The sequence below is a fragment of the Dromiciops gliroides genome, chromosome 5, assembly GCF_019393635.1.
Source record: "Dromiciops gliroides isolate mDroGli1 chromosome 5, mDroGli1.pri, whole genome shotgun sequence".
Taxonomy (NCBI): Eukaryota; Metazoa; Chordata; class Mammalia; order Microbiotheria; family Microbiotheriidae; genus Dromiciops; species Dromiciops gliroides.
In genome coordinates, this window is record NC_057865.1 from 105,690,358 (window position 1) to 105,978,715 (window position 288,358).

The 288,358-nt window shown below is 40.0% G+C and overlaps 2 protein-coding genes across 10 annotated transcripts; one reads left to right on the forward strand and one right to left on the reverse strand.

The window, feature by feature from the left end:
* Window positions 1-7,815: 7,815 nt before the first annotated feature.
* Window positions 7,816-223,191, forward strand: HIPK2 (homeodomain interacting protein kinase 2). 9 transcript variants are annotated; one of them, XM_043966155.1, is made up of 16 exons: window positions 7,816-7,985; window positions 90,274-91,357; window positions 145,769-145,892; window positions 146,266-146,385; window positions 146,652-146,738; window positions 148,232-148,416; window positions 151,016-151,178; window positions 157,729-157,948; window positions 159,317-159,438; window positions 172,308-172,450; window positions 178,922-179,101; window positions 192,568-192,849; window positions 206,835-207,082; window positions 220,241-220,401; window positions 221,835-222,278; window positions 222,658-223,191. In XM_043966155.1, exons 1-16 carry the CDS (start codon window positions 7,967-7,969, stop codon window positions 222,796-222,798), a joined length of 3,723 nt encoding a protein of 1,240 aa, XP_043822090.1. In that variant the 5' UTR covers window positions 7,816-7,966; the 3' UTR covers window positions 222,799-223,191. The 9 variants fall into 9 exon arrangements, with proteins under 9 accessions (XP_043822090.1, XP_043822093.1, XP_043822091.1 ...); XM_043966158.1 differs by having other exon boundaries at window positions 206,910-207,082; XM_043966156.1 differs by having other exon boundaries at window positions 172,311-172,450.
* Window positions 223,192-241,774: 18,583 nt separating this feature from the next.
* CLEC2L (C-type lectin domain family 2 member L) lies at window positions 241,775-270,066 on the reverse strand. The gene is made up of 5 exons (XM_043967028.1): window positions 269,554-270,066; window positions 254,350-254,424; window positions 248,106-248,272; window positions 247,087-247,187; window positions 241,775-243,039 (listed from the first exon to the last, which is right to left on the reverse strand). Exons 1-5 carry the CDS (start codon window positions 269,735-269,737, stop codon window positions 242,928-242,930), a joined length of 639 nt encoding a protein of 212 aa, XP_043822963.1. The 5' UTR covers window positions 269,738-270,066; the 3' UTR covers window positions 241,775-242,927.
* Window positions 270,067-288,358: the final 18,292 nt, after the last annotated feature.

The following is a 288,358-nucleotide window of genomic DNA, read 5'->3' on the forward strand; positions in this document are numbered from 1 at the left end:
CTTGCTGTCTTGGGGAGAGGGGAGGGAGGCAAAGAAGGGAGAAAAATTTGGAGCTAGAAATCTTATAAAAACAAAGGTTGAAAAGTACCTCTACACGTAACTATAAAATAATAAAATATGATTTTTATGATTTATGATTTTATGATTAAAATAAATGGATGGATGGATGGAGGGATGGACGGATGGACGGATGGACAGACAGATATTTGAAAGGGAAAAAATTACAACACTGCTCATGATCTTTGGTCATCCCCTCTGTAATGTTTATCGAATGATACTGTACTCTGAACTGGTGTTCCCCTTGGCTGACATATATATCCATCCCTCTGAACAGCCAGGAGAATCAAATGTCTGTCTGCTGAGATAGTTCCCGGGGTCTTTAAGTGTAATGACTGCTATAGTGACTGTTTGTGTAATTGTTTGGTTATGATGATGTTATGACTATTTTGCTCAGGTTTTATACCACCTCTATAAATTTCTTGAAAGCAAGACTGCTTCCTTCTTGTCTTTTTATCCCTGGAGTCTAACATAGCATGGCAGGTAGGTGACCAGTAGGTTTGGAATCATGAAGACCTGAATTCAAACCCTTCCTCTGACCCTACCTAGCTAGGTGATGCTGGGTAAGTAATTTAATTTTTCTCAGCCTCAGTTTCTACATCTGTAAAATGGGGATAATAATAGCATCTACTTAACAGAACTGTTGTTAGGATCAAATGAGATATTATACGTAAAATGCTTTACAGACCTTAAAGTGCTATATACATATAAACTGTTATTATTGGGTTCTTAATAAATGCTTTCTTATTGATTGATTAATGGGAAATTCTCAAGAATGGGATTCTGAAGCCATAGGATTTTGTGAACAAAGATGACATTTAATAGGTATAATCATAAAAGTCTCAGATTTTGATTTAAAAATTTCAGTTTTACAAGTAAAAGATGAGGAAAGTGAGGCTAAATAGCAATTAATTTGAAAAAGGACCTGGAAGTATTAGTGGACTGAAAGCTTAATATGAGTCAATAATGTGATATGACAGTCAAAGAAAGTGAATATGAAATAAGATTGCATTAGAAGAGACCTAGTGGGGCAGCTAGGTGGTGCAGTGGATAAAGCACTGGCCTTGGATTCAGGAGGACCTGAGTTCAAATCCAGCCTCAGACACTTGACACTAGCTGTGTGACCCTGGGCAAGTCACTTAATCCTCACTGCCCTGGAAAAACAAACAAACAAACAAAAAACCGAAGAGACCTAGTATTCAGGACAAGGGAAGCTAGACTCCTGCTAACTCTGCACTGGTCAGACCAACTTAGGGAGAACTATGTTTAAGTTTGGGTGCCACATGTTAGGAGAGACATTGATAAACTGGAACATGGCCAGAGGAGAGTGAAGGGTCTTGAGTTTTTGCCACTTGAAGGTTAGTTGGAGGAATAGGGGATGTTACTTAGAAAAGAGATGTCATGGAGGGTGTTTTAACAGGCATCTTTAAGCATTTGAAGGATTGTCATATAGTGAGGGATTGGGCTTGTTCTGAAAGTAATGGGGAAAAGTTGCAAAGAGGTAAATTAAGGCTTGATGTAAGGGAAAACTTTCTAACAATTAGAACTATGGCTTCTGAGGTCCTTTCTGACTACGACAACCGGTGATTCTATGATTCCTCCATTCTGAATTGTATTTTCCAAGCTGTCTGGTGGTGCTGGTGGTGGTGGGTTTTGCTACCCTCCCCAATACCTACTTTTATATTGGAAGTCACCAGTGTGGAGATTCCTATTAAGTTTCTCAGAAGACTTTTCCTATTTATTCACTTCAGCAAATGAGCTGCAATTATTTTCATGGTATTCTATTTGCTTATGCACTTTACTTATGGGGGACCTAGATATCTCTGTTAAAGGACCTCTAGTGATGGGGAACACAATATCTCCCAAATTTGCAAGATGACTAAATGTCTTATGAAATTATGTCTTGTCACCATTGGGTATGTGATGAAAACAATTTGGCCAAATCCTTTGTTTTTCCTTCCAAGTTGAACCTGTAAGCTATACTTTCACTTAGCTGCAAATTCTAGTTTCATTTATCATGAGAATGTCAGTATAGATATGGTTTAGTTCTTCTAGTAATGTGTCAACTCATTGGTTCCTGGACAAAGATTGAACATTAAGAGGAATAATAGTTAAATTAATGTTTGTGGACAATCTAACAACTGTGTAATTCTTAGCAACCTCTGCACCCTTTCTGTCAATCTGTCACTAGCACTCCAGAATTGGAAGGGGGCCGCACAGGATTGAAGGCATTTTTTTTTGTATTTTTAATCTCTTTTAAAAAAAAAAAGAATCAGTGTCCAATTTTTTCGGTAAGCAGCCTCTGCATACTTGGGCCAGACTTAATTGTCAGACAGATGTAGTTGGTTGCCAGTCCTGTACTTGAAGCCTTTCCAGTCTGATAGCTCCTTGGAATATGTATTCTGCTCAAATAGCTTTCAAGAACTCAGAATTATCTCCATGGTCTAGAATAGAATTTTTGTGATGGATTCATTCACTCATTCTTTTATCCATCCATCTTTGCAAAGCACCCCTTTTAGGATGCTCACCTAGCTTGGCAGTCATGCTCCCAACTTAGCTCCCCAGAGGATAGCTATTACCCTTGGGTTTTGGGGTAGTCCCTAGGTGGCTACTTTACAAGACTCACGAGCCTTCATTGAGTTGCTTCACTTTAAGGGACAGCCAGTAGACACATTTAACTCGGTTTAGTAAAGACATTCGCTAAAATGGCATAGTAAAAATAACTATAAAACATTCTCCCCACCCACAACCTGAGTTTTACTCTCCCACAAATACACAAAATATCTGGGACAAAAAGGGGCACAAATTTAAGAGTACAATGGTAGCATATTAAGACCATGTATGACTAAGGCATAATGCCTCTTGGTAGTGTAGGACCTTCTTCCCTTCTCTCCAGCGTAATCTTCACAACACTCTCTCTGGGTATGCTGTCTGTGCTGGGTGGGCTGCTGAGCAGCTGGGCTCCCAAGGTCTGTTCCTTTCTGCAGGTTGACTCTGGATTGCCAAGGCTAGATCTGTCTTGAATCCAGAGGTGGCCCTCTTTTTAACTTCAAGAGGCCCCATGCCATGAAACTACTTCCTTCCTTAAATGACCAAGTCTCTGTATCCATGTTTGTCTGGAATGTGTGTCTCTGCTTCTTTCATTGTGCCTCAAGGTATGAGTAGCTCTACTATGGCAACTTTTGGCTCCTGCCTCAGGCATCTCTAACTCTTGAACTTTGGTTAAGTACTCAAAACAACTGGACTATGTCTTTTTTTTGGGGGGGGGGGGGCAAGGCAATGAGGGTTAAGTGACTTGCCCAGGGTCACACAGCTAGTAAGTGTCAAGTGTTGGAGGCCAGATTTGAACTGAGGTCCTCCTGAATCCAGGGCCAGTACTTTACCCACTGCACCACCTAGCTGCTCCCTGGACAATGTCTTTTAAGGATCACCCTAGGGTAGAGGGGATGGCCAATTATGCTCAATAACATTGCTTCCTTCTGATTCAGAGAGTTGTTCACACTTTGTAAAGAAATAACAGAATATTAATAGCTTGTTGACACATTAAAACATTACATCCTGAGACTATATCAGCTGAGGTGGGAATGGAAACACAAGATCTGACTTGGAAGGGAACTCAGAAATAATCTAGTTCAACCTATACATGCATAGGAAGGAGTCTTCCCTAAAACATCCCTGACAGTAGTTATTCAGTCTATTATCAATAGAATTAATAATGGTTAGTTGAATGAATGGTTTAAGGTTTGCAAAGCACTATACATGTTTTTTCATTTGATTCCCACAACCCTGTAAGATAGGTGCTATGATTACTCCCATTTTAACAGAAGAAACTAAAGAATAGAGAGATTAAGTGATTTGACTAATCTTCTGACTCCAAGGTCTCTATTTACCAAGCCACATAGATGCCTCAAAATGGAACTTTTATTTATGAGATTGTAACAACTAACATTTATATATTACATTAAGCTTTCTAGAGTGCTTTATATTTATTATCTCATTTGATCCTCACAACAAGTAGGTGCCATTGTCATCTCTGTTTTACACATGAGGAAACAAGCTGTTGGGTTAAGTCAAGAAGCATTTATTAAACACCTGCTATGTGCTAGGTGGTAAGGTGGATGGAGCCCCAGGCCTGGGATCAGGAAGACCTGACTTCAAATCTGGCCTCAGATACTTACTAGCTGTGTGACCCTGGGCAAGTCACTTAAGCTTGTTTGCCTCTGTTTCCTCATCTGTAAAATGAGCAGGAGAAAGAAATGGCAAACCACTCCAGTATCTCTGACAAGAAAATTCCAAATACGGTCAAGAAGACTTGGATGCTACTGAAACCACTGAACAACAAAATGTTTCAGTTACTGTCCTAAGTGCTAGGAATACCAAGAAAGACCCCTCCCAAAAATCATCTGCTTTCAAAGAGCTCACAATCTAATGAGGAAGACAACATGCAAACAACTATGTACAAAAGAGATGTATACAGAAGAACTTGGAGATAATTAGGAGAGGGAAGTCACTAGCATCAGAGGGATCAGGAAAGGCTTCTTGAAGAATGTAGGATTTGAACTGGAACTTGAGGGCAGCCAAGGAAGCCAGGAGGTGGAGAAGAGGGAGAGAATGAATTCCCCATGGGAAATAGCCAGAGAAAAAGCTGAGTCAGGACATGAACTGTCTCGTGCCCAGTGTCACTGCATCTCAAAATATGTGGAGCTGAATGAGGGATGGATGCCCAGGTTAGGAAGGGCTTTGCGTAGGTGACTAGCCTAGGGTCACCCAGCTAGTAAGTGTCTGAGCCAGCATTTGAACTCAGGTCTTCCTGATTCCAAGTAGAACCATCTGTCCAGCAAACCACCTAGCTATCTCGGTTAAAGGACTTCTAGTGATGGGGAGCACGCTAGCTCCTTCTGGCGCCATTCCACTTCGGGACAGCTCTAATAGAAAGGGTTTTTTTGTTTTGTTTTGTTTTGTTTTTTCCATGAGCTTAGAATCACAGAATCTGTTAAGTGGAAGAAGCTTCAAAGGTTATCTAGTCTAACCTGTCCCTGAACAAGAATACTCCAGCAGATGGTTATCAAGCCTCTTTTGGAAGAGCTCCAGTGTGAGGGAATCCACTTGAGAAGAAGTAAGAAACATCTGAAGTAAGCACTAGGTGGAAGTCCAAAGCACATTACAATATGATTCATTGAATCACATTATTTTGTGACCTTGAGCAAATCAATCAATTCTGCTCTGAATTTCCTCTTCTGTCATGTGAAGGTGTTGGACTGGGAGAGCCAAATGTCCCTTCCAGATCTAAATACCATGATCCTAGAGAGACCTAGGCCAACCCTTTCACTCTTTTAACACATGATCAAACTGTGGGAGAGGTAATTTGTCCTTGATCATACAGTTTAATAAGGAGCAGACCCAGGTCTAGAACCCAGTGGTCTTTCTATTACAAACATCTGGAGCCATCTCTGGTCATTCTGATATATATCTTGCCACTGGACCCAGAGGAGAGAGTAAGGTTGATGACTTTGCACAGCCCTCCTTCACTTAAATCCAAATCACTGCAAGTCCTGACATCACCCTAATGTCATTACCCTCTTCAAGAATGAAGGACAGGGTCAGCTAGGTGGCACAGTGCATAGAGCACCGGCCCTGGAGTCAGGAGTACCTGAGTTCAAATCCGGCCTCAGACACTTAGTACTTACTAGCTGTGTGACCCTGGGCAAGTCACTTAACCTCAATTGCCTCACTAAAAAAAAAAAAAAAAGAATGAAGGACAAACAACAACAAAATACAAAGTATCCTCCCAATTTCTAAATGGGAAAGATCACTTCTTGCTCTGATATTGAAGGCTTCATAGAGAAAATGGCAATTGAAGGACAACATTGGAGCCAGTTATTTAAGGACAGAGGTGGGAATTACTCCAAGGTTGGGGAGAAGAGACATTTTAAGTAAAGGTAATTAAGCAAAAGGCTGAAACATATAATATCAGGTAGAAGGTGAAAGTACTCTGGGAACTAGGAGTGTAATTTGGCTGGAGGTTAGGGTGGGTAAAGGGAAGATAAGGGAGCAAAAGGTTGGGTTGAAATCTGGGAGCCAGGAGAATAAATTGAGGTGAAACCTCAGCATGTAAAGGTGTTGTTTTTTTAAATGATCACAGGATTTAGAACTAGAAGAAGTGTTCTTAGACACTTTTCTTTTTACAGTTTGAAGAAAGTGAGGTGATTTCTTAGTTGCATTCCCTACACAGTAGGGTCTTTTAATTCATTTTCCCAAAATAGGTTTGTTTTTTTTTTTAACTCCAGTTGGACCTTTCCTATTAGTTTATTCATTCAACTAACCTTTATTAAGTACCTACTGAATACAGGACAACATATCTCAATCTTGTCCCTCTTTCCACTCTCTTTTTTCTCCCCTCAGTGTTTTCTTATTCTTTTCATTCATTCAACTAACCATTATTAAGTATCTATTGCATACAAAACAACGTATATTTTAATCTTATCTCTCTTTTCTCACCACCCCCTTGGACTTTTCCTATTCCTTTCATTCACTAGGTCAACCTTTATTAAGTGCCTACTACATACTGGGCAACTTACAATTTTTCTATCTCATCCTTCTTTCCCCTGTCCCCCACACCCCTTTTTTTCCTCCCCTTGGTCCTTTCTTATTCCTTTCATTCATTCAACGACCCCACCCCACTCCCACCACCCATTTTTTTTACTCCCCTCATACCTTTCCTATTCGTTTCATTCATTCAACAAATCTTTTAAGTATTTACTACGTATAGGAAAACGTATTCCAACCTCTTTCCCCTTTCTCCTCTCCCTCTCAATTTTTTTTTTAGTCCCCTCGGTCCTTTCCTATTTATTTCATTCATTTAACAAGCTTTTATTAAGTGTTTACTGCATACAGGGCAACGTCTTTTCCCTCCTCACCCTACCACCACCACGACCACCACCCCTTGCCAGGAACGAAGGGCACCACTTGTCAATTTCCTCCTGACTCAAACATAATTCTTTACAATCAAAAACATTTCTATAGGACAGTACGATCTCTTCCTTCGGTACTTTTCCTGGGCCTTCCCTTCCTTCCCCCCCTCCCAGCTCCCCCCTGTCCCTCCCCGGTCCTCCGCCCCCTGCCCCTCCCCCTGCCCCTCCCCCTCTCTCCTTTCCGTTTCCCACTGTTCTCCTCCTTCCCTTCCCTCTCATCCGTGTCATCGGTGCTCGATTACATGCAAACTCCCCTTTCGCTTTTTTTTTCTCCCCTCGGCCGCTCTCTCTCGGTCCGGGTCCCCCTTGCTCTGCTCTCCTCCTCCTCCTCTCTCCTCTCCTCTCTCTCCTCCAATGCAACTTTTGCCGAACCCCCCGACACACACAGACATGTTGAGCTGAGAGCACGGGGGATTGGTCGCGCACCCTCCCCCTTTCCCTCCCCCCTCCCTCTTTCCCCCCACCCCCCCAACGCGGACCCACCTCGGGGGGGCCCCCGCGGCCGCCAGCCTCCCGTGGGCCTGCCCGTTGCCACCGCCCGCCCCGGCCGCCCGCCCCGGGCCTTTATTTATTGATTATTTATTCTCCTTTTCAAAGAGGGAGAGAGGGAGAGGACGAGGCGCACCCCCCAGTCCGGCCCGGCCCCCCTCCACCCCCCCCGCGCCCCCCCCCCGGCCCGCGCCGCTTTGCATGGCCAGGATCAAGGGGGCGGCCGGCCTGCCCCCCGCCCCTCCCCCCCTCCCCGGAGAAGCGAGGCGGTGATGCGGGAGCGGGCGGCCCCGGCGGCGGTGGCGGCGGCGGTGGCGGCGGCGGCGCGGAGAGCCGGAGCGGACGAGACCCAGGCTCAAGATGGCAGATTCCGACTGAGTTTGGGGGGGCCGACGTCTCGCTTCGCTTTCTCCTTTCCGTTGCCATGAATAACGGACATCCTGGCCCCGATGGCCCCCATGTACGAAGGTAAGCGGGCGCCCGCTCCGGCCTCTCTCCCACCCCCTCAACCCCCCCACCCCCCCGCCACCGGCCACCGGCCACCGGTTCTCTGACTCCCTTCTTTCCTTCCGCGGCTCCCCCATCCTTGTCCTGGGATCACGCCCCCTCCCCCACCGTGTTCTGGCCGTGCTCCCTGCATTTGTCCACGATCCCCCCATCAGTCCGCGCCCCCTATGTCTACGAGCCCCCTGATCTGCTCACGCTTCCCATCTGTCCCAGCGTCCCCCTGATCTGCTCACGAGCCCTTATCTGTCCGAGCGCCCCCCGATCTGCTCACGCTCCCCAATCTGACCGAGCGCCCCCATCTGCTTACGCGTCCCCATCTGTCCTAGCGCCCCCTTATCTGCTCACGCGCCCCATCTGTCCGAGCGCCCCCGATCTGCTCACTCGCCCCCCATCCGTCCTAGAGCCCCCGTATTTGCCCACGCGCCCCCCCATCTGTCCGCACGCCCCCCTCCACATCTCATTCAACTGTTCTACACCCCCGCTCCCCCCAACACACACGCCCCTTCACCTCCTCCGGTCCCTTTAATAGCTCTTCAACCCCTAACCCCAACGCCCCCCCCCCCTTCTCTTCTCCCTCCCCATCCCAACCTAGATATAGACCAAGACCTGAAATTCAACCTGATTTTATTTCCAAGGTGGTGCTGGGGGGGGGGGGTGTTGCTGCTTCAAGGGAAAGATTTATGGCTGTGTTTTTATTTATTATTTCTAATAAATAAAGGTGATGTGGTTTGGCCCTCTTCCCCCTAAATTTCCGTGAGAATGATCTTTTCACTTGCTTATTCTTCTCTTAACCATTTCCCCCCCCCCCCCCCCGCTCCGCTTCCCAACTAGGCTTCGTCACCTCTTTCTGTCCCGTGCCCCCCTTTTCCCCGATCGCTTGAGTTCCACATTTTAGGCTGGGTGCGGAGGGGGGGGTGCTTACAGAGCTGGGTGGTGAAGGGGGAGATAGGTGGAAAAAGTCCTGTTTCAGTTCCAGGCAGAACAATGAAATAGACCAGAATCTCCCTGCATTAGCGTGTTAGAGAAAATGTAGTTAGCATTTTCGAGCGGGGTGGGTGGTGAAGACCTATATCTTAATCAGGTCTAGGTAAAACTGCATTGTGCACCTTCTGCAATGCTGGGTCATTCGCCGATTAACTGTTTTGAGGGGGAAAGAGGAGGTGGGGGGGAAATGTAAAACAAAAAAAAAATCTTTTTTCTTTCCCTTTCTCCTTTTTCCCCCTCGATCTTAAGTCAGTTCTGTCACCTTCCAGCCAGAAATCAGAGGAGAATCAACTTAGTTTTTATCCACTTTCGGGTTGTATGTGTCTGTGTTTTAAGATATGTGTAGAATGAATTTAAATAAAACAATGCCGGGTTGTAAACCATTTTGTAGTGTTAATAATTTTTTCTTATGAAATTCTTGTGAAACAGCAGCATTACAGATTTGGCAAAAATCCACCCTGATATATTTCTCTTTCTTAAGATATAGTATTGGCAAATGAGGGGGTTAAAGGGGGTATGCGTGAGCCAGAGGAAAGACAAGAAAAGAAATTTTAATCCTTTATGTAAATCCAGGGGATATTCATCTTGAGGGTAACAAGGAAAGCATTAATACTTTTATCTCTGCTCTGAGAGGCTGATTTAAAAAAACTTATCTGAAAAGAAAATCTGTTATTAGTTCTAGGACTCTAAATGAACTAGGTTTCTAGATGGAATAAAGTTGCCAGTCAGGCTCTGGATAACAAGGCTGTAAATAACCTATGGACTGTAAATATTTTTTTTCAGACTCTCTTAGAAACAAAGGGGCTGTTTAGAAGGCAACACACAGAGAGATGTTATTCCAGGGGCTTTCCTCTTTGATTCTGAAGAACACAAGGTTCATTTAGTCCTTTGAAAAACAAAACAAAATTTCTTATCATGCTGTAAAACAGAATTGAATATCCCACGAGGATATGTGGACAATCTATGAAGATGCCATGTACAGTATTTATTGTTAATCTGTATTTATGGAAAAGGGGCCACACAGTCAATGCTAGAACTGTCTGGAGTGTTAAAATGAAACAATTTTCTCTTTATTAAGTAGCTCCTTGAGACTCCCTCTGCTGGACATTCAGGGTGAGCATTAGAGAAGGGACTTGTCATTGAATTTAAAATTGTAGAGAACAGACTGTGTATGTATATTAGGATATGTTTTGTCAACCTTTCAATAAAAAATAATTTTTGTGACTAAATAAGGTGCTCAGGAAAGGGAGAAACTATTTTAAGTACAGTGGAAAGCAGGCTTCCTCATTTTTGCTATTGCATTTGTGAACCAACCTGTATCTCTCTCTGCTGTTTTCATGATGTTGTTATATTTATGTTCATAGGCCATTTGCCCCTGACTAAGCATCCCTCTCATATTACCTTTTAATGAGTCTCAGGGTGAACCTAACTTTTTTAGTTCGGAGGGAAAGGTGGGTGGGAGAGAATTCCTTTACTCTCCCAGTGAGCCTACTTGCCTTAAGTCTTGACTTATGTCATCTTTTGTGGTTTCAAACCAGTTTCCTATAAACCATATCTATGCTCTTCCTTCATTGTTAAAGTAATTTAATGCATTTTTTTCCTACAGCAAGTTTCTCCCTGTATTATTAGAGTAACTGTTTCATTTCCATTCAAAACTCTTTCTTCCTTTACTCCTCTACCAACTAGTTCATCCTAGTTCAGGATCATTCTGCTAATAGTCCAGGGCTTGGTCTTTGTGAAAGGGACTGTCAGTAGTGCTGCATTATGCAATGATTCTTTAATGGGGACAGATGCCACTATGGTCAGGAATTATGTATCAATAGTGCTTATATTTACTTATGGCCTAATGCTTCCAGGTCTCCAAAGATGGATTATAGCCTCTTTTTTCTCTTGGCTATTTTAATTGGAGTCAGTAAACCTGATTATTATTCCTTAATAAGAAAATATTACCTTTGTATGTATCTTCAACAGGAATTATTTTTTGTGTCATATACATACAATGAAAAGTTATTTCGAATGCACTTGGATCCCATTAGATATTGAGAGTTTTAATATAGTATTCTGAGGCACAGTGAATTGGCATACATAGGCTTTTCAAGCAGGAATTCAGCAGTGGCTATACTTCTATTGGTTGGTCTTTTCATATTTAAAATTACAGTGAAGTTTCCGTGGTTTGGAAACAATAGGAAGGAAGGCCACTTTGAATTAGTGAAAAGTCTGAGGTGTAGAATGTTTAGAAACAAATGAAATTAAATCATATTGCTTTCAGTTATCTTCAATAGTAGAAGCTAATAATGGCTGAGAAAGTGTTCCAATTAGAGGTCTTAGTGGATTTACTTTAAAGATAGCTAAGACTAGTCTATAAATAGCACTGTTTTGTGAATTAATGCTGATAGTGGTTAAAATATTTGAAAGCAGATTATATTCTTAAACTTCTTTCATACTCTTTATTCCATCCCCTCTCCCCAATTTTATTTACACACTTAATTTACTTAGCCAACCTTTTGAAAAATATTTATATGTAGTTCAAATTGGGTAAACATCAGTAGAGCATAGGTTTAAATTATCATGAGTTCTGAATTGCTGGAGTCCAAATTCCAAATTAATTAGAATGTTGTGGACTTTAAATGTGACCTGCTTTCAAGCACAGACTTATATGCAAGGGAAATCTCTGAACAAAACTTCATAAAAAGGAGATGCTGAAATCTAGAATTTGAAGAAGTCTCAAGAATCAGCTTTAGATCCATCTTGCATTAAAGGGGACTAATATAATTTTTCTATGTTTTAATTATTTTTCTTGTATTAATGCCTTAGAACATATTAATAATATACTATACAAGTTTAAAAATGTTTTACTTTTCAGCACTTCCCTTTCATTTCATTCTCCTTCGGCAGTGAAACTTAAGTTGGTTTCTTAAAAAAATTCTGATCAAAAACTGATCTCATTTTTGTTCTAAAACTGTTCTAGACTCCATAAAATAAGAACTCTCAAGTATTTTGAAATCAATAATAATATTTAAGTTATGAATCATCCTGATTTTCCACTTATATCTCTAGAATGTACAAAATTGCATCCACATAAAAGGCAAGTACTTTTTTGTATTGCCTTTCCATTCTTTTATTTGCATTGAGTTTATGCTTACCAGTATTATTCAGAGAATCATTCCCCCATAGCAGCTGGCTTCAACAAGTTTTTTTGTTTTGTTTTGTTTTTAATGCCACCTTAAGAGTAGCTTTGAACACAGAGTAGGAGTGGCATAATAAATAGGCCGGCTCCAAGTCAGAAGGACCTGGGTCTAAGTCCTATCCTGCTTCTTGCAAGTGCCAGCCATGTGACTCTGGACGAGTCACTTAACCTTTCAGTGTCCCAGGCAACTTTTTTTTTTTTAGGCAATTGGGGTTGAGACTTGCCCAGAGTCACACAGCTAGTAAGTGTCTGAGGCTGGATTAGAACTAAGGTCTTCTGGACTCCAGAGCCAGTATTCTATCCACTACACTACCCAACTGCCCCCTGGGCAATTTGCAGAGACTGTATATTGTAGAGCAGTTTGCTTTCCAGGTGTTCCAATAAAATCACAGATCTGGTTAAAATAAAAGGAAGAAAATCCCTGAGCAGAAGTTGATAGGCTGCTGCTTTTAGAATCGCCTAACCTACAGGAACTTAGCATTGGAGAGGACCTCAGAGGTCATCCAGTCTTCAGCTCCTCAAAGCATGAAACCTGACTACCCTTTAAATGGTTCTCTAATTACCTCCAGGGACATCACGAATCCCTTAGGCAGGCTGTTTCAAATTGTTAGGAATTTTTCCTTAAGTTACTCTCCCCATAGCTGAAATCTGCCTCTCTTGGGCAAGTATCTCTCGGCATGACTTTTGTGCAGGGCCTTTCACTTAAACATGGCAGCGGGGCCTAGAAATTGTGACCAGTCGTCATTGTGCCACCCTTCTCAGCACCAATCCTTGGAGGGTATCCCTACTTAGGCTTAGGCATACTTTCTCAATGACCCACAGTTTAGAGAATCAGGTTCATTATACCTTAAACCTAAACTTTCCTACAGAACTAAGATTTGGTGCTATATCTTGTTGCTTCTGGTGTCCTTTAATGATATATTGCTGGGGTTTTGATCCTCGCTCCCATAACAAAAATAATACATTATTTCATTTGCTACAATCACCTTACACTATAGGTGTTGTTATTTCCATTTCACAGGTGAGCAAACAGGCTTAGAAAGGTTATGACTGGCCTAGAGTTCCCTAAAAGAGGATTTGAATTCCGATCTGCTTGACTTCAAGCCCTGAATGAACTCTCTATATCATTCTATACTACTGCTTTCTTGGTATTGGTATAGTTTTACAATGAAATTTCAGTATGGAACTTATTGGTTATCAGAGCAGGATGAACATTAAAGCCAGCAGACTGTTTCTGAATTTTTGAATAGGTCTGGAACTATCATTAATTCACTCATTTATTCATAAATCAGCCATTTACTAAATGCCTCCTTTGTGCAAAGCATTACTAGGTTCTGGAGAAGTTATGAGAGATGCCTTAGAGATGGTACCTTCCCTCATAGAGTTTGCCATCTGGCAGGCCTTTCACCAGGGCATCAGCCTTGTCCTGATAGGTGATTCAACATTGAAGAACAAGAAACCAACACCTGTCTCTACACTGTGGCATAGTGTGGAGAGCACTGCCCTTGGGGTCAGGAGGACCTGGCCTTAAATACATAATTGGCAGGCAGAGTGACCTTTTAAATCCTCCATGCTCCAGGAAATTCTCTAAGATTTCAAGTGGTAAAACAAGTGCCAGTTTGAATTGGTAGAGGAAATTTACTGATGAAATCACAGGTCTAGACCAAAAGATTTTTTAAAAAATTAAACCTAGGGCATAAGAAAGCTATGTCTATACAAAGGAAAACTAGAATCATAGAATCTTTGAGTTGGAAGTAGTACTACACTTTTATATAATTATGGAAGGTTTGCAAAACATTTTTCTCACCGTAGGTAGTACAAGTATCATTGTCTCCATGTTGTACATGAGGAGGCTGAAGTGACTGATCCAGTATTACAAAGTGTCAGAGTTATCATTTAAATCCAGATCTCCTGAATCTTGTGCTACCAAAGTTAGCTATTAATTCAGCAAAAATGTATTTGGTCTAGTATATGCAAGACACTTTGCTGGAGATATTAAGAGAGTAAGAGAGGTCATGCCAATGTATTATATTTCATGTTACAGCTAAGTGCATTAAAGGATCCTTTCTGTGGAAAGTCCTTTTTGAGGTTTGGAGGTAAGATTGGTACCAGTTGAGGAGTGCTTCATGAATGAGGGGATGTTCAAGTTGGGCTTTAAAGGATGGAGGAGGAAAGGGGGTGGGGGGAAGGAGGACATTCCCTCCAGGTTGTGTAACTAAGTGCAACTTTACCCCAATCAGGCTGCTGGTGTTTTGTTGTCTATCCCAAATCTTTGATGTTTATGTCAAGAATAGCCTGTTTTTCCATAACATGTGCTTGGTACTTCTGTTAGCGAGATTGCTTTGGGCTGGATAAATCTTGAATGTGACCCTGCATAGTATATATGTGAATGTAGTTCATATCATTTAAAAATGCATTTCAGATATGTATATGTTGCTAGTGAGAATCTTTATCTTGTTTTCAGTACATAAGCATTATGGACCAGGTTCAGTATGTTCACAAATGAAAAACTAGGTAACTATTTTAGAATAAATCACAGTGTCTTTAGGCCATGCTACCTGCCTGACTGTAAGCTTCAGGTAATTTTCTGCTATTTTCAGTGGTATAATTTAAAGTCATCCAATAATATCAATTGGATATCTATCTACTATATTCAGAGCACTGTCAGTATTTACAAAGGAAATAGAAAACTCAATCCCTGGCCCTACATAGCATAGAAATTTACAGTTGAAAAAGGACCTCAGCAGATATTGTGCAGGGTCCTCTGCCATTAGGCAGCTACAATTCAATTAGCAGACAGCTTTTATGAATGTCTAGATGGGTTGTGACAGATCAGTTAGTTATAATTTTTTGAAGATCACCAGGAATGGAGATTCTCTAGACACCCTTGATCATCCATTCCAGTATTATATTACATAGACAAGAAGTTCTTACTTGCTACCTGAAATATCACCTGCTAGGTTTCTAAACCCATTTCCTCCTGTTTAAGCCCTTCATTTAAAACCCTTTATAGGCTTTTTAGCTTTGACTTCTTCAGGCTATGTCATCCTATTTCCCTCAGCCTTTTCTCACAGAATCTGTTTTCTGGCTTTTTAATCATCACTCAGTATTTTTTGAATACTCTCTCCAATTTCTCCATCTCCGTTTGAAATGGTGGTAGCCCAACTACAACAATTCCCTGATAATAGTCCTTGCAGTACAGCTTACATGGGAAGAATTACTTCCCAACACTTGCACATCATACTTTTCTTAATAGCTCTCAAAAATAATATTAGCCTTTTTGGGAGCAGTAGCAGTAGACCTTCATTGCTGACTTATATTCACTTTGTGTTGATTATGACCCTGGGCCTTTCCCCCCCTACTTATAACTCCTTCATATTCTAATTGTCTTACTGACTTATTTTCTTTAAGTGAGCCACTTTGTACTTGACCCTGTTGGTCATTTTGAATTTCCATTCTACTTTTCCAAGTATGAGGAATTTTATTTAATGTAGTACAATCAGTAAATCTGGTCAGGGTTATCCTGATAGCATCATCTCATTCCTCAGTACAACTATTATATAGAACAGGCCCAAGGAATATCTCCCTGTGTGTATCTTCCTGAGATTGTTGATGATAGCAATAATAATAATAATAACTTCTATGATTTATTCACTTTAATGTTTACAAAATACTTTCTTTAAGACAACCTTGTAAGGTACATAGTGTAAGGATTATTACTCACTTTTTACAGATGAGGAAATTCAAGGGAGGTTAAGTGACTTGCCTAGGGTTACCCAGCTAAGAAATATCAGAACCAGGATGGGACTCTAGGTGTTCTGCATTCATGAAGCTTTTCATGATTGGGAATCATTACAATATAATGGGGCAGACAAGGCAGAAAGATGTAAGAATAATAATGCTTCACTTATCTGGAGGTTATATTTCCTGTATCCTCAGTCTTCTGGAAAAGTGTTTAATAAAGAAACTAAAAAAAAATATGTGTGAGCTTTAAGTGGGATGAAAATAGCCAAATAACTGAAGATCATACATGATTTGATTGATTTGCTTATCAGGAGGAGAGAAAATCTTATTAACTGGGGGTGACTGTAAAATCCAAACCTCACTGGTGTAAAACCTGAGAACCATAGGGAAGCAACACTGAAAAAAAGGCATGAAAGCTAACAGAAAAGGAAAAAGACAAGTCAAAAGGAAATACAAGGGTGACAAACTATAGAAGCAGTGGTGATCACAATCAATGACACTTCTGTAGTGCTTTAAGGCTTACAAAATGCTTTGAAGACATTTGCTTATTTCATTTCCCCAACAATCCTATGAAATAGTACCTAAGAGTTTTATTCACATTTTACAAGTGAGGAAACTGAGACCCAAGAGAGTGTCATTTGCCCATAGTCACGTATCTAGAAAGGAAAAGACCTGGGATTCAAAATATCTCATTTGACTCCAAATCCAGCAATCTTTTTTCCTACATCATATTGTCTTTAACTTAGGACTTTCCTTGCTATTGCCTGCTACTCGACTCCATCATTACTATTTCTGACCTAGAAGCTTGGAAGGGACCTTTAACTCATCTAGCTCATCCCTCTAGATTAGAAATAGTGATGGTGGTGTTGAATAGACAGTGTTGGTGGTGAGGAAAATTAATAGGGAAACCTTTTGGCCATAAGAAGTTAAAATATCTCTCCAACATAGGGGTACACAGTTCTACAAACTTGGGGAGCCTCAGAGGGCATCATTGTATTTTGGTAGTGCTACACTGAACACTACCAACTGGTGTAGAGTCCATATTTACTATAAGGCAATGGCAAGCTATGCTGTGATATAATAGATTATGGTAGTTTATGTAGTAGTGTATAGAGAAGGAATGTAACAAAGCTAAATGTACAATAGAAGTCATATGGATTTCAAAAGGTAGAGGACAGAAGCAAAAAAAGTTTTGTTATTGTTGAAAGAAAGATCTGTATATGACTTGAAAAGGTGAGCATAGGAAAATGCGATGGATTAGTAAAGAATTCATTTCTATTCTGTAAAAATCAAGCCTCAGAAAGGAATTGGTAAATTTTTTGCAGATTTGAAGTCAACTAAAATTGATGAATACTTCTATGTGTATGGGAAAATTAGTTCTAGGTAAATGGTTCTGATAAAAGATCACAAAGTTTCCCTGTTTCTGCCCAATGCTAACTGAAAAGGCAAAAGACATTTATAGCAAACACCCATGGGAGTCTTATAGATCTTTTGATTGATGGCCTTTGTATTTCCAACTAAGATCTTAGAACCACAAGGCTTCACACTGGAAGAAACCTTAAAGACTATTTCACAGAACAGGAAAATGAGACCAGAGCAGGTAAGTAAGACAATTGTTGAAAGCAGGGCAATAGAAACCTGGGCAGAACTTCTGGAAGAAAAAGAAAAAAAAGAAAGAATGAGGCTACCCAGAGGTTTGAGACTTTTAAAGATAATATTTCTGAACATAATCTATCCTTTGAATAGTTTTACAGTGCAGATGAAATGGATCTACTGATGATCCATTGCTAAACTCTATCCTACCAAGTACTGCTGAATCAAGTGTTGCCACATTTAAATAGGAGAAAGCTTGACTCTTCCTGCCAGTGCAAGTGCTTTGGGTTCCCACAAAACAAAACCCTGTGGGACAGGAACATTTAATCATTCTAGAGTGTTAAAAGTGTCACACATTTATCTATTATTTACAAAATGTGAGCTAATATATAGATGGAAAATCCTTTTTTTTTTTCTGAAATAGCTCTATCTTCTCTTCAGAGAAGAAGCTTTGCCCAGCCATAGGTATGTTGGAGGACAGTAAAGCTATTTTGTTTCTAGACAATTGTAGAGTGCATCCTGAGGAAGTTAGTGCTTGGTAACATTTTTACCGTCTTCCCAATTTCCATTGTCACCTTATTGATTTGATTTATGGCTGATTATCTGAATACGAATGGTTATTAGGGAAGAGATTTCATGAGGAAATTGATGTATCATAAAGTACCATATACAGTTTTTGGCATTATAACATAAATGCAATTTGTAAATGTATTTGTACCCAGAATTATATTCAAACACTGAGGAAGACTTGGAAAAATTGTGGCCTATTGTTTGCAGGTGTAGCATTCTCTAATTTGTAGGCTTTTGAGTAAACTCTAACTAAAATATCAGAACACAGATTATTGAAATGGTCCAGGATGCTCCTTCATATTCCATCCACAGATTTAATGAAAATGCCGAGAAGAATGAATTGAAGCTGATGAAGGGGTGCCTTATGTTAATAATATAGAAGTAATATTCTGTACAATTAATATTCTGAATGTTGCTGATAAGTTAAAAGAAACTATAAATAGAAATGAAGAATAAATAGAAAATCATTTTATCAAAAAAGGAGGGTGAGAAAACTACTTGGGAAAAATCTGCTTCCAATTTTGATTTATAGAAAAACTAATATTTTATTGTTCTGGAGGTCATACAGAAGCACATTCTCTTCACCTTTTTGAGAGGAGGCAAACCCCCCCAAAGCAAACTGGAATCAAAATCTTTTTTTCTTTTAAGAAAGTAAGTTCTAGGAATAGTTTGTCTCCAAACCCATTCTATGCCTCTATACCATCTATAGCATGGTATCATAATGATGACCCATGGCCATGTTAAACATGTTATAGCCATTATATTCTTTACTGAGGGAAGAAATTATTTAATACATGGTAGAAAAAATTTCATTAACTAAAACAATCAGCTGTTTAAAAAACAAAACTGCATTAAGGATTAAACTTCAGGTATCAGAAAAGTTCATGGGTACGGAATGTTTTGTTCCTAATGATACTCAAAAAATGGGTTGCAAATGATAGGAGTAGGAAGTCAAATTCTCTTGCTCTGGCTGGAAAGTGAGGGAAAGCCATACATATATGATAGATTGACTTGAAAGTATAAACTAGATTGTAGTCAGGAGATAAGAATAATTAAGTCACTTAATTCTGTTGGTATAATGGTCAAGAAATTTCATTTAAATCAAGAGGAGTTTGTTGTTGTTGTTGTTTTAAAGGAGACTGGCAGGATCAAAATGATAGGTGATTGTTGTTGAAGTATTGGAACATCTGGGATAATGATGTTAGAAATTTGTAATAGTTAAAGGAGTTTGGGGCTTAGAAATTGTCTCCATCAGGATAACCAAATTGTGTAGGAAGTGCCATCATACCAATAAAGTTGTGAAGACTTTAAAAAAATTGTGCTTTTAAAAAGAATTAGAAAATTGTACATAAAAATGGGGTGCACACACACTATATTCCCCTAAAATGAGATAGGACTTTATAAGGCTGTAACTACCAGCTGGAGGTACAGGCCAATGATTAACACGGGGCTTTCTTAGATAGCTCATTTTTTCCCTTTAACAATATGGAAAATGGGGGCAGCTAGGTGGCGCAGTGGATAGAGCACCGGCCCTGGATTCAGGAGGACCTGAGTTCAAATCTGACCTCAGACATTTAACACTTACTAGCTGTGTGACCCTGGACAAGTCACTTAACCCCAATTGCCTCACCAAAAATTTAAAAAAATAATTTAAAAAAAGTGTTTAAAAAACCCCAACAATATGGAAAATGTATGGTAAAGAAAGATGATAAAATTGAAAGTGATCTCTAGAGTTCTACATCCAAACAAGACACCACCTAACTTAATCTCCTCCTGAATATTCTAAGGAAAGAGCCCACGAACATCCTCAGTTCCAGTGTTTCAAAACCTTTGTGTTAGGGAGCTTTTGGTCCATGTTATTAAAATGCAGTGGAGGTCAGTTGTTAAGCACAGGAAAGAAACCAACACCATAGGAGGAGTATTTTGTTATTAAGTGAATGCTCTGAGAGGCTGATTTTCCAGCGTCTACTTTTTGTTTATAATTTTACTGTTCCTGTGAACTAGAGGAGCCATTACGATTCTCAGAGCTAGCATTTTCTCTCTTAATATTTATAACATTGTATCTGTCCAATGCTTTTCTAAAGCCTTTTTGGAATAACTATAGCAAGGATGACTGACCTTTTCTTTTAAAATATGCACACAGAAATACTGATGTGATAAATAAAAACCTGAGCTTTCAGACCAGTAAAGCAAAAATAAACAGGACACTGGAGAAACCAGTGCAATGATTACTTGATTTCACTTCCTGTTAATAATATAACTAGCATCCTGTAGTTGCTTCATTGACCTCAATTCCTTTCCCTCTCCTCTGACCTTGTTTATATGACTACTATATAATGTATAATTGGATGAGACTGACTTATTTCCTACAGTTTGCTAGAATAGTTCAGTAAGCAGTTAGAACACTCTTATTCATACAATAACATAGATAGGTTACAGGGAATCAGACTAGCTAGTTGAGATATTGTGGTATGATTGTTACAGGCACAATTTCTCTCTTGTCTTTCTATATACTAGGGAATAAGAAGAATTTTAAACAATAAATATTATTTGATCCTTCCAAACCCAGGGAGATAGGTGCTATTATTCTCACTTTGAGAAAAGTGAGGCAAACAGAGCTTAAATGACCTGTGCATAGCTAGTAAGTGCCTGAAGCTGGATTTGAATTGAGGTCTTCCTGACTCCCAGTGCAGCACTTGTATCCACTATACCACCACCTGCCTTGAGGTAGGCACCTACCTGCTTTCTCCCTGACAATGCATTCAGTACTATTTCATCTATTAAAGCAGATTGTCTTTTACTGATCTCTACCTCTCTGCTCCTTTGTGCTTTTCTAGCTGTATATGATCCTGTCTTTGTATGTGCCTGTAGGTATGTGAAAGTGTGGATATATCTGTATTGATATTGACATAGATATACGCACATTATAGATATAGATATATAAAACACACAGAATGTTTTTGCTTCTTCACAGAATGCTAATGCATTTTAACAAGTTAAATTAAAACCATTTAAACTAGGCTTAATTTTTTGTTGTCAAAAAACCTACCTAAATCTAATTACATTTTTTTGGTAGAAACACTTAACACATTTATAATGTGTGTATGTGTATCTATCTATCTATGAATAAAGCTATCATAAAATAGGAATAGCTAATTCTAATCTAGGGCTTTGTAACCTGGGGTATGTAAATTCTATATCGATATAATTGGTTTTCTTTGTAATATTATATATTTTATGGAATTAAAAACATCATTCTGAGAATAAATCCATAGGTTTCACTGCCAAAGGGAAACATACAAAACATGACACAAAAAAGCTGGAGTCCCTGTTCATGTTAGCATTTGAGACAAAACTGATACAATCTGTGTAATAAATGGGTCCGAACTAAGAATGGATTTTATCTGGGGGTCAATATTATTGGGCTTCCAGAGGTTTGTAGGTTATTTAGAAATATTAAGGCTAGTCTAAGCCAATGTAACTGTCATGTGATTAGGGAGGCAGTATGGGATAATAGAAAGGGCTGGATCTGGAGTCAGAAGACCTGCCTTCAAGTCCTTACTATCTCTATGACTTTTCATTTCCTCCTCTCTAAAATGAATGAGATAATACCTACAGTCTTTTCTAGCTCTAAATCTATGATACTGTGTCTAGAAGAGCACCAAATTTCAATAGTAAACTTTGTTGACAGTTCATCCCCCAGTGATTTCATAAGTATCTGGTTTAAATAACTTTAATCAATAAAATAAATTATGCGATTTTTCAAATGTATCTTCAAAAATTAATTTTTGAAAAGTATTTCCATTAATGTTTTAGAATTTTAATATCTCCTAAAAATAAAAGTCTATTTCTGAATTGTGAGCAACATTTTAAGGTTTGATCAAAAAAGAGCATTTTCTTGATAGAAAAGTGGATTAAATTGAATTTTTTATTTCAGTCATTTAAATATAATTCATCTCTTCATGGATATTCAGCTTTAATCATTTGCTTAGTATTTACTGTGTGAAAGGCATTGTGCTTTGGCACTTGAGATACAGGCATGGTGGGTGAACAGTAAAGTACTTGGCCCTCAAGAACTTGAAAGCCTAGTAGAGAAATAGAACATGCCACCAAATAATTAAAGTAAAAGGTAGAATGTAAAAATATTCTTTTATAGGGGCAGCTAGGTGGCACAGTAGATAGAGCACCAGCCCTCAAGTCGGGAGGACCTGAGTTCAAATTTGATCTCAGACACTTGACACTAGCTGTGTGACCCTGGGCAAGTCACTTAACCCCAATTGCCTCACCAAAAAATTAATTAATTATATGTGTGTGTGTGTGTGTGTGTGTGTGTTTCTTTTAGAAATGTGAGAGGTTAAACTGAGAAATGTGACTTTAGGCAGGGAGGGTTCAAATCTAATTGGGGCAGAATTTCATCAGGTTGGAGATGTGGAAGGAGCCTGTTTCAGTTATGGGAGATGATATGTGCAAATATATTAAAATACAAAAGGGCAGAATGTGATGAGTACTCTAATCTGCTGATACAGGTCAGCACCTTCTCTGCAGTTTATAGTCTTGGAGAGTTGTCCAGGGTCACATAGCCCGGCTATGTTAGAGGCAGTGCTTAAACTCAGATCTCTCTAGCTTCAAGGACAGCTGTCTATTTTCTATGCACACTGCCTCTCCTGATTCTGTGTGAAGGGAAGTCAAAAGTTTGGTACTAGACTGCAGAAGGTTTAAATGCCAAGCTAAAGTGTTTGTATTTTATCCTATAAGAAGTAGAGAGCAAATGAAGTTTTTTGGAAAGGTAAATGACATGGTCAGATCTCTGCATTAGGAAGATTTTTTGGCAAGGGTATGAAAGAAGAATTGTAAAAAGGAGAGACTGGAGGCAGAGAGATTGTTAAAAAAAAAATCTAGGAAGGATGCGATGGCTCGAACTGGTGTGAATAGAAAAGAGGGTATGCTTCCAAGAGATATTATGGAGGAAGAAATGATCATCTAAAGAACTGATTGGATATGGGAAGTGAGAAAGAGGAAAGGGTAAAAGATGGGATCGTAGGAGATGGAGTAATTAGTTTCATCCACAGAAAGGGAAGTTGGGAAAAATAGTTTGAGGGAGAATATTGGTTTAGTTTTGAACATGTTGAGTTTGGCGTGCTTGGAGTTGTCTGTGGAGCTCAGGGGAGGCAGCAGTGCTATGGTTATACATTGGAAAGTCACCTGTGATAATGAGGTCACAGAGAGAGATGTCAGTGAGAGAGGAGTAGCTTGGGAAAAGAGGAGAGGATAGAAGAATGTTTATTTCAGCTTACTGAAGAGAAATAAGAGGAAGAGTTGTTTGAGAGGGTACAGAGAAAGGGGTAGGAAAAGAACCATTAATACCCAGCATCATGGAATCTGTGAAAGAAAGAGATCAATAGTCTCAGATACTGCAGAAAGAACAGGAATGAGTATTAAGAAGTCATTGAATATGCCAGATGGGGATTCATTGATATCCTTGGAGAAAGTGATTTCAGTAGGGTGGTGAGGAAAAAAGCTAGATTTCAGGTTTTTTGATAAGCGAATGGATAGTAAGGGAGTGGAAGCCCTGAGTATAAACTACTTTCTCCTGGAATTTGGTTGTGAAAAAGAAAAAAGAGAATGGCATCTTGAAGGAGGAGCTGGGTCAAGGAAGTTTTTTTTTTTTTAAGGATAAGTATCTTAAGTATATTTTTAGGCAAATGTTAAGAAGTCTATGGAAGGAGACATTAAAGATAAAAGGAAGTAGGGAGGAGAGGTGGCTTGAAAAAGGTCCTGGGAGGGAAAAGGAATGGCCTAGAGCATGGGTGGAAGGTTTGAAGAAAGAGGAAAGCATAGATAGACTAACTGAAGCAGTAAGGCATCCTGAGGACAAAACTAGAAACCTGGTCTAACCCCAGCCACTTAACTACCACCTCTCCTTACCCAAGAACTCTCACCATAGTAATGCCTCCCAGACCACTGACCCTGCTTCCAGCTCTGGCCCTGCAGTTATCATTTGCAGAAGGATGGGCTTCATTTGGAAACGGGGCCAAGCACCTTCACCATCAGCACAAGCTGTTGACCAATTGGCCACAAAAGGGCAGGTAAGCCCAAGAGTCTCAAGAATATGTATGCTCCTGGCCCTGCTTCCAGACATCTCCTAAAACCATTGCCCAGGAAAGTAACCTTTGTGCCATCCCTAGAAACTGCCCCTGAAGGGAAGGCAAGCCAGTCTACCCCAAGCAACAAGGCATCTTAAGGAAGAGTCAGGAAGCAACATGGCCAGGAAAGTCAAGCCTCTGCTACCATCTTAACCACTACCTCCCAGTACTGATCAACCTCCAGCAACAAGCAGTTGTCAGATATAGCTATGTTGGCCGAGTTCCAAAAGAACACAAATTCTAACACACAGAAATAACCACACAGACTGCCTGAAGTTGCACTACCCCGCCATAGGGGTCTCACCAAACTCTTACTGGCCACTAACACTAGCCCAGAAGTCTAGGACCTCCCCATTCCTCTCTGCTGTCTATACTTATGCTTAGAATGGAAGAGAGTGCTAGTGAGGGCTTTTTGCTAGAGCTGACTGACACCTTTCTGTCCTACAGATCAACTGCTTTACCCTCCTGATTATGGCATCAATAAGTATGAGGGGCGGCTAGGTGGCACAGTGGATAGAGCACCGGCCCTGGATGCAGGAGTACCTGAGTTCAAATCTGGCCTCAGACACTTAACACTTACTGGCTGTGTGACCCTGGGCAAGTCACTTAACCCCAATTGCCTCACCAAAAAAACAAAACAAACAAACAAAAAAGCATGAAACAAGGTAGAATGGGATAAGGGCAAATGAGAGAGCCATAAAAGATGCTTTAATAACATTTCCAGAGAAAGGGATCATTTTCAGCTATGGAGATCAGGAAGGGCTTCATGAAGAAAGTAGTACCAGAGCTGGGGCTTGATGAGAAAGAAGGATTTCAGCCGGTGGAGAGGAGGAGGCTGTGTGTTGAAGCCTGCATAAATGCATGAAGGTGGGAGACTGGGATGATTAGGGAACAAGAATATGATGTGAAATAGAAATGCATGAACCAAAGCTCCATGTAACCGCGTCATACAATATATGACATGTGGCAAAGGAGAAAGTGAAATACTGATAGTGGTAAGGCTAGGTTGCCAGATTGCTGAGGGCCTGAAATGCAAAGCTAATAGAATTTCTAAGGGACTGAACTAGGGTGGTGGTAGTGTGAGTAGAAATGAGGGAAATCATATAGGCTGTCTTGTGGAAATGGAATTGACAGAATTTGGCAACTCATTGGATGCAATAATTAAGGAAAAGGGGTAGAGTTAATTTGACTATGATTTTACATCTATTTGGTGGGGAAAGTGATGCTATGAATAGAAATGGCCAAAGTTTTATGAGAGGCACATTTTGGGAGAGTAGGGTGTTTATTTTGAACAGCTTGAGTTGCCAGTATGGCCGATAGGTATTTGGAAATATAGAGTCTATGTTCATAAGAGATTGGGGCTGGATGTATAGATTTGGGAGGCCTGTGCTTAAAGCTGATATTTGAAACTATAAGAGTATTTGAGATTGCCAAGAAAGAAAGTCTTCAGGGGAATCAGAGGGGAGATACATTTAGTGGGTGGATGATGAAAGACCAAGAATTGGTAGGAAAACCAGGAGTGAATAGTGCCATGCAAACCAGAGGAGGAAGATTATTAAAAATGTAAAGATGATCAGTAATATCACATGCTTCAGAAAAGTCAAAGAGGAAGGGGGACTAAGAAAAGACTCATTGGATTTGACTATTGCATGGTTATAGGTAGCCATGCTTTATGCTAAGCCATAGGCATTTCAACTGGCACCATTCTCATGGTCATTAGCCATACTTATTAAAATTTGTGGGGTTTTTTTTGGGGGGGTGTCATATGTCTTAAGTGACAGATAGAAAGAAAAAAGGGTAAAAGAGAAAAGAAAATTTTCCTGGGCAAGAGTTGTGAGAGAGGGATTAATGATGTTAAAGAAGATTAATTTCTTTGTGTGATTGCTTGAGGTGGAGTTAACTGACTTGTGAGCAATGAAAGTGGAAGAGGTCAAAGTGCAGAGTACATATAGTTTTCTTGAAGGGGAAGAAACGAGCTATATAGTTTCCAATATTAGCGACAAGGTGATCACATCAACTTGGGGTATTTGAGAGGGAGAGGCACTGTGCAACTGGCCAGTTGTATTATGGGATATTTATAAACTTAGTATTTGGACTTTAGAGGATTGCATCCATCCAGTTAGTAGTTATTCCTTCAACTTTTTTGGGTTGGGTATTTTAAATTTCATTCCAATGAAGTCACAGATCCATTCTCTATCTTTTAAGATTTAGTCAAGAGACACCTCAGATCTAATCCTTTTCTGGGGATATAAGAAGAATGTTTCCATAGGTATAAGGAATAGGAACACCAGGCTTTAGAGTCTAGTCTTGCTTCTTTTGTTTTGTGAGTTTGAGAATTTTATCTCCTTGTATCTTGGTTTCTCTCTCCATAAAAAGGTGACATTAAGGTCATAAAGATTAATTCAACAAGAGTAGTAAAATTTGTTTTAAGTTCTTAAAAAGGTCCCAAAATGCCTAATGTTATATAGCTAGAAGTTTGTTCATTCCTCCCTCAGGATTGCTTATGTCAACATTTTGTGCATATTTAAAACAGAGCTTCCCACTATGGTTGTTATTTCCTCTTAAATTTTTTTTGTCCAGATCTTTGCCTCTCAGCAGCATATTTAATTTCCACGTGTGATTAACAAAAATGTGACTTACCCTCTTTCCTCTCCCCTCTCAGCCCCAACCATTGGCCACTGTATAATTGTAGAAGTTGGCATGTAGAAGTTTGATGGGAAATAATGGGGGTGCCCAGTTTATTCATTTTTTCCTTTCCTTTGTTAATGGTGTTTACTATTTACTCTGTTGAATTGATTTCTACAAATTTGTGGATTAATCACCTTTAAATTGAAGAGTCCTAGTTTTGGTGAGCATGCTACAGAGTCATTCCGGATGTTAGTGGAATGAGATTGTTCTGCCTTCATATAGCATTGTTCTAGTTTGTTTTGGTTTTGACTCAGAGAAATGTGTCTGAAATATTTTTACTCTGTTGCCCTAGGAGTTCTTCCCTGTAGCCCCTACTAAAAGATAATAGGACATAAAATTTCATGCGATCTTACAGAACTCCAGCCCTCCTACCATTCAACAAACATTTATTAAGTGCTTACTATGTGCACTGTGCTAGGAACTGGAGAGACAAAGATGAAAAATGGCAGTAATCCTGCCTTCCTGGAGATTAGAGGAGAGGATTAATAGAAAGGATTGAACTGTACACAAATAAGTATGTTCCAAAGTAAATAAGGGCAAGAGAGAAACAGGCAGAGTAATAGGAGAAATCTGATGATTCAGAAAGAACTTTCAGCCAGAGTGGTGTGGGATAGGAAGATCAGAGAAGTCTTCATGAAAGAGATGGTATCGGAGCTGAATCTTGAAGTGAGGGAGGAAGGGAGGGGAGGGTCCATTTGATAGTTGGATATCTGGGGAAATGTCTTCCACCTATCAGGCATAGGATCAGCAAAGCCATGGAGACAGGAGAAGGCAGGATGTGAACAAGGAATGTACTACTGTGCACTTTGTTTAGACATTGCATGTGTAAAAGGGAGTAGCATGAAATAAGGCTGGAAAGGGAGGTTAGAGTCAGATTGTACAAGGCCTTGATTGCAGAATCAGGAGTTTATAGTTTATTTGGTAGGTAAGGGAGAGTCACTGAAGGTTTTTGGATAGAGAAAAAATAGGATCAGAGTGATTCACTAGAAAGGTTATTTAGGAGCAAAGTGGAGGATGGTTTGGAGTGGGATTAGACTAAAGGTTAGAAGATCAGTTAGGAAGCTATTTCAGTAGTCTAGATGAGAAGAGATAAGGGCCTGAAAGTAGTGGAAGTATAGAGGCAAGACTGGATCAGAAAATAGTACAAAGGCAGAAACTGGAGAACAACTCACTGTACATAGAGATGAAAGGAGGCTGATTCAAGAGGATTGAGGAAGTGTGTTGTGACTTTGTTAAGAATGAGAAAAGGGGGGCAGCTAGATGGCGCAGTGGTTAAAGCACCGGCCCTGGATTCAGGAGTACCTGAGTTCAAATCCGGCCTCAGACACTTGACACTTACTAGCTGTGTGACCATGGGCAAGTCACTTAACCCCCATTGCCTAAAAAAAAAAAAAAAGAATGAGAAAAGGAAGTGAATGGGGTTGGCACAATATTCACAGGTGAAGACTATAGGGGCTCGGTTTAAGTTTTGCTTATTGTCGCCTACTGAAGACCCAGAATCAGGAGAGAATTGATTGATTTAGGTAGGTGGTGCCTCAGAATGGGGTTTGAATTACTTGGACAATGGCTTAAAAAAAAAAAAAGATGTGATGAAATACATCTAACAAAGAAGGTTAGTAAGAACTTTTTTTTTTGCCAGTATCTTTTTAAAAGGGCCTTTTTAAAAAAAGTGATTAAAAAAAGGAGAAACTCCCTGTGTATATCTACCAAGCTAGATACCATAGAGAGGAGTTACAATTAAGGAAGAAGAGGAGTTGAGACATACAGAAGTTTGCAGGAAACAAAATCCATGGAAGGATTAAATAATAATACCATGGCTTCAAACATCTATAGAAAAATGCCCTGATTTTAGGCAATAAGCAAGAGGAAGTAGAGGTTCTAACATAAGAAGACAAATTTGTTTTCATCAGTGTCACTGACTTGGTAGGATGAAACCCATAACTGGAGTATAGTTGTGGATAAGTATACCTGGTTCAAAAATAACAGCTTAGATAAGGGTGATGAGCAGAAGGGGTAGGCTAGCATTGTATGTTAAGTAGGCATAATCATAAAAAGAAATCTATGAAGCAGAGGAAGGAAGCATGATGGAGAACATCAAGATAAAGATCAATGGAGGCAAAAATAGAAGTGATTTGTTATCAGAATATACTACAGACCACTTGAAAAGAAAATTGGCACAAAGGGCATCATGTGGTCTTAATGGGAGACTTCAGTTATCCAGATATCCGCTGGGGCTTTCTCTGACAGAAGTAGAGCAGCTAATAATTTCTTGACTTTTCTTAATGATAACTTCATCCTTCAAAAGGAACCAGTCAAGGGAAATGCTATACTTAATCTGAATCCTACTAACAGGGAAGAACTGGTTGCAGGGTTGAAAATGATGGGAGCTTTAGGAGTAAGTGTCCATTATTTGGGATAGAGAAGGAAAAGCACACCAGGAATAGTCTGACATGTGCCTTAGATTTGGGGAAGCAGATTCAAGGAGGTTTTGGAGGAAGGAGAGGTAGGATACTGTGTACTAAAATCTTCCAGAATATAAAAGATGGGAAAATTCTTCAGAAATGCCTAAGAACAATATTCAGAAGACTTAAAGAGAAACAGTTTCAGTGATGTTCATGTACATCAATCAACTTAGATTTCTACCGTCCAGGCATAATGGCACATGTCTCTAGTTCCTACTACTGGTGAGGCTGAGGCTGGTAGATCCCCTGAGTTCAGGAGTTCTGAGCTGCAATAGGGCTAAAACCAAATGGGTATCAGCACCAAGTCTAGCACCCATATATTGCCCCTGGGAAAGGGCAGGCCTGAAGACCATGGGGGTTCAGTTTAAGTTTTGCTTATTGTTGCCTATTGAAGGCCAAAGAACAGGAGAGCTGCTAGGCAGCTTAAGGAGAGGCTGGCCTGGCTGTAAACATGTAGATCTTTAAAAGCTTCCATACTGACTAGCATTTGGATCAGACCCGTGAGTGGCTATTGTACTTCCAGCCTGGGGGTGAGATAAGGAAACCTGATCTCAGAAAAAAAATGTATGGAAGATGGAGGCAAGGTCAGGTAACAGAGGAAGAACATAAGAACATGGATGGCACGGTCCTGTCAATGTAGTGCTGGGAGTGCTAAAGTGCAGGGTTAGATGAGTCTGTGAGGGAAACTGAGGTTAACAAAAAGGGTTTGTGTTTTTTTTTCAAGCTATGTTGGAGGAAAAAGGAAGATCAAAGAAGGCATAAGACTGCCGCTTGGTGTGGATGGGATGATGACAACAGAGAGAAGGCAGAGCTACGGCATTCTTATTTTGCTTCTGTCTGCCAAGGAGAATGACCTTTGCATTGGAAATGACAGAACAAAAATGATTAAGTGAGTTGAAACTCAAAGATAAGTAAGGAGAGAGTAAGAATGCACTTCATTGTTCTCTACAAATTCAACTTGCTTGGCTCAATTGAACTATATCCTTGGGTACTATAAGAAGCTTGAGCCACTGTCCATGATATTTGAAAGATCATGTCCCAGTTTTCATAAGAAGGAAAGAGAACAGAGCCTGAAAACTATATAGACTAGTGAGTGTGGCTTCGATTCAGTCAGTTGGCAAGCATTTATTAAGCACCTACTATGTGCTAGGCACTGTGCTAAATCCGGGAGATACAAAGGAAGGTAAAGCAGTCTGCTTTCAAAGAGCTCACAGTCTAGTGGGGGGAGGTATGGAGGGACAACATGAAAACAACTTTGTACAAATGATATATAAAGGATAAAATAGAGCTAATCAGCAGCGGGAAGGCACCAACATTAAGAAGGATTGGAGAAGACTTCTTGTAGAAGGTTGTGATTTTGGTTGGGACTTGAAGGAAGCAAGGGAAGCCAAGAGGGAACAATGAGGAAGGGGAGCATTCCAGTCTTGGGGGACAGCCAGTAAAAGTGCCCAGAGTCAGGAGAAGGGGGGTTTGGTGCCAGGAGAAGTGAGGAAGACCCAGCATCACTGGATTGCAGAGAACATGGCAGGGAGGAGGGAGAAGAAGAAGGTGTGAGAAAGCTGGAGAGGAAGGAATGGGTTAGATTAGAGATTTTTTTTGTATGCAGGAGTAGGACACAGTCACACCTGTGCTTTATTGAGGAAGAACATTTTGACAGCAAGTGGAGAATGGAGTGTAGTGGGAAGAGACTTGAGGCAGGCGGACTCTTGGGCTAGTCCAGGTGTGAGGGGACCAGGGCCTGTACCAGATTGCTGGCAGGATGCAAGGCAAGAAGGGAATTGATAAAAAGAGACATTACTAAGGTAAAACTATCAAGACTTGGCAATAGATTGGATATGGAGGAGAGGAGGAGACTTAGATTGGAAGCCTGAGTGACTGGGAAGATGGTGGTCCCCTTGACAGTAATAAGGAAGGAAAATGTTTGGGAGGAAAGTCAATGAGTTCAGTTTTGGACAAGTTGAGTTTATAATATCAATGGGACATCCAAGTCTGGAGGTTGGAGAAAGGTTAGGCTCGTTAACAAGATTTGAGAATTGGGGGCAGCTAGGTGGTGCAGTGGATAGAGCACCGGCCCTGGAGTCAGGAGTACCTGAGTTCAAATCCGGCCTCAGACACTTAACATGTACTAGCTGTGTGACCCTGGGCAAGTCACTTACCCCCAATTGCCTCACTTTAAAAACAAAAAACAAAAAAACTCCAAGATTTGAGAATCATTAGTTTTGGGATAATAATCCTTAGCAACTGATGAGATCACTAGGTGAAACAAGATAGAGAGGGAAGAGAAGAGGGCTCAGAGAGAGCTCTGGGGTCTTCCATGGTTAGTGTGTGTGTGTGTGTGTGTGTGTGTGTGTGTGTGTGTGTGTGTGATCTAGGAGAAGCTTTTAGAGGTAGGAGAACCTGGATAGAGAATGTCACTTTTCTTAGAGAAAAGAGTGTCAAAGGCTGAAGAGAGGTCAGGGAGGATGAGAAGAGTTAGAAAAAGCCATTAGATTTGGCAATTAAGAGGAAGAAAGGAAATAAACATTAAGCACCTACTATGTGCCAGGCACCGAGCTAAGCACTTTACAAATATTATCTAATTTGATCCTCATAACAACCCTGGGAGATAGATACAATTATTATTCATATTTTACATTTGAGGAAACTAGGGCAGACAGTAGTTAGGTGATTTGCCAAGGGTCACACAGCTAACAATTGTCTGAGACTGGATTTGAATTCAAGTCTTTCTGACTCTAGGCCCAGGGTTCTATCCACTGCACCACCTAGCTTCCTCTTATTTTTGGTAACTTTGGTGAGAGTAGTTTCAGTTGAATGATGAGGTTGGAGCACAGATTACAGAGAGTTAAGAGAGTAAGAAGAAAGGAAGGGGAGGCATAAATGGTAGTTGGCCTTCTCAAGGAATGTAACCAAAAAGGGAGAAGAGATATAGGATAATAGCTAGTGGGGATGGCCAGATCACCTGAGGGATTTTTGAAGATATGGGGGTGGAGGGTGGGTAAGGGCAAGTTTGTGGGTAGTAGGGAAGCAGCCAGTAGCCAGGGAGAGATTAAAAATAAGTGAGAGAATGGGTAAGAGAGTGGGGGCAATATGCTGGAGAAGATGAGCTGGAATAGAGGCCCACTTTGGCAAGGAAAAGGGCCACCTCTTCATGTGAGATGGGTGAAAGAGGAGAAACAGGACTCAGGTACAGAAGGCAAGATGAGGAGGAGGAAAAAAGGAGTTCTCAGTGAATAATCTCAAATTTTTTCAGTGAATGTGAGGCAAGTTTCTCAGCTGAGATGGCTAATTTCTAGAATAGATTATTAGAATGATAATAAACATCTAGGAAAGGAAGAAATTTTTATAAAGAGCCAGCATGGTTTCATCAGAGAAGTCATAACAGACTAACCTTATTTCCTTTTTTAAGAACTGGTGAAATGTCTGGAATCAAAGAGTAGACATTGATCATTCAATGTATGTCTGTAGCAGGAGGTCTCTAGTGAAATGCTCCAAGGAGTGTGTGTGTGTGTGTGTGTGTGTGTGTGTGTGTGTGTGTGTTTAAAAGTTTTATAGATGTGGTTTTTTACATTTCAAACAATTCCAGATTGGGCAGCTAGGTGGCACAGTAGATAGGGCACTGGACTTGGGGTCACAAAGACCCAAGTTCAATCCAGCCTCAGACACTTAATAGCTGTGTCACTCTGGGCAAGTCATTTAACCTCTGTCTCAGTTTTCTAATCTGTAAAATGGAAAAAATAATCCTCCAAGGTTGTAAGAAGAAGATGAGCTAATATTTATACAATGCTTTGCAAACCTTAAAGCACTATGTAAATGCTATTGTCATTATTATTGCTTAATTTACTCAAAACAGGATTAGCTATTATTATTGTTGTTATTATTTCCACTCTATTAGAGGTATCTTGTAATAAAATTAACAATTAAGCAAAACTAACAATATAGTAACCTCATCTGATAGTGGATGAGATATTCCACATCTGTAGTAACTCCCTATTTTTTTTTAAAGTTGTTTTCTTTTAATTAAGAGAAATCTATTTTCTCTTCCTCCTACCCTCACCCCATGGGGGAAAAAAAGAGAAAAGAAAAACAAACTTCTTATAACAGATATTCACAGTCAAGCAGAACCAAATCACTTATTAGCTGCATACAAAAATATATCTCATTCTAATACCTAAGTCTATTACCTGTCCCTTAACAGGGGGAGAGTATGTTTTAACATTGGTCTTTTAGAATCATGGATGGTCATTGTATTCATAGTTTTTATGGCTTTCAAAGTTGTTTGTCTTTACAGTGTTGTTGTTATTGTATAAGTTGTTATTGTATAAATTGCTCTCTTGGTTCTTCCCTGCATCAGTTCATATGTTTTTCCATGTCTCATTGAAGTCATCTAATTTTTCATTTCTTGACATTCATATGCCACAATTCATTCAGCCATTCTTTAATTGGTAGACATCCCATTAGTCTACAGGTTTTTGCCACTACCAAAATCACTACTATAAGTATTTTATACATGGAACCTTTTCTTCAGAAAGACTTGCTGTAAAGATTTTCTCCTAGTTGTTTCCCTTTTCACCTTAGCTTTATTGGATTTGTTTATGCAAAACCTTTTTAATTTTATAAAATCAAAGTTATCTATTTTATCTTCTGTGATTCTTTTTATTCCTTGTTTGGTCATGATCTTTCCTTCTATCCATAGATCTTGTAGGTAATTTTACCATGTTTTCTATTTTGTTTCTGATGAGACCTTTAATTTTTTTTTAAATCATATATACATTTGGAGTTTATCTTGGTATAAATTGTAAGATACTAGTATAAATCTAATTTTTTTTTCCATACTGCTATCCCATATGCCCATCAGTTTTTGTCAAATAGCAAGTTCTTATCCCAATAGCTGGAGTGTTTGTGTTTATCAGATATTAGGGATTAGATACATTAACTTCTCTTTATTGTATACCTAATCAGTTCTACTGATTGATGTTCTTGTTTTTTTAAATCAGTACCAAATTATTTTGAGATTTACTGCTTTTTAATATAGTTCAAGATCTGGCAGTATTAGGTCCCAGCTTGTTTCTACTTTTTTTTTTTTCCATTTTTCCTTGTGACTCTTGACCCTTTTTGTTTCCATATTAATTTCAGTATTTTTTTTTCCTAGTTTGCTAAAATAATCCTTTGGTAGTTTGATTGGTATGACATTGACTAAATCATTCCTGTGCCATTTAACATTTTAATCAGTAATTATAATAAAGGCACCGATAACATGGTCTTTAAAATTTGTAGATATCATAACCTCCAAAAAAATCCTGACAATCTCCTGAGATTAAGCACTTTTGCTGAAAAAAAACTTCACAAACATAGCATGAAGATGGTATAGTTAGATAGCAATTTGGAAGAGATCTGGGGATGAGTGAACTCTGTTTAATATGAGTCATTAGTGTGATGTGGCAGCTAAAGAAGCTGCTAGTGATATTGGGTTTCAGTAAGAGAGTCATAGCTTTCAGGAAGAAGAAAGTGGTCATCTCTGTACTCAGCTGTGGTTATGCCCCTTTTGTAGTATGGCCTTCAGTTCTGGTCGCTGCATTTTAGAGACATTCATAGGCTGAAGAATATCCAGAGGAGAGCAACCCAGCTATCGATGAATTTGGAGTCCATATCATCAAGATAGTTTGAAGTGACCTGGAGAAGAGAAATTTTGGAAGGGATGATAGATATATTGGAGTATTTGAAGGGCCATCTTGTGGGTGAAGATACTCATTCTGTTTTGCCCCCAAAAGCAGAGTAAGGAATAATGAATGGAAGTTGCAAAAGGACAAATTTAGGCTTGATTTTAGGGGGGAAATTTCTAACATTTAGAGCTCTGAAAAAATGGACTGAACTCGCTAGGGAGATGTTGGGTCCTACCTTATTGACAATTTTCAAGTAGAGGCTAAGATGATCGATGATCACTTACTGGACATGTTAAATTAGGGATTCCTTCAGGATGTGAGTTGGACTACGTGACCACTAAGGTGCATTGCAGTTTTGAATTCTGTGATTCTAAGTCAAATATGATTCCAAGGTTATAAGCCTAGATCACTGTAAGGTTGAGGGTGGCATAGAGAAGAGTAGTTAAGGGGAAAGGCAGGTTTTTCAGGGGGAAGATAATGTATTTAATTTTGGACATGTTGAGTTGGAGATATTGGTGGGCCATTCAAGTCCCTGCCTTCAAGGAGCTCACAATCTAGTGGGGGAAGACAACACATAAAATGAAGCTGAAAGGTGTGGGATTGAGGGGAGGTATACCCGGGGCAGGAGCATGATGAAGTCCAGAAGAATCTGGCCCAAGTGGGAATGCAGGTTGGCTGCCTTGGAGGGTCTGGGAGGAATTCTCTGCTAGCCACCTTGCACCCTTTCCAGTCAGTAGGAAGGAGGGACCCCAGGTGCAAAGAACACTTCCGAGAAGGCATGGGTGTCAGGGTTGATTTGACCTTCCAGGATGGGAAGTTTTGGGAGACCAGGATAAAGTCAAAGGGTTAAGCAGAGTGGGACTAAATTGCAGAGCAAGGGATTAACATGAGAATCTCTTTCTCCCAGTTGTTTAAGTTTAGACTTGAGACTAGAAGGTAGCATGCATGATACAGTGGGAAGCATTCTGGCTCTTGTAGGTAGAGGACTTGGGTTCAGATTAGGCCTCTGATATTTACTACCTCTGTGACCAGGGGCAATTTCCTGAACTTCCTTATCATTTATAAAATGCAAGGTTACACTAGATGGCCTCTGAGGTTATTTCCAGCTCTAAATCTAGGATCCTGTGGTCCTAGATAGCTTTTGTCTCAGTCTTCAAAGAGAGCATCTTAAAAGGAATTGGTTCTGAGGTAACTAAAACCTTATCCTTAATTTAGACATAGCAAATTGTGGTCCTTGAGACCTCTCCCTATATATTTCTACATGCCTGTGATATATCTAGCTGTAGTTTGACATTTGTCTTTGAAGCAAGATAGGGAATCCAAGGGGCTGGAGTGGCAACCCACATACCCCTGAATAGCCCTGCAGCTATTTGGTGCAACCTTTGATATAGGAAAGCAGCCAACCTTATTTCCCAGAATATTATCTCCCTGAATGGGGTAATCTGCCTTAAACACTTTCTCAGCTGGCATATTCATAACCTCACTGCTTTTGTACTTAAAGAGGCAGGCTCCACTTCACTCCTCTGGTGCTCAGGTTTCTCCTTTGTAAAATGAAGGCTTTGGATTAGACTATTATAGGATCTTTAAAGGTCCATTCTACTGACTTTGATACTATGAACTTTTTTTGGGGGGGGTATGGGGCAATGAGGGTTAAGTGACTTGCCCAGGGTAACACAGCTAGTAAGTGCCAAGTGTCTGAGATCGGATTTGAACTCAGGTCCTCCTGAATCCAGGGCCAGTGCTTTATTCGATCCTATGAACTTTTTTAAACTGACTTTAATGTACTAGATGGGTATTGTTCCATTTACTGAGGACCCCCAAAGCTTCACAGTGACAATCTCCAAGATCTGAAATGTTTTCTTTATTGTTAACCCTTCACCTTATAAAAACATGAATATTTTGCTTATCATAATTGATTACTTATAGATCTAAAAGCCTTTTTTTCCCTTCTGGATAAGCTGATACTGGCCTGGGAAATTTTTCTCCCTGATATGTCAGAAAATTGGAACTTATTTTACAAACCATTGCAGTTTGATGTCTTTCTCTCCAGATCATCCCCTTAGCACAACCTTTTGTATCTTTCCCATTTAGTCTCAAATGTAATGTGTAGTGCTTGCATGTCTGGGAGAATGCTTTCTGGCCTCATCCAGCAGCAAGATGTGATAGAAATCCTTTGGGATTCCTAGCTCCCTTATCAAGCTATTCTCATAAATATAGCTCCTTTAGGCCTGATTCAACTAGATACCTGTGATTTTCTTGCCTGGAACTCTGGTCAAAACAAAGTTTATTCTAGTGAGCTGACAATTACAACACAACCATTGGTATTTGCTTTTTTCTTTTCTTTTTTTTTTCTTTTTTTTTTCCTCCGGGCAATGAGGGTTAAGTGACTTGCCCAGGGTCACACAGCTAGTTTTAAGTGTCAAGTGTCTAAGGCCGTATTTGAACTCAGGTCCTCCTGAATCCAGGGCCAGTGCTTTATCCACTGCGCCACCTAGCTGCCCCCATTTGTATTTTTCAAACTTTTATTGATATCTTTTGTTTTTATATCATCCTCATTTCCAAACTTATTTCTCTCTTTACCCTACCCAGAGAATTATCCCTTAAAGCATTCAGCAAAATTGAACACTACATCTACCAAGCCTGACAATATAGGTAGTGTTTCACACTCAAAGTCCCTGAAAAGAAGAGAGAAAAATGTATGTGCTAATCTCTTCTTTGGCAACAAACTTGCTCATAATTTTACAGTGTTCATTTTCCTTTTTGTTGTTCTTCCGTTATTCTCATGGTGTATGTTGTTTTTCTGTTTCTACTTTATTCTGCATCAGTTCATAGAAGTCTTCCCTTGTTTCTCTGAATTCTTCATATTCATTGTTTCTTATGCCACAGTAATGTCTCAGTATACTTATGTATGGCAGTTTGTTAAGCCAGTTCTCTGTTGATGGGCTTCTACTTTGTTTCTAGTTTTTTGCTACTACAAAAAGTGCTGCTGTGGAATGAGGAGAATAAGGTTTGAGATGTTTGAGTGGGGACTTAGAAGCTCTCCAGACATAAAGGAGCAATAAAAGGGGGAGGTAGGTAGTGCCAAAGGCACTGGAATTGAGAAACTGTGATAGAGGAAAAGGAAATGATTAGGTGGAAACTGTAAATTCCAGCCAGCTGCAATTCCCTGCTGTGCTGTAGGGCCTGCCTCCATGGGGATATCCCTCCCTTATATCTTTCTAGACTTTCAACAGTTTTTAATGGACTTTTGCCCCATAAAAACACATCTCAAAACAGTCCCTAGCTGAAAAACCATTTGTGTTTTCTCATTGCTTACCAGATTATACTTGAAGCTCTGTAACTAGGCATTCAAAGTCTTACTAATGTGATTCCAGCATATTTTGCTCTAATCAAGCCATCCTTTCTCTAAACTTTCCTGTTTTGGGCAAAGCTACCAACATTCTTCCAGTTCATGGCCTTGGTATTTTCTTTGGTTCTTCGCTCTCCTTCGCCACATCAATCCACTCATTTTCCCAAACCTTTCTAGTTTTACAATGTCTTTCACATCCAATTCTTTCTCTTTGCTCATACAACCACCACCTTAGTTCAGGCCGTTGTCACATACTGTCTCCTAGATTATTTCAGTGTTTTTTTAATTAGCTTCCTTGTCTCAAAAATCTCTCCACCCTAGCCCATCCTACATACTGCTGCCGAAGGGATTTTCCTTCAGCACAATTCTGACCATATTGAGGTCCTACTCAATAAACTCCAAAGACTCCCTATTGTATCAAGGATAAAATAAAAACTCTGTTTAATTTTTAAAACACCTCACAACCTGGCCTTAATCTCTCTTTCCAGTCCAGTGTATGTTACTTCTCCTATACTTTCTAGTCCAGCCAAATGGCTCCTATTTCTGGGCCTCACATGTAACACTCCTGCTGTGCATACCCCTCATGCCTGGAACACAGTCTCTCCTCATCTCCATCTCATAGAATTCCTTTCTTCCTTCAAGACTCAGCTCAAACTTCACTTTATGTATGAAGCCTTTTGTAATACCCCTAACTACCAATGCTCTAATTCCCTAACTACCTTGTGTACATTCGTATTTCTCCTCTTTGTATTCAGAGGCTGTGTGATAGAGTAACTGGAGAGCTGGCACAGCAGACAGAAAGACCCAGGAAAGTCCTATTTCTGAAAAGTACTGGCCGAGGAAGCCTGGGCAAGTCACTTCACATCTCGGTTCTCTGGCTGCTCTCAGGCTGTAAGTTGCCAAGAAGTTGTTGACCCATAGTGACAAAGGGGGTCTCTTCACTGTGGAGCTCCTTGTACCAATGAAATCACAGATCCAGTCCCTCTTCCCGTCTCCTCTCTTTACATTTATGCCATCTGCTCATCTCTGTGGTGGTGGTGTTTCCTATTTAGTATGTAAGCTTTTTGATAGTAGGAATAGTTTCCCTATTTATATTTTTATCCTCAGGGTCTAGCACAGTGCCTGACACATAGCTAGTGTTTAATAGTTTGTTGATGGATTGGGTTTTTTTTTGTTTTTTTTGTTTTTATTTTGCAGGGCAGTGAGGGTTAAGTGACTTGCCAGGGTCACACAGCTAATAAGCGTCAAGTGTCTGAGGTCAGATTTGAATTTAGGTCCTCCTGAATCCAGGGCCAGTGCTTTATCCACTGCACCATCTAGCTGCCCCGATGGATTGTTTTTAACCCATTTTTCCCAATAAACCTTAATACTCCTCTACTTTAGACTAATTGAATAATTTCCTGTTTCCTAAACACATTTTGAACTTTCTTATATCCATATCTTTTCTCCTACTGTTCTCTCTTGCCCAGAAAAACCTTCATTCTGTCAAAATCTCTCCCATCCTTCAAGGTCCATCTAAGGATTGTGGGATCTTAGATTTAGAGTTAGAGGGGACCTTAGCAGCTGTCAAATCTGGTCTTGTTTTAGAAATGAGGGTCCTGAGGCCTAGAACCCTGGGGCAATGGGTACTAGACTGCAGACAGATAGTAGATTCTCTAGGCTCCACATCTTTGCTCTTGTCAGTGTAGTGTACCATTGTGTAGTATCGTGCCTTTGCTTTCATGAAACTTGTCCTAATTCCCCCAGATGCTCTTATGTCATCATCATGTTCTTTTTGTTAATAATTTAGGTATTAGGCTTGTTCTACCTGCTAGATTGTAAACTCTTTAAGGGTAAGGATTGTGTCTGCCTCATTTCTTTATCTGTGCATTATTATACACAATATTTAATGAATATTTGTTGAATCACACTGAATTGAATTATAATGGAAGTCCATTTAATAAGCATTTATAAATTCCATTCAGCAAGCACCTTACAAGTGTAACTACTAGTGCAAGTGTGATACAGGAGTCACCTACAAAGTCAAAAGTTTTTAAAAAACAAACAGTTCCTGTCTTTAAGAGACTTACATTTTACTGGGAGGCACAACATATAACTCAATCAATATAATAATTGCAGAGGAAGAAAGCGCCAACAACCAGAGAAGTCAGGAAAGGCTACCTGTTGGATGTGACACCTAAGTTAAGCCTTGAAGCTAACGCTTTTTTTTTTTTTTTTGTGAGGCAATTGGGGTTAAGTGACTTGCCCAAGGTCACACAGCTAGTAAGTGTTAAGTGTCTGAGGCTGGATTTGAACTCACATCCTCCTGACTCCAGGGCTGGTGCTCTATCCACTGGACCACCTAGCTGCCCCCGAAGCTAACGCTTTTAAGAGGGAGTGGTGATGAAGGAGTATATTCTATGGGGAAATCTTGTGCAAAGGCATGGGGACAGGAAATGATGTATGGTTTGTGAGGAACAGTAAGGAGGCCATTGTGGCTGGACATGAGAGCTATGTGAGGGAAGGAGAGTAACATATAATAATGTTGGAAAGGTAAATTGGAGCTCGGTCTTGAAGGGATTTAAAATGGTTGTGTTTGATTTTAGAGATAATAATTGGAGTTTATTGAACAGGGGAGGATCATGGTCAGACCCTGGCAGCTGTGTAGAAGATAGATCTTGGAGAAGGGGGAGACCTGAGGTTGGAAGACCATTGAGGAAGCTAGTACAATATTCTAGTTAAGAGGGGATGAAGGGTTATATTAAGGTACTAGCTATTTGAGGGGAAAGATAGGAAAGAATTCAAGAGAAGATGTGGGGATAGAATCTGTAAGACAGGGCAGTCGGTCGCATATGTGAAATGAGGGAGAGAAAAGTTTTAAACCTGGGTGACTAGAAGGGCGATGGTGCCCTCCACAGAAATAGGGAAGTTTATCCTCCTAGATATATTTCTATCTCATCAGGTTGTTTGGATGTTTAAGTGACTAGTGAGCTTGAGGTTGAGGTAAGTGTCCAGAAGATTACAGATCTGGAACTGAAAGAGACCCTAGGTCATCTGGTCCAAACCCCTCATTTTACAGTTAAAGAAACTGAGGCCCAAGAAGGGAAATGACTTGCCCAGGGTCACATAGTAACTGGGGGAGATGGGATTTGATCCAAGATCCTCTTCCTTGAGAGTCAGCATTCTTTTCACTGTGGAAGCAATGCCGGTAGATGAGATCTTGGAGTAAAGGAAGCTGGAAAGAGAAGAGCCAAGTAATTCACACCTGTGCCGTGGAGGAAATTCCTGGTGATTGGACAAGAGAAAGAGTAGCATGAGGGCTCCCCTGGGCTAGCCGGCTGAAAGCAGGACAGAATCCGGAGAGACTGAGAAATGAGAAAACCTGGGTGTGGTCCACAGGGGGCTGTTGATGGCCTTAGAGTTGCTTCTGGAGAGCAGCAGTAATGGAATGTGCATTTTCTCTCTTAGTACAAAGGGCACACAAGAGATGTACGTATGAAACAGGCTAGTGTGCTTTTTTTTGTGCATTCCTTTGTGTTTTTGAGAAATCGTAAGGACTTGTGGTATAGACGAAGAACATTGTGCTCTTCAGAGATGAACCTTTCAGGCTCTCTACTGTTCCAAAGAGGATCTCAGGATGTATATGTTTGAAAAGGGGTCTAATGAAACAGGTCCCCGTGGTCGGTGGTTGGTTCCAAAGAGTTTGCCCTGTCTGTTAACCTGGTTAGTATCCTGAGCATCCTGTGTATCAACACAGCCTGCCTCCCTATATTGAGAGATGCGCTCCTTGAATGTTCAGCTTCCACATGTTTTTGTCTAGAGAGCAGAAAGGATAAAGCTTGGGATTCATGGTGACCAGCACCACCAGTTAGTTCAGTATTTATGGAGTAGCTACTCTGTGAGAGACCAGGTTCCTGGTCAGACTGACTATAATTAACAGTATTTCTCAACTCATCCCATATCTGGACAGCCCCTCGAGTGGGGATTATTTTGAGATTTCTCTTTTTTTCTTCATTGCATTTCTGTTCCTTCTATTACCCATTTTCTGATAGTGGCGGGTTGTTTCATAGAGAAACCATTACCTGTCATTTCCAGTTATAAATGGTAGTTTTTTGAAGGTCTTGACTGGCAAGCGTTAGGGCAGGGAAGGTAGAGAGGAAACATTTTTGGTTTGCTTCTGGGAGATTCTTCCCATCTTTTAGTCATTTGGACATTGTCAGAATGGTTCAGGAACTTTGTAAAGAAACAAAAGAAGAGAACTTCCTTTTCTGATAAGGCAGATAAAGCAAGGCCCTAGAGTAGAGCAGTGTTATTTACTTAGGGAATGTCAGGTCCATGACTTTGATGGTGGTCTGAGTGTGTGAAACAGGGGAATAAGATAGCAGAAAAATTCAGTTCTTCAGGGCCTGCTTCTGTCTTGAATCCCAGAGGACTAAAAGCTTTCATAGAATTGTAGAATGGCAGAACTGGATTGTAGATTGTCTCTTAGAGATTCTCTCATCCACCTCCTTTATTGTACGAATGAGGAAACTGAGGCCCAAACAGAGAAGTGATCCAATATCAGAGGAATTCTGGCCTTTCTCATAATTAATGCTTTTGCTAAACTGGACTTCTCACTATTCTGTGAACATACTTTGTAACTTATTGCCCTTGTACCGTTACTGTTGTTGTGCCCTATTCATGTTTATATCCACTATAGCACTTAGCTCAGTTCCTTCAGATAGAAGGTGCTCAGTGGATATTTGAATGGAATTGAACAAATCTAACTAGTTCGCATAGAGGTGAGTGTTGTTCTTATTAACATTAAGATCTAAATAATTGAACAAAATACATACACTCATACATATACCCAAAATGACAGAGAAAGTGACAATCGTGATAAAAACAAGGACAACAGATTGCACACCTCTATTTTAAAACCTTTTAAAAGATTCTGTTCTAAAATGGTTAGTCCTGGAAGAGCTAGCTTTTTAGAAGGCAATATAAGCTGAGATTTTATATCTCTAAATGATGTATCAGAGGCAGACCGTAAAAGGCAGGTATACCCAAGCTTTACCTTAAGGGAATCATTGTTTGCAAAATATGGTATTGTCTAACAGGAAAGGAGGAGAAATGAGATCTTCTTTTTTCTAATTTTTTTTTTTTGGTGAGGCAATTGGGGTTAAGTGACTTGCCCAGGGTCACACAGCTAGTAAGTGTTAAGTGTCTGAGGCCAGATTTGAACTCAGGTCCTTCTGAATCCAGGGCCAGTGCTCTATCCACCGCACCACCTAGCTGCCCCTGAGATCTTCTTTTAAAAAAAAAAAAAAAGAGGGGGGGCGGCTAGGTGGCGCAGTGGATAAAGCACCGGCCCTGGATTCAGGAGTACCTGAGTTCAAATCCGGCCTCAGACACTTGACACTTACTAGCTGGCTGACCCTGGGCAAGTCACTTAACCCCCATTGCCCTGCAAAAAAAACCAAAAAAACAAACAAAAACAAAACAAACAAACAAACAAACAAACAAAAAAAATGGGGCAGCTAGATGGCGCAGTTGATAGAGCACTGGCCCTGGAGGCAGGAGTACCTGAGTTCAAATCCAGTCTCAGACACTTAATACTTAACTAGCTGTGTGACCCTGGGCAAGTCACTTAACCCCAATTGCCTCACTTAAAAAAAAAAAAAAGGATAAAGCAACTAAGAAATATCCTGGCTAGAAAAGACAATTTTAAAAGTTCACAATACTTGTGTATAGATATAATATGTGAGTGTGAGTGGTCTTCTTTTTGGTTTCTACTTTGCTTAGTGGAAGGAAGAAAAGACAACAATTTTGAGAGTATCCTGGAAAAGAAACATTGTGCCTGCCTGTGTTCTCTGAGACAGAAAAGAATATAAAGTTAAAAGTTGGGGTTTCTGAGCTCTGTTTCTTGAGTAAAATAGTTCATAGTAGTTAAAAGATTATTACTAAGAAACTGATAGCTGGCAGCTAACGGAAGTAATCAAGAAGAGCCTTTGATGCCAAACTGGCTTCAAGTTCTGGAAGCTGTAAGTAATCCCTGAGCAGCATCTGAAACTCAGATAATTCGGAATTAGAAAGATACATTTTAATTATCTTAGGGAAAAATCCCTAAGATTATATTAAGAAGTAATTGATAATAGGAAGAATGAGAAAAAAATCCAAATTATATATAGAGGTAGCCTGGTATACTGGGTGGAGACTGGAACTGGAAGCCAAGTCCTGTTTCTGGCACATACTGGCTGTGAGACCCTGCACAATTCCCTTTACTTCTGAGCATACTAGGCATCTCTCTAAGAATATAAGGGGTAGACCAGGGCTTTTAAAATTTTTTCCACTCCCAATCACTTTTTTCCCCGAGAAATTTTTATGTGAACCTGGGTATATAGGTATATAAAAGAGGTATTCGTAACCTTTTACTGTTGCCAAATTTTTTGTGATCCCCACATTGAGTTACATGGCCCCATACAGGGTCAAGACAGACATATAGTTTAAGAAGCAGGTGCTGATCTGCACCGGGAGAAGGAATCGTTGATACCTGTGAAATCATAGGTCCAGTCCTAAGCCATTTAAATGTGTTATTTTAAATGCCTTCTATATTTTTGTAATGTACACATCCTTTTTTTTTTCTTTAAAGGTAAAATTAAATGGGAGAATAGGCTAATTTTTAAACTCAGTTAAATTCAGCAAACTTTTATTGAGTACCTGCAGTGTGCAGACCACTGTGCTGGTTGCAAATGGAGATAAAAAGTGTAGACATGACACAGTTCCTGCCTTTATGAAACATAAAGTTTTGTGACTAAAATCTTCTTGTTTGGACCATAAAACCCCAACCAAAGTGTGATGGTTCACCTGGTGATAGGATAACTTATTTATAGGTAAAGAACTCAAGTTAGTGCCAAACAAATATAAACTAGCAACTGTAATACTAAAGGTCTGTGCATTTTGTGAGAGCATGGGGAGATAAATGGGTGATGGGTAGATAAGAGAGAAGATAGAATGATCAATAAAACAACCACAACCAAAAAGTACTAGTAGTGTAGGAATGTATTATGATAATAAAATAGTAATGTCAAGTTGGGAAATGGTGTGTGAACAGAGGTATTCTTCCATATAACCAAAGAAATTTTGTCTTTCCCTCCTTGTAAAGTTTTAAAAATGGTAACCTACAGCATAACATATTTATGTCTCATTCTATGTATATATTTGGTTATTAGGTAAGGGGAAAGATTATACTCAGTGAATCACATCATCTTAGGGTATAAGCCATGAGCAGCAATGTACTGCTTTTTCATGGCTCAAGCAAGGTTTTTATTAGAATATGCAATTTTGTTTTAGAGCATTTTACAATTTTTTCTTTTCTTCTTTCTCTCAAAGTCCCAAGTTTTGTTGTTGGGTTTTGGGGGGGTATTTTTTTTTCTTGGTTGCAGTTAAAGACAATACAATTGGCCTGAAATGATTTGACCTGGAATGGAAACATTTTTGTGGTGTAAGCATCTGTTTGTGGTCACCACCCGGGTACCACAAAGCCATGTAGCGTATAATTTTTAACATCCCTTTTCATTATTGATGGAATAATGAAATAGCTACAGTGCCAAGAAGAATTCTTTTCTCCTCGAGCCTTTGGGTAAGTGAGGAAAAATGACTTTTGAAGTGGGGGGTGGGGGGTGGGGGAAGACAGATACCTCCATCTGTTCAAAGGCCTCTGCTGAGGAAAGCAGGGGTCTTAGGGAAGTGAGGCATGTCAGCTTTGTATAAGGAGAAAGGCATCTCAGACACGTGTACCAATTGCCTGAAGAATGCAGCTTTTTGCTGAGCCAAAGAAACTCTTCTGCTTTCTAGTGGGGATACCTTTTTGTGAATAATACTTTGTCTTACTAGATTTTTAGAAGATCAACAAAGGAACATATGATCATGTTTATTAGACAGAAATTTTCTTGATTCAGGACCAGAAGATAGCACTTTAAGCAGGAAACAACATTATAACTTTTTAAAAAATTTCTTGCAACTAGAATTAATTGTGGGGTTAAAAGATGATTGAAATTTCCTGGGCCTTTACTGAAACAGTTGGCTCAGCTTAGCTTTTTCAGATCACCATGATTCTCCTTGTTCTTCTGTATTCTGGTAGGGATAATTAATAAGACAGAATAGAATCATAGAATGTTAGACTCAGAGATCATCTGGTTAAAATTACCTCATTTTGTGATGAGGAAACTGATTAATAAAAGAATCTAATTCAGAACTATCTAACTAGGAAATGGGCCGAAACCAACAAAATTTAATAAGGTAAATATGAAGTCATAGAATCATAGATGTACACCTAGAAGGTATCTTAGAAGTTTTCAAGTCCAACCCCTTTAATTACTAGATAAGGGAGAGGTTAAGTGTGGCCCAAGGCTGAATAGTGTCTGAGGAAGGATTTAACCTAGGTTTTTTTATGCTGATGCTAGCATTATTTATACTGTACCACCCTGTATCTCTAAGTCCTGAATTCAGGGTCAAAAACTCAGTCACACATTTAAAAGATAGGGGAAACTTTAGAGTTATCTTCTGTTTATTACTCTCTATGTGTCTTGTATCTATCTACTTATGTACACATTGGCATGGACCATTGGAATAAATATAAAATCCTCGAGGGCAGGAACTGTTTTTGCATTTTCTTTGCATCCTAGAACTTAACACAGTTTTTGGAACATAGTATGCAATGTCAAACCACTGTAGTGCCTTTGCCAAGAAAATCCAATGGATGCTATGGTCCAAAGGGTCACGAAGAACCAGACATGACTGAATGACCGAACAACAATGCACTTAATAAATGCTTATTGATTGATTGATTTTTCATTTGAAAAATTTTTGAGGGTTTTTGTTAGCCACAAGTTCAGTATAAGATAGCTGTATGACTGATGCAAAAATTATAATGCAGTATTTGGGTTCTTTCATAGAAATATAGTGTTCATATCCAAAGAAATAATAGCCCTAGTGTGCTCTGCTTAGGCTACATTTAGAGAATTTTGTTCAGTTCTTTGCATCACATTTTAAGTAGCCTATTGGTGAGCCAGAGTATATCCTGATATGCGTAATGGATGTAGTGAGAGCTTTAAATTGGGATGTTTAGTCTAGAGAAGTCCAAGTAGTTGGTGGTGACAATGGTTTTCAAATATTTAAAAAGCTATTGTGTTAAAGAGGGATTAAGTTTATTCTATGTAGATGTAGAAGGCAGATCTATTAGCCAGGGAGAGAGGGTATAGGTTTTACTTTCATATAAAGAATATAAATTAGAGCTTTCAACTTCTGGGTTATATGAACAACAGAATGGAGAACTAGATATTTTCTCTGATCCTCAAGACTTTTCACACCTTTCCAGAACAGAAATCATGTGACAAATATAAAGCAACTTTAGCTGTCTTTGTGGTCTAGGATACACAGAATCTAAAAGAAGTTATTTAAAAACAAAATAAGCAAAAAAAAGCCTTGAACTGATGCCTACCCCAAACTCACTCAGCACCCCTCCCCAACCTCCCATACTACCTACAGCCAGGCTGCATTAGCAGACTCAAGGACTCAATATACAAATTTACACCAAAAGCCAACCCCATATTCCAGCCTCCCTTCCCTCTTTCCATTGCTTCAGGGACCATAGTTTCTGGCTGTGGAAGTTTGTCTCAGCCATAGTGGCACAGCAAAAACCCTTTAAGAACAGCAGCCTGGATGTAAGGATGGGAGTGGGGAAGACATGAAAGACAGCTACTTCCAAGTCCCTTAGCACCAGTGCTGCAAAGCTCTGGTATTGCTGGTGCCAAAGCAGACAATACTAGTGCAAAATACTAGTACTAACTGAACTAAAGAACCAAGGAACAGAAGAAATGAGATCGTATATTGTGTATGTAGGGAGGCTATGCAACATTCTACTGAGTCTGAAGGAAAGAGGTCTGTATCCAACTGGGACCAGTTCTATCTACTAAAAAGTTACTTGGGCCAGAGACCTAGGCTGGCGAATTACCTAGGATGGAAAGAGACTGAGATTCTTGGAGATATAGTCCCCAAGAAAATCACTATCAAAGTAGGAACAGAGCCACAAAGAGAGCAATAAAAAGAAATTAGCAGGGAAAAAATGCTGAAATGATCAAAGGTCTCAGAAAGAAGAAAACCCAAAGACCATGAACCTAAGCAGATAAATCAACAAGGAAAACAGTAACAGCAGGAAGAAATATGGCTTCCAGATATAGTAAATGAGTTCAGGCATCAATGAATAAATGCTACAAAACAGAGGAAAATGATCCAGCACTTGATGAACAGAGAACTCTGTGGAATGTGAGAACATAGGACCAAATGTTATTTCTGATACTTCAAAAGAAAAATGAGAATTATGAAAACAGAACTTATGGCCTGCATAGCAAAAAATAATAGGCAGAATAAGAATAGGAACTGGTATCTGTGATGATAAGTCTCACCAAAGAAACAAAAGAGAATAATATAGGTGTCACAGTGGATAAAGCACTGGCCCTGGATTCAGGAGGACCTGAGTTCAAATCTGACCTGAGACACTTGACACTTAGTAGCTGTGTGACCCTGGGCAAGTCACTTAACCCTCATTGCCTTGCCAAAAACAGAGAGAGAGAGAATACTAGATTGAGAATGAAAGAATGAAGGGAAATCTAAAAAATAAGCAAAAAACAATAACATTAAGAGAAAATATGCTTGCTGAATAAGCAAAATGCACTGATCTTAAAGACAGGATGCATAAAGACAACCAAAGGATCATAGATCTCATAGAAGAACACAACAGGACAAAAAAACCTTAACACTGTGGTACAGAAAATAAAAGAACTGCCCAGAACTTTGAACAAAGAAAATGAAATGCCAATTGAAAGAATTTATAGATTGCCTCCAATTTACAAGTCTGCAAACTCCAAGAGACATGGCGGTCAAATTTAACAATACAATTCAAAAAACAAGTTCTTCTAGCAGTCAGAAGAAAGACCTTCAAATACAAAGGAAAAGAAATTCAAGTAACACAAGACTATTCTGTACTTACTAGAAAATGTAGGAGGGAATGGAATTATGTGAGCATGTAGCTCAGGATGCAGCTCAAGGTGAATGATCTACTTTACAAATCTGAATTTAACTGTAAATGAAAAAACAAATGGACTTCAATAATTTAGAAATTTTTGAAACATTTTTAGAAAGAAAAGTAGAACTGAATAGATTATTTATCTCTTGAATACCCCAAACAATAGAAATGCAAAAGGAATGAATAAAGGACAGCAAGAACAACATAGTGACAACAGAGACCAGTAAGAGATGTCTTTCTAAATATACACATGGAGATTGGGTGAAAGTCTGGTGAAGAGGCAGGCCTGAGGCATTATGGACAGAACCTGGAGAGACTTTGCCTTTAATAAAAATCAATGTTTTGGTTTTTTTTGTGGGACTATGTTATAGTATGGGAGTATACATGAATGGGGAGAAAGGGGCAGGGGCTTAGAAAGAATGGGTGATGTGACAGATTAAATCGAGGGTGATGTGCCTGATTATATGAAATGAAGGGTAACTGACCCTTGTGGTCTCACTAAGAGACAAGTCAACAGGGAAATGGATAAGGAAGAGAGGGGATGGGTTAAAAAGGGGAGTAAAGGAAAGAGGCCTTGCTTTAGTGGTGGGAGGGTATTCCACTGATAAATGCTTCTATGGGTGAAGGGAGATAGGGACTTTATGCTGGGTGTGGTCTGGAGGATTTGGTGCTTGAAAAGTCCATTCATCCTACTTGAGTAGTGGGGGAAGAGAACTCCTAGAGACAAGTGGCACCTGGGGAAGCAGTAGGACATGGGCCCAGGGAGGTGATTTTTGAAGCAAATGGAGGAAGGAAGAAAAGGTAACCAGAGGAGTGTATAAAGCATTGGTGGGTAGCATAACCAGAGACATGGTGTGGGGCAGGGGTGGGGGTCCTACCATGGGGCAGTGTCCTCTCTAGCATTTAAAATAATTGACATTGTCCTGGGAGGGAGGCAAAATAGAAATCTGCAGGGCAAACTCTATAAGTTACTACCATAAACTGCCTAGAGGGGAGAGCCTAGAATGTATACCTTGGAAATTTTTATTCCATGAGGAATACAGAGAATAGAGACTAGATGATTATAGTGGTCATGAATAAGAGGGTGATGGTCTAGAGTAGAAAGAAAGAAAGGATGGGTAGTGAAGAGTGAGAGAAATCCTTTTTGGAAAGGGGTGCCAAAAAGAAAAGAAAATTTTAAAGAATAAATGAGCAGGACTCATTGAAGGGGAGGAGAGAAAAAGGGCATCTGTTTCACTAAATGGGAGGAATAAAAGGGGGAAATGATATAACCAGATAAAAGCAAGTGAGAAAAAGGAACTAATAAGCAAAATCCTAAATGGAAAGGGATAATGAATTAGAAGAGGGAATGGGGGGCAGAGAAGGCAATGGAAATAAAGCCACCTTTAAAAAGATAGAATACTGTATTGTATTTACAGCAGAAGAGGGGAAGGATCATTTTTTTAAAACCCAATATTAGAGACAGATGAAGGAAAATATAAAACTAACTCATAACTTTAAATGTGAATGGATTAAACAATCCAATAAAACAAAAAATGTGACAGATTGGATAAGAAAACAAAACCTTACAATCTGTTGCTTACAAGAAACACATTTAAAAAACAAAGATAGACACAAAATAAAACTGAAGGGATAGAAAAAAATTTACTGTTTAGCAAGTGAATCCAAAAAAGCAGGAGTTAGAATCATGCTGTCTGACAAAGCAAAAGAAAACATTCAAAAAAATCAAAACAAATATGAAAACTACATCATGCTGAAAGAAAGCATAGACAACAAACCAGCATCAGCAATAAACTTAATAAACCCAATACCTCGGTATCCAAATTCATAAAGGCAATATTATCAGAGCATCAAGAAAACATGGACAGTAACACAATAGTGACAGGAGACACACATCCCTTTCTTAATTTTGGCTAAGTCTAACAGAAAGATACAAGGAGAAATACGGAACTAAACAAATTTTTATAGAACCTAGAGATAAAAGACTTAGTGGCATCTTCTAAATGAAAAATCAAAAGAATATACATGTTTCTCAGCACCACATGGAACATTTACAAAATTGACCATGTACTAGGGCACAGAAATGTTGCAAGCAAATGTAAAAAGGCAGAAATAGTTAATGCATCCTTTATAGACCAATGAAGTAAAAGTAGTCATTGGTTCAGTGATCACACACAAAACCACAGACTCAAATTGAGATTTAACAATGAAATCACAAATAATGAGTAGGTCAAAGAACAAACCATAGAAAAAAATTAATAATTATGTGAAAGAAAATAATGATGAAATACCATAGCAGAATTCCTGGGATGCAACTCAAGCAGTCCTCAGGGGAAAAATCATATCCCTACAAATATACAATAACAAAATTAAAAAATGAGAGGATTAATAAACTGAACATACATTTTAAATATTAGAGGCCAACAAATAAAATAAATAAGCACAAAAGGGAGGATATTAAAAATTAGAAGGGAAATATAAATTGGAAACAAAACAACATAGAAATGATAAAACTAAAAGTTGGTTTGGTTTTTTTCCCTCCAAAGACTAATAAGGTTGATAAACTCTTAACCAATTTGATTTTAAAAGAGCAGAAAATCACCAATAAAATAGCAAATGAAGTAGGGGGAAAATCATAACAAAACTAGAAGAAATAAAAAAGAATCAGAACATATTATGCTATTATATGCTAACAAAGCTGAGAACACAAACAGAGGAATGCTTTCACAAATATAAAATACCCATACTAGCTGAAGACCAGTTAAAGATCTTAATTAGCCCAGTCTTAGAAAAGGGAATAGAGCTAGCTGTAAAGAAACTATCAAAGAGGGGGAAGGGGGAAAGGAGAAGAGGAAACTCCTGGTCTTGGTGGATTCACAGGAGGATTCTATCAAAATTTTAAAGAACAATTGGTATCTTTCTTCAAAAATTATTCTCAAGAAGTGAGAACAATATCATATATTAGAATCCCTTAAAGAGATAGTCTCATAAAAGTCTCATAAATGCTCTTCACTGTTGTTTAATATAGTTCTGAAAATGCTAGTAACAGCAATGACAAGAGAAAAAAATTAAAGGCATAAAGATAGGTAAAGATAAAAAAAATTTTAAACTCTTTGCTGATTATGTAATTGTATACTTGGAAAATATTAGGGAATCAGCAAAGATACTAATTGAGACAGTAACTTCAGCAAATTTTCAGGCTACAAAATAAATCCTCAAATATCAACAGTATTTCTATATGATATTTCTTTTAAAAAAACAGAAGCAAAAAGGGAAAAGGAAAAATCATTTTGAATGACTACAAAATGCAAAAATCTCTGGGGATTGACCTACCAAAGCACACAAAAAACTTTTATTGATTTAATTACAAAGTGTTCCTTAAAGAAATAAAGGACAACTTAAATAGCTGGAGGAATATTCAGTGCTCATGGCTAGGCTATGCCAACATAATAAAAATGAAAATTCTATCAAAGTTAATTTAGAACATGATAAAACAATAACAGAATTTATTAGGGGGGAGGATCTAAAATATCAAGGAAAATGATGAAAAGAAGTAGGGATAAAGGGGGGGGGAATAACTTTTCCAGATTTCAAAGTGCATTATAAAGCAGCAGTCATCAAAACCATTTAGTACTGAGGGAGGCAGGGAGGGAGAGAGAGAAGGGGGGGGGGGGAGGGAAGAGACAAAGGAACATCAGAAATAATTGAGCACAGTAACTCATTATTTGATAAAATAGAAAACAATTACCTAGGAAAAAAACTCCTTATTTGTCAAAAACTGCTGGGAAAACTAGAAAGTAATATGGCAGAAAATGGGCTTAGATCTACATCATATTCCGTAATACATTCTAAATGGATATGTGACCTTAATATTAAGGATCATACTATTAAAAATATTAGAAGAGAAACAGATCATACACCTCTCACAACTATGGGTAGATGTATTCTTATCCAAATGAGATAGAGGCAATGCCAAAAGATAAAATATATAACTCTGATTACATGAAACTGAAAAGCTTTTTCACAGACAAAATTAATATACCTAGGATTAAGAGGGAATTAGTCAAATGAGGGGAACGTCTTTTAATCAAATTTCTCTAAGAGTTTAGTATCTAAGATATGTGAACAATTAATATATGGAATATTAGTAGCCATTCCTCAATAGGTGAGTAGTCAAAGGATATGAACAAACAGTTCTTTTGTTTGTTTGTTTTGTGAGGCAATGAGGGTTAAGTGACTTGCCCAGGGTCACACCCCTAGTAAGTGTCCAGCGTCAGGCTGCATTTGAACTCAGGTCCTCCTGAATCCAGGGCTGGTGCTTTATCCACTGCACCACCTAGCTGTCCCCCTGAACAAAGAGTTCTTAAAAGAAGGATTCATAACCACATGAAAAAAATGTTCCAGATCACTAATAATAAATGAAACAAACAACAAATCAAAAGAACACCAAGGTTTTCCCTTATATCCTGAAAATTGGCAAAAATGACAAAAACTGGCAACAGTCAATGTTGGAAGTATTGTGGAATGTTGGAAGTATTGTGGCACACTAATATATTGGTGGAGTTGTGAAGTGGTGCAATCATTTTGGAAAACACTCTAGAATTATTTAAAGTTATTAATGAGATTCCATTACAGGGCTTATACCCCAAGGAAGCCACTGATAAGAAGAAAGTCCCTATATATACCAAAATATTTATAGCAACATTGTGATAGCAAATAAAATAAAAATAAGATTAAAATATAATAAAAATAAGATTTAAAAATTAGAGCTTTCCAACAAGGGAATAAGCTCCCTCATGAAATCATAAATACTTCATTGTTGGAAGTATTGTAGCAGAGCCTGGATGATCATCAGAAATGTTGTAGAAAGGAGTCTTGCTTTTGGTGGAATATGGGGCTAGAAATGATGAAGGGAATACAAGTCTGATTTCTAAGTGATAAATGGGGATGGGGAGACTACACCTTTTCATGGATGGGAGGAGTGGGTTACCCTATTTAACATTTGCAGTGGGCTGGCTGTTCTCATAACCAGTGGAGCAAGGGAATAATAAATGACTTTTGTGTTTCTGAAAATTGGTCTGTGGGTTGTGTTTAACATTAATTAATTAATTCATCTAAATGTTTATTGAGGATCTTGTGTTTTTCACACTGTGCTAGGCACTCAGGAAAGGAAATCTCAGATGTCTTGTCCTCTAGTAATTAACAGTATAATTGGTGGGATGAGACACCAGAGACAAAGAAGCAGGATAGAGTGCCAGAGTAATTGAAACAGGCAGTCAGTGCTATGGAAGTTTAGGCAAGGGGCTGAATTTGGTGAGCGGGAGTGGTCAGGTAGGGCCCCATGGAAGAAGTAGGACTTGAGTTGTTTTAAGGATTTTTTTTTAAGCAAATACTGAGACTAATGATAGCCAAGTGATCCCACTCAAAGTGAACTTGGTTGAAGTTTGAGAGTCATTGCCTGCACTGATTGCTCAGTGTTTTCTCATTCAGAGACAGTTGAGCTATTCCAGAGCAGGTGCCTGGGTGGGGTGTTCTTCCTTTTCTTCCAGTATCTAAATCACAGGCCTTCCAGCAAGGCTAACTCTCATATAATGGTGCTCCAAAGTGGAGGGGGAGGGGCAGAGAGAATAAATATGCTATCAACTGAACCTCTGTCTTTACTGTAGATAGGCTAAAAGTACCTGAATGTACCAAAGATTCAGTGTTGTATGGATTAGAAAACTCACTGACCTTATATTGGAGGGGACAGGCATGAATTAGTCTGTGTTGCATGTACCATAGACACGGCTTAATGAACCTGAAGCCCCAGATAGCATATGTTTTGGGTAGACAGATTTTGCCAGTTGGGGCTGATGATTCTGGTACCTCAGGCACATAACTAAGTGGCCAAAACTGAAATGCCAAGAAAAGCTATGGGTCAGCTGGTGCTAGTAGGAGCAAGCAATAAAGGACCTAGTTTCTTAGTGGTTCAGACTGGGCTGGAAGTCAGATTCAAGGGTTAGTTACTGGGTTCAGAAGTTTGGGGTAGGGAGGAAGGAGGAGTCAAATGTTCCAATGGGAACAACCAGTTTGGGAGTTTTAGTGGAATCAACACTGGCCACCAAACAGCTGTTAGTCATCCTGAACTTAGGGGGAATGTGTTTAAGATAAGCAGATGAAAGTAAATATCTGGAAGTCAGACAGTGGGAGCCAGGGACCCAGGTACAGAGGAACTGGTCAATGAGTCAGTTTGTCAGTCAACAAGCACTTAGGTATGCTGGGGGGGGGGGACGACAGGGAGGGGAGAGTGGAGGGGAAGGTATTACCCACAATGGAGCATGGTGGTTAAGTCCAGAGAATCAGGGATGGCAGATTTGGGGCCCTTCCCCAAGTGGAGGCTCCAGGAAGAACTCACCAGTGGAAGCGGGGCCCATAGGAATGGTGTCAGTAGTCACTGGAGGCAATGGATATTGGAACCCTAACCACAGAGTGAAAGGGGCCATAGGGATGAGAACACAGGCATAAACTTATAACAGTTCACAGAAACTATAGATGAGCAGCAGTGATCAGGCCCCAGATACCGGAAAATTGTGGGACAACACAGAGGGGCTGGATAATGGATCAGAACCTAGACATTGAGAGATGAGGTAATTAGGAACCCAGGCAAAGAGCCAGGGTGTAGAAGGTTAGGGAGCTAGACTTAGAAGTACAGAGGAAGGATGTAACATTAATCAGACACTGAGGCAGGGAAATGGAATGGCAAGGAGTAGAGCCCCGACATCGAGAGATGGCATAACAGAACAGATACAGTGGGGAACTAGCTGCACAACTGACTTGGGGCTAAACTGGGATCCACTGAAGGAGGGACTCTTGCCAAAGCAAAAACTGAGGTCATGATTGGGTCCCATTTTAGCCCAAGGTTGGAGAAAATGCAGGTCTGTTTAAGAAGGACTAAAAGAGGGGGCAACTAGGTGGTGCAGTGAATAAAGCACTGGCCCGGCATTCAGGAGGACCTGAGTTCAAATCCGGCCTCAGACACTTGACACTTACTAGCTGTGTGACCCTGGGCAAGTCGCTTAACCCTCATTGCCCTGCAAAAATGAATAAATAAATAAATAAAATAAGAAGAAGAAGGATTAAAAGAATGAAGGGCAGGGAGCAAGAACATTCCCCCAGATGAGGAGAGGTTCCTTTTCTGTCCAGGGAGGGCACTTTCTTCTGGAGGGCAGAGGAGAAGTTTGTCATGCATGTACACAGAATGAGGCTTATTTCATAGAGAACCCCACTGGAGGTATCTGTCACACATGCAGTTCTGGGCACAAAATATATTTCTTCAAGACCCAGGCTTTGAACCTCTAGCGTACCAAGAGTTTCCACACTGAACCTTGATGTTGGCAAATTCAGAGATGACCCCAGTGACATATAGAAACATACACATATCCTTTGTCTGGAAAGTTGTAGAGGGGAGAAAGTGTGGTGCAGAAGAACGAGTGTTGGAGTCGGAGTCAGGAGAGCCTCTGGTTTGAATTCCCCCTCTGTTACTTAAGAGTTTTGCGACCATGAGAAAGTCACTTCATCTCTTCCAGTCTCAGTTTCCTCATTTGGAAAATGGAGATAGTGGTAGCTGTAGGACTTGCCTCAGGCAAGTGAGATGTCATCCAGACCAGTTACTTTATATGCTTCACGCTGTATATGGCAGTTAGGTGGTGTAGTGGATGGAGTGCTCTGAGTTCAAATGCTGCCTCAATTACTTACTTTCCGTGTGACCCTGGGCAAGTCACTTGACCTCTGTCTGCCTCAGATTGTTCATTTGTAAAATGGGGATAAGAATAGCTCTTGATTCTCAGGGTTGTTATGAGAATCAAATGATCAAAATAATTTTGTAGACTTTAAAGCACTATATAGAAGCACTGGCCCTGGATTCAGGAGGACCTGAGTTCAAATCTGGCCTCAGACACTTGACACTTACTAGCTGTGACAGTGGGCAAGTCACTTAACTCTCATTGCCCCGCAAAAAAAGCCAAAAACAACAAAAACAAACCAAAAATGAAAATAAATAGAATATAAGCTATTCCTTACAAAAAATAGGAAAAGAAAAGCATTATATAAATGTTACCAAGTGTTATTGTTACCCAGATAATACGTATCAGAATTTCAGATTTGTAAAGGTCCTTAGAGGCACCCATCCAATTTGTATTTGAATAACAATCTCCTCTACAGTGAACATGCTAGATGATCATCCATCTAGATATATATACATAACATATATAGATGGGATGTAAGTATTTATATCTGTATTTAATGCATATATAATTGGGACTTGTATTTTCACCAGTAAAAGGCAGGGATTCTTGTCCTTTTTGTTCTCCTTTCTTTGATAGTCAGGGGAAACCTACGGACCTATTCTCAAAATAAAGTTTTTAAATGCATAAAATAAAATACAGTGGATTACAAAGGAAACCAAATACACTGGAATATAGATATCAAAATAGTAAAATAAACAAGGAGAAGTTCATGGGTCCAGGTTAAGAACCCTTGGTGTTGTGTTTCTCAATGAGGAAACTTTATGTAGATCTATGTATGAGTCAGAGGCAGGACTAGAACCCAGATCTGTCTAACTCCACAGCACCCTCTCCATCCATTAACTCCATCACAATGCATTTCCACCCAAAACTAGGCCCTAAAGAACTCCAGGACCAGAGAAATTCATAAGTTAACTTTGCCAAACATTTAAAGAAATAAGACCTTTCTATACCTTTATAGATTGTAAACATAAAAATGGTAGGCTACCCAATTTCTCCTCTGAGAAAGCTTAAATTTCTAAATCTTAATACAACACCCCCCCCCCAATAAATCAGTATCGGTAATGAACTAGGTGGTGTTTAGCAACACCACCTAGTTCATTACTCTGCCCCCCTTTCTGTCTCTGTTGAAGATGAAGGGGCATAATTTTTCCCCCATTTTTTTCTTTCTTTCATATCTTGCCATTACAAAAATTGCAAGGTGAACTAGATGAAGGCCCTTTCAACTCTGAGGTCATAACTTTTACTACCTGGACAGTCAGTTTGTGGTTAAGTGCAACATTTGTTTAGGCTAGGTAATAAAAAACAGCACGGCATTATTTGGGAATTTTGGAGTGGGCTTAATTTTGGTTGATAGAGTGAATTTAGGTTAAATTACTACTCCATACCCACCTCCTTGCATATACTAAGGCTTACTTAGGGAGCCATAGGTAGAGTCTTTTACTTATGTTTAGGATTGTAGTGCTCTTGTCACCAAGGTAGTATATTTTGTTCCTACCAGCTTTGAAGGGACACCCTGTGGGTGAACCTATCTTTAGCACCCTGGACCTCATCTTTCTGTTGTTCTGCTATGTTAGAGCTAGCAGGCATGTAGTCCTAAAGAACACTCTACCACCTGGTTTATCTTCCTGGTTAGTTTCAGTGTGTCTCATTACCCTTACCTTCTCTTGTTCTTGTTCTGTCCTGGCTTTTCCCCAGGCATTTTTGGGGATGTAAACTGTGGCTAATAGTTAACTATTGTAGAATTCACCATTGTGACTATCAGCTTTGCAGTTGCAGAGAGATCATTTGAGAGAATGCCAGTTTGTATCCTTTCTGCAGCTGTCCTTTACACAGAGACCTCCTTTATCCAGTAGTGATGCCTATGTTTGACCAGGCCTTGCTTGCCTGTGATGCTGCAAGGCTAAGCATGCTGCTGACAACACGTGTCTTTCAGCTTCTCTCATTTATTTACTTGGCATCAGATGAAACTTATCTTTGCTATGACTTTTTGTGTCCAGTCTTTCCCAGAATGACAGGCGGGCAGTTACTTCACAGAATCTCAGACTTTGGAGGGACCTCAGAGGTTGTGTAGTTCAATCTTTACCTGACAAGAATCCCCTCTGTCGAATAACTGACAAGTATTTCTTTAAAGATTGCTTGGCCTGGCCAGTGGAGTAGGAGTGAGTGGGCATGGAATAAGACCTACCAGCTCCTCGGGCAACCCATTTTCTTTTGAGTTAACTATTTAACAGCTTCTTAAGTGAATATTTAGTCTTCTTTTGTTTGTTTGTTTGTTTGTTTTTTGGTGAGGCAATTGGGGTTAAGTGACTTGCCCAGGGTCACACAGCTAGTAAGTGTCGAGTGTCAGGCTGCATTTGAACTCAGGTCCTCCTGACTCCAGGGCTGGTGCTCTATCCACTGCGCCACCTAGCTGCCCCTCTTCTTGTTTTTGTTTTTGTTTTTATATTTAGTCTTCTTTTTTTTTTTTTTTTTAGTGAGGCAGTTGGGGTTAAGTGACTTGCCCAGGGTCACACAGCTAGTAAGTGTCCAGTGTCTGAGGCCCGATTTGAATTCAGGTACTCCTGACTCCAAGGCCAGTGCTCTATCCACTGCGCCATCTAGCTGCCCCTATATTTAGTCTTCTTAAAGCGAGATCAACAAACCCCAGAATGTACCCCATCTTTCCCAGACACTTCTGTTGCATTTATTCTCTTTAGAGATTTAGAGCTCTATAGACTGTGAGAACAACTTAAGAAACCCTATGTAGTAAAGTGATATTAGTGATTTCTCCAGTCTGGTCTTCCATTTCTTAAAGTGGCAGTAGTGTTGAAGAAATGATTAAGAGACTTTCAGTTATTTTTCCTTAAAGATATGATAAGTTGAACATCATAAATTACTTTTTAAATACCTATTTAAAGTTTGAAATAGTGTCTTTCAATTCTAGTGCATGTATGTGAATAAGGCCCTATTTACCTATCCATGCTTTCACAAGTACCCTTTAATTTAATACCCTTTAATTCCGTCTCCTCATGGTTTTAGGTCTTTCTTTCTGTCATCTATATGAATACGGAACATAATCTGAGGGGAAACTGTAAAATATCTAATAGTAACTGCTTTTTAATCAACCAGCTTCCATCTTCAAATCCTTTCTGTATCTCATTTGAAAGCAGAATATGAAATAAGGAACCTCAAGATTGTTTTTCCACAAACTTGAAATTTTGGTACTTTTAGATTATTACTCTCCCCACCCCTTTATTTACCCTCTAGACTAGATCATGCTACTATTATTTCTAGCTAGGTCAAACTGTTCCTAAGTCAACTGGAAAACTTTCCATTCAGTCAGATGAAGTTAAGTCTTTCTAGCAAAGAACAGCTTTGAAGGGAGGGAGGGAAGAGGATGGGAGGAAAGTGCCTCTTAAGTGTCTAATAAATATTAAAACATAAATATGGGGTAATTTTTCTACTTTGTTGTTGAATTGTGATCACATAGTTTATGTTTATTTCATATGACACAATGCCAATAAGGGGGCAAGTAAGAACTTCCTGCCTTGAACTCTCAAAGATCAGACTCTAGGTGTGCATACACTGTATTCTGAATTTGTGAGGACTGTTCAGTTTGATCATTGACAGTTTGATTTCCTCCAGGATAACAATACTAACCATTTTCAAACATATTGCAGATTTTGAGAATGAAGGAAAAGTAAGTGCAAAGCAGAGTAGTAATATCTACTTTGTAAACTAACAGGGTTTTTTGTTTTAGTTTTTTTAATCTCAGTCCTCCGGTGAGGCTACCTAGCTAAATAAATCAATAGGCATCTGTGACCTCATAGCATAAACAGGGAGTGAATAAGTGATCCATGGTTCACTTCTGTAGGTAGCAAATGAATAGGTTTTCTTTCTCTTGTTGCTTTTAAATAATCCTCAGAATTTTGAATAAAACATCTGATAATAGAGAAAGTCAATTGATTTATTCTTTTATCTATTAAAAAAATTCCTATTCAATTTAACGTGATTCTGATGTTTTTCTTTCACTTTCATCATGATTGGATAATACTCCTTGGAAGGAAGGAGATCCAATAAGATATGAGTTAATGAAGTGCTCAGTAGAGATTCAGTTCAAGCCGTATAGTTTAACACAGGAAGGCAAACGGACTCTGCAGAGTGGAAGTGGAGTTTATATTTCAGCAAATGGGAACAAAAAGACTTCACTGGTGGGAAGTTAAGTCAGACAACAGGGAGCTGTTCGGTGAAAGACAGGCAGCGCCATTTTTGTAGTTCAGAACTTAAGTTTTATCTGGTTTTACAAAGCATTGGGTTCCCTTAGACTAGAAGGGTAAGGGAGGGCTGGGGGGGGGGGGTGGTTAGATAGACTTAAATCACCTTAGGGAGTAAATATAGTATATTGGATGTTGATGAAAGTGACAGATAAGAAAGTGGTGATTGACTTTGATAAGCAGTAAAAAGGCATACATTCTGACCTCTGTATATACTTGATAAATAACCTAATTGGCCCAATTGTCTTCAATGAGATATTTAAAGACCTTTAGCACTACTCTTTGCTGTTCATTATCTTTGTGCTGCAAATTTGGAAATAGTCTTCAGTGTTGAATTAGAATGTGATTAGATGTCCTAACCCTAAAGTCCATTGGAGAGGAGTGTCACAAACCAGTGGTGCCCTGACCCCTTTTCTTCAGGTGCTGGTAGACTTCATCTTTATCCTAGTAGTGGAGATGAATAATAGGAGGCCTGGAGTAATCCTGAGAGTGATCTTCCCTCTCCCTCTGTGTGCTTCCTCTCTGTCTCCTCTAGGATTTCCTGTGTTCTTCCCTTAGAGAATGACTATGCCAGGGGTTCTTCCCCTGGAACCTACTGATCCCTGGGGATAGATTTCAGGGCATCCATGAACTTGAATGGGGAAGAAAAAAAAATACATCTTTATTTTCACTGTCCTAATGGAAATTTAGCATTTCCTCCAGTTATTTAAATACACCAGAGGTCCATGGTCTTCAGCTGATTGTTAAAGGGATCCATTTCCTTCCCCTCCATCCCCCAAAGTTAAGAACCCTTGCTGTTCCTACCAACAGTGGCCTTTAGGACTAAGCTCCGTCTGGTTCTGGGCAAGATCGTTGTTGATGGCAGTCAGTTCTGTTCCCAATATGTCCACCCTGTGCCTCCTTCATGTGCTAGGAGCATGCGAGTGCTGTGGTGTCATAGCCTGGGGACACACCATCCACATTCCTCATTGAGATAGACTAAGGCTCAGCACATGCTATTTGTAACCATTTGTGGAACTGGGGCTCAGCATGTAAGAAATGGTGGACAGAATAAAATGCAACGTTTTGAGTTCAGCACTGTATATTCTTGTGATTAAAAATAATGAATTTAATTCTCTGGCCCAGGGAAACCCTGAGTGTGTTAGTGCAATGGGAGAAATCAGTTAGGAAATGAATATCTTTTCCATTTCCCCCCTCCCCCCTCCTGCTGCCCCAGACTCAAAGTATGCTTCCTGCCTACATTCTCACTCAGAATTTAGGAAGGCAAAGCCTATTAACATCTCTAAGGGATTCTGCATTGCAGAATAATGATCTTCAAATTCTCACTGCCTCCCTTATACATGTGAAATAGCAGAGTTGGATACGAATTCATCAGTTTTCTAGTTAAAAGAATCTCATAGAGATGCTTCTGGGTGGAAAGGAAACAAGGCAATATGTATTTCCTGGTGCTTGTGGAAAGGGGAGAAGGACTGGACCTGTGGTTTCTTTGGCACAGGACAAAAGTTTCCTGGGTGATGAAACTTGAAAACTAAAACCAAAGCTCAGATTCATAATTATGTCTGACAGACAGTTAAGGTGGTACAAATCTAAGGAATGGAAAGACTAACTTGTAATAGTTATGGATTTTGATTTTGAAAGAAAAGCATTTGAGTTCTAAATCAAGTCGATAGGATTAGAGAACTAGAAGGAACCTTAAAGATCACAGAATCTCTCCTCTTCATTTTACACAAGAGGAAACTGAGGCACAGAAAAGTTAAGGAATTTTTGTACAAGGACACATAAGAAGTAACAAACATAGGATTCAAGCTGAGGTCCTTTCTCTCCAAAGGCAGTGTTTTTTCCATTAAACTATGCTAAAATAACCAGATATTGTTAAATCCAGCAATTGTATTTATTCAGGAGATTCCTATGGAACAATTTTTTTTTTGGTATTTCTCCTTTGTCATACACAAAAGATATGTCTTTTTTTCTATGAAAGAGGAGGCATCCTGGTTTTTTTTTTTAATACTTCAATCTGTATTCAGATACCATCAGTTCTTTCCCTGTAGATGGATTGCATTTTTCATAAGACCTTCAGATAGCATTCTGCTTGTCATTTCCCATAGCACAATAGTGTTCCATCCTAATCTCATCCCACAATTTGTTCAGCCATTCCCCAATTGATGGGCATCACCCTAATTTTGAATTCAACTTTTAAAAAAATCTCTTTTAGAGTACCAACCTGGTAATGGTATTGCTAGGTTAGAGAGTATGCATGATTTTATAGCCCTTTGGTCATAGTTCCAAATTGTTCTACAGGATGTTTGAATCAGTTTACAACTTTACCAGGAATGTATTAATGTTGAGTTTTCCCCATATTCCCCACATTTGTCAACTAATGATAGGTCTTAAACTTAATTCTCACCTCTCAAGTGTTGGAGAGTATATAATTTCTTCTGATGGCTAGAAGGAAAAAACTGCTTCCTCCCTGCCTCTCCCACTTTCTTTGCTTGTAGCAGATACTGCTACTTTTGTGCTTTTCCCAACCCTAAAATACAATTTCCATTTTATACAAATTCTTACAGTATTTTGTTTGTGCCATTCGCTTACCTCACTCTACCCCTATTATATTTATTTGCATGTTTTCTTCCATAGATTGCACAGTTCTTGAGAACAGGGACTATGTCTTAACCCTTTCCTGCTACAATTTCCTCATATGTAAAATAAGGGTGATTAGACCAGATCATCTAGATTATCTCTAGGGTCCCTTCTCAATCTAAGAAGCCATGGTTTAGTAAAATCTCCTCTTTGGAGAGCAACCAAGCTGCCTGGTTTTACAGGTTAGTCAGCATGAGGAACTATGTAGCCCAAGCCTGTTGCTGTTCACACCTTAGGCCATGGTGGTCTCCTCCTCCCCTCTGCCTCCCACCCATATATACACATATCTTCTTTTTTTTTTTTGTGAGGCAATTGGGGTTAAGTGACTTGCCCAGAGTCACACAGCTAATAAGTATTAAGTGTCTGAGGTCAGATTTGAACTCAGGCACTCCTGAATCCAGGGCTTGTGCTTTATCCACTGCGCCATCTAGCTGCCCCCACATATCTTCTTTAGGGACCATTGTTCCTATTTCCTCTCTTAAAACTTGTAGCTCAGGAAAGTCTCTCACTTTTTTTACTCTTTCCTCTTTTATGATGCTGATTGGGATCATGGCACCTAGAAACCTTGCGTCATATTCTTGTCTGCTCATGTCAGCAAGTCTCTGGAACTAACTTGATCAGGCTACCTACACATTTTTTGTTTGTTTCTTTGCTGCTGCCACCTCTCCTGGAAACCTTAGATTTCTATCACTCCTGAGACAGAAATGAGTCCTAGAACCGTTCTTCCATCTTCTTGTTGAAGAAACTTGTGCCTCCTTCAAGCATGTTTCCACTAGCTCTTGCTTGATCTTGTTTCCCAGTTGGGCCATGGCCTGCCAAGCTCTTCTGGCTTCCTTATAACCAGTCTTCTGGTACCTGGAACTTGTGAAATTTACATAACAAAGGACTGAGGATAGCAACCTCCAAAGTTCCCTTTGGCATCTCCATAGGAGATCCTTTCATCTCCTTTTATTTCTCTAAGTAGGTCTACTTTTCCTCAAGTACCTGCTATCAAGATGAATAAGAAATGTTTTAAAATATAATCTCATTGTATTAAAGAAAGCTAAAGAATATGGGGGAAACTTCCTTTACAATGTTTTGTTGTTGTTGTTAATTATAAGTATAGAATAGTAGAATGTTAAAACTGGAAAGGACTTCAAAACTCGTCTGAACCTCTCATTAGTCTTGCACCCTCTGTTGTTCGTGTGCAGATATATAGCATTTTAGGTTCATCAATCACATCAGATGGCCTGGAGCCAGAGGAGTCTTAGACGTCATCTAACATTTTGCAGATGAGAAAACTGCAGCTCTTAGAGGTTAAGTGATGTATACAGGTAATGCACGGGAGACCTAAACTCTAATCCAGGTACATTGGTTCAAAATCTAGTGTTCTTTCCACTACAACAGAGGGTTCTTCATAAACTCATTGAGTGTCTTCTATGTTCAGCCCATTGTACAGAACATTTTGGGGAGATCTAGAACAATAAGATACAGTCCCTGCCTCATGCTGCTTACAGTCTGATAGAGGTTAAACAGGCCTTGGCGGATTAGCATTGGATCATATTTTTCACCTCCAGTCCCTGTTAGAACAGGAGAGAATTGTGTTCTGCATTCTAAGACAACTAACATACACATTAACCTTTGTAACTCATTTAGAGGTAGGGAGGGACACTCAAATCACAAAAGTGACATGTAGCCTATACAAATGCGTAAATGTCAAGTTCTTACAAAAGGACATTGCCCAAAGATACAGAAGTTCTGAGCAGCAAGGAAATCTAATTTAGAAGTATTGTAATGAGGGAACAGGTAGCTCCCTCAAGTATTTTGAATAAGACAACCATCCACCCCATAAGCACTGTTGAGTAATACTCTCAGTACTGCTTGTGATGAGATTGACTCAGAGAGGCAAAAGATTCTTTTATACACCAGAGAAGACTCTACATTAGCACAGTTTAGAAAGGACTATTTACCACAAATTAATCTTCTCTAGGACACCAATACATGCTGATTGTAATCCTCATCAAAATCCAGCACACTAAAGTTTATTTATTGCTCTGATGAAGGCATGCATACTTTTACTTGCTTTTTTCTTTTCTTTCTGCCCTTTGCTTTCCTGTCATTTTGCCATTCCTATCCTTTCCTTCTATCTTTTTTCACCTCTAATTGTTAGAGGTTAATATTGCATTTTAAACTTTGGGGCACTATGTACATGTTGTTATTCCTCAAATAATCTCTGATTCTGAGGTTTGTCAGATGTCAGTCAGATGTAATTTAGAAACATTGTAATGAGGGAATAACTCAGAACACGGAACCAAAGGGGCAATAGGGTTAAAGTCAATGTGGTAAACAGGTATTGATTCTAGAAATCAAGTGAGAAGCAGAGGTTATTGTGTGTCAAGAGAGAGATGAAATGAATCCCATATTTGATATAGATCTTTGGGGAAAATAACAACAGCAACAACAAAAGCAATGTTCTTTGCAATTTGCATCTTAGGCTTCACTATGTCAGCATAATGTCTTGTATGTAGTAGAGGGTTTGGGTTTTTTTTGTTAGTTGAAGGATATAATTTATGAGAAAAACCTTAAAATACATAAACATGAGCTAAGATGCAGCAAACAGGTGTTCCATTGAGACTTAAACACAGATGGATGGATTGTGTACTGGCCCCACACTAGAATAGCCCTGATGAAACAATGGGACAAGAGATGAAGATTGAGAAAGAGCAGGTTTGGTTAAACTGCTTATCAGAGCAGCGTGACTTTACCGTTAAAGTACAGCTTCTGGGCTGGTGCAGATACTTTTCTTAGCAACTTGGTTGGTAGAAAGCCAGATTCTAATGAGTGTGACCATTTTTTGCATAAAGATAGGGTGGAGTTTTCCTTAGTACCAGAATTTTCCTATGAGTGCTGAGGCGATTCCTGTTGCCTTCCAGTAGAAAGAGTCAGGACAGTGTACATGCTATCATTTGTTCCAACATGCATCTTCTACTCTAGTAAATACCCTATCATTTCTTTAGGAAATTCTAATAGAAATACATTCCCTGTTCTAAATAGGAAAATAGGATTTGATATGTCGTTTCAGTTTACATATGTGTTTCAGGACAGGATCTCAGCATTGGAAGTAACCTTAAAAACAATGTAATTCAACCTGTATCTTTACAAGAGTCCTCTTTACATCATATCTGACAAGTGTCATCCAACCTGTGCTTGAAGACATCCAGTAAGTGGGAACTTACTCCTGGAGAGTTCTTTATATTAGGAAGTTCTTCCTTTCATCAAGCCTAAATTTTCCTCTTTGCAACTTCCACTCATTGCTCCTAGTTCTGTCCATGGGGATCAAGCAGTCCAAACCAAATCCTTCCTCTTAAAATACAGTTATTATGTTCTCCCTAAGTCTTCACCTTGCCAGACTAAAATATCCTAGTTCCTTCAAGTAATCCTCCTAATGGCACGATCTTGAAGCTCTTTATCCTTTTGGTCGCTCTCTTCTGTCCACTCTCCAACTTATTAGTGTCCTTTCTAAAATATGGTATTCAGAACTGAATAAGTATTCCACAATGGGACTATGACTTCCCCTATCCTGAATGCTATATTTCTCTTAATATGTGAAAATTACATTAGCTTTTTTGACTACCACATTACACTTTTGATAGTGCAGTCCACTTTAACCCTGAGATCTTTTTTTTTAGAATAGTTGTCATTAAGCCACTCCTCTACCATTTTTACTTTTGAAGTTGATTTTGTGAATCCAAATTGAAGACTTTACATTTATTCCTATTAAATTCCATCCTAATAAATTTGGCCCATTGTTATATCCTGCCAAGATCTTTTGAATCTTGATTCTATCATCATGTCTTAATTATTTTTTCTGTTTTTATGTTATCAGCATATTAGATAATCTTACCATCTATAGCTTTATCTAAGTCCATGATAAAAGTGTTAAACGACACAGGACCACATAAAATTTGTTGAGGATACTCTATCAGAGACTTCTTTCCAAATTGATGTTGACCCTTTAATAACTACTTTTTAGATTGGACTTTACTAGCCAGTTTTGAAATTGTCATAACTGTTTGCATTGTGTAGCCCACATCTCTTCATCTTTCCTACAAGATTAGCATTAAGAACTTTGTTAAATACTTTGCTAAAATCTATATCTACAGCACTGTCTTAGTCTATTAATAACTTATGAAAAAAGAAATGAAGTTAATTTGGCATAACCTAATCCTTGATGAGTTATATGCTACCTTATTTCCTTTCCTGGATGTTCACTAACCATACCTTAAATACGTTCTAGGATTTACCAGGAATTTTGTCAGGCTCACTGACCTATAGTTCTCAGAGTCCATTATCTTCTCTTTTTTGAAAATTAGGACAACATTTGTCCTCCAATCTTGTAAAAATATTGACAATAGAGACTGGTTATATAGCACTTATGAGTTTGCAAAGCACTATCCATGTCTTACAAATGAATTGAAATTCAGTCCAGTCCTGTGAGGTAGTTACTAAAAGTGTTATCCCATTTTTACAGATGAAGAAATTATGTTCAAAGAAGTCAAATGATTTACCCATGGTCACATATCTGGTAAGCATCAGAGGCAGAATTTGAACATGGGTCTTGCAGATTCCAAACCCAGCACTTTCTCTGCTATGTAAAAAGATGCCTCACTAGTTTTCCATAAGTATATCTATATTGTAAGTTTAGAGGTATCTTTTTGTATGAAGCACTGTGGTTGTAATAGTAGTATCAGATTGAAAGATCAAAAATAGTTACTAATCCTTACTTGACCTATAAGAACCATTTCTAAGAATAAGGAAATATTGAATTATACTCTTTACTTTCATCTTTTGAATTAACCTCTGATTCATATAGAGCCTCACTTTTAGCTTCTTAAATACTGACTAACTAAAGTTTGTTTTTTTATTATTATTATTTAATTTTTTTTTTTTGCAGGGCAATGGGGGTTAAGTGACTTGCCCAGGTCACACAGCTAGTAAGTGTCAAGTGTCTGAGGCCAGATTTGAACTCAGGTACTCCTGAATCCAGGGCTGGTGCTTTATCCACTGTGCCACCTAGCTGCTCCCTAAAGTTTGTTTTTTAAAAATAAATTTTAGTAGTAATGAATAAGGAACTAAATGTAAATGACAGTGGAAACAGTCTGAATATACTACTAAATACAGGTGTGATCATGTAATTTTTCTGCTCAGAAACCTTCAAAGGCTCCTCTTTGCCTACTACATGAAATCCATAGCCCTTGGGTTGGTATTAAAGATGCTGCACAGTTCTCTCTATATCTTTCTTACATCATACTGCTCTGTCACATGTTGAATGCTCCAGGCAAACCCATCTACTTAGTATTTGGGAGAAAGAGTGCTGGACTTGGATTCAAAAGATCTGGCTACAAGTGCTAACAAGATGATTTACTATCCTTGTGAGTGGGTCTCAGTTGCCTCATCTGTAAGATATGGATAGTACTTGCACTAACTACCTTGCAGGGTTATTATATAGAAAGCATTTTGTAAGCTGTAAAGTGTTATACGTAGGTAAGTGATCTCCTACCGTGTTGTGAACATGCTGTTCAGCAGGCCTGCAATGCCCCACTTCCATCTCCTCTTATTTAAAATCCTACTTATCCTTTGAGACTCTGCTCAAGCAGAATCTTCTATGTGTCTTTCCCTGATCTTTTAGCCCGAAATGAACTCTCTTACACTTATGGAACCTCAAGTACCTCTCATGTACTTTTGCACTCTTTCTTGTATTTATATATTTATATTTATTTTTGTATATGTTCACATTCAGCTTCCCTTTTTAACCTGCCCTCCTCCCATCCCCTTGTCTGCAAACTTCTTGGGAACAGAGACTACATGTGGTTCATCTTTTTCTCTCTCTCAGTACCTTGTACTTAGTCAGCACTAAATAAATGTTTGCTAATTTCACTCGTGTAGTATAGTATGTGGCTCTCAGACTTTTAAAAATGAATTAGGTCAGAAACTTTGGCTACTCTGATTTAGAATATGTCAGCAAAGCTGAATGGTAGAATTTAGGGTAGTTTCCTAGATCTTGGAGAGAAAAGACAATTTGAGACAATCTGTTTTGGAATCAGAAGGGCCATTGCTATGTAAAAAGCAGTTCTTTACAAATTGATATATGAAGGAAAACCTCATTTGAATCTTTGTTTAAAACTTATGTCTTTCCTCTTTTGGCTTAGGTGCCTAACGGATGACATAGACTAACTTTTCATATTTAATAATCAGACTATAAACAGTGTTGTGAGAGGTGATTTTCTTTTCATTTCATGGAACTTTGCCTTGATTACATCACCAAGTTTATTTAGAAGAGGGCAAAATTGAAATATTGCCAGATCCTTCCTAAGCTGTATACTGAAAGAATAGTTAACTTTTTAGGCCAACATTTGGGTGTATCAGGCAGAATAATGGGAGACTCTGATCCACAGTTCTTTATCATGCATAGGAGGGCATGTAAACAGAATTTTGTTCATTCTTGCATGTTCTATTAACAATACAGGTTGGATCTGTTTGTCTCTTGCTTCCGAGAAGTACTGCACTTTCATTTGAAAACAAAAGTCACATTGCTTTCAGTTATCCTTTACTCTCTTTAGAGTTTTGGGTTGTTGGTTTTTTTTTTAAACTAACTCATATAGGTACAAGATCTTTAGGGTGTTTTAGGGCAAAGCAGAGAATGAGTCATGTTTCTCGGGGAAGAAAGATGAAAAATGAAAACTTTTCTTGTAATGTAATTCAACAAACACTTATTAACTGACTGTTTTGTGCCAAGCACTATTCTAGGTGTTGGAATCAGAGACAAAAATGAAACTGTCTCCACCATCAAATGTTTTACATTCTATTGGGAGGAAACAACACAAACACGTACAAAAAATGTAAATTCTATACAAAGTAAATGCCAAGTAATGAGATGGAGAAGGGGTGGAGACAGTACATTTAGAGTGGTCAGTTTGATAGAGCATAAGGCCATCTTCCCACTTGAAATTGTCTTGAAAGGGGGTCACTACTCTTTTTTTTTTTTTTTTTTGGTGAGGCACTTGGGGTTAAGTGACTTGCCCAGAGTCTCACAGCTAGTAAGTGTTAAGTGTCTGAGGTCAGATTTGAACTCAGGTCCTCCTGAATCCAGGGCTGGTGCTCTATCCACTGTGCCACCTAGCTGCCCCAGTCACTACTCTTTTAAATTTAAAAAATATTTTTTTTATTCCTTTCTTCCCTTTCTCCCCACCTCACACTAGAGAAGGCTACCATTTGACAGAGATGTATAAATATATATAAAACCATCTATGCATACTTCTATTTATCAGTTCTTTCTCTGGAGGTAGATAGCATCTTCCTTCATAAGCCTTTTGTAGCTGATTTGAGTTTTTATAGTACTCAGAATAACTTGGTTGTTCATAATCATTCTTTGAACAATATTCTTGTTACTCTATACGGTATTCTCTTAGTTCTGCTTACTTCACTTTTCATTATTTCATGCAAGTCTTTGCATTTTTTTCTAAAATCAACCAGCTCATCCTTTTTCACATCAGAGTAGTATTCTGTCACAATGATATATTGCAGCTTGTTTAGCCATCCCCCAGTTTATGAGCATCCCTTCAATTTCTAGTTCTTTGCCACCACAAAGAGCTGCTATAAATATCTTGGAACATAGAACATATAGACTTTTCCCCCTTCTTCCCTGATCATAAGGTCAAATCTTTACTTCTTATATGGGAAAACATTATCTGTAACTCTTAAGAATGTTATCATTACTTGGGTAGTTTTCTTTTCTTTTGTGTGTGTGTGTGTGTGTGTGTGTGTGTGTGTGTGTGTGTGTGTGTGTGTGTGTGAGGCAACTGGGGTTAAGTGACTTGCCCAAGGTCACACAGCTAGTAAGTGTCAAGTGTCTGAGGCCGGATTTGAACTCAGGCCCTCCTGACTCTAGGGCCAGTGTTCTATCCACTGTGCCACCTAGCTGCCCCCTTGGGTAGTTTGAAAGAGCATACATAGGTAGAAGGCTTAGGGTTGAATTGACTATGATTGGATGATCCTAAAAATTAAAATTGTGTTGGAAAAAGTAAATTGGAACAATTATTTCACACAAATGAGACATGAATGGATGAACTGTTATAGTGGAGGCAGGAGAAGGTGAAGGGCTTGTACTGCTAGATCCTTTTTTTTTTAAATCAGAATTGGGTTAAAGAGGGAATAACACATACATCTAGGAGGGTATAAAAGTCTTCTTAACTTATAAAAAAATAGTAGCGCAAGGGGATAGGATAAGGGAGGGACTCGTCGAAGAGCCTGCATGTTTATCATATGTTTCTCCTGAGTCTAGTAGGTCAAATTTTCCATTTGGTTCTGATCTTCACAAATACCTAAAAGTCCCTTAGTTCACTAAATGTCTAGGGTTTTTTTTTTTCCTTTTCAGGATAACACACAACTTTTCTGGGTAAGTTATTCTTGATTGCAAGCATAGCTCTTTTGTTCTTTAGAATATATTATTCCATAGCCTTCAGTCTTTTAATGTAGAAGCTGCTAAATTTTGAGTTATTCTGACTGTATCTTAAATTGTTTTTTACTAGTTGCTTATATTATTTTCTCCTTAACCTGGGAGCTTTGAAACTTAGCTATGATATTCCTGTGAGTTTCCATCTTGGGATTTCTTTCAGGTAGAGATTAGTTGACTTTTTCTGTTTCTATTTTATTTTCTTGTTCTAAAACTTCTGGGCAGTTTTCCTTAATAATCTCTCTCTCTCTCTCTTTGGTGAGGCAATTGGGGTTAAGTGACTTGCCCAGGGTCACACAACTAGTAAGTGTTAAGTGTCTGAGGCCGGATTTGAACTCAGATCCTCCTGAATCCAGGGCCGCTGCTCTATTCACTGCACCACCTAGCTGCACCCTCCTTAATAATCTCTTGAAGTATAGTATCTAGATTCTGTTTTTTAATCATAATTTCCAGATAGTCCAACAATTCTTATATTGTCTCTCCTAGATCTGTTCTTCAGGTCAGGTTTTCTAATAAGATGTTTCACATTCTCTTCTATTTTTTCATTCTTTTGATTTTGTTTTATTATTTTTTTGGTGTCTTATGAAGTCATTAGCTTCCCCTTGCCAAATTCTAATTTTTAAGGAGTTATTTTCTTCTGTAAGTTTTTGGATCTCTTTTCCCAATTGGTTGACATTCTTTTCATAATTTTCTTGAATTACTCTTTATTTTTTCCTAATTTTTTCTCAATCCCTCTTATTTGATTTTTAAAATCCTTTTTAAACTCTTCAAAAAACTTTTTGGACTTGTGACCATTTTGCTTTTTTACTTTGAGATAAAAGTAGCTGTTTTAACTTCACTATTTTCTTATAAGTTTGAGCCGAGATTGTCTCTATCACCAGAGTAGCTATCTATGGTTGGGTTCTTTCTCATTTGTTTACTCTTCCTCCTCTTCCTTCTCTTCCTCCTCCTCCTCCTCCTCATTTTTAAGTGGCTTATTTCTTATCTGTTAACTTTGTGTTACAGTTGGGCTCTAGTCCAGAGGTATGGGGGTGTAATATCTCAAGCTTCAGGTTTTTTGTGAGCTCTGTATGGGGACCTGACTTCGGGTATTGCTCTGAGTCATGACTAGGCCCTCCTGTAACGCTGTCATGACTAATACTCTTGCTCCCTGTGATCCCTCCTGTAGCTGCAAAGTTCCGCTCATGCCTTTGCCCTGGAACCAAAACCATGGCTTCCCTGAGCCCCCATAGCCAACAGGTCCCTCCCCTCTGCCACTGCACTCACCAGCAAGTACTGACTCCTCTCCCACAACCATAGCCCAGGGCCACGTCTGGTCAGTGCTTGGGGGCCCCAGCATCCAGAGCCAGCAGAAGGCCGTGCAATCTTCCCCTGATCAGCTTTCAGACCCCCCCACACTGTGAGGCGAGAGTTCCTGAAGCCTGTACAGCTGCCCCCAGGGCTTGTTGTTTGTTGATTCAACTACCCTATGGGCAGTTGTATCTGCCCAGAGGTATTTGTGTGTCAGTCAGGTCAAACTATTACCTCTAGTGGTCAGGTCTTTCCTAAGGTCCTAATTTTTAGTTATTTCTGCAGCTTAAAATTTGCTTTGAGGCATAATTTTATATTGGTTGGGGGGGGGGGGAGTTAGGAGAGCCGGGTAATTTCCTGTTATCCTGTCATATGGAGTCATCTTCCCAGAATCCTTTCCTTGTCACTCTTCTAGAAGGAGGAAAAAACAAATATTATCCTGGGTGCAAAATGTGTATTTAAGGTGAAATTTTCAGATTTCAAGGAAGACAAAATAAAGTTATATCCCAGTGAGAACATACATTTTTCCTGCTTCTCCAAATCCTTGAGAAAAACAAGGAAATCATAGGCCTGTTCTTGGCCAGGTTTGATAAACACTTTTTTGTTTCCATCTTCTTGGATGAGATTGCCTCTGTCTACCCTCTCTTCTTATCTCTACTCCTTGTCTTTTTGAGTGCTGGCTCATAATTTTTGATAATTGAATCTCCTTTGTATCCTCCTCTTTCTGGAGAAAGAATTTCAAGAATCGGTCTAATATCTTCTATAGTATTTTCTATTTTCTCTCTCATCTGGAAAATACTTAAGTTCTCAGGACTCCAACTTGCATGTGTATGGGTGACTACCAGATCTATATCTCAGACCTTGACCTCTCACCCACTCTCCAGACTTCATTTCTTTCTATCTATATGGCGCCTCCACTTAGAGGCATTAAATTTAACTAAAACTAAACTTTTCAAAAAATAGAGCTAGTTATCTTAATGTAGCCTGTACCCTCCTCCTATCACCACTGGCAACGCAGGAATATTACCTTTTAGTTATCTTTAATTCCTTTTTCCCTTTCCCTCTTGTCATCTGGTATTTCATTAAATTGTGCAGGCATTTAAATATAAGATCATCCCCTTCCTCTTCATCCTCATGTTGGAATCATTGCAGTAGTTACTACCTTGCCAGTCAGTATCTGCCACAAAACCTCTGGTTTTTTCAATGAATATTTTATAGGTTTATCTCCCACTTTTTTCCCCATTGACTTTCATTCACATTTCCAAAATATCTCTGTCTTCATTTTTAATTTACTTTCAGTTGGTTTTCAAATGGCTCCTGACACTAACTTGAAGTTTCTCTCCCAATCACCCTTCTCCTGTTTCAATACAGTAGTTGTCCACCTGACATCTCCATTTATATGTATCACCAAAACCCGAAACTTAAGATGTTGAAAACTAAGATGGTCATTTTGTCCCCCAGCTTTCACTGTCACTATCGAAATTACCGTCTTATTCCTCCTTCTTCAGATTAATAGCCTTGGACTAATACCCAATTCGCTTAACTCCAGTTTCCCTCTTCAACCTCCTTATCAACTATCCCACTATCCACATTAGAGACCATGTCTTGGAGGAACTTTTTTTTTTTTTTTTGGTGAGGCAATGGGGGTTAAGTGACTTGCCCAGGGTCACACAGCTAGTAAGTGTCAAGTGTCTGAGGCCGGATTTGAACTCAGGTCCTCCTGAATCCAGGGCTGGTGCTCTATCCACTGCACCACCTAGCTGCCCCCCAGAGGAACTTTTGACCTGAAACCCCATTCTTCTGATGGTTCACTACTCTTCTTAGAACAGTATCCTCTCAAGCTGTTTCATTTTCAGTCTTTTCCTCTCCCTTCCAAGTTTGGAACTATAAACCATGATCAAATTTACTGCCTTGTTCCTGGATGAGGTATATCATTCTACTTACCCACCATTCCTATAACTTTGCAGATTAAAATGACACTCCCTGACCATTATTCCCCTTTGAACATTGTTTTCTCCATTAAAATGTAAGCTACTTGAGGATAGGGACTGGTGGTTGTTTTTCTTTTCTATTTGTATTCCCAGTGCTTAGCACAGTACTTGTCATATACTGAATACTTAATAAATGCTCAATTTATCCCACATTTCTTCTTCCTTTATTTCCCTAAAGTCACCTGTTGCTACATTTTCCATGTCTTCTTCCTTTCAAAAGTATTATGTATCTGACCCTTCTCTTTGTATTTTTTAAAATTAAATTAAATTAAATTTTTGTGTGGGGGGTGCAATGAGGATTAAGTGACTTGCCCAGGGTCACACAGCTAGCAAGTGTCAAGTGTCTGAGACTGGATTTGAACTCAGGTCCTCCTGAATCCAGGGCCAATGCTTTATCCACTGCACCACCTAGCTGCCCCCTGTATCTGACCCTTCTCAATTCAATTCAATGGGTGTTATTAAGTACCTGTGGTTAGTAGGTAATGCCTTCATTGCCTCACTCCTTGGACTGCTAGAATAAATCTCTTTCTAGGTCTCCTTTACTCTTTCAGCATGATGTGGTGAGAGGCTACAAGACAATATAAAAAGCACTGGTTTTGGTGTCAGAGTTTGGTTCCCTGGTTTGAATACTGACACTGTGATTTGCTACCTATGTGACCTTGAGCAAGTTATTCCCACTGGGTTTTAGGGTCCTTATCTGTCAAATGAGGGATTAGATGGATTAAATGGTTTATAAATTCTATTTACCTCTAAATTCTATTATCTTCTCTAATCCATGTTACTCTACTAGAACAATTTTCTAGTACTGTTATGAAAACCCATTATTATCCTGCATGGTCCTGTACTCTTGTCTTCTCTTCTTCTATTACCATTGTACCTGCCTCTGAAGGTTCCTCTTCTGCACCGCTTCTAATCTATTGTAAGCCAAAAAATCAGATAACTAAATGTGTTAAGAATGATATCAAAGTCAATGAAGCTCAGCATTAGGGCCCCCAAATGAAGATATGTGACTTTAGTACAAGGGTCTTATTGTACTTCTTTTGGGTGTTCCAAATGTCCACATCTTTAGGTAAAATAGGGCCCATGGCCATCCAGAGTGAAGGCTATCTTAAGACTGATTTCTGGATTAGCCAGGTATTCTTCTTTTATTTAAACACATTCACTCACGCATGCATGCACACACATCCAAATATAGGTTGGAGATTTGTTTTTAATAAGTAATTCATTATGAACTTAATTTTCAATAACCCAGGATATTAGATTGTGAGCTGGAAGAGATCATAGTACCAATTAAACTCACATTAAAACTTAAACTATCTAAAATGGCCTTTATCATACAGATAGCTATGACAATTTACCGCTCATTTCCTCCTTCAACTTTGTTTTCCATTGTCTATCTGATTCCTGCTCTATTAGTCTGATTTTCTTTTATGTGGTACCAGAAAATGTATATGCTGATCTTCTAGTGCTACTCTTTTCATTTCATGTTATTTTGTATATATTTTTCAATAATTCATTTTTCTATAGTTTATTATATGCTTATATTAAAAACATAAGATCAAAGATTTAGGGTTGGAAGGGAACTCAGAAATCACCTAGTCTAACTCTCTTGCTTTATAAATGAGATAGATGCCTGAGGCTTGGAGATGTTCACTTGCCAAACTAGTTAGTAGCAGAATCGGGTCTAAATACCAAGCCCTGTATCTCAAAATTCATTGCACTTTCCAGTGTTATTGTCTCTATTAAACATCCATACAACTAATTAAATTTGCTTTGCAACTATTTATATTCAAATAAATTAATTCTTACGATAATTTTAGTCATAACTTTTCACATGGGCTCTCTAAGTCTTCTTTGGGTATATTTTTCCTTTATTCTATGAGAAATAATTATTAATAATCTATATTTTGGAGGACCCAGTGATCTCCCTTTCTTTCTCAGCCCTTTCTTCTGGCCACTCAAAGGCTAGGTCTCCTGGAGAGATTTCATCAAATCTTTCATCTAGGTCAAACCCAACCCAAACCCAAGTCCATAAAAGGAGTCTTGGGTGGAGACAGATTCTTTTGTCTTGATAAGCCGAAGGACTTTACTGTTGAGATTTGGCTTGCATGAACCAGTTCTATGTGGGAACCATTATGCCACCATCAGCTTGGGTGGGGGTCTCTGCATTTTTCTCAAGTAATATCATCTTTAGTTGAGTTACAATCCCTACTCACCTCCAAATCCATTAGATTTGAATGATGTTGCTGTGTGATGGACCTCCTACACCAGGAAAAGTGTATGAACCAGACCTGACCACAAGGAAGGGGTCTTTGGTCTGAGAGAGATGGCCATAGACCTCATTTATTTATTTATTTATTCATTTATTCATTCATTTATTTATTTATTTATTTATTTATTTATTTATTTATTTATTTATTTATTTATTTATTTATTCATTCATTTATTCATTTATTCATTTATTCATTTATTCATTCATTCATTCATTTATTTATTTATCTATTTATCTATCTATCTATCTATCTATCTATCTATCTATCTATCTATCTATTTATTTATTTATTTATTTATTTTGGCGGGGCAATGAGGGTTAAGTGACTTTCCCAGGGTCACACAGATAGTGTCAAGTGTCTGAGGCTGGATTTGAACTCAGGTCCTCCTGAATCCATGGCTGGTGCTTTATCCACTGCACCACCCAGCTGCCCCCAACCTCATTTATTAATAATAAAATGATTAAATTACCCAGATACCATGTCTCTCATATTTTGAATCATCACAGTTCCCTTGTCCTTTTCCTTTTCCTTTCATGTCACTATATCTATGTGTGTGCCTTTTTCTTCTGATTCTGTTTTTGTTGTTTGCTTTTTACTTTGCAATATTTCATCATGATCTAGATTTCTTTATACTCATACTTTTAGATTCCATTTGTAATGTAGTTCTCTACTAGATTATAGATGAAATTATAGAGTCAAAAGATATAAATGTTTTGGTAACTTTTACTCTGTACTACCCACTTGTTCCACAAAGATGTTCTAGTTTATAATTCTCTCTTCAGTGGATGGGTGTGTTTATTTCTTCACAGCCCCTCTAATATTGAGTTTATCATGTTTGATTGATTATTTTTGCCAGTTTGGTGGGTATGGGGTGATACCAGAGAACTGTTCTAGATTATACCTCTTTACTTATTCATGAGTTTATGCATTTATTCAAATGTTTATTAAGTTTTTTCTTCTTTTGAAAACTTGTCAACATCCCTTAGCTATTTAGTCATTAGAAACTATAACTTGTCAATTTTGTACTTTCTTATGTATTTTAAATGTCACTTTTGAAACAGATAGTTTGCCATGTTATTTTATCCCCTACTAATTCCTTCATTTTTGCTCAACAGAAACATCTTCCCTATATACTGAGATAAATAAATGACTTTTTCTTGGTTAAAGCAAATCCAGCAGACATTTCCTTTTCTCACATTTCTTTATATATTTAAAAATTAAATTTACATAAGAACTGCCTATTCAAAACTGAAGAGGCCAATATAGCAGAAATAGAACCCTCACCACCTGCGTAATCTTGGCAAGTTATTAAACCTCTCTTTCTCACTTGACTAGTTGGTAAAATGAGGCAATTAGCTCAGGTCCCCAAAGATTCCTTCCTGCTCTGGGTCTGTGATCTGGGAGTCATGTGTCATCTGCCTTCTTCAAGGCAGTAAATTTACCTTTCTTGGGTTCCTAAGTATTCTTTATTTGACAAGGAAAGTATGGAAGACATATTTTGGTAAATTATAAGCTTAGCAGCCTGTTTCCGCATGGTGTTCATAATCTGTTCCTTTTTGATCATAAGACAGGCATCTGAGAGGCAATATGTCATGTGCCAATCAAAAGAAATATTTAAGTATTTGATATGGTGATGGTTTATCTACTTTGTTCTCTCATGAACTTTGGTAATATACTAATTTTTTGTTTTTGTTTTTTGCAGAGCAATGAGGGTTAAGTGACTTGCCCAGGGTCACACAGCTAGTAAGTGTCAAGTGTCTGAGGCTGGATTTGAACTCAGTTCCTCCTAAATCCAAGGCCAGTGCTTTATCTACCGTGCCACCTAGCTGCCCCCCTCTTATACTAATTTTTTAGAGAAGCATTTCTTTTACCTCCCTTTGACCTTCCTCAATGGGGAAAAAAACACTGTTGTGACAAAGATGTATAGTCATACAAACAGGTAAAAAATTGACTATATCTTTAAAAAAAAAAAAAAGCATGTCTCAATCTGCATCTCGATTCTGTCTCCTCTCCATTAGGAAGGAGGTAGTATGCTTCCTCATGAGACCTTTGGAATTGTGATTGGCCATTGCATTAATCAGAATTCTTAAGTCTTTCAAAATTATTTGTCTTTACAATTTGGTTGATATGTTGATTGTGTAGTACTGCAAGTTCTGCTCACTTTACCCTATAGGAGTTCATACAAGTCTTCCCAGATTTAACTGAAACTGTCTTCCTTTCAACATTCCTTATGGCTCAATAGTATTCCATTCTATTCATATACCATAATTTGTTCAGCTATTCCACAGTTGATGGGCATCCCATTAATTTCTAGTTCTTTGTCAATACAAAAAAAGCTACTAGAAAATTTTTGTATAGATGAGTCCCTTCTCTCTTTGATCTATTTGGATTATAGGTTTTGTAGTGGTATTATTGGATCAAGGAGCATACACAATTTAATGACTTTGCAGGTCACATCTCCAAGTGGCTTTCTTCCCCCCCCCCCTTATTGAAAAGAAAAAAGAAAAACAAAACCTATGTAAGAAACGTGGAGAATCAAGCCAAACAAATTCAAACATAGACCATGTAAAAATGCATACTTACTCTGCAGTTCTGAGTCTATCACCTCCTATTTGAGGTGGGTAGGATTCCTTATCATCAATCTTCCAGAATTGTGGTAGGTCATTGCACTGATTTGGAGTTCTTAAGTCTTACAAAATTGTTCTCCTTCCATTATTGTTGTTACTGTATAAATTGTTCTCTTGGTTCTTTTTACTTCACTCAGCATGGATTCATACAAGTCTTCCTCCAATACTCTGAAAGCAGCCTTGTCAGTCAGTCTGTCAACAAGTGCTTTTTAAAGTTTTTGTGATGTCCCTATGTGTTAGGTGTTGTGGTAAATGCTGGGGAATAATACAAATATTAATAGAAAGAAAGACAATCCTTGCCTCAAGGAGCTTACATTCAAAGCTGGAAAATGGGTGAGGAGACAAAGGTACATGATGGGAAGTCACAGTTGGTAGCGAAGTCCAGAATGCAGCTTGGGAAGGAAATGAAATAGGTCTTGCTTTAGTGACCTCTCTAATTGGAGGTTCTGAGAGAAGCAATTAAGTCCTTTGCCATTACAAATATTTTTGTCCATGAGTCCTTTTCTTAATTCTTTGATCTCTGGGGTATAGACTCAGTAGTAGTATCTCTGTGTCAGAGGATATGCACAATTTGCAACTTTTTTTTTCACCCTTGTCAGTTGATGTGTGAAGTGGAATCTTAGAGTTGCTTTAATTTCTATTGCTCTAATTGATATGGAACATTTTTTCATCTGTCTATTGATAACTTGGATTTTTTCCTTTGAAAACTGCCTATTCTTATCTTTGATTACTTATCAATTGGGGAATGGCTCTTATTCTTATACATTTGAATCAGTTCTTTATATATCTTGGAAATGAGACCTTTTCTGAGAAATTTGCTGTAAAGATTTTGCCCACAGTTAACAGTTACCCTTCTAATTTTAATTGCCTTCAATGTACATACTTTTAAAAACTATTTTTATTTTTTCAATGAATGAAAATCCATTGTCTGTTTCTCCCACCTCCCCTCCTCTCTTTGGAAAAAAAAAACCTCTTGTTAATAAATATGCATAGTTAAGCTAAATGAATTCCCACACTGGCCACATCTAGTCAGCATCCTGAATTTGTCTTCTCTCTTTTAGGAGGTGGATAGCATATTTCATCATGAGTCTTCAAGAATTGTGTCATTGAGTTGATTGAGTTTCCCACACCCTCTTATAAAGAAGAGGGTGGTGACAGAGGATTATACTCAGCAGAAATGCTCTAGGTTTAAGCATATATTGAACAAAGCATTATTGGTAACTTATGTTGTCTCTGTGCTACAGGATAGAAAGTATATATTTTAAAATGAACTCTTTGGAAAAAAGCCTTAGTTTTATGCTTTTAAAAAGTAAAAAATGAAGATTAAAAGAAATGTTATGATATGTTTAATGATTAGTATAATGACTGTCATTACATACAGGTCAGATTGGCTAAAGTGCCTTTAGGCTTTTTCTGTGCCACCAAAACAACATCTTGCTTCTTAGAAGCTTGTCAGTTCAGATGTGGATCAGAATGTGGGGGAACAGGCAAAGCAATTTAAAGAAATGACTTGAATGGTCATAACTATTAGGGTAGTTAGTTAATAGATCTATACATGACGCAAAATGAATTTTACATGAAACCTAACTTTCCAATTTCAACAGGAAGGAGACAGTTAAATGTACCAGTTAATTGACAAAGAGATCCTCAATTAGAAAGAGAGTAACTTACAGTTTTATGAAGATCCAAGGGGAAATGCATGTAATTTTTTTTTTAACTATTAACACCCTCAGTGGATACTTGCAGCAAAGCCGAGTGGCAAAACAGCAAATGGGAACAGAGACATTTTAAGTTGATGGAAGCTCTGAACAAGGTCTATGTCTTTTTTATGCCTGAGTCTGAGGAAAAAAATGAGATTTGCCTTAAAAGAGAAAGATGAATACCAAATTTAATATAAATAATACCTTAATATGGTCAAAATTTATGAAGAAGGCATTTAATTTGTACTTCGTATTTTATTTCTTTAAATTTTACTCAAAAGATATATATAAATAGAAATTAGAGACTAATAATTATTTATGCAATCTTAATAGTCATGTGTTACATTTTAATAAAAAATAATAACCTAGATTATGTACTTTGAGTCATATCTATGAAAAAATGTAGCTTGTTAATTCATTCAGCTAAATCCAAGGGCTTTACCTAGTGACAGCTATCTAAATTCTCAGTCAGTAATGAAATAATTTTGTAAAACTGTTTTAAAAACATTCTGTTTTCAAAATATATGGAGGTCAGACACTTTACACTTACTAGCTGTGTGACCCTAGGCAAGTCATTTAACCCCAACTGCCTCACCAAAACAAACAAACAAAAACAAAAAACAAAAATCAAAGTATATGGAAGAAGGGGGCAGCTAGGTGGCACAGAGGATAAAGCAAAGAAATTTTTTTTCTTTGCTTTTTTCTGGATTCAGAAGGACCTGAGTTCAAATCCAGCCTCAGGCACTTGACACTAGCTGCATGACCCTGGTCAAGTACCTATACACACACACAGCATCTAAGCAGCTTTGAAACAGCAAAGTTTACATTTTCATACAGCAAAAAAAAGTGTCATTTTATTGGTGTAAGCCCATCTAGCAGTGCAGATTGCACCTCCTTCACACTTCATTGACTATTTCATCAGTTGCTATAGCAAAAAAACCAAAAACCAAAAACAAAACCCTCATCTCCTGAGGGCCAGCCTTTTGGTGGTAAACTTCTCTAGATGTAGCTACACTGGATCTTCAGATGATGGACCCATCATGAGGGTCCATACTCAAAACATCTCTCATTTGGTAGGATCTGCTAGAGCTCACGTCCTGTTGCCATAGTCCTGGGACTACCTCCATATCATGGGTGGGCATAGGGATAGGAATAGTGGTGGGAAATGCAGAATCGAGTTAAATACATTCTTTCACTGTGAATCAGCTATTCATTAGAAAGGAGGAAGGATCCTTGAGGAATAAGAAACTGAGAGAGAGATTATAGGGAGCTTCCCATACCAGTAACATAGTCACCCAGGTAACCAAATCCTGATTGGAAGGTGAGGTCATGGGGAGAAACACAGCCTGCATTGGTTCCATGTTCTTTGGGGTCTTTCAGTTCTGACTGTAGAAGGTACAGGAACTGAGAGAAAGAAGCGGTTAGTGGAGAAAACGTGTGCAGTGGGCTGAGTTGCTGGATAGGTAATTAGAGAGCATCATCTCCATTACTACAGCAGAGAGGAAGCTGCTGGGAAGGTGTTTGATTCCTTCTTTTGATAAGATGAGCAGATTGTTGATGTCTATGGGCAGTCTCAGGTAGCTAAAGACAGACCATAGCTAGGACTTTTTGAGAGTTTTGAAGTGTTTCTGGAGAGGATAAAGAGGGAAATCAGAAGTAAGTTGACCCTTTGTGGCATGACTTTCTATTTATTAACAAAATGTACATTACACACTTCTATATAGATAGGGAAATTCAACAAAAGTGCCTTCTCATTGTTTTATTAACAGTAATTATTGTCAATGCGATCTAGCAGCCCTGATAGGTTATTTGGCACTTACATTGAAACATGCACATATGTTTTCAGATGTCATTTAGTTACTATATTTCTTTATTTTATGTGACTTGATTTTGTTATATATCCATGTTATTTTGTTACATAAAATCTTAAATTCTTTTTTGTTAGGAATAAGTCTATGTAATTCAGATACATCATTTCATGAAAAAGCCCTATTTTCACATCGTGGATCCAAAAAAGCCAGTCTTTCACTCACACCAAGTTAAACCTTATTCCTTGAATGTGGCCTCGATTCAATTTTGTGCAAGGCACACAAGTCACATCTGGTTCAGTACCCACCTTGATTTTTAGCTTAATCTTGTTCCTTGATGCAAGATTTTCCTTTCTTTTTCGTTGTAGGTGAAATGATCATAGATCATATTTTTGCAAGCATTTTGCCTTCTTGGTAAATCTTAAAATATTTTAATTTGAAATTTAGGAATGAAACTTTACCTTAGAGTTTTGAATAAATGCTAGACACGTGAAAAAGAGTTAAATACATTTATGGCTATAAAACTCAAAGACACCCCCCTCAAGACTCTACAAATTAAATGTAATACTAAAAAGAAATTTTAAAATATTTATGCATATAATAATATCAAAAAGAAAAATATTTGGACATTTAGCATGGATAGCATTTGTGTAGGGGGTGATTGCTCCTTTGTCATTGCTGGGGTTTCCTCATACATACGAGGAGTTTCTGCCATTTGATAGGATGGTTAGGAATCAGCTGGCATTAGGGATTAGTGAAGAGTGATTAACAGGGAAGAAAGTTATCTCATCTCCTTTCAGGGTGCTTGTCAGGATAAAATGAGATCACATGTAAAATGTTTTTGCAAGCCTTAAAACACTATATATTTAAATGCTAGGTAGGTTGAAGATGATAGATAAATAGATGGATGGATGGATGGATGGATGGATGGATGGATGGATGGATGGATGGATGGATGGACAGATGGATGATAGATAGATACATACATACATACATACATAGAAAGAAAGAGACAAAGAAAGGAAGAAAGAGTATTTAATAATCATTTATTATGTACCAAGCCTTGGAGAGGTACAAATACCACAAGAAAAATATACCTTGTTCACAAGAAGCTTTTATTCTAATAGGGGAAAACAATCCATAGAAGTGGGAGGGGGTTGGTTAATGATTGATGGCTGGAGTTCCAGGGACATGGTTTGGAAATGACAGCCCATGGAGGCCTCATTCTGCCAAGATTCCTATCAGTTGGTTGTCCTTCATTTTCCTATTCTTTGAACATACATTTCTTTGCTGCCACAGATCACTTCTCCTTTATAATTCCTCATTTGTAATATGTTGCAGCATGTTCCTTTTTACCATGAGCTTCATTACTGATCCTTAACTTCTGTCTTTTGAAGACTGTAGTGTTCATAGGCATACAATATCACCGAAGGAAAATAGGTGTTAAAAAGATGGTTTTTGAGGGGCAGCTAGGTGGCGCTGTGGATAGAGCACCAGCCTTGGATTCAGGAGTACCTGAGTTCAAATCCGGCCTCAGACACTTAACACTTACTAGCTGTGTGACCCTGGGCAAGTCACTTAACCCCAATTGCCCCGCCCAAAAAAAAATTAAAAAAAAAAAAAAGATGGTCTTTGTTTCAGGAGAAGTTTGGAAAGCATTAAAAAAAAAAAAAACCTTGCAGTTTTCCAAAAGCAGTCCAACTTGTTCTTATCCTCTTGCTCATTCCATTATCCATTTGTAGTATTTACCCAAGTTATATATGCTGATGGATGAGCTCTGTAACTCCTTCCACATGTTTCCATAGTCTGGATATTAGACATTCTTTATCTTTTTGTTTTTCTGTGTGGGTAATCAAGTACAATTATTTTGAATAATAATAGATCTCATTTAGGAGGTTCTGCACTGTTGCAGGGCTTGATGCAATGAGCTATATACCATACAGGAGTAGCTGAAGGGCTTTGCCATATATATATGGGGAAATCTCTCTTCAACTTGGGCTCAGCCTTGGATCTTTTCCATGACAATGGTGAACACCTTTGGTAACCATACATCACTGTATCTTAAGCCTATCAAACAGGGTTGTCTCTAGTATAGCTTTCTTATTTTTTTTTAATTTTACTATATTTTTCAAGAAATATTTTATAATTTTGACTTAATTCCTGATATCTAGTGGAGGGAAAACCTTTAATACAATGTTTTACTCTACTGAAAATTTTTTTTCCTAATAATGGATAGTAAGCATATTGGGATCTTACATTCTCTATATCTTTCATTCAATCATGTATTAATGTGGTCTAATGTAGAGTATCTCTTATGAAAGCCTGTTTGTTCCCATTTAATTTGGGGGGAGGATTTGATCTGATTCATTCATTTGGGAACTCTTGATGAGGAATTCAGATCATCACCTACTCTGCAACTTAGAGTTAAAGAAAAGTTTTATTGATATGTTTTATTCTTATATTACATTTACATATCACCCTAATCTATGAGAAGTCTTTTGTAACAAAGTTAAACTAACAATATAGTGACCAAATCCGAAAGTGTATGCAACATTCTACATCTGTAGAGCTCCCACCACCTCTCTATTTTCTTTTTTTGGTGTTTTTTTTAGTAGGGCAATGGGGGTTAATGACTTGCCCAGGGTCACACAGCACCTCTCTATTTAAAAAAAAAAATCAGTTACAAGTTGTTTTCTCTTCCTCCCACCTCCCACCACATTGGGAGAAAAAAGAAAAAAGAAAAAACAATTCCTTAGAACAAATAATATTGATGTTATAATAGAAATTGTTTTGGGTTTGTTTACTTCACTCTGTATCAGTACATATAATTCTTTCAGTATCTCTTTAAAATCATTTATTTATAGCCTCATTTCTTAGAGCATAACAATAATCCATCACATTCATATACCATAATTTATTCAATCATTCCTCAATTGATGGGCATCTGTTTAGTTTTCAGTTTTTTGCCACCACAAAAAGAGTTACTATAAATATTTTTGTGCATATAAGACCTATTCCTCTTTCTTTGTTCTTTTTGGGGGGTAGGTCCAGCAGTAGTGGTATAGATGGGTCAAATAATGTGCTGTTATGAATAATCATAAATTACTTTTCAGAATGATTATATTCATTTATAGGCCCATCCATGCACCTGTTTTCCACAGCCCTTATAACATTTGGCATTTTCTTTTTTGGTCATCTTTGTCAATCTGATGTGTGTGAGGTAGAATGTCAGAATTACTTTAATTTGCATTTCTCTACTAGTGAATTGGAACATTTTAATATATATGTATGTGTGTCTATATGTGTATGTATGTATATATACATACATACACACACATATATATACATATATATACATACATACATATATATATATATATATATATATATATACACACACACACACAGAGCTATTGGTAGCTTGAGTTTCTTCACTTGAGAACTGCCTGTTCATATCCCTCAACCACTTGTCTTTTAATTTGGATTTCTCTGGAAATAAGACCTTTATCAGAGAAATCTGCTGCAAAGATTTTTTTCCCCCAATTAATTATAATCCTTTTAATTTTAGCTTTTTTTGAACAGACAGCTAAGTGGTACATTGAATAGTGATGAACCAAAAGTCAGGAAGAACTGAGTTCAAATCTGGTTTCAGACTCATACTAGCTATGTGACCTTGGGCAAGTTACTTAACCTGTGCCATTTTCCCTTTAAAAGGTCCCCCTCTCATTACATACACTGCATGTTTGAAAATGGCAGCAGTTTCTGCTTTTGGGGTGTTTTCAGTTAATATGCATATGCTAATTAAGCAAGTGCAGTACAAACTAGCTTTAACCTTTGGCACACTTGGACTAGCTAGACTGCTGGCCTTGAAGTTCTCTTCTATATCTACTTTTGGTTGCCTGCAAGACTCTCTTTTAGCCTTGAAGTTCCTTTCTGCAATTCTCCTTTCTTACCCAGACTCCCTTTCTGTCTTGTTTTTCTGAGATAACAGCATTTTTCTGGAGTAAAACCTTTTCTCTTTGTCTCATTGATATTCTTTTGTTCGACTTTTTTTTTTTTTTTTGGGTAGTAATAAGGGCCAAGATTGCTTCCATACCTTTAGTATTTTTCCCTCTTTCAGATACCTTGAGAATAACTCAACACCTTCACAGTTGTGTTGCTTCCAACATAGTTAGTTGTTCCATCTATGCTTGGTCTAATCTATATGCTTTTTCCATCTTTGTTTTCTTCAGTACTATTTTTGTTTCCTCTTATTACATACTCAGGACTGTTTGTTTTTTTTTTCAGGGCAATGAGGGTTAAGTGACTTGCCCAGGGTCACACAGCTAGTAAGTGTCAAGTGTCTGAGGCTGGATTTGAACTCAGGTTCTCCTGCATCCAGGACCTGTGCTTTATCCACTGCATCACCTAGCTGCTCCCAGGACTGTCTATTAAGAGTCCACATATGGTAACCGTACTGTTCTCGATGGTGAAAAGAATTTGTTATAAAAATCTTAGCTGATTTTTTCCATCTTTAATCTTTATCCTCTTTCCAGTTCCTTCATTGACTTTGCTTGCCTGGATCTCTTACCAAATTCTCTTCAAGCTTTTTTTCATTCTAACTCTCACTTTTTCTGAGGGGATAGTGCTCACAATCTTCTACCACCCTTTTCCTTAAGAATTTACAAAGGAGAGGGCAGCTAGGTGACACAGTGGATAAAGCACTGCCCCTGGATTCAGGAGGACCTGAGTTCAAATCCAGCCTCAGACATTTGACACTTACTAGCTGTGTGACCCCGGGCAAGTCACTTAACCCCCACTGCCCCTCCAATAATAATAATAATAATAATAATAATAATAATAATAATAATAATAATTTACAAAGGAGTTTATGTTCTAATTTAATATTTCCATCAACTTCCAAATATCACTTCTTGAAAGCATGAGAAAGAAGAAAATTAATTTTAAATCGTTACTATGTTTTTTTACTTCAAAGGAAAGTACCAATATGAAAGAACCAGAACTTTTTTTGTGTACATCTGTAAAATTTGTTGGTGCATTAGTTTTATGATAATGAAAAGTTACTCATCAGAGGTCAAGGTTGTATTCTTTTCTATTCAACTGAAAGAGAAAGAAAGAAGAAAGGAAGGAAGGAAGGAAGAGGTTAATCTAGGGGGCAGCTAGGTGATGCAGTGGATAGAGCACTGGCCCTGGATTCAGGAGGAGCTGAGTTCAAATCTGGCCTGAGACACTTGACACTTACTAGCTGTGTGACCCTGGGCAAGTCACTTAACCCTCATTACCCTGCCAAAAAAAAAAAAAAGAGGTTAATCTAGTATTTGTGGCGAACTTAATTTACTATAACTAATTACTAATCAGATCAACTATACAGCTGACCTAGCAGACTCTAGAATTCTCTGAAGTTCTACCTAGAAGGGGGAAAATGTACAATCAAAAAGTATTAATTTGTGGGTTGTATACTAACATTGCCTAATCAGAGCCACTTTTCCCTAAAAACAATTTAACCTGCCAATTTTAATCCTGTATTCCTAATCTCGTTTTACAACTGTGAGCCTGATTTACCCTATATTTGACTATACCAATAAGGCTTTTACTTGTGACAAGTTGGAGAGACACTCCATTAGCACATGTTAAAGCATGCAATTTTTTTGCAAAGCCTTTGAGAACCTAAGGTTACCCCATGACATGATGCAGCATTAGAGTCAGCCTTTAGTGGAAGAAAATAAACCTGAATCTCTTCCCTTTCTTCTATATCCATGTCCTGGCAGCCCTCTTTAACTCCCTTCTTAAAATTTTTTCATTCTTTTCATGATGGCAGGTGAAATGCTTAGAGCCATTAACTCTTTTTTTGTCACTGGGGAAAGATGTCCCATATGACTCAAACCCTTGAAAGTGAAATGGTTCATCTAAACTTATTTGTGGTACAACAGATTTACATAGCTTTTATACTTTCCCTTCATTTTTCTTTTAGGTATGGCCTCACATGTGCAAGTTTTCTCCCCTCACACCCTTCAATCAAGTGCCTTCTGTAGTGTGAAGAAACTTAAAGTGGAACCAAGTTCCAACTGGGATATGACCGGGTACGGCACACACAGTAAAGTCTACAGCCAGAGCAAAAACGTACAGCCCTCACAACCAGCCGCCACTACCGTCAGCACCTCCCTGCAAATTCCCAACCCCAGCCTACCTTACGAGCAGACCATCATCTTTCCAGGAAGCACTGGGCACATCGTAGTAACATCTGCAAGTAGCACTTCTGTCTCTGGACAAGCCCTTGGTGGACCACACAACCTGATGCGTCGAAGCACTGTGAGCCTTCTTGACACCTACCAAAAATGTGGACTCAAGCGTAAGAGTGAGGAGATTGAAAACACAAGCAGCGTGCAGATCATTGAAGAACACCCACCCATGATTCAAAATAATGCAAGTGGGGCCACTGTAGCCACTGCCACCACATCTACTGCCACCTCCAAAAATAGTGGCTCCAACAGCGAAGGCGATTATCAGCTAGTCCAGCATGAGGTTCTCTGCTCCATGACTAACACATATGAGGTCTTAGAGTTCCTTGGTCGAGGGACATTTGGACAAGTGGTCAAGTGCTGGAAACGTGGCACCAATGAAATTGTTGCTATCAAAATCTTGAAAAACCACCCATCTTATGCCCGGCAGGGTCAGATTGAAGTGAGCATCCTGGCCCGGTTGAGTACTGAGAGTGCAGATGACTACAATTTTGTCCGAGCTTATGAGTGCTTCCAACATAAAAACCATACCTGCTTGGTCTTTGAAATGTTAGAACAGAACCTCTATGACTTCCTGAAGCAGAACAAGTTTAGTCCCTTGCCCCTCAAATACATCCGCCCTGTTCTCCAGCAGGTAGCCACAGCCCTGATGAAATTAAAGAGCTTGGGTCTTATCCATGCAGACCTCAAGCCAGAGAACATTATGCTGGTTGATCCATCCAGACAGCCATACAGGGTTAAGGTCATCGATTTTGGGTCAGCTAGCCATGTGTCAAAGGCTGTGTGTTCTACTTACCTTCAGTCCAGATATTACAGGTAAGAAAAAAACAAGCAACCAAGGAATGTTTACTGAGTGCCTACGATGATCGGGTCACAGTGCTGGATGCACTTAAAGTCAATTTAGGATAAATGTCAAATAAGTGTATGGATGCTAAGTGTTACAGGCTTTCAGAGGAAGGTGAGACCTCCGTGGACTAGAGTGGCTACTGAAGGTTTTACAAAACCAGTTTGTCTTATGTTGGCTCCTCAGAGACAGGTAGGATTAGGAAAGGTAGACAGTGAGGTTGTACTGAGGCAGTAGAGAGGCAAAATCACAGAGATGAGAGGCATATTTAGGAGATGATGAATAGACCAGTTTGATGGTAGAAGGGAAAAGTTTGGGTTGGTGAGTAATGGGAAATAAGAGTGGAAAGATAGGGTGGGATCAGATTATGAAGGGTCTGGAATAGGCTAAGTAGTTTTGATTTTCTCCCTGTTAGCATTGGAGAACCATTTATAGTTTTTGCAGAAGGGAATGACATGATGAAAGTGGTGTATCTGGTAATAATGTACAAAATGGATCAGAGCAGGGAGAACCAGAGTCAGGGAATCCAACTAGATGGAAAGTAATAATAGCTAGCATTTATAGAGTACCTGCTATGCATGAGGCACTGTGCTAAGACTTTAACAAATATTATCTCCTCTGATCCTCACAACACCCCAGAGAGGTAGCTGCTATTATTACCCCATTTTATAGATGAGGAAACCGAGACAAACAGAGGTTAAGTGCCTTGCCCAAGGTCACACAGCTAGTAAGTGTCTGAGGCAGAATTTGAACTCAGGCAATATATTGGCTATAGGGTGGGGTGAGGTGGTGAGAGAGAGTGGGAAGTTGAGGATGACTCCCAGGGTCTAAGCCTAGGGGACTGGGAGGATGAGGGTACCCTCAAAAGTAATAGGGAAGTCCGGGAAAGGGAGGGTTTGACAAGAAAGATAATGAGTTCAGTTTGGGGCATGCTGAGGTGACGTCTATTGAATATCCAGTTCAAGATGTCTAGCAGGCAATGGGAGTTTCTGTGTATTTCAAATGAAGAGTAGGATGATGGTGGTTTCTCAGTCCTTAGGAAGGCATGAGGGGCTAGAACGAGGCCAGTTCCCCTTTGTGCATTGACTAGGAGGGAATGAGAAACAGTGAGGCTAAAGTGGGAAGAGGGCAGTGAAGAAATGCAGTGTCTAAAGGAAGCTAGGTTTCCATTAACAGGGAAATGAGAGAGGAAAGTGACAAAAACGTGGAAGGATAAAGAGGAATTTGCCCATAGTAGGAAGGGGCTCCACAGGACTTAAGGAAAGGAGCTGGTGAAGCAAGGGTGAAGCAGGAATTCATTGGAGTAGTCTGGAAAGAACTAACATCATGGCAGGATTTGTGCTGGGAGTAGTAGAAAGGGAGAGGACAGGATCGCTTGGGACATGCGGGAGGTAGAGTCACTACAGTACAAATAGATTGCTTCCATTCTGAAGGGGTCTGACACTTGTTTGAAAATAAGATGTATTATGTATTATCAGTGGGTTAACACCTTTAAGAGGGTGAAAGCCTCAGGCTCACTCTCACTACAAGTACGTTGTTAATGTTATTGTTTTCTATTTAGATTGTAAATTCAGCGCTCAAAAAGTTGCTGATTCTTCTTGACAATTTTGCTTGTAATCAAGGTACACTGCCAGAAGGTGAGCAGTAATGCCTTTGCTAGGACCCTTTCGGTCATGGTTATGACATCAAGCTTTGGTCAAATAGCTTTTATTAATTGAAAAAGAGAAGAATACTCTTTCCAATTAAGTTATTCTTTAAAACAAAAATCAGTTCCTTTAAAAACCATTGTAGGGGGCAGCTAGGTAGAGAAGTGGATAAAGCACCGGCCCTGGATTCAGGAGTTCAAACCTGGCCTCAAACACTTGACACTTACTAGGTGTGTGACCCTGGGCAAGTCACTTAACCCTCATTGCCCTGAAAAAACAAACAACAACAAATAAAAAAATAGATGTCTACAAAAAAAATTTAAAAAAAACACCATTGTAGCAAAAATTTAAAGGATGATACCGATTTAGAACAAAATTTAAAGAGATGAACACTTAAATATAATTTGGTATCTTAATCTACTTGATCATTGCTCGGTGCCATATTTTCACCAGGATTTTAAGTCCAAGCCTCCAGAGTGTCTTACATAACTACAATTATAACAGTTTCCTGAGCAGAAGAGTGGTGTTTGGGAGGTGAGCAGGGCTAAGATGGAGAGGAGCCAGCCTGACTCTCTTCACCAATAAAGGAAGAAGTAGGGAGAGGTTTGAGGGGTAGAGAGGAAGACAAATTCATTTTTTTTCTTTGATACATTCTTTTTTAAGACCTTCTAGTTTTTCTCTATGCCAGTGGTCTCCAACAAACTTTTTTGGTCATGCACCTGATTAGCAAAAAAAAAAAAAAGACTTTGTGTCTTCATCTTCAGTATCTATTTACTTATAAAATATTTAGCACAATTATACTAGAAGTTTTGTACATTATAAAACACACACGCACACACACAAAAATGAATAAGGCAAATGAGGTAAATATTTGATCCTAGAGTCAATAGGGAGCCACTGGAGTTTACTGAGTAGGGAAGCAGCTATTATGTGGAAGATGGATTGAAGTAGGAAAAAAAAAATGGGAAACTATTGCAGTAATTCAGGTAATAAGTGACCTTGTATTCTCACCCTCTGATTGAATAGGCTCCCTTTTGGGGTCAAGCCAGAGTCCCTGTTTTGGAAACTACTTTGCTAGCCACAAGAAACAAAGACTATTGCACTCAATTAGTCAAACATTTATTAAGTGCTTTCTATGCATGGGTGATACAAAGATGAAAAATAAGTCTCTACTCATAAAGAATATGGAAATCTAATCCATTCCAAATTGAGGGGCAACTAAGTATTTAAACTTAATACTTAATTAAAGCTTGTCATGGTCTTGATTGGAGGGTGCATACCCCTGCACCCATTCCCCTGGTACATGGATTATAGTTTTACATAAACAATATGAAACCCTACAAAAAAGACTCTTAGAGATGAAAATAAACATATTCTTATTTAGCCCCATAAAATATATTTATTCTTCCCTGAATCATCATGAAGTGGCCTAAAAAACCCTTTGTGTGTGTGTATGTGTGTGCATGTGGCCTAAAAGTGCCATCCATGTATTAGCCACAGGGATGGCAGCAGCAAATGTGTCATAAAAGTTTTATAAAATAGGAGGTGCTTTTTAGAGCTATCTTTTTCTTGTTTGATCTCACTTTGGAATTGCTAATATTTTAATTTGTGGCGAGACAAGGCTTTATCTATGTTCCATTACCTAATTATGCTTTTGGATTGTTGAGCCTTACAATTGATTGAGGGAGCAAAGAGAGTCGGGGGAAGGATGGGAGTGGGTTGCAGGTGGTGGTAAGGAGTATAATCTGGCACATGCTATGGGATAACTGTGGAAGTTTAACATATACTGCAGTGTATCCTGCTCATCACTTTGGGTTAAGATCTTAGAGACATATATATTCCTAGAGATGAAACCCTTCCAAACTACAAGTCATCATTCCTTGAGAGGGTAGCTGTGACAAAGGAGCTAATTTGAGTTTTTAGCCAAAAGAGCATTATAATAATATGGCGCAATAGAATATGTATTCTCAGATTTATGTGTATATTGTACATACAACACTTTAAAAAAAATTTTTTTTTTTTGCGGGGCAATGGGGGCTAAGTGACTTGCCCAGGGTCACACAGCTAGTAAGTGTCAAGTGTCTGAGGCCAGATTTGAACTCAGGTCCTCCTGAATCCAGGGCCGGTGCTTTATCCACTGAGCCACCTAGCCGCCCCCATATAACACTTTTTAATATAGGAGTTTCTTTCTATTTGAATCATCTCATACAAAAGACATACAGGAGTTTGTTGGTACAGTTACTTTCAGGGACTCCTTTACCTATTTTAGCAGCTTTAGGAAGAACAGGTTTAGCCAAGCAGAGGAGTTATGGGTTCTTGTTCAGTACTTCATATATTGAAATAGCTTGCATTTGTGTGGAATGCGCCTGTAGACATAAAAGGCAAGGATCCAGAGAAGGCACCTATTATACCCCGCCAATGAAAGATCTTCTTTACAATATCCCCAACAAGGGGCGAGCCTCTGATTGAATATTGCATTGATGGGGGAAACTAATTACCCCCAAATAACAGCTGATTCAGTTTTTGGAATGTGTTCATTCTTAGAATGCTCTTCCCTCTATCAAGCTGAAATCTGTCGCACTGGGCCCTCTGAAATGTAGCTCCCTAAGCCACGTAGAATAAATCTGATTCTTCTTCAATTTGAAAACTTCTATCATGCCCATGCCACCCTCGAGTCATAGAATCACTGAATTTATGAGTTAGATCAGACTTCAGAGACCGTTTATTCCCATTCATCCCTTCTATAGAGTACCCAGTCCATTCCAAAGAGTTTGACGGTTCTAATCGTTAGGCAGTTTTTCCTTATATCAGGCCTGTTGCCTTTTGCTCATTGTTCCTATCTCTTCTCTCTGTTGAGACTATTTGCTGTTCTTTGCCCATAACATTGCCTCTCCTACATCTCTGCTTTCAGCACAGACTGTCTCCCAAGCATACGACGCTGTCCCTACTTCCTGCCATTTCTTGGAACTTCTGGTTCCTCTCAAGGCTGTGAAGTGAAACGTAACTCAGGTCCCCTTACCTGTGACTATCTCCAGTGCTTAACTCTTCATTTGAATCTAAGACCAGTTCCCTGTGTGTCAGATTAAGTTGCTATTTTCCCAGCTTAGATCTTCCTGCCTTCTTTTTGTCCCAAGTGAAGTGGTTGAGAGGAAGGATAGAGATAGAATTCCCTAATCATTGGGGGTGACCCTGCCTTGAGAGGGGTGTGGCAAGTATGGTGAAATAGCGTGCTAGAGGGCCTATATTGAGATGATTTTGTGAGATGAAGGCCAGTGTCAGAGGCCCTTATGGAAATCCCTTCAGCACCTATTTCAGACTCCACAGTTAAACTAAGCTTGGGGCAGTAACAATGGCCAGTCATAAACATGTGACTACATAGTTTACAACAGCCAGTAGTTACCAATACCGACCAGAAGGCCTAATTATAACAGGCTGACTTCTCAACAATTGTTTGAACTCGGACCCAGGCTCTCTTGTTTGATGACAAGCACTTGTCATAGTGGGCATGTATCCCACAATTATATTGAAGTTGGACAAGCATGAGACCGCAAAATGGTCACATTCGAAACAACCCAGGCCACAGCTACCGTAGCCTTTGTTCCTAGGAAAACAGATGGCTTCATCTGAAGTAGGAAATCTGCTTTATCAGCCTATCCCCCTTCTCGGAATATTGGATTTATGTATCATACAATAATCTTACAATAATCATAATCATGAGCCTGTGACCATCCTCTTCCTTGGAGAGGTTCGTTACACTAGACAAAATTCAGATCCTAGTTCAGCTGGCCCAAGAGATCGCATTGCTACTCAGGTTCCCATGATATACAGCTTAATGGGACACATGGTGTTCTTAGATGTTTTACATTTAGCTGAAAAGATGATAGACAAATTCTAGCTCCACCCTGGCTCTCAGTGGCAATGGGTATTTCCAGTCATTTCACAAATCTGTAAATTTTACATTTGCATTTGGTTTGGGGTAGAAGACATTAGTTTAACTGCCATTAATGCCTATAGAAATCCAGCCATAGTTTCTCTTTAAAGCTCCAATCCCACATCACCCACTGCTTATTGGATATTTCAAGATGGATGTCCCATAAACATATCAAACTCAACAGGTCCAAATCAGAACTCATTATCCTCCCCAAATTCTTCTCTGTTTCTGTAGGGGACACTAGTATTCTTCCAGGAATCCAAGTTCTTCCTGAGTTCCATGTTACCCTCAAGTTCTTATTCCTCTTCACTCCACATATTAGTTTCCCAATTTTGCTTTTTCTCTCGCCAACATTTCTCTGGCATCCATTTCGTTTTTGTCTTGGTTTCGGTTTGGGGTTTTTTTGGTGAAGCAATGAGGGTTAAGTAACTTGCTCAGGGTCACACAACTAGCAAGTGTCAAGTGTCTGAGGCTGGATTTGAACTCAGGTCCTCTTGAATTCAGGGCCAGTGCTTTATCCACTGCTCCACCTACCTGCCCCCCATCCATCTGTTTTTACTGCTCACTACCACCATCTTCATTCAAAGTCTCATCACCTTTCTCACCTGAACTACTATGATAGCCTCCTAACTGGTCTCTATAACTCAAGTCTCTCCCTTCTCCAATCCAGCATTCTCAAAGATGCCAGGGTGATTTTGCTTAAGCATAAATCTGACCATATTCCTCCCCTACTCAATAAATTCCAGTGGCTCCCTACTGCTTCTAAGATAAAATATAAAGGATTCTTTGAGTTCACAACCTGCTCTGGACCTATCGTTCTAGCCTCATCATTCTCCTCTATTACTTCCCTTTCTGCACACTACAGTCCAAACAAACAAGCTTTCTCTCTGTACCTCAGTTTGAAAAACTGAGGCTGCTTCTTTGGAACTGGCTCAAGAGGCACTAGGTATGTATGGTGCTCTCTCACTCATCATCTCCCATGCCTCATTTGTGCCTTATAGAATCCTCGTTGATCTTGGCTAACATAATACCTACCAAATGCCTGATTATATAACAGACGGAGTTCCCATCAATGGTATAAACTCAGGCCTAGGCTCTCTTGCTTGATGACAAGCACTTTTCATGGTGGGCATGCATCCCACAATTATATTTCAGTTGGACAAGCATGAGACCGCAAAATTCTTACATTAGAAACACAACCCAGGCCGCAGCTACCATAGCCTTTATTCCTAGGAAAGAAGGAGCTGAGCTGCAGTTTCATCAGATGGGGTGACTAAATGGCACAAGGGATAGAGTACTGGCCCTAAAGTTGGGGGATCTGAGTCTAAATGTGACTTCAGATACTTAGCCATGCATGACCCTGGGGAAGTCACTTAACCCCAAATGCCTTAAAAAAAAATCCAGGGCCATCTCCAGTTGTCCTAACATCCATCTTGCCACTGGACCCAGATGGCTCTGGAGGAGAGAATGAAGTTGGTGACCTTGCACAGCCCTCCCTCACTTAAATCCAATTCACTGCAAGTCATAACATACCCCTGATGTCATGGTCTTCTTCTAGAACGAAGGACAAGCAACAACAACAATGGCTTCAGCTAAAGTAAGAAAGGGTCTCCCTGGGCCTCAGTTTCCTTTGCTGTAAAATGAGAAGATTGGACTAGATGTCCTTCCAGCTCTGTAGTAATTATCCCATGATCCTTTACAAACACTGACCTCCTTGATCATAGGACTGAGAAAGTAGAGGTCCCAACCAACTGGCCTAGCAGATATGCACCTCCTTCTTCCCCAATCCCAGCAATTCATTCACCATCTCCTGGAGTGAAAGCCCCTCATTCCATTCACCTGTCTACAAACTCCTTCCCAACCAGCTCAATCCCACGACTCTCCATTCCTCTCCTCCTTTGCCCTTCCTTCCCTCCAAGTCCTCTGCAGTTAAGAGCATGAAATGATAAGATGCTGGCCACAGAACCGTTTTATTTTCTATCATCTGAGCTTGGCTTCGTTAGCACCAGGTTCTAAGCAACTAAGCTGGCCACCCCAAACTAGAATTCTATAGAGCAGAGAACATGCCCAGGTTAAAGACTAGGAAAAGGCTGAAAATACGAATAGACTCCAGGAGGGTTGAGATGTTCATGGATCGAAGATCTATAAATGGTTATTAAGGGGCAGCTAGGTATGGCTCTGAAGGGGGCTTTGCCAGCGATAGCATTGTAGGAGTTGTTTTTTAATCTATTTGTTCTTACTTCCGATGGAGGCAGAAAAAGAGTTGCTGGTTTACCCTTCAGAAAGGCTTATTAAATGAAATATTCCACCCACTGACAATCTCAGACTCCTGGGGAGATGGCAGGAGTTATAAATATGTGAAAGCTTTTAGGCTTGCAATTACTTTGCTGGGTAGAAGCAATAAATAAATAAATATAAATAAGTAAATAAAAGTGTAATCTGGGCATTATGTTGTTAGGTTATCTGAGATTCTGCATTACATGTCTCCAGGGCCCAGAGCTACAAGATGAAAGAAGTCTAAATGAAAAATTTCATAGGAAAAAGTAATCAAAGTGGAAAGCTGTCAGTGTGGGTATTTGAGTATGTGTATCTTTACAGATATATTCAAGTATACTCCCACCAAAAAAACCCACTGATACAGGCAAATGAAAGCATGTACACATGTAAACATACATAGGTTCATACATATTAGTCTACCTACTCATACATAGAAACAGATACACACATCACCTCATAGAAATATACCTCTAGGGGACAGCTAGGTGGGGCAGTGGATAAAGCACAGACCCTGGATTCAGGAGGACCTGAGTTCAAATCCAACCTCAGGCACTTGACACTTACTAGCTGTGTGACCCTGGGCACACACATATGCGCACACACACCTGTATAGTTATGCATACTTAGGTACACAGATAATACATATACGCTTAAATTTATACTGAATATACTGGACTAGATGATTTTCAGGTTCTGACTTCCTGATGAATATATGTATATTTACAGAACATTGTAGCTATAGAAACATACCCACAGATTCTAAGGACTAATCAGGAGGCATCTCATGACTTGGTGAAGGGAGATGCCCTTATAGTTATTCTCTTTCATGTACTGTACCTAGATTGCTTTCCTAAACCTTGGATCAGTAGCCCAAAAAGGTGCTAGAATTTTGGGGCCTGTGGGCCTCATGACTATTTTTAGAGGGAATCTTCTCTAAACCTGTGGCTAGGTTCAGAGACACAGGGAGGAGTGTCCCAGAGCCAGTCTATATCAGCTCCCTAGAGCTGATTGTTAAATTTTCATGTTGAGCATATATACCATGGAAATCAGGAAACCCTACATATCAGGGCTTGTTTTATTGTTTTGTTGATTGTCTAGGCTTAGGAAAGTGATGAAGATAATGCCAATAATGCAGATTAAACTTAAAAGTGTGTTGTAGGGGGGCAGCTAGGTGGTGCAGTGGATAAAGCACTGACCTTGGATTTAGGAGGACCTGAGTTCAAATCCAGCCTCAGACACTTGACACTTAACTAGCTGTGTGACCCTGGGCAAGTCACTTAACCCTCATTGCCCTGCCAAAAAAAAAAAGTGTGTTGTATATACATTTTTTTCCTTCTGGAGAGCAAGTTGTTAAACATTTAGCAGCACACCGATGGCTGCAGGCCAGACCGTAACTACCTGGCATTTAACTGTTTGTTCTACAAATGACACCCACTTATAATACTCTTGGTTATAGAGATACACAGGAACATCTTGGACCAAAAGAGTGTGGCAAACTAAAGGTTATTTTACTGAGTGAGTAGGTGATGGGGCTGGGGGAGGTCAGGGGTTTTAGGTGGTAGAGAGGAAACAAGTGAATAGCAGAGAAGAGGCATCAAGAGAAAAGAATGTGACTTGGATTCAGAAGACCTTGCTTTAACTCTCTGCCCCTCCCCTCCCTGGTGATGTAACGGTGAGCCACTCTATTCACCCAAGTGTCAGTTTGATCATCTCCAACACAGAAATAATGATACTTGTGTTGTGAGAAAAATATTTTATAAACCATAAAAGATTATGTAAATGTGAGCTCTCATTGATGCTGATGTAATTTTTGTTAGTTACTTTTTCCTATTATCTACATCCATTGTAGATTTACTACTTACTGCCTTTTGACTTGTTCCTGAAGTTTGCCCTTTGTTGGAACTAGAAAAATCAATCCTTATTAGGTTAAGTAGGTATAGTTGATTGTATCTATTGCTGTCCTCACATGGTCCCTCACACGTTTCTCTGTATCTGTGTTTGTCTCTGCCTCTTTCACCCTGTTTTTCTCCTTCCCAACCTCTTTCTCTGGTATGCATGTGCATTTTGCTCTAGGTTCTCTCTAGGACCTAGATTCTTAACCTAGGATTTAAACACTTAAATTTTTTTTTGATAATTGTATTCCAATAAAATCATTTTCCTTTGTAATCCTCTGTATAGTAGTTTATGCATTTAAAGACAAAAAAGCTGAAGAATTCCTGCTCTGGGGAAAATGGAAATCATGCGCCTGCTGCTCCTATCTCTAGTGAACCCAGAGACATTCTTTATTCAGAGAACGCAGCTATATCTGAGAGATAGCTGGCCATTAAACTCCCTTTCTTATCCACAACTTGGATGGGAGCCCTGGGAGCCATCTTCTCTCTGTCTCCTATTGGCAGTTGGAACAGATTGCTCCTGAGGTACTGGAGGAAGGAAGCTTGAGTGAATAGCGAAGGAGAGAAGGTTTAATCAGTGCTGGCCTGTGAACTAGGTCTCTTGGGTATTTTGGCTCATGGATTTTTTTTTTCCCAGAGTAAGGAGGGGTGTGGATATAGTTGGAAAGCTGTTGATAGAAAACACTGGTATCTTCCCTCATTATTCCATACAAGGACTGCAGTTCTGAAGGGAGGCTTTTCATCAGAAAGTCCAAGAGCTCACTGGCTCTCATGAGGCCCCGACTTGGGAATTATGTTCTGACAGCTGCTGTGTTGGGACTTGGGATCCAAGTGAATAGCTGAAGGTCAGAGGGTGGGCAGCATGTTTATCCCAAGGGTAGAACTTGAGATGGGAGATGTTAGCGAGTGGGTGCAGGTGTGTTTCTGCACATGAACCTGAGTTGTATGTATCTGTGAACCTGAGTTAGAAGGTGAAGGTGTCAATGGAAACTGCACATTGAAAGGGAGAAGGGAGATGATGCAAGAGGTAAGGTGGACAAAGAGATGTGGGGTCATGCACTTCTTATATTACAACATACTTTCTGTATCTTTCATTTTATTACTTCTCCTCCCTCTGGTCATGCACGACAGGTACATGATACCAGAGATAGCAGGCACAGCCTGTAGGTACTGCATTACCTTGTATCTTTTACAGCTCTACCTATGTCACACACACATATATGACCTTCCCAAGTCTTTTTCCTTTCAAACATTCCTATAAACACTATACACTATACACCTGGGCCTCTAGACCTTAAAAATCACATCCAGAATTTGCTATGGCACCATTTTCATTCACTGGATGCCAAATGTCCTGAACTATTACAACTATCGATCATGTGATTTTTTTCAGTTCTTAGCAAAAATGTTATGCCCCCATTAACGTCTCCCACATTTGGGCTTTTATTTGCACCCTGTAGTTCTAGAAAGAGCTAAGAAAGCTTCTAAGTAGAAATAGAGACTGGAGTCAAGACCGAACCTGTGAGTTCAGTGGTATTAGGCACTCCCAGTTGAGGAAACTTCTCTACCAGTACCTCTTGGCACTTTGAGTCCTAGAGGGTTGAGTAGACTATCAAGAGGTTAAAGTGACTTCCCAGAGTCACAAAGCCAGTATGTATCAAAAACAGGACTTGAACTCAGTTCTTCCTGAGCACAAGGCCAGCAAGGTTTCCTCTAGATATATATCAAGTCACTGCAGTTAGCCAAGGATTTCTGGAGCCCACAACTTGTTTACTTAGACCCTCAAAGAAAACCCTAATTTTTCTTAACAATGGTCTAGACTAAGGCAAGACTTGAAATTAAAACCTCTGTGTCTAGAGTTATCTCACGTAACCTAGAAACTATCAGGTAACTGGAGGAACAAAGTTAAGTAGACATTCTAAAACTGTTCCCTTTAATTAGATGTTCATAAATAAGAGTTGAATGTCTAAAGGATTCTTGGAGACCGAAGGGAAAAATTCCTCCAGATTCAGGAAGAGATAGGCTCTGGGTGCAAGTGGAAAAGAGAGCCTCAAAGAGAGTGGGAAACCTCTGCTTCTGAAACTGGAAAGAAATAAAGAGGATACTTGGAAAGACAGATGTGTTAAGGTGGGGACACATGTATCACCCTGCTGCCACTGACTCCCACTTTGGCTCTGGACCGAGGTAAAAACCTCCACGGCCACTGGAATGGAGAAGGTGGAAATAAAAGGCCCGGAATAGTCTCATTGAAAGAAATCCCATTTGACACTTTGGTACTTCTCCGTCTTCTCCAATTCCTTATTACTCCACACACGGCCTCATAGTGTGAAATCATGGTAGTCTGATGGCCAAGAATGGAGGCCTTCCAAAGCCACTACCCCTAGAGGATTCCCCTAAGATGAAGTAATATGAGAGGCAGTGGCGAGAGGGGAGAAGAGGAGCTGCTTCACAGAAGCTATCACCCTCTCAGGTTTATACACAACAATTGCTATAGACTAGAACAACATGCACTTACATTTGCTGAACTGAGAAGCTACTGAGGTTTCTTTGGGGAATAGGTGGGGGTTTGCCTGTCAGCTGGAGTAGCCGCCAGAAGATACAGGGATCAAGAACTTTCTTATAGATGCTAAAGGAAGAATTAAAAGAAGCATTCAAAGGAAAACAAATAAGAGCTGGCGGGTTATTTATGACTAGAATCTTGGGAAGGCTTGGTGAAGATTTATGACTTAGAGCACCTGAGGGTAGCCAGATTTCAGGGAATCCATGAACTTAAATGGAAACTATCTCCCCTTCCAAACTTTTTTAATACATGCTAAAAAATTGCTAAAAGTATATACATATTTTTTGTTTTGTTTTTTTAAGTGAGGCAATTGGGGTTAAGTGAATTGCCCAGGGTCACACAGCTAGTGAGCGTGTGTTAAGTGTCTGAGGCCAGATTTGAACTCAGGTACTCCTGACTCCAGGGCCGGTGCTCTATCCACTGCACCACCTAGCTGCCCCTAAAAGTATATGTTTAATTGTCCATAAGTCTTTATTATTTCTCTGATAAAATGGACTCAAGTATCAGTGCTTTCTTTTTCATCACTGTAAACTAGAGTATTAACCTAAACTTCCTTATTGATTATTTAATTGCATGCCTCATAATGATATATATATATATTTTTTTTTAATAAGACCTAAGTGGACAGTATGAAGAGAGACACCTGTCCTTAGATTGTCTTCTTATTTGCCAATTATTTTTATTTTATTCTAGGACAAATGTTATTCCATTATGGACAAAGCTTCCTGGGATTGAACAGTTTTGTATGAAGACCAACAAAGGCATCTAAATCATATGCCCTGTGTCTTCAGACTGAATTGTTCTGGCTTCTGAAACTATTGTTCATCTTATGTTGCCATAAGAGTAAGAATGTTATAGGATTTCCCAATATCACTTTTTCTTTCTGTCACTTTAAAATAGAGCAAGGCCTTAAAGTTTGATGAGGTGATATAAAATTCAAGGTTATTCATTTATAAAATTCAAGATAGCTTCTTATTTATTGTACCAGGGCAGGGTACAAAGAGTATGAGAAGATTGTTATTGTAGCACCAGCAATATACTTTTAAAAGTATATACATAGGTAAAAAAAGATAGCTCTTTAGCAAAGAACAGTGTTTTCCTAATATAGAGACACTGTAGGGAAGGCCCAGAGACTTAGGAGTAGAATTCTTAATCAATTGACTTCCCAATCTATGTGGAGAATTTACATTGTGAAATTTCAGTGAGCCAGATTTGTGTCCCTGTGGTTTTCCCACCCAGAATGTGAACTGATCCAACATTTTCTAAGGGAGAAATTGAGACATTTTTCATTCTTGTGAAAGGCATGCTGGTTGGACCTCCTGTAGTGAACTTGTGGGAGGCCATGGACAAGAGTGCATAGAATGGATGGGAACATGTACATTTCAGTATGCATCCTTACAGGGAACACCTACATCAATAACAGCACCTCCCATCCAGAGTTGTTGGAAAGATAAAGTGAGATAATATTTTAGAGCACTTTGCAAACTTGAAAACACTATATAAATGCTATTATTATTTCAGTTATTATTGTTACCACTGAAACAGTAGGTCTTTTTTTAGATTGGAGAGAAAGGTATATATTTGCCACCAAAGACATGCAAGTGAATTATTCTCATCATATAGACTTTACCTGGATTATTTTTTCACCTGGTTACCTTTTGTTTTATGTGTTTTGCTTTTGTTTATTTCTATTATCAGGATAACTGCATGGGGACAGTCACGTTTGAATACCGCAGTGTAAAGAATAACCTATACAGATTGCTCTGATGAAATAGATGATACAGTGTTATTTCTTTATTTAATATGCTGCTTCATTTATATGTCACAGTACTGATTTTCCAAAAGTAAAACTAGTGGCCTCTGGCAATGAATTCCCTTAAAATTCATTCTAAGGGATGAGTGAAGAATAATGTTTTAGGGACATCAACACTTGAAGAGTTCAAGAAAAATGGTTGTTATGGGGATTTGTAAGTCATACTTTACTGTACAACAAGGTTTGTCCATGGTGTCATTCTCATTGTTCTTGCATGTTCAGACCAATGGTATATGCACCTAGGTGTCTGAAATCTTTGCACATTGAAAATAGTTAATAGCAGTCACCCTAAAACTAGTTCTTCCACAACAAGGTTTCTTTATGGCATATTTTTGGTGGTTGGTTGCAGTAAGGTAAGTCATTTTTCAGGAAAAAATTTTTTGCCACCAAAAGGTTTTACATATAATATATGGACGTCTCCCAGAGTGCCAGCTCATGTCTTCATTTCCTCTGAATTAGTTGGACGTCTTGAAAGTATTTGGTGTGTTTTATCTACATCACAGTAGATGGGAATGACAGCCCTGGGCTGACACTAGATGAGGATAGTATTCATGTCTAGCAAAGAAATCTACAGTGTAACCCATAGCCACCACTCTGTCGGCATGATGTAAAACCTGCTTTCTCTTTCCCCTTTGATGAGAAGCACATTTCACCTATCTGCTTGAAAGAAAGACCAGGGTCTATGATATACCAATGTTTCTTCTAATACCAAGATTCCTTTAAGTGGAAGGTAGCAAGCTTAAGAATATTTTCAGTATTATTATCTTTTTTTTTTTTTTTGGCGAAACTTGCCGCAGGGAGAAGATAGCATGTGGAAAACCTGTTTAATGTAGGAAAGACACAGGCATATAAGAGTTTGAACCCTGTTGCCAACCTACTCTTGCTTGGTGTGTCATATAACCCAAAGATCTTTCTTTCTCTGGGGCTATTCTGAAGTGTCAAATGCTTTTACATTATTTAGAAAAAGGGAGTTAATAATAGAAATTGTCCTTGAGTTTATACTTTCTTTGATGAACTGGGAGCTTTCTCAATGTAGAGATTCTCTGTGGCACATGGACTTTTTCCTTTTGCTTGTCTGCCCGCAACTAGATTCTAGATGCAGATGACCCCAAAGTCTAAACTCCTTAAGATGACATCTTAAACCCTCATAGTCTCTTCTTTCCAGTCTTCTCTCTCATTCCTCTACATCATGAGTTCTTAACCTGGGGTGTGTGAGCTTGTTTCTAAAATATTTTGAAAACTGTATTTCGATATAATTCGATTCCTTTGTAATGCAGTTATTTTATTTTCTTAACTTAAGAACATTATTCTGAGAAGGGATCCATCCATAAGCTTAAGAACCTCTGCCCTACATGCATTTTCAAGTCCTGTCTACCAAACTGAACTGTCCATTATCCTTCAGACATGCCATATGCTGTCCTATTCACCACAACTCTCATGTCCTCTGACCTCTACTGTTCTCATCCAATCCCATCCACCCAATAAAAGTCATCTCAAGTGCTGTTTACTCCATGAAACAGAAAGGGAAAAAAAAAAAAAAAAGGTAAAACATTATTCTCCAGGAAACAGAAAAAGTGGTCCCTTCTTTGAATTTTTACATTTATCTCTACTAGTCATTTAGTGCTTATATGCTACTCTTTTCTAGGTTACTTTTAATCTGTATATTAATCTGTATTAATTGCCATCTCTAGATGATACATTTTTAGAAGTCAAAAACCATGTTTCAGATTTCTTTGTAATCCCCTTGGGTGCCTAATAGAGTATACTTAGTATTTCTTAATTGACTAATTGATCTCTAACCCTGACTTCCCTCACCAATGCATAGAGCTAGTTGAATTTATCTTTTATATTTCTCTACCCAATGGCTATTTTTATTTGTAGGGTGCTTAATGATCTAAACCTATATGTTAGCAATAAAAAAGAGAAATGGGAACCTTTCTATTTGGCACAAGCCAAACATTAGGGCAGACTAAACTAAGAGTTATGGGGAAGATACAAAAGAAAGAGATAACAAGATCCTTACCTTTAAGGGATTTACAATCTTTTTAAGGAGATAAGACCACTTTTTGAACCCATGACATTTGCTGGAAACTCCCAGCGGTAAAACCACTGAAGGGACCTATAGCTTCCCTTTAAATGAAGAGAAGGACACAGTGCTGTGTACTGGATAAAATGTTGGGCTTGGAGTCAGGAAGAGCTGAGTTTACATCCTGCCTATGGCACTAGCTATGTGAGCCTGGTTAAGTCTAATATCTTTGTGTTTAAGGGAACTCCTTAGGTCTTATCTACTGAATCCAAGAGAGGATTGATCTGTTTTGGTGACAGAAGTTTATACAGGAAGAATTCTCCACTGGCGGGAGACATCTAGTAAGGAAAAAGAACAGAACTTTGAAAAGAAGGGCATATGTGATATGGGAAAGAGTACTGACTCAGCAGCCAGAGGATCTGGGTTATTGTGTTATATGTGTGACTTGAAGCAAGCCACTTACCTACTCTGAGCCTGTTTCCTCATCTAATATGGGATTTGGTGAACTAGATGGTTTCTGACATTCCTTCCAGCTTTAAATCTATGATGCTATGAGAAAAAGTTGAGAAAAAAGCAATGGGAAAAGCTTACCCATGGAAATCTAGATTTCAGAGTTACAATATATAAATATACATGGGATTCTTATTTAAAGAGAGTGGGAGTGGGGGCAACTAGGTGGTGCAGTAAATAAAGCACCAGCCCTGGATTCAGGAGGACCTGAGTTCAAATCCAGCCTCAGATACTTGACACTAACTGTGTGACAGTGGGTAAGTCACTTAACCTTCATTGCCCCACAAAAAATTAAATTAATAAAGGGAGTGGGTGACATGCCAATTTTATTAGTATATATTTGATTGGATGGGCCTTTAAGCTTAATAATAAAAATATCACCACCATATTACATCTGTATAGGATTTGACAGTTTTCAAAGCTCTTTCCTATACATTTTGATCCTTAAAACAACTGTGAGATATTAAGGTCAGGTATTGTCTATGTTTTATAGTCAGAGCTGACTTAGAGCCAGTAAGTATTAGGCTCAAGATCAACTAGCTAATAAGTGATAAAACTGAGACTAGAACACATCTCCTGGTATTTTTACTATACCACACCAGGTAGAAGTGTTTTTAACTCTTTTTTTGTTTGTTGTTTTTTTTCTTTTTTTTCTTTTTGTGGGGCAATGAGGGTTAAGTGACTTGCCCAGGGTCACATAGCTAGTAAGTGTCAAGTATCTGAGGTCACATTTGAACTCAGGTCCTCCTGACTCCAGGGCTGATGCTCTATCCACTGCACCACCTAGCTGCCCATTTTTAACTCTTAGTAAGAAGAAATTAAATTATTTTATTCAAGTGTCTTCTTCTGGGAAATTATGTTACCAAATGACTGTAGCCACCTATTGTCCTTGAATTCAAGAGAGAAAGAGAGATTATTTGTTTGATCATTGTGAGGGGAAAAACCATCCTCTTCTCAATAATTCTCAGGAACTCAACAGGGATGTGACAAAGGCTCTTTTATTTCCTTCTCATGAGAAGGAGGCACCCTAGTGTGCAGCTAGTGGGTGCCCAGAAAGGGGGCTAGCAGGCCCTGTTTAGACCCTAGTCCCTAACGCAAATGGACCCTCCCCTTTTTCATCACTGGTCCGATTACTCAAGGGTTACAATCTACTCATAAAAACTAGCTAATTGGAACGCAGTATTTCCACCCCTCTTCCTTTTATGGGCATAACTCAGGAGTGGACCTTATACTTCCTTATATGGACACAACTCTGGAGGACCTTATTGAGACCAGGGCTCCTTGAACCATGTGATTTTGTTAACCTGAGGGGGAGGAGGGGATCTGAGACCTTTGTCCTATAAACAGGTCAGGAGGAGTTATATCCAGGTCAGGACTGTTATATCCACATTGAGAGGAGACAACTACCCATTTTCTCACAATCATGGGGGACAAATAAAAGAAAATTTTCAAGTCACATTTTAACTTATATTTGAAGTAATGCTGTAAGACTTCAGTTTTGGGAGGGAGAAATGGTGAGTTTCATGATGATTACAATTTCAAGAGTAATTAGTAGCCTGATTCAGTGTATTCAGTTTTCATAAAAATGGCCTTGATAACCCTTCTATAGTTGTTACAGTGAATGAATGATGTGAAGACTTGTTTGCTTCATGAAAAATGATAATGAAAGAGAACAAAAGGTACAGCCACTGAGATTGGAGAATGGTCATACAAGACATACTGGAGGGTTGGATTGATCTGGCTAATCTGAAAACTCTGTGTTTTCAGATGTTCTTTCTTTCATTTGGCTCTTACATAAAAGCTTTTAGATGTGCTCATATAATCCCAATCATGGACTGGCATCCCGATAGCTTTTGAGTTTCATCACTCAATTTGGCTATTAAAAATAAGATTAAGATGCTTAAAAACAAACCAAAAAAAAAATCCCCTTTCTAAACTAACCCTTGTGAAACCTCAAAGCTTCATCCCTGATTTGACTAATGACTTCTAAATGTGAAATGTTTCTGTTGACATTGCCAGAGCACTAGAATAAAAGAACTGCTCGTTTCCCACTTATAATGAGATTTTCACATGGTTACATTGCATTTTACATTGTTGTTCTCACAAATCAAAGGAAAGGGTCAGAGAAGGTTTTTCCACATTGGTTCTGCTCTGCACTTGTGTTCACCACTGTAGGGACAAGGCTGTGGGAAAGCCCTAGAGCCAAAGGACCCAGGCCCAAAGGTACAGGTTGGCCTTAGGGCCCCCCCCCCCCCCCCCCCCCCGGTCGTGCTTGTAGCAGAGCAGCCACCTGACATTTGCCTCAGTCTGTAGATGATATTCAAGCTCTGATGTGAGGTACTCTTTTAGGGGCAGCCACTTTGTAGGTTCCTGCACATTTCCAAACTAAGCTGAAAGGAGTCTGTGAAATTCATCCCACTTTGAATTCCTTTTTCTGCCCTTCCAAGATTGGATGTGCCCCCTTGATATGATCTGTAGTTGTAGGGTGGTCCCAGGGGCTCTCAGAGCTGGCATATGGCCCCTCAGAATTTGGTGGTGCCCTAACAATTTATAGAATGCTCTATGTTTTCAAAGCACTTTCATATAAATTATTCGATTTGATCCTCAATACAACCCTCCCCAGTAGCTAGGCCAGGTGGCTATTCTCCTTATTATTTTTTTAAATTATTCTCCTTATTTTTATGCATGAGGAAACAGGCTCACTGAGGTTTGGCCAGCTGCCTAAAGTTATTCAGTCAAGTGGTGATTGATCTAGAAGTAGAACTCAGGATTCCTGACCCCTCGTCCTATATTCTAAATCCTGAACTGTTGCAAACATAATACAGACTCGGCTTCTGTATCTGTCATGCTGGTTCTCATTTATTCTAGAAAATGTATTTGGATTTAAACATCTCCTTCCCTTCCCCCAGCTTAACTCAGAGAAGTGTTTTGTCCTCCACGGAGAGACTCTGAATTACTATTTGTTCTCCTGTCACACTGGGAATAACATGCTTTGTTTTGCAGAATTATGTAGATTTGCATTCTTGTTTTGTTGTGACTGTTGCTCTCCCTACCCCCACCCCCACCCCCTTTGGGGCAGCCACACTGGCTCTGTCCTAGGATGTCATCATTCTGATTCTGTCACCTGAAGTCATCTGAAGATGCTTTGAAATTCTGAGTGCATTGTAATCCAAGAATATGGGTCTCTATGTCTGCCAGTCTATATTCATGCATTTGCACAATGGTAGTTGACCTGGACTTAGAAAACCTAGTCTCAAATCTGTCACTTCATTTCTGTGTTCTCTTGGGCAAGTCACTTAACTTCCCTAAAACTCTGTTTCATCATCCTGTAAAATTTGAATAATACTTTCATTATCTAGCCCATGGAGCTGTTATGAGAGTCAGATGAAATAATGTATGTAAATCTCTTTGTCAATCTTACTATAGAAATTAAAACATGCTTCAAACTCCCTCTTGTTTTTTTCTTTTTCTTCTTTTAGCAACCTTAACCCTAGCCCGCCCCCAATCCCTTCCAGCTTTCCATCTCTTCCCCCTCCCCCCTACCCTAGTTGGGGGAAAAAAAATCTTTGTAACAGGTGAATAACCAAGCAAAAGAGATCTCTACATTGCCCGTGTCCAAAAATGTATGATTCATTCCAGAACTTGAGTTTATCTCTTTTTTTCTGTCAGGAGATGATGGGTAGCTAACTTCTTCACCAGTTGTCTGAAATAACTGTTGATCCTTGCTTTGATCAATTCTTAAGTCTTTCAAGCTTGTTTGTCTTTATAATGCTGGTTTTATTGTATACATTTTTCTGGTTTCTGTTTACTTAGCATCAACTCATACAAGTCTTTCCAGATTTCTCAAAAATTATCCCTTAAAAAATCCTTTCTATAGTGAAGTTCTCACACTATAGTAATTATGGTATGTCACATACCATAATTTGTTTAGCCATTCTCTCACCTTAGTTTCTCATTTTTTGCCAGCATAAAAGGAGCTGTCATAAATATTTTTTGTATATGTGGGTCTTTTTCCTCTTTCTTTGATCCCTAGTAGCAGAATGCATAGTTGACTAACTTTTGGAAATAGTTCCAAATTGCTTTCCAAAATATGGCTTGGTTACAGCCAGTAGAATGAGTTTCACACATTTGATAAAATCACAGATTAGGACCAGAAAAGTCTCAGCAGATCATATAGTACTTTAAGGGCTTCAGAATGTTTTTGAATACCCTATGAGGTAACCACTTTAGCAGAACTTTATGAAGCACCTAATGTGTCCATGGTATCATGCTAAATGCTAGGGATCTAAAGATCAAAAATTACACCCAAAGAATTTAGAACCTACTGGGGCAATGTAATATATACAAAACTGTTTTCGTTTCATTCTTCAACAAATAAGTGTGGAGGGAAAAAAAGTAAAATGTGACAAGGACAAAGGAAAGATGCTAATAAAGTATTCTTGGAATATATGAGAAGGGACTACTTTTAAACTGGGTCGGCAAAGAGAGGATGAAATGTATTATATAAGAATTATCATCTCTATTTTACATATGAGTAAACTCAGATAAGAGAAGTTAAGTGATCACACAAATGCTGGATCTGGGATTGGAACCCAGATTGATAGACTTCTAGTCTAATATCTTTTTAGCTGTTGCATTTTTGTTTCAGTTACAGCTCTAGAAATTTCAATCAGTCTTTGTGTGTGTACATGCACATGTAAAAATGTCTGTGTGTGTGTGTATGTGTGTGTATTGCGGGGCAATGAGGGTTAAGTGACTTGCCCAGGGTCACATAGCTAGTGTCAAGTGTCTGAGTCCAGATTTGAACTCAGGGCATCCTGAATCCAGGGCCGGTGCTCTATCCACTGCACCACCTAGCTGCCCCCCTTTTTAAATTTATAATGAAATTATATCTATATAAAATAGAATATGAAATACTATATATACATATGTAACAAAACAACCCTGGATCCATGCTGATTAAGTGTTATCATTCTGTGATATGAGTATTTACTATGTTCCCATCACTAGTTTAGTCTCAAGGTGGGGAAAGATACTAAAGAAGTGTGAGATGCAGTCCTTCCCTCAAAGAGTTCACCATTCTATAAGCTACACATAGAGATATCGAGTTCAATTCACAGATTTTAGATCCATAACAAGACCACAGAGATGCCTGGGATATTTCCCCCCCTCCACTTCCCTTGTCCATGATAGAAGATTAGGCAGAATGAACCCTCTTCAGGGCTTTTCTCTCAATGCATTTCCTCGTCAACCCACTCACCTCACAGTATCCACTCCCCTCGCCCCCCCAGACCCTTAATGGATGAACAAGGAAGTGTCATCATACTGGAACTCTGGTGTCTAGGGACCATTTTGCTTTCTTTTTTTATTTCCTACTCCAAATTCGGTTTCCAGTCCTATCCCTGATAGCAGTAAAGTGGTGCCCGGGATATTCACCCTCAACTTGCCTAGTGGCAAGACTGGCTTTCAATGCAGGCTGAATTTTTTGCTGCATAAATAGGTATCACTGCACAGGAACAGGAATAGCTGTACTCTAAGTATATCACATCTGATTATTGAATAGAAACAGACTTTTCCTTATGGCAAACAAGAATTGTCATGGTTAAAACATCAACATTTGGAGAACTTTGTTCTCACATCACTAAGATGATCGTATTTAATATTTTCTCTCAAATTCTTCTAAATTTGAGTACCTAAAGTCTGTTGTCTACATCTTTTCTTTGGCCCTATTCCATTCTACCTTGTCTTATGCTGCTTTGTGTACATATCATAGATATCCCCAGCCCCAATCTCCTCTTTTCCCAGCATGCTCTTTTACGGCAAGGATTGTGTAATTTTTCATCTCTATATCCTTAGTTCCTACTAGAATTCCCAGGACAGATGTTTAACTATTGTAGTGGTTATACCTGTTGATGGCACCACACACTCCAATATAAAAAGAATTTCCTAACCATTAGAGCTGTCCAAAGGTGGTATGGACTATCTTGGGAGGTGGTTAATTCTTCATCTTTGGAGGTCTTCAAGCTGAAACATGATGACCATTTATCAGGGTTGTTACTGATGGGATTTATGATTTGGGTATAGGGTTCAACTTTAGATTCTGGGTCAGTGAGTCTATAAATTCCCTGGGCTTCTCATGAGGTACTAAGGTTGGGATAATGATAATTTCAATGATTTTTTTCCTTCTTTTATATGCATTTATAAGAGCATTATCAAGATAAGTTGAAATGTCTAAACCTTTGTTATTTTTCTGGTATGTTCTAATAGCATCAGTGATGGAATGAGCCTTTGAATGGCAAATTTGTCTTTTAGTTGCACTTATTTGTTAGCATTTTTTCCTGTTAACTGAAAGATTGTTGGTTTGACTACCCAAGAATATATTTTTCTATGCTTGCTTCATTCAATGGAAAGACCAGTGGTTTTGCATCCAGAAGACCTGAGTTTATCTCAATTCTGGCATTTAACTAGCTGTGTGATCCTAGACAAGTGACTTTTAAGTCTCTGAGTGTCTCTTGTGAGAAAAATATTTTGTAGATCTTACAGCTCCTATAAATGTGAGTTGTTAGTCTTAAATTCAATTCAACAAATATTTATCAAGTGTCAAACATATGCTGGGCACTGTGGTAGACTTTGGGGATTACAGAGACCAAAAAACCAAAACAATCTCTGCTCCTTAGGAGCTTACATTGTTACTTGTACAGAGTGTCCCAAAAGTCTTGGTGCAGCCTTAAGCTTTTAGCTTACCGCTTTAAGTTATAATTTGTCTCTTTGGATTAGGGTTGTGGGTTAGAGGACATAGTATGCTATCCTGGACTTACTAATGGAAAGGCAGAGTCTGTCTTCATTTGGAAAATGTTCCAAAAGCAACTTTTAAGAGCTTTAAAAACTTAGCTTTTGAATGTGTTGTTTACTTTGCTAGAGAAGGGAAAGAACAGATTCTTCCAGCAGTTCTTTCTTTGAGGCGCATGGATGCACTCAATTTTTAGTGTTAAGTTGACAGCCCTGGAGACCAGAATCCTTATTTATCTGAAAAACATGAAGTATGGGCAATGAAATTATAGGTAAGCTCTTCGACTTGGGCAGGGAGCCAGGAGTTTTTCTGAACTAAGTATTCTTATAGGATGGCTTCTTTCATAGGCCAATGTTTCTCTCCACTGATGTCAGTCTTCTGATCTCTAAAATGGGGTGATGATACTTGCCTTGCCAAACAAAGGATTTTCTATTTCAATATGGGTAAAGTAGTAAAAATGACAAAATGTCACCACTGGTGAGTTGAGTAATATTACAGACTTTGAATTATGAGTAGCCTGGCTTCAGGAAAAGTCAGGTATGCCTGCCACTCTGGGATCTCTTGCTTGATTCCTGACTTCCCCTCTTGAATTGCTGCTTTCTATACTTTATGCCACCTCAAACTTCCCACTTCTGTGGCCAGTTTAAGGAAGGTGGGGCTCAGGAAGAAACAGCCTTTTACTATCTTTCTTATTCTGTATGGCCCACCTAAGATGGTTTGTACTAACACTCGCCCCCCTACCCCCTAAACAAGTTAATTTATTTATATTCTCACCTTTTACATGGTTAGCAGCATTGTTGCTTAGCAAATAGAGAGCCAACCTCCGAGTCAGGGTTCAAGTCTCACCTTGGAAACCTATTGGTCAGGTGACCCAGCACAAGTCACTTAATACCTCTTCTCTGGGAAGTGTTCTCAGAGAATGTGCCCACCTGCGCTGGTAGAGGAAGCATCCTCATCCAAGAGCTTTTCCTGTGCCCATAAAATCACAGGTCCAAGTTATATACTCACAATAAGAATTATTTCCACATTTAATTTTTTCTTCCACTATCAAACAAAACCAATAACATTTCCACAAACATTCTCTCTTAGTAGTTTATAAATTTAATAGGCCTAAACAGTTGTGTTCCCTTGTTTTCATTCTCTTTGTTTTTCTAATATGTTTTAGCTTCTGGCTAGTTCTTTCCCTGTCTATTCTATACATTTATAGGATTGAGCATTTCTGCTCTCCCTGAGAGACCTTATCCCTGAGATCATAATTGTTTGTTCTTTTCCTTTCTCCTTTTCACTTAATAAGACCGACTTTTATAACTGCAGGGTATTTACTGCTAACCAGCTCTGGAAGCCCACCCTGGCTTTGGCATGTTCAGTGAGGGGTACACTCCTCCTTACCCATCCATTTGCTGGTATAGTCCTTCCACTATAGAACTTTGCATTGATTTTAATTATCAGTTTGTCATATAAATAGTTCCATATGACACCTGCCTGGTACCAGTTCTTTCTGCTTCTTCGCAGTGGCTAAGACAGCTTTCTAACGTCCTCATATTGAAATATATCTATTCCTATTTTATAGGTATATTTATTTGTATTTTGTGAGATAAATAGGGTTGGCATTATTATCCCCATTTCACAGCTAGGGAAATCAAGACCTATTGAGGTTAAGTGACTTGTTCAATGTCACACAGTAGGTAAATGGCAGATCGGGGACCAGAACTCTAGTTCAGACTTATCCTTTGTTGCTCTTTTATTTATATTGTACTTTATTCTGAAGAGCAGAAAAGATAAATTGTGTTAGTTCTTAAGCATAGGTATAATTACCATGTAGTTAATTAGAAAGAAAGTTCTCCAATCCTAATATATGTTGTAGACATTTAGGTTGGGGAATGTTGTGATAGAAAATGTACACTCATCCCATGCTATATTTTTCTTAGTGTAGGGACCTCAAATTTTTAGCCTTGCCATTAATTACATGTGGGCCTTAGTACCTAGTCTAAAACTGCACATTATGGTGATGGCTCTTATGATAAACATTCCTTTTCCTAATACTGAAAACAAGTTCTTTTTCTCATGATCTAGCATGTATAGCCCTTGCTAGTGGAAGACAGTATGAATATTAATAAACTATATTTCAATTTTATTATTTTTTCATTAGGTTTTCAAAGAGATGTGTGTGGGGGTGAACCTCAGTGCTTTTGGCTATAGGCAAACATTTTATTTTCTTGACTAAATAATATACATAGAAGCTAGAAGGGGTTGTCACATAGAGGAACAGAAAGCACAGGTCAACGTTGGTCAGTATTAGGAGGCTAGTTAGAAAAAATATCCATGACCTGGATTTTCCTCTTAATCTACAGGGTAGAGAAGCAACAAAGCTATGATAATTGTACAGAACATTCCTCGTGTGATATTTCCAGTTTCTTTTTATTTTTAATAAGTGTCTCATTGACACATTTTGAGATTCAATTCTAGTCATTTCACAACAAAATTTCCCTTGTTGTACCCTCCCATATTTTATTTTACTTTATTTAAAATTTTTTTCATTGATATCTTTTGGAATCACCAACATTTAAAGAATCAGAACTAATTAACACATCAAAAAAGGCTATTACATGTAGGATTCCACTCCCATAAATAGAGAAGAGGTATCTTCTCTTCTCTTCCTTGTAGCCAAACTAAGTTATAGTTCCACAGTATTCAGTTTTTATTATTGTGTTGCCTATTGTCCTTTATGTTGTTGTAGTCATTAGGCATATTATTTTCTGGTTCTGCTTACTTTATTTTGCATCAGTTCATATAAGTCTTCCCATGTTTCATATTCCTTGTTCCTTACAGGGCAGTAATGGTCCATTTACAATTTCTTTTAGACATTACCAGTTGATGAATATATACTTTGATTCTAGTTCTTTACTGCTATAAAAAGTGCTGCTATAAATATTTTGGTGCATATGCAGCTTTTTTGTTATTGACTTCCTTGTAACCCTCCCTTTTTAAAAAACAAATAGTTATACAAAACTGTCATATATAGGGCATATGACTCATATGCTATGTATGCTTCATTCTTTCCCCAGACTCCAGGAAGAAGTCCTCCTTTATTTCCTTTTACTTTTTTATATCTTCAGATTGAAATATATCAATTCCTATTTTGTAAGTACATTAGTATTTTTAGATCTATGAAATAAGGCTTATTTTTACTTACATTTTACATCTGAGTAAATTGAAACCTATAAAGGTTAAGTGACTTGTCCAAGATCACACAACAAGTAAATAAATGGAAGAATGAGGACCAAAACCTTGATCTTTCAGATTAATCTAATTTCTGAACTCTGGCAAAAAGCTTTAGGTTTACTGAGAACCAGTGAATAAATAGCTAAAAAAGATCCACGGTGGTTCCAGGGACAACAAATAATTTTTGCCAACAGCTTTATGTGGCATCAGGCCATAGGGAATACCTACAGCACAGTTTGGGGCCTTTTATTGGAAAATTACACAATCCTCAGTCCTTCTGTATAGTAAGGGTATATATCAGTAGACTGGGAGTAGGGAAGAATCTGTACATTCTTGTTCTTATGCATGTTTACCTCTGTGGGTGTAGGTTATAGTTGTATGTGGATCGTAGGTATATGGCTGAATTTGAATATTTATGAGAGTAAGAGATAAGAACAAGTCAAAAGGCAATTTTTTTTTTTTTGGTGAGGCAATTGGGGTTAAGTGACTTGCCCAGGGTCACACAGCTAGTGTTAAGTGTCTGAGGCCAGATTTGAACTCAGGTACTCCTGACTCCAGGGCCGGTGCTCTATCCACTGTGCCACCTAGCTGCCCCCAAAAGGCAATTATTAAGTGCCTACTACATGCTATGCATTGTTCTAAGTGCTATGGATACAGTGAAAGGCAAAAACTGTGTTTGCCCTCAAGAAGATCGTTATTTAATGGGAGAAGACAACATGCAAAAAAAACTGTGTACAAACAAGGTATTTACAGTATAAAATGGAAGAAGTCTTAATGGGAAGGCAATAACATTAAGGAGGATTGGGAATGGTTTCTTGCAGAAGGTGAAATTTTAGCTGAAATTTTAAGGAAGCCAGGAGGCAGTGAGGAGGAGAAAGAACATTCCAGGCATGGAGGACAACCCATGAAAGTATGTGGTGACATATCCCAAAGAGATTAAAAAAAGGGAAAGGACCTATTTGTACAAAAATATTTATAGTAGGTCTTTTTATGGTGGCTAAGAATTGGAAATCGAGAGGATGCCCATTAATTAGGGAATGGCTGAACAAGCTGTGGCATATGATTATGATAGAATATTATTGTAGTATAAGAAATGACTAGCAGGATGATTTCAGAAAAACCTAGAAAGACCTACATGAATGGATGCAAAGTGAAATGTGCAGTACCAGGAGCACACTGTACACAGCACCAGCAACATTGTACCATTGGGAATTGTGAATGACTTAGCTATTCTCAGCACTAAAGTGATCCAAGACAATCCCAAAGGACTCATGATGAAACATGCTCTCCATCTCCAAAGAAAGAACCAATGTTGTCTGAATACATACTGAAGCATGCTATTTTTCACTTTCTTTTTTGTTCATCTTCTTGTACAAAATGAATAATATGGAAATATTTTACATGACTGCATATGTATACTACCTCAGGGAGGGCGGAGGGGAGGGAGGGAAGGATAGCATTTGGAACTCAACTTTTTCGAAAATGTTACATTTAACATGTAATTAAGAGGGGCAGCTAGGTGGCGCAGTGGATAGAGCACCGGCCCTGGAGTCAGGAGTACCTGAGTTCAAATCCGGCCTCAGACACTTAATATTACTAGCTGTGTGACCCTGGGCAAGTCACTTAACCCCAATTGCCTCACTAAAAACAAAAACAAAAACAAAAACAAAACAAAACAAAAAAACATGTAATTGAGAAAAAAATAAATACTTTATTTATTTATTTTTTTTGGGGGTAAGGCAATTGGGGTTAAGTGACTTGCCCAGGGTCACACAGCTAGTAAGTGTTAAGTGTCTGAGGCCGGATTTGAACTCAGGTCCTCCTGACTCCAGGGCTGGTGCTCTATCCACTGCGCCACCTAGCTGCCCCCAAAAATAAATACTTTAAAAAAAAGAAAAGAAAATACATGGTGAATAAGGTGTAAGAAGACTAGAAAGATAGGAAGAGGCTAGATTATAAAAGGTTTTAAAAGCCTAACAGATTTTATACTTGATGCTGGAGGCAATAGAGAACCACTGAGGTTTGTTGAATAAGGTGGGGAGGAAGAGAGGTTCACATGGTAAGACCTATGTTGTAAGAAGTTGATTTTGATTAGCTGAGTCAAGGATGGAGTGTAGTAGGGAGAGACTAGAGGCAGGAAAACCAACCAGCAAACTCCTTCAGTACTCCAGGCATAAAGTGATAAGGGCCTGGTGGCAGTATCAGAGGAGAATAGTCAGTCAGTAAGCATTTATCAAGCACCTACTATATGCCCGGTACTGTGATAAATTCTGGGGATACAAAAAGAGGCAAAAGACAGTTCCTGCCCTCAAGAAGCTTACAACCTAATAAGGGAGATAACAAGCAAACAGATATGTACAGACAAGCTATATGCAGGATAAAAAGGAAATCATTAAGAGAGAAGGTGCTAGAATTTGAGAAGTTAGTAAAGGCTTCTGGTAGAAAAAGGGATTTTAGTTGGGACTTAAAAGAAGATAGGGAAGGCGGTAGGTGAAGATGATGAAGGAGAGCATTGTATGCATGAGGAAAACCAAATAAAATGCTCAGAGCTGAGAGATGGACTGCCTTTTTTGTGGCATGGCAAAGGAAGCCACTGTCACTGGATGTAAGAGTTACATGGCAAGGAGTAAGATGTAAGAAGACTGGAAAGGTAGAAGGGAGCTACATTATAAGGACTTTGGGTGCCAAACAGAGGGTTTTGTATTTGATCTTGGAGATGACAGGGAGTCACTGGAGTATACTGAGAGGGAGGAGAGGTGTCACATGATCAGACTTGCACTTTAGGAAGATCACTTTGCTGGCTAAATGGGGGATGACTTGGAATGAAGATAGACTTGAGGCAGGCCGACCTATCAGCTACACATTTTAAATTGGAAAAAAATTTTAAATAAAAGTAAGATAAAGTTAGGGAAGGTATAACAGGAGAAATATTGACTATTGCAATAATCCAGGTATGAAGTGATAAGGGCCTGCCCCAGTCAGTCAATAAATATTTATTAAGCACCTATTATATGGCAGGCACTGCTAAGCACTGGAATGTCAGAGGAGAGGAGGTGTGTTCAAGAAATGTTGCAAAGGCAGAATGGACAGATCTTGGCAACAGATTGGATGTGAAGGGTGCGGGATAGTGAGGAATCCAGGATGACTCCTAGGTGAGCCTGAGGGAATGAGAGGATGTTATTGCCCTCAAGAGTAATGAGGAAGTTGGGGGGGGGCAGGGTTAGATTTTGAACATATTGCATATAAGGTGTCTATTGCACATCCCCTTGGAGATATCTGAAAGATCATTGGGAATTGATGAAATCACCAGGTGAAGCAGCATAGAGGGAGAAGGGATGAAGTCCCAGAACAAAACCCTATGGAACACCTATCGTTAGAGGGTATGATCTAATGAAGACTGCATCAGGAGACGTGGTCACATAGGTAGGAGGAGAACCAAGAGAGAGGGTGTCCTGAAAACCCAGAAAGAAGGGAGAAAGTGATCAACAGGACCACACTGTGCACAGGGGTAGAGGAGAAGGAGCACTGAGAAAAGGTCATCTGAATTGCAATTATGGGATCACTGGTAACTTTGCAGAGAGCAGTTTCAGTGGAATGATGAGGTTGGAAACAGGGTGTTAAGAGTGAGAGGGGGGCAGCTAGGCGGCACAGTGGATAAAGCACCGGCCCTGGATTCAGGAGGACCTGAGTTCAAATCCAGCTTCAGACACTTGACACTTACTAGCTGTGTGACCCTGGGCAAGTCACTTAACCCTCATTGTCCTGCTGAGAGAGAGAGAGAGAGAGAGGAGAGAAATGGAGGCATCTCTTGCTTAGCCACAAAGGCAAAAGAAATGTAGGATTGAAGGGTGGGGTGAGGGTTTTTTGAAGATGGAAACATGTGCATGCTTGTAGGCGGTAGGGAATGAGCCAGTGGAGGAGGCATATATTAGAAATGCTGTGAAGGTGGAATCAACAAAGTTGGGAACAAATATGGAGGTTGAAAGAACTTGAGGCTGCCCAAAGACCTGCTTCCTAGTTCTTCCTTGTCTTCTAATTCTTCATGCTCCAAAATTTTCTCATCAGACTTTCTCAGTTCTCAATAGCAGCAAGGTACTAGGAGGAAAGCAGGCTGAGTGAACTAATTAACAATAATATGATAATTGCTGGTAACTGTCCCAGAAATATTTGCATTTAAAACATAACCCACATTCACTTCAATGAACCCTGATTTTTAGAATTATGTGACAGAGGGAAATGAAGAATTGTAGGCAGAGTGGGAGAGATATTTAGAAGAAAATGGGTCCTGAGCACTCCTGTTTGCTTTTCAATTATATTAGGTACTCGATGAAGGCTTATTCTGTTCCCCTTCCTCTGCTCACTGATTTTCCACTGGCACTCAGAGGAGAATAGGGTTTGTATCTTTGGTTTACTCCTTTTGTGAGTTCATTGATCTTTGTTTTAAGAGCATTAGCTAGAACTTCATTTACACTGAGCTAATCTTAGCGTTAGCTTAAGTTTGGATTTTATTCTATAGCTCTAATATTGTTTCTCCAGCAAGAGTAACTCTGGGGGCAGCTAGGTGGCACAGTCAGGAAGACCTCATTTCAAATCCAGTCTCAGACACTTGACACTTACTACCTGTGTGACCCTGGGCAAGTCACTTAACCCCAATTGCCTCACCAAAAAAAAAAAAAAAAAAGAGTAACTCTGGAGGGTTAGTGGGACCCCTGGCTATAGTTGAATAAAGAGTAAGAGCAAAAGTTTGACCTATCTATATATGGAGTTCATAGAAGCAGGATCAGGAGTAATGGTATGTGAAGGAAATAGCTAGGCCCTTAAGGCTACATTAAAAACATTTATTCATTTATTTTTATTTTGAATTTTGATGCCAACAAAAAAGAACAATTCCCTATACATAGATTCCCTTCTTCTAGGTAGTCCTTGTATAGAAAATCTATTTTTTTCCTTTCATTGCAGATGTTCTGGAGTCCTTTCTTCTTTGGGAAGAATCTCTACATTTGCATATTGATTGGTGTTTCCTTTGATTCACTCCTCTTTCCAGCTTTAGTTCCTAAATGGGAGCTTTGTGCCAAGTTGAGGCTTTGCCTCTTCCTGTGTTCTTTGAGTGGGGTGGTTGGCCTGTTTAGCATTGCACTGTCCCACCTCCTAAGGTTAGGCTCCATCCTAGATCTTTAAGCATCAACTCACTGGATCTCAGGGCCCCATAAAGTGTCTCAGCAGAGAGTATAAGGGACGTCAAAGCCCTCGATGTGGGTGTCCTGGTCGGAGTGCATTGCAGACATAGCATCTGCTGCTACTGACACCCCAAGGTTCCCACCCAGAGATTTTTGGGGTGGAACTACCTACTTTTGATGCCACTTGACACAGAGCCTTCCGGGTTATCTATGTCCCTGGGCTCTCTCTCTTTGAGCTGGAAAGCTAGCCTGTGCAGGCAGGTGCTGGCTGTCCTGGTAGCTCCCCCTTTCCTATTGCTCTCAGACTTCTGACTAATGTCATGCATTTCTGGGGTGAAAGATCATTATTTGGTCTGCTGTGAACATCAGGGTTTTTCTGGGGTAGGTATGGGGGAGCTGGATGGTCTGATGCCTTCTCCACTAGAAGTTGCCCTAAGGCTACATTAGCATGAGGCAGAGTTGGGCCATTGTTGCCTTGGGAAAAGGACCTATAGCCTGAACTGGAAGGAAGGAAGATCCTTAGGGGATGGGTCCCCAGCACCCTGTGCAAATGTCTAAGCACCTGCCCTTTTAAAGTGGTCAGTTAGGTAACCTACCTACCCAGGCTCCTGTACTAGGCCTTCAAAAGTCAAAAACGTGGAATGGAAAAACTAAACAGCTTAATGCCTCTCTCACCATGCTTTCACTCAGTAGTATCATTTATTGGTGGATTGCCAAGGTGGGGCTTTTGTGAGGGAAGAAGAAGCAGTAATGCCACTAGTGTCCGTGTTCCAGCCTCATTAGAATGCTCAAGTCCGAGGAACTCGTCACCCTCAACTGCCCTTTAAAATAGTAGCACTTTAGGGGCAGCTAAGCGGCGCAGTGGATAAAGCACTGGCCCTGGATTCAAGAGTACCTGAGTTCAAATCCAGCCTCAGACACTTGACACTTACTAACTAGCTGTGTGACCCTAGGCAAGTCACTTAACCCCAATTGCCTCACCAAAAAAAAAAAATAATAAAATAGTAGCACTTTGCAGATAATCACACAGGTGCTTTCCATTGAACGATTTTCACAAATGTCTGGGGACAGCTGTGCCTTCCTTACTTTTCACACAGAGTAATCATGTTTAACGTGCCTTTTGCATAATAGGTTTTTAATATATTTTGAAGCAACATAGGAAACAAATAATGCTAACAACTGATCCTGGCATGGCACCTTTTTTTTTTTTACAAAGAACTTTGCCTAAATGATCTCATTTGATCTTTACCTCGACCTTGTGAGATAGGTGCCATTATTATCCCTCTTTTATAGAAAGAAAAGGAAATAAGTCAGAGAGAAGGGACTTGCCCAGTGTCACAGATCCAATAAATGTCTGAAGCAGGATTCACACTAAGGTCTTCCTAATTCCATTATCTATCAAGAATTCACAGTGAATCTATTTAAATGACAAATGAGAAAAGTCCATTGACTACTATTTAGGGAGTTTTCAAGTTCAAATGGAGATTGTTTAGTGTGAATTGGGAAAGGCTTGGACTTGTAAGAACATCTGGATTCATATCCTGACTCCTCTACTAGCCTCATAGGTAAGTCATTTAACCTCTGATCCTCAGTTTCCTCAGATGCAAAACGGGCATCATCATTACTGAGTTTGGGGGACAATCGGATGAGAGAGTGGATGTGAAAAACTGCTTTGCAAACCATGGAAACATATACACATGTGAGATATCCTTCAGACCGCACGAGAGAATTTTCAGTCAAGAAAAAGAAAGGGAATAATGCAATGTAAAGGAGCTAATGTCTCATGACCAGTGTTCTTTGCATAGTGATCAGTTAGGGAAAATAGCCACGAGGAAGGATTGAAAACAATAAACTAAAGCTACTGTTCAGTTGTCCTTCAGCTTTAGTGTCCTGTTTATTGGGTCACAGTGTTCCAAAAACAGAGGTTACAAAATATAAAATCAATAGAACTTTCCCCTTTTATTCCCCTCTCTTTGAGGGGAATTGGGAAAATTTTAATTAAAAAAAAAACACTTGGAGGAAGAAATACAGTGTTTAAATAAACAAGATTAATCTTGATATGAGTAAAAGATGGTTCTCTATATTTTTAAGTGTTTCCTCAAGTTAGTACTTGACAAAATTCCCCATGATTAGTATTCCTGAGAATATTCCGTGTCTTAAACAATCCAGACCATAACTTTTCAAACCTTTCCATTATGTACAAATGCCCCAATCCCCAAACAAACCAAGAACAATTGAATCCTATGCCCTTCTGCTACTGGTATCCTGACTCAAGTTGAATTCTGAGTCTTCAACCAAATTTTGCAATCCCCTGGCCCCCAAATTGTATTCAGTATAATTATAACAGCATTTATAAGAACTTTGAGGTTTGCAAAAGGCATTAAATATGTTATATCAAATGTTATTATCATCTCCATTTTAGGGAATTGAGGCTGAGAGAGGAAGATTTGCCCAGGATCAGGAAGTATCTTTTTTCCTTTAATTTTAAAACTTTTTGGTTTCTTTCTTTCTTTTTTTTTTTTTGGTGAGGCAATTGGGATTAAGTGACTTGCCCAGGGTCACACAGCTAGTAAGTGTCAAGGGTCTGAGGCTGGATTTGAACTCAGGTCCTCCTGAATCCAGGGCCAGTGCTCTATCCACTGCACCACCTAGCTGCCCTAAACTTTTTGATTTCTAACATTCAAATTTAAAAGAATCTTGAGTTCCAAATTCTCTACCTCCCTCCCAATCCTCCCTACTCATTGAGAAGGCAAGCAGTTATACATGCAAAGTCATGCAAAACATATTTCCAGGTTTAGCCATGTTGCCCCCGACTGCCCCTACCCCCCAAACCAATTATAAAGCAAGAAACATAAAGAAAGCGAAAAAAAGTATACTTCAGTTTGCACTTAGAGTTCATCAGATCTCTCTCTGGAGGTATATAGCATTTTTTATGATGGGGTCAGGAGGTATCTTAAACAGGATTTGAGTTCAAATATTCCTGTCCCCAAGTGTAGTACTGTATCCTCTATACCACCTACCTTCCCTAGAGAGGAAACCATTCCTTTCTTTTCTTTTCTTTTTTTTTTTTCTTTTGCGGGACTGTGGGGGTTAAGTGACTTGCCCAGGGTTACACAGCTAGTACATGTCAAGTGTCTGAGGTCAGATTTGAACTCAGGTACTCCTGAATCCAGGGCCGGTGCTTTATCCACTGTGCCACCTAGCTGCCCCAGAAACCATTCCTTTCAAGGGCTTATGCAGGTATTGAAGCAGTTGGGATTTGCTGTTGCTTGTCCGTAAAGGAGACTGGAGTGAAGGCAAGTTGGTCAAAGGTCTTCAGAAGTGAAAGAAGAGGAGGAGGAGGAGATTGCACATCACTAAGAGAAGACAGATTGGAGAAGGGGCTGGAACTGGCCTTCTAGGAATTTTAGGAACTCTGGTCTTTGCTAGTGTCTAATACTTGATTTTTGAATGGCTAACCATTTTGAACCATCTTATTTTGTGTCCCTAAACTAAATCCTTGGGTCTTGTAAAATTCTGGGTTTTTTCTCTTTCAGTTTTTCCTTATTGTCATTTCTCATAAACCTCTAGATTTAAAAGCCAGGGTTTTTTTTTGGGGGGGGTTGCTAGTTTTTGTGTCTATTTAATAGCATATTGGGTTCAGTGTTGCCCATTTTTTGGATAAATGCTTCTTAGATCTTAAATATTTATTTTTAATTCAATATTCTACCTCTGAGAAATTAAAAACAAATCTGCTTTTGCATAGAACCCATTGCTGGACGATATTTGGCTTCCTTGGGGCTTTCTTATTTTGTTCTGCAATAGCCTTCTAACAAACTGCATTCCTGAAATGAGCTGACAAGGATGCTGCTACTGAAATGAAGAAATAAACAAAAAGTCATGTTAATTTCAAGCTTCAGTAGCAATACCAAAGATATATTAATGTTTACTGGTGGAGGGAGGGGGGATAGAATAGATAAGAATTTTTTCCCCTTATGCTTGTAACAAACTATGGAGATAATTTTAAACCATGTGTATGTATATATGTGTGTATATGTATATGTGTGTGTGTATGCATATATATATATATATATATTTCTTTTAGACATAAAAGATTTGTAACTAGCAGTTGCCCAACTCTGTGGCATGATGTGCTGATGTAATTAAGAAATCATTGTCTAATTGTGCAATATTTAACCCTACTCCTGCTCAAGACATTATGGGTACAAAGTTGTATATGACTTCTAATAAGATTCTCCAGTTCCTATGTAATCTCACTTCCTTAACCTAATTAGCCTGCATCCACTCTAAATATCCACACTACACCTTCCTTACTGGAATCACTTCCAACTGGTTGGATAAATTACACTGGACACAGAGAGACAGTGTCCTGTGGTGGAAAGAGCATTGAATTTGTAGTCAAAGGATCTTTGTTCAAATTTTTTTCTCTTCTACATACTACCTGTGTGACCTTGGGGATGTCACTTACCCTCAGTATTTCCTCTGTAAAATAAGGTGGTTGGATTAGATAGCTTTTTAGGTATATATGACAATGCTCCTGTCCTTGAAAGCTCCTAGTGTCTATTTTTTTTCTTTAGGTTATGACCTTTACATTTCATACATCTCCCTCTTCTCTTTTCACCCTGATGGTATTATATACACAAGGGATGTTAAAGACCCCAAAACTTTCATTTCTTTAAAGAAATTCATACTTTGGGCTGAAACCTGCCTTGGCCTACACGAAAGGGGAAGACTGATTTTTTTTAATAGCCAAATTATTCTTGTTAAGGATGAAAACTGACTTACTTGCTCAGGCTCACACAGCTTAGCAAATGGCCAAGCAGGGGCTAAAACCAGGTCTCTTGATTCCCTGTCAAGTATTCTTTGTACCACACCATCCTCTAACACAGCACCTGGTACATGGTAAGCTGCTTAATAAAACCTACTTATTGGTTGGGGGCAGCAAGGTGGCACAGTGGATAGATTACTGGCCCAGAAGTTTGAACCTGAGTTCAGATCTCACTTCAGACACTAGCTGTGCGACCCAGGGCAAATCACTTCACCCCAGTTGCCTTAAACATCTGAGACTGTCTCCAGTCATCCTGATATATATTTTGCCAGATGGCTCTGGAAGAGAGAGTGAGGTTGGTGACCTTGCACAGCTCTCCCTCACTTAAATCCAATTCAGTGCAAGTCATGATATCACCTTGATATTCAAGAACAAAGGACAAACTACAACAATACAATACTTATTGGTTAACTATAATAAAACAAAACCTTAAATACTCAAAGTATACATGGATCTATGATCTTATCTTTGTGATCATTCCCTCTGGTGATAAAGATTGCAACCCACTGATGCTTTCCCATCCTTATCACCTCCTGTCCATGTCTTACCATAAGTTCAGCACAGCAACTACTCCCAAAGGCTGGGACCTTCCTTGAGTTCTCCTAATGTTGCAAAGACACTAATGAAACATTTGGGCTGCCCTTGCTTTTACCACATGATAAGCCCATCTTCTTTTCCAATCTTACATTTCTTTAATAACATCCTTTAATAACATCTCTTTTATAATTCCTTCTTTGTAATGTGTTACATTCCTGTTCATACCTTCCACATGCTTTTATTTCACAGTCACTGGAAGAATATTGTTATTTAAAAGATGGGCTTTTGTTTCAGGGCAAAGCTTGGGGGACAGGGAATCATTAAAATAATTATGCAGTTTCTCAGAGGCAATCTATTTTGCTCTCCTTCTGTCCAATTTTGGACCCAATTAATTTTATAGTTTATTGTCTGTTCAAGATAGACATACAGACAGAAAGATATAGAGATCCATATGGATATACACTGATACGTAAGTTGTATAAAGTAGTCTAGACAATAGGCATTCTTCATTCTCTTGGTTTTCTTGTGTGGAGAGTTAAGTCAAACTCTTTTGGTTGCTTATAGATCTCAGAAAGATCTGCAATGTCTGGGGCTTACTTTAATTGGAACAATGTCATCTACAAAGAGGAGCATATGAGGACCTCACCTTGTAGAGAGAATATTTCTTTGACCTGGATTCTGTGCTAGATATTGTCTGTAACAATGACATACAACTTCAGCATGCATATATTGTTCTGATTTGTGCCTCACTTCATATTAGTTATTAGAGGGTGATTGAATAAAGTTCCTCTGGTAGAATTTTCTGGGAATCTTAAATAATTTTGATGTGCATGGGAGCATCTTGTTGAAGCAAAACATTATACTCTGAATTCTTGTAGTACTTTCTGTCTGAATTATTCAGTTTGGCACTTATTCACCACCTTGCATAGTTATCAATATTTTTGTGTATCTATACAGCTCTTTTGTTGGGAGAAAGGATACCCTATTTGCTTTTTTAATTTTTCAGAATATAAAAGGTTGATAATGATAGAAGTGAGCACTTGTATCAATCATCTCAAGTGGCTGGATCCACAAAAGGCATTTTGGTGCAGTAGTTAGAGTTAACTTGTAAATAAATTGCATCACAAGATAAAGTGTGTGTGTGTTTGTGTGTGTGTGTGTGTGTGTGTGTGTGTGTGAGTGTGTATGTGGATTCTGAGGTTAACAAACACAAACTGAAATGAACATTTCTATATACTGATTAGAACACTGAAAGGTTGTACATGAAACTGCAAATCTCTCTAATGTACAGCTGGATTTTCTTTTTATGCATTTATAAATCCACTGTGTGTCTTTTAAAGCTGTCCTTGCCTTTTTCTGATTCCTTCTAGCCTTCCCTTTGATCTCTTCTATACCTTAAAAATGCTTCAATGGCCCTCCTTTCCTTTCCTTCCCTTCCCTTCCCTTCCCTTCCCTTCCCTTCCCTTCCCTTCCCTTCCCTTCCCTTCCCTTCCCTTCCCTTCCCTTCCCTTCCCTTCCCTTCCCTTTCCCTTTCCCTTTCCCTTTCCCTTTCCCTTTCCCTTTCCCTTTCCCTTTCCCTTTCCTTTTCCCTTTCCCTTTCCCTTTCCCTTTCCCTTTCCCTTTCCCTTTCCCTTTCCCTTTCCCTTTCCCTTTCCCTTTCCCTTTCCCTTTCCCTTTCCCTTTCCCTTTCCCTTTCCCTTTCCCTTCTTTTTTTTTTTAAAGCGATTATCTCTCATCCTCTTCTACCTTCTGGCTCTCCCTCCCACTGAAAAAAAGCAAACAAAAACAAAACCTTTGTAACATATGCATAATCAAGCAGAACAAGTTCCTACATTGGCTGTCCCCCAAAGATGTATGTCTTATTCTGCAGTTTGAGTCCATCATCTCTTTGTCAGGAGGGGCATGTAACATGCTTTATTACCAGTCTTTAGGAATTGTGATTGGTAATTGCATTGATTAGAATTCATAAATCTTTCAAAGTTGTTTGTCTTTACAATGTTTTTATTGTGTAAATTGTTCTCTTGAGTCTGCTCACTTCATTCTACAGAAATTCATACAAGTCTTCCCAGGTTTCTCTGAAAATGGCCTTTCTTCATTTTCTTAAATGCACAAATAGTCCATTACATTTATATCCCATAATTTATTCAACAATTCCCTAACTGGAGCATTCCCTTTAGTATCTAGTTTTTTATCATTGAAAAAAAAAAGAGCTGTTACAAATGCTTTCTGTACATATGGGTCTTTTTCCTCATTGATCTTTTTGTGGTATAAACCTCATTAGTGGTCTCACTGGGTCAAAGCATAGGCACAGTTTAGTAACTTTTGGAGCATAACTATAAATCACTTTCCAGAATGACGAGACCAATTCACAGCTCCACCAACAGTCCATTAAAGTCCCAGTTTTCCCTCAGTCCCTCAAAAAATTGTCATTTTCTTATTTTCAATCTTAGCCAATCTGCTGTGTAGGAAGTTGAACCCCAGAATTGTTTTAATTTGCATTTCTCTATTAGTAATGTGGAACATATTTTTATATGATTTTGCTAGCTTGCCTTTCTTTTCTTGAAAATTGCCTACTCATATACTTGAACTTTTTTTCTATTGGGAAATGGTTCTTGGTCTTATAAATTTGATTCAATTCTTTATATATCATAGGTGTAAGATCTTTATTTGAGAAACTGCTGTAAAGTTGCTTCCCCCTGCCCCATTAACTACTTCCCTTCTAATTTTGACTTCATTGGTACTGTTTGTACAAAAACTTTTCAATTTTATGTAACCAAAATTCTCTTAATTTTATCTTCTGTGATCCTTCTTATCCCTTGTTTGGCCATGAAATATCCCCCTACCCATAGTTTTGAATGGTATTTTCTTCTTTCCTCTGCTAATTTGTTTATGATATTTTCTTAAATGACTTTTTTATTTATAATTTATTTTTCCATTTGGAGCTTGTTTTCATATTTCTCTTTGTGTAAGATGTTGGTCTTTGTCTAATTTTTGGAAGATTGTTTTCCAATTTTTCCAGTAGTTTTTGTTAAATAATGAATCCTTACTTTAAGGGTTAGGGTCTGTGGTTTATTAGATATTATGTTACTATGATTATTTACTTCTAGGTGTTGTATGCCTGATTGATTACCTCTGTAATCTTTTCAAACAGGTACTAAATAGTTGTGATGATTATGACTGTTTAGCATCGTGTGAACACTTACTTTTAGGTTCCCTGCCACTTTAAAAAATTATTCTTTAAAAAAAATTACCTTTTTTCCTTCAGATGAATTTCATTATTAACATATATTGTTAATGTGTGAAGATAACAATATGTCATCATATATAGCAATAAAATCTTTTAAATTCCCAGTACTTTCCCTTTGGTTTTGCCACCTCTGTCCTATCTTAAGTATTCCCTTTTCCCCTCTCCATAAATCCATCAATCAGCAGTCACTTATTAAGCATCTTCAGTAAATCAGACACTATAGTAGGCCCTGGGGACACAAATATAAAAGTTAAATCATCCACTTGTACATTATTTCCTTTTATATTTGACTTAAACTTCACCTTTGGCAAGAAGCGTTTCCTGATCAATTCCCATTCTGCGTATATTCTGTGTTGGGATACTTTGGAGGGCCATTGTGCAAATGCTGTTTTAGAGATGCCCTCTTTTTTGCAGACATACTGCAGCCATGGGCATCTGTGAGCCAGTAGTACTTTATATAGTACTAAGACTGTCTACATGAATTGATTTGTTGCTATAATTTTTTGTTTGAATACATAGTGACAGAATTTTCTGTCTAAGGTAGCACATTTTGCTGTGGCTTTGTAGTATCCTGTGATCAAGAGCTGGAAGGAATCTCAGAGGCCATCTAGTCTAATGCCACTATTTTAAGATAAGGAGAATGACTTGCCCAAGGTCACATAGAGAGTAAATGAGCAAGCCTGGGTTCAAAGCCAGGTTCTCTTGATTTCATATCCAACAGTGTTTTCCATTGGATTGTGCTGCCAGCAGATCTAATTTGTAGCACTGAGCATCCAGGTTTTTGTGATGCTCATTTACTGAAAATTTCATCAGTAATATTTTTTTAAGTTCTCATTGGACAGAAAATAGAACAAACAAGTTTAGTCTTTCTCCATAAATATGTGCTCTTAGATAGTTCTTAATTGGCTTACTGAAGTAGTTTAGCAGGATTTATGATACCTGGAATAGTTAAGACAGGTACAGAATAATCATAATATTGGATAAGATATCATTTTCTCTTTTTTTCTGAGAAAATTCAATAACAGCAAGGCATTAAGTTTACCAATGCTGCTTTTCTGTATTAAAAATCTTTCTTCCATAGAACAACCAATTTTTGACTTAATATAATTTGTCTAACATTGCCATTATAATCTTCCATTATTGTTTGACATGCCATTTCAACTCATTTTCTTCTAGTTGTAAGACCTTGTTTAAGAATAAAAATCTTGTACTTTTCTGGCTTCAGCTTGATTCACAGTTTCAAATAGTAGATGAAAAATGATATTTTAAGATGTTATTTCAGCTTGGCTAAGTTTCTCAAAAATTGTTTGTTGATTCTCAGTTGTTGGAAATTCAGAGGCAATACCACCATATTTTGCTATTTGATTTCTCAAGAAGGAAATATGAAGCATCCTAAGTTTCTTTTGCAGTATCAACTAGTTGAATTATGGCATCTGAAATTATACTTTCAGATTGTGGACATAACAAAAGCTGTTCTGACCTTTCATATTCATTCTGTTGATGTGAAGTATAGGCCCAATGACAGATGGACGAGACTGTTATCTGAGGACCAATCTGACAAAGTTTGGAAAAGCTTGTCATTGAGTTTGTGTCAGGGCCATGAACTTTCAGCTGTTGTCAAAGTCCAGCTGCTAAACCATAGAAGGTTTCTGGTGGTAAAGAGAATAACCATTCTAATACAACCTACAGATATTTGAAGTATTAAATAAATCATGAGCCTACATTCAATGGCCAGATAATATATAAAATAACTTAATACATTTAAGAGAGTCCCTCACGTTAACAAAAAAAGTATATATTTTTTAATTGACTACAAGGTTTTTGTTGGTTTTTCACAAACACAAGTGATCTATCTTAATATTATTGAAATTTTTATAAGGTGCATCTAGAGTATGGCTTACCATTTGTAGACTGTATTATTTAGCAGTTTAAACTTCAGTTAATTTATTTGTGACTCTACTGGTACTAACAATATTGAAAGCATTCTGAATATCTTTTGACAGATAATGAATTACTTTTCCAACTGAGTCGGTTATTCTTCTGTGATCTGCCATTATTAGATCATAAGCCCCCAACAATTCAATGAAACCTAAGAATTCCCCAATTGGATGAGACCCTATAGCCTTCTATTCACTTCTAAATGTCAAATTTCATTCATTAAGAAATGACTCAACTGATAATTCTTTGAAGAATCTACTATAGTACTTTTTTCTCATTTACGAATGTATTTTACAAGGTTTGATTTATTAAGGTTCCTTTTGAGGAACCTTTTCTGTCCCATTCAAGAATGTTATACTTGTGAACATGCATGCGTCATGTTATAACATGAATAATCTTCATGTTTTTTCTTCCTAAAGACCACAATTAATAGAAAAATTTTTTGAAGAATTAGTTGTAAACCACCTACAGTCAGAAATTATAGTTTCTCTTTTAATTTGTGTCCCACAAATGACAATACCAAGAACATAACTGTTACTTAATAAATGCTTATTGAATTATTTTTTCCTAAAACCCAAGGAGCAGGAAAATCAGGATCATAGAATAAACACTGGCATGGGACTTTGGGGATTATCCAAGTCCAAAATAACCAAAAGTAGCAGAAAGCTGTGACTCAAACCCATTTGTCTTGACTTCCAATCCAATGTTCTTTCTATAACTTATTGTCCTATCATTCCTATTACAAAAGAAACTGAGGATTGTTTTGGTTCCCATGTATGACATTAATGAGCCTTCGCCTCTATCCTGCCCACAAAAAAATACCTCTCACAGCTTAAATTGTCTCACAATATAATGGGCTACCTTGTTAAATAAACAGTAAGTTCTCTACAATGGGTATATTCAAACAAAGGCTAAATAGCCACCTTTTAAAGGATATTGGAGTTCGTCATGTGGTGGAAGAATATTCATGATAACAATAATAAATTATTTTCCTTCTGGATAGAGCCTGTGAAATGGCTAAGACCCAAGAGTGGAATCAAAAGGCCATCAATGGGTGACATCCACGTGAATTCCATCAACAATATGTCAACAAGGAAGCATTGAACAAATGATTGAGTCATGCAGATTTTTGTTTACAGAAATAGAGGGGTCTATGATAAGGATATGGTACCAGATCATTTCCACTACAAATTGCATAAACATTAATTTTTTAACCCATTTTACATCACTAATTGGTTCCATGAGACATTAGAGGGGCAGTTAGTTTCATAGGAAGAATATTGCTGGCATTCTGTTACTTTACACAATAAGATTTTTTGATGAATTAATAATCTTATTGAAAAACAATACTCTTGTGAAATTACATTGAGGTAACATTATTTAGGTATACTTGTGCATTACTGCTTCATTGCATCATGGTATGTGTGATATCTTAAAAGAATAGGAGCAACTTTCAAAAGTTTCTGCCAGAAAGTTATTTACACCCTAGATCAGTTTTGTGCTGCCTCATCTAATATTTAACATGCTAGGTTCAGTGTAGTTTTCTCCAGTTGAAACCATTGGTAGAAAGACAGTCTTTGCCAGTATGTAAACTCAGATTTTGCCAGAGGCCCCTAGGACTTTTAAGAATAGTGCTAGAGCTATATCAGATTACCTGCTGTCTAGGGGAGGGGGGAGGGAGGGGAGGGAGGGGAGGGAGGGAGAAAAATCTGAAATTGTAAAGCTTGTAGAAACAAAAGTTGAGAACTATCTTTACATGTAACGGAAAAAATAAAATACCTTATATGTAAAAAAAAAGAATAGTGCTAGAGCAACATTGATGGCCCAAATGAGCCTTGAGGTTTTTGTCTCATCACAATAATTGCTTTTCTAGGTGAGATTGGCTCTGTGCTGACTGGGAAGAAATTTTGACTGACTGAGCCATAACTTCACCAGCCCCTATTTACAAAGCCTTGACAAACTTAAATGTGTAGTGTGGGTTGGTTTGTGAAACAAAAAACATTTGAGAGTGGGACAGCTTGCTGTTTTAACCCCATTTCCAGCTTTTATATTCTAGTTTTAGAAGATGCACCTTGTCCATTTTTTTAAAAGCAGGTGGGAAGGGGGCAGCTAGGTGGCACAGTGGATAAAGCACTGGCCCTGGATTCAGGAGTACCTGAATTCAAATCTGACCTCAGACACTTGACACTTACTAGCTGTGTGACCCTGAGCAAGTCACTTAACCCCAGTAACCTCACACACACATCAAAAAAAAAAAAAAAAAAAAAAGAGCTGGGATCAAATAAATGGGCTTATGAGTAATCTTCCATCTGATAATATTTGTTTGTGAAGCTGGGAAGGGGAATTTCAAGGAATACCTTAGAAGAATGTTTACCTTGTTCCTTGACCATACCTCAGAGCCACCCTTTTATTATGTAATTCATTTGATTGAGATCCATCTCAGGCAAAGCAGAGTGACCAAGGAAGCCTGAGTGAAGTCCATATCATGTCTGCGGTTACCAAGACATGAATGGTTAATGATTAGTGGAACAGTAATGATGACTATAAAGTTTCCCAGAACTGACAGACTTCTGTGAAAAGCTATTTAATAAACTAATTCCAGGCCTCCGTTTTAGAAACAGAACTTAGCAAAGAAGACAAAAACCAACCAAGACAATTAGAAAGAATTCCCCTCTGGAGTTTTTGTCTTCAATCTCTCACCAGCACAGCTGTGTTATTCTTCCCAACTCAAGGCTGTTGTTTTCTAGCCCTTCTCAAGTTAAGCAGAACTCCCTTCTACCTCACCTGTTCACATTCTTGCTTAAGGCAGACAGTACAGGAGAACATGGTTGAAGGTTTGTTATTGAACTCGTGTGTACACAGTGGTGTCTACACATCTTTATTTTCATAATCAGAAGGTACGGCTAACTTACTTTGGGCAAGTCCGCTTCACTTCTTTCTCAAGAGAGCCTGAGTTAAAATCCTGCCTCAAATACCTACATTTACCTTGGTTTACCTTCAGTTTCTTCAACTGCAAAATGGGAATAATAATCAACACACTTACCTCAGAGTTGTTGCAAGGGCCAGAGGAGATCTGCAGAGCACTTAGCGCAGGGCCTGGCATATAGCGGGAGCTTTATAAATGCTTATGCCCTTCCCCCCACTCTAATGTCCTTCCAGCATTAATTTCCTATCTTTGCCTATTCACGAGATAATCCCTCTCTTCCCTTTCCTGACAGAAACACTGATGGGGAGAGGAGCAGAATAAATTTCCTCTTTTCCCTTTGCCTCCCAATTATACTCCCACTAGGAAGCCCATTCAGCAAGTCAGTCAGGGGCAGCTAGGGGGCGCAGTTGGGGAGAGCGCCGGCCCTGAGTCAGGAGGACCCGAGTTCAAATCCAGCCTCAGACACTTAGCACTTACTAGCTGTGTGACCCCTGGGCAAGTCACTTAACCCCAATTGCCTCACCAAAAAAAAAAAAAAAAAGAATAGTGGCAGGGCGGCTAGGTGGCGCAATGGATAAAGCACCGGCCCTGGAGTCAGAAGGACCTGAGTTCAAATCCGACCTCAGACACTTGACACTTACTAGCTGTGTGACCTGGGCAAGCCACTTAAACCCCATAGCCCCTCCCAGAAAGCCTATAGCAATATGCAGAAGACTAGAATCTTTGTTCTGTTCTCTCTCCATCTACCCATTCCCCAAATTTGTATAATTCCTATGGGGAGGAAAGCACAGGTTATATACTTAGCCCAACAAGTCAGTCAGTCAGTCAGTCGGTCGGTCAGTCAGCAAGCAAGCGTTAAGCACTTACTTTGTGCCAGGCACTTTGCCGAGTGCTGAGAACACAGCTAGAAAAAGAAAAGCAGTCTTTGTCCTGGAGGAACTTACATACTAATGGAGAAAATAGAAAAAGAGCTACAAAAGGGGGGGGGCAGGAGTGGGGCATGGTGGAGAATTTCAGAGTGTATGCTGGTGGCAGCTAGGTGACTCATCATCCTGAGTTCAAATCCAGCCTCAGACACTTCCCATTTGTGTGACCCTGTTTGCCTCAGTTCTTCATCTGCACAATGAGCTGGAGAAGCACATTTCAAATTACTCCTGTGACTTTGCCAAGAAAACCCCAAATGAGTCATGACACAACTGAAAAACGACCTAACATCAAGTAGCCTGGTGGGCAATAAAGAGATGGCTGGCTAGGGCATCTTCTTTAAGTGAACGTTCTGAGAGGACCCCTCCAATCTGAGGGGAAGGGGAGTGGAATCAAGGCAGAAGGAACTTCTGAGGTGAGAATTCCAGACTGAAGTGATCTTCCAGAATGAAGAGGTTTCTGGGGCCCAGTGAAGAATTCCAGAGGAGTACAGCCTGCTGGGAAATGAAGAGACCTCCAAAAGACTCAGATATAAGACTTTCCCTTATCTAACAGGCCCAGACGAACCTGATCTACTTCCAGAAAGACTGACCTGAATGGTTGTACATAGGAACTAATTGGCTGGGGATACAAAAACAAGATAGTCCCTCCTTTTCTTAAGGGGCTCATATTCTAAGAGGGGAAGACAAAACCAAGGAAATCGGCAATGGAGAGGAAGGGATGGATAGCAGAGACGTGTTGACGAAAACCCCCTGATTTCATGACTGAGGCAGCATGGAACATTAGAAAGAGCTCAGAACTGGGGTCAGAAGACGAACTAACTGTGTGTCTTGAACAAATCACCCCTTCAAACCTTACCCTCATTTGTCAGCTGAGGAGATTGGGCTAGGTAACCTCTAGGCTCTGAAATCAGAGATTCTACACTTTGATATGGGGAGGGGTTTGTTTGTTTTGGTTTTGTTTTGGTTTGTTTTGGTTTAGTTTTTTGGCAGGGCAGTAAGGTTAAGGGACTTGCCCAGGGTCACACAGCTAGTAACTGTCAAGTATCTGAGGCCAGATTTGAACTCAGGTCCTCTTGAATCCAGGGCCGGTGCTTTATCCACTGCACCACCTAGCTGTACCCCATACGAGGAGAGTTTTAAGCAGGAACAAATTAAGGATGGTGGCACCCCTAACAAAAACTGGGACACAGGGAGAGTAAAACATATTGTCAGTTGACAATATTAGTTCCTGTTTTGTAAAGGCCAACTATGAGTGACAGAGGGACTTCCAGGTGGGCAGCTGAAGATGAGGTCTCTGGTAGGAGGTTGGGCTAAAGATCATGAGCAAGTCTGGAGATGGGATCGATTCACCTAGGGAAAGGAAGAGCAAAAGAAGAGCAGGAGCGAAGTTATGACAATTGAGGAAAGCCACACTTCCCCAAAGTCATAACAAGGATAGTGATTGTGAGAGAGGAGGATCCTGCTTGTGATGCGCCCAAAACCTCGGACATGATTAAAAGGAAGGGAGCAGTACTGAGTGAAGATAGAACTCTGCCTGCTTTGTAACTACCTGGTTATGAGACTGCTTGAGGCAGATGTGAAGTCATTGCTGTTTCCTCAATTATTTCCCCCCTCTGTCAATCTCTTGTACACTCACAGTTTGAGAAGACAAATTAAGATAAGAATACTTTCTTCCCAATCCCATGCATTTTTTCTACTTTGAAATGGGCTGTCACCAAAAGTTGTTGGGGTTTTTCCTAAACAGAATACACTTTGTCTCTGCCAAAATTGCAAACAAAGGTTCTCCAAAGACCATGCCTTTGGTTTCAAAACTTTCCCCTTTATTCCATCTGCTCCTCTTCAATGTTCAGTGCACTACATGCCTCATCAGATCCTTAATCAGAAAACCATTTTGACATGACACTGTGTTGATTTTTAATTTTTTTTTTTTTTAGTGAGGCAATTGGGGTTAAGTGACTTGCCCAGGGTCACACAGCTAGTAAGTGTTAAGTGTCTGAGGCAGATTCAAACTCAGGTACTCCTGACTCCAGGGCCAGTGCTCTATCCACTGCGCCACCTAGCTGGCCCATGACACTGTGTTGAAATAAGGAGCTCAAACTTATTAAGTTAGGTAACTCTAAGTACAGCCCCAATATTCACTTGATCTCAGCACAGGTTAACAGGCCAGTGAGTCAGCATGGTGCAGTGGGGAAGAACAGTGAACTCAGAGTCAGAAGATCTGACTCTCTAACTTAGCTGTGTGATAGTGGACAAATCACATCAGCACCGGGTGCTTCCGTTTTCTCATCTACGCTGTACCAATACGTGCATTGCCTATTTAGAAAAGTATTTTGTAAGCTATTCAGTACCAAGGCTGCCAGCACATGAATCAGCCTCTTCCCAGGATGGTTAGCAGACTCTTCTAATCTCACCCACATCTTGGGTCATCTTGCCCTTCCTTATTAGTCCACCCTTCAGTACTTCTAGAGATTCTAGTCCAAGTTAGAAAAATATTTCTCCCAATTTGCTTGGTTTGTGAAGTAATAAGGTCCTTTCTGTACACAACCACCAGAACCTCAACCATGCAGCTTCCATGTTTCTACACCTTAGTCATAGATTTCTTTCAACTAACCAGTCTTTCTTAAATACACAGCCCCAACCTTGTGCATTCTTTCCAGCCTTTCTTATTTGAATTGCTTCTGGTGGGTTAGTATACTTATCTGGTACCCCCATGCATTTCTACATCTTTCATCAATCATCACACCTCATATCCAGTTCTTTTCTAAAACGGTTTATCTAAAAACAGACTTTTCCTTATTCTTCCTGTCTCTACTGGGTCCTCACTGGTCCTAGATAGCTTCACTTTCATGACCTGCATAAGGGGCACAGAGTTCACATCCACAGTTCTAGGGTTTCTCTGATTTTGTGATACAGACAATAGACTGAATGTCAGTATGACTAACACCCCACTTCTCCAGTTTGACCACCTCTGCCTAGGCAAATTGGACTTTTTTTTCCCAGTCATCTCTGTTTTGGGGAAAGGGATTTCCCATCACAGCTCAATCCCAGAATTCCTAATAACAATGATGACAGACCACTCTTAAGAGAAAGTAGCAGGTTTCTTTTTATGCAGTTCAAATTACATTATTTATGTGACCTTCTTTAATTTCCTAATCTAGTAAAACAGAGCAGAAAAAGGTGGTATATCTTACTTAATTTTGGAAAAGTTAAATAATGTTCTTCTAAATATCCACTTGTGGTAAATTCAGCTCTTGTCCATTAATGTTCCAGGTGTATTACCAAGTTAAAGATTGCTGTTGAGTCTTATACCACTTTTATTAATGTGACATGAAAGGAAGTAGGATATTTACTCAGATCTCATCATTGGCCAGGGAGTTCTTGTGCGAGTGAGGATTGCAGCATGAGGTCTGCAACCCAGACTGTTTTATTGCCTCTGTTGCTATGATCAGATAGAGTAACACTAGCAGTATTGTGCCTATTTGCTTTCACCCAATAAATCTTTCCCAGGTAGATCTGTTACTTCAGAAGACAGAACTAGACCCAATGGGTAAAAGTTAGAGAGGGACAAATTTTAGCTCTAAATGGAAGAATTTTTTTTTGAGCTATCCAGCTATCAGCCCTCCTAGACAGCAAGCTTCTTGAAAGCATGAGTGGCATACTACTTCTTTTTATCTGCAGGACATTAGCATTGAGTGAACATTAAGCAATAAAACAGATTTGGACATTATAGCTCAAATCATGTCCTTGAAACAACAAAAACATCCTATAAAAACTTGTTCCAGTGGGATGATCTTAAAAGTCAGTTGTTAGTTCCCAACATCTGTTGTGAGAGGATTCCACTCTAGTTACTCTGTGAACTGCATGTATGAGAGCTGTCAACACAGCCAGCAGAGATAAATGCTTCAGCCTTAATGTATTGAGAGGTGACATTTGTTTGTTCTCTTTTGAGCAGTGTGATATTTCAGTATCATGCTGTGTATATATGATGAACCTGTAAGGCAAAAGGGGTCCTCGTCATCCTTTGGTGTCAATGTATGTTTTAAATAGTTTGGGTATTATGAGGATGCCTGAGTCGTAAGCCAGAGAGAACTGGGGCAAGTGAGTTGGATCCAATCACCTGAGCCAGAAAAGTAATGATCATTCATAGGGCTGAGGACTTGTCAGTCATCTCTGTTCTGCACATGAACATCCCTCCACCAGGAACCAACTTAGAGGATGGGCCAAAAAGGAATATAGGGTCACACATTTAAAACTGGGAGGAACCTTGGAGGTTATTCCTGGCCCTCTCATTTTACAGAGGAGAACATGGAGATGCAGAGATTGAGTGAACTGAGGAAGGTTTGCATCAGGAAGAAACACAAAAGGCGGCTTCCAACCATCTGAGGGAATTAAAGTGATGTATAAAGTCAGTGTCTACTCTCCCATCCACATGGATACTAATGAGACTGGACCCAGATTTATTATACTATATTTGAAAAAGCCAAGCTTCTTCAAAGGGTAATACTAGCCTTAAGAATTGGCTAGTAGGAGCAGCTAGGTGGCACAGTGGATAGAGCACTGACCCTGGATTCAGGAGTCCCTGAGTTCAAATCCGGCTTCAGACACTTAACACTTACTAGCTGTGTGACCCTGGGCAAGTCATTTAACTCCCATTGCCCTGTAAAAAAAAAAAAAAAAAGAATTGGCTAGTAGGGGCCGCTAGGTGGCGCAGTGGGTAGAGCACTGGCCCTGGATTCAGGAGTCCCTGAGTTCAAATGTGACCTCAGATACTTGACACTTACTAGCCGTGTGACCCTGGGCAGGTCACTTAACCCCAATTGCCTCGCCCAAAAAAAAAAAAAAAAAGAATTGGCTAGTAAATATGCTCACCTACCCTAGAATATAAATTTAAGCAGGTGAACTATGTATGGTTTTTACTTTTGTACTTTACTACTTCTGTTTATATTCTTCCTGTCTTATTTCTACCCGACATTAGAGATCTTACTGGTCATTAAAAATCCAACTTAATCCCTTCCTCCTCCTTGAACCACCTCAGTCCACAGCAGTCTCTTCCCTTCTCTGATACACCTTAGGGTTGGATAATAATGTATAGAGTAGGAAGACAAACCAATCCTGACTCCTATACTTTATAAATGCATTGCCTAAGATATGTCATTTAACCTCTCTCTGTTTCCTCATCTGTAAAATACAAATAATATTGCACAAGCTACCTCAAGGGTTGTTGTGAGGAAAGTATTTTCGAAGCTTCAAAAAGTGCTCTATAAATGAGTTAATAGTCCTACTGCTGCCATTTAAATGTTTCCCCACTGTATCTCACGTCCCCAGACAAGACTGTACATCTCCTGAAGTCAGTTTATTCAGAACTGGCCTGAGAGTTGTTCGGCAGGAAAAAAAATCTGTCAAGTATCCTAAATCATGGGGGCCAAAAATCCTGCCAAAAAAAGTCAACAACAGCCTAAGAGGTGGAAGATGACATGAGTTTAGGCAGATAAAGTATTAAGTTCAAGAAAGTCAGCTGGGCTAGGAAAAGTTCAGACTCCTGCAGGTCAAGCAGAAAAGATCAAGAACTTAAGATAACCTATTAGGGAACAAGGGGTCAGTAGCCTAGGCAAAGGGTCTGGACAAAGCAATAATAGCTTTCAGGTAGTGCTTTCAGGTTTGCAAAGTCTTTTACGTTCATCATCTCATTTAATCCTTATTCCAAGCCTGAGGAACTGGCTCTATTATTATTAATAGTTTTATCAATATCTTTCAAGGTTACACTGGGAGGAAGATGAGGATAATGGAGGGTAGGCAGCATAGTATGAAGATGGCTGGGAAAAGGTGTAGAGCTTACTTTGGACAAGAAGGGACAAAAGCTTACCTATCAGAGCAGGATTCAAACCTAGGTCTTTCCAGACTTCAAATCCAGCATTCTTTCTGCCAAGATACACAGCCCTAGGTCTGTGGAGTAGGAGAAGAGGGGACCACATCAGGGAAAATGGAGCTAGATAAAGATCCTTTTAAGATAGTTACTTCTTCTATAATTCATGCTTCAGACTAGAACTGGTCCCCCAGTGTGAATAGCCAGATTCTGCAAGGAGGGGCCAAGTAGGGAATGTGGTGGGTACAGAAAGAGTTTGATACAACTTAATGAAATTAATTGATTGGGAGTTTAAGTGCTCTTTCATTGTAAAAGATGGACCTTGTAAACAATCTAAAATTTTATACTAAACCAAACTAAGGCAAACCTGGTTAAGAATTGTTTTCACGAGTATCCTAAGCCATCGTATATACCTTTACATCAAACAGTACAATACTACTACCAGAATGGCTGTAGGGATGGCTTTAAAGAAATGACAATACCTTTTGGGAAGCTTATTATGCAGAACTAAGTAGTGAATCACAAGACTAAGAGAGGATTTTTGTTTTTGTAGTTTATTCTTCTAGAAGAGTTCAGTAATGGGAGATAATCTACTCAGAAAGATTTGGAGGGGGGCAGTTTTAAATGGGGGAGGAATTAGGAAATGAAAGCTGAGATTAATATTGTTTTATTTTATTATTTAAAGATGGAGAGAGAGAACAAAAAAAGAAACAGAAAAGGAAGAAGATATCACTTACCTCTTCACAATGATATGTACTTTTAACAGATAAACCCCTTTTATAAGATTTATGAATTTATTTTTAATAGTATTTTTATTTTTCCAATAAAGACAATCTTTGACATTCATCTTTATAAAATTTTTAGTTCCAAAATTCTCCCTCTCTCCCTAAGACGATGGTAAGCCATTTTATATAGGTTATATATGTACCAGATTCATAAATTTACAAGATGAGAAATATGTGAAGAAAACAAAGCATAGGTTAAGGAATTTCAAAATAGTAAAGTGACTGGGTCACTTTTTGAGAGACTTTAGGCACACTTTCATTTTTCAAAAGCAAATTTTAGTTTTTAATTTGGGTTTTGTTTTTTTTTTCCCCCAGTCATGCTAATATTCTTAGGGATAGAGAGGAGATAATCTGAAAGTACTGGCTACATGGATGGGCTAAAGCTTATCTGTATAACCTGGCTAAATTGAGGAGAGCTCATTAATAAGAAGGTTGGCTATCAGTCAATCCATAGACATTTATTAAGTACCTTTTCTGTGCCAGGTACTGTGCTATGCACTAAGAATACAAAAAGAGGCAAAATACAGCTATCAGGAACAAATCTTTTTTGGCTACAGCAACTCCAAATGTGTTTGTCTGTTACTGTATAGAGGGACTGTAGTCTGCAGTGGTGAAAGGCATACCCATACTAATAGAATCACTAATCAAACGAGAAAGTATTTGCCAGAATGTTTCTAAGAATGTGAACTCATTTGATTAGAGTATAGGACTGATAATGTTAAAGCGACAGGTTTGATCCTTGAATCGGTCAGTTGATTTGGTTGTATTCTGAGATCACCAGCTACATGAACTCTTCTCACAAATGTGTTCTACTGGTTACTGAAGAAACCAGTCAGCCTTCCATGGCATTCTTTTGGATGGATCATTAGCATCAACCTTCATATAGAAAGTGAACCCATTATAAAAAATACCCTCATCTGTAATATGGGCATAAAACTACCTGCAATACCTACATCATGAAGTTATTATAAGGGTCATCAAGGTAATATGATCAATATATGTTATTAGGATGAAAGGCCATACGGATGTAAAATGCTTTGCACTCAGTGCTGTCTGTCATTTTTTTTTATATACCTTTTTTTTTTTTTTGGTGAGGCAATTGGGGTTAAGTGACTTGCCTAGGGTCACACAGCTAGTTAAGTGTTAAGTGTCTGAGGCCAGATTTGAACTCAGGTCCTCCTGAATCCAGGGCCGGTGCCCTATCCACTGCGCCACCTAGCTGCCCCACTGTCTGTCATTTTTACAGATGATGCATAGTTCAATCATGAATATCCACTTGTGGAGCAACTAGGTGGCACAGTGGATAAAGCACCAGCCCTGGATTCAGAAGGGCCTGAGTTCAAATCCGGCCTTAGACACTTGACACTTACTAGCTGTGTGACCCCGGGCAAGTCACTTAACCCTCATTGCCCCGCAAAAAAAAAAGAAAAAGAAATTAATATTCACTTGTGTTTTAGAATTGCTAAGTAGTTTCTTCTGTTCTTTTCAGAGCCCCTGAAATTATCCTTGGTTTACCTTTTTGTGAGGCAATTGACATGTGGTCCTTGGGCTGTGTCATTGCTGAGCTATTTTTGGGTTGGCCTTTATACCCAGGAGCATCAGAGTATGATCAGGTGAGTCAAGTTAATCCAGATATTTGACAAATCTCCATTTAATTTCCATTCTCTCCTCTTGTAAAAAGAATATGTGGTAGATTAGAATTTTACATTTTATACAACATATTCATAGACATTTGGGGGTTTTTTTAATAGCTGTTTCAGCCCCAACTTTTAGGGCCCAAACATTATTTTTCTTAATATTTCCATTCTTTGTTTCCTGCTCTTTCCCCCCCTTCTCCATTATCTTTTCTTTTTGTTTTTGCATATAAAATTGTAATTTTTGTTGTCTTCAAATCCCCTGAAGGCACTAACCCAACAGAAAGTCAATGATATCCTTTTTTTTTTTTTTTTTGGTCAATGATATTCTTACCTATTTCTCCTTTCACAGATTCGCTATATTTCACAAACACAAGGTTTGCCAGCAGAATATTTATTAAGTGCAGGAACAAAGACAACAAGGTTTTTCAACCGTGATACAGACTCACCTTATCCTTTGTGGAGGCTAAAGGTAAGAAGAGAATGCTGAAATTCCTCTTCATCTGGCAGATTAATCTTGAAAGAAGGAAGCAGTCTGATTAGTAGAGATCATTTTGAAACCTAGAGGCTTTTCACTAGGTGAGGTTTTGATGAAGTTTGCAAAATTGAAGGCCTTTGAAAGGTTTTCTTTCAAATATAGGGAAGGGAACATAGATCAGAATTGCTAAATGTACTTATTAGTCATGCTGATTTGGGAGGAATTCAGATAACCAGTCAGCTTTTACTTGTTTTGACCAGACACCAGATGATCATGAGGCAGAGACGGGGATTAAGTCAAAGGAAGCAAGGAAGTACATTTTTAACTGCTTGGATGACATGGCACAGGTAAGCTTCATGGGTAAGTCGTGGAAGCCCTTTGATTACCCAGGGACAAGAGGACTTAAAGAATGCCAAGTTCAAAAAAAAATTTTTTTTTAAATAAATAAAAGAATGCCAAGTTCTTTGACAGATAGAATGAAAAATGCCTGGTAGAACTCCACAAGCCTCGCAATCCTGTCATTTGGCCCTGAATTACTTTGAACATGGGTATAAGATATACATGGGCCCTAACCAACTTTGGTAAGATTACCACTGGGGCCTGCGAAGTATCTTAAAAGTATGATACTTTTTGTTACAAGCAGTTTTTGGTAAAGAAATCATTTTGTGAGATTAATAATAGTCCATCCTGCTGATATTTCCTTTCGAAGAATTTAGTCATATCAGTAAATTTAGATATCCCAGACATAGAGGAAGAAGTAAGTCACTTTTGGGGTCTGAAAGAATCAATTATCTTCATCATAAGTACAAACTGCTAACTTCTTAAAGTTTAAGTGTGAAAAATTAGTCTAGAATCGTGCCAAAAAAAAACCTACACCAGTTTTTAATGGGAACAGAAGTTTATATTAAAGCCATGTAGGGATGGGAATGTATAGACCAATAAACACTTTGAAAGCCTCTTCCTTTAATAACCAGGATTAGCAAAGATTTTAAGGAAGCTGCTATATTTTTACTTTGAAGCAGTGTTAGGATGGATTAACAGAAAATAGTCAAAAGACAGCTTAAGAAAATAGAGCGTGCCATAAAGAATAAGAATCTCAGTCAGCACAAATGTAGACTACAAATATGGAACTCTGACCCCTGCCCATGTTGGCCAGAGATCATTCCAGGGAAGACGTTTTCAGAATAGAAAGAATTCTGGCCCTGAAATAAACCTTGTTACACCAAAAAAAAAACATCAAAGGTGTCATTCAGTATCTGATTTCTTCTATGGGGCAATAATAAAAACATGTCAGTTTTTCTTCCAAAGATTTTCATAGGCTAACTTTTCCTGTCTTATTTTTTCTAACTTCTTATGCTCAGTTGTCATTAATTTTTTATAAAGAAGAATAACAAATAACTTTGCTTCACTTTAAGGGGTCAAAACATTGATCAACTCATACTCCCTGATACCATCTTCTGGTGTCTGATGGGTCCTTTGAGCCCTCCCCTTTTTGTCCTCATACCTCTACTGCCAAGTCCTAATACACATCTGGAGCAGTCAGACTAGCTAAGAAACGCTATGGGGGCGGGGGGAGGGGGAGAGCTAGGTGGCGCAGTGGATAAAGCACCAGCCCTGGATTCAGGAGGGCCTGAGTTCAAATCCAGTCTCAGACCCTTGACACTTACTAGCTTTGTGACCCTGGGCAAGTCTCTTAACTCTCATTGCTCCCCCCCCCAAAAAAAAATGCTATGAGGAGTTGCTCCCTAGCCCACTGAAAGGCAGGATGGAGGCTGCTGAGTTGTGGGGTGAGCTTGGGCTGAAGCAGAACATACTGTGACTTATCCTGATCTCCCTCTAGGTAAATATGACCACAGATCTGGAAGGGAGTGACATGTTAGTGGAGAAGGCCGACCGGCGAGAATTCATAGACCTGCTGAAGAAGATGCTGACCATCGATGCAGATAAGAGGGTCACACCCATCGAAACCCTGAACCATCCCTTTGTCACCATGACACACTTGCTTGATTTTCCCCATAGCACACAGTAAGCCTCCTTGCTGTATTATAACAGCTTAAAAGAGAGAACAGTGAGAAAATCGGAGATAGTCGAGATGAGATGAACTATCAGGCCCTTCTAAACACTGGGGAACCATTTTTGAAGGCTTGTGTCCGCAATGGCAGTATCCCCAAAGTACACTTTAAATACTAAGTGGTAGAGCCATTCTAGCCCCCCCTAAAATGGACCCAGGCTCAGTAGATACCACCACAGTGCCTGACACATTATAGGTGCTTAATAAAAGCTTATTGATTGATTGATCCCCATTAGCACTAACGTGGCCATATCTGACATGGCCTGAATTCTCAACGTTGGCCCTGACTCCTAACTAACCTTGATCAGCTAGCTTGGGAAGGGAAGTGTTGTACAGGTTAAGTCTCATGGCAACAGCTACAAGAGAGCATGCTTCCTTAGCAAGTTAAAGTTGACAGAAGGACATTTCAGCTTAGCTATACACATCTCAGTGATCAACTGGGTCATGTCTGACTTGATTATTTGAACTGAGGCTAAGGTCTGTTTTACTGAGCCACAGGATTAAAACAAGATGCTTGGATAGCAGCTTATGTAAATAACCAGTCCCATAAACCTGGATATTCTAAGCATGTTAAATCATAATAATAAGGATTTGATCACTTCCTTCAATGTCATTTAAAGATTCTAAAGCATCTGAATAGGACTCATATAAGCAACACTGCAGTATAAGCACTGTACCTTTATATAGGAATATAAGGAGGACATGAGTCTTTAAAGAATTGGCCGAGCAGTTTTCTGTTTCCATGCAAGATTAACACAAGAAGATATGGACTTAAACTAAAGCCAGAAAAACTTTGGTGATTATAAAGGAAGACTTTCTTAATTGTGATGGTGACAAGATGCTGGGATGAGGTACTGGAAAGGTTTGTCATATCAAGAGAATTTGAAGAACCCATGTGTCCTAGATGACTTGTACATTCACCGGCCTGAAGGCAGGAACCTGGGCCACATGAACTCAAAGTCTCTTCCAGCTCTGAGGCTTTTCCTACCCTCAGGATTAGTTATTTGCTTGGGGACAAGCCCCTTAACTCCCTCCCCACCCCCCGCCCCAGAAAGGGGAGTTTGTATTTTATTCTATAAGCAATAGGAAACCATTGGAGTTTACTGAGTAAACTAGTGATGTGACCAGATCCAAGCTTATAGCAAATCACTTTGCCAGTTATGTGAAAGATGAGGATGAGAAGGCAATGATTGTAAACAGCGTTTTGTAGGAATTCAACTGAAAAAGGAAGGAGAGAGAGACAACAATGATATGAGGATAGAGTAAGGTCTAGTGAAGGTTTATAGGTAGCAGTGCCTTGGGTTTGTTTGAAAGCAAAAGGGCAGAAATCATGATAGGTAAAGTTGAATAGTGGAGATGACTGAAGGGGAGACGCTGGAGAGGACACGAGAGGGTGAGATAAAAGGCATGTGCAAAGAGGTCGGCTTTGGCAAGGAGAAAGGCCACCTCAGTATCAGAGCTTAGGGGAAAGGAACCTAGTGAAAGAAGATGTCAAGGAATATTGAGGAGTGACAAGGGACCTCGTGAATAAGGGCCTCAATTTCCTCAAAAAAGAGACAAAGCCCTCAGCTCAGACATGATTAGGGTTTCTTTCTTTTTTATTTTTAACTTATTAATGAAATGAAGAGAAAAAGAGGGAGGGAGAAAGAGAAAGAAGTTAAAAGCAGATGTTTATGTATAAGTAAGCAAGTGCCTGACTGGTGTGAGCATGTGCAATACTCCTGAGGGGAAATAAAGGCTGTAGAAAAGATGTTGGTCAAGCAACTTCCTGGACCAGACCTCACATGACAGTCAGCCCCAGGACCTCTTGCTTCTCTGGAGTGAAAGTCAGAGAATGGCCTCAGGAGCAGAGTGGAAGTCATGGCCCACTGGCCAGTTGTATGAAAGTGTTGACAAATCAGGGAGTTTCCATAATGTGCTAGGCACTGTGGGGTATATATACAAAAGAAGGAAGAAATGTGGTTTCTGCTCTTAAGGGGCTTAACATTGCGTTTATGTGCATAAAACCTAGTAAGGCCTGCAAATGGAGAACAGAAGTATGGGCTAGAGCAAAGGGTCTTAACATGGGGTTCATGATCTTGGGTTTTTTTATATTTCAATAGTCATATTTTTTTTCCTTTGAAATCCTATGTATTTTATTTTATCACTTAAAAACATTCAAACTGCCAAAACAATCCATGACACAAAATAGTTTAAGAACCTTTGGGTGAGAGGATTATTTAAAATATTTTTTAAAAATATGATAAAATTCTAACTAGATCCACTCATTAGCTCGTATATGCTATATATTTTCTTTACCTATGTGGAAATTTTGTTTCCTTTCCTTGATCTAAAGAATTTTTACTATTGCTAATCTATAGCCTTTGCTTAGACAGAGAAGTAGGAAATTTTGATTTGAAGCTGAAATTCTGCAGTTGATTTCATTGAGTTCTCTTTAACACTTTTTCTTTCTCTCTTTTTCTCACTCCACCTCATTCCCACACATCCACCCATCTCTTTTTCTCCAATTCTTTTGTCTCCCTTCATCTTTTCTTCCCCCTTCTTTATGAAAAGTGTCAAGTCTTGCTTCCAGAACATGGAGATTTGCAAGCGTCGGGTGAATATGTATGATACAGTGAACCAGAGTAAAACACCTTTCATCACCCATGTGGCCCCCAGCACATCTACCAACCTAACCATGACCTTTAACAACCAGCTGAACACTGTCCACAACCAGGTAAGGCAAGAGCCAGGGGTGGGAGGGAGAGGAAGAACATGCCAGAGTGACATCATCAGCTGCTATATAAAGAAGAGGGCCTGTGCTCTATGCACTTAGTAGAACATTCTGGGGATGGGGCATCATCTTCCACTGAAGCTGTATCAGAGCCAGAATTCAGCATATTTGAATATGAAGCTAGAAAGATAAATAAATGGATAAGTATGGTTTAATATGGTTTGCTTCTGACCATAGTTTCTCTGAGGAACTCAATTCCTTTTATGTTGGACATTGGTTTAAGCTTTCTTAAGTGAGCCACACAGTAAGCACTTTATAGTTCTTTTCCCTATCTCTCTCTCTCTCACTCTAGGATGATGACAGAGAGATGCCAGCTTTTATCTTTTACATTTATTCAGCATTGAACACGAAAATCTGTTAGTCCTCATACTCTAGAAATCAAGTCATCCAACCCCGTCCTTTTACATGAGGGGAAACTGGGGTAGAATATGGGCACTTTAAGTGGCCAGCTCCCAGTCACCTGACTAAGGAATGGCACAACCAGGACCAGACTCTAAAATCTGGCAACCTGCAATAGTTGGTAGTCTCTGTATATTGAAGAATTTAAAAGCACTTTTCATGTCCTGTACTGAAAAAAATTGAGAGTAGGAGAAGGGGACTCTGAAGGGGAAAGAAAGGCTTTATACCTAAGAATGAGGGGAAACTAGAAGCTGAGATGATTGAGAGATAAGAAAAGTGCTAAGGGGGGGCAGCTAGGTGGCACAGTAGATAAAAGACCAACCCTGGATTCAGGAGGACCTGAGTTCAAATGTGGCCTCAAACACTTGACACTAGCTGTGTGACCCTGGGCAAGTCATTTAACCCTCATTGCCCCATAAAAAAAAAAAAGAAAAAAAAAGAAAGAAAGGTGCTAAGGAAAGGATGTGCATTTAGATACCTTCTCTTCTTTTTCTCCTGCTCCCATCCAACTCAGTCACCATTTCTGCTGTGCCAGTGAGTCACACAAATATATGCCTTATCTCCTCCATAAGACAGACACATCCTTTATTATCAAGCATTTATTGAATACCTGTGTTCAAGGCACTGTGCTAGGTATATGGAGAAGTAAAAGAAAGGCACTCCTCTCAAGGAGCTTACAGTATAGCTAAGAAAAAAAGACAAGCCTTCTGTATAAAAAAGAGCACTAAAAATAGAGCATTCACTAAGTACCAAATATGAGTAATACATACAATCAATGCTATAGTAATTCAGAAAAGGGGGAAATCATTTTAAACTTGATCAGAGAAGGCTTCATGGAATCAGTGGGACATCAGATACACTTAAAAAAAAAAAAAGATAGGACTTAAATATATGCAGAAGAATGGGGAAAGTTTAGCAATGATAGGAAAGTGTAAACGTGCCAGCCATGTTTGGGAAGTAGAAATAAATTAGTTTGGATGGAACAGAAGGCTCTCGATCAACAATCACTTGTCAAGTAATAAAGACAAAAGAGAAGCAGTTCCTGTGCTCAGAGAGTACGATATATATAAATAAATTGTAAAATGTATACAAACTAGTTTGGGGAGTGAGTGCACTAGCAGCTGAGGGGAGAAGGGAAAGGAAGAAAAAACCAGCAAAGGCTTGATGGAAACAAGGTGGCTCTTGAGCAGTCTTAAAGTAAACCATGCTGATGGACTCTGTATGCAGATCAATGTCAAAGTGCTTGCCTTCTCAAGGGGTGGGGAGGGAGGGGGAAGGCAGGAGGGAATTTGGAACACCAAAATTATAAAAAGCAAATGTTAAGGATAGTTTTTATATGTAAGTGCAAAAAAAAGCATTCTTTAAAAAAAATAATTAAATGGAGGAAAAAAAGACAGTTGTTAATTATCCCTCCTTTTTTAAACAATCGTAGCAATCTGAAAAATCGTTCCTGGGTGGTATCTGAATAGACACTAATAAACATGAACAAATTTTTTTAAATGCAAAGCAAAAATAAAAAACAAAGTGAACCATGGATTCCAAGAGATGGAGATGAGGAAGGAATGCATTCTAAGCAGGAGGGACAGCCAGTGCAAAGGCAAAGATGGGAAAAGGAGAACTGTCTGCACAAGACAGCAAGCTGGCCAGTAGAGCTGGGTCACAGAATGTGAGAGCGATGTGTAAGAAAATTAGAATGATAATAAGGGGTCAGGTTGTTATGAACTTTAAATGTCAAACAGAGGACTTTATTGTACATTTGATTATGTTTTATTTTAGAGGTAATAGGGAGCCACTGAGTTTGGGGATTGCTTTTATTGGGGGACTGGCTGTTGCAAAAGTCCAAGTGAGTGGTAATGAGGGCCTAAACCAGAGTGGTAGGTGAGGAAGTGGAGACGAGGGGACTTAGGCTAGAAATATCAGATAGAAATTCTTATAGAGGGGCAGCTAGGTGGTACAGTGGATAAAGCACTGCCCCTGGATTCAGGAGGAGCTGAATTCAAATCAAGCCTCAGATACTTGACACTTACTAGCTGTGTGACCCTGGGAAAGTCACTTAACCCTCATTGCCCCACAAAAAAAAAAAAAAGGAAAAGAAAAGAAAAGAAAAGAAATTCTCATAGAGAAGTAGTAGAGGATTGGTTTGGAACTGACCATAGAGAGCCTTAACTACCGTGCTATAGAGTACAGATCTTGTTCTCTAGATAGTCAGGATTCATTGGGGGTTTTGAGCAAGGAGGCAAGTACAGAGAGCATATGCAGATATATTAGATTAACTTGAAAAAAATAGATTAACTTGAAATCTTTATGCAGGGGATATTGAAGGGAAATGAAATTATAGCATAAGCGTGATATAAGGATCTGGACTAAGGTAGTGGTGGTGATAATAGAAAAAAAAAAAAAGGATGGATTCAAAAGATATTACAAAGAAAAACTAATGGACTTGGTTCCTGATTGGATGGTGGAGTGTGAAAGGCGGCTAGGTGGCACAGTGGATAAAGCACCGGTCCTGGATTCAGGAGGACCTGAGTTCAAATCCGGCCTCAGACACTTGACACTTACTAACTATGTGACCCTAGACAAGTCGCTTAACCCCCATTGCCCCACAAAAAAATAAATAAATAAAAGACATATTGTAGGATGGTGGAGTGTGAGGAAGAGAAGAGGGTTTCAGAGATTGAGAAAATGATGGTATCACTGACAAAAATTGTGAAATTAAACAGGAATGCTGTTTTTGGTTTTTTTGAGAAGTGATCTTGGATTTAGACATGTGGAAATGATGGCAGGACATCTAAATAAAGACATCCAACAAGCAATTAGATAACAGTAGAGAAAATTGTGTGAGGGAATATCTAACTTGTTTCTTTCACCAGTCAATCAATGAATAAAGTAGATTCACATACACCTTTTCTGGCTTCTTCCAGACAGAAGTGTAGATTGTGCCTTGTTTTTGTTTTTAAGATAGACATGTCAGACTTTAAAAAAAAAACAAAACCAGATCCCATGGGTGATGATTTGCAAATTTGTAATTCACTCTGTAATTCTTTTCGATACTAAGTGCAGCACTGCATTTAAAATGTAATTTGATTTACAAACAGCTATTCCTTTACTTCTTTTTTACATCGAGCAACATTGAGCAACTTCTTGAAATTCTGTCTTCTTTTGCTGTATCATCCTGCTTCTCTTCCCTCTCGGCTTGTATTTCTTTTCCTAGTTTCCTGTTCCCAAACTATGATATTCCCCAAGCAAGGCTCTGTGCTCAGCCTTTTACTGCTCTTACTACATTTTCTTCTCCATAAAGCTCATCTATTTTAACAGCATCCATTAATCAATAGTCACTTTGTACATTACTAATCTCCTCCATTGGCTTCTCATTTGAGCTGCAGTCTCATATCTTTAGTTGATACTGAACATCTCCACTTCGATGTCTTGGTGTCAAAACATGTATCTAAAATTAAACTCTTTGAAGTAGCTTTCTCTATCTCTGCCCACAGGATCACCCATTTCCCAAGCCACCAAGACTCAAAAGCTTTAGAGTCATCTTTGACTCATCCCTCTCCTTCATGTCTTACATCCAGTAGTTCCTCTTAATTCTTATTTTGAAACCCCTCTCCTCTCAATTCCTTTCTCTTCATTCCCATGGCCATTGCCTGCTCCAGGCACTTAATACTTCATGCTTAGACAACTACATCAATCTCCTAGTCCTCAGTTTACTCTCTACCTCTTGCAATACATCTGGTATACTCCTACCAGACTGATCATCCTTAATTAAACATTGCTGTCACCATATCATGTCACTCCTTTGCTCCAAAGGCTAACTCCTTGCTGCTTACTGCATCAAGCCCTCATTTTTTCCACTTGGTCTTCTAGATCTTCCATAATCTGACTCATCTCTTCTATCCAGTCTTACTTTCTATAATTCTTCCATTTGAATCCTCTGTTCTAATCTTCCTGGTCTTCTCATTATCCTTTGGTCATAATGTAGTGGAACATACAATAGTTTTAGAATCACAAGACCTGAATTTGAGTCCTTACTCCATCCAACATTTCACTCACTAACTGTATAACCTTAGGTGAGTTATTATGATGAAAGTACTTTATAAATATAAATTTTTCTTCTATTTTTTCCTATGGAAAATGAAGAGAAATGGGCTAGAAAACAGTACAATTAGATGGATTTGGAACTGGTTAAATGATCAGTCAAAATTGATGCTAATTGTTGATGCTGACTTAGGGAAATTCCAGTGGGATGTCCTGAAGGATCTGTTCTGTTTAACATTTTTATCAATGAACCAAATAAAAGCACAGATTCCAGTATTAGCAGATTTGCTGGGAGGGATAGCTAACAGACAAAATTAGAATTAAAAAAAAGATCTTGACAGGCAAAGACATTGAATTTACAAGCACAATTAATAAATATTTAAGTCACTATTACATGCCAGGGACTGTGCTAAGCATGGGGGCTAAAAAGACAAAAATGAAAAAGTCTCTGCCCTCAAGGCACTTAAATTCTATGGGGCAAAGTGGAATAAAATTAAATTTAATAGGCAAGAACATTGTCTTACAGCTGGGTTCAGAAAATTAACTTCTCCAGTACAAGCTGGAAGAGGTATGGCAAGACAGCAGTTAGTTGTCTGAAAACTACCTACAGATTTTCATGGACCAGTGATAAAAAACTGGTACAAGGCATCCTAAAAAGCTAAGGCAATCTTAGACTGCACTGATAGGTGTGGTGATAGGTATGGGTAAAACTCCTATTGGTCAGTCCACATGTGGTTATTGAGTTCAGTTCTGGAGACCACATTTTAGGAAGGATATTCACAAATTGGAGTATACAGAAAGGGACCATTGGGATGATAAAGAGCCTTGAGTTTATGCCACATTATGGGACCAAGGACATTTATACTGAAGAATAGAAGGGTTTCCATGTCTGTTGACGTAAGGAAAATTTGTAATATTTAGAGCCTTCCAAAAACGTAATGGACTGCCTCAAGAGGTAGTGAGTTCTCCCTTCGGGAAATTTTCAAGCAAAAGTTGGATGAGCGGTTGTCAGGTATGCTATAGGTATAAGTTGGGTTAGAGAGCCTCTGAGTCCCTTCCAACTCTTGAGAGTCTGATTCATTATTCCATTTCCGTATCTTTACTCTTGGTCTTTTCTCCTAACCAAATTCTACACATCTTTCAAGTTCAAGCTTAAGTTACCTCCGCTTGAAGGATTCTCTGATGCCTCCAGACTTCACTTATTTTCCTCTCCTAATTCTGATGGCATTTGGAATCTGTAAGACGCAGATTTTTGTATTTATTTATATTTCATTTTTTCACTAAGTCTTGTCTTCCTGTCTAGATTTTAAGCAGGGACCACTTTGAGTTCTTCAGCTTCTCCTGCAGCACCAAGCACTAGATAGACTACATAATGAACACGCTGTACATACTTGTTGATTGATTCAGTAACACTTCTTTGTAAAATAAAGCACAAAACCTCACAATGTTATTGAGGAACAAACAAACATTCTGTCTACTCTCTGAAGCAACAGAGGAAAGAAAGTTGATATGGAGTATGAGAAGGGGAGTAGAATTTGATTTCCTTCTGAAGCCTCTGCCTGCCATTTAGAGGTAATTCCTAAAGAAATTTTTTAAATGAGAGGAAGTGAGGTGAAAATAATTTCAGTGGCCCATGGTGAAACATCTCTAGTTAAATTCTCTTGACCGTTTGTTTTCACCTTTGCTGTTCACAAGATTTAGCAGCTGAACACAATACCATGAGGACATAGAGACCTCAAACAATGAACCTAATTCTGAATAAGAATTTATTCCTTCTGGTTATATAAATATAACTCTCTGCAGAGGGAATTGGCCATCAGAGGAGTATGTGTAATCACAGAAAAGTGTTGTGGGTCCTCAGTTGACTACAGGTACTTATGTTTCCTTGAGACCTTTCAACTCTATTTTCCACTCCCCTCTGTCTTTGCTTTTGCTCTTGGTTTTTGTTTGTTCTTCTTTGTGTTCAGTTATTTGCTTTAGCTTTGTGTCTTCCGACATACCACCTCCCTCATTTTTTATTTTTATTTATTTTTGTTTAATCCCATCATTCCTTTAGGCCACCAACCTGGCTCCCACCTCCACCAGTGCCACTATTTCCTTAGCCAATCCCGAAGTCTCCATACTAAACTACCAATCTACACTCTACCAGCCCTCAGCGGCATCCATGGCTGCAGTGGCCCAGCGGAGTATGCCCCTGCAGACAGGAACAGCGCAGATTTGTGCCCGGCCTGACCCCTTCCAGCAAGCCCTTATCGTGTGTCCCCCAGGCTTCCAAGGTAAGGAAGAACAGATCCTTGTTGAGTGATGGCTACTTCTCATACTACAGATGTTCTTGTCTGCTATTCACTTGAAAACCTCCAATTTTCTGACATCCAAAATATTCTGCCATAGGTGATTTTGGTATCAGAGAATCTTATTCTTTTCTTTCAGGTTTCTGCAGGTGGAAGAGTTTGTGAGCATCCTCATGAGAATATCAGTGTTTGTCCATAGTGTTTAGAACTGGAATAAAGCATGTCTTTGGCTTAACTAGATTCTACCAACTTAGAAATAATATCACATTTCTGCATTAAATTAATCTGCTGTTGAGACCTGCTATTTGAATGTTGCTGCCTCTGCTAGATCAGATTATGTAATATATATATACACATACATATGTATATAGTTGTGTACTACTATTATGTTAATGAGGAAGTTCTTGATTCCATAAATGGCAAAGGCAGGTCTTGAACCCAAGACTTTCTGACTCAAATGCCTGCTCTTTATCCTCCTACATCATACTGTCTCTCCATTAGTGTGGTTTTCTGTGGAATTTTTGTTTCCATATAAGTAAAATTTAATTATGAAAATCAGTATGTTGGCTTAAAAGATTTTAAAGCCAAATAGTTTTTGGATTACCTACATTAGTACCCAGCCTCCATAGGTACAAATGATCAAGAGCTGACTACATATATCCGTGTTTATCCAGAAATCTCAACACTGGTTCTCTTAACCCCTTAAGAGGTAAACAATATGACAGCTGCTTAGAAGTCAGGAAATAGAGATCTAGAAGGATAGCTGGCATTAAAGCTAGTAGAATCTAGGATTTAGGATCTTTGGCCTTTTCTTCCTTGAGCCATACGTTATTAGGAAAGGTAGCTAAAGATCTTTCTGTTACAATTTCCCAGACAGCAGTTGACTCTATCCTAAATATGTTGCTCATCTTCATAAAAGCCCAAATTATGGTCCTGTTCTCTCGAAGAACATGTGTCTGTTTCAAGGTTGTCTTCAGTATTTTCCATTTAGAGTAAGGTGTCACAATGGATAGAGTGCCTGGTCTGGGAATAGGAAGATCCATCTTCCTGAGTTCAAATCTGGCCACAGACATTTACTGCTGTGTGACCCCAAGCAAGTCACTTACCCCTGTTTACCTCAGTTTCCTCATCTGTAAGATGAGCTGAAGAAGGAAATGGCAAATTATTCCAGTACTTTTGCCAAGAAGATCCCAAATAGGGTCACAGAGTCAGACATGACTGAAAAGACTAAGCAAGAACTATTAAGCATCTCTTTGAAAAAATATCTTATTTTCAGTTCAAATTGCAGCCAAGTTAAGAGTCTCTTAACTAATAACATACTAAAAAGGCTTTCTTATTCACTTCCTGGTAAAGGGTTACAAGCCTCCCCTTCAAAGCATGCTGGTTATTCTGTGCGGATGGAGAATGCAGTTCCAATTGTCACTCAGGCTCCAGGAGCTCAGCCTCTCCAGATCCAACCAGGTCTACTTGCACAGGTAATTTCTTTTTTATCTGTTATAATTCTTTCAATTCTAGTGGAGTCATGTGACGATCATTGTAGTCACATGTAGTTATGTGCCAGTTGTAGAATATCTATACCCAAAACCAAGGGCATGATAGATGAAAACCTCAACAAAGTAAATCCCTTATGAATTAACATTGTCGAAAGGCAGTCCTTAAGTCACTTACTCATCACCCTTCCCCAACTCACCTCCCCAAGCCCACAAGAAGAATAGCTCCTGTAGGATACAAGCTGATTCAAAGGCTTATGGCTGAGGTGCATTGAGGGATCTATGCACCCCAGTTGAAGGGGATTTTGCTAGGACATTCCTCCATTCTTTTAGTATCCCACAGTAAACAGCATAAACTGACCCTGCTTTAGCCAGGTGTTGAGGAAAGGGAAGAAAACATATGTGCTGCCTTCTGAATGGGGCCTGGCCCTACGTTAGGGACCCTGCAAGGCATTAGAGACTCTACCTTAATACAATTATCCCTTCCACATCACAGGAGTTAGGAGCGTGGTACCCCCTTGATCTAGAAAATTCAAATAAAAATGTTGGGCCCTCCCTTTGTACCAGAGAAGAAGTCTGATTTTTTTTCATTTTTCTCTTATATAAGCAGAGCTTAAAGAAATAGGAAAAATGAAGACGAAGAATAGACTGAAACATCATGAACTAAACCTCATAAACCCCTTTTTTTGTGGGACAGAATAGCAGAGGAAGATGTACGAATAGGAAGGGAAAAAGAAGATGGACATAGGGAAATGGATTATGAATCCTATGAAGTCCACAGTTGCATATGGAGAGATACTATGTTGGTGAAAGGGGAAGCTGCCAGAAAATAGAGAGGGAGACCTCATGATGGGTTTAATTTAGGGAGAGTTCATTTGCTAGAATACTGTCTTCTCAGAGTGTTTTGCCTCCAAGGGGAACAACAGCCTGGCCCTGGTTAAGGGATATTTGAGCTCCTAGGGGGAGCTGATAGCCAAAATGGTAGAGTGAGAAGGGAAGAGAGACTTGGACCCAAAGATGAGACAGCCTTTGGGAAATTAAATTATTATGGAAAAGGCAAGGAATTGAACCATACTGCACAGTTTGGGTCACGGGACTGTTTTCCTCTACATGGTGATGTCTCCATCCAACTTTGCTTCCATAATAAATTGATGTTTCTTAGAATGAGGCATAGTGGGGGGTGGGGGAGGAGGGGGGGAGACCAGCAAAGATAATAAGACAAGATCTATCAAGGCAATAATAGAGAATCTGGTTATAATGAGGACCTCTAATACTTCAGAAACTTTAGCCCCAATAAGGAACAGAAAGATTAGAGAAGAAATAAATAAGAGTATATATAATAAATCAGAGAATAAAATTTAAGAATAAATTGGAAGGGTCAACTAGGTGGTGCAGTGGATAGAGCACTGGCCCTGGATTCAGGAGGACCCGAGTTCAAATCCGGCCTCAGACACTTGACACTTACTAGCTGTGTGACCCTGGGCAAGTCACTTAACCCCAATTGCCTCACAAAAAAATAATAATAATAAATTGGAAAGGAAGAAAACTAATGAAGAGAACAAAGCAAAGAAAAACTTAGAAAAAGTCACAGCATAAAGAAAAATAATAAACTTAAGTTCAATGAAAGCAAAAGAGATCTTGGGTTACAGTGGAGATTTAAGCAAAATTAATCACAGTGGCAGAGTAAAGTATGAGAAAATTATTTTTCTTGTATTTTTATCATGCAGACTTTTAGACCAATTCTGCTGAAAGACATGATGTCTTCTTAAATGGGGAGATTAAAAAATATATGTATTTCTTAACACTACATGGCACATTTATAAAAATAAACCATATATTCGAGCATGTACTAGATTTGCATCTTAAGCTAGTTTGAAGTACGTAGAACTATTTCCTCTGCTATAAAATGGAAATAGTAATACTCAATAAAATAAATGTATCAGTTGGTTAAAAAGGCTAAAATGTAGCCTAATGCCCAAGTAAAGTCAATAATTTATTGTTGGTAGCAGGGTTGAACTTAAATGGTTACTGGCATTTAAAGTACACCCAGGAATCTCCCATATCTTCATTCCTCTTCTGGGTCCATGCAGTTTTCTTTTGTCCTCTTATTGCTCACCTTTTAAATGGCTTTTCTTGGGTCACTGGAGGTAGGAAATCAAGAGAAAAAGGGTTAGATGGAAGGGGAAAAAATAGAAAAATACATCCTCTTCAGAGGTCAGGAAAGCCTCTGGGTTCATCCTTTTCACTGCCTGATCTGATTGTCACAAGTCTAGGCCTGGCCTTTAGCATCGTCTCACTTGTGAACTTAAAGCTTCTGGGTTCATGTATATTTTGAGTCTGTCAAAGAACTCTTCAGTATTTGCATACTTTCTCCAAGGAACATGCTCCATGCTGGAACAAAGTAGCAAAGACTTCATAGTGGCTTCCTTCGTAGGATCTCTGGTGGTCTAATTTTCATAGGAAGACAGCAGGTTCAGTTTTTCTGAACTGGGTGTTTGCAATCAGTTTCATCTTAAAAGGTTCTGCCCACAAGGGGCAGCTAGATGGCGCAGTGGTAAAGCACCGGCCCTGGATTCAAGAGTACCTAAGTTCAAATCCGGCCTCAGACACTTGACACTTACTAGCTGTGTGACCCTGGGCAAGTCACTTAACCCTCATTGCCCTGCAAAAAAAAAAAAAAAAAAAAAAGGTTCTGCCCATGCAAAAGAAATTTGTACCTCTGGGCAACTTGGAAGAGACCTGAGAAGCTCCAAGACATAGGCCTGCTTTCTGGTCTCTGTTTTGGTATATAAATTTCCTGGTAATGTGGCTAATTTCCAGAAGTTACCTTTTAAATTACCATCTCTCCAACAGATGAGATTTCCATTTCTATAACATGTTGCCAATATAATTGGCTTTACTTTGGCACTCAATTTCCACATTTCCTTTTTCTTTGCCAAATCTATACCTTTGTTCTTTCATCTTAGGATTCTGTGACACTTCTTCTAAAACAACTCTGTAAGAAAGTTCCATTTTTAGGGGCGACTAGGTGGCGCTATGGATAAAGCAACAGCCCTGGATTCAGGAGGACCTGAGTTCAAATGCAGCCTCAGACACTTGACACTTAATAGCTGTGTGACCCTGGGCAAGTCACTTAAACCTCATTGCCCTGCCCCCCTCCCAAAAAAAAGGTTCTACTGTTTAAAAAAAAATCAAATAGCAAAATATCTGACCTGTTAGCCAAGAGATTTTGAGGAATACAGGTTTCCTCTTGTATTATGCTACTGCTACATGTATTATATCCAACCTTTCCTCAGGGAGCTTCTGGTGTTTACATAGATTATGGATTCTACCAAAAGTATAATCTTAGTCAATGTTAAAGTCTGATAATATTTGCAGGTCATAGATACAATTTTTAATTTTTTAATAAACATTACTCAGATCCTAACCAGGTAGCCTGACTAAATGACTATACAACATTATATGATATCAGTGGGTGATAAAAGTTTTTAAATGCTGAGCTCACAGAACAGGGTAAGAACACTGAAGATGAGTGGCACATCTTAGAATTATCTTAAGAAAAAGTATAAAATGGGTGAGCTCTATGTAGGTCATTTTTTAACCCTTCTTTTCATTGCTTCTTTACTCTTTCCTGGCACACCCTAGCCTCAGATCCTGACCTGTTCCCATGCTTGTTTTTAGCAGCCTACTAAAATGTAAGCTTAAGGTATGACTGATCCCAGGGATATGGGATTTTTCAGAGGATTTCTCAACAAATGGCAATATTACTATTTGTTTGTCCTAAATGCCTTCCCTTCTCGGACAGCAGTTTTGTTTTGTTTTGGTTTTTTTTAATATACATCCAATTAAAAATTAAATTGGAGAAAATCTAGCAAGCAATTCCATAGCAAAAAAACTACTGAAAGGGGATTTGCAATATTTTTTATAGCTAAAGGTAGATATGAGCTTGAGCTGTGATATCTTCCATGAATATTCACATTTTAAGAGGAAACAGCAGGATTGTAGAGACAGAACTCTAAAAAGGATCATTTGTCCTGCTTCCAGGTGCTATTTCTGGAAAAAGCTAACCTATATTTCCCAAACCCCAACTTCTCTTAATCAAAGGATCATAGATTTAGAGCTAGAAGAAATATTAGAGATCTAGTCCAAACTCCTCATTTAACAGATGAGGAAATCAAAACCCAGAGTGTCTTAGTCACACACAGAGTCGAGATTCATGCATAGCCCTTCCAATCAGACGCTGGTTTAATCCACCCTGCCACAAATTCCTTGTCCCTAACCCTTCAGATCGCCCCTGACTGAGAGAGAACCTTCAAGCCCCTCCTGTGATTCCTCTGAACTACCTTGAAGATTTTGTTTAATAAGGAAAACCTCACTGACAAATGATGAGCTAGTTTCTGCTCACAGACATGCAGTGGGGGAACTCTATCTCCAAGGCAAACTGCTCCACTTTGGGACAACTCTGCTTGTTGATAAGTTTTCCCTTACATTCCTCCTAACTTTGCCTCTGCAGTTCTCCTGCAATGATGCCAAGAGTAAGTCTAACCCTTCTTCTACCTGAGAATCCTTCAGATACTGGAGACAGCTATTTCTCTTCCTCATGTGTCTTTAGTTCCATCAGGGAAGCCACTGTTCCCTTTTCCTGGCAGGTTGGTTCTTCCTTTTTTTATCCATTTATTTATTCCTCTGGCATTTTTAACCATTCCTTCTTCTAAGGGCTTTTCATGACTCTTCTCTTCCCATATTACCCCTTTTTGACCTTCCCTCTCCCTCCCTAAGGTTCCTGTACTGGACTTTGCCAGAGGTAGCCACATCCAGCTACATCCAGGTCCCCTTATCTTTTTATAAATCTCCCCATGATAGTTACGCAATATACATTTGTAATTTCTAAACAATTTCTAAAGTTTTCAGTCTTTACAATTGTACAGAAACAATTATTTTTTTTTGCGGGGCAATGGAGGTTAAGTGACTTGCCCAGGGTCACACAGCTGGTAAGTGTCAAGTGTCTGAGGCCGGATTTGAACTCGGGAACTCCTGAATCCAGGGCTGGTGCTTTATCCACTGCGCCACCTAGCTGCCCCCAGAAACAAATATTTTTGCCCAACACACACAATGACACACACACACACACAGAGGTCTGAGATATCTCCCCAAAAGTTGAGATCACGTTTTAGGAGGAGTATTTTACTACATAGAGCCATGAGTTCAGGAAGCATTTGCCTCTAAACCATTCCCCACCACATCTCTGCTGAATGGGCTCATTGCCTCACCTCCTAAGAATTTCTGGTGAGGATAGAGTAAGGTGACAGGCCTCACTTCTTGTTAGGGCAGAACAACTACTATGTGCACCACATCAAATCCTGGCTCCAATACTCAATACTTTTATGAGCTTGGTCACCTTACTACACCTTAATTTCCTCATCTGTAAAACCAGGCTGTTGGCCAAATTACTACTAAGATATCTTCCAGCTATAAATTAATGATACTATTGGAAAGGATGGTGGAACCTGCATACCTGGTTTCAAATCCCAGTTCTCCTCCCAGCTTTGAGGCTTTGGGTAAGACATTCCCTTTGTCTAGGCCTACCTACATGATCTCTAAAAGTCCTTTTGAATTCTAAAGATCTGTTTTAAAAAAAAAAAGGAGGGGCTGTGTAAACTGAGCTTTTATAAGTTTAAAGTATTATTGCTATTAGAACAAGTCTAGAGAAGGGGAGAAGACGTTAAAGTGTATATATACTATGGAATACTTAACTATCATCAAATTGCTATGACAATTACTAATACCTTCTTCTTTAGATCCAGAAGCCAAGGCTGTCCTTTTGAAAGGCAAGGCAAAAAGAGAGAGAGAGAGAGAGAGAGAGAGAGAGAGAGAGAGAGAGAGAGAGAGAGAGAGAGAGAGAGAGAGAATTGTAAGACCAAAGTTATGGAAATATTTTTTAAAGGATCTGAAGTCCATAGTTTATTAATGGCCCTCTGGGGACCCAGGATTAACTAGCACTTTGGGGCCAAGTTTTGCAGATGTGGCAGATGTGGTAAAAAAGCCCAAATGGAGCAGCACTTTCACCTAATTTAGGAAAGTGCAGAATCCCAGTCAAAATTTAAGTTAAGGCTGGGAATTTCATTTTGAGTCAGAGAGAGGGGGAAGGGATGTTGAAGACTGCCCAAGATCAACTTTTCAAAGCATTTCCCTGAAATAAGCTTAGGAACAAATTGGTTAAACAGTGAATTTGTTATTTAAAACCTTATTTTCCCATTTAGTGGTACTAGAGAGAGCTGACAATCTTGTTTCCTGAGACCCAAATATACATGTGTGTGTGTATACATATACTAAGCCTACAAAGTACTTTGCTGCTGTGGTAGAGGAATCGAATCAAGCTACTACATCAAAATTAGATCATATGGGTAGGTTATAAGATACTAATGTTGCCCATATGTTAATTCATCAAGATCACACAGAGAAAGTGAATTGGATACTAAGCATCACAAGTTATTGGTTTGAAGATATAATTAGAATCCATTTATTTGTCCTTAGTGAACCTTGACTACATATACATTAAGACCTATATACAAAACAAACCTCTTTATCCATAAGCCAGCCCAACTTCAAAGAGACCAGATTTGTTCTGGTACAAAGAAGAACTGTATATATCAGGGCTTCAGGAGGAAACTAATGGAAAAATCAGAATCAATTTTTTAAAGTGATACTTTTATTGATTTAGCCATTTTCAAACTCATTTCTGAACTCACTCTCCTCCCCCCAATTAATTTTATTACTTAAGCCTTGAATCAAATTTATAGATGGCCAATCCATTTACAAATAGGCTTCTTTCTTCAGCGTGAATGATATTCTGTGGAATCCAAAATAACACTTGAAGCATATAGGACATCACATTGAATACATTGCCTTAGAGGATATAAATTCATGATATCATAGATCTAGATGGGACCTCAGAGGCCATGTAGTTCAACTAGATGGTGCTGCAGATAGACCGCTAGGCTTAAAATCTGGCTTTATACATTCACTAGCTGTGTGACCCTAGGTAATTCATTTTACCTCTGTCAACCTTAGTTTCTTTGGCAATAAATTGAGGATAACACCTCTCTCATAGGGTACTGTGCTGATCCAATGAGATAACATTTGTAGGATACTTAATGTGAACCCTTCCTACTAGCCCTAACTTCACCCATTTTGTAATCCTAGAATCTTTATGATCCTTTATGTGCAATTTAGTACTTAATTATAGCATATCTTTTATTTGTAAATGTTTTCACATTTGTCCTCTACTAAACTCTTATTTCTGATGCCTCATCAGGACATTCAGAGACTGTACCAGTAGGATACAAATTATAGTAGGTTCCACCAAGCTGGAAAAGCTCCAAGTCTAGGCCCATTGGTGGGCTGCATATTTCTTGTAAGGACCAGCATAGATAAGTTTGATGAATTAGCTACAGGGACAGAGGTTATTTTGTTGGGGGGGGGGGGTCTTGTTACCATGGCAACTCTCAGACCAACCACCAAGTTATAGATAGGCTTTAATAAAGGTCAGTGTTGGAAGTACCCACAATAACAAAATTACAGATCTTTGAAGTATTCCTATTTATTCATCCTGGATCCTCTCCCTGAGGAGAAGAGCCATAGCTTATACTTTTGTTTTACTCCCCTCTCTCATTCACAGTGCTCAACTGCACATCCTAACTATTCAGTAAATACAGAGAAGTGAAAAAGAATGAATTAATCATTTTTTATTAAAAAGAAATGTGATAAAGCACCAAGAAAGAAAAAAGGAAGAGACGACTAAAAGAACAGAATGGGTCTTGGTTGCTGATGTGTGCTCCATGAGGTAACAAGGATATTAGCCTGACTCCCACACTAGGCTGAGTTTCCTCGTTTGCAAATTAAGGAAGATGAACTTTTGAGCTCCCTTATAATCCTGTATGACCAACAAATTAGATTAATGGGTAAATATATAAAGTGTCCAAGCACATATTGTCAATGTTCTCAACCAAATATTCCTCATCGTCTCAAGTTGTTTAAAAAGAAAAAAAAAGAAAGAAAGAAAATAGTCCTCAAGCTCAGTGTATTCAGTTTCAGAAAAAGTGATTAATGTGTGGTTCTCTTAGTCATGGCTCCATTTGTGTGAGCCCCTGATTTGTTTATAATGGCAGAAACTCTGCATTCCAGGAGGTCAGCATAGCTTTGAAAATGGTTCTGAATGTCATCTTCGGGGCATTGGCCCTCCGGTATCCAGCTCTGGTAAACATACCAGAAAATGTTGTCCAATTAGGATTTAAATACCAAAGAAGAACAGAAAAAAAAAACTGAATATAGAAAGAGATTTGAAAAAACAATGCAAAGTAGGGAAATTAACTTGACATTTTAAGATGAGAAGATTTAGGTCTAATTTAATAAAAGAATACATCATGGCATATAAACCCTTACTTTTCTGAGTGTTTGCAGCAAATTCTTAACAAACCTTCTTAAGACTGTAGCTAAGAATTTTATCTCAGCACTAGGGTTTTGCTGCTATCAGGTGCAAGCAGGTTCCAGTAATTTAACAATTTCAGAACTATGTAAGAGATTGAGAGATGACACAAATCAGGATTCTTGATCTTAGCAAAGAAAAAAATGAACTGTAAAATTATATTACCATTACAGCACATTACAAAGTACAGGCAGGGCCTACTTACTTAGAAATGTAACTCATTGTACATACAAAAAGTCCCCTTCTCTCTCCTCTTCCTCCTCCTCCAACGCTCTTCTCCCTTCCCCCATTCCAATGCCAATAGCTGACAGCTGTGCTACTATTTCTCAGTTCCCTCCTTCTCCCTTTCTGGCCTCAATTCCCACTCTCAGCCTCAGGGAAGGGAAAGGGAAAGGGAAGAAGCAGCTGAACCAAATCATCATCTTTTCAGCTTATTCTGTCCCAGTGAAGGAGAAAGAGTTAAGGGGAGAAGAGAAATCCATCAACCCCTTATCAGCCCATCCCTTGCCCTGACCCAAGGACCCCCCAGATCTCACTGCCCCTCTTTATTACTCTAACCTTAGACTGCCCCATATTCACTCTATTCAGAATAAGTCTACAAGTGACTTCAAATATAAACTCATTATCATAGAGAGTTAAGCTCAGAAGTATTGTCCTTGATTTATTGCTTTAAAAGCCTCCCATGATTTAACTAGCTAAGGGATCAAAAATCTATATTTGAGAACCTGGTGTCCATTCTGTACATGAAACTGTGCTAGAGTCTAAAGGAGATTCAAAGTAGTGTGAGGGAAGGGAGTTTGGAAAGTCCATCTATAGTATCTCCCTCCCCCAAAGACCTCACAATCTAATTAAGGCAACAAGACAGATTTGTGAAATGTTATATTTAAATAAACACTTCAGAACAATGTCCCAAGGTGGCATATAATTGTCAAGTTATGGTATAAACAAATATGAGGGATGGTTAAAAAATTGTGGCACATGAATATAAATAATTTAAACATGGGAAGATATGAACTGATGCACAGTAAAGAAAATAGAGCCAGGAAACCAGTATACACAATAAAAACAGCTATATAAGTAAAAAAAATTAATAAAAACAAAACTGCTGTGTAATTAACATAACCAGTCTTGGCCTCAGAAAAGAGATGAGACTATGGGTATGGAATGATGCTTATGTCAGATGCAGACAGTTTATTGGTTGATTTTGCTGAACTGCTTTTCTTTGTTAATCTTTGTTATAAGAGAAGGCTCACTGGGTAGAAATAAGTATGATGTATGAACAAAAGGCACCAATAAAACTTTGTCAGGGAGGGGTTGTTGGGGTTTTTTGGAGTGTTACAAATATTCAGAAATGGGAAGTAGGGGGAATTAATGCAGGCTATGGTGACCTGGTAAGGTATTGTGAAGAATGGAGAATTGGAGCCAGGGCATTCTCTCCCTGGCTGACCATAAGTCTTGCCCACTGTCACTCTTACACATTTCAGTTTTTTTTAGCTTGTTTAAAGGCCCCATTAGCCTAACAAATAAATGTGCCTCCTTTGAGTAAAATAAGTGCCTTCACCCCAGGATATTAGTTCAATCATGGAAACTAGCATTATTCCTTTAGTAATGATCAGCTTGTGCTTCATGAGTCACATCCAGATCTAGAATAGCATCTTTTAAAGGAATATGTTCAAATTGTCCTTCATTTCCCCTAAGATTTCATTTTAACCCCATTCTATAAAATCGAATGTTATCATACAAGTGAAAAGGACTTAGGGTTTTTTACTTGATGCTTATAAACCTTAGAACAAAATGGGGGCGGGGGAGTGATGAAGAATCAAGCTAGGGAGTTGAAAGTATAAAATAAGAAATAGTTCTGCTAGAATAGTGCAGGCACTTTCAGAAATTTAAAACTGTACTGGCCTCTAAACAAGATATTCTGCAATAAAAGTTTAAGTCTTAACTGTGATTGACGTTTTGCTTTTTTCAACTGTTAAAGTTATCTATTTAATCTCTGTTAGTGTAACCTAGAGTTCTTAATTATTTTGCATTCTCTTCTCAATCCTATACATTTAATACCAACTACTATATTGTAGGTTGGGAATCTAGATTGGGGAGGGGGGGAGAGAATGGAGAACGGCTCTACCAAAAAATTTCAAAATCTCCCATCTTTCTTCTCTCCTAACTAATCTCCTTCCCTTTCCTTTGGTTGTTCCCCCTACATGAAATCTGTTTTCTAAATCCCAGGAGTCATGAAGCCTCCTTTCACTAAAAACCATTCCTTCAAGTATTTCTACTCATTGACTTGGTTGAGGATCCAGTTTGCTATTCTCAGCCCTCATACTCTTACTTTCATTTCATTCTCTTAACAATGTCTTTTTTTCTTGCTTTTGTGAAATTCCATTTTACTGATCCTGGTTCTCCTCTCACTTCTGATTGTTCCATTTCCTTTGCTGACTCTTATGGGTATTTTCTCCAAGATTCTCTGTGTGTGTATTCTATGATTTCTCCCTCTCCCCTTTTTCCCATCTCCCCCTATCCCTCCCCTCCAGAATTCCCTTTTCTAACCACCCCATTTTTATTAGCACTCCAGTGCTATGTATATAGGAGGTACTTGGTAAAAAATTGTGAACGAGGGGCAAGAGGGTGGCACAATGGATAAAACACTGGCCCTGGATTCAAGAGGACCTGAGTTCAAATCCAGCCTCTAACACTTGACACTTACTAGCTGTGTGACCCTGGGCAAGTCACTTAACCCTCTTTGCCCCGCCCCCCCCCCCAAAATTGTGAATGAATAAATGGTGGTTCTACTCTCCAAGTTGGAAATCTTGGCATCTGCTATATCTCTTCCTTCCTCTTTATGCCCATATAAGGAAGTAGCACAGCATTCATAAAAAGTATTGGATTAGAATTGTTAACCCTCAATTGTAGTCCTGACTGTTCCATAATCTAATTCTATAATAATTATATAGACATGTCACTTAACCTCATTGGGCCTCTCTGTTCTCCTCAAGTTATTTCCAACAGGTTAGGAAATTGGACTAGATGATTTTTAATTGTCAAACATTTATTTTTTCCATACCTCCCACCCCAACCCCAGCCCTAGAAAAGAAAAACAAATCTCTTTCAACAAATCTGAATGGACTAGACAATTTTGAAAGGTCCCTACACAGTGATTCTATATAGATTACCATATTCTGTCATTTTTCTTGGAAATGTCTTATACTTTCTCCCCTTACTCTTCCAAAAACTTCTGCATACCCTGTGCCTGACTAGCTTTCCTAAAAATGTCACTTTTATCATCTAATTTACCTCTTCAAAGCTTACTCTGGTTCCCTGTTGCTTCCTACAGATAACCCAACTTCTCATTCCCAATTTTTAAGGTCTACCAAAATCTAAATCTAAACCAATCCAACCTTATTTCCCACTAAACCAGTGTATTCACTTTTCTAATCAAGCTAGATTCTTCTGTCACCTGTGTCTATTGTCAATGTTACTACTCTAAGCCTTTAGTCCATTCTGCTTTGCCAATGTGAATCAGTTTTTGCCTTTCTCAGATAGTCTATATAGTGAATAGATTGTGAGACTCAGGAATCAGGAAGACCCGAGTTTGTTTTTGTTTTGTTTTGTTTTGTTTTTCCCAGGCAATGAGGATTAAGTGACTTGCCCAGTGTCACACAGCTAGTAAGTGTCAAGTATCTGAGGCTGGATTTGAACTCAGATACTCCTGAATCCAGAGCCGGTGCTTTATCCACTGCGAGGAAGGCCTGAGCTTGAATCCTGCCTTAGACGCTTGCTAACTGGCTGACCCTAGGCAAATCACTTAACCTCTCTGCCTCAGTTTCTTCATCTGTATATTAGTAATAATAGGGTTGTTGTCAGGATCAAATAAGATTACATATGTGAAGTGCTTTCTAAACCTTAAAGTGCTATATAAACGCTAGCTACAATTATTTTTTTTTTTTGGTTTTTTGTTTGTTTGTGAGGCAATTGGGGTTGTGACTTGCCCAGGGTCACATAGCTAGTAAGTGTCAAGTGTCTGAATCCGGATTTGAACTCAGGTCCTCCTGACTCCAGGGCCGGTGTTCTATCCAATGCACCACCTAGCTGCCCCCACTAGCTACAGTTATTATTCAAATGTTACCCATGTCAAAGCATAGTTCAAATTATTCCTCCTTCACAAAGCCTTCCCTACCTATTCTAGCCCATACTGATCTATCCCTTTTTCCCCAAATTCTCACAGTCCTGAGGATTTCAGGATATAGTACTTCATGGTATGTATTAGTTTCATCACCCCCAACTGGATAATAAGCCCCTTTAGGACTCAGACCAGTACTTGTCAGCTGATGGAGGCAAGTAATAATTGAACATTCCCTCTGTTCTATAGCAGGCCTGGCCGAGTGGGACCCAACAGATTCTGCTTCCCCCAGCATGGCAGCAGTTGACTGGAGTGGCCACACATACCTCAGTGCAGCATGCAACTGTAATTCCTGAGACTATGGCAGGAACCCAGCAGTTGGCAGATTGGAGGTAAGGAAGCAATTTTTAATGTTAAGGATTAAGGATATTAAGGGGGCATGAGTATGTCTCAACAGAGTTGCTAAGCTCTCCTATGCATGAATTTGCTATTTGCAAAGTGCCTTGTTAGGCAGAGGCACAAAATATTGCATGACAAGACAGATTTTTTTTTTTGCCAGCCTACTATAACATTCAGTTTAGTACAATCCTTCAAAGTAGTCACCTTGGCAGGTTGTATACTTAATCTAACTCCATTTTTCAGAATTACCCTTTAGGAATTATTTTCAAAACCATCTTGATGTATAACAAGTCCCTTTGCTTTATGGTCACACCTCATTTTTTGACCAAAAATAGTAGTCAGTGCCTATCTTATTCACTGAACATAGCTACAAATGACTGTTTCTAAATCTACTCTGAAAAGACAAAGATTTGACTCATTAAAGGCTATTTCAAAAGAATTTCAAAACCATTTTTGAGCCATAGCACATCATTCGACTCAGTGTGTGTGTGTGTGTGTGTGTGTGTGTGTGTGTGTGTGTGTGTGTGTGTGTGTGTGTGACCTGCCAGATCCTTACTTGGAAGGTGACAACTCCCATTTGAACATAAATTCTGGAATGTTTAGTGTAGGTGTTAAATTTCATTATAGTCATACTTTGATAATAACCATGTTTACCACATTTCAACCATATTAAACCTGATATTTTGTCCCTAATACACATGATTCCCTGACCCAAAAAGTTTCTAATTTGATATCTCATTGACTTTAAGATTACTGAACCAGATGTGATGCTGGGCAAGTCACTTAACCCCAATTGCCTCAAACACAAAAATCAAACCAAAACAAAACAAACAAACAAACAAACAAACAAAAAAAGATGACTGACCCAGTTATTTCTATCTCCCTTTACCTCCCTTCTCTTCCCCACTTACTCCAGTCTTTTTTCCCCTTCCATCAGGACACATTCTCCAAACTTACCAGGACTGCATTGCTTCCTAGAACCCAGTATTATTACCCTTGCTTCTTCCTAGTACAGCTGATTCCATTCTCACCCACTATATAACCACGTAGCAGAGAAACTGGACTGGTCTTTGTATTGTTTAGGAGGTAAAACTAGATGATCTCTAAGTGCGTTCAGCTCTAAAATTTTGATTCTTTTGCACACAGCCCTGTTACTAACTCTCCCCTCAGAGACAGATGATTCTTTTGTTTTACAGATACTTCTCCCTATTTTCTCTGTAACTGCTGGGCCAACTGGCAAGCCAATAAGTAAACCACCCTTCCTTCCCTATATCCTTTCCCAGACTTCTCTCACCCAAATCGTCTTCCATTTCCTTTTCTCCCAGTCTCTAATATCTACCTACAGCCTTTCTTCCACCTAAAATGTCATTCAAATATCTAGAGTAAGAAAGGTAGATAAGTCTACAAGAGACATCTATTCCCTGAAAAGCTATAGTCAAACCCTCCTTTTGATGCTCATAGTGTCAAGGCACAAAGGTCCCCTCTTTATCCCAATCTCATTCACCTAACACTGACACACAGAGAAAAAAATGTTAATACACACAACTGCATAAGAAATACAAATGCAATTCTACATGCTCACTGCAGGCCAGCATGAGGCAAAGTTTTTTTCTGTTTTCACATGAGGCTCCCCAGTTAGCTAGGTGGCACAGCGGATAGATTACTAGCTCTAGACTCAGGAGGACCCGAGTTCAAATTAGGCCTCAGACACTTGACACTAGCTGTGTGACCCTGGGCAAGTCACTTAACCCCAATTGCCCCACCTGAAAAAACAAAACATGAGACACCCAGTGCTCTTCTGGTGCCTCCATAAGTTCCTGACATCGGATGTCAATAGTTTATTATCTATGAGATAAATGAGAAGCCTGAGAGACAGAGTTTCTGGGTAATTATTTATCAGTTTATTAATTAGGCTAGCCAATAATCAATACATTGATAGTGGTTTCTCTCAGTAACCAAAAACACTTAATAGAGACACTGAATACCGTAGATATTTTTTTTGAAAGGGAATGTCCCTGAATGGAGGAATCCACCCTGATTGATGAATAGTTAATGAGGGGGTGGGCTAATAATCTTCTGCTCCTCTACAGAGAGCATGTCTTGATCATGAGACTCAGCCACCTCCAGCAAGATGGACAGGGGAATGCATTTCCACTTAGACCACGCTGGTTGGTGTTATCCTTCATGAACTGGATCACCCTAAACTCCAATGGACATGATCTTAATGCTTTGGGGCTGGAATTCACCTAGAATAGATTCTATTTACACTCTAAAGAGAAGTAAGGTCTCCAAGTTGGGAGAAAGAGAAGCAGCTTATTCAAGGAGGATTTGGGTATTATCTATCCACTGTATCTTTCAGAGACTGGCTGACTGACCTACAGAGATTTGTCCCTGAATAGAAAAAAGAAAAAGCCTGGATCCTAATTAATAATGGGCTATTAATACAATAGAAAGTAATACTTTCTCTCTTATAGTCTAATAAACTAATGTTCTTTCCCTCCTGAAAACATTTTCATTTTCTAAGAGGATTCATCAGTTAGCCTATGCTTGATCCAACAGAAGGAATTGACAGTGTGGCATTTCTAGAATCAACTCAGAATCTTGGTGGGGAGCCTTCCCAGCTCAGCCCCTTTAAATCAAAGGTGCCGTTGCCTCCTGCTGGGTAGAGGCCACGCTTTCATTTTTTTTTTCAAAAATTCTCTTTAGCCCCCTAATTTTCTTAAGCTATAGTTCTCTAAACTCCTCAACTATTATCTGAATCTGTTCACCTTGCCTTTGTTCTACTTTTATTTATCTCTACCATGTTGAATATAGTTAATTTCTTCATGTTATCCACTGCTGCTATTTATTCACGTAGTTTTAAAAAATAAATTCTTTTAGTTCTACTTATTGTATAAATAGGGATTGATTGTCCCTCCATTGTCTTTATAGGAGTATTCCATAACCATATTGTAAGAAGTTACAATAGGAATACCTGTGTACCTGTGAATAGAAGTCTGACTAGAGTCCAGAGCAGGAGGCAATCCTGCTAGTGATTTAAAGGGAGGGAAGAGTCTTGTGCACTGGGCTCTAACCCCCCACCACACCACACCCCTTCACACACATCCACTTTCTGGTTTTCCCCCTTTGCTAGTGGGTATCCCCCGGGGAAACAGACACAAAAAGTAAATAGACCAGGTGCCAAGAGTCTCCCAAGCTATTCTAATATGAAGCAGAGCAAGTCTTGCTCACCCAGTTCTCTTACCTCCCACCTTCCTTGCATAATCAGCTTTGCAACCATAGTCTACCACCTAGGCAAAGAAAATCAACTACTTAGCTTCCGCTCTCCCAACTTTTATATGTTGATTCTAGGTAGCTCCAGAGAGGAAGAAAGTTCAATCCCCTCACTGAGGTTATTGGCAGCAGCTGTCACCTAACTGTTCCCATAGCTCAATTACCCTGCTTCCATGATTGTGGTAACCTTGGATTGAATTGGATTGGATTAGTTACCGTAGGGTCACTTATATGTATGTGTTGAGAATTAAGTCATGTGACATTAAAAAACGACTATTCATGGAGAGTGATTGTAGATATCAGAGAAGTAATAAAGCAGAAAAGAAAAACTAAAAATGTTTTGGCTATGTGAAAGCCATCTCACTTATGGACTACTTACCTTTAATGTCTTTCATACACACAGTTCACTTCTCCCTTTTTCTCCATTCTTCATCATTCAGAGCTTAGTCAGTTCCCCCTGACTTGTAAGAAGCCCACTAAATTTGGAGTCAGAGGACTGGGTTTGAGGCCAGCCTTTGCTGTCTCCCCTTTGTGACCTTTGGCAAATCACTTCAGTTCTCTGGCCCTTAATTTCTTCATTTGTGGAGTAAAGGTTAAATTAAATATTTTCTAATTTCACTCCCTACTCTAAATCTGTTATCCTATGAGCCCATGAAAGGTTGACTCAAGAGAGTTGCAACTGATAATTAATGTGAGAGGTTTAAAAAAAAAAACCTTCCGTATGTTTTTTTCATTATTTGTGAAATGAAAAGCAACCCAAATAATGGCTAATAAGCATTATAGTGTTTGTGATACACTTATGTCAAGGAAAAGGAAAACACACAAGTTTTAAAGTGAAAAACAAAATAAAGAACTATGGCTGTAAACCCTACAAAGCTATTTTTATACAAAAGTATCCCCGAATCCCCCTCATTAGTAACTCCATAAATATCTACCTATTCACCTTCCTCCAGTTAAGCCTTATCATCATCATTCAAGATAAATTTTAAAAACCTTAAAATTCATTTATTTTTATAATTTAGTTACAAGTATTGAAAACAGATGTTTCTATTTGTATCTTGCAAATGTGTGGCATTTTTAGACACATTTTAGATTTTTTAAAAGTCTTATATGACTAGACTAGGAATCCAGCCATTAGTTTTATACACTGTTTCTTTAAGGGAAATTATTCCACTGTCCAAACAGTTGGCTTTTTAAAAATGTAGTGTTGGGACATAATTAGATTGTAGGTTAGAGATTGGTGATATTTATAGCATTAATATATGTCAGATTAGTTTTGTTATAAGTTATTTCACCAAACCCCAATCATGGCTGTTTTCACTGAAAAAGTTTATTGGATGCCTCCTTTGGCCATCCTACTACACTAACTAGACATAAAGCTGGACATTAATAAATATAAATGATTTCTTATCTCCAGAAGTTTACTATCTCCAGTTTTCATTGTTTGTTGCTCATACACTGTTGCCATTTATTAAGAACTTAAAAAAAAACACCTTAGAAATAACCTTGATCCTCACCTCAACTCACCTAATTCTATGTCAGAGCCCATCCACATCTGGAGTTCCCTTTTAACAAAACAAAGTTCGCTTTCTCCTTTGAAACAATATTTTAAATCTACCAACTCTTTGAAATGTACATAATGAACTCTATCAGCTATGTTCACCCACCCCTTCCAAGCAGCAGCCCAGATCGATGGAGGGATGGGATGGGATCGGATGGATGATCCATCCATCCAATTAAATGTTTATTAAGCACCTACTATGTGCCAGGCACTTTGCTAAGTCCTCACCCTCCCGGAGCTTACAACCTCCTGGGGAAGACAACATGCAAACAGATGTATTCAAAGCAAGCTCCTTACAGGATAAATAGGAAATCATTCAGAGGAAAAGCTCTGGAAGCAAGAAGGGTTACGGGAGGTTTCCCATGGAAGGTGGTGGGTAGGGAGGTCCATAGTCCAAGTGGAGGAGGGAGAGCCTCCCAGGCCCGGGGACAGCCAGAAAAAATGCCAGGAGCCAAGGAATGGACAGAGTGTCCCATGGGCCAGAAGGCCCAAGTCACTGGCTCAGAGGGCGCTGGAGAGTGAGGTGTGAGAAAGGTAGTGAATCGGGGAATGGAATTAGGGTCAAATTGATCACGTGTCGTCCCAAAAGAATTACAAGACTCAGTGACTCAGTTTACCAAGTTTTATTGAAAGACTTGACCACAGGGAGAGAACCAGAAAAGTGGAAAGGTATCTCTCGAATAGGGAAAGAAAGTTATATTTATAGTATGGATAAATTGATTATGTCTCATTATAATAATTCCCACCTCAGAGAGGTACAAGGGAGGGCTTATCCTAATTTGGACTTCCTGAGGTCCTAAACCAACCCCCCAGGTGGGTACCTTTTTCCTTGGAGGGGTGTTTTTGGGGTTTACACATCATAAAGTGAATCTGGGGACAAATTTGGCCTTTTCCGCACATGTCACTTTTGGATTCCCATATTTAGTTTCAAAATATCTTCATTTATCAGTAGAATTTCTATACCCTGTCAGTGTATCCTTATGTATCATTCTTATATTTAAGGTCTTTTTGATCTGCCTCTCTACTGATTTACGTGGGTGAGGAGAACCTAGCCCCTGACAAGTTGTTAACCAAATCTTAAGTTACCTGTTAACTGGGGTCTGAATCCCTCTGAGAGCTCAGATCTGAATTAGAGTTGGGGTCTTGGGTTTTTCTGTTAACTCCTTTTTTTTGCCCCCTACATCAGTAAGAGGAGGGCGGCCACGCTGGGCTTTGTCTTTAGTCATGGAAGCAATAGGAAGCCCCCAGTTTACTGGGTAGAGGGGATGACATGGGCCGGCCCACACGTGAGGAAAGTCTCTGTGCTCGAAGTGAGGAGAGCCATCCCTCTGGAGGACGCCCCCCTCCCCCACCCCACCCCAGGACGCCGCCTCGTGTTTGTGAGCTGGAGGAGCCCCTCCAGAGCGAGACGGCACCTGTCCCACAGAAAGGCCTTCCTGGGCCTGGCAGGCCTGAGCCGAACCGCACGGCCCGCCGGGGCGGCTCTCCCAGCAACCGCTGCTCAGGGCCAAGTCACTAAAACCTGCGGCCCCTGGCGTTGGACCTTCCACAATGAGGTAACGCTTGGTTTCATAAGGAACTCTGATTGTGAGAAAGAATAAAAGGCCGGGCTTTCTCTCCCCTCTCCCAGGAACACGCACGCTCACGGCAGCCACTACAACCCCATCATGCAGCAGCCGGCGCTCCTGACTGGCCACGTGACCCTGCCCGCGGCCCAGCCCTTGAACGTCGGCGTGGCCCACGTGATGAGGCAGCAGCCCACCAGCACGACGTCCTCGCGGAAGAATAAGCAGCACCAGGCGGTGGCCAGGTGCGTGTGGCGAGCTGAAGCGGGGGTGGTAGGAGCTTTCTGTCAGAAACTAGCGGGCACTGCGCCTGCCGAGAGATGCCTGCGACTTTCCGTGGGAGAATCGGGGATCCTTGGCCTCCTCCGGCCCGATCGGGATCCCCTAGAGATCCAGGCTTTGCTGGAAGGCACCTAGTGAGGGAAGATCCCCCACCTCCCGAGTTAACCCGATCTATGGAGTCAGTGGCACGCATAGGAAATTTTCCCTTGCATAGAAGTAACAATAGCTACAAATTTTATAGCGCTTTCTGTGTTTTCCGGTAGTGATGGACTCGTGAAAACATTTTACTTAGGTCATCTACTTTGATCTCCCCCCCCCCAAAAAAAAAATCGCTAAGGTGGCTACTACAGAGATAGAGATATAAATAACACACCTGTTGTACAGGTGAAGAAACTGAGGCTTAAGGCCAGTAAGTGGTTTGGCCGTGAACACACAGCTAGTCTCAGGGGTTAAGGCTGAAGTCAGGCCTTGCTGACAGCATGTCCAGCCCTGTGTTGCCTTCATTAAGCATTCCTAATTCTGCCTTGTGGGGTGAGAACTTCTTTCTGCCAAGTCTAATCCATCTTCCACATGATAAGCCTTAAAGTATTTGAAGACAAGCCAGCAGGTCTCCTCCCCTACTAAGTTTTCTGGTGTTTATGTTAAAGAGTCTCAGTATTTTGAGTTTGCAAAATTTCCAGTCAAGGGTATCAAGCATTTATTAAACGCCAAGTAGCTGGAAGGCATTGCCGGTGGAGGACGAGAACAAAGCATCCAGTCCTTGCCTTCACAAGCTTGCTTTCCACCGGGAGTGAGTCAATACATAATATTTTGTGGAGGAAGAGGAGGGAGGGCACCAATAAATAACTAGGGCCATCAGGAAATGCTTCCGAAGGAGATAATACAGAACCTGAACCTTGAGCAAGACCTGGGGGAGGAGAAGAGAGAGCATTCCAAGCACAGGCATGTGCAGAGGCAAGATGGAATGCCAAGTTTGGGGAACAAGAAGTTGGACAGTTGGGCTAGAACACAGAGTGCATGAAAGGGTACTAATGTGAAATAAACCTGGAAAGGGACACTAGAGCCAGATTGCGAAGGGCTTTAAATGCCAAGTTGTGGAGTTGACTCACCCCCCCCCCAAACTGTTGTCTAGACATAACTGTTTATCCTGTACTTGTGAAGCTGATTTTTTAAGTCAAGTGTAAGAATGTGTTCCAACAAATCTGTCCCTCTTATATTTTATATTAGATTTGAACCCTTGTTCTAGCCTAGCAAGATTTTTAATTGATTTTTTCAGTAGTCAAGCATTTCTTTTTTTCTCCCACTCTACCCCGCAAATAGAAAAACAACCTGTAATAAATATGTATAGTCAAACAAAACATTTCCACATTGGCCACATCCAAAAAAATTCTTCATATTTAGTACATCATCTCCTTGTCAGGAAGCAAACAGCATTCTTCATCATTGGTCCTCTAGAGTCATCATTGAACATTGTGTTGATAAGTTCTTAAGCATTTCCAAATTGTTCATTTTCACAAAGTTGGTTCCTTCTGTATCACACTTCATACAAGTCTTCCCAGGTTTTCTGTGGAAATCATTCCTTTTATTTTTTCTTAAAGCTTACTACTATTCCATTACATTCATATGCCATTATTTGCTCAGCTATTCCCCAATTGATGAGTTCCCCTTTAGTTTCCAGTTTTTTGCCACCACAAAAAGAGCTATAGTGAAGCATTCCTGAATCCTTATTTCCCAGTTTTGTGTGGTCTGAAAATTTTGTTAAGCCTGTCATCTATCTTTACCTTTATCCAAGTCATTGATAAAAATGTTGAACAGCACAACAACAAGGACAGATCCCTAGAGCTTTCCATTAGGGTTCTCCCTCCAAGTTAACCTTAAGCCATTAATCAATATTTTTGGGGTCCTGTAATTCAACCAGTTCTGAATCTACCAAACTTAAATTTATCATAAATCCATATCTCTCCATCTTGTCCACAAAAGTGACATTAGGGACTTTTTCAAATGCTGCCCTGAAACCTGAATAAACTACATTATCAGTATTCCCTTGATTACAGTCACCAATCCTGTAAGAAAAAGAAATGAGCTAAGTGTGGGCAGACTTGTTCTTGATGAAGATAAATTCACTTTTAATGATATCACTTCCCCTTCAACTCCCAATCAACCAGTTTTGTTCTGTCCTAATCTGAAGATCATTCTTTTTGACAGAGAAAGCAGAAATAAAATTAGTCAAGTAATAATAATGACATATGTCTAGTACTTTGAGGTTTACAAAGTGCTTTACGTATAAAATCCAATTTGAGACAGTTACCCTGTAAGGTGGTTCTGCTTTCTGTCTTCCATTATTCCATCTGTCCACCCTGAACAACAATTCTCTCCTTTTTTTCATCCTCTTTTCTCCAACAGAACTTTTTTAAAAGTCCTTTTGTCCTTAGCTTTCATATCCAGCTTCAGCTCCTTCTGCACTATCATGCTGCATACTCTTTTCTTACAGGACTTTTATATTCATCCTCTGTTACCTGACCTTCCTTCCATCTTCTGTACATATCTTTTTTTGATAGTATTTTTTTTCAATTACATGTAAAGGCAGTTTTCAACATTCATTTTTGTAAGATTTTGAGTTCCAAATGTTTCTCCCTCCTTCCCTTCCCTACCCCCTCCTGAAGCCAGCAATCTGATATAGGTTATACATTACAATCATGTTAAACATATTTCCATATTATTCATGTTGTGAAAGAAGAATCAGAACAAAAGGGAAAAACCCCAAGAAAGAAGAAACAACAGAAGTGAACATAATATGCTTCAATCTGCATTAAGACTCCATAGTTCTTTTTCTGTATGTGGAGAGTATTTTCCATCATGAGTCTTTCGACATTATCTTGGACCATTGTATTGCTAAGCTCATTTCACTCAGCATCAATTCATGTAAGTCTTTCCAGGTTTTTCTGAACTCCTTCCTCCTGCTCATTATTGCTTACAGCACAATAGTATTCCATTACATTCATTTACCACAACTTGTTTTGCCATTCCCCAATTGATGGTCAGCCCTTTTATTTCCAATTCTTTGCAACCACAAAAAGAGCAGCTATCTTTTTTGTACATATCTTTTACAAATCTAAATGGGTTGATGAAATTTCTGTTCTTCTGCATTTGTGTCTTTAGATAGTTCCCCCTATGCTTGTAAGGGAGGAAAGGAGAAAAATTTGGAACTCAAAATGTTATAAAAACAAATGTTGAAAACTCTACATGTAACTGGAAAAAATAAAATACTATTAAGATTGAAAAAAAAAAGGGGGGGGGGCAGTTAGGTGGCGCAGTGGATAAAGCACCAGCCCTGGATTCAGGAGGACCTGAGTTCAAATCCAGCCTCAGACATTTGACACTAGCTGTGTGACCCTGGGCAAGTCACTTAACCCCCATTGCCCCACAAAAAGAAAAAAAAAGATTGAAAAAAAGAAAGTCATCTGTACAAGGGTACGTATGGGAGAGACATGGTTTGACAGTAGTTTGTGTCAAAAAGATCTGGGAATATTAGTAGACTCGTAAACCCAAGATGAGTCACATGATAGCCAAAAGTGCTAATGTGAACTTAGATTGCATTAATGCATAATTAGTATTAAAAATTAGGAAGGTAGGGCAGCTAGGTGGTGCAGTGGATAGAGCCCTAACCCTGGATTGAGGAGGACCTGAGTTCAAATTCAGCCTCAGACACTTAACACTTACTAGCTGTATGACCCTGGGCAAGTCACTCATTGCCTTGCCAAAAAAAAAAAAGTGAAAGTAAAGTAACAGTCTCACTGTATTCTGCCCTGGCCTTTCCACATCTGGGCACTATATTTACCTTCTGAGCGCTACATTCTAATGACATGGATTAACTTGATTGCACCTAAGAGGAGAGTGATCAGGGTGGGAAAAAAAACTAGAGATGCTATTTGAGGATTGGCTAAGCAACTGGGAATGTTTGGTCTGGAGAAGATTTAGAGGGGATGTGACACCTGTTTTCAAGTATTCAAGGGGCTCTTACTTGGAAGATAAAGTAATTCTTCTTGGCCCTAGAGGACAGGACTAGGAAAAATGGGTGTCAGTTGCACAGAGATTTCACATCAGTATGAGAGAAAACATCCTAACAATTAGAACTGCCCTAAAGTGTAATGAGCTGTTTTGTGACATGATAAATTCCCCCATACTGTCAGTCGGAAGCTAGATAGCCTCTTTTTGAGGACTGTAAATGGGATTCCTGTTAGGGAAGGATTGAACTCGATGATCTCCAAGTTCCCTTCTGCCTCTGTGGTTCTGTGATGAGCTTGAGCAGATTTTCCTTCCTTTCTCTTCTTTTGCAGTACTATTTCTGGCTAATTCACGAGTAGTTGTTGAAATATCGAACTTAGGTGTGATGGAATTTTAGGGTATAGAGTATGTGGTTGAGATAAGTGACAGTCTGATGTGACTTACATTTTGGCACAGGTTAAACGTCCTGTGCAGTCCCATCCATGTTTTTCCTGTTGTCCCCCTTTTTCATCAGTTCTTCATTTAGACCCTTGAGATTAGGATCATGTGTTACTCAACTGTTCTTTACCACCCTCACTTCTAAGGCTGAGAAATGTCCTTTAGCCTCACCCTATTTTGACATGTGGAAGAACAGCATCCTTCCCCACTGGGGTCAGGTTAACTCCCTTTGATTTTTGGTCAGAACTCTTCTCTGAACAGCCATTGGCCTGATAGTATTGTCAGTGCTCCCCTAGACTTTGCCACAAAAATCTTATTTTCATTCTGCTCCTTTCTCCTGTTCGTGGGCTCTCTTAGTAGCTTTTAACTTATCCTCTCCTCATTACAACAGTTCTCATTCTGGATTCTGTTTTTATCCTACTTTTCTCTATTCTTTGGCTAAATGGAAAGACCTGTTCCCCCTTAGATGTTAGATCCATAGCCCCTTTGCCCCATCTTTTCATCTGAGAATGTGTAGCATTTTGGAGTTACTTTGTGGCCCATTGTTTTTGCTTTTCAGTATTTAAGATACTATATTTATTTAAGTTTAGCAGAAATCTCCAGCTCCTGATCTGGGTCCCCTCTTTACACAGAACAGCATTTTAGCTCAGTGACACCATCCAGTGACCACAGCCTTTCTTGGGGTGTTTGTGCCACTGATGTATTTTACAAATGCACAGCACAACCAAGAGCTCAGATACCTGGTCTCTAATACTGCTTTTCTCAGTAACCCTCTGTGTAAGCTTATGAAAAGTGACTTAACTTTTCTGTGCCTCAGTTTCTTCATTTCTCTATGAGAAAAAAATTCTCCTATCTTCTGGTGAAGATCAAATGAGTTAATGTTTTTGAAAGTTCTGTCCCAGGATAAGGCATGATTGATAACCAGATTCCTGTACCTTTTTCCCTGTCCCTTCCACCCCTTGCTGTCAGATGGTTCCCCTGGGTCTGGGTTGAATTCTTCTTAGGGATCTTGTCACTGGTGTCATCCAGCATTCATACCCCTTTTTCTCAAAATTAAATTTACCAGTAGAAGGAAGTAGAAGGCAGAGATAGTGTTTTCTGAATCTAAGGCACAGAGGTATGTTCTGTTCAGTTAAGATCAGATTTGATTTGAATCAGTATCTCACCTTTGCTGTGCTTAAAAAGCAAGTGTTATAGGTTTTATTATTCATCTCATGTTCCATTTATCATGAGATTTAGCCCATTAATAATTGGAAAGCAAAGCAGTCGAACCAGCAATGGAATATGATCACAACATACCCCATTCTTCTACCCCAGAAATTAGTTCATTTACATTCTATCGCAGGGCAATAGGCCTGAACTAGAAAAGACCCAGAGTGATACAGGATGTGGCCAACCCAGTTAAATCATCTCTGGCTAAAGTGGGAAAGATCAGCCTCAGAATCCAACCAGAGCTTCAAATCTCAAGCAGTCCTGAGGCTCTGTATACAAGGATCCCCTCACACGTTTGCTTGTCTTCTTCTGTTGATGTTCAGTATCAAAACTCAGTTTTTTTCTTGTCATTTCAGTTGTATTTCCCAGCATGGAATGTTTCTTCACTAAAACAGAAAGACAGCTCATTTGTTATTTGGCCTTAAGAGAGTTACCTGGGACTTGCCCGTGGTTACACAGTTAGTATGTATCAGAAGTAGGACTTGAACCCGGGTCTTCCAAACTCCAAAGGCAGCAAGCTCTTTAACTACTACATCACGCTGCCTCTCCATCTGAGGCTATCATATCATTTGTCTAGGGTAATAAAGTTTCTGGTATAATTACAGAAGTATTCGTTTTTCAGGTGTACAGTAGAGAGCGCACTGGGCCTAGAGGTAGGACATTTAATAGATGGGATACCCAGGGCTAACTTACGTAACCACTGTCTACCTCAGTTTCCTCAAGTGTAAAAGGGGTATAATAAATAATAACCCCTCCCTCCTAGGGTTAGTGTGAAGATTAAATGAGATAATACTTGTGAAGCACTTAACACACAGGGACCTAACATATAACGGGCACTTAATAAATGCATCTTTCCTTTATTAAATTCAGAGCGTAGTGAATAGAGTGTCCCAACCTAGAGTCAAAAGACTTGGGTTTGAATCCCACCTCAGACACTAGCTACATGACCCTGAGCAAGTCATGTTAACTTGTCAGAGGCTCAGTGTCCTCAGCTATGAAATGAAATGAGAGGCTTAGAACTCTAAGGTCCTTCCTACCTCTAAATCTAAGATCCTGTGAATTCCTCACTTTGTGGCCTTGGGAGTCTATACCCATGAGCACCCATCTGTCTGATTGCTCACAAAGGGAGTTGACACCACCTCTGTGGCCTTCTGTTACATAACCTGCTAATGCATATCCAGTTGTTTTTCAGCGTAGTGAGGCAGAGGAGAAACAGACATCAGCTAGCTTTTGCAAGTGCGTCTGTCGTTCCCACTGAGCTCCTTTTACCAAGGAATGTCCACTACCAGTAGATTATTGGACTTTTCATAGAATGACTTGCAAATGTAGTTCATTTGCCTATTTTTAAGAGCAGTGCTTTAATTTAAACCGGCTGAAAGGCAGGAATGATATTTTGGCTTTAGTTATCATAGATCTTAAATAATAGGATTTAGAACTTGGAAGGAGCCATGAGAAACTAAACAATGGAACTCCTTCACAATGCTAGTGGACATGATCATACCTCTCAGGCTAATTAGAACATTTTAAAAGAATAATTTATGAATGTCTCAATTCAAAAAGGTATGTGATTTCAGTGTGGGATTCCTTCCGCCAGTGCACCTTATAAGATGCTGTGGCCAATAGCTTAATCGCCTCATGGCCAGCTTAGTAGTGAAGAGTCTCTGAAAATTAGCCAGGCAGAACTCTAGATAGACTAGGGGTCTGGCACGAGGCCAGGCCAAGAAGCCTTGTCAGCTTGGTGGAACCTGCCAGAGCTTGCACTTTGCTGGCACAGCCTTCTACAACCCAAGGGTCACCTTTGCACCACACACCATCATGAGGCTTCAGAGGTGGACTGGGAACGTTTTGAAAAACAAGATGAACATGTTTATTATTTACATGAATAAAAATACCTTAACATATTAATAAGAGGCAATAACATTTCCAAAACTTCCTCCATACCCTCTTCCAATCTGTTTTTATTTGCATTTATCTATGCTAAAGTTAACTACACTCTCACCAAAAGCAAACAGAAAAGGAAATAATCCCTCTGAACCCAACAGAACTATGCAATCAGAATTATTTACAATAAAAACTACTGTAACAAATTAATAACCATAATATTAATCTATTTTATGCTCCTTGCCTAATTTTTGATTGTCCTTTTACATCTTGCATATATGTAGGTTTTTATATAGACATAAATGTATATGCTATTCTCGTTCTGTGTTCTTCACCTTATGTTATTTCATATGTCTTTCCATATTTATTTGTATTCTTCACAGTTGTCATTTTGTACCACAATAGTATTCCGTTATATTGATAGATCATAGTTTGTTTTCTTAAACATTCCCCAACCATTGAATTTCCAGTTTTTCATATTATAAGGTAGTTGTAAATGTTTTTGTAAACGTATTTTTTTATTTTTAATTACTTCCTTAGGGTATAGTCCCAGCAGTGGAATCACTGAGACAAAAGGATTGATCAGTTTTGTAATTCATATTGTATACTGCCAGATTGCTCTCCAAAAAATTATACTCATTTGTAAATTCTGCCAACATTAATTTGGGTATACCTGTGTTTCTGCCAGCACCAGCACTTTTATTTTTGCCAACTTAATAAACATGAGGTAGGACCTCAAAGTTGTTTTAACTTGCATTTCTTTTATTATTAGTGAGTTTTAATACTTTGCAGTTGTTCACATCTTTCTATTCCTCTTATTTTAAACATAACATATGCTTTGACTATCCATTGGGGATTAAATCTTGACTTATATATTTATGTCAGTTCATTGTAGATTATGAATGTCAGACTCATCTGATAGACTCTGTAGAGATTTCATTCCTACTTTTTTTTATTCTTATCTTTGTTTTTACCATTTTTTAAATTTTTACATGATCAAATACATGTACTTTATTCCCAAGAATCTCCTTCATTTATTCAGTAGATAAGATTTTGTCTCTCTTCCACAACTGAGATCACTACATTAATAATTTTCTCCTAATTTTAAAATTGTTTTTGTCTTTAACTCCTGGACCACCTGGAATTTATTATATATGGTTGAGGTATGAGATTAAACTCATATTTTACCATATTGCCTCTCAGTTTCCAAGTAATATTCATTGAACAATGATTCCTTTGCTCAGTGTATAATATCTCTAAATTCATCATGCCTTATACATACTTTTTATGTAGATTTAGTTCTATTTCTGCAACCTCAATCCTACTCCATTTATATGTTTTTCTATTTTTCTTAATACTACATAGGTATTATAATTACTATTTTTGATGTGCTTAAAAGTCTAACAAGGCAAATTCTCTTTTATTACTTTCCCTGCCAGAGTTCCATAGATTTTCCCCCTTTGTTTTTCCATATACATTTTGTAATTTTATCTGGTTCTACAAAGTAATCCATTGGTATCTCAATCAGTATTGCAATGAAACTATAAATTAATTTGAAAGGTATTGACATTTTTATTATATTATCTTGTCCTGTGTCCAAGAGATATCCTTCCATTTCAATTCTTCCATTATTTCTGCAAAACTCTTTGGTAAATTCAATGGTTGGGGAATGTTTGTGTGTCTTAAGTTAATATCCAAATACTTTATGCTTATTGTAACTGATATTTCCTATTCTATTAGTTTTCTTGGTCTTTATTGATAGTATATAAGAGTTTTTCTGATTGCTTGTGAATTTTATATCTTGCTACTTTTGCTAAATACATTTGTTACCTCACTTAAAATTTTTTTTCACTCCCTCAGATTTTCTAGCCAGGTTAATTAAAATAATAATAACACAGGGCCTCTAGCATTGGCATGTAGTGAGCACTTCATAAATGCTATGGGCTGATAAATAAACAATACTAAATAAAGAGTTGTGGGCAGGAGGCAGATAGGTGGTGCAGTGGATAAAGCACCGGTCCTGGATTCAGGAGGACCTGAGTTCAAATCTGGCCTCAGATACTTGACACTTACTAGTTATGTGACCTTGGGCAAGTCACTTAACCCTCATTGCCCTGGGGGGGGGGATTTTTTTTTAAAAAGTTGTAGGCAGCTAGGTGGCATAATGGTTAGAGTCCTGAGCCTACAGTCAGGAAGATTCATCTTCCTGAATTCAAATCTGGCCTCAGACAATTACTAGCTATATGACCCTGGGCAAGTCACTTAACCCTGTTTGCCTCAGTTTCCTCTTTTGTAAAATCAGCTGGAGAAGGAAATGGCAAACCACTCCAATAACTTTTGCCCAAAAAACTCAAATAGGGTCACTAAAAGTCAACTATGACTGAAAAATAACAACAATTAATATAGTTACATATTAATACTTTCAAAGAAGATTAACTGAGTATTATTAAAGAGTAACATTTATTCATTGATGAAAGAAAAGGAAATCATAGCCTAGCCAGTGACTACTGAATAGAAAACTTGTCAAATTTCATTGATTATCTTGTTCTGTGGTTTCTTGTTCCCTGGAAGCTCTTCAATGAGATGTTGATAGCCTCTCTAAGGACGAAGTAGGTTCTGGACTAGGTGGTTTCTTTGGTCTGAGTCTCATTCTTGGTTGGAATTGTTTTCTTACTGGCACAGGTATGCCTATACATATGAAAGAATGGCATGGTGAAAGCAGAAAAAGATTATTTTTCCTGGAATGTCAAAAAAAATCACTCTTTTCCTCTTACTTTAAGTAAAGAAGATGTACTTAGACATTTCTTGTCATAAATAGTTGATTACATCAAGTCCAGATCAAAAGGTCTCTTTTTAATGGAGACCTTTTCAATGTGCCCTGTTCCCAATTTTCTCTTCCAGTTCATATTAGAAAGGAGTAGACTAAGCACTGGCCTTGGATTCAGGAGGACCTGAGTTCAAATGTGGCCTAAGACACCTGACACTTACTAGCTGTGTGACCCTGGGCAAGTCACTTAACCCTCATTGCCCTGCCAAAAAAAAGAAAGAAAGAAAGAAAGAAAGGACTACACTGAGTTGCTAGTAAGCTGTGCCCTGCTGTTCAGCTGAATCCACTCATGATTCTATACACCACCCTACAGTCAGTATACAATGGTGGAGAGAGCACTCGACTTAAAGGTAGGGAACCCACCTAAGACACTTAACAGCTGTGCGACTCTGGGCAAGTCACTTAACTTCTCTGTTCTTCTGTTTCATTTCTATAAAATAAGGAGATTGGACTCTATGGTCTTTAAGGTTCCTTCCAACCTTAAATCTGTGAACCTAGGACCATGAGAAGCTCCAAATCCATTCCAATAAAACTAAGAAAAGCTTTTTAAAGGAAGTTCATAGAGGTAATAGAGCAGGGACTTTACAGTCAATCCCTTTCCATGGAGAAATAAAGGTTTATTTTTAAATCACCAGATTTTTTGATCAGTGAGGCAGCTCAGTGACTCAGCAGACAGAGAGCACTGAGCCTGGAGTCCGGAAGATATGACTTCAAATCCCGCCTCAGACACTTACTAGCTTGGTGACCCTGGGCAAGTCACTTAACCTCTGTTTGCCTTAATCCACTGGAGAATGGAATGACAAACCACTAGAGCATTCTTGCCAAACAAACCTCCATGGACAGTATTGACATGCTATGGTCTACTGACTCTTAAAGCACTGGACACAACTGAACAACTTAAAAAAACAGTAGAAGTGGAAGAGGGGGGATTTCAAGATCACATCCCTTTCCAGGGAGAAATGAAGCCTTACTTAAAAATCACCAGACCTAGGCCCTTTTAGTATAAAGGCCTAAAATTCAGCAGTTGTTCCGCTAAGCAATGACAGGGTTACCAGGCTAGATAAGACATGTCCCTGCTGTCAAAGGAATTTACGAACCTGAGTGTGAAAGGGAATCAAAAATATATACAGATAACTGCAAACACACACACACACACACCACTGATGAGTGCATAGGCAAGAACTAGAGGCAACATAGAATCAGGAAGATTGGAGTTCAAATTCTTTCTCTGATAACCAGCTGCGTAACTTGGAGCAAGTAAGTCACTTAGCTGCTGTTTGCTTCAGGAAAATCCCTAGAATTTAGCTATTGAATCATAAGAATCAACATTATATGCTGATGATATCCTCTACGTTAATGAGCATTTAAGAAAAGTATCAACAGAACAGTAGGCAAATTCCAAGAAACAAATGAACATTTATGACTTGGGTAGTCTGACTGGGGTGATCCCCAAAGGCTTCATGGAAGAGGTGGGATTTTTGTATAGAAAACTGGTGTATGATTTTGACAGGTGAAACAGTGTGTGTAATTTAAGATTCTAAATGTGGATTCTAATCTGTTCCCCCAGTTTTTGGGGGAAACTGACTAAAATCACTGATAAAACGAGTTTAGGTTTTTAAGGGTTTATTGGAAAATAGAAAGAAAAAGATTGAGAACAGAATTCCAACAGCCTGGCATTCCTATCTTTCCTCAAATTTCCTGTGAAGTCCTCTGCCACCACCACCACCAAGTCAGGAACCCAAAAGCCCAAGCGCTCTCCACGCAGGCTCCCTTTCCTCCTTCCTGTCTCCTCCCAGAAAATAGGAGGCTCCTCAAGTTGATTGGCTGGTAGCCTTGATAGACAGCACCCATGAGCAAACGTCATTTCCTGACACCAAGGAAAAGCCACAATGTCTCTGAGGCATTTTCCTCATGGCAGAGCTTTCCCACAGCAAGTCTCCAGTAGGTGGCATCATTCCAATCATTACAAGTGAAAACTGAAATCAGGCATAAGTGCAAGAAAACAGGCAATCTGGTGCAGTACACCCAAGGCTGGCTGTGGAGTCAAATACCTGAGATCAAATTCCAATTGTACTTTCACTGCCTGCATGAATTTGTGCAAGTCACTATCTCAGCTTCCTTGTGCTTAAGATAAGAGTTGTGATCCCATAATCCTGTATGGCTTCTCCATGGAACCCAAAGGAGTCTAGTTTGACTGGAGGACTTAGAGTAAGATAGGACCAGAAAGAATGTGTATAGGGGCAGCTAGGTGGAGCTTTGGATAGAGCACCAGCCCTGGAGTCAGGAGAACCTGAGTTCAAATCCAGCCTCAGACACTTGACACTTACTAGCTGTTGTGACCCTGAGCAAGTCACTTAACCCCAGTTGCTTCACCAAAAAAAAGAAAAGAAAGAAAGAAAGAATGTGTATAAATGATGGAGCCTGAACTAGACTATCTCTCAAGGTCACTTCTAATATTATGATTCTATAAAATACTCAGCATAAGACTTCTGTGTTATGTTCACTCATCTTGTTCTCGTCCTCTCTGGAAAGCCAAATCATACTTTTTTCAAGGTTTAGTTCAAGATTTACCACATCAAAAAAGCATTTTCTGATTGATGATTTTTTTTAATGACAAGAAAGAATAGCTGTGAGATTATGAACTTTGAACTTTACAGACATTTGGAAGTTATTGAAGGTTTTTGAGTGATAAAGTGATCTGATTAGATTTGTGCATAAGTAAAATTTATCTTGTAGCACTGAGAGGGATGTAATTGGATTGGGGCAAGACCGGACATAGGAAGATTAATTAAATTATTGCAATGGTTGAGGCCAAAGATAATGAGGACTTAGATTGGGATGGATGTGGTGGTATTGGAAAGGAAGGAACAGATGGAAGAAATATTATGGGGGAGACTCAGAAGAACTTGGCAACTCATTGAATGTGTAATATGACAGAGAGAAAAGAGACAACAGTGACATTAAGAATTAGATTTTGAGCCTGGTTGACTAGAACATTGAAATCCTCCAGAAAAGATGCTGTGGCCCAACCTTATCTCTAAGTGTTTTGTGTTTGTGTCATTCCAGAAATGTGTCAGCCTATGAGGTTTCCTCCTCCCAGACCATCACTTCTCCTCAGCGATCCAAACGAGTCAAAGAGAACACACCTCCCCGTTGTGCAATGGTACACAATAGCCCTGCCTGCAGCACCTCTGTTACATGTGGGTGGGGTGATGTGGCTTCCAGTACCACCAAGGAGCGCCAGCGGCAGACAATTGTCATACCTGACACGCCCAGCCCCACAGTCAGCGTCATCACCATCAGCAGTGACACAGATGAGGAAGAAGAACAGAAGCATGCCCCTACCAGGTAAGGGGATAAAGGTGTATTCAGTCCAGTGAGACTACCCAGGTATGTGAGTTATGTGTATTTGCATGTGTAGAGAGAAAGGCTAAAACAAAATCTTTGGGATCAGCCAGATCAGTCCCCCAAAATCAAGAAGTCAGTCAGCAAGCATTCATTAAGTGCCTACCATACACCCCACACTGTGCTAATCAGCTCTGGGGATACAAAGTTAGAAGTGAAACAGTGCTTGTCTTTGAGGTGTTTACATTTTATCCTGTGGGAGGCAACATGCATATACACACACATATAGAAGCATATTCAGAGTAAACATAAGGTGGTCTGGGAGGGGAAAGGAGGCTTTGCCAGTTGCATGGATGAGGAAGGGCACCTGCCAAAGGTAGTTCTTGAGCTGGGCGTACTGTGAGGAAGAAAGGAGATGGGCAAGGAAGGCACGGAGACAGGAGGGGGAAGTCATGTGTGAAGAGCAGCCCAGGAAGGGGCTAATGACTGACACCTACCCATGACTGTTACCCATTGTGTTGAGGGAATATCATAAGGTAAGAAAATTAATTTGATGTAGTATAGTACCTTGAGGCATGATTGTCACAGAATTCAACAATAGTATTTTAGTGCCAAATGATTCTGAATCTAGGCTTCATTCCATACCAAAATGGACCAGGATTTTCTTTGACCCACAGTCTCAGATTATTTAGAATCTTTTATATATATATATATATATATATGTCAAATGAAGCACAAATTTACCTTCTCTGATGATCAGAGTCTGTTCTGGTTTTGCAGACATCCAATTGCTTCTTCATCCAGTGTCTGTAACACTTTATTCCAGGGAAGTAATAATTCACTGTACTCTTTGTTCCCCTTCCTGCAAAGCTGAATTAACACCACTATCCCAGCTTCTCCTCCAATGTTTTCATGTCGTGCAGCAGTAAATTGCAGTTTCTGTCTGGGCTGATGCACTTAGGTAGTTATAACATGGCGCTAATGAGGTTGCTAAGGTTTGCTAAAGCCCATTTACCTCTCTCTAGTTCAGGTCTCCCCCACCCCCACACAATACACACAGGCCCACAGGCACTTTTAGGTGCTGCGTATGGACTCTCCGTGAAGCTTAGCCATCGATGCTTTATTCTGCCTACTTGTTGTATCTTGTGAAGTGGGAACAAGCCCCAAGGGAGGTATGCACTTCACTCAAACCACAAAGCCTACAGTAAATTAACAATCAAGCACACATCTTATGAGTAGATATAAAACATTAACATCTGTAGTCATACTGAAAATATTAATTTATTATCAGATACAACATTATAATCATGCTCCATTAGTAGACACATCATTTTGATTGGATAATAAATGCTCACTCTTGTAATTCATCCATCATTACAAAATATCACAGCGATTGGTTAAAATGCATTTGCACTACATGCATAGCCCCTACGTGGTGGCTGCTCATTATCTGTCACTCATAAAACCAAGCTAAGCATGTTTACTCAGGCCCATACTTGCCTTACCACAATATAGCCCATCCCTAAGCCCCCCTTTTCTCTTCAGTCCTGATCTTAACAAAGGTGCTGTCCCTCAGGGTCTTCCATCTGTTTCCTATACACTAACTCTAGACCTTATCCTTCTTGGGTGTTTCCCTTTTTCCTCTGGCCCATGCCTACTGCTAAGTCTCCCTCCTGATTAATCCCTAAGGCACACCAACCAGGTTGGACGTTCAGTTCCGAGTTAAAAGATTGCATCCCTCACCTTGATTGGCTTTCTCACAGATATGCATCATTGTTTACAGTGAGAACCACACAACTCGATGTAATCTATCTGAACCACCAGAAAGTAATAAAAGCATCTGACAGTGTGCCGGAATCACCTATTTCTATCTGGAACGGACCTTAGAGGTCACCTGGTCCAACACCTTTATTTTTCCGAGGAGGAAACTAAGACCCAGAGAAGTGACATGCCATGTCTGTGGTCCCCAGAGAGTTTGAGTGCAAACCCAAAGCTCCACAACCTCAGGTGTTGGGCTGTTTACACTGCACAGAACTGCCCCTCCTCATCCTCCCACTGGTGATCAGGGTAAAGCTGAGCTACCTGCCTCGGGCTGCCAGTGGTAGCTAGGTCAGGGTTAGCGATCAGAAGGAGTGGCTGACAGAGAGAAGTCAAGAGAAGAAGGCAGGCTAGGACAGAAGACAGCCGGCAGAAGCAGAAAGAAGCCGCTTGTTGGCCTAAGTCTGAGTGGAGAATAGACCAGAGTCAGGGAGAACAGAGCTGCCAAGTCCAAGAAGGCAGTAAAAACAGGCATCAGAAGATCAACTATTTGGGAGGTGGAGACTAGAACAGAAGTAGGAAACACAATGTCAGGATGAATTAGAAGGGGGCCAAGAGCAGCCAACAAAATACACAAACTCTCAGGCAGCTAGGTGGCGCAGTGGATAGAGCACCGGCCCTGGATTCAGGAGGACCTGAGTTCAAATCCAGCTGCAGACACTTAACACTTACTAGCTGTGTGACCCTGGGCAAGTCACTTAACCCTCATTGCCCCACCAAAAAAAAAAAAAGAAAGAAAGAAAAGAACAAAAAGAAAGAAATACATAAACTCTTGTCCAGCCATTAAAGGACAGCTTGTTTGGACCAGCATGTGTTCTGTGGCGTGCTCCTTTCTGTTTGAGATCTGTGCGTATGCTGCCCACCAGTCAGGCAGTTGACAAGCATGGGAAATGACCAGAACTAAAAGCCAAAGCTTATGTATTCTTCTACATTAATATTAAAGGGATAAAAATGTAAATGATTGTAACTTTTCTGTCATTTCCACTACCATTTTCCCCATCTCCCAAGCACAAAACCTTGTATTCACCTCCCTTCTACCTTTCTCTTCCCACATTCTATTAGTTGTCAAGTCCTCTCTATCCTTTGCCGCAATAACCCTTGCATCCATCTCATCCTCTCCCATTACACTTCATCACCTCTCCAATTGATCCTTCATAACACCTACAAAAAGAATCTTCTTAATGAAGAGGTCTGACTTTCTCTTCAAAACATTCATTGTTGCCCTGTCATGTACAGGATAAAATATAAACTATTTAAGGCCCTCCACAGCCTGACTTCAATCTACTGGATCTCATGCCCACTTTATATTTTAACCAAACTCACTGTTCTTTGATGTCATTCTCTTCTCCCTCAACTCTGTGCACTTGTAAAGGCCATCTTTTGCCCGGCCTCTGGCGCGCACCTGTGATCTCTGCTATTGGGGACGTTGAGGCTGGTGGATCACTTGAACTAAGAAGTTCTGAGCTGAAGAGCTAAAGCCGTTCCAGTGTCCACACTCAGTATGGCACCAATATGTTTAGTGAGCCCCTTGGAGTGGGACGCTGCTAGGCTGCCTGAAGAGGGACAGACCACCAGCCCAGGTTAGAAATGGAGCATGTCAAAATTTCTGTGCCAGTCAGTAGTGGAATTCAGCCAATAAACGGCTGCTACACTTTTAGCCTGAGTGGAAGCCCAGTTTCCAAAAAAAAATTTTAATCTCACTAGTCATGGAAAGGGCCCTTCCTACTCATCCCTGCCTATTAAAAATCTTTCATTTCCTTCATGGTCAAGCTCAGGTGCCACCTCCTCCATGAATCCTGCTGGATCTTCCTATTTGAAAGTGGGCCTTGCCTCATCAGATTTTCCCAGAGTACCCTGTCTGGGTCCTTTTTTTGTTTCTAACCTCTCACATTTTACCTTGTACCATACTGATTTGTATACATGCCATATCTACCCATGTAGATATGTAAACTTGAGAGCTGGAACTGTGTTGGGGTTTGAAATTTTTTGTTTTTATTTTTTGTATTTCCAGAATCTTTCACTTAATAAATATTGGTTGAACATAGTTGAAATTGGAATGCTTGGGGCGGCTAGGTGGCGCAGTGGATAAAGCACCAGCCCTGGATTCAGGAGTACCTCAGTTCAAATCTGGCCTCAGACACTTGACACTTACTAGCTGTGTGACCCTGGGCAAGTCACGTAACCCCCATTGCCCTGTAAAAAAAAAGGAAAAAGAAATTGGAATGCTTAGTAACAAGTAAAGGCCTTGATGTATTTGGCAATTGAAAGACTTTGTGGAAAGACAACTAATGAAATATAGTACTTCTAAGAAGAATGTCTATAAATGGAAATTCCATGCTTAATTCATGGGGATTATGGACAATGACAAGAGAAGTCAGAGCAAGCGACAAGCCATAGGTGTTGACCAGGCTAGTGAGAATAAACTGGAAAGAATCAAGTAAGGTTTCAGAAGCTATACAATTCAGCCTGGTAGTAACAGTGGACGACTTCAACTGTCCGTAGATTAATTAGTAAAACAAATCAAGATAAGATATGGTAAGATTTTTAGAGAAGACTTCCTTGGGAAAATAATTTTAAAACGCATGAAGAAAGCAAAAATACAATACTTGGTTCTTTGTGAGGAACAGGAAATAGTTCAAGAGGAGTCCGTGAGTGAACAACTCTGTAATTGTGATCATAACTTCACTAAGTTTAGCATTCTGAGAAGAAAAGCTAAAGAATATAATTATGCTGTTAATCAACAGTAGAAAAAGGCACTGCAAAAATGTGGCCATTTTTTGGGGGGGGAATGAAAAGAATAGATTAAAGACTACTAGATTACTCAGATAATGCCATCAGTGGTTAAACATGCCTTCTTGGAAAGGGAGGACAAATGTGTGCCCACACACTGAAAAGGCAGTCAGAATAAAGCCCTGCGTGGCTAATTAGAAAAGTAAGAAACCATTGCAGTGATCATGGGGGTGAACATTTTTTGAATGATGGAAGGTTGCCAAAGGAAGAACAAGGAAACTTACATAAAACATGACAAATCAGGTACAAATAGGGAATTAGATAAGCCAAAAAGAGTTTGAATTCCTAAGGATTCCATGGTTTCTCTAAGTCAAACAGAAGCTGAAATGTCCACTAATATCAGTGCTCTGGGAGGATACAGGTAAGCAAAGGGTACAGGGATTTAAGACTGGTAAGCCACAACTTGTCCCCGCCCCCCCCCCCACTGTAAACTCTTAACTACAGTATGTCCCTCCCACTGTTAATTCTGATGTCCGTATTCCTGACCTTGCCATATCCAGCTTCACTCCGGGATCATGATTTTAGAGCTGGAAGGGACCTTAAAGGCCATTGAGTGCAACCACTTCATTTTACAATTGAAGAAACTCGAGACAAAAAGAGGTTAAGTGACTTACCCAGTTTCACAAGTTTTAACAAATGCCTGAGTTGGGAACTAAACTTGGGTCTCCCTGACTTCAAGTCTAGTGCCCTATCTAGTAACATGCTGTCTCTCATGTTCTCCTAACTTTGCTTGATACGCTAATTAAGCTCCTTTATTACCTAATTTCTTATTTCGATATCTGCTTCATCCCAGATCCCTGATCCCAGTTCCCATCCTAGTAACTTAACTTCTGATTTCAGAAGTACCCTACTGTGACATATTAGTGGCAAGAGCCTGAGTTCCTACCCCTGACAGATTTGCCAGACAGCTATTTGTACTTTCCCCCAAGCAACATGGTCTTCACAGGTGTGCTTGGCATCACTGACAAGAAGTATAAGACTTCAGAAACCAGAAAGACACTCGTGGATGGTTCTCGTGTGCACATCCTACGGCACATGTTTCTGCACAAAACTGTCTCTGAAAAGTTTCTTGCAGTATCTAGTGACATAGCCCTCCAGAGCCTAGTCTAAACCCAGTCCCAAGCTCATAATTCAAATTCTATTAGAATTTGAAGCCACCTTTGAATGCTAGCTCCCTTTGGGGGAGCTTACAGAATTCTTAGTAACTAGAGTGACTACATTTAATTATATAATATCTAACTGGAATGGGACACTGAGGGGGGCCATTTTGAAGATATACTGAGAAACACTCGGTCTTTCCCCACATTTTAGAACCATAACCCCTGGTGCTAGTTCTCGACTTGTCTGGTTGTTTGTTCCAGGAAAACTTGCAGTAGGGACTTGGTGGCGTTTAAAATTAGGAAGATTCAAAATCTGATCTAGTCCAACCCCCTCATTGTACAGTTGAGAAAACTAAAGCCCAAAGAGGTTAGCAATGCCAGCATTTGAACCCAGGTCCTTTTGACCCTAAATTTGGGAGGGTTCCCACTTTCTTATGCTGCCATGTCATTCAGCCCTCAACTCTACACTGTCCTCTCCTCTTGAGTCTCTTGCCCCCTTATCATATCACCAAACTTGTCCTGCAAAGCCTCAGCCTTGGATCACTCCCACCATCCCCTGCCTTCATGCCTACTAATGGTGACTGACCTCACCATTCAACCAAGACTGCTCTCTCTGAAGTTACTAACAGTCTTTTAATTGCAAATCTAATGGTCTTTTCTCAATCTTCAAACTCTTTGACCTCTCTTTAGCCTCTGACACTATCAATCACCCTTTTTCCCCCCTTGATACACTCTTCCCTACAGTTTTTTGTGACTCTACTCTTGACTACTCCTCAGTCTCCTTTGCTGGATCTTTATCCAGGTTGCATCCTCCAACTGTGGCTGTCTTACGGAGCTCTGTCTTGGGCCCTCTTCTCTCTCAATACTATTTCACTTGGTGATCTCATCTGTTCCCATGTATTTCAGTGATCATCTTTATACTGATAATTCATAAATCTACTTATCCATCCCTAATCTCTCTGCTGAGCTTCAGTTTTACATCTCCAACTGCCTATTAAACATCTTGAACTGGAGGTACTATAGACATCTTAAACTCAAAACGTCCAACAAATCTGAACTCATCTGCCCCGCCCCCCAACCCTCCCTTCTTTGACTTCCCTATTAATGTTGAGGGTACCACAATCTTCTAGTCTCCCAAGCTCTAAACCAAAATGTCATCCTTGACTCCTTACTCTCTCACCCTCTGTAACCAATCTAGTGTCAAGACCTGCCACTTTACCTTTGTGAGCTCTCTCCCTTGCTTGCCCCTTCTCTACCCTAACATTGTCACCTTCAGAGCAGCCTCGGTTACAGATTGAGAGCCAGAAGGGAACTTGGAGGTCATCTATTCAAAGTTTTTAAAGTAAGGGGAGGAAAACATGAGTAGGGAACATTTTGTGAAGTTACAAGAATACTAAAATTACTGAATCTTCACAAAACAAGGCTATCCAAAAGTAGTAAATAATTTGACCCAAAACATGCCCCCTCTCACTTTGTGCTGACTGTAGAAGGGAAGCAAGCTACTTTAATGAAGTCAGAGTGGAAAACTGAGAAGTGACTGCCAATCTGAATCCTCTGAGCTAAACAAAATCTCCTCCATAGGACATAAATAGACATTTGGAATAAAAGTAGGTCCAACAGGGGAACCTGTTCCGACATTGAAACATTTCTACCCATAGCTACGTGACTCCTTTAATTCCTCTAACTCGATTGTAAACTTCTTGGAGATGAGGAAGATTGAGTTTCTATTTCTTATAGACTCCTACCCCTTTGAACAAAATATAAGGCTATGCCCACAGTAGAAATTCAGCAAATGCTTTTTAAATGAATACATTAATATTTGCTGTTATATACCCACTACAACATTGGTCAAACTGTTCGAAGAAGGTTAGTAGAAGTAGAAAAAATATATCTAACTTTCATGTAGACACACAAGAAAAGACAGTTTTGTTTGGCTGATTCAGATGTATTATCATTATTGGGAATTGGTTGAGTGCTGTGTGATGAGTTGATTAGAGCTGTCAAGCCATGTTATGAAGAGGAGCTACTCTACATTACTGTTTCCCAGCCATGTGTCATGCCACTTTAGCAGGTTACAGAGACATCTTTGATGGGCTGCAGTGCCCTGGATTTCCTTGTTCCCTATTGTCAATTTTTGACCAGAAAGGCAGATGATTGGGGGGGGGGGAGGGGAGAAGGAAAAGAAAGAGTAGTTACTATGGTAGAAGCAAAATAATGTATGTGAATTATGTTGTCAGGAAAGGAGAGGCCAAGAAGGGAAGGTAGAAGAGGGATGTGTCATGAACTAAAAGATGAAAAATACTGTTCCATGTAGTGGCTTAGATGTTACCCTGACAAAGGTTGGAGGAGTCAAGACTAGACGTCCTCTCACAGTTCCTTCCAATCCCACAATTCTGTTATTCCCTGGAAAGTAGCTGAATTTAAAGCATTGCTTTGGTTAGCTAGAGGTTATGAAAAAAGCACTGACCAGGAAATATTTGACTTAGTATAATGGGTGATTTAAGCACATTGTTTCAAAGTTAGAATCTAAAAGCTGGTCTCAAGTAGAAGCTTCCCATTTTCCCTATCAGTAACAAAAGCAGATCATTCAACCCGAGGTCTGTGGGTTTTGCCAAAACATACAGTAGACCTGAAAAGATGCAACTTCCCTGTGAAGGTGCCTGTCTGAAGCATTTGTTCCTACCACACAGGATAATTCACAGAGCTAGTGTCCCCTATCACTTCATGCTGCCTCCTTATCAACCAAGATCTTAGGCCCATTCAGTGTATGATTTATTAAGCTGGGTGTGTCATGGTATAATCATCATAATAATTCTCATTTAGATAGCATTTAAATTTTGCTTTCACATCCATTATTTCACTGGATCCTTACTACACCAATCCCTGTACAAATCCAGGTTGTATTTAGTGCTTGCCACTATGCTAGACTCTGGATTATTAGTACATGTATGTTCACAGGTAAAGAAACTGAGTCCTGGGTTTTCACATTTCAAACACAGTGTTCTTTTTCTTTGTACTACTCTAGCTCTGAGAGACAAAATATACAGGAAACAATTAAAGAATACATGCTAATGATGGACAATAAAGTATAAATTACATATGTGACATGAACTATAAAGCTAGGGAATAATTAAAGTAATGTAAGGGTAGTCAGGGACAGTTCCTTCACTCAAACCAGTTTTTGCCTATTGCTTGAAGAAAGTGGTGCATAAGAAAGTACAATAGGAATAATATGTTTTTGTTTTTTTGTTTTGTTTTGTTTTATGGGACAATGAGGGTTAAGTGACTTGCCCAGGGTCACACAGCTAGTAAGTGTCAAGTGTCTGAGGTCAGATTTGAACTCAGGTCCTCCTGAATCCAGGGTCGGTGCTTTATCCACTGCGCCACCTAGCTGCCCCCCAAGAGGCACGATATGAAGAAAGACTTGTATTATGAACTGGAGTGCTTGTTGGGTATAAAGTTGGACAAAGATAGGGGGAGAAGGATATAGGATCTACAAAAGGCTAGGAAGAAGAGGAATTGGGATTTTAAGGGGCTAGGCCACTTCCATAGTTTGAACGAGCTGCTTTTTCTGTTTAATGTGTTTGTTCCTACTGGAGTTGTTCCCAACACTGAGTTTGATTTCTTTACTCTTTCCTATCCATTTCCTTTTTATCATGCAGAAATCATCCATTGCCATGACAACATAATGCAATCAGTGAACTGTAGCAGTTATATTTTCTATATTCAGGAGTGGTGTGATATCAAGGCCATTTAAACAAACCTCTCTGTCACCCTTTCCCTATCTCTGTCTTGCTTTTATTAAACTAACTCATAATGGAATTGATAAACCATCAACAATAATTAGGCACAGTGGTAGAGTGAATCCCAATAATGTCAACATAGATAAGCCTAATGAACTCTGTTGTAGTCTCAAATATTTATATGCTTTTAAAAAATCAGTTCTTTAATATGTACATATTTTACTTATATTTTACATGCAAATAAAGTATAAGTAGGAATTTCTGGATATAAAATGGACTGAAAACAAACTAGGAAACTGATTCATTGAGACTTTTCCCAAACTGTGAACATTTACGTTTCATGCAAATCTGGAAATATTTGTAATATACTCATGGTTGAATATTCTAAATACTCATATCAAATTAAGTCAGTTTAATATAAATATACCTTATATATATATAAAATAAAAGAATAGATACATACATACTGAATCAAGTACAATTTGGCTTAAATTCTTGCTTGGATTCTTTTGTGGATCTGTGATCTTGGTGGTGTGGGTACTCACACAACCACACCCCTCCACAATGTGTGGCTCTTGTTTGTGTCCTCTCATAAATACTCAGCAAGTGGTTCCATCCAACATCCCAGAGGCCAGCTCTTGATATCTTGACTTTATGTATATATGAGTACAGCCCTTAGGATATCCATCAGGTGGTATCTTTCACTCTTGCTCCATGACTAGACCATCTCATTTTTCAGCCATACATCTTTCTGATATCCTTTAGGGCATTTATGTATTTTCCATTGGTGGTATGCTGTAACCTACTCTCATCTACCCTATGTGCCTGTGGATGACCTGCTACTTTAATTTCTCAGAGACTATGGTATGCTATATTTCCTAGCTTTAAGAGACTAAAAATGTTACCTTCACTATAGGCAAGTGGCTGCCCCTTTGGGTTGGGAGACACTTCTAATTCAAATAGAGAGAAAAGGAATTTCAGGCCTTTGAAGAGGTTATTGGGTGTACTCTTGAACAGGTTATAACAAGATGATTTTATTTTAATCTATCCCAGACCTCATGCAAATCATTTCTTATAAGAAATTCTTAGCATTGAAAGTGAAAGTCTGTTCTCTCACCCCATCAGCTCTTCTATATTCAAATTCATATTCAGTAAGCATTTTTATTCTGTCCACTCTGTGCTGGGTATTGTTCTAGGTGCCAGGGATACAAAGACAGAAATAAAAACAATTCTCTACCCTCAAGGAGCATAATTGTCCTGGGGAAATGGAATATGTTCACAGTTAAGTAAATTCAAAATAGACACAAAGGCATTTCCCGGAGGGGAAAGTTGCTAATCAGAAAAAGGCCCAATATAGGAGGTGATACTTGAGCTGAGCTTTGAAAGAATCCCAAGTATTTCAAGAAGTGGACAGGAGAAGGAAGTGCATTCAGACAGACACCAAGCACACAACCTGCACCGAGGCAGCGAGGCCAGAGGTGGCATGGCCTATATGGGGAATTGAAGCCGGCCAGTTTGATTGGAATGTAGAGCACGTGAGGGGGACTGGGATGAAATCAGTCTGGAAAAAGAGATTGAAGCCAGATTGTGAAGAGTTTTAAATCCCAAAGAGTGGCTTGCATTTTATCTGAAGACCACAGGAAGCCACTGAAGTGACTTGATCAGAGTGACATGGTCAGAACTGTGCTTTAGAAATACCACATGGGGGGCAGCTAGGAGGTACAGTGGATAAAGCACTGGCCCTGGATTCAGGAAGACCTGAGTTCAAATCCAGCCTCAGATACTTGACACTTATTAGCTGTGTGACCCTGGGCAAATCACTTAATTCTCATTGCCCTGCAAAAAGAAAAAAGAAAAAAAAAAAGAAATACCATGTGGTATTTCTGGAGGCAGGGTTGGAGAAGGGAGAGGCTAGAAGTAGAAAAGTTCATTAGGAACATTGTGCAGTAACCCAGGTAAGGGATGAATGAGAACCTGAATTAGGCTGAAAGAGTAGAGGGAAGGGGATGGATATGAGAAATGTTGTCAAGGTTTGGCAGCTACATGGACACGGGAATCAAGGGAAGAGTGAAAAGTCAAGAATGACTCAGGTTGTGAACTTGGGTGACTGGAAGGAGAGGCCTTTGTCACACAGGAAGTGAGGAAGGCACTGGCCCTCTGCATGATACTCAGAGGGATGTGGCACCTTGCTTGTTATTGCTGAACAGATAGTTTTTCTTTACATTGAGCTGAGTTGGCCTCCCTGTAATCAGGTGGGTAACACTAGATATGCCTAATTTGAATGCCATTTGAGGTCAAATTGTGGCCAGTTTCAGGATTTGTCTTCAATGTATATATATTTTACTATAGTAATCAAAACTACAAAAAAAAAGTTAACATTTTCTACCTACAGGTGATATGTTCCTCAGAAGTTAGCATGGTAGAGTGGGAAGAGCATTGACCCTGGGGTCAGAGGATGTGGGTTCAAATCCCATCCCAGCAGTATCAACTCAGTATTACTCTGGGCAAGTCACTTAACACCCCTGGGTCTAAGTTTACTCATCTGTAAAATGAGGGGATTGAACTAGGTGGCCTCTTAGGTGCCTTCCAGCTCTTGAGCTACAGTTCTCTAGGTTCTATGTATACTCATGTTCTAAATGCACTCTAGACATTACTTAAGGAACCCTACTGTGAACTCTTTGTAAACATGAATAACCCTATTGCCCCATACACACATACACACACACACACACACAAATTACAGTTTTACTTGTGACTTTTCAAGAGAGATTGCTTATACCAGAGTTTCTTAAACTTTATCCACTTGTGACCCCTTTGCACCTGAGAAATTTTATGTGACCCTAGGTATATAGGTATATAAAATATTTTATATATAAAAATACATAATGTTTTACTGTTGCCAAATTTTTCTCCACCCCAACATTCAGTTTAAGAAGCTTTGGCTTATACAACATTGTATCTAGCAAGCAGAATGCATTTTTGTTTCATTTTAGTGTGAAATAATGTGCCTGTGTGTGCTTCAGGTAATTAATTATCAGAGGACTTTTTGGCTTTGTCAGGGTCCTACAACCTCTGACTGGCGTGTCCCTCCATTTTGACACAAGTACGCAAGAGACAACTCAGAAAGTATTGTCCAGGACCCAGCTGTCACTGACCTTGTGACCCAGAATCATCCTAGCCTAAAACCCCTTTTGTGTTTCCTTGCTGGAGGAGGCAACCTTTCAGCTTAACCTTATATACAAGAATTTTCCAGGGAACACAGACCCAAGAAAGCTGCCCAGGAATACAAGATGCCCTCCAATGCTGGAGCCTCACTGCTCTACCACGAAGAAACCTCACCAGGTTTTCTACTTTCCCTCTTGTTCAAACCATCAGCCAGCTCTACAACCCAGTGTAAGGGCCTTTCTAAGAACACAAGCCCACAGGTTCTGAGTCTTCCTCTTCCCTTTTTTCTGCTGCCTAGAGGTAGCCTCAGAATATAGAGATGCTATGTGCTATGGTTATTGCCTTCCTACTCCCACCTGCCTCATTGATTGTGGTAACCAGAGTACAGGGGAGGGGACACACCAGGTATGCCTGTGTCCACAGAGGAACCGCAGAATCATACATCACCCTTCTGTTGCAGTGGGCACCACAGAATTAGCTCTGTTTGCTGGAAGCCCTTGAAACTTGATGGTTTTTTATTTCATAAATTACTTCCCAGGCATTCTCATTGCATAGTGGATGAGCATTTGAAGATATAGGATTCCTATGCTGGGCTCAGTGTCTGCCATCATAGCCTGCTTATCCAAGCAGAGTGTCTAATGGGCCAAGCTCCACTCTCTCTACACATTGCTTTCATGCAGAGAAGATTACCCCCCAACACTAATTCCTTGTGAGCCCCAGAGTTACCATCTGACAGCCCTTTATACACTTGAATGACTGATTTCTATCTCCTTAAATCTCTTCTTGTCCAAATTAAACAGCTCTAGTCCCTTCAGCCCTTTCTTCACTATCCTAGTTGCAACTCCTTTGGCCTTCCTAAACGATGGTACCCAAAACCGAACATCATCATTGTACTCCAGATGTTGTCAGACCACAGCAAATTACAATGGTATTGTCACCTCCTAGTCCTAAACATTATGTTTCTCTGAATGCAATTGAAGATTGCATTAGCTTTTTTGGCTGCCTTTCATCCCACTATTGATTCATATTGAACTTACAGCAAACCAGATCTTTTTCTTAGCCACACCTCTCCCCCCAACCCTCACCCCGTCTTATATGGAGTTGATTTTTTGGACTCAAGTGTAAAACTTCCATCTTACTACTTTGGTCCAGTATTTTAGCCTGTAAAGGTTTTTTAAAATCCTGACTGTTTGTTCCCCCTGATCTCCTCCATTAAGTCACACACTCTTTGAGGGTAGGAAGTAGTTCTTATTTTGTATTCCTCCCACCCCCAAATCTATACCCAGGAGGATCTTCATAATCATCGATGACAGCAGGTTTTATTTTGCAGCCTTTCTCATGGTACCTCTTCTTTTCCTCCTTGTGTTTTCAGCACTCTCTCCAAACAAAGAAAAAATGTCATCAGCTGTGTCACGGTTCATGACTCTCCTTACTCTGATTCCTCCAGCAACAACAGCCCCTACACCATGCAGCATCGAGCAGGCCACAACAATGCAAACACCTATGAACCCAAGGGGGCGCTGGAGAGCCACTGCAGCGGGAATCCCCGAACTATCATTGTGCCACCCCTGAAAACCCAGGCCAGCGAAGTGTTGGTGGAGTGTGATAGCCTAGTACCAGGTAATGTGGGGCACAACAGGGAAGTCTCCCTGATGGTTAGCTTTCCTGCTTTCTGTTATAGATAAATTGTATATGAAGTCTGGGGCTCAGTGCTAGCAATCAAGAGTTCTGGTCTCTTCAACTAGCCAGCCAAAATGGGGACATAGAGGGAGGGAGGGACAGAATGAACGATGATGAGGAGGAATCATGAGGCAGAGAAAGAGGGGAAAAGTATTCTTGAAACACATTAAACTTTTTATTCATTTAATAAGTAAATAAAACCTCGTTCATTTGGAGCCCACTAATCTGAACCTGGTGCTACTTAGGAACTTCAAGGGAAGTTTACTCTTAAATCATCTATGAAAAAGGGTTTGTTGAGGAAATTAATAGTGTCAACAAGATTATAAGAACATTGTTTAACCTACTAATGTAAAACTTTTCATTCACCAAAAAATTTTGATATCACGGCTTTACAGATAATTAATATTACATATCACCTATAATTCTTATCTCTTCACTAAAATAGGCAGGTTGGAATTCTACCTAGAAAAACTTGCCATATGAACTTAAAACTATAGTTTCCTAAAAATACTTTATAATTCAGACCATTATTTCAGTCTGTTCTTCTGTCTATTTATTCGAAATTAGTGAGATTTGACTACACAAACTAATGCAAAACAACCATGATTCAATACATTCTGGCATGATGGTGAGGGTTGGGAGTGGCTGAATATTCCCATCACCAAGCAGCATTCTTCACAGGTAAGCACTGCATCTCATGTAGTGGGTTTCCAAAATGAACAGAAGACTTCTTAGTGGTGCTTGTAGCTCAAAGACAGGCAAACAAGGTCTTCAAGGCACAGGTAAGTGAAGGCAAAATGGAGCCTGATGATCCCCTACATTAAACTTGCTTTGAAAAGAAAAGATCAAAACAAAGACTGCCTCTTGTTCTCGTGCTTCTATTTCAGGAGGATATCTATAATGATATGAAGGTAAATAAGGACAGTGTCTTGAAATAGGGGAAAGTAAAACTAAGGAATAATGTAATTAACATAGAAAAGTTGAACAGTCTGTGCTGATTTATATTCCTATTCAACCTCACTCCAGTAGAAAAATAAGTAAAGAGATAGGGTACCAGAAGGAAGTCAGTATTCCCTTCAGGTTGCCTCGCAGAGGTCGCTCCCTCCCTAACACAAGCAGGCAGGTAACTAGACACAGCAAGTCTTGGAGCTGCTCAGGATCTTAAAATCATCTGTTGTTCCCCCTATGATTTCCAAGACTGATTGTTATAAAGGAGAATAATGACCACTTGATCTTCCTGTGTTAGAATTAGAAGCAATAGTCAGAAATCAATGACCTACATTGTACCCCATCACTGCACAGATGAGGGAAGTGAGGCTCAGAGAATGATTAGTAAGAAGAGGTTATAAATTACAGGAACTATTTTGTTTAGACATGAAAAGTAAGTAATAAAGAATTTTCTATTAGGATTGACTCTGAAACATTATTATGGGAGACTCTGGATCCACTTGGTCTCAGCTGATTCAGATACCATCACTCCAAGAGATAGCCACGTAGAGAAGTATTTATCAGCCTTGGAAGTTCTGGGGTTGTTGGGGGTTTTTTCCTAGCCCATTGAATTCCAGAGTCTACATTGGACCAATCTCATTTTTGAGAGGAAGACTCAAGTGTCCTTCTGCACCTTTTCTACAAGATATCCTCCTCTCCTAAATAACCAAACTCATCTTTCAGCTGCCCAAGCTTGCCAGTCCCCAGTGGCTTCCATTTTTTATCCCAGAAAGAACTGATAGGTCATTTTGTATCTGAAATATGCTATGGTAGAAAAAGTGGTAGATTTGGACTCAGATCATCTGGGTTCAAATCCTGACTGCTTCTTCCTGTCTGTATTGATGTTTGACAAGCTATTTAACATCAAAAGGAGGGATTAAACTAGATAATCTCTGAAGTCCTTTCCAGCACCAACTCTGTGTCCTATGATGGAGAAATACAAATTGGCCTATGCTGAGATTTACTGAACCTGGCTAGCATCTGGGCTCTTATCCATCTCTCAAATTCTGTCATTCTGGACTTAATAGATATTGCTTATCATCATCAGCCACCTTTATTGACTACCCACTGTGTTGCAATGTACTCTGTATGCTAGATGTTTAGTAACTAATGTAAGGTCTTCCATGCTCTAGTTAAACATAACTGCATGGTCATAACTCTAAACCATGACAAACATCCATAGCCCATTTTAAAGCCCCATCGTCTAACCTTTGGAATGGGGCTGATGTTTAGCCCAGTGCATAGGGTCAGGCGGTAATCAATTTCTGTGGTATCGGTGACACAAATTCTCGCTTTGCTTCCTCATCTAAAGTCATTTTACAAAGATATGCTTAGATCTGAGGTTAAAGGGTATGGGCGAGATCGTTTGCTTTGAACTGATGGAAGACAAGCGCAGGGCATTTAAGTATACAAGGCAGTGACATGACTTCATGTCCTTTGGAGGAAAGAGGAAACTCTCATAATAAGAAACCTCAGCCAATTCCTTCCATTTCATTGGTTTAGAAACAACCAGGGTTCTTTTCAGTGAGGAGAAGAAAGCTTGAATTTTGGAGGGCCAAGCAGAAGTGACTGGGGGGAGACTTTAATTCCAGAGGCTCAAGTTGAATGGTAAAGGTTAGCATTCCATCCGTCTGAATATGAGTGAGCACAAAGAGAAACTTAAAAACTGGAAAAAATGCAACTACAATCATCACTTGGTTGTTTCAGGGGGATTTCCATTGCTCTAGTAAATGTTTCAATTTAATCTTTATTAAAAGTCTGTTTAGCTGTTTTGCTATTTTATATTAAAATGTATAGAAATGAATGGCTGTGAATCTGAGGCATGAGCAAAGGCAGTGACAGGGAAAGTGTGCAACTTGCAGTTAAAACCATGAGAAGATGAAATGAAACATAAAAGCATAGAGGGGGCAGCTAGGTGGCACAGTGGATAAAGCACTGGCCCTGGATTCAGGAGGGCCTGAGTTCAAATCCGGCCTCAGGCACTTGACACTTACTAGTTATGTGACCCTGAGTAAGTCACTTAACCCTCATTGCCCTGAAAAATAAATAAATGAATGAATGAATGAACGAACAAACAAACATAAAAGCATAAAAGTTTTCCTGCAGCCGAAGCCACAGGAGCCCCCACCTAGGGATCACCCCCTCAACGTTCACTTCTTTTTCCTCAGGAGACTCATGAGGTCTGTCCACTTCCAAAGAGCAGCCTGGGGTGGGGAGGTGGGTATTTATGGGCATGATTGCATGAAGAACATACTCAATTTAATATAAGCAGAACTGGAAGGTAGATATAAAACTACTTGAGATGGGTTTGTGTTTCTTGCTTTATATTAAGAATTAAAAGGCTTGGGTTGGGTCCTGACCAGTGCTCCTGCTGGTTTGCTTGGGATTTTTTGTTGTTGTTTTTTAAGTTGCAGATAGATGACACCCTGCCAGATAAGCAACAAACTAAAAACTCGATAGTTGTATGAATTTAGTTAGAGGCTTGGTTTGCTTATTTGCCCAAATGAATCTATTATGTGCTAAAATTCCAAGCAGTGTGATAGAAATATAGGGCAAGAGACCATCCGTTAGTTATCAACTCTAAGACTCACTCTAGAAGAAGAGAAAAGATTCATTTACAATCACTCTCCCCAGCTCTCTCTCCACAACTAGCTTCCCTGCGGGGAGCCTGACACTTGAGCTACCCCTATCCCAGTAATCTAAAAAGAATTGGGAAAATGTGACTGGGGGGTGGGAAGGAGGGAAGAGTGCTTGCCTTCCTTACCCCAACTTTCAATACTGAGTGAGGGGCAGAACTGGCAGCCTGAAGAGAAACCATAGGTGGCCCTTGCTCAAGAAGCTAGAGACTACAGGCAGCCTGGGCCACCTACATTAGGAATCCAGGGATATTCAGAAGGGCTTCTGAGTGTGATGTTTAAAATCTAATGTGTGGTCACCTTATTCCTGTCCCAAGTGTAGGGAAAGTGTAGGGTTTACTTATAAATTAAAAGCTTTAGCACCAGTTTTGGGCATTAAGCATTTATTAGTGAAAAAGAAAACATCTGGGTCAGAAAGCCAAGAAAAAGCCTATCTACCCTAGAAGAGAGATAAGAGTTCAGCCTGGCCCTCTTCTTCTCCCAAGTCCTCCACCACTAGGCTGTTTGAGAGAACTGCCCCAGGATCCTTCTTCAGCGTCCTGAAGAGAAGCAGCCTTTCCACTCTGCTTTAAGCTAATTGACTAGCATCACCCAGAGCCATTCACTGGACTTCAGGGTGGTCCTGTGTTGAGGTCAGAGTTTACACCTTCTGAGAGCTAGCATCTCAGATAGGTGTGGTTTCAATCAAGTCACCTTAAGTGAGTCAATCCTATCAGTCCAAATCAATTTAGGGCCTTTGGGCAAAGCCCATTATTTTCTTTCATAAGGAACTTTCTATTTTGCTTAGTTGCCATCTTCCCTCACTAGAAATAGTAGAAATACTGTCTAAATCTCAGTGCCTATAGGTCCTCAGCTCCCTTCCCAAGTCCAACCTCCACCCTCTTTGTTGTTGTTCAGTTGTTTTTCAGTCATGTTGGACTCTTCATTACCCCTTTGGGGGTTTTCTTGACAAAGATACTGGAGTGGTTTGCCATTTCCTTCTCTAGCTCATTTTACAGATGAAGAAATTGAGGCAAATAGGGTTAAGTGACTTTCCCAGGGACAGAGCTAATAACATGTCTGAGGTAAGATTTGAACTCAGAAACATCAGTCTTTCTGACTCCAGGCTTGGCACTGTGCCCACTAACTGCCTTTCCCACCATTACTTTATCCTCTAAGATAGTAGTGTCAAATAAAAGCAGGGGTATTCCTGCGGCCACTTATCAACTTGGAAAACCACACATTATCTGTGTTTGATTGCATTTCTATTTGTTCTGTTAAATATTTCCCAATGACATTAGTCTGCTTCAGCCACACTCAGGATATTGCCACAGACATTTCTGCTTTAAGGAGTTTATCCAAGCCATGACTCACTAGGTACCCTTAGCCCTATATTACAGTTTTGGCAAGGTACTGGCCAAAGTGAGAGATGATCCCAACCTTAGCAAAGCCTTCATCAGCCCCATGCCTGCCTCCAGATGTACCCCACTAGAACAGATGGGTTGGAAATTAAAAAGGGAAAAGAAAGGGTTATATATTCCAAAGAGGATCCTCTTTGATGGGAAAGATTAGGGGGAGGAGGTCCCATAGTATTCTTCCCAAATTAAGTAGGAAACTTTTTACCTTTGTAGATAGGCCAAGCACCTGAAGTGATAGTGCCAAATTTGCTAAACTGATTCAGTCTTCCCCAGGTTCTAGAAAAATCCTAACAATAGCTACTGTAATAAAAAGGCCATATGTTCATTTGTGATTACTAAAAATATTAATAATAAAAGATTTTATGTAGTGCTTTATAGTTCTATAAATCCCAGTGTAGAAAATCAAATTAAATCCTCAAAATGATCATGTGAGATTAATATATTGGGCAAGTATATTATCCCCATTGTATAGATGAGCAAACAGGCTCATGGAGGTTATAACTTCTACTAATCAGAAGTACATTACCAACATGTATAAAGAATTTGTAGAGGATAAAGATAAGAGCTTGTTGAATATTAGCTACTAGAACCTGTTTCTTTGATATGTGTTCAAACCTAATCATGTTTTTTCATGGGTTATAATGAATAGCCTATATGCTACAAGTATACACATAAAGTCAAGAGATCTAGAAGGAAGAACTAGTCTCAGTGTGTTGGATGGATGATTTATTGGAGAACACAAATATGTCAGAGGATGAGAAGGCAAAGATGTGAGTGGGTTGCAACCTGTGCCACTGGAGGGAGTATCCCCATGGAGGAGATCACAGGTCCATTGAAGTATTGAATTACACTTAGTGGTGCTTTGTGGCTGCCTGAAGTGGGAGTGGGACCATAAGAACAGGAGAGGGAGTAGCAAGGACAACAGAGATCCCACAGCATCCCTCATGGTCTGCCATGGCAAATGGAGTAAAGGAGGTATGAGAGATAAGAGTAGCATGTCCCACTCCCAGTTTAAAAAAAAAAGGAATCTGAAGAAAATAGGGAAAAGTGCTTTGTTATGGGGGAAGAAGATTCCTTGATTTTCAGTTGAGTGAAGAGTTTCTGAATAGTTCAAACAAAAAGTCTTAAAGGATACAGATTAGAATAGGAAGATGGTATTTCATGGGGGGAGTACCCTTTTACTAATCCAGAGAAAGAACAAAGGGGGAAGATATCTTAGATACTCAAGATCCAAAAAACCCTCTGGCAACCTCCCAAGTAACTTGTCCCACAGAGACATAGGCTAAGATTGCAAGGAGTGAGTCAGTTTTCCAGGCATAGGTTACCTAGGAATTGGCAAGAGTGAGAGACACTTGTTGTTCAGTTTCTAATGGTCTGCAACGACATGGTCATTGTTAAAGGATTTTTAAGTCTTTTGAAACAAGTCATAGGATGAGGAAATAGGTACCAAACTGAAGCCCAGATCCATTACCAAAGACACATTGCAAAGATCAGACAGGTACTGCTCTGAATCCTGAAACCACAGCACTGTCATCACCTCATGGTGACATTCTAAAACTACAGTAAAAGTTACTGAGATTTGAGGCACAGGGACTGGAATTGAGGAAATGGGTATCAAAAAGTAATGCATTCTAACCGGCTGATAAACAAGTAAGATTAATCTCTTCTTCATGGTCACAGGAAAGTTCTCCATCATCAACAACACCATGAGTCATGGGTGGTTCTGTATGCATGTGCGTGCGTGTGTGCGTGCGTGTGTGTGTGTGTGTGTGTGTGTGTGTGTGTGTGTGCGCGCACGCATGCACTGCTTTTTCCCAGACTGCATTAATTTCTAACAGGCCATTTTTGTCTCAGTCTATAATCTCAGTCTCTATCCCAGATGAAAGGATTGTGCTACTCTGGGAACATCTAGAAAGGTTAGTGGCACTGCCTATGGGTGCCTTGTGGCATAGCCCACTGCTGTAAGGACATTGGGCTTTTCCCCTGCTTGTTGAAGGGATTGAGGAAGGAAACATGTTGTTTTGATCCTATGGAAAGCTACTCCAGTAGTGAAGTGGAATCTTGTGCAATTTGTAGATGAGCTTCACTAGGTAGTTTGTGAGTCATTTCCAGTGACCTTGGCCCATATTTCTGTTGGGTAATCAACTACTTGTGAGGTTCCTACAATAATTTACTATTCTTCTCAAACCTTGTTCAATAAAGCTACTTCTTTCTGGTAAACCCTGGCTCTTTGAAAACTTGTTGAGAAGGCTTACAGGCAACTTCTTCTGTAAAAGAATCCTCTAGGCTCTTATTGGGTTCACTTTCTTTGGCTTTGCAGCACTATGTTCTTCTAGCTTCTGATGGGTACTAAAACCTAGGCTGCATTCCCTCCACCAATCATTCTGTAATTAGTAGATGAAAAAAACAGGGAATTGCCTAAGCCAGAAAGGTGGTTACTCAGCACAGCACTTAGGAGAGGAACAGAAGGAATTTGAAGGTCATCCTTAGCTCATGATTCCAAGGCCCTGTCCTCCACACTATGCTGCAATTCTCTATCACGCTCCCTTCAAATCAAGCTTTCCTATCTTTCCTATAAAGACTTTATCTTTTCCCTCTTTAAATTAGTTAACTTCTTTAAGTTAGATTCTTTATTGGATTCTTTAAATTAGTTAACTTCTTACCTAATATATAATCATAATACCCAAGACAGTTATTTCTTGGATACCATAGCCAGTCTATAGGTGGGGAGGATATGTCAATTCCATGTTGACTAGAATTGGCAGCTATTAAACTTTGTGATCTACCCCCTTAATCTTTGCCCACCCACAGAAGTAGCCACTTTCCCTTTAACTCCAAAAAAACTTACCTTAGAAATTTTCTTTAACTCATTGGTTCAGGAAATAACCTTCCAGGTGGGGATCATTCAGAATGAAGTGACTCAAGTAGCCTGAAGACTCCTTCTTTAGTCTTGTCTTGTCAGGCTGGGAACATGGGACATCTGTAACTAACATTCATATGTGATAGCTTCTTTCTGTTTGAACCAGATAAAGGTAGGCATGTAATGTGGGGTACTGGGAAAAGTGGCATCAGACTGGGAGTTAAAGGAGCTTTGTTCAGGGCTTGACTTATTTAACTGTTTGTGTGACCTTGCACAAAGCACTTTATTTGTTTCTCTGGGCCTCCATTTCCCCTTTTGTAAAAGGAGGCAGTTAGATTTGGATACCCTCCAGATTCCCTTCTAGCTCTAAATCTGGGATTCTAGTATGATTGCAGGACTCCCTTATCTACTCCCCTCTCTTCAAACTATGGATCTGTGATGTCATACTACTCTCTGTTCATCTGCAGCCAATCAGCATTCTTGACTGGTAAGGCCTTAGAAGACTCCCTACCCTTGCCCTTTAATTTAATATTATTGGGAAATTGGTAATAGACTTGGTCCCATCTAACTAAAATCAAGAACTTGATTTTTATTATTTACCATAGCACCTTCTACCTAAATTAGCAAACCTATCACTGAATTCTATACCAAACGATCTGGACCTGACCTAAGTCTTCTAAATTCTATTTCCTTCAATACAGTTTAAGAATTGTCTCCTCTTTTTGTTTTTTGCCGGGCAGTGAGGGTTAAGTGACTTGCTCAGGGTCACACAGCTAGTACGTGTCAAGTGTCTGAGGCCACATTTGAACTCAGGTCCTCCTGAATCCAGGGCCGGTGCTTTATGCACTGCACCACCTAGCTGCCCCCTTTCTCCTCTTTTCGGCCAACAGTTTTCTACATGTCTTCCAGTTTGCTTTTACTTAAAACACAAACGTTATGAACCTTCTTAAAGAGCTCAACAAAACAGTAGTTCTAGGCTTTTGCAAATGCTGTGAGATTTGGTCCATGTATTAGTTTGCATAACATTTTTATTTCTTTTTTTACAAGGTTTGCTCAGGAGAAAACTACTCAAAAATGTCTTGATATAAAAACCAATAAGATCAAAACTTTTGTAAAAATAGAAATTTCATGTCATTCACCTCCTTGACATCCCCACTTTGGAATTATTTTAAAGGTGGTCAGGAAAGCATTCACAGGGGAAGCTCACTGTGTAACCTTTTCAGGTGACTTTAGATGGCTTTGACTTTTTCATCTGTAGCCTTTTGCACATTGACTCCTCAATTTTTACTTCTTTTAGGCATTACTTGTGGATAGCAACTTTGGGTTAGTGGAGGGAACTCATAAGGGTATAGATGAAGCGTCCTCCTAGCTCTTTAGCCTTTTTGCTATACCTGTGCACTCAGCCTGGCAGGATCCCAGTACCGAGGTTTTCAGAGGATCTTAAAGCAGGTGTTCTTACTCTTTTGTGTGTGTCTTGGACCTCTTTGTTTGTCAGGTGGAAGCCTATGGCTACCTTCTGAGAATGATGTTTATAAATGCATAGAATAAAATACAGAATGTTATAAAGGATTAGTAAAAAATAAAGATGTCATTTTTTCCCTCATCCAAGCTCCTGGACCCCCTGAAATCTACACTTGGATCCCAGGTTAGGAACCCCTGACCGGGAGAAACTTGAGACAAATTGTTACTGTAAGGTAGCAGTTCTGAAGTCGCATCTCATGAAGCCAAACTTTTAGAAAATCTTTGCTCTGAAGGTGCCTCTTCACTTTCTTGAGGTTTCGTTTGCTTATCGGCCCAAATATTTACTCCCTGTAATTTTGTTCAGTGTATTGCAATTCAGCAAATAGCTTTTGAGTACCCACTTTGTGTAAACAAGGCCCTGTTCTGAACCCTGCTCAGTACGACTCTCAGGGGGCCAGTTTCCTTTAACTCTGCCACCAGCTGGCTCTATACCCCAGCTGCAGCCCAGGGTTAGGGTTGGAACAACGAAGGGTTTTCATTCTTCTGTTGTCTTCACTCCCCCAATATTTTTCACAGTCAATAGATGGTGATAAGTTTAACAAGGCTTGCAAAATGGAGAAATCATGGGAATAAATATTAAATGGGATAAATCATGGGAATAAGGTTAAAAAAGTAAGATATCTTTATAATCTGAAAATGTAATTATTAAGTGAAACAAGCCTCAAGAAACAACAGATCCAGATCCAAAAAAAACCAAATGAAAATAAAATGAGATAATTCCCCACTCAGCTCTCTTCAGATTTGTATTAAGTTCACTTTTGCCTGCCCTCCCTCAACCTTATTTGCATACTGAATTAGTAGGTCTTTTAAAATTTGTGCTCATAATTCACTCCAGTTTAGATTTGTTTTCTCCTCACAGAAAACCTGTGCCAAGCACCTTTGTTCATTCAGGCTCCATCTCTGTGCCACCTGAGCCTTGTCAGCTCCAATTTTAGCCTCATTTCTCCTTAGGAAGGGGTCATTCCTCCCTTTAACTTCTGTTTTTTTAACCGGACCTGGGATTTCATTGGAATAAGGGGTTCCCACTAAGGAACTTATAGACCTGCAGGTCACCACCTTTTCTGACATTTAAGTCTTACAGAAGATCCAAGGCCACAAAGAGGTTCGGTGACTTACCCAGAATGTGGAAGGGCAGGACTTATACCCACTTCTCCTGGAGCCACTATATCATGCCTGTATAATCTACAGGGTTTTATAGTTCTAGTATAAAAAAGAATGCAATAACTCTAAACATATTTTAGCTTATTTCTAAATGGTCTTTCACTAGCTCAGCCATCTCTCCTTCTGAACATATACTAGTAAACTAGGGCATGTAGAGGGCGGCTGGGTTTCTCTACATCCAGTGCTTTCCTAGTTTCTAGTTCATTCCTTCTGCTGAGGTTCAAAAAATACTAGGAAGGGGCAGCTAGGTGGCGCAGTGGATAGAGCACCGGCCCTGGAGTCAGGAGTAACTGAGTTCAAATCTGGCCTCAGACACTTAACACTTACTAGTTGTGTGAGCCTGGGCAAGTCACTTAACCCCAATTGCCTCACTAAAAACAAAACAAAACAAACAAACAAAAAATACTAGGAAAGGAGAAAATTCTGGTTTGTTGGGATTCTTTTTAGATGAAAGGAAGATGGGAGCAGCTAGGTAGCACAGTGGATAGAGGGCAGGGCCTAGAGTCGGGAAGACTCATCTTCCTGAGTTCAAATCTGACCTCAGACACATACTAGCTGTGTGACTCTGGGCAAGTCACTTAACCCTGTTTGCCTCAGTTGCTCATCTGTAAAATGAGCTGGATGAGGAAATGGCAAATGTCTCCAGGACCTTTGCCAGGAAGAGCTCAAGGAAAAAACGACTGTACAACAAACAATAAGCCTACCATGTCCTTCTGGGTACATTTGGTAGGGCTTCTTTGGTATTTTTGCCCATCAGTCAATCAAGGATTTATTAAACATGGAGTATTCAAGAAATTAAATATACATTAAGTACCTTTTATTTGAAAGTCATTGTGGATGGCGGAATGGATAGAGCACCTGCCCTGGAGTCAGGAGTACCTGAGTTCAAATCCGGCCCCAGACACTTAACACTTACTAGCTGTGTGACCCTGGGCAAGTCACTTAACCCCAATTGCCTCACACCAAAAAAAAAAAAAAAAGAAAGAATGTCATTGTGGTAGGTCCATCCTGAAGAACTATAATACAAGAACCTCCCACCTTTCTGGCACCTCTGCGTCCTCAACTGGGAACTAGCTGCCTTTTAATCTCTCAGATTCTCTTTCTGATTTCAAACACACATGTGTTCCATGACCTGCACATCTGAAGCAGAGAGAAAAGAGTTTCTGCCCTAGACAAAAAGCTTCCCGGCATGTCTTCTGTTGGTACCATTCTTGATTACTCTCTGACCTCCTGGACTCTGGGCCACACAAACATTTCTGCCTGTTGGCCTCCTTAATGACTTCCCCATCTTCAATGGCTGTGTGCTCTTTCCAGCCTTGTCTACCCACCCCTTTTGACTGGTCTTGTTGCCCATCTGATATACCCGTCAGATGCCTCTTTCCATGTTAGACACTCAAACATGGCCCCCTTTAGCCATCTCAGCCTTGTTCTCTGTGCCTAGTGAACGTGTAGCAAAGTCCTGGGGAACTTCTTGTCACTCACTTGGGATGGAAAAGTTATAACAATGTGAAAAAGGGTCCTCCTCCTAAAACAACATTCAGTTGCTGTTTCTCCTCTGATCACTTCACTCTCACAATTTGCTATAGTTGGGAAGTCTCTCTTGCCACTGTTTCATATTCCCAACCCTCCATCAGAGTATTATGCAGCACTCTTTGATAACAGTATCAGATAGCCAAGAGGTGAGGTGAACTTGATGAAGAATACTATTAATGAGTAAATGGCAAAGCCAAGTTAAAACTCTTTGGCCTTTTTACGTTAGATGACGCTGTGTGGAGGTGTGCGGTATAGTGGGGAGAGTGCTGGACTAGGTTCAAATCCCACTTCCAACACTTACTAGCTCTGTGACCATGGACATGTCCCTGACCCTCAGTAAGCATATCCACAAAATGGGGGTTTTGCCTGTTATGCCTATTGACCTTGTTTGGAGGATGAAATGAGAGGATGTATCTAAAGCACTTGACAAACCTTCCTTGGTATGAGGACTTCCTCTACCAATAGAGAGCGTGGCTACAGCTTCATAGATCATCTTCAGGAGTTGCTGTGGTCACCTGCTCACACCCCAGCTAACTTGATGCTTTTTCAGACTTAGTTTGGTTGTTCCTACCTCAGATAATAGACATGTAGCCTATCCCTAGAGCCTCAATGTCACCCGTCGTGATAGCTATGGCCTCTTCTCTCAGACCATGCTCTTTCCCTTTTTCTTTTCATTTCTATGCAACAAATATGAACAAACAAGCTTCATGTAGGGTAAATAGGAAGTAATTTGCCCTTTGACCTCCATCAGTGTTACCTTGCTTGTATTCAGTACCCAATCCTACCCCAAAGTGGAACAAAGGTTGGAATTCAAATAAGACAGAATTGTAATAATTCTCCCATTGAGAGGATAAGACTGTGTGTCATTGGAAAGTTTTAAGACACTACACTAACTTGAAGATGTCCTTTTTGTAATATTGCTTTATTGGCACACCGTTCCATAGGGGATATCTAGCCTTGGTGATTTGATTTAACCTGTAGCCATGTTTCCTCTTCCTGACAGTGAACACCAATCACCACTCATCCTCCTACAAGTCCAAGTCCTCCAGCATCGTGACCTCCACCAGTGGTCACTCTTCAGGGAACTCGTCCGGAGCCATTGCCTATAGGCAGCCGAGGCCAGGACCACATTTCCAGCAGCAACAGCCTCTTAATCTCAGCCAGGTAAGCCAACACCTCATGAAGATCCAACCAGGTTTTGAGTTTGGTGACTTGCCTGGCTACTGGTTGCTAGGTGGTGCAGTGGATAAAGCACTAGCCCGGAGTCAAGACTTTGAGTTGAAATCCAGCCTCAGATACTTACTAGCTGTGTGACCATGGGCAAGTCACTTAACGTCTATTTGCCCACATTTCCTCATCTGTAAAGTGAGGATAATAATACCACCTACCTCACAGGGTTGATGTGAGGTTCAAATTAGAGAATATTTGTAATTTGGAATATATTGCTACATAAATGTTAGCAATTATTGTTGTTGTTGTTATTGAGTTGTTTTCAGTCATGCCTGACTCTTTGTGATCCCTTTTTGGGTTTTCTTGGCAAAAATACTGGAATGGTTTGCTGTTTTATAAATGAGGAAACTGAGGCAAGAAGGTTAAGTGACTTGCCCCGGGTCACACAGCTAGTATCTGAGGCTAGATTTGAACTCAGGTCTCCTTGATTCTAAGCCTGGTGCTCTATCCACTGCACTGTGTTATTGTCAGGAAAAATCACCTCAAAGCTTCAGCTTCATCTTTGTTTGGTATTAAAAAGCTTGTGCTCAACCCTGTTGAATAGATGGATTAGTTCTAATCTCGCCTGCCTGGAGGCAATGTAACAACTCTGTACAAGCAAGCTTTATATAGGAGAAAAGGAAATAATCAACAGAGAGAGGGACTGGGGAGGCTCCCTGGAGAAGGCGGCATTTCAGCTGGGGCTTGAAGGAGGCCAGGAGGTGGGAATGAGCAGGCAGAGCCCATTCCAGGCATGGAGGGCATGGCCAAAGGCAGGGGAGAGAGTGTCTTTTGTGAGGAACATCGAGGAGCCCAGGGCCACTTTATGGCAGAGTGGGAAGATCAGAAGGCCTGGGGAGGTGGGTCTGAAGGGCTCTGCATGCTGGACAAGATTCGCTGTTGGATCCTGGAGCTCATAGGGAATCCCTGGACATGGGGGGTAGGCGGGGGGGACACATGCTCAGACTTGTACTTGAGGAACATTGCTTTGGCAACAGAATGGAGAATGAACCAGAGCGGCTGTGACAGACAGATGAGCCAGCTGCTTAGGACAGTAATGAAGGTGCAGAGAGATGAGGCCTTGCCCGATGTGGTGACGGTAGCAAGAGACAAGTGGGAATATTTGAGAGATGTTCCCAAGGTGAAATCAGCAGATGGGAGCTATAGACAGTGCAGAGTGGCGAGCCTGGGGAACTAGGAGGATGGTGTGAAGAAGGTGAGCATCCCTGTTGGGATCCCAAGGGAAAGTCCAGTGCAGCTTGCTAAAAGTCACAGCCCCAGCTATCCATAGGAGCAGCACTGTGGCTGATGACCCTCAACATTCCAGCCGTTGTCCCTCTGCCTGGTAGAGAGTCTGACCCAGCCTCTCGGTGCTTCTCTTTCCTTAGGCCCAGCAGCACATCACAACGGATCGTGCCGGACCTCACCGGCGTCAGCAAGCCTACATCACTCCGACGATCGCTCAGGCTCCGTACTCCTTTCCGCACAACAGCCCCAGTCACGGCACAGTCCACCCTCACCTGGCTGCCGCCGCTGCTGCCCACCTCCCTACCCAGCCACACCTCTACACCTACACCACCCCTGCTGCTCTGGGCTCCACTGGCACCGTAGCCCACCTCGTGGCCTCCCAAGGTTCTGCTCGTCACACCGTGCAGCACACTGCCTACCCAGCAAGCATTGTTCACCAAGTCCCTGTTAGCATGGGGCCTCGGGTCCTGCCCTCACCCACCATCCACCCGAGTCAATATCAAGCTCAATTTGCCCACCAGACCTACATCAGCGCCTCTCCAGCCTCCACCGTCTACACTGGATACCCATTGAGCCCTGCCAAGGTCAACCAGTACCCTTACATATAAACACTGGAATGGGGGAGGGGGGATAAAGAGAGGGAGGTTTGAAAGAAGGGAGGGGGAGAAAGGAGAAGGAGAGAGAAAGGGAGCACCTTGGATTGAGGTGGGAGCAAGGCTGCTTTCTATACAGAAGGATGCAGCTCACAAACAATGCAATTGGGGCCAGGGAATGGGGTGGGAAAGGTAAGGAAGTAAGAGTTAGGGGTTGTCAGTGAAACTTGAACAAGGAAGTGGAAGGAGAAGACAGAGGAAAGACATTTTGAAAAAGGAAGGGACTAAGGAGGGGAAATTATTCTATGCTTTTTATTTTTAAAAAGAAAAAGAAAAAAAGAAAACAATAACAAAAAAACCAACCCCACAGAATCATGTATCCATTCTGCACCAAACTGGAGAGGAGAAGAGAGCAGCAGGAAGATCCCAGAACTTGGGGCCCCAGTTTTTGAAGAACTTTACCTATAGACTTTTGAAAGATTATTTTCATATGACAGCAAGTGACATTTAAGAAATTGCTGTCAGGGACGCCTGAAACCGAAATCCACTAGGTTTTTAATCAATTGAACATAAGAAAAAGGGATTTTTCCAGAACTCTGAAGGGTCCACAGCCCTCCTGAGCATCGGGCTGTGATCCAAGGGCACTGATACGTAGTCATTATTCTGGGGATAGAAGAGATGGGGAGGGGGGTGTGGGGTGAGACATAAGAGAGAAGGGGGCCTAGCAAGGCTCTTCACTGTCTTGAATTCAAATTCACGCATTCATGTTTGGCATGATAAGAAAAGGCCGGCGTGATGGACGATCTCCTGGAGAAGGCCTGATTTTCCCTTCTGAGCATTCTGGATCAATCCCTAAGCAATGTTATTCCTAAAACTGTCATTAATAATGTATTTGAAATGCTGAGTTTCCTTTTCTGTTGGCGTTTTACTTTCACTTTGAATCCCTAACCATGTAGGAGGCAGCAGAAGTTTTAGCTGACCCTCTCCCTCCCTGCCTCCACATAGGATGTAGCACCCTAGTCCTTTTCTTCTTCCTTTAAGTTCAACTTCAGTGATACCAATAGATTATTCTTCAATGTGATTGCACAAAAAAGTGATATAACATAGGCATGTAACAAATGTGATTGTCCAGGTGTGTGTGTGTGTGTGAGTGCGTGCGTGCGTGCGTGCGTGTGTGAGTGCGTGCGTGCGTGTGTGAGAGCGAGAGAGAGAGAGAGAGAGAGAGAGAGAGAGAGAGAGAGAGAGAGAGAGAGAGAGAGAGAGAGAGAGAGCGAGAGCGAGCGAGCGCCAGCGCCAAGAGAGCTGCTGCTGCCTTCTCTCTGTGATGTGTTCCTCGGCACAGCCATTCCAACTGTCACAGTCTTAGTTTTACATCATTCCCTCCTAGTGCCTTACCAAATTACAGATGTGGTGTAAGGGTTTACTTCCGCTGGTACTTCTAGAAACTGCCTGAGGCTAGTCAGCATGGAATCTCAGCCCTTCTCTTTTGCTGCTGTAATCTTCCTTGGGCTTTTTCTTCTCTTTCTCCTAATCCTCATTTTCTTGGGGCTCACCGTCCTCTCCCGTGGTTGCTAACTGGAGGTGTCATGGAGGCTTTGCAGGGGCTGGAAGGGGAGAGCCCACGAGTCTTTGGAGAGTTGGGTAGCAGTGGTGGTGCAAGGAAAAGAGGACTTTGGGGGAAGCCAGAGAAATGAGACATTCCCCGCCCCAGGCTGGTTCCCAGATGTCTGTGGGACAGCGGGACGGGTAGCCCCCCACCTCTGCTTTAGAAATGATGATCTTTGTCAGCCTCGTCTGCAGGGAGGGAGGGGAACGTAGCCACATGTTGAGAGAATAGGGATTTTTCACCAGAGGTCGCAACAGACTAGGGATGAGAGCAGGCCCTGCCAGTTCCTCATACTCCCCTTCTCCCCTTCCTCCCTCCTCAGCCCCAATTCAGAGTCCGGACTTCGAGTCGGGAAATCCAACTTCTCCTCGTGACTTTTCTACTTACTCACCCTGTGACCTTGGCCAGGCTGGCCACCTCTTGGGGCCTTCGTTCTCTGGCTAGCTAGTCCCCGAGGTCCCTCCCAGTTCGCATACTCTGTGATTCAGTCTCTCAGCCCTTCTTTGGTCCCCACCCCCAAGTCTCCTTTCCCTCAGTTCCTGCTGTCATTGCTTTACCCTTGCACTGTTCCCAGACCTGCCTGGCTGGCTTCTCCTCCTCCCCAACCCCATGGAAAACCACCAGCCTAGACTTTTTGCTGCTAAATTCTTTCCTCAAATTCCCCAATTTTCTTTGAGCCCCTGGTTGGCGGGGGGGGGGGGGGGGGGGGGGGGGGGGCTTGGGGGAGGGGGGGCTGAGGAGCCGTTCCATAGGAACACCCCAACCTCTCTATTATCTGGGACTGACTGCCTAGCCAGGGATCAGAAAGTTTGAAAACTAGCATTTGCACTGCTGCAGGGTTGCTTCAAGCAATATCTAGTAGCCACTGGTGAATATCGAAGTTTCTTCTGGGGCTGCGAATACAGGTTAAGGGAATATTCTCCCCAAGCAGAGAGGGTCGCTCAGAATTGGGTGAATGGAAACGGAAGCATTCTTTCCCTGAAGCCAAGTTTCAAAAGGACAAAGAGATAACTGAAGGAAATCCCCAGTTTTACCTCGAGGGTACTGTGGCTCCCCAGACAGCTTTTAACTGTGTGACCTTGGGCAAGTCACTTGACTTCTTCCTGCCTGAGTTTTCCTCATCTGTAAAATGAGGAGGTTGGATTCAATGGCCTTCGAGGTCCCTTCCAGCTCTAAATATATGATCCTATGACCTCTGTCTTTGTCAGCTCTGCTCAGTCCCCCTCTACTTTCACCTCCACTCCCCTCCCAGCTCCCCAAATAATCTTCTGCAAATAGTATTTTCATAATGACGGTTCCATTTCATCTCAGTGAAGCTGTTGTTAATTTCACTCTTAACCAGACAGGAACTCTGGAAATTTCCCTCAATCCTCCCCCAGCCGGAGGAGTAAACAGCCCTCATACAAATGAGTAGGAGATGAGACCTCGGTCCCCAGGGCGGTAGCTAAGAGAACATTTTACCCCTTGGAGGCCCTGTGCATCATCTGAGCTCCAGCAGGACTTGTTGACTGACTGAAGTGTTAGGCAGAATGGGAAATAGGACCGGGAAAATGCTTGCAGCAAAGATCACCTTCATGTAGGACAAAGGGATTGCTGCTTGTGAGGTCACAGGAAATGGGAGGTCCATAGCTCAAGTGAAGAGGGGAGGGCTCCCAGAGTCAGTCACATGACCATGAAAGATTAGTCCACTATTGCTCATGTCAATTATCCAACAATATCCTCCTCCCCGGGTTCAAAAGTGTCCGGCAGCTAACAAACGAAACTCCAGTTTGCCTTGTTAGTTTCTTGGGCATCCCCAGAACAAATCCGTTCCAACACTGACTTCCCTGAAATGAAGAGGTTCAGATTTTCCCAGGGAAAAAAGCGCCTTACTTTTCCATTTAAAAAAATGGAAACTGTTCATGTCCAAAATTCCCTGTTCCTTTTCCCATTTCCTCTCCATCTGTTTCTCTCCTCCCTCTCTCACCCATCTCTTCACCATCAGGTCAACAATGAAAATTTAGTGCTGCTTATAGTCTCAAGAGTAAGGACAGCATTGTTTTATTGTCATTGTGACTATTATAATAATGCTGACATTTAGCTTGAGTTTGAAATGTATTCATTCCAGTATTTTAATGTTTTCTTTTTATATTTAACCATATCATTTTGTGGTATCTGAGTACAAAAGTGTGATGAGGGCTATCAGAGGGGTCTAATCGAGTGAAACAAAAAGAGAACAGAATATAGAAGATTGACTAGGAACAACAGAGAGGTGGGGTTGTTGTTGCTTTTCTTTTTGTCTCTGTTATACTAGAAAGTTCCAGTCACATCATTATTGGTCCAGGGCAAGAATGGAGTACTGAAAATGTAGAAGTTGGCTGTGTGTCATAATCTGTCTGTCTGTGGCAGACAGACCTTCCATTGGTTTAAGAACTGGTTTTGACTTTGACTTGACTTTTCATTGGCTGAATGATCGGACCTGAATCAAAAACGTCTTAGTCCTTGATATTATTCTCACCACCTTCCCTGTTCTTCCCTCCATCTCCAAGCCTCGATGTCCTCGGTTCTTTCCTGTCCTCCTAACTGCCCTGAAAGCCCAGTTTAACTTTCAGACTGCAGAACCATTGCCCTGTATAAGGGGGGTGAGAAGAGGAAATGGGAAGTACCCTTTTTCCCAAGGGAGCTGCAAAGTCCCCTTCCTCCCCCTTGACTTTACACACACTTATACATATCCTTCCTCCACCACTCATTCTCCTTTAGGTACACAGTCCCAGGAATGCCCCACTTAGGACACAGGCCCACGAACACATGTGAAGGCATAGCCATTTAGATCAGCACCTGAGCCCCAAAATCTTTGGATAACCAAAAGCTATTTACATGTGATGGGTCAGAACCCACATAAAATCACTAAATAGGAGAGGACTATAATAATGCTTCCTACAACCACCATCATCATCACATGCATTTATTGAGCACCCTAATATGCTCAATACACCATACATAGGCCTTTTTGAAAGAATAGAAATAATGTTTTAGGTGCCACATACTCCAAATTCTTGGCTAAGGATGAAGGGTTTAAATGTTAGGTATCTGCTAAACTAAAAATACCTCCTATAGAAAAGTATGAGACCTTTAATCCAGAATCCCAATTTTTTTTTTTGAAATCCTGAATCAAGCCCAACATAGCATTAGTCATGTTTCCAATTCAGCACATTCCCCTCCCAGTTTCTAGCCCTGAGCCACTTTGGCAGTTGGGAAAAGGTAAAGACTCTCCCTAGGAACAAGAAGCTCAAGTGCAGAACTTCTTGCTTGGTTTGTCCCGTATCTACTTCACAAAATTGTTGGCTTACCTAAAACAACGTAGGAATCTTTAACAGGATTTTTCTGTCCTGTTCGGAAGAAGCTTGTAAAGAACAAGATGAGAAGGGGAGAAAAAATGGATAGATAGCATGAGTCTTCTTCTGCCGGTGAATTTGCTTCTGGTTAATTGGTTTCTCCAGGCCCATGTGGACGATTACACCCGTCTCTGTGCCTTGAATCCTCTTTGATGATATGAGGGCTGTTTCCAGGGATAGGGGGTAGGCAGATGGATGTGATGGTGGTGAAATCTGAAGCCCAATGGCAGTTAAGGTTGCAAAGTGGAGCGTTGTGGTGCTTCTAATTCTGAGGGGAAAGAAAGGCCGGGCCAAATTGGTGTCTGTAATAGTGACAGCCAGTCAGTATGGGCTCCTGTTGCTTTTCTAGCCTTACTAGAGACCAGGATTTTTTAAGGAGGGGGAAAAGATCTGGGCTTTGTCCTCTTTAGGGGGAACCTGTCAAAAATGCAGGACCATTGGCCATAAGGAAGGGACAGCGATAGTAGCAAGAAGATGGCAATCTCTCGAATTGACCTTTGGAGTTGAAAATTGAAAGCATTTTGTTTAATAAGCTTATGGTAGAGATTTGGGGGTGTGTGACTGTGTGTGTGTTTGTGTGCATGGAGCAGGCTTTACTTGGAAACCGGAGGGAAGGAGATGAAGAGACTTAAGGAAGTATTCTTGGAGGTCCATGGTGGATAAAGACCAGAAGCATCCCCTGTCCCCGTTCTTTGTGTCCCGGTAGCAAGGGAGGGGAGGGGACATGTGCAAACATAGCTTCTCTTACTGGCCTGTCAGACAGCTGTTGTGAGAGCAAAAGACAGAACGACGAGAAGGAACTAGGTAGGTGGTCTCTGCTCAAGAAGGTAACTCGGCAGGAGAACGGTGGTGTGTTCTGTAACTGGAGTTGGGACTTCCCTAGCCCATCACACTCATGATCGTTCCATGCAACATTCCAGCCCAGGGACACTGTCAGTGCTTGTTTTTGTTTGTTTCTTTACTTTGCTTTGTGATAAATTTCAGAAGGCACAGCCTCAGAAGCAGGCACAGCAGAAATCCCATTACCAAACTTGAAAGGAAGATGAAAATCTTCATTTCCTTAGCCAAAGAAACCTTTGCAGAACTATCATCATGTGCAGACAGAATAATGTTCCTGTCTTTCTTTTACAGGCAATAATAACATCGTGAAAGACCAAATTCCATTTTATTTTTCTCTTTTTCTCCCTCCCCTGATTTGTAAGTTGTTTGGTTGTGGGGGAGGGGGAGTGGGGTTTGTCACATTCATTTCAAAACCACACTCACCTAATAAAGAAATATGAAGATTAGCAACACTAAATACTGCTGCTATCCCAAACTGTGAGTATACTGTAATAATACTGGGGCTGAAGCTTATCTCAAGATTATATCCAATATGAATTTAAATCAATGTTCCCTGTGGTTGGAAACCAGTATTAGGAGCATCAAATGCAACTGGAAACTGCTTGGCATAGTTCATCCTTGCTAGTCCACTTTGATGCCTTAGAACTCACATTTATTCTCCACAGAAGAGTTCCAGTAACATCTCAGTCAGGGACCTACAGAATTGGAAGAACATGCATGTTTAGAGACTCAAAGGAAACATTTCCAAGCATTAGTTCTCCACTAATTGATAACCATTGGGAATGGGGATTTTCTAAATGCTTCCTTCTACTTCTGGGTGTCTATGAAAGAGATACCCCTCCAGATGTCAAGAGATGTGCAGGGAAGTGAATGTGGGGGAGCTGCACCCTCGGGAGGAAAAGGGCCCAGCTAGATCTTGCCTCCGTGCCCTTTCTACCTCCCCTCACATCACCCCCTCCATGAATCTTTGACAGCCTCTGCTCTCAGGCTACTACATTGGAGAACTAGCTGTAATAGCCTCTGTTTAAAAAAAAAAAACGTCTGCCATATCCTCCAAGCAGTGACCTTGTGTACGTACAGTTGGGGAATATGGCATTCTATCCATAAGCCACCTAAGGTCCCTGAGTTGATAGAGCAGAGCTGTTAGGAGTCGGGTCATTAGGACGCAGTAGGTGGGAGGATGTTGTTTTGTTTTAAAACCCAAGGTCAGTGCAGTGCTCATCACCAGGCTTCCCCAGCGGTGAGCTGCTTCCCTGGAGAAGCAGATATTAGGCCATTCCAGACTCATCACCCCGCATTCCTGAACCATTCCTGTACCGTGACCACAGTAGCCCCTAAACAGGAGGTAAACAGGTAAACAGCGCTGTGTACTCTGAGCGCGCCGGATTAAATCCGAATCCGAATACTAAAGGCAGCTTCAGGCTGGGCTTGTTAAAAGAGGAGAACCGGGCAGAATCAGCTTGGCTTGTGGAAAAATTGAAGGGGGTGGGGGGAGGTCATTTTGAGGCCGTGTTTTAGGAAATAACAATTGAAACGGATTTCTTGCGTGTGGATTAGCTTTATCCTTCCAGTCTTAGCAGCGCTGCTATAACAAGTTTAGTGTGAAGAAAACAAAATAGGTTCTTTTCTTTTGCTTGTAGTTAATTCAAGAAAGGCAATACTAAAGGTATATTTTTTTCAAAATGCTATTTTTTACTGCACTGATAAATATTATGACAACTCTGATCTCCGGAACAGATCAACTGTTCAGCTGTGGGTGGGACCATCCCATATGAAGGCTTCCCACCAACCTTGTAAATACCACGTGTAGGTCTGTCATCCAGAGGCTTATTTTTCTTTATTTAAAAAAGCAAATACAAACCCCTTCAAAAACGGAAACAAAACCGAGGTTTCCTTACTGAGACAGGCGGGCAGCCCTCCCAAAAGGGAAGGGAGAGAGCAGGCACATTGAAGGACCCAGTTGTGACAGTGTCTAGAGCCCTGGAGAGTAATCCCGAATGCAGAGGCATTTTGATGTGCGTTGAGAGGTGACTCGAAGTTAGAAGTGTTCGAGGGCTAGAATTCTGTCAGATCGCTATTGAACTGCTGTGGAACATCCTTGGAATACCCTTTCCCCATTTGCTTTTCCTTTTAAAAAACGCTTTCACTGGTTTCAGGCTGGTTTGCCTCGGCTCTTGGGTAGTTTACATGACTCCTGACTCCACTGGAAGCAAACCCAGCTGATCAGAATGCCGGATGGGGTGGGGGTGGAGGGGGGGCGGGTCCCATAGGTATTCTGGAATTCTGACAGGACACCCGAGGTTTTTTGTTGTTGGTTTTTTTTTTAGAAGGTTTTAGATACATTTATCTTACACAAACTGTGACCTAGTGGCAATAATTACCTCAAATGTGGGCATTCATCCTGGTTTTAGCCTTTTTGAAAACATGTAGCCAGCTTGAACTTGGGATAAAAAAGACTATGGGCTCCGGAGGGGCTGCAAATAATGATAAATGCCCACCCTGGTCATTGTTGCTTGAGTGAATTCTGAAGATAGTGATTCTTTATGATCAAAATTCAACCAAGGAATAGATTACTGTGTGTGTCATACTCCAATGTGATGTTCAAATGCACATGTACGTATATATGTTTATAGCTACTGTAAAATACTTTAGCCTTCTAGAAGATATTTAAAGAGTCACATTTTAAATTAGCATAAACTAAATCATTGACTGTGGATACGTAAAACATACCTGGCTACGTTTTAGAGTTAAGGTGTTTTCTAGTTTACATTTAAACTGGTACTTTTAAAGGGAAATTTTTGTTGGTTAAATGACATCTTCAAACCCCCAATGCTTTGTTTGCCTCTTTCCTCTGAGGCCTTGTCCACATGAGGCAAGTGTTTTCTAACCATGCTGTGTTTGTTGGCCAAACATAAGTTTTCCCCTTCTCTGTTATTGGATTCCATATGATTTAGAGAAGGTATTCAAGAGAAAATCATAGGGAAAATGATGGGGAAGGAGGTTCAAGAGCCTGGGTCCAGGTGTGGAAGTCTTATGCCCTATTTTTAACTTTAACACCCTCTATTAAAACTCTTCCCTGACAAGGAGAACAGACCTGGCTCAGTGAGTTTTGTCTTCAGTGGAATTCTTTGTCATCACAAGATGTAGCCGTCAGCAGCCAGCCAAAAATAAGATCTGTGGACAGTTATTTCCCAGCTATCCTGCCATAATATTGCAGAGCACAGGGGGCTTGAAACAAACATCGAATGAAGGCTTTGCACAAGGGGAGCCAGTGACTCTTCCCCTGATAGAAACTGACATCCACACCCATGTTCACTGGCTAATTCCTTCCCAAAGGTAGGTTGCTGTCTCTAGACTCAGCCTTCATTTTGCTCTTTGAAAACAGACAAGAAGCGTCAAAGTAGCTCTTTTTGGTTTCGGTTTCGGTTTGGTTGTCTAATTTATTATTAAAAGCATAAAACCCTGTTTAGCCAAGAAGCCCCCAGTGAAGATTGGGGGGTATGGAGAGACCTGAGTGAGCAAATAGGTACGGATAACAAGGAGAAAACTTGGAGAATTTTAGGAGCATTTAATAAATGAAATCTGTGACCCTACTAGTAATCAAAGATAATATTTGTAATGAACTAAAGACCCTTCAAAGGGAGGGATGGAATGTATAGTTCATAACTTGCCTATGAGTCAGATTACCGGGACTCTGGAATCCCTCTCTAATTAATCCCTCCTAGAAGATTTTGATGATTTTTCTTTTATTTCCTTGTTGACAGTCATTCTGGAAAGAAAGGGCTGTGATCTAAATTTCATCCCTTAGCAGGTGATACTGATTTTTTTTTAAGTTTTTATCCAGACCTAGAGAACTAAAAAGAGGGGAAAATAAATGCATTTGCCATTTCCTGGTAAGCTGTATTTGATTGTATATCTTTATTACGATTTGCTTGCTATGAATTTTGATATAAAGGACACCACTTCCCCTCCTGATTGTACTCCTGCTTTGGTTTGATTTTGATTTGTTTTCTTTTCAGTAACCAAATGAATCTTGTGTCAGTGGCTTTGGGGTCAGCCATATTCTTGAGACTAAAAGAACAGAAGATGGTATACCATTTCCCCCCCCCCTTTTAAAAAGAAGTCCTGTGAAGGATGGGTTCTGCCACAGCTCTGTAGAAGCTGCCAGCCAAACTTTCTGCTTGCTCTTCATGACTGGCACTGCTACACCCCTCCACCCCCCACCCCCGCCCCGTGACTGCAGCTGCTAACTAAATTCCTGGGAAGTTTTCGATACCAGGCAGTTTGCCATCCCATAGGTAAACTGGAAATAGGACCATTCGAATCACAGCTCATGCCTTACCCTGTGCCAGGGTGACTCGATTGGTAACCCAGATCCAAAAAACTTAAAGGCTCAAAGAAGCCTTTACAGCCCAACGCTCTTTGCATCCGATCAAAAGCTTGGAAAAACTTACCCACTAGTCCCTAAAATGAGTGGTCTTGCCTAGCTGTTAGCCACACAATGAATTTTTTCTAAATTACTATTCAAATAGCTTGGCTCAGGTTATAAGAAGGATTTGCAAAATAAAAAGGAATTTGATTCAAATATTAAGCACATTAAACCTTCCAAGCACTCCTTATCTTCTAAACAAATGGCTACATAAAGTACCCCAGTCCTTTGAAAGCAAATGACTTTCTCTTCAGTGCTTCTAATTTTAGTGATTGCAGACAATGCTTCTTTTTTTACACACACCCCCCCCAACCTTTATGTTATTGCTCATTTAAAGGATTCTTCATGGATTATCCAGGGCACAATCATGTTAGGCCCCAAGGCATCTCCTTATCCTCTGCATGTTTTGTTTTGTTTTTAACCAAATAAAGTAGAAAAGGAAGTTACACTTTGGGGCAGCAGAATTTCTAGTTTGGTAGAATCACTGTATAGCCTTTATATCTCCATATATGTCTGTATGTTTGCATATAGATATAGATGTTGATATATGTGTGTGTGTGTATATATATATATATAAATATATATATCAAACCAAATTCTGATAGGAGAAAAGTATAGCTTTATGACTAAGGAGAAAGAGGCATTTTAAAAGTTAGAATTAGACTCAGACTACTTAAAGGGGAAAAAAACACACCATGAAATATGTTATAGGCTGCACCAATAACACATACAGGTAACCAGATGTGACTGACAAGTTTGTTACAGTTGACTGCTGCTTATTCAAGTGGTCCTAAAGGGTAGAAATGGTGTTTCCAGATCCCCAGCACTCAAGGGGGTATGTAGATGGGCAGCAGCCAATTGGAATAACTGAATCTTCCCATCACATCTATTTTGATCTGGTGGTTAGCCTCTTACATGGTATCATGTTTCCAAAAATGGAATCTATTAAGAGGAAAAGAGAAAGGACCTAGAGAAGTGTTTGCCTTTCAACTGCCCATGAATCCAAGCTACTCTGGAAAGATTCACTCCCCAGAATGATAACAGGGAAGAGGAGAAACTGATGTTCCATCACCAACTCCAGAAAAATGGCTTCCTCCCCATTGCTATCTCACATTGATCTTTCTCTACAGTGTCATCTCAGCTCAGTAACCCTATGAAAGCCCTGGTCTGTTGTGTTCCTTCACTGGATGGTTTCTGTAATAAAAGTGTTCATCCATGTTAATCTTTGTGAAAAACTATTGCGTGCAACAGTATTTTCTTGTGTACCTCTTTTTCCTACGTGAATTGTCCCTCTTTTTTCTTTATTTATAAATGTCTCCTTTTTTTAAAAAAAAAAAAGACAAACCAATGTGTTGTAGACCTATATGTAACCTATTCCTTAGTCTCCTATTATAGGTATAAGAATGGATATTTTACTTGGCTTTAGAATGTTTTACAAGAAAATTAATTCTTAACTGATCAAGTTCTTGCTACTAAAAAATGCTTGTGTTTTTCATCATGACGTCGTGTGCTTCTAAATTAATCATCATTTTCGTTGTAGAAAAATGGAGTGAATTTATATTAGTCTTGGAAGCTAATAATAGCATTGTAAATTTATGAGATGATTTTAACAGACAAAAATTATAGAAGAATATAGTTATTTTAATTGTAATATTACTAACTGTAGGGTGAGAAAGGGGGTCCCATTGTGGTGAACTATGTTATAGCTTGTTACTCACAGTTTCTTTTTGATCATTTTTTCGGTCTCTGAGGTGAAACGAGTTATTAATTGAAATTTGTAAACTCACATATGCATATTGTATATGTGTAGAAATGTAATCACACTTTGTCTTGGAATTACATTAAACTGTTTGAAATCACTGCACCCCCTTCTTGGCCCTGTCCTTCATCGTTGGCATATGTAACTAGGCAAATTATCTCTTGGAGTCACTTGGCCCCCTTAGTAGTAACTAAGTATCATTTACAATGGCAGTACCCCCCCCACCACCACTGCACTAAGGAAGATGTCCCCAACCTTGTAGATTGGGGAAAACACCATTATTCTTAACTGTATTATAGTTCCAAAATACCATGCAGAAGAAACTTTCAACCGGTTTCCTTGGCACACTTACACAGTGCCCTGTTACTGCCTAAGAGATCCTGCCTTCTCTCCCACAGCCACCCCCATCACATTCGCCTTCCTACCTACTTCTGTCTGCCAGCTCTTGTGCCAGTCATTCATCTTGGTGATAGGAGAGCTGGACAATCATACACCCCATGTCTATGTATTAATAAAAACTGACTCAGCAAGGTCACATCCCTTGGTATTACTGGCTCATAAAAGTATTCCTGTGGAAAGAGCCCTGGACAAATCCATGTCTTTTCCTCTCCACTCACACCCAGTTCCAAACTTCTGTTCCAAGGAGGCACAGGACCCCACGATTGAGAGCTGATAATGAAAGAGGTAGTCTTTTGTGAACTTTGGGGATAAAGTGGGTGTCAGACTGAATTATTTGTGGGGAGGGGAGGGAAGAGCACAGGTATCATATCTTTCCTCAAGATAGCTTTCTCCCCATGCCCTTTGGGAAAACATGAAGAAGTAGATACTAATAATTCCACAGTCAACAAATATTTTTATTATTGGGGGGGGGGTGAGGCAATTGGGGTTAAGTGACTTGACCAGGGTCACACACCTAGTAACTGTTAAGTGTCTGAGACCAGATTTGAACCCAGGTACTCCTGACTCCAGGGCTGGTACTCTATCCACTGCGCCACCTAGCTGCCCCAACAAATATTTTTTAATCAGTGAGCAGATCACCAAGAGCTTGCCTTCTGTTAGGACTCTTACTGATTTCTAAGGTTGTTTGAAATTCTACTGAGTTTTGTCCTGGGCACTCTGTGCCTTTCACCTGCCCCTGAATCCAAGCTACTCTGGAAAGATCCACTCCCCAGAATGATAACAGGGAAGAGGAGAAACTGATGTTCTATCACCAACTCCAGAAAAATCGCTTCCTCTCCATTGCTATTTCACATTGATCTTTCTATATCCCTGGACAGTAGCTAATGGTCTGTGAGAAAAATCACTATTTTTACTTTGGGTCCAGGAGAAAGTTAGACCCTGGGCCATGGGCTCCTGGCCCATAATCTAGACCTGAGCATCTGTTACCAATAGTGTTAGTCCCAGAAGATGGGGTCAGTGAGAGAAAAGACTGGAGCAGATCTCTGAGCCCAAAGAACCAAGCCAGCTTGCATAGGGATCCAGAAGTCCAGGAGATCTGAGTACGGAAATCTCCAGGCTGGCACGGAGGAAAGACCATTGTCTTGGGGAGCCATGGTGTTCAAAGGCCAGAGGTAATGCCCAGACCCACACAAGTGTATTTGCCTTTTCTGTCTCCTCAGTGTGCAGGCTGCTTTGTAAGATTTCTTCAGTCCTTCCCACACGTGTTAGTTCTGTCTCCCCAACTCAACAATTCATTGCTCAATGGTAAGGATTGTGTTTTCTCCAGTGCTGCTCCAGTAATCGCAATTCCTACATAATAGAGCACTTTGAGGTTTGCCAAAGATTTTCCTCATAACAACCTTGTGAGGTTAAGTGCTGAGGCAGGGGGAGGAGGGGCAAATCTGGACTTGCACTTTCATCCATGTAAAGCATTCCCTGTATGTATACTCCCTCCGCAGATTTAGATCAGCAACTTTTCTGAAACATGGTTTTAGATAGTTGTCTTCGGGTCACACAACTGATGTGTGGATCACAGGCGGGACTTGAACCCAGGCCTTCCTGACACCAACACTGGCCTCTCTACTACATACACCAGGCTACCTCTCAGCCAGAAGTTAGTTGCCCTATTTTTCAGATGAGGAAACAGGCTATAAGATGTTAAGGGACTTGCCCAATTGACATAGCTTCTAAGTGTCCGAGGTAGGTCTCGACTCAGTGTTATTAATCCACTGCTATGCCGGTGGGCTTCTCATGTTTAATTTGGGCTAATGACCAGTGCTCTATCTCACTGGGTTCAGACCACCTGGTTGTAAACTGTGTAGAATAATCTCAGCCTCTCCTTAACTTACAGGGTTCTGTTTAAGAAATATGAAATGTTTATCCAAGTAAAAGACATAAAGATAAAATGAGCCAATAAAAAGCTAGCAGACAGTTACATCATCCCCAAGGAAGGGGCTTTGAAAATGGTAGGTGTTCATGAGTTGTGGCTGATTTGCTCAGGGGTTAGAGTAAGCCACTCACATTTTCTGTCCCGTTGATGTTGGCACAGAGACAAATTATTGCATAGCCACAGCCAGTCATCTTGGGAGTGTATGTAGTTGGTCCAGGAAGGGGATGGTAAATATTTAACAATCAACTCTGGAGGAAAACATGCTGGAGAGACAGGCTTTTAAGTGTTAAATTTAAACTGCATTATTAACATTTTTTTCCATCATTTTCTTAAATCTAGACAATCAACAAGATAAATAGGCCTTGATTTGTAGTGTTTGCCAAATTCAAGGGTGTAAATGGGCAGCTAGGTGGCATAGTGGATAGAATGCTGGGCCTGAAGTCAGGAAGATTCATCTCTCTGAGTTCAAATCTGGCCTCGGACACTTACTAGCTGTGTGGTTCTGGGCAAGTCACTTAACCCTTGTTTGCCTTAGATTTCTCATCCGTAAAATGAGTTAGAAAAGGAAGGGGCAAACCACTCCAGTATCTTTGTCAAGAAAACCCCAAATGGGATCACAAAGAGTCAAGGCAGGACTGAACAACAAGATATAAACGTTCATGTTGAAAATTTAACAGTCAGCTCTTAGGGGCTGGTTGGAGCTGGCCCTAGCACACCCCTGGGCAGACCCAAGAGGAAACAAGACAATTTAATGCTCAACCTCCAAATTTGTAAGCATAAATTAAGTCATTGTGTCCTGCCAAGCTGAGGGGGGAGGGGGGAGTGTCAGGGAGGGGCTGGCGTTCTGAGGAGAGAAAGGTGGTATCCACAGAATATAAATTTTTATAATTGGAATGCTAGAAACAACACTGAACAAGAAGTAAGGAAACTTGGATTCTTTTCCAGCATTATCACCAACTGTGACCTTGGACAAGAGATTTTCCCTCTGTTTCTATTAAAACAAAGGGGTTGGTTAGTCTATGTTATTTCTTAGGGCCCTTAGAAAATCTAGTATTCACTAGTAATCCTCAACTGCCCTCTAGTGGCCTTGGGGAGCCAAAGGTCCAAAGGAGAATAAGGAGCACGGATTGATCTGAGCCTGGTGGCTGGCGGAACTAGAAGTTAGGGCCGGTTTATAAAGTCCTGCGGTTGCAAGTGGGGAGGGAAAGGAGAGAGAAGGGAATGAGCATTTATTAGTGGCCAATTATGTGCTAATCACTTAGATGGGTAGAAACTTAGGAGCAAACTAATCGTCTAGCAGAATTTCTACTGTGTCAATAATAAGATGGAATGGTTAGCTTGCTTTTGTGAATTTTGGGAAAGATTTTCAAACTTTTTTAAAAGTCTTGGGTTTTTTATTTTGTTTATCCGTTTCCTTGGGAATATGATGAGGGCACTTTGGACAGATGGGGAAGAGTGAATTAAATACTAATAAACTCTCAGATTGGGCACTTCCTTTGCCAGACTTAGATTTTATTTTCTTTTTTTTAACTTTGCAATAGTATATGAGCTACAGGAAGGTTATCTGCTAGTTCTCTGCCATAGGGACGTGGTGTCCCTGTCTTGAAATTCTTGGGATATCAGTTTGAATTCTGAGAAATTTAGAAAGGAGATGGGTTTTGTTTTTGTGTTTTCCAGAAAATCCAGTAAAATCTAGATAAATTAGAATTGTATAAATTTTTTTTCTTTTTTCTTTTTCTTTGTTGTAAGACAAGGAAGGTTAAGTGACTTGCCCAGGGTCACACAGCTAGTAAGTGTCAAGTGTCTGAGGCTGGATTTGAACTCGGAGTCAGGAGGTGCTTTATCCACTGCGCCACCTAGCTGCCCCAGAATTGTATAAATTAATGGCTCCCCATTTCAACCACTGCACTTGGTCTTAGTATCCAATCTGAGGGGGGAATGAACCTTTTCTGTGTTTGAGCCTGAGCTTCCTCATTATACCAGTGAGAACCCTGAATATAAATGGGGACAAGGGAGAGGAAGACATATTATCCAGTTACAAACTCCCTCAAATGTACACCAGTGTCTTTCTAGTGACCTTCCCTATTCTGTAGTAACGATTCTTCTCCCATAAATCTTTGGGACCAGAAAGACTCTTCCTATCCAAGAAGATATTTATAGGCATTGTAGAACAGGACTTTTTCTTTATTTATTTAAAGCTGGGAGTTTTCAAAAAGAGGTCCTGGGAAGAAGTCAGTAGTGGGGAGAAAGGAGATTGGCTGGCTAGGTGAAGGTACCCATACGCTGCATTTCTTTCCAGCCCAAGTTCTGTTGCCCAGCACAGATTACCTCATTCCATCTGTGAAGGAAGTAGCAGCAATTGATTCCTGACCTGTCAGCCTTCAGTGAGGTGCATAGCACAGGAACCCAGACATCGAGATAGAGCTCCTTGTGTGTTCACATCAAGGATTAAGTTGTTACTCCCAAGGTTTATAGCCCCCCCTGGACTGGGATTTGTGAGTCCATGCTGGACTCACAAATTTCCACCTTTGGAGGGTTGAAAGGGAGTAGTAGGAAGGTATACTTAGGGTCATGGGCCTTAAAGAGTGCTTGTGTTTGATGTGTTTTCTTGCTATCACAAAGTTTTCTATTATAACTAAATGTTCTTGCTCTCACTACTATAATCTGAGGTTGTGTGATAAATCTTGATTGGTCTAAAAGGAAGGGATTCGTTGAGTAGGGGATTCTAGGGCACTACTGTGAGTAATTTTTTTTTTTTTTAGTGAGGCAATTGGGGTTAAGTGACTTGCCCAGGGTCACACAGCTAGTAAGTGTGTGTTAAGTGTCTGAGGCCGGATTTGAACTCAGGTACTCCTGACTCCAGGGCCGGTGCTCTATCCACTGCGCCATCTAGCTGCCCCTACTGTGAGTAATTTTGGACCCCTTGTCCCAACATCTGAGACAGTGAAAAGAGATTGTGGTCAGTGGGCATGGGTTCAAACTTTACTTCTACCACTTTACTACCAGTGAGACTTTAGGCAAGTTATTTAACCTCCGTGAGCCTCAGCTCCCTCATCTTTAAAATGAGGGGGTTGGACTAGGTGACCTAATGTCCCTTCTAGGTCTATTTAAGATCCTGGGCACCATAACATTTGTCATTTACACGAATCTCATTTCAACACTAAATTCATTTGACCACATCATCAATTTATACAGTCCCCCAGAGACTTCCCAGTTTTTAAAAAGAAAAAAGAAACCTACCTACCTACAAAATAGCAAGCTTTTTGCTAAAAAGACAAAAATCTCTTTTACAAATTCACCAGTATAATATAGCAATTTCAGCTTAACTTTGACCCAGTTAATGTACTGACAGAGTGACAAGAGCCTAGTTTGTAAATGGGCACTTCTCTGAAAATGAGCTATATGTTATATATAGACATAAGCCATGCAGGCTGACCCACATCCCTGATTTCATCCACTCTTGTGTAAAGGTGAGAAGAAGTCTGAATTACTAGCTCCTGTCATTGTCCTGTGGTAGGTGAGAAAGGCAGAGAGGACACAGCAATGATCCCTCTGAGCCTTAGTTTCCTTATCTGTAAAATGAAGGTCTTGGGTTGCTCACTCTCTAAGATTCTTTCTGGCCCTAAATTCTATGATCCTACACAAAAAAAAAGGTAAATTTCTTCAGGATCACCCAAACAAATGGTGGGAGGGACTAGAATCCCCAAGTTGTCTGATTCCCTAGGTAAATATTCTGCCTACTGTCACCTGTACAAATTTCTCGCCATAGGCTGCTTGTTGGGACTTCCAGAAGACACTGACAAGTATAATAGGTGGTGCTTCATTGATCATCCCACTCCACTTAAAAGATTGCCTTTGTTAGGTAAAAACATGCACTGACTGATTAAAACAATCTATCACAACTGCCTGTAAACAGGACCTGTAAACCTCCTTGAATCAATCAAAGCCATTGCAAGAGACACTTGGTCATGCCTGGAGGAACTTGTATAAAAAGGTAGAGCTATCTCAGAACCAGAAAGTGATTGATTGAGAGGGTCTGGATGCAGAGAGAAAGGAGTAGGGTCATAGAGAACTGAGATGGAAAGAACCAGCAACTAAGGGCAAGCAGCAAAAGGAGAAAGAAGATAGGACTGAGCTGTGGAAGAGAAAAGAAATGTTGATGAGAGTCATCAGCCCTAGAGGTATCACAAAACAAAAGGTTCAGCTTGAATCGACTACCAGAAATAGCAGAAGTACCAGTTCTATCCACCTACTAAAGGACTGAGGGAAATTCCAAGAAAAAGGTCTGTTCAGTCCCCAGTTTCCCTACCCAGGGCCTCTCTATCCATAAACACTATAATAAAATCTGTTGCTTAGTTATTCCAACATTTCCAGCAACATGAATTTTGCCTCACCTACAAAGAGGACAGGAACTAAGTAGGGATAGATATAAGTATATATTAAGGCAGAGAGCTATACCTCTGCTTAAATGTTAGGAATCTTCCTAACTGAGGGCTTGTAGCAACTGTGACTGTATTCTTAGCTTCTTGTCTAAAATGTGTTGTTGTTGTTGGGGGGCAGCTAGATGGCACAGTGGATAGAGCACCGGCCCTGGAGTCAGGAGGACCTGAGTTCAAAGCCGGCCTCAGACACTTAACACTTACTAGCTGTGTGACCCTGGGCAAGTCACTTAACCCCAATTGCCTCTCTAAAAAAATAAAATAAAATAAAATGTGTTGTTGTTGTCAGTCATTTCATTTGTGTTCAACTCTTCATGAGTTGGGGTTTTCTTGACGAGGATCCTGGAGGGGTTTGCCATTTCCTTCTCCAGCTCATTTTACAGATGAGGAAACAAAGGCAAACAATTAAGTGTTTTTTGCTCAGGGTCACACAATTAGTAGATGTCTTAGGCAGGATTTGAATTTAGGAAGATGAGAAGTCCTGACTCCAGGACCAGTGCTCTCTATCCACTGCACCACCTAAAATAAACTCTCTAAAGCCCTAGAGGAGGGAATCACTTCTGGAACCACTGTATTTTCACTAGGCTTAAAACAAGCTAAATACTATAATAAATGGTCACAAATATCAATAGGGAACTGGGCTCCTAAGGAACAGTTGGAGTGAATCTGAATGCCCACAAATCTAAAGCAGAAACTCAAGATAGACGCAAGTGTTTTCTCCCCGGGAGGTTGTGGGGGGAGGTCTTTATTCCATTAGTAATCAGTACATCATCCACAGATACAATCAGGGTGCCTGCCAGAGGAGCACTAAGGAAGCAGAATGGAAGGCAAAGCAAGGGACTAAGAGATCATGAGAGTGGACACTTGGACCTCCCCAGCACCACATGGAACTTTTTCAACATGATGGCTAAGGAACCCTCCCTCTCACTATGATGAGGACAGAGATGGGTAGGGTGGGAAAGTGGGCTATGGGTCTTGGGTAAGGTGGGCATGTTCCACATTGTAAGTAACCTAGGACAGTCCTTTTATTTTTCCTATAAGCACCAGTACTACTATGTTGTGCAATAGAAATGCTCCAAAGCAGGTGTCAGGACAGTGTCAAAGGACAATTGCCGCTCACTCTAAACTGGGTCCCTCTGAGGCAAATCTTGAAGCCTACATTGGGAAGGAAAGTCAGGGAGACCAAGGTCTCCTGACCACAATCAGAAAGTGCAAAAACCAAAGGATTTGGGGAGAAAGGGATGACTTAAGGGATTCTGTCAGAATCAGTGAGGGTAGGGCTGGGTTAAATATTTCCAAAGAAAAATAGAAATATTTTAGTTCTCAAAAAAAATTAAGTTAAAAACCAATGGAATTAGGTAAAATTCAGTGATTCCAAAATATCAGCAAGGACCCCTTCAATCAAGAAAAATAAGTAGAGGAGCTACCTGGTTTCTTGGGGCTACAATAAATGTAGGAGCTGCAATAAATGTGAGGTGACATTGGTGTTAATGGTAAACATTCGCTTTGTTATCCCTCACTACAGGCAACAGTCATACATGGTGCCCACACGTGGCCTTGAGGAAAGCATAGTTTTGAGCTACTTAGCCAAAGGGGAGGGTAGAGGCATAGACAGGCTTCAGAGCCTGTCTAGGATGGTGCAGCAAGTTGATAGGATATGTGCGGAGGAGGGAACCAGGAGCCCAGGACTGAGACCTGGGGATAATATACTATGTCTCACAGCTGCATGGCTGACAGAGAAAACTTCCAGGGTCTGTGGCTCCGAAGTGAGTATCGGGGTGAGAGTGGGGGTCCTCTCATCACTGGGCCAAGGCACAGGGAAAGGCATGTGCTGGCCTGCTTCCCACATTGCCACACCCTTGCCTCACGTGTACGCCATCTTACTGCATACCCAGGGTCTGGTCATCAGGCAATCTGATGTGACAAGTCTAGTGGGGTCCACAAAGACACATTCCCCATGACCTGAGACGGAGAACCTGCAGTAGGAAAGAAAGAACTCAGTTTATTCTAAAATATGATCAACATCAGAAATGTTACCATAGACACTTAGTACAGTGCTTGACAAATAGTAGGCATTTAATAAATGCTCTGTCTATCTATCTATATCTACCTATCTACCTTTCTTTCTTTCTTTCTTTCTATCTATCAATCTATCTATCTACCTATCCATAATCTATCAAGTCAGCTCTATGGCCTCTTCAGGGCAGTATTTTATCAATGATGGGGACACTTGTTTTGTAGGAAAACATAGTAATTTCCATCCAGAATTAGAATAGGGGTGGGTAGGGTAGGGTACAGAAGGAAAATGCCTACTATGTGCTAGGCACTGTGCTAAGCACTTTACAAATACTATCTCATTTGATCCTTAGAAAAACCCTTGTGAGGTAGGTGCTATTATTATACTCATTTTATAGTCTAGGAAACAGAGAGAGAGGGATTAAGTGACTTGCCCCAGGTCACACAGCTAGTAAGTATCTGAGGTGGGATTTTGAACTCAGGTCTTCCTGAGGGTAAGCAGCTGCTCAGGCAACAACATTGGAGGGGGTAGGGAAGAAGAAGAAATAAATAGGAGAAATGCTTGGTTAATGTTTTTGTTTCTGTTCCAGACCAGTAATTTCACCAATGTGGGAAATCCCCAGTGTAGAAACTACCTCCATGATGAAGATGAGCAACTTAATTGCTACTGACAAGTCTTGGAGAATTGTCAGGGGCATAGATAAGGTAAGTAAATGACTTTTCCCAGGTCACATGGCCAATCTATGTCAAAAACTGGACTTGAGGGGCAGCTACATGGCACAGTTAAAGTTAAAGCACTGGCCCTGGATTCAGGAGGACCTGAGTTCAAATCCAGCCTCAGACACTTGACACTAGCTGTATGACCCTGGGAAAGTCACTTAACCCCCATTGCCTGCAAAAACAAAAACAAAAAAAAACTGGACTTGAATCCAAGCCTTCCTAAGTATAAGGCTGGCCTTCTATCTACTGTTCATCACTGCTTCTCTTTTAAACATTCTTTTTTATATATAAAAGTATGTATATGTCATGTTAGAAAATTCCATTCTCTGTGGCTTATTTGGTCATGAATAAATGGATGAATACACACATGAATGAATGAATGAATGTACCCATGAATGAGTGAATGAATGAATGCACTCATGAATGAGTGCATGAATGGATGGATGGATGGCAAAGCACCTATTATAGTGCTTATTTTGTGCCAAGTAGGGTTCTAAGTGCTGGAGATACACATACAAAATTAAAGCAAGTCCTTGCCCCCAAGAAGCTAACATTATAATGGGGGAAACAACACAGTAGAGGAATCAAGGCCAGGGAAGGGCCCTTTGGTCCCCATGTTGAGTGAGCCAAAGGGAAGTAAAATGATACGCCCCATCCAGGAACAGTTGTTGACTTTGATGTTTAATTGAATGGAGGGAAGCAAGCATTTATTAAAAGCCCTCTATGTGTCAGGCACATTATAAGAACTCCTTTGATGTTCATGACCATGAAAAGTAGGTGATATAACTATGCCTATTTCACAGATAAACTGAGACAGAGCTAATAAGTGTCTGAGGTCATAATTTAAACTCTGATCTACCCCACTCCAGGCCCAGCACTCCATCCATTGGGCCACCCAGCTGCCTCAATTTATATCCTTGAAGTTTCAAGAAAATCCCCTGGTTCTGGCTCTTACAAAGGATAGCATGGTGTAATGAAAAGAGCCCTGAACTCAGATCTGGGTTTGAATCCTGACTTCAATGCTGTGTAGCCATAGACAAGTCACGGCCCATTTCTGAGCTTCATCTTTCTCATCTCTAAAACAAGCCTACAGGCCAGGTTGTTATGAGAATCAAATGAGATAACATGTAATGTGCTTTGTAAATCTCAATACCAAATAAACGTTCTCTATTATTTCCTATGAGGAGTTGATAATCCGTACATTTTCAGATTATTGCATTCACCAAGAGGATCTTTAAGGTTAGGGACCGTTGATGCTGTTTTTAATTTTAGGCACCTAACACAGTGCTTACACATGGTAGACTCTTAATAAATGTTCTTTTGAATGATATTGAATAGGACTGAATTCTCTGATCCGAGCCAGGAGTTTGGAATAGGATCTCACAGGAGTTAGTATGACTGATGACTTTGAGTCACCTGGCAAAGGGATCCACTCTTAGAATGTCAGGCACAAGACCACCCCATTGTGTGGTTGTGTGGGCGTGTGGACTTGGGCATGTATAGTGAAGTGGGACAATGATAAAGAAAAACACAGACTGTGGGCTTTCCAGAGCCATCATAGTGAAAATCTTTGCCTAGAGAAACAATGAGTGTTGTTAAAGGCAAGTGCCCAAGTCACCTGATGTGGATGGAATTTCCTTTGAGAAGAGGCTCTGAGAACAGAAATGGATAATGCAATGCCTAAAACATAGTAGATGCATTCTGACTGTTGTTTGGTTGACTGATTGAACAGGTGGTAGAGAAGCACAAGGTGAATGTCTAAGTGACTTGCCCCAAACTGGCCAGGTAGCAAGTGACCATAGAGGCAGGATGTGTCCTCCCAGTGTAAAGTTAGCAGTCCTTCTACTACTGGACATTGGCAAAGAAGAGAAGAAAGGAGGTGGGGAGAAAGGGAGCTAGAAGGGAAAGAGGAAATGAAGAAGCAGACAGAGCCAGAGGGAAAAGGGAAGGGGATAGAGAGAGAGAGAATATAAGAAGAGAAGGTGGCTCAGCTGAGTGTCGGGCAGGGAGAAGAATCCTCCTTTCTTGCTAAAAGAGAAAGAGAATATACTTTGGTCAATGACCAAAAGAATTGAGATACCAACAGCCCCAATGGAAAACATTCCTGCTGCTGTGGCAACCCTGTCATGAATGAAGAGATCTAATGGGACCCCAAGATACTTACCCCTCCTTTAATCATCTTCCCACCTTCTGCTTGGCAACACCCACACAATTTTTGCCATAACAAGGTTTGGGGTTTTTTTTTTGGGGGGGGGGTTGTTGTTGTTGTTGTTGTTGTTGTTGTTGTTGGCAGGGCATTGAGGGTTAAGTGACTTGCCCAGGGTCACACAGCTAGTTAAGTGTCAAGTGTCTGAGGCTGGATTTGAACTCAGGTCCTCCTGAATCCAAGGCCAGTGCTTTTATCCACTGCGCCACCTAGCTGCCCCTTACCATAACAAGGTTTAAATGACTTAATCTGTCCCATATCCATTGTGTCCTGTTTTATAGTCAAATGATCTGAAGTTAAAATTGTCACCAGACGGCTTCCTAACTAAGTTCATAGGAACATGGGATCTTGGAATCTATCCCTCATTTTACAAATAAAGAAACAGGCACAACAAGCACAGAAATGTCAAGTGACTTGTTCAGGGTTACACACCTAGTAAATGTGGTACAGTGGATAGAATGCTGGGTCTGGAGTCAGGGAGCTTTGAGTTTAAATCCAGATACTTCCTAGCTGTGTGACCCTGGGCAAGTCACTTAACCTCTATCTGCCTCAGCTTCCTCAACTATAAATTTGGGATAATAATACCACCTGCCTCACGGTTTTGTTGTAAGCATCAAATCAAATAAGTTAATATTTGTTAATTGCTCAACACAGTGCCTAGCACATAGTAGGTACTTAATAAATGGTTGTTCCCTTTCCTTCCCTTTCCATTTCCTATTTCCAAGGCCAATGCCCCCACCCACTACACTATGCCTTACATTCTTACCCCCATATCCTTTGTCTCCAAAGTCAAAGCTTTCTTTCCCTAGGAAAAGGGAATTCTGGTTATTAACCAAGGATTATAAGGAAAGCACCCATCCTGTAACCTGTTGTCAACCATCAGAAGATGGAAAGTCAGCTTACTGGGGGCAGCTAGGTGGCGCAGTGGATAGAGCACCGGCCCTGGATTCAGGAGGACCTGAGTTCAAATCCGGCCTCAGACACTTGACCCTTACTAGCTGTGTGACCCTGGGCAAGTCACTCAACCCCCCTTGCCCTACCAAAACAAAACAAAACAAAAAAATAATGAAAGTCAGCTTACTCATCTGGGTGAAATGGATCTCCGTTGACCCAGTGGAATTCATCTCCTACTCTCCTGAGGCCAATCCAGGGTTCCTTCCTAGTGAATTTGAACATAAATTCCTATATCGAGGAAACAAATCGAACCTTGAGATCAGACATTTCCATCTGACACATCCATGTGTCTCAGAACAAACCTTAGTCTTTGAGCTGAGATGGATAGGCTATTGCTTCCTTTCCCCCAGTAAAGTGAAGATTCTGAGATAAAAACTTCAAACTGGTTCCTGCACTGGCTGAATTATATGGGACAAATTTTCAATCTCAGACTCTCCCCACAATGCTCTGTCTGGGCATATACCCTGTGTTCAAGAAATGTCATGCCAAAGACACACCACCTCAAAAAAAAAAAAAAAGATTTGGGAAACATCTGCTATTTCAAATCAAATGAGATATATCAAGCAATTTTTTAATCCTTAGCTTTCTAATCTATAAAATGGAAAAATATATATATACTTGCATTGCCTACTTTGCTGGGTGTTTGTGAGGAAAAGGCTTCACAGAGCAGTCAACAAGCATTTCTTTCTTAAGTTCCTACTTAAGCGTCCAACACTGTGCCAGGCAAGCACGGGGGACAGAACAAAAAAGCAAAAGAAAAGAAGAGGACCTTTGCTCCTGGGGAGCTTACATGTGAGTTATTCTTGTTGCTGTTTTGTTTTGGTTTGTTTGTTTTAAATTCACAGGTTGTTCATTTCAAACCAGGAAACCTATATCATCAACTTCTTTCCTGGGTTAACATCGCTGATCAAGGCCAAGACTTTATTAAAAACAATTAGTTTTTACAACAAAAAAGCATAAAGGGAGGGTTGATTCCTGACTTTTCTTTCTCCTTGTTCTTCTCCTATTAACCTAAGGGTTCCTAAGTGAGTTTGATGAACTCTTCTCCCCAGGAATATTTAAATGACAAGTACTTGGTTGCTGGATTCCTACCTGGGAGAGGTTAGCAATTGGGCCAAAAGTCCCATCCTGGTGGGTCATACTCACCAGCTCCTTCTGGCTCTGGATCACAGTTAGGGATGCCTCATGAGTGTGACAGTACTGGCGCCCAGTGTTCCAATCCCTTGGTTCTTCAGAAAAGAAATAGCATTTCCTTCCATAGAGTAACCAGTCTTCTGGGCATGGAGCATCACACTTGATGCAACCCTTGGAAGCTGTGGGAAAGAAAAGAGTCTTACGGGGTTCTGGGAGAAAGCACAGCAAAGTCTCCCAATCCTCCCTTGGTTCTGTGTTCCTGCTTGGGCTTCAAGGAAGAGAAAATGGGCTTTGCCAGGTTGACATCCTGCGGGCTTCTCAAGAGGGGAAGGGCCAGAAACTTGGTCCCCAACAAAAAGCTGACTCTCCCTAATATGAGCAACACCAGTCTAAGCATCCTGTTGTGGTTCATTTGTTTCAATCATGTCTGACTTTGTGACCCCATTTGGAGTTTTCTTGGCAAAGATACTGAAGTGATTTGCCATTTCCTTCTCCAGGTCCTTCTGCAGATGAGGAAACTGAGACAAACAGGTTGAGTGACTTGCCCAGGGTCACATAGCTGATAAGTGTCTGAGGTCAGATTTAAAATCAGGAAGATGAGTCTTCCTGACTTCAGAACTGGTGCTCTATCCACTGCACCACTGCCCAGAATCTCTTGGAATTGGAAAGCTTCCTAAAGGTCATTTAAAATGATGAGGATGGGGGCAACTAGGTGGCACAGTGGATAAAATACCAGCCCTGGATTCAAGAGGACCTGAGTTCAAATCTGGCCTCAGACACTTGACACTTACTAGCTGTGTGACCCTGGGCAAGTCACTTAACCCTCATTCTCCCCCCCCAAAAAAAAGATGATGAGGGGGGTGATGGTGATGTTACCAAGCATTTATGTAGTGGTTTTTTTGGTTTGTTTTTTTGTTTAGTGAGGCAATTGGGGTTAAGTGACTTGCCCAGGGTCACACAGCTGGTATGTGTCAAGTGTCTGAGGCCAGATTTGAACTCAGGTACTCCTGACTCCAGGGCTGGTGCTCTATCCATTGTACCATCTAGCTGCCCCTTATGAAGTGTTTTTAAGGTTTGCAAAGCACTTTACAAATATTATCTCATTCCTAGGTTCCCAACAACCCTGTGAGGTAGATATTACAATCCCCCATTTGAAAATGAGGAAACTGAGACAGACAGAAGTTTAGTCATCTGCCCAGGGTCATATAGTAAGTGACTGAGGCAGGATTGGAATTCGGGTCTTCCTATCTCTCCGTTCTCATCCACTTTGACACCTAGCTGCTTGCATGTGTCTTTCATTAAAACTCCCTATCCCTTGAAGAAGATGGTGACCAACCTTCTGTTTTGTTTTTTGCAGGGCAATGAGGGTTAAGTGACTTGCCCAGGGTCACACAGCTAGTAAGTGTCAAGTGTCCCAGGCCGGATTTGAACTCAGGGACTCCTGAATGCAGGGCTGGTGCTTTATCCACTGTGCCACGTAGCTGCCTCCAAGCTTCTGTTTTAATACTCCCAGGGATTGGAATCATTTCTGCCTCTTCATGCAGCTTTCTCATGCCGTGTCTATTTGGGTAACTGTAATTGTTCTTAAAATCCCTTCTTACACTGAGCCAGAATGAGTCTTCCTTTACCTTCCACTCACTTGGTCCTAATTCTGCCATCTGGGGCATCGTAAAAAAAAAAATGAGTCCTCTATATAACAATCCTTCTGATATACAAAGCCAGCTCGTCATGCCTCTGCCTAGATTAAAACTACTAGGCGTGCAAACAAGAAGCCCATCTGTCCAACTGGTGAACTAAAGGAGGAAATTGTAAGGTAGAAAGGGTTTAGCTGTTTGCTCCCTTGGTTTGGTTTTCCCCGAGGGGAGAAAAAAAGAGACAGTTGGTGTAAAAAAAAGAGCAATGGGCAGGGCATGAGAATATAGAGGTTCTGATCCTGGCTTGACCAGGAAATCATTGTGTGCCCTTAGGCAAATCGCTCTGATTCTCTGGGTCTCACTTCTTTCACGTACCAAATGAGAGCAAGAGACTAAAGATCTTTCCAGTCTCTTCTAGCTTACATATTCTATCATCACCAGATTCTGTGACTCTAGTCATCTGTCTGAGCTAAAAACTCTTGTTTCTTTCCAACATCCCTCATTATTACAATTTCTGGAACCCTCTCCACCCCCACCTTCTCGCTTTTCCTCCCCCAAACACTCCAGTTCCACTTCTATTCCACCCCCCCCCATGTTAACTAAGATATTCAAATGAGATATAAAAATAGACCTCTCACCTATGGAAACTGGGCAATTATTGTCGTCTTGTACAACTAACTATTCATCGTCTAAGTATCCAGCCAGGGCTCTGTCAACTGGCTCAAAAGTAACATGGGGGGGGGGGGCGCACAGCCTGGTGAAGTGGATAAAACACTGGCTCTGGATTCAGGAGGACCTGAGTTCAAATCCAGTCTTAGACACTTGACACGTACTAGCTGTGTGACCCTGGGCAAGTCACTTAACCCTCATTGCCCCATCAAAAAAAAAAAAAGTAACATTATCCCAGGATATAGAATTCTATAAAAGTCCTCTGAACCATTCAAGAAGAATGTGAATTGCCTGGATAATGACCTGTCTGTTTGTTTGTTTTCTGTTGAGATCTGAGGTAAAAGGAAGGTTAATTGAAGATAATCAAAGTGTCAGTATTACTCAGGCAGATAGCTGGGAAGTTAGGTGGTGAAGTGGATAGAGGGCTGGGACGGGAATTGGGAAGACTCATCTTAAGTTCAAATCCAGCCTCAGACACTTACTAGCTGTGTGACCCTGGGCTAGTTACATAACCCTGTTTGCCTCAGTTTACTCATCTGTAAAATGAGCTGAAGAAGGAAATGGCAAAACCACTCCAGGATCTTTGCCAAGAAAACCCCAAATGGGATCACAGAGAGTCAGACACAACTAAAATGACTGAACAGCAACATGAGAAAGAAATAAATTCTCAGCATGAAACTGTAGGACCATAAGAGCTTGCCAAACACTTTCAAGATTGAGCATATTTTTTAATTTACAAAGAACCACTCGACCAACATGAAACAGCTTTGACTAAAACTTAAAACGATGAAGAAAATCATACAAAATTTCAGATTATGAAGGAGTATCACCTTGCAGAAATTAGGCATTTAAAATCCTTGAAGAAAAGACTAAAGAAAACAAGAACCTCAATTTTGACACCGTGAAAGAACTGAAAGATATTCTGACCAGGCAGTTAAATGATGTAAGTGAATGAAACAAAAATAAATAAATAAAAGTTCAGGCTAAAAAGTGAAAGCTATTTGGATAATTTTCAGAACAAGTGTGAAGTTGTGACACTTAGAATTGTAAAGATATTTCTTATTCTCTTCATGAAATGAAAGCTTCTGAACAAGAAAAAAACACATTTCAATAACTAATAAAGTTAATGCTCATGTTTATAAGACTGGGTTTCACACCATTGCCTTAGCAAACTGAGATGAGAATGATCTAAAGCAGATGATCAAAAGCAGACAGGCCAACTTTCCACTCATGCAAACTATATTGAAAAGAAATCTGCAAAGCTTTGGCCTCTGATGGGCAAGAAGCTACAGTGGCTGCTGTTAGAAATGTGAAAGGGGGTCAACTAGGTGGTGAAGTGGATAAAGCACTGACCTTGGATTCAGGAGGACCTGAATCCAACTTGACACTTACTTGACCCTGTGTGACCCTGGGCAAGTCACTTAACCCCCATTGCCCCACAGCAAAAAAATAAATAAATAAAAATAATTGTTTTAAAATGGGGATAATAGCACTTTTAGCATTTACTTCTCAAAATTATCGTTCTCATGTCCTCTTGCTATAAATCTAGATTATATATAAAGTGCTTTGCAAACTTCAAAGTGCTGTATAAATATTGTTGCTGTCATCTGATTCACAATGTTCACAGTGAGCCTGTGGTCAACTGAAATCTCTCCATATTTCTTACACGAACTCCTATCAAACCAGGTCTCCTCAATTCTATACCAATGAAATTTTTTCTTTCAATGACATTCCAAACTTTATGTTTAGCTCTGGTAAATGTGATCTTATTCATTTCATCCCATTATTACAGTCTATCAAGGTTTTATTGAATTGGGATTCTTTGGTGCATCATATCCTCCAACTTGGCGTCATATGCATACCTACCTTGTCTTCATCCATGCCACCGATAGACATACTGAACAGAATGGGGTCAAGGACTGAGCCTTGTGGTGTCCTACTACAGACCTTTCTCCAGGTTGACCGATATATTAAGCAGTTTTTACATTCAGACAGCAGTGAATGTTCCTAACTGGACATTTGTCATCGTTCAGTCATTTTCATTAGTGTCTGACTCTTCATAACCCCATTTGGGGTTTTCTTGGCAAAGATCCTGGAGTAGTTTGGCATTTCCTTCTCCATCTTATTTTACAGATGAGAAAACTGAGGCAAACAGGGTTAAATGACTTGACCAGGGTCACACAGCTAGTAAGTGTCAAGTGTCTGAGGCCAGCTTTGAACTCGAGAAGATGAGTCTAATTCCAAGCCCAATGCTCTATCCACTCTACTGCCTAGATGCCTGAACTATATCACTACCTGACCCCATTTTACCATCTAAATTACCAGACTCCTTGTCGCTCAGAAGAAAAAAAATTAAAATTAAAATAAATTACCAGAGTATCATAGACTTTCTCAATCAGATTCTTTGCTGACATCAAGATAACTGTTATTGCATCCACCAATCTAGCAATTCTTATCACAAATGTAAATGAGGTTAATTTGGTATAATTTATTGCCAGTACATATCTAGATAGCCTCATCATTATGCTCTCCTTTTCTATGTGTTTGTGAATGAGTTGTTCAATGACCCACTTCAGATTTTTTGCTGTGATCAATGCTGATTACCAGTCTGTAATTTCTGCCTCTCAATGAGGAAGTTACAAGTCACTGTTCTGAAGGCTAAGCAGTGTAACCTTTTGGAATACAATCTTAGCAACCTACCACTGTCCATGAAGGAGAATTTCCTCTCCCACTGGTGGCCCCTGGACTTCTCACACTGGAACTACCCTCAAACCTTGTGGCCTCTCCCTCTGACTGGCTTTTTAAGGAGGGGGTCCAGGCCAACCATGTCTTCAATTCTTTCCAGGTTGCACTCCTGACGTTCTTAATCTTTCTCTACTGTGCCTCTGAACCTTCAAAGAGTTTATTTTCTCTTAGGCAGCTAGGTGGTACAGTGGATAGAGCACCAGGCCAAGAGTCAGGAAAAACTGACTGTGTGACCCTAGGCAAGTCATTTAAACCTCTGTTTGCCTCCATGTTCCCAACTGTAAAATGTGGGTAGTAAGTAAATGGGCTATGAGAATCAAATGAGATATTTGTAAGGTGCTTGGCACCTAGTAGGCATTTAATAAATGCATGTGTCTCTCCTTCCTGGGAAGGGTGACATGAACACAGATATACAGGTAGACAGGAATATGGGGTTATTGGTAATGTAAAGAAAAGATTAAGGGGGCAGCTAGGTGGCACAGTGGATAAAGCACTGGCCCTGGATTCAGGAGGACCTAAGTTCAAATCTGACCTCAGATACTTGACACTTACTAGCTGTGTGACCCTGGGCAAGTCACTTAACCCTTGTTGCCCTGCAAAAAAAAATTTTAAAGAAAAACAAATATTAAAGAAAAGATTTTTTTAAAAAGATCAGATGGGGGAAGGGGTACTTGAGTAAGGTTGGGGCAGGAGCACCAGAAGGACTTTGATAAGACTTCACAAAAAAAGTGGTGTAGTTACCCTAAAACTTCATCTGTATAAAATAGGAGTTAAGCTAGAACAAGGTTTCTCAGCCTTCTTCATGTCATGGACCAAGGACCCTTTTGGCTCCTGGTGAAGCCCGTGGAGACCTAAGAAGAAGAATATGTGTTGCCTATATTCATAATTAAAGGAAATGCTACATTTTAGTTAAAGGTTAGTGAACATAAAGATGGAATTTTTTTCCAAGTTCATAGGCCCCCTGAAATATATTCATGGATGCTTTGCGGGGAGGTCCACAGAACCCAGGTTAAGAACCCCCCCCCAGCTAGATGGTCACTAATGTCCTTCCAGATCTAAATCCCATGAATATAGAATTGGATTTTTGTATTTGGGGGCTTTCTGAAAAGGAGATATACCGGTCTACTTCTGGGCACGCAATAGTGGCTAGTACTTCATGTACTGCCTAAGTTCTAGCAGATAGAAGACTGATCAAAAAACCCACTCACCAAGTATACTCATCACAACAAGAATGGCAAAAAGCAGGACTGCAATGGCTCCCAACAACAGGCGAGTCGTTGTATCTAGAACAGAGAAAGGAAAAGGGGTTTCACTCTCATCCCTGTACTTCAACCAGCAAACCTAAAGCCCAGACTTGAAAATCAGATGGACTCATTCCAGGGTTCAGGCCACTGCACTTCCTTCCCCCAGCCTCCCAGGAAGGGGTAGACAGTGTAGATGCCCCCAGTGCATTTCCACCAGGCTCAACTTTCTGGTTAGATTGTGTGTGTGTGTGTGTGTGTGTGTGTGTGTGTGTGTGTGTGTGTGTGTGTTAACCTGACCCTCATCATCTTCTTTATCGCACAAGATTTCTCCCATCAGTCCCTTGACTAAGCGTAACCCCAGGGTCTGAGGGTTGTTGAGTGTATGTAAGGGGAGGCAGGGGAGAAGGTGGAAAAAGCGAGAAAGGGAAAAAGAAAGGAAGAGAGATGTGAAGACAATACATTTTAATAGCTCAGTCACTAAAAAGCTCTTCATTAGAGCAATTTGGAGCAGGCTTTTTAGGTCATTATAGTGTAACCAGGCCCTGGAGTCCTCAGCACACTGACAATTAAGCCACATCACACTCATTCAAAACTTGTGAACACTTGGGCACAAACTAAGCTGAAATTTGCTTTTGAATCCTTTGGGGGGGGCACTATACAAATTAATGATAGGGGAAAAGAATCCAAGAGGAAATATTTGACTTAGTGAAGAAATAAAACCGTTTCCAAGTAATTTTTTATGTTTATTAGTGTTCCAATTAATATGCTGATTCCAAATGATTCTTATCTATTCATTAAAGCAGGTCCTGGGGTTCTAGTTATATATGCACTTACTCAAGCACAAAATCTTGGCGTCCAAAGACACTTTAGAGTTCACCTAATCCAACCTCCCACCCAAGAAATCCATTCTGTCATCCACCTTCTGTTTGGATATTTCCCTGAATGGAGAGTTCACTTCCTATCAATGCAACGATAGTTATCAAAGGTCCATTGTGCCCCAACACATGCCATTTTACCTTTTGTGGAGTTCTCTCGTCTATGGAGTAAAAATCTGCCTCCTATAAGTTATACCCTTCTTTCCTCTACCTTAATCCATTGATATAATGAAATATGATTATATAAATGCATACAGTCCTTGGGCATTTCTTTCATTTGTTTAGGCCCTGTTTGAATAAAACATGGTACCTGGGAGGTGTCAGTAAGTAAATGAGTTTAGTCTTCAGAAGTCATCTGATCCAGGCCCTTCATTTTTTTGGGGGGGAGGGGGTTGAGGCAATTGGGGTTAAGTGACTTGCCCAGGGTCACACAGCTAGTAAATGTCAAGTATCTGAGGCCAGATTTGAAGCCAGGTCTTCCTGACTCAAGGGCCAGTACTCTATCCACTGTGCCACCTAGCTGTCCCAGGCCCCTCATTTTACAAATGAGAACACCAACCCCAGAAAGGGGAAATCACTTGCTTACTATATTGTTGTCATTGAGTCCTTTTTCTTTTTCTTTTTTTTTCAATTTTTTTTCGTTGAGTCCTTTTTCTACTGTATCTGACTCTTCATGACCTCATTTGGGGTTTTCTTGGCAAAGATACTGGCCATTTCCTTCTCCTGCTCATTTTATAGAAACAGAGTCAAACAGGGTTAAGTGACTTGTCCAGAGTCATAAAGCTAGTAAGTACCTGAGGTGGGTCCTTCTTACTCCAAACCCAACTAACTGCCCCTTGCTTACTACATTAGGACAAAAAGAAATAGAATTTATTACCAACCATTTATAGTGCCTCATAATAGCTGGCATTTAAATAACACTTCAAGTTTTATACTTCATCTCTCAAAGTCCCTTTGAAGTAGCCTCTGCAGAATCATTCTCTCCATCTTCCAGCTTCCTCAACTGAAAATGGAAGAAGTGACTTCCCCATGACCACAGAGCTAGAGAATGTCAGAGGTGGAATTTGAACTCAGGTCTCTTCTGAACGCTATTCTTTTTCTTGCCCAACACTGACTCTCCTATGAATGTAATAGGTGCCATAAAATGTAATCACTACCGTCATACAATTTGTAATTGAGCAAATCAGTGTATAATCTAAGGAATATAGTGCAGTCAACTTTCAATTATCATGCAATTGGTAAGAGGTGGTGTGGATGTCAACATTGGTTAGGTGACACAGTCTATAAAGCACTGGACCTAGAGTCAGGATGATGTGAGTTCAAATCAGGCCTCAAACACTTACTAGCTGTGTCACCCTGGGTAAGACACTTAACTGTTTGCCTTGGTTTCTTCATCTATAAAATGAACTGGAGAAGGAAATGGCAAACCACTCTAGTATCTTTGCCAAGAAAACCCCCAAAGCGATCACAAAGAGTCAGACATGACTGAAACAACTCTACAACAAGGTCCTAAATGTCCTAAAACAGCGGAGAATTCTTCATTGGTTTGTATTTGACAATAAAATTATTACAGTGTTAGAGTTACATAGGGGTAAACTTGGGAAAGAGATGTCTGTTTCTTATACTAACTTACCCATGCCTCTATAACCATCCAGGGCCTTGGATTCCACCCACTGACCCTTGCCTTGGACATCTGACAAAGATTGCCATCCCAAGGCCTGATAATCCAGTCACCATTACTATTGCTATTTGCTATTACTACTCTTGCTGAGTAGTAGTAATGTTGCTAAGTAGTGTATAATTGCTAAACTGAGATATTGAACAATCTGTAGCCATATGGCTACACTGAGCTACAGGCTGCCTAGGTCAACCTCCCTTCCACGGACACCTTTCCTTGTGCCCTCAGATTCATCTGTCTGGCCCCATCCCTTTGGCAGTCCTAGCACCACTGTCCTGCCATTGGACCTGATGAAATCCTGCTACACTGCAAATAAATTGCCTTTCACACCAGACTTCCCAGAAGTTACTTTGTATAGCAGGTAAGTAGGTACATAGTGAATATACACTACTTGGTACGCATTAGGTACTTGATGAATGCTTGATTCAATTGATTTGTTCATTTTTTTTTTTTTTGCGGGGCAATAAGGGTTAAGTGACTTGCCCAGGGTCACACAGCTAGTAAGTGTCAAGTGTCTGAGGCCAGATTTGAACTCAGGTCCTCTTGAATCCAGGGCTGATGCTTTATCCACTGCACCACCTAGCTGCCCCCTTGCTTGACTCAATTGAAATGAAAAGATTCAATACAAATTTAACATGTGGCCCCAAGCACTAATGCTTGATTTCCCTATCCTTCCAGAAGACTACATCAGCACCTCAGCCCAGGAACCTTCAGCTGGCTTGGGGGATGGGGAGAGTGGTGGTAAGGAAGGAGGAAGAACAAACTGGTGAAGTGCAGAGAATTGATCATCCCAAAGAGACTTTGCTGAATGCATATGTGTGGCTTTAGTCAGGAAGCTGTGGGTTTGTAGTGATGTGAGAAGCTCTAAACATAAAAGGTTTGGGTCCAGTAACAAACTGTAGCTCTCCAGTCCAGGGTGTGCATATTCACTCTGTCCTTTCCCTTTCCTCCACCTTCACCTTCTCTGATCCCTGGCGCTCCCACCCCTGCTCAGTGTCCCCGGTCACCTCCAGCCGGTCCACAGATCATAACCGGAAGACTGAGTAACCTTCTCCCACTGAGAATATTTATCGACTCTCTTTCACTGAATTGCCTGTTATACTAGAAGCTCTTAATTTGAGGTTGGGAGCAACAGAGAAATGGACAGGAGGGAGAGGCATAACACCAATGTGGCGGGAAAAGCTTAGTGCCCTAAGTTTTTGGCTTCAAGTCTTTCAGTGACAATATATAAATAAATGTATATGTAAATAAAATATGAATATAGTTTACATATGAATACAGGTGCATATGAATATATGGATAAAATATATGTGAATGTGTGTATACATATATACAGGCATACATATACACATGTGTAGATATACATGCATATATATATATATATACACATATGCTTACACACAGACATACACTCATATATAAATATATTTGGCCAGCTAAGTTCCAGGTTTGGACTAAGACAGTTCTGAGTTCAAATCTGGCCTCAGATACTTACTGGCTGTGTGACCCTGGGCAAGTCACTTCCCACTGTTTGCCTCAGTTTCCTCATCTTTAAAAATGAGTTAGAGAAGGAAATGGCAAATCAATTCAGCATCTCTGCTAAGAAAACCCCAAACGGGGTGATGAAGTAGGACACAACTAGAAAATGATTGAACAACAACAACACATAAAGATATGGGGTACTAAGTTTTTTCCTATATATATGTGTAATTTACACAGACACACACATATATATGTATACATATATATCCATACTAGGTGACCATATATTTATACAGCATTTATAAATATACACACATATTTACATATTACACATGCAGTGTCCCAAAAGACTTTTGGAATACTTCTTATGTATATATGTGTATGCCTAATGCTTACAAGCATTATTGCTTGGAAGGAGATTCAAACAATAGAATTGACCTTTTATTTGAAAGTCTCCCTCCCCAGGCAAGCCCTTCATAAGTTTCACAGTATTTAGAAACAAAGACAAAATCCCCCAGTCAAAACTGAGCAAGTCTATAGAGTTTAATTTATCCAACAGAATAATAATAATGTTACTGTTGGGAGGACCCCTCTTGAAGATTATTTCTTCCTGGAAAACCAAAGGTCTGGTCCAGAGTGTTACAAAAACCCAGGAACACATCCTTTGCTTAAGACAGAAGGTTCCACCTACTTAATCTTAGTTTTAGGGAATCCCACTGTCTCCCAAAACTTGATTGTCTTCTAAAAAGGAAGACTGATGAGACTTTAAAAAAGAATAAAGGAGGGGCAGCTAGATGGCGCAGTGGATAGAGCGCCGGCCCTGGAGTCAGGAGTACCTGAGTTCAAATCTGGCCTCAGACACTTAACACTTACTAGCTGTGTGACCCTGGGCAAGTCACTTAACCCCAATTGCCTCACTAAAAAAAAAAAAAAAAAAAGAATAAAGGGAAAAGGGTTTCAGTATATTACATTCATGCTGATTTTAATTAAGACAGGCTTTAATGGGGGCTTTAAAACCAAGGCCATTGCATTAATATGCAATTGATCTTTAAAGTGAGGAAGAGAAAGGTAAACTTTGTTGGTGTTGTTTGGTCATTTCAGTTATGTCTGACTTGTTGTGACCCCCTTGGGGTTTTCTTGGCAAAGATATTGGAGTGGTTTGCCATTTCCTTCTCAAGCTCCTGTTACAGATGAGAAAACTGAGGCAAACAGGGTTAAGTAACTATCCCAGAGTGACACAGCTAGCAAGTACCTGAGATTGGATTTGAACTCAGGTTTTCCCTTTTGTAAACATCCCCTCCACTCTTACAGCCTCTAAGATAGTTCAGGCTCTTATCACCACCCCCTTAGACTATTCCAATAGTCTCCTAATTGGCCTCTCCACCTCTGAGCTCTCATTCCAATCTATCCTCCACCCTGCTGTCAAATTGACATTCTAACTCCCAGATCTGTTCAGGACCATGTAAGCAATACTTTTTTGTATCACGATCCCCTTTGATAGCCTATGGGACCCTTTGTGGGATCATGCTTTTAAATACTTAAAATAAAAACACATAATTAATATAATTATGTTATTATATATTATATAATTAATACTTAAAATATATAGGATAATGAAAGAAATCAGTCATGGTGATGTACAATTATACAAATATTTTTTAAAACAAATGTGCAGGGAGCAGCTAGGTGGCGCAGTGGATAGAGCACTGACCCTGGATTCAGGAGGACCTGAGTTCAAGTCTGACCTTGGACACTTGACACTTACTAGCTGTGTGACCCTGGGCAATTGCCCCGCAAAAAAAAGAAAGAAAGAAAGAAAAGAAAGAAATATTAAACAAATATGCAGAACCCAGATGGGAACCCTGGTTCTAGAATAAAATACAGAATCCTCAACCAGAAATCTATAGCCCTCCACAATATGGGTCCCACCTGTATTGACATTCTTATTCGACGCGACTCCTCTTCATACATTCTCCATTCTATTCAAACCGGCCTGCTAGTGCTTTCTCACACTGCCTCCCACTTCTGTCCCTTTGCAGAGATGGCCCCCCAGGTCTGGAATGCATTCTCTCCTTACCTCTAAACCCTTATAGAAGCCATGGCCTCCATCTTTGTTGTACTTCCTATCCGTCTAAAATGGCCCTTTGGAAAGAATTCCCTGTTAGTAAAACCCTCTCACTCCTAATTCTTTGCTGTCCCAACCAGGTATTCCAGCACCTGGGACTAATCAACTTGAGGCTGGGCGAGTCCTTGGGTATGCCCATTTCCGTGCATGCCCAACAGCCACACCCTGATAAACCATCTTGGCTGACGAGCTAAACCGGGTTGAGAGTAACTGACAGGCCTTAAACCTCTTGGTGTCTACCCCAAGCATGTGAAGACTCTCCCCAGGGGGATGGATGGGTGAGAACAATTTGTTCTAACGGCCATGAAGGCAGATAAAGCAAGCATTGTGGAGTGCTTAGAGCTTGGTCAGGCATGGAAGATGCCAGGGTCCTCCACAGCATCCTGAGCCATCACCAGTCATCCTGACTTTTGTCCTGCCACTGGATTTCGATGATTCATGAAGAGATAGTGAGACTGACGACTTTGTGCACTTAAACTCTGCTTCACTTAAATCCATTTTACATGCACAAGTCAGGACACCACCCATGATGTCGTTGGTCCTCAGAAAATGAAGGGTGAACAACAATAACAATAATGGTTTAGATAGACCAGAGACAGAGGTCTTGGGAGGTGAGAATGCTGAAGAACAAGGAGGCCAGTGTGGAAAGAGAACAGGGGTTGGAATAAAGTAAGCTAAAGAGAAGGTAACTAACCAGAAAGGGGAATGATGATAGCAACAATGAACCAAACTGGAATACTAATAGTGAACATTTACATAGCACCTTATAAATATCATATCATTTGATCCTCACAACAATCCCATGAAGTAGATGCAGTAATTATTATTGTTCTGATTTCACAGGGGAGAGGGGAGGTATAGAACAGTCTGCCCTAAGTGTCTGAGGCAGTATCTGAACTTGGGTCTCGCAGACACCAAGCCCCACACTTTATCCTCAAGCCAGCCATCGATCTCTGGAGACAACCGCGTTACCTTTAGAGGACAATAGGAAGTTGCTGAGTGACATTGGCCAGGAGACAGTCTGAAACAGGCCGGGTTGAGAACAAGGAGTATGTGGGCTCTTATCACCAGCCCTGTGTGTCAGGATGGGTGAGAGAGCCAAGCAATATCAGAGTCTTTGGGAGTAAGCTGGGCTTCAGAGAGCACATTAAGGACTAAAGAAAGGGTGACAGAGATGTAGGATGAAGAGGAGTGTGTTAACAGTAGAGAAGGACTCAGGGGCCACAGTGAAAGCAGAAGAGGAAAGGGAATGAGCAGGATCTAGGGCTGAATTGACTATTGGCATTTAACACTTTGCTTCCCTTCAATGATCCTTCGATTGTCATAGCATCGCCTATGTTAAGCTGAAAGAGATATCACATGCTATTTAGTCTAAGACATGCTGGGTGTCTCACATGGCATTGGCCCTGGAACCCCCATGAGAAAGTGGACCCTGGGGACCAAGAGCACTTGCGGGGAGAGGGCAAGCAGAGGAGGAAGTGTGCCTGAGCTTATTGCTCCCTGAGTTCCATTTCTGATCCCAAATGGTCTTGGGTCATACCACTTGTTCCCTATTAAAGAGTTTTACAACTTTTTAGCCCCTCAGATCCTAGACAAGCTCTCTGAAATCCAATCCCCAAGTATCCATCATGGTTCTGATAAAGTGATGAATTCTCTCTAAACACCTTTGTTTAGGGCCTGAATTAAACCACAATGGTACTATCTGAAAGGAACACGAGAGGGGGATGTTGCCCCAGGAAAGATATCCCACCTCTTAACCCTTTCTGTCTTCATCTCTGTCTTTCTGCCTCTTTTCCTCCCCCTCTCCTTACCTCCCTCCCTTCTCTATCTCCCCCTCTCTTTCTGTCTCCTTTTCTCTCTCCTATCCTCTTTATTTTTCTCTCTCCTTTACTCTCTGTCTGTCTCTTTCTCTCTGTCTCTAGGTCTCTGTTTCTCTCTCTGTCTTTCTGTCTCTGTTTCTGTCTCCCTCCCTTCCCAGCCCCAACTCTCCCCATTATATTGTATGTTTCTCTTGCTATAGGTCTCTACCTCCCTTTGTATATCTTACTGAGTTTACTGCAATAATAGATAGTATTTACATATCATTTGGGCTGCTAGGTGCACTAGAGTGCATAGAGTCCTGGATGGGGAGTCAGGAAGACTCATCTTCCTGAGTTTCAAATCCAGCCTCACACATTTACTTACTAGCTATGTGACCCGGGGCAAGTTACTTAACCCCATTTGCCTCAGTTTACTCATTAGTAAAATTAGCTAGAGATGGAAACAAATGTTCCAGATGCTGTGCTAAACACTTTACAAATATTTTATCCTCACAACAACCCCCGAGGAGATAGGTGATATTATCACTCCATTTTACAGATGAAGAAACTGAGACAAGCAGGAGCTCAATGACTTTCCCAAGGTCACATAGCTAATAAGTATAGGTAGGATTTGAATGCAGGTCTTCCTAACTCCATTACATATATGTGTATGTATGTATGTATATACACATATACTTATATATTATTCTCTGTTGCATTTTTTTAAATGCTCCCTGACATTGATATAAAAAGATATAGGGGGCCACTAGGTGGCACAGTGGATAAAGCACCCGCCCTGGATTCAGGAGGACCTGAGTTCAAATCTGACCTCAGACACTTGACACTTACTAGCTGTGTGACCCTGGCCAAGTCATTTAACTCTCATTGCCCCCCACACACACACACACACACAAACGACACAACAACAACAACAACCAAAAAGATGTAGGGGATATTTTCATACATTTAGAAAATACAAGTAAATTGAGTCACTTTCCACTTGTATGAGGATCAGGTAATGTTTTACTGCTGATCTTTTATAGGAAAAAGCTTTCCCTACCTTGGTCTATAGCAAATGTCATTATAACCAAAAAAAACTGTGCAACAGAAAGATAGCCAAGATGGATCTAAGGCCCTACCAATTGGAACAACTTTCAACCTAGTGTTAGGGAGCAGTATTATATAGTAGATAGAAGGCTGGATTGGGAATCAGGAAGACTTGAATTCAAATCCTGCCCTTGACAAATACTTGCTGTGTGAGCACAAGCAAAGCATTCAACCTCTCATGCCTGCAGGACAGATACTAGTGGAGGGAGTTTCCACACTGAGATTTCCCTATACCCATGAAGGTATAAGTATGGAACCTTCCCCCCCATCCAAAAAAAAATAAAAATCAGGAGGCAGTGAAAAGCACCCTGACCAGGGAGCAGTCAGACTACCTGGTTTTCAAACCTGTTTCCACTATTAATAATCAATTAACACACATTTAACAAACTTTTAGTCAAGTGGACAAGTCTCTTCACTTTGCAGTGTCTCCATTTCCTGATCTGTGATATGAGGGGGTTGAATTAGAGGGTTTTTCGATTCCCTTTCCTTTCTCAAATTCTACAAATCCAAAAAGAATATGGCAGGCCCTTGGAGTTCACAGTAACAAGATTTGCTCAAACTTTTCATTTCTACAAGCTGTTTAGGGATACATGTACCCCACCCCCTTCCTGGCCACACACAAAACAGACTGAACCATTCAAGGAAAGTGGCCTAAGCTTCTGACACAATTGGAGGAAAGCCTCACTAAATTCTCCTCTTTGGAGAAGCTCTCTTTTTAGAATGCTTTTATCATGTGTTGCTAGCCCCGTCTCACTCTTAGTTAACACACTATATTTACTGTTTAGCAAAGATTGTGAGAAATCAGAGTGGGGAGGTGTCTCCTTCAGGGTCCAAATGGCCCAATAAATTAGTCTGCTGGAATGTTAAATTCAAAAACAATGTAAGGGGCAGCTAGGTGGTGCAGTGGATAGAGCACCGGCCCTGGAGTCAGGAGGACCTGAGTTCAAATCCAGCCTCAGACACTTAACACTTACTAGCTGTGTGACCCTGAGCAAGTCACTTAATCCCAATTGGCTCACTAAAAATAAATAAATAAATAAAAATAAAAACAACGTAGCCCGAGGAACATATGACAGATCAAATGTCCAATAGGGGCACCCATCTTTATTTGATTTGTATCTTAGGGATAGTGCCCACTCACCCATCCTTCCTTCCCTGTAATAGAAATGATAATACTAACTAGCATTCATATAACGCTTTAAGGTTAGCAAAACGCTTTCCAAATACTATCTCCTTTTATCCTCATAACAATTTTGAGAAGTAGATGTTGTTCTTATCCCATTTTACAGATGAGGAAAACTGAGGTAGACAGAGGTTGAATGACTTGCCTAGGGTCACACAGCTAGTAGGCACCGGGGACTAAATTTGAATTTAGGTCTCCCTGACTCCAGGTCCTGTACTCTATTGGCTATGCTGCCTCAAATCAGTGGGAACAGGAAGTAAAGAAGGCCACTCACCTGGTTCACATCAGTGTCCTGTCTGGCAGGATCATCTTTAGCCGGTACTCATGTGAAGACTTTGGCTAGGTTTGTTGTAATAATAATAATGCTTAATTCTTACATAGCATTTAAAGTTTACAAAGCAACACCCCATGAGATAATTGCTATAGGTATTATTATCTCCATGTTACAGAAGAAAAAACTTAATCTCAGAGAAGTTATGAATTGCCCAAGGTCATACAACTGGTAAATTTCAGAAGCTGGACTTGAACCCTGATCTTCCTGACTTCAGGTCCAGCATCCCGTCCACTCTGCCACATTGCCTCCATAAAATATGGACAAAGGAAAGAGCACTTGGGAGTGGAGAAGACAAAATAAACGTCTCTTACACTTCTTCCTCACAGCCTACCTCACTGTGAGACACAAGTTATATGGCCAATAAACACTGAATCAAACTTAAGGGGTTAGAGGGAAAGGGAGTGACAGCTATTTGTTGTGGTGGAGAACAGTGGAGATGGTGGCCATGTGAACAGCCCATTTTCTCCTCCTGTCATACAATTCCTTGATGGCATACTTTATTCTTGTTCTTCTCTGGAGTCTCTCATTTGTTATGTGTTGTAGCTTATCCGTGCCCACAAAGCTCTTCTCCATTGCAACCCAAGAAACAAACTGAATGTAGCAAATTGAAATAAATCTAAGATCTTGACCTTGCTTCCAGTTGAGACATTACCACGCCCACCTTTGATTTTATCAGCCTCCTTATTGGTTTCTCCTGTTCTTTGTCTAATGGCAACAAAGGAACTGTATTTCAACTCTTTTCCCTTTCCTTTCTGACTTTCTGTGACCATCCAAACAAGTGATGTTTTACAGCCCTGACCAAGAACACAAAGAAAATTATAGACATTAGGTTGAAAGATAAAATCTGAGAAAAAAAAAAGAAGGAAGTCAGAGCTGTATCCAGTGTATAGAAGAGACTAGCCAAGAAGTAGTTTGGTATCTTTACTACAGCTTGAAAGAGGGTGAGTTGATGATATGACAGGGAGCACAAGGCACCTAAAGGTAAGGCAAGGTGCAGGGTCATATGCCTGCCAACTTGTCATGGTGTCCAACATGTGACAACAGCAACAAAGAGACCTTTAAAATTAGGCCAATTGGGGCAACTAGGTGGCGCAGTGGATAGAGCACCGGCCCTGGATTCAGGAGGACCTGAGTTCAAATCTGGCCTCAGACCCTTGACACTTATGAGTTGTGTGACCCTAGACAAGTCACTTAACCTCAATTGCCTCACCAAAAAAATAAAATAAAATAAAATGAGGCCAATTGTACTTCAGATGGGAAGCCTTTCTGCTTGAAAAGATAATTCCGAGGTAAGTTCAGAACATGGCCTTCCTCCAAATAAGAAGAGAGCAATAGTTAACTAGTTAAATGGTTTGAAATGGTCAGAGTGGAGTGAGAGAAAAGAGCAGACTCAGAGCATTCCTCTCCTTACCAGCTAAGAATATCACATTGATACACTACTGTATCAACCCCTACGGTTGGTCAGAATGGATTCACAAAAAGGGTCAACAGCACCCTTCCAGTCCCTAAAAGAATAGCAATGACCCTATGCTTTCTTTTTTTTTTTAATTTTTTTTTTAGTGAGGCAATTGGATTAAGTGACTTGCCCAGGGTCACACAGCTAGTAAGTGTTAAGTGTCTGAGGCTGGATTTGAACTCAGGTACTCCTGATTCCAGGGCCGGTGCTCTATCCACTGCACCATCTAGCTGCCCCAACCCTATGCTTTCTTAGCACATGGGATCCTCAAGGCCCTGGGCAAACTTAGGTGGAAATGAGGAAATGGGAAAGACTATGAAATCAAGAAATAGGTTGGTCTGATTTGAGCTACCTTTGAGATGAAGAATTGGGTAGATCTTCAGGGTGATTAGAGGTGATAATTTCTGTGCAATTGAAATGATATAGTAGAGGATAGGATAGGAGCCTTACTTAGCGCTGATTTGTAAAGGGTCATTTGGGTCAGTGGTGGTCCATGAACACACAGACTACATTCTTTAACAATAAGCTGGACTCTTTCCAGCACCAGTAATTTCCCCGTTCTCTTTGTTCTCCTTGGCCTCACCCAAGACTTGGTTAAGCCCCTTCTAAATTATATAGAGTTATGTTTGCTTGATCACTGGTAGGGCAAAGGAAAGAATTAGAATTAATGAGTAGAAGTTACAGGGATGGAGATTTTAATGAAATATTAAGAAAAACTTCCTAGGAATTAGAGTTGTCGCACAATAGAATGGACTCTTTATAAAATGGCAAATTCTCCATCAGTAGTCTAAGCTAGAGAATCATTTATCAGGGAGATAAGTACAAGGAGGCTGGAACTAGAAAACCTCTTTCTAAATTTCTTCAAACTCTAAAATTACACGGTTATCTGACATATGACAAAGAAAGTCCAGTAGAACATGTTCGTGAGTGCTGTCCATAATTCATGCAGAATACGTACTGAGGAAAGGATGCGTGCTGGACATTACCACATAAAAATCTGGCCATGAACAAGAATGGCTCTGAGCAACATCAGAAAACACGAAAGGTATGGCAAGATAACATACTTTATCCTTTCTATCTATCCATTGGACTGTGGTTTACAGACAGAGGAGAGCTGTGGTTGGATGTAGAAGTATGACAGGAATGCCTGCCAGAATCAGGAGATAAATTTAGAGGCACAGTCAGAGGTAATGCATTTGGGAAAACTATAAAAGTGAAATAGATGGTCTAAAGCCAGTTGGATGGTTTGAGAGGCACCAGGAAAATTTTGGATGGGGATAAAGAGTAACATCTTTGTCAAAGTGCTCATCATTTTTCCCTCTGAAAGGAGAAGAAAGGACCATGATGAAATCTAGTGAGACACTGGCTCACAGGCCTTGATGAGGTTCAGCAAGGACTGAAATGGACCTTACCATGACATGTTCGAAGTAAGCAAGGATCAACAGGAATCCACCTCTGCCTTCTCAGCACTATGTAGCATATCCTGTTGTGACAAGATATCTGTCTTGCCATCCTTGGCACCCAGATGGTACATGGCCATGAGGTGGAAGTCCATGGAGAAGTATGATGCCCACAAAGCGGGCTTTGAGAGAGCTCACGGACCAGAAATAACTGCATTTTTCCCACTTTCCTTTTGGCTCACGCAAACCTGCTGGAAGTTAGTCAACCATCAGCCAATGAGTATTTCTGAACACCCCCAGGTGTAGACTACTATGTTGTGGAGGGTATAATAGAGGAAATGAGGTAGCATAAACTAGTGGGGAAAAGGCTAGATGTTCTAGGAGATGGTAAATCAGTCAACCCAGCTAATTTAGGCCAGAGTAGAATCTGAGATAAGGCAGATCCTCATAGCAGCCCCAGAATACAAGTTCAACAGAGGGTTCTCCACCTTGCCTTACTTGGGTCCTTCTATCCTGCTGTCTACCTTCGTCTACTTTCTCAACCCATAACTCTTCTAAAATGACCACCATATTTCTCTTTATCCTTAACACCTGCTTCTGCAAAGTCACCATCCAGGGCTTCTAATTTCCAATCTTGCATCACCACAGTCCCTTTGGGAAGTCCCCTCTACCACTTCAGAATTGGCATAAGCATTGGCTAAACTCAGATTTGTCAAGGAAATGTGGTGGTATGGATAGAGTACTATCTTTAGAGCAAGGACAGCCAAGGTTCAAGTCTTCCCTCAGATACATATTGATTATGGCACCCTGGGCAAGTCACTTACCTCTCCATGTCCCAAGCAACTTTCTAAGACTATGATATGGAGCCGCACTGGAGAGGCTGTTCCTTATATAAATTAAATAAAGGTCTAATACCTGTCTCAACCCTACATGACAGATTCATTTATCTCCTCTAAGTCAGTGTGGGTACTCAGAAGTAGGTTAAGTCTTTCAGGAAAACTATCTTTAAAAAAAAAGTATAAAACATTTATCAAGGGAGGGATGTACGTGTGGGATACTCACTTCCTCTTCACTGTCCAAATCATGAGTTTATTTTCATCTTCGCTGGGTGAGGGTGATGAATTTCCTAAAGCTATTCAGTTATGTCATGTTTTGTTACTTATTTTCCCCAAGTGTGCTTGTATTTACAATCTCATTTTATCTTCACAACATCCCTGTGAGGTTGGTAGGCAGGTCCAGTATTCTCCAGCTTATGTCTGAGGACAGCCATGCCCCCAAAGCATTAAGTTACTCACGCAAGGTCACATTGTGAGTTAATGTGCAAGGCCAAGGTGAGAATCCAGGTCTTTTGAATTCTAGCACAGGGCTCTTTTCTACCAACTGGTATTTGATCTATTCTAAATCTGAATTTTCCCACCACCACCTTTTGTCTAGGGACAAAAGACCAAGGTAACTCTGGTAGTTGTCTCTGGCAGGAACGGGAACCATCGCATCCTCACTCTCACTACCCAGACTGATCAGATCTTAGCAGGGAGACTAGGGCGGGGGCGGGGATGGGGGGGCGGGGGGAACGGCAAGAGGCAGTCGGGTATGATGGGGTCCTACACTTGTCGGAAAGGATAGGAGCCCAGCAGAGGATGCCCTAGCTAGGGACCCTGCCTGAGAAGAGGACCGGATTCTCTGGGGAGGCAGCAACCATCGAAGAGGAAGGAGGAGGTGACTTGCTTACCCTCCAAGGCCGCCTTCCAGCTGGTACTGCCCTCGTACCCGGATCCCGATCTTCTCAGCAGCACCTCCGGGCCCCGTCCCTCCCCGTCCCCAGGGGAGAGGACTCTTGGCAAAGAAGCCGGCGCGGCTGGAGCGGGTGGCGGAGGGGGCCGGCTCCTCCTGGGGGGCTCCCGGACAGGCTCCATGCCCCCCTCCCGCTCCGGTGCCCCCACCCCTTTGCTAAAAGGCGCCTGGCACTTCCGTTACCAGAGTAGGGGGAAAAGAGCCAGAACTGGCCAGAGACCCTCCCTCTCTCCCTCCCTCCCTCCCTCCCTCCCCAGTGGGAGCAGGAGCAAGAGCAGGAGTGAGGGGGGAGGGATGCAGAAAAGGGCTTCTGCAGCTCAGGGACTGTGTGGCGTGTTCAGCTCCTCTCCCGACCAGGATCCTTAGCAAGGAGAAACGTCCCTCCCTACTTCACTCTTCCACCGTCGCAGCATCAGCATCACAGCATCTGCCTCTTGAGTTTCTCAGCTTGGGAAGGGGGGGAGGAGGGAGGACGCGGGGGAGGGGGGAGAGAAGAATGAGGGAGGAGAGAAAAAAGAGGAGGGTGGGGAGAAGAGGCGCCTGAGCGACGGGGGAGGCAGCCAGGCGGGAGGACCAGAAGAGAAGTGCAACGAGGCTGGAGTGTTGGGGGAAGGGGGCAGAGATGTGGGGAATGAAAGGCTGGAGGGGTAGGCGAGCCTGGGATCACTAGGAGGATCAGAATAGGGAGGCATGGGGTGGAGAGAAAGAACAGCAGGGACCCCAAGGGCATCAGGATCCACATAGCCAGAGAAAGCGTTTAGGGGAGACCAGAGGCATGGGGGTCTGGGCGTAGAGACTTAAGAGAAATACGGACAAAACGGGGAGGGGGCAGCTAGGTGGTGCAGTGGATAAAGCACTGGACCTGCATTCAGGAGAACCTGAGTTCAAATGCGGCCTCAGACAATTGACACTAGCTGTGTGACCCTGGGCAAGTAACTTAACCCTCATTGCCCTGCCCAAAAAACAGAACAAATAACAAATAAACTAGTATATCGGGCAAAACGGGGAGATTGGGGGAGGGAGGACAGAAGAAGAGGGAGTGGAAATTGGGGAAGGGAGGCAGGGATTTCCTTTCTCACCTCCACACACACCCCCGGTTCCCTGGCTCCCCCTCAGGCTGGAACTAGGGGGCGAGGGGAAAATGCATTCCCCAAGTCTGGATGGGCCTTTTAGAGGTCAGAATGGGCTATGGGGAGGGGAAAGCTTCTGGGAGCTTCGTTAGAGACCTGCCCCAGCGGGACCTTGGACAGAGAAAAGAGGCTTTGCAGGCTCTGTGAGCCTTAGGACCCATTTGACTTGAGATCCAGGAGACCTGGTGAGATGCTGGAGTCTGGCACCTTATATCGAGCAAACATATTTTCTTTGTTATTATAGGTGCTTATCCAGAGTATAATTAATTACGAAGGGCACCCCTTTCGGATTTAAAAGAGCTGGGATTTTTCGCCTGAAGTCCACAGACAGATTTCAGGGGGTCCGTGAACTTGGACTGCAAAAAATAAATTACATCTTTATTTTCACTAACCTTTGATTTCCTTCATAATCAGTCCCGTTTGTTGTTTTGTACATTTTCTAAAACGTTAGTCCTATAAGGGGTCCATGGGCTTCACCAGACTGCCAAAGAGGTCCAAGACTCCCTCAAAATATAAGAACCCTTGAACTGCACCACTAGGTGGTACGGTAGATAATGTCTCTGGGCTTTGAGTCAAGAAGACCTGAGTTGAAAACCTGTCTCCTTAGATATTTATTAGTTATATATGATCCTGGGCAAGTCACTTAACATCTCTAGGTATTGTATAAATGTTAGTTATCATTCGTATTCCTCCACCACAGGGTTTAATATTCCCATGGATAATGAGAGGAGTAAGTCCATTCCACCATAGACTCTTGCTTTTTTGTTTGTTTGTTTGTTTGTTTTGTGGGGCAATGGGGGTTAAGTGACTTGCCCAGGGTCACACAGGCAGCAAGTGTCAAGTGTCTGAGGCCGGATCTGAACTCAGGTCCTCCTGACTCCAGGGCCAGTGCTTTATCCACTGCGGCCACCTAGCCGCCCCACCATAGACTCTTTTTTTTTTTAATTAATAAAGAATTTTATTTTTTTTCGTTACATGTAAAGATAATTCTCAACCTTTGTTTATACAAGCTTTACAATTTCAGATTTTTCTCCCTCCCCCCTCCCCTAGACAGCAGGTAATCTGATATATATATATATATATATATATATATATATATATACACACACACACACACACACACACACACACACACATAATAACATTAATCCTATTTCTGCATTAGTCATGTTATAAGAGAAAAAAAATCAGAGCAATGATGGAAAAATAGAAAAAAAAAACAACAGCATCAAAAACAGCATCAAAATAGAAAAAAAAAACAACAGCATCAAAAACAAAAGAAATAGTATGGTTCATTTAGCATCTATACTCCGCAGTTCTTTTTTTTTTTTTTTCCTGGATTTGGAGATCCTCTTACATCACGTGTTCCCTGGAACTCTTCTGTGCCATTGCATTGGTGAGAAGAATATAGTCCATCACAGTAGATCAACACTCAATATTGATGTTACTGTGTACAATGTTCTTCTAGTTCTGCTCATCTCGCTCATCATCAGCCCACGCAAGACCCTCCAGGTTTCTCTGAACGCCTCCTGCTCATCGTTTCTTATAGCACAATAGTATTCCATTGTATTCGTATACCACAACTTGTCCAGCCATTCCCCAATTGATGGGCACCCCCTCAACTTCCAATTCTTTGCCACCACATAAAGAGCAGCTATAAATATTTTTGTACATGTGGGTCCCTTTCCCCCTTCCATGATCTCTTTGGGAAAAAGACCCAAAAGTGGTATTGCTGGGTCAAAGGGTATGCACAGCTTTATTGCCCTTTGGGCATAATTCCAAATTGCTCTCCAGAATGGTTGGATCAGTTCACAGCTCCACCAACAATGGATTAGTGTTCCAATTTTCCCACAGCTTCTCCAACATTTATTATTTTCCTTTTTTGTCATTTTAGCCAATCTGATAGGTGTCAGGTGGTACCTCAGAGTTGTTTTTATTTGCATCTCTCTAATCATTAGAGATTTAGAGCATTTTTTCATATGGGAATAGATAGCTTTGGTTTCTTCATCAGAAAACTGCCTGTTCATATTCTTTGACCATTTCTCAATTGGGGAATGACTTGGGTTCTTATAAATTTGATTTAGTTCCCTATATATTTTAGTGATGAGGCCTTTATCAGAAGTACTGGCCTCAAAAATTGTTTCCCAGTTTTCTGCCTCCCTTCTAAATTTGGATGCATTGCTTTTGTTTGTACAGGTGATACCATAGGTAAATTAGGAGAGAAAGGAATAGTCTACCTATCAGATCTTTGGAAAGGAAAACAGTTTTTGACCAAACAAGAGATAGAGTATATTATAAAATGCAAAGTGGATGATTTTGATTACATTAAATTAAAAAAATTTTGTACAAACAGAAGCAATGCACCATAGACTCTTTTTTTTTTTTAGTGAGGCAATTGGGGTTAAGTGACTTGCCCAGGGTCACACAGCTAGTAAGTGTTAAGTGTCTGAGGCCGGATTTGAACTCAGGTACTACTGACTCCAGGGCCGGTGCTCTATCCGCACCATAGACTTTTAAAGTGGAGTCCCTAGAGATAATCTAGCTCAAACTCTTCATTTTACAGATCAGGTGAAGAGATTTACTCAAGGTCAAAGAAAATATTCTGAGGGCACTACAGGGAGAAACAAAGCAAAACCACAGCTCACACTCAAGAATCATGCATCTACAACTGTAATAGACTTAGCTCTTCTCAGCAATACAATGATCCAAGATAATTCCAAAGGACTCATGATGGAAAATGTTCTCCACATCCAGAAAAAAGAACTGTGGAATCTGGATGGAGATTGAACCATACTGTTTCTACTTTTTTTGTTTTTGTTTTTTCTTTTTGGAAGTTTTTCCCTTTTGTTCTTTTTCTTCTTTCACAACATGACTAATGTAGAAATATATTTAATGTGATTGTGCATATATAAACTATATCAGATTGCTTGCTCTCTTGGGGAGAGGGGAGGGAAGGAAGAGAGGGAGAAAAATTTGGAACTAGAAATCTTACAAAAACAAATGTTGAAACCTAACTCTACATGTAACCAGAAAATAATAAAATACTTTTATGATTAAAAAAAAAGAATCATGCATCTAATGAAGTTGAACAACATTACTTAACCAGTCTGTTTCCTAATCTCTAAAGGCAGGGAGGGCAGCAATAGCATCTACAGGATTGTTGTGAAGATCAATAAGAAAATATATATGAAGCATTTTGCACACCTTAAATTTGCTGTTAATTATTATCATTATTACCCACTTTATTTAAAAGCAATATTTCAGGTGTAAGTCAGTATTCAATAGCAGAGGTTGATGAGTGCAGCAGGTCCAAGGAGGCCTAAAGTAGAGGAAGAGGCAGGTTTAGATAGTATTACCTCCATTGCTGTTTTCATTTAGTCATTTTCAGTTGTGTCTGATTCCCTGTGACCCCATTTGGGGTTTTCTTGGCAAAGATACTGGAATGGTTTGCTATTTCCTTCTCCAATTTATTTTACAGATGAGGAACTGAGGCAAACGGGGGTAAGTGACTTGCCTGGGGTCACACAGCTGGTCTTAGGCTGGATTTCAACTCAGATCCTCCTGAGTTCAGGGCCAGCACTCTATCCATTGCCACTCTATCCACTAGCTTCCCTATCACTTCCATCAGGTTGCATTTTCTAGAGAAAATGAGTTTGAAAGTAGGCTTTGAAGGAGATAAAAGGCATAGATTGGGAGAAAGGCGGGCATAAAGAAATCCTACCAGAGGAAATGATGTGTGTTAAGTTACTTGAGTTAAAACAAATGTCACATGTGGAACATGAGAAGAAATAGCTTGTCTGGGAGAGCACAAAGATATTAGGGAGTAAGGAGAGGTGAGTTTGGAGAGGTCAGTGGGGGAAGAGCCTTTGAGACCAGACTTTGAATGCAATCTTGTAAGTCAGAGAGAATTAATGATTCTAGGTTCTAAAGCAAGAGAACGACCAGTTGACTAACAAAGAATCATAGAATGTTAGTGCTGTTCCAATCCCCTCATTATAAAGATTAGAAAATTGAGGCCCAGAGAAGGCTGCTCAGAAAACTTTAAATGAAGATAAGACTGAGGCACTATAAATAAGCCTGAAGAGAACCAAAAAAACAAACCAAAACAAAAAACCCTGAAAGTCTAACCTTTAAGACATTACTCCACTGTTTTAGTTGTTTCTTCAGGGATTCTAGGTCTTTTCAGAAACCATTCAAGACCATAACAATGTAAATGAAAAGAACAATTCTCAATGCCATGTAATTATGCCCGCTGAGAAGAGATGAGGAAATGTAACTCTCTCCTTTGTTTAGAGAGGAATTATGGGTGTGGAATGCTGCATACCCTATCAGACAGTCTATACATTTTGGTGGATGTCCCTTAACTGCTTTCCCCACTCTTTATTAAAAGAGAAGGCTCACTGACTGAGTAGGGGCAGGATGAGGGAAGGGAATATTCAGAAATGACTGTGCCAATAAAAAATTTTTTTAAAAAATAAATTATTGGAATAGTTTATGTCAAAAATCACTTTGGGAGTAAGAGCTTTTCTTTCTGTTACTTCTTATCTGAGAGGTGATTGAGTTCATTTTTCCTTTGAAAAGTTTTCTTCAATTCTTGTTCAGTGCAAAAGATTTTTCAAAATATTTCAGTTATGGAGAAGCTGAGTCAGATCTGAATATAATTAGAGTGAGAATGAAAGCAAATAATATAATGTAGAAAAGAATAAATTGTCCAAAATTACCCTTGGAAAATATTCATAGCCAAATATCCTTAGGATTAACTACTATGCAAATTCTTCTGCAAAGGGAATCTTCCTTCCTTTATTGAAATATTTTCCAGAGACCATTATAATGAAATTCATTGCTCTCACATCTCAAGAATGCCACAGAAATGTAGAATATAAATCAGTTTCTGTATTCCCTTTAGAAAATGAAACTACTGGATATTTTATTAAGGTGTGAGAATTGATATTTTCAAGTGAAATTTTCTTTATTGTACATTAATGCCCCCTCACTCAAATTTCTCCCTTACAAGTTTAGAATTTCTTAATCTCTACACTTGAGCCATAACTAACATGGGGTGATTGAGGCTGTGCCCCAGGTGGCAATATGAGAAGGATATCTTTTCTATACCCTGAGCTGTTCTCTCCCATATTCCCATGGAGTCCTCTTATAGGGATGCCTTCTGAAGCCCATTCACAGGGTTCTGGCCTGGGGAGCTTGATGCCCAGGATCTACAAAGGATGAGAGAGAGGAGAAATCGATGAGGAGGGAGATTTGCAGGGCCTATAGAATACACCGGTTACAGACTCTCCCTCCATATGACACTTACTCATTTGCAAAATAGGGGTAATATCTACTTCAGATGACTGGGAGGGGAGGTGGGGAGAGAATGCCTTGAAAACTGTGAAGTGGCATTTAAAAGTGAATTTACTGGGGCAGCTAGGTGGCGAAGTGGATAAAGCATCAGCCCTGGATTCAGGAGTACCTGAGTTCAAATCTGGCCTCAGACACTTGACACTTACTAGCTGTGTGACCCTGGGCAAGTCACTTAACCCCCATTGCCCCGTGAAAATAAATAAATAAATAAATATATATATATATATATATATAGTTTTTTTTTAAAGTGAATTTACCATGGCATGCCTTTGGCTGGCACCTAAAGTCCCACTGTAGTCCTAGGGAATAATAACAATCATAATATTAATAGTTGTTATTGTTAGCTAACATTTATATAAAGCTTTAAGGTTTACAAAGTGCTTTACAAGTACTAACTCATCTGATCTTGACAACAACTATGTGACGTTGGTGTTATAATTATCCCCATTTTAAAGATTAGAAAACTTAGGGGCAGCTAGGTGGCGAAGTGGATAGAGCACCGGCCCTGGAGTCAGGAGGACCTGAGTTCAAATCGACCTCAGACACTTAACACTTACCAGCTGTGTGACCCTGGGTAAGTCACTTAACCCAAATTGCCTCACACACACACAAAAAAAGAGATTAGGAAACTTGGGCTCAAAGAGATTGATTTACCCAAAACTAATTAAGGCAGGACTGAAATTTGGGTCTTCCTGACTCCAAGTCCACCACTCTATCCACCTTGCCACTTAGCTGCCTTGGGTAGAGAAGCATACGATATGGGGGAAGGGGTGAGGAAGCATTAGAAAAGAATCACCTACACACATACACACAATTAGATTGTAAGCTCCTTGAGGACAGGAATTGTCTTTTGCCTCTTTTTGCATCCCTACCACTTACCACAGTGTCTGGTACATAGTAATACTATGTAAATGTTTATTAGTTGATTGATAAGTGACTGCAAGGAGCAGCTAAGTGGCAGAGTAGATAGAGCACTGGCCCTGGAGTCAGAAGGACTTGAGTTCAAATCCTGCTTCAGACACTTAATAGCTCTGTGACCCTGGGCAAGTTACTTAACCCTGTTTGCCTCAGTTCCTCATTTGTAAAATGAGAAGGAGAATGGAAGGAAATGACAAACCACTCCAGTATCTTTACCAAGAAAACCACAAATGGGGTCATAGAGAGTCGGACATGACTGAAAAACAAATCAAGAACAACAAGAAGTGATTGCAAAGATCTTTGCAATTTATAGATGGACCTTAGAGATCATCTGGCCTAACCCATTCACTTAAGAATGAGAAACTGAGGCCCAAATTGTCATCCTCGCTACCCCAAATATTACACAGCTTATTAGGCCGTAATACACCTAGGTCACATCGTATACCTTCTTTTTAATTATCCTACTCTTGAACAAAAGTCCTTATAAGGCACCTATGACAGAATGCCTTCTCCTTTTAGTTGTTTTTAGAGCTACCATCTCTCCTAGTGAACCATATATCCAGGCGTATGGTTTGCACATAGTAGTTACTCAATGAATATTTATTTGATCAACAAAAATGGATGAAAAATCAAATACTGTGCAGGGAGATAGTAATGTCTTACAGTGTTTGTAAGCAGTCCAAAGTCATGAATCTCATCTCATTATTACAAGGAGAAAGACTATAGTGGACAGAAAAGTGATTGGTCGCAACCATCCATTGTCATAGATCATTTATTAGGAAGGGTGACTCCTCATAGATTCTTTTATGTAACTTATTTTTTTAAATACTCTCAGGGGCAGCTAGGTGACGCAGTGGATAGAGCAGCGGCCCTGGATTCAGGAGGACCTGAGTTCAAATGTGACCTCAGACACTTGACACTTAACTAGCTGTGTGACCTTGGGCAAGTCACTTAACCCCCATTGCCTCACCAAAAAAACAAACAAAACAAAACAACAACAAAAAAATACTCTCATTTGGGGTTGCTAGGTGGTGCAGTGGATAAATCACCGGCCCTGGATTCAGGAGGACCTCAGCCACTTGACGCTCACTACCTGTATGACCCTGGGCAAGTCACTTAACCCTCATTGCCCCACCAAAAGAACAAAAAACAAAACCTCTCATTGAGAAAGTTTGCATCAAAAGAGGCAGAGCATCGAGGACTAGGGACTATAATCTGCCCTTGACCACATTTGGATTATTGAGTTCAGTTTGGGGTACCAGTGACTTCCAGAAAAATTCTTCTTGATTTAGTATGGAACTCAAGGGAAGGTTTCTTCTATTTTGTTGCTGCCACCAACTGTTAGTTTTCCAGATGATTGACTGGTTGTGTGTTTGGGTGCTGCTTCCTCTAAAAGAACAAACAGGTCAAACTTAGTGTACTTTCTGGATACCTTTTCATATCTTGTACGTCCACAAAGGCTGTCAGCATTGTGTTTCTTGAGAATGCATTCACTCCCATGTACATGTGACTGGGGAGCGGTCACAATAAAATAAATGATCACATTGTTTTAGTTTTTTCTATTTTAAGGACTCGTTATTTTGATATTATTAAAAAAAAAAACCTTTGAAAAAGAAAACAAACAACATTTTTATTATTGTGAAAACCTTACTCAAGTAAAGGGAAAAGAGGTCGCCAAAAATAATTATTTTTGTTCCTGTCATCCATTAATTTTAACTAACCAATGTTGACACAAGCTGGTCATAGAGATAAAAAGAAAAGAAAAGAAAATAGCGCAGAGACACAGATAGCTACCAATTATCTATGCTTTCATTAAAATGTATACTTTGGACAAATCTCAGTTTCCATGGAGTTATAACTGTAGGGGAGGGAATGATAATAATTCAGATAGGTAGGTAACAGGGTATGGGTAGAGAAATTAGGGTACAATATGAGAACAAGTTACTAAGATAACACAATAAATCCAGTTGTACAGAATTAGACAACTATAATTTATTATTTTTTTTTTTAGTGAGGCGATTGGGGTTAAGTGACTTGCCCAGGGTCACACAGCTAGTAAGTGTTAAGTGTCTGAGGCAGGATTTGAACTCAGGTACTCCTGACTCCAGGGCTGGTGCTCTATCCACTGCACCACATAGCTGCTCCAGAATTAGACTACTATAAAGGAAATAATAAATAAAAAGGAAATTTGTTGAATCATTTCAGTTGTGTCTGATTCTTTGTGACCCCATCTGGGATTTTCATGGCAAAGATACTGGAGTAAGTTTTCCATTTCCTTCTCCAGTTCATTTTACAGATGAGAATTGAGGCAAACAGGGCTAACTGACTTGCCCAGGGTCACACAGCTAGTGTCTGAAGCAGGATTTGAATTCATGTCCTCCTGATTCCAGGGGCAGTCTTCTATACACTGTACCACCTAGTAGTCCAAGGAGGAAAGTGCAGCAAAAAAAATTGTGGACCATTCCAGAGAGCAATTTGGAACTATGCCCAAAATGGCTGTGGGACTATGCATACCCTTTGACCCAGCAATACCACTACTAGGTCTGTATCTCAAAGAGATCATAAAAAGGGGAAAAGGACCTACATGTAGATGCCATAAAGCAGCTCTCTTTGTATGGCAAAGAATTAGAAATTGAGGGGATGTCCATCAATTGAGGAATGGCTGAACTAGTTGTGGCATATGAATGTAATGGAATACTATTGTGCTGTAAGGAACGACAAGCATGCAGATTTCAGAAAAATCTGGAAAGACTTAAGTGGACTCATACTGAGTGAAGTGAGCAGAATCAGGAGAACATTGTACATGGTAACAGCAACATTGTGTGATGATCAACTGTGATAGACTTAGCTCTTCTCGGCAATACAATGATTCAAGACAATTTCAAAGAACTCATGATGGAAAATGTTCTCCACATTCAGAAAAAAGAACTGTGGGTTCTGAATAAAGATTGTTTCTACTTTTGTTTTTGTTTTTTCTTTTTTTTTGAGGTTTCCCCCTTTTGTTCTGATTCTTCTTTCACAGCAAGACTAAAGAAGAAATATGTTTAATGTGACTGTACATATACAACCTATATCAGATTGCTTGTTGTCTTGGGGAGGGGGGAGGGAAGGGAGGGAGGGAGAAAAATTTGGAACTAAAATGAATTGGCCTGGAAGAGAAACAAAAGAAGTTTTTCTGGGTCATTGATTAAGCCCCCACAGACTTCATTTTTTAAAATAGTTTTTTCCCAATTATAAGTAAAGACAATTTTTAGCATTCATTTTTATGGGATTTTGGTAAGCAATTTTATATAGGTTATACATGTACAATCATGTGATACATATTTCCATACTAGTCATAGTTCTGAAAGAAGAAACAGACCAAAAGGAGAAAACCATGAAAAAAAATGAAGTGAAAAAAGTATGCTTTGATCTACATTCAGAGTCCATCAATTCCTTTTCTGGGTGTGGAGAGCTTGGCTTGGATCTTTGTATTGCTGAAAAGAGCTAAGTCTCTCACAGTTGATCATCACACAATGTTGTTGTTACTGTATACAATGTTCTCCTGGTTCTGCTCACTTCACTCAGCATCAGTCCTCTTAAGTCCTTCCAGGTTTTTCTAAAATCTGTCTTCTCATCATTTCTTACAGCACAATAGTACTCCATTACATTCATATACCACAACTTGTTCAACCATTCCCCAATTGATGGGCATCCCCTCAATTTCCAATTCTTTGCTACTACAAAAAAGCAGCTATAAATATTTTTGGACATAAAGGTCTTTCTTCCTTTTTTATGATGTCTTTGGGATATAGCTAGTAGTGGTATTGCTGGGTCAAATGGTATGCACAGTTTTATAGCCATTTGGTCATGGTTCCAAATTGCTCTCCAAAATGGTTGGATCAATTCACAACTCCACCAACAATGCATTAGTGTTCCAATTTTCCCACATCTTCTCCAACATTGATCATTTTCCTTTTTTGTCATATTATCCAATCTGATAGGTGTACCTCACAGTACTTTTAATTTGCATTTATCTAATCAATAGTGATTGAGGATTTTTTTCATATGACTATAGATAGCTTTAATATCTTACTCTGAAAACTGCTTACTCATATTCTTTGTTTCTCAATTGGGGAATGACTTGAATTCTTATAAATTTGATTCATTTCTCTGTAGATTTGAGAAATGAGGCCTTTATCAGAAACACTGGCTGTAAAAATTGTTTCTCAACTTTATGCTTTCCTTCTAATCTTGGTTGCATAACTCCCATAGACTTGTAAGCAATTCACTTTCAAGTCTCTGAGGTCAAGCTCCTAGAAGAAAACATTTTCTAGTGGAAAAAAATATATACAAATGTAAAAGAAATGTTTAATACCAATTTCTTCTTTAGGAAGCACACCTTACTTTTCAAGCTGGGCTACATGGGCAGGTAAGAGCTTTATGCAAAATCTCCTTGAGGTTAAGACAAACTCAAGCCTCTAAGGCCAAATAACAGGAGAGAATTTTTTTTTTGGGGGGGGGGAACAGTGAGGAAATAACATTGTTAAAAATCTACTAAGAAATATGTTCCTTCTCTTTAGGGCTAATCTGTGACATAATAAAGCCTCCATTCTGTGAGACTGGGGAAGAAAAAAAAATATTTGTGATGAGTTACTTGAGAAATCTACCCTCTAGAAAATGAATGCTTGGGGCAGCTAGGTGGCGCAGTGGATAGAGTATTGGCTCTGGAGTCAGGAGAACCTGCGTTCAAATTCAGCCTTACACATGTGACACTAGCTGTGTGACCCTGGGCAAGTCAACCCTGATTACTTCATTAAAAAATAAAAAGAAAAATATATTTTGGGGGGGTGGGACAATGAGGGTTAAGTGACTTGCCCCGGGTCTCACAGCTAGTAAGTGTCAAGTGTCTGAGGCCAGATTTGAACTCAGGTCTTCCTGAATCCAGGGCCCGTGCTTTATCCACTGTGCCATCTAGCTGCCCCAAGAAAAATATTTTTTTAAAAAGAGAAAATGAATGCTTAGAAAGTTGCTTCAGACAAAATCTACTCTTCAGGACGATGCCAGCCTAAGGTCTCTAAAACCAATGGAAATAAAGACATTTTGTAAATAGAGAGATGCTTTATTCAAAATCTATAACTTGTGGAAATATTCTAGCCTTTTCTCACTGTTGACCAACTACATGATCCATTGTAGAGGAGGGAATACTGGATGCTGGAGGCTCAGGATACCAGGGGGTGACATTTTGTCATAATTATATCCCCCACTCCATTCTAGTGATAAAGGAGCATGAGATCAGAATCAGCAGACTGAGGTGTTTAGGACTATGAAGGCTCTTCTCATGAAGTCAGACTCAGTTTTCCCCCTGAGACTTCTGGGGTCACTTTATGTTAAGATTTTGATTAATTAATACCATACAATATAGGAAAACACATGTTCCAACAAATATTAAGGAAATGGCTTCTGGAAAAATGGTAAAAGAGAGAAGAAGCAAGAAAGGCAGCTCTACTCACATCTATGCAGACACAAAGAAACACTGAATCTTCTGTGAAGAGGGGAAATGAGAGGGAGAAGTAAAGGGAAAAGGAGAGTTGGGAGGGGGGAAGGGGAGAAAGGAATAAGACAGACAGAAATAGAGATAGAAAGAGACAGAGAGATGTGTATGAGAGAAATGAAAGTGAAGGAGGAGGAGAAGGAGGAGGAGGAGAAGAAGAAGAAGAAGAAGAAGAAGAAGAAGAAGAAGAAGAAGAAGAAGAAGAAGAAGAAGAAGAAGAAGAAGAAGAAAGAGGAAAGAGGGAGAGGGAAAGGGATAAAAGATTAGGAGAAGGATAAGAAGTGACAGAGAGGGTTGAGGGAGAGGAATGAGGAGTAAAGGAGAGAAAGGAGGAGGAAGAGATCAATAGAGGAAGAGAGAAGAAGTAAGAGAAGAGGATTAGGGGGAAGGGTAGGGAGAGAGGAAAAGGGTAAGAAAGGAAAGAGTAAGGTAAGGACAGAGGAAGGAAGAAGAGAAAAGTGAGAGAAGAAATAGAGAAAAAAGGAGGGAAAGGAGAAAGGAAGGGAGGGATGGAGGAAGGAAGGAAGGAAGGAAGGAAGGAAGGAAGGAAGGAAGGAAGGAAGGAAGGAAGGAAGGAAGGAAGGAAGGAAGGAAGGAAGGAAGGAAGGAAGGAAGGAAGGAAGGAAGGAAGGAAGGAAGGAAGGAAGGAAAGATACAAGAATTTCCTGAAGGGGAGACAATTCAGCTGTGCCTGCTTCTGATTTTACCAATCTCACAGATCCTGGTACCATTACTGCTGTTGCCCCAAAGCCCCCACTGACTCATCACCTCTAACAGCCTTCACCCCTGTACCTCAGCCAAGGTCATTCTCCCACCTCCCATCTCCCCATGAGCTTATGTCAAAAGCCACAGAGAGACCTCTGCTCCTGGCCCCAGCTAGTCTGGTTCACCTTGAGCCTCAGAGCAGAGCCCTTCTTTCCTACCTTTGGTCCACTTCGGCCAAAATTACAGAAGTCCAGGATTGCTTCCCCTTTCTCACTCTCGTCCTCCCCCACACTCAGCCTGCTATGGAGAGTCTATGCTATAGTCTCTCAACCTCTCCCCTAGTTGACACTACCAAACCCACCTTCTCAACTCTCTTCTCCTATTGTTCTTCTCGGCCCCAGACAGAAGAACCAGGAACAAGAAAAAGGAGAAACATCCCAATAATTAGAGCTATCCAAAAGTGGAATGGGTTGCCTTGAGGGGCAGTAGTTTCCATCTTCAAGTCAAGGCTGGATGATGACTTGTCCATTTGTAGAGGGGATTCTTGTTCTGGTATGAGTTAAACAAATGGGCAAATATATATCATTAGATGTCTACTTTAATAAGATAGAAAGGGGGCAGCTAGGTGGTGCAGTGGATTTAGGAGTACCTGAGTTCAAATCCAGCCTCAGACACTTGACACTTACTAGCTGTGTGACCCTGGGCAAGTCACTTAACCCCCATTGCCCCGCAAAAAAAAAAAAACAAACCTAATAAGATAGAAAAAGGAAAAAAAATTAACCTGTGCCTAAAGACATTAAAAAAGGACTAAAGTCATGGTCCAAAAGAAAGTTCCAAAAGAAATAACATTAAGTACAAAAATGAATAGATAGAAAAAGAAATAACAAATCAATTAATAAAGCCAAAAGCCTTTGTGAAAAAGCAAATAAAATTCATAAAACATTAATGTAATCAGAAAAAGAAAAAAAATCAATAAAATGAGACATTAAAAGGAAAAGATAATAGCAGGTATGAAAATTAAGACTATCAGTAAATATTGTAGCTATATTATGCCAAGTTAAGAAATTTAAATGAAATAGATTATTTATAGACAGCTAGGTGGTACAGTGAATAGATGAAGACTCATCTTCCTGAGTTCAAATCTGACTTCAGACACTTACTAGCTGTAACCCTGAGCGAGTCACTTAACTCTGTTTGCCTCAGTTTCCTCATCTGTAAATGAGCTGAAGAAGGAAATGGTAACTCACTCCAGTATCTTTGGCAATGAGAGAAATGAAATAAAGTCTCCCACCAGAAAAATGCTGTTACCTCAGAAAACAAAACAGGGAGGGAGTCTGGGTAAAAAAGGAAGATTTCAGGGAGGGGCCTCAAGGCTAAAAGATAGTTTTGCAGGTGCCTAAAAGTAAATATAGAAGTAAACTTCAAGGCTAGTAGTCTAGCTAGTCCACGTGTGCCAAAGGATGGCTTGCTTAATTAGCTCATACATATTAACTGCCAACACCCCAAAGGCAAAAACTGCCGCCATTTTCAAACATGCAATGTATGTAATGGGAGGGAAAACACATTAAGGAGAAATATATAGAGGCATTCCAGGAAGACTGTTCACTTCTTAGTCCTCAGTCAATGAGGTGAAGAGGGGAGGGACCTTTGCGATAAGATTAGGGATTTCAAAGAGTAGCTTGCTATGGCAAAGCACACAACTTCTCTTTATAGTGTGTGCCCTTTCTTGCAAGAATGCAGTAAAACCTTCATACATTCACCAAAAAGGAAAGTACAGTATTTTTATTTCTGACAGCAAGAACACCCCAAATGAGGTCACAGAGTCAGACACAACTGAAATGACTGTACAAGAAATCAAAGCATCAACAAGTTTCTTCATAAAGTAGATAAAATTGAAATTTACATGGGAAAACAAATGAAAGAATATCAAGCAGCACATTCTTTTTTCTTGTTGTTGTTTTTGTTTTTGTTTTTGCAGGACAATGAGGGTTAAGTGACTTGCCCAGGGTCACACAGGCAACACATTCTTTAAAAATTGCTGATGGGGGCAGCTAGGTGGTTCAGTGGATAGAGTACTGGCCCTGGAATCAGGTGGACCTGAGTTCAAATCTGACCTCAGACACTTAACACTTACTAGCTGTGTGACCCTGGGCAAGTCACTTAACCCCAATTGCCTCACCAAAAAAAAAAAAATTGCTGATGGTGGACTTGCTTTCTCACTTTAAGACTTATTATAAAGCTATTTTCATCAAAACTGCATGGAACTGAGGAAAATAATGGGGATATTGAATAGTGTAACAGAATACAGATTATAGATATTTCACCAAATATATACAAAAGATTCGCATGTAATAAATCTGCAGGAAATAAAAAGTTGGGAAAAGTATTTATATCTCATACCATATCCACAATGAATTCTATCTGGATCAGAGACTTAAACATTTTTAACTTGAAAATTCATAAAAGACACTACAATAATGTATTTATCCCAGTATTGTTGGGGAGATAACTCTAATCTTCTCAACATATAGAAGAAATAACCAGGGGAAAGATCAATGTACTTAAATGAAAACCAAGGGGAAAAAACCTTCTGTGCAAGAAAAAAGATTGGGAAAATTATGACAAATATGACAGAAATAATCTCACATCTAAAATTTATAAGGAACTGTTAAAAAATATCTAAAAGTAACACAAATGGATGATGGCCAAGAGATGTGAATAGACAGTTTACAAAATTAGAAACAAATTGTTATTAATAGTTTTTTTAAAAGCTCAACCTCACTTAAAAAAAAACACACCAGGAAACAAACTTAACTTTGAAGTATCAAATTCACGGAATTGCCAAAAATAATTTTTAAAGTAAGACTCAAGACTTAGCAGACCTTTAGATAAATCAGTATGCTCACTCATTATTGGTAGGATCCTTTTGGAAAGCAATCTGTCAATTCTTTTACAAAAGTTACAAAATTAATCATATCTTTTGAGTCAATTATTTCATTATTGAGAACATATCCTGGGAGTGATTGATACATGTGTATAGATAGATGTGTGCCAACTGTTTAATCTATTCAAAACTCTCTACTTTTTAATATATAATATAATTATATATATAATATATAATATATATAATATAATTATAAATATATATTATTTATGGCAGCATTGTTTGCAATTGTAAAAATAACCCTGGAGACAACCTAAATGTCTAACAACAAGAAATTGGTTAAAGAAATTGCAGTACATTAATGTAATAGAATACTATAATGCAATTAAAATCAATAAGCATGAGGATGATGAAGAAATCTGAAAAGTCCTTTATGGAGTGATGCAGAATGAAGGAAAAGCAGAAGCAGAACATTACCTGTGACCATATAAAATGGAGGATTTCTAGATACTGATGACAACTCAGAGGAAATGACCAACAAGTTGTTATAAATGTTTTAAGGATAAGATCTGGACCAAGGATTTCACTGGTACAGAGAGCTCCTGGTGGTGAGCTCCTTCTTCCAATACAATTCAGTACCTGCTCTTGGAGAGCTGCCTAAAATGCTGAGAAATTATGAGACTCACCCAGGGTCACACAGTCAAGATTTATCAGAGGTGGAATTTGAACCCACCTCTTCTTGGCATCAAGGTCAGCTATCCATCCACTATGCTACACTGCTTCTTATGGATGTTTTATGCATTAGGGTAGCTAGTTGGCACAGCGGATGAAGCACCAGCCCTGGATTCAGGAGGACCTGAGTTCAAATCTGGCCTCAGACACTTGACCCTTACTAGCTATGTGACCCTGGGCAAGTCACTTAACCCTCATTGCCCTGCAAAAAAAAAAAAATTTAAATGGTTGTTTTATGCATTGAATTTCATTTACCCAAATACAGATAGCTGCAAAACAAGTTCCATTAGTTTTATTGGCATTTTACACAATTCATCTCAACAAATATTTATCATGGTTCTTCAATTACAAATTGTTTACCAAGTTTATAATAAATCATCAAGGAAAGGGGAAAAAACTATCTTTACGAGGGTCTTTTTGCACAAGTATATCATGATCCCAGCAATGCACGATTGTTCCATGACATCATGTTTCTTATTGTTTCTGTGCTAATGACAAAAACCCCACCAATTTCTCTGTTCTACCTTCCAAGGAGAATTTCTGAGCCGTCCTCACATTCAGTTGTAATGTCCTCTCGCCTTTTGCTTTTGTTTACCACAAAATGTCAATATTGATTTGGTTCTTGTGTTGATTCACTGGCCATTGGAATATTTAAAGTATTAAAAGATAAGGTTTAGGGGCAGCTAAGTAGTGTAGTGGATAAAGCACCAGCCTTGGGTTCAAGAGGACCTGAGTTCAAATCTGGCCTCAGACACTTGACACTTACTAGCTGTGTGACCCTGGGCAAGTCACTTAATCCTCATTGCCCTGCCAAAAAAAAAAAAATAAGGTTTATACAGCTTGCAAATAGTCTGATTTTTTAGCATTTGATACCCCTTTTCCCACCACTGGATCACTTTCTTTTTTTCTTTTTTCTTTTTGCAGGGCAATGAGGGTTAAGTGACTTGCCCAAGGTCACACAGCTAGTAAGTGTCAAGTGTCTGAGGTCGAATTTGAACTCAGGTCTTCCTGAATCCAGGGCTGGTGCTTTATCCACTGCTCCACCTGCTGCCCCTACTGGAGCATTTTCACTTAGATAATGCAAGGATACTTGAACTAGAACTGAGGGTCATTTTATTCTTTATTTTGTGGATTTCCATGGCAAAAAAAAAAAAAATGTTATCACCTGGGTGCCAACCTGCTGATTGTTAATCTTCTCCTTGTCTGGTTATTGGACAGCAAGACCCACTAGGACTGACCTTGAAGTCTTTCAAGTTTGTTAGAACTTGCTAGAATTTATCGTCCACCATCATTGCCTTTGAAAACTCAAGGTCCCCTCTATCACATGAGACATTAGAGTATATCTTTGTAGAAGACTATGCAACATGTCCTGGCAAATGAGTTCTATTAAAATCTTAACAATAAGATAATATTTATAAAGTACCTAGCACAGTGCCTGGCTAGGAATAAGAAGCCGCTAGAGTTTATTGAGTAGGAGTGTATG

Coding starts and splice junctions, on each gene's coding strand:
- HIPK2 (XM_043966155.1), top strand. Junction 146,386..146,651: donor ATCCTTTGTGGAGGCTAAAG/GTAAGAAGAGAA, acceptor TGTTTTGACCAG/ACACCAGATGATCATGAGGC. Junction 151,179..157,728: donor TGAACACTGTCCACAACCAG/GTAAGGCAAGAG, acceptor TCATTCCTTTAG/GCCACCAACCTGGCTCCCAC.
- CLEC2L (XM_043967028.1), bottom strand. CDS start 269,737: ATGGAGCCTGTCCGGGAGCCCCCCAGGAGGAGCCGGCCCCCTCCGCCA. Junction 254,425..269,553: donor CTGGAAGGCGGCCTTGGAGG/GTAAGCAAGTCA, acceptor TCTCTGTTCTAG/ATACAACGACTCGCCTGTTG. Junction 247,188..248,105: donor TCCAGAGCCAGAAGGAGCTG/GTGAGTATGACC, acceptor TCCTCGATATAG/GAATTTATGTTCAAATTCAC.